The sequence below is a fragment of the Agelaius tricolor genome, unplaced genomic scaffold (assembly GCF_023055355.1).
Source record: "Agelaius tricolor isolate 1412-34295 unplaced genomic scaffold, bAgeTri1.0.p SCAF_4, whole genome shotgun sequence".
NCBI classification, from domain to species: domain Eukaryota; kingdom Metazoa; phylum Chordata; class Aves; order Passeriformes; family Icteridae; genus Agelaius; species Agelaius tricolor.
This window is the reverse complement of record NW_027269264.1, coordinates 35,975,360-36,179,937: the sequence shown is the minus strand read 5'-3', so window position 1 is coordinate 36,179,937 and position 204,578 is coordinate 35,975,360. Positions and strand designations below refer to the sequence as shown.

The 204,578-nt window shown below is 41.5% G+C and overlaps 7 protein-coding genes and 1 long non-coding RNA gene across 12 annotated transcripts; 6 read left to right on the top strand and 2 right to left on the bottom strand.

The window, feature by feature from the left end:
- Positions 1–14,031: 14,031 nt before the first annotated feature.
- On the top strand, positions 14,032–33,501 carry SLC30A5 (solute carrier family 30 member 5). 2 transcript variants are annotated; one of them, XM_071425275.1, is made up of 16 exons: positions 14,035–14,270; positions 14,469–14,591; positions 17,053–17,119; positions 18,404–18,489; positions 19,877–19,964; positions 20,683–20,770; positions 22,366–22,442; positions 23,595–23,765; positions 24,399–24,687; positions 25,051–25,259; positions 26,267–26,424; positions 27,049–27,178; positions 27,538–27,763; positions 29,174–29,400; positions 31,254–31,382; positions 31,971–33,501. In XM_071425275.1, the coding sequence occupies exons 1-16, from the start codon at positions 14,197–14,199 to the stop codon at positions 32,139–32,141; spliced, it is 2,313 nt and encodes a 770-aa protein (XP_071281376.1). In that variant the 5' UTR covers positions 14,035–14,196; the 3' UTR covers positions 32,142–33,501. The 2 variants fall into 2 exon arrangements, with proteins under 2 accessions (XP_071281377.1, XP_071281376.1); XM_071425276.1 differs by lacking the exon at positions 31,254–31,382 and having other exon boundaries at positions 14,032–14,270.
- An 11,430-nt stretch (positions 33,502–44,931) lies between these two features.
- On the top strand, positions 44,932–51,978 carry CENPH (centromere protein H). The gene is made up of 9 exons (XM_071425274.1): positions 44,932–45,188; positions 45,276–45,331; positions 46,552–46,600; positions 46,964–47,038; positions 47,720–47,776; positions 48,667–48,730; positions 49,012–49,063; positions 50,255–50,415; positions 51,142–51,978. Exons 1-9 carry the CDS (start codon positions 44,998–45,000, stop codon positions 51,232–51,234), a joined length of 798 nt encoding a protein of 265 aa, XP_071281375.1. The 5' UTR covers positions 44,932–44,997; the 3' UTR covers positions 51,235–51,978.
- Positions 51,979–52,133: 155 nt separating this feature from the next.
- Positions 52,134–59,449, top strand: KGD4 (alpha-ketoglutarate dehydrogenase subunit 4). Its single transcript, XM_071425273.1, has 4 exons — positions 52,134–52,257; positions 53,302–53,365; positions 57,753–57,952; positions 59,179–59,449. Exons 1-4 carry the CDS (start codon positions 52,219–52,221, stop codon positions 59,194–59,196), a joined length of 321 nt encoding a protein of 106 aa, XP_071281374.1. The 5' UTR covers positions 52,134–52,218; the 3' UTR covers positions 59,197–59,449.
- Positions 59,450–60,192: 743 nt separating this feature from the next.
- On the top strand, positions 60,193–80,845 carry CDK7 (cyclin dependent kinase 7). Its single transcript, XM_071425271.1, has 12 exons — positions 60,193–61,570; positions 61,778–61,837; positions 64,903–64,936; positions 66,759–66,826; positions 68,623–68,691; positions 70,033–70,143; positions 71,280–71,398; positions 72,414–72,513; positions 74,266–74,352; positions 76,081–76,230; positions 77,780–77,927; positions 80,628–80,845. The coding sequence occupies exons 1-12, from the start codon at positions 61,511–61,513 to the stop codon at positions 80,651–80,653; spliced, it is 1,032 nt and encodes a 343-aa protein (XP_071281372.1). The 5' UTR covers positions 60,193–61,510; the 3' UTR covers positions 80,654–80,845.
- Positions 80,846–88,725: 7,880 nt separating this feature from the next.
- LOC139589145 (uncharacterized) lies at positions 88,726–91,646 on the bottom strand. The gene is made up of 3 exons (XR_011678947.1): positions 91,116–91,646; positions 90,155–90,247; positions 88,726–89,162 (listed from the first exon to the last, which is right to left on the bottom strand). It is a non-coding gene; the product is annotated as an uncharacterized lncRNA (long non-coding RNA).
- Positions 91,607–132,303, top strand: SERINC5 (serine incorporator 5). Its single transcript, XM_071425270.1, has 12 exons — positions 91,607–92,011; positions 104,557–104,724; positions 110,914–111,092; positions 111,417–111,499; positions 114,368–114,461; positions 116,043–116,254; positions 117,006–117,101; positions 119,715–119,841; positions 121,432–121,498; positions 124,531–124,570; positions 125,274–125,421; positions 125,692–132,303. The coding sequence occupies exons 1-12, from the start codon at positions 91,622–91,624 to the stop codon at positions 125,837–125,839; spliced, it is 1,752 nt and encodes a 583-aa protein (XP_071281371.1). The 5' UTR covers positions 91,607–91,621; the 3' UTR covers positions 125,840–132,303.
- Positions 132,304–135,394: 3,091 nt separating this feature from the next.
- THBS4 (thrombospondin 4) lies at positions 135,395–174,286 on the bottom strand. 2 transcript variants are annotated; one of them, XM_071425269.1, is made up of 22 exons: positions 174,136–174,286; positions 169,879–170,082; positions 165,676–165,923; positions 164,493–164,598; positions 158,928–159,010; positions 158,288–158,339; positions 157,395–157,567; positions 154,129–154,266; positions 153,454–153,531; positions 150,037–150,189; positions 148,595–148,699; positions 148,268–148,375; positions 146,643–146,802; positions 145,784–145,902; positions 144,871–144,923; positions 142,642–142,835; positions 142,172–142,350; positions 140,708–140,756; positions 140,414–140,610; positions 139,726–139,898; positions 137,479–137,618; positions 135,395–135,603 (listed from the first exon to the last, which is right to left on the bottom strand). In XM_071425269.1, the coding sequence occupies exons 1-22, from the start codon at positions 174,221–174,223 to the stop codon at positions 135,542–135,544; spliced, it is 2,862 nt and encodes a 953-aa protein (XP_071281370.1). In that variant the 5' UTR covers positions 174,224–174,286; the 3' UTR covers positions 135,395–135,541. The 2 variants fall into 2 exon arrangements, with proteins under 2 accessions (XP_071281370.1, XP_071281369.1); XM_071425268.1 differs by lacking the exon at positions 174,136–174,286 and having other exon boundaries at positions 169,879–170,245.
- Positions 174,287–181,022: 6,736 nt separating this feature from the next.
- Positions 181,023–190,962, top strand: MTX3 (metaxin 3). Of its 3 annotated transcripts, none has more exons than XM_071425267.1 (9): positions 181,023–181,179; positions 181,620–181,689; positions 183,140–183,216; positions 184,718–184,810; positions 185,836–186,018; positions 186,157–186,233; positions 187,085–187,242; positions 187,638–187,726; positions 189,087–190,962. In XM_071425267.1, the coding sequence occupies exons 1-9, from the start codon at positions 181,099–181,101 to the stop codon at positions 189,195–189,197; spliced, it is 939 nt and encodes a 312-aa protein (XP_071281368.1). In that variant the 5' UTR covers positions 181,023–181,098; the 3' UTR covers positions 189,198–190,962. The 3 variants fall into 3 exon arrangements, with proteins under 3 accessions (XP_071281368.1, XP_071281367.1, XP_071281366.1); XM_071425266.1 differs by having other exon boundaries at positions 189,061–190,962; XM_071425265.1 differs by having other exon boundaries at positions 187,638–189,231.
- Positions 190,963–204,578: the final 13,616 nt, after the last annotated feature.

The window sequence follows — 204,578 nt, the reverse complement described above, 5'->3', positions numbered from 1 at the left end:
TTACTAATATTATACTTACTATGATTTTCATGCATGCACTCATAAGTATATGTAATTCAGTAATTTACAGCAGAATTTCATCAGCCACAGAATGCATTAGCAAAACTGCAACTTAGCTGAATTACCATATGATTTCTAAAATTACCACCAGAAATCTTAGTTGTCCCTCTCCCTTTTCATCACCAATCTTCATGGGTGAGTAGGTGTACTGTAGGTCATGGTTTTAACATGTATAATGCAAACCCACTTGATTTATTAGTGCACTTGCTCTACCAGTGCTGTGTCTTTGTTTCAGAAGTCTCCAACACAAAAGTATGGATGTGGTGTTGTATCTTTATATTATTATTTGAGCTTTAGCAACTTTAGCAGGCATGGAGAATGCATAACTGCTGTGGTAATCCTTAGAAACCATGCTCATTCTGTTAGACAGTGCACGCACACACGTAGATGTTCAACAGCCCCGTCCCTAAAAAATTGCTAACTCATTTGCAATGCATCACCCAATAGCAGATAAAGTGGTTTATACATATCATTCAATGCAGATCATTTAACTCCGTAAAGAAAGTGAGATAAAGGTAATTAGAAAGCAAAATTGTTTACAACTTCCATCATTTTGACTTTCTTGTGTTTCTTGGTACATTCCTGTTGGAAACAAGGACAAATTGTCTGCATTCCCTCTGTTGTAGAGGTTATTGGTTACCCTGTGAATCTGACTCTTCCAAAAATTGTGCTTTGAACACAGGCATGCCAGGGTTTGAGGCCCACTTCTACACTGTACAATTGTACTACTAAATGAAATCTAGAGATTTTAGGAGGAACAGATGAGACTTCTTTGAAGTTTGGCACAGATTAGTAGGTATTTATGGAACAAATACTGGAAATGCAAGAAAGAGCTGCACAATGTTGCAGTGGCTGAGAGTTTGACTTGCAAGTGTTTTAAAAATGCATCAGAGTGAGTGCATGTCACTGAGTCATGTTACAGGCTTGCACAACACATTTCAAGATGGTTCAAATCAAGTTTTCCTGATACTATATCCCTCTTCTATCAGACAGAATTGCTGTGTAAAGTAAAACATTTTCATAAGCGCCAACACATTACAAAAGCCCATTGCAAATTACTATTTTAAGATCGAAAAGATATTAACATTGAACTCTGCTAAAGGTAAAATATAAATACATACACCAGGAAAATTGAACTGAGCTTGGAAGGCCTACTAAAAGGAATCTCTTAAGTAGTCCATGCTTTGGACCATGAACACCAAAAACCAGTGGACTGTAAATCATAGTTTACAATCATAGAATCCTGACTAGGAAGGGAACTCCAGGCTTTGCCCAGGACACCTCCAAGACTCAAACCACATTCTTGACAGTGTATTCCAAATGCTTCTTGAACTCTAGCCAGCCTCCTGTCATTACCATTTCCTTGGGAAGTCTGCTCCAGTGTCTAACCACCTTCTGGACGAAAAAGCTTTTCCTAAAATATTGAACCTAAACCTATGTGTGTCAGGACACAGCTTCATGCCATTCCCTCAGGTCATATCCCCCATAATAAAACATAATTCCTTAGCTCCCTGCACCTCTTCAGAATGGGATATATGATAATGTTCATATGCTTTCGCAGAATTGTTGGGGATTTTGTGTTTCTTCATACTTAAAAATCAGAGTTCCAAGCAACATCCTTTGTGCACTTGCTTCACTTCAAGGTCATAGGCAAAATCTCCTAAACAACTTGCTCACATTCATAAAATCAAGACATTACAGTGTCTGAACTTCTTTGCAGTGAGTGAGCAGCCAAGAAAATATCCCTTGATATCAGCCCACAAGATTTCACATGCTCACTAGGAAAGCTTGGTACCAGGAAAATAAAACCGCACTGACTCCTAAAGAAATCAGCGGCAATTTTCTTCTGATTATATTGTCTCAGGAACAATCAGGCACTGTCCCTCACACTCAAAGACACAAAAAGAGACACTTTTATCTTGTTGATGATTTGTTGATTAATGGCTTCCAAACAGCTGAGGTCATTTACTGCATATCCAACATGACTGATGAAACCCACAGTGGTAATAATCTCAAATCAGAGACATCAAAAATGAGCCTCAAGGACAGAATTCTCCCTCCCCTATTCCCACATAATGGCCATTTATACAGCTACAATAAGCCTTAAAGTGCATGTCAGAACACCAAATTTAAACACAGGAGGCTGACTTGCAAAGTGAAATGAATGTAGAAGATTTTACTCACTATATGTTTTAGCTTAAGAGGCCTCTTATGGACCCACTGTTAAAAGAAAAAATCAATAAAATTATGGCAGTGACACAAAACCAATAAAGCAGATAAATTTGGAATCAAGGAATCACTTTTACACTGCATCACTCCCTAAGAGAACAAAATGTGTTGCTAAACTAAAGCCCCATTAAAATGCCATCTACTCTTCCTGTTTCTCTTTCCATGGTCACTGTTAACCAGGGTTTCTACTTTCTAATCAATTCACTTTTAATATCTTGCTCATACCATGTGAAGTATTGGCTTTAGAGCCTCCATTCACTTCAGGAGGACCACCTCACACTAGTATTTTATTGGGCCTGTGGTTTGGCATAACCTTGCAGCAGTCCTGCACCTAGGCCCACTACCTGCCCATCACAACCCTCTGTTGGGATATCCCACCAGATATCTGAGATATCCCACCAGATATCTCCACAGCTTCATCAGCAGCAAGAAATTCCTACCTCTTACTGAGCACATGTACTTACATATATGTGAATGGATATGGATACAGATACATATACAAAAAGATCTGTGTATGTATAGCTATGATTCCAAGGAGGGAAAGATGAAGTGTATATAGATAAACTAAAGATTTCAAATATGTATAGGTCCCACTGCCCTATGAGCTCACACAGTTATCCTGCCCAGCAATCCAGCTGCACAGCCTAGGTAACATTGGAGCACCAGTACACTGGAGAGGTGTCATCTCCTGGTCCCCAAGTTTTCTCTTCCCCCTGCTCTAAATTAGGTGGAACTTGGACCACAGAACATGCAGATCTGATATGTGCCCAGGGTCATGGGTATGATCCTGTCCTACCTTCACCAAGGGTCATGGCTCAGCTGGGGCCCTCATTTTGAGTAGTCTTTTGCTTGTCTGCTTGTGGACTAACACAGGTGAATCACTACCAGAGGGAAGAAATAGACATGGGTTTCAAGGCTGGGGAGGGGCTGCAGGTTATCTCTTGTAACCTGAGGGGTCTAGATTATCTCTTGTAACCTGTTGATTTTGCTCTTCTTTGTTACAACAAAATACACTTTTAACATCTTTACAGAGGTATGTGGAAATGTGAATTCTGTTGTTTTGATGTATTGTTAAAGAAACTATAAATGCCTTATGACTCAAGGATCTCCAGCCAGAAGAGAAGAGCTTAAAAATGGAACAAAATTGCTATCTACAAATTTAATGAGCAGCTCTCCCACTGAAAAATGCTTTTCAATTTAAACTCTATTAACAGGAAATTAGGAAATCACCCATCACAGTGTTTTTGTTTATTTTAAAATGAAAACTAAGAACACCAAATTGCTATCAACACAAATGTTTGATGGACCTAGAAATAAATTAAACCATTTTATTACTTTTTTTTACCCCCCATGTTTATGTTATAGTCTCCAGCAATTTAAATTTAATAGACAAAATCATTAAGAAGGTGGTGTAAATTGAGATTTTGGGCCAAATCCTCATTGCTCTGGAATCAATGACAGAACTGGCACTGATTTCCATATGATCAGCATTTAGAGTAGGATGTTTGTTTTAACAGTACATACACCACAAAAAGGGGCTGACCCTCTATTCTTCACTTGACCATTCTCTCACTGGTGTCAAGAGGAGAACACCACAATGATCATGTGTAACAAAAAACTTTTGTACTTGCTGTCTGAATTTCTTTGTAAAACATATATCTAGATATAGATGTAGCATGCATCTATTTTAGAGGTAAATGCACGCCTTTGTGTGTAGCTCTGTGTCTGTACATACATCAGTGTTAAGTATTGCACTGCACTGCCCAAATGGCAAAGAGGCTGTCATGTAAATGGAAATTTAGTCCACATTAAATAGTTGCATGTGCAATGTATAGCTCAGCAAAGCAGATAGTACAAAATTCCAACATACAGAGTCCTGTAATTTTATTTGCAGAGAAACCTGGACCGGAAACATAGTTTTCAAGTATCCAAAACTACCTGGTTTAGAAAAATGACATCACCCCATGCCTCTTCTTCCAGGAAAGATTTTGAAAATACTTTATTTCAGCCTGGCCAGAAATATAGTAACACAAATATTCCTCATAATTCATGGCTTCTTCTGCAGTAATGTCCAAAACCAAGAAGCATAAGGAGACACAAAAAAAGGAGAAAAAAATACTAGCTAGAATCTTGTAAACTTCAGGAAAAACACAAACTGTAATTGCATTCACAATTACAATGTTTCAAATCAGTGCATGACAACAAAGAAAGCACATGTCTTTCTTTGGTTTAGTACTTTTTATTTTCATATGAACTGTATTGGCTCAGTCATTCCTTGATCTAGTTTCCATCAAAGTTTGTTTTTCCAATACGGTGTTTTTAGCAAAGAATTTCCACATGTTTACAATAAAGAAACGTGACTTCTTGCAGTATGAGGCTGCTTGTCTTTCTAGTTCATATCCCTTGTCATGTGCCTTGAGGGCTTGGTCTCTGTGAACCAATGAAACCCCAAAGAGCACAAATAAAACCTGGTAACAACTCACATTGTCAAAACATGCAGGCAAATGAAACAATGCCCTTCACCACACTTAATAGGTGCACTACCAAAGAATGTAGAACGGGGTTGGGTCTTCCATGCCTTCAGTAACAAAACCTGCTCCATCTCTCAGGTTCACTCCTAGTCCTTCTCTGCCTCCTGGCTGCCTCCAAGTCCTGCTCACAGCATATCTCTGGTGTGGCAGCACTGCAGGTGAGGTGAGCTTCTCTGCCTAGTTCAGTTCCTGTGGTGTCAGGATGACCAAGAACTGTGCCAAACTCACTCTCAGTTCGGCATGTCTACTAAAGAGAGCAAGGGAGAAAGGGAGAAGTAGCACTGAAAGTCACTGAGCTATTGGAATCAGGTTTCCTGACGCTCTGCCTCCTAGGCTGGGGTTTTCCAATCGAGCACAAGCTCCAGGTGAAGATGTCTTTTATAAGAAATATCAAAAATATACCTTTCATATGTAGGTTTTCTCTGAAGTTCAATAAAGGGTGAATGCAGAGAGGCACAGGCCTCTCAAAGGTTCCCTCCATGGCATCTCTTCTCTCTATGCTGGCTATCATTTCTAATAACTTTTTTCTTAAATAAGTGCTTCTACATCTCCACCTGAAATTGGTCCATAGGTCCTGAGGAGAGGTACAAACACAGAGACATTGATGCACTCTGTATGGCTGTAACAGGCCAATTTTTGTGGGGGAAATGAGCAAAAAGGATTGGTCATGGCTATTATTGGTAACACTGCCAAAGTTTCAGACAGGAATACCTACAGTGGGAGGAATGTTGCTGTCTCAGTGCTGCAGATGATACAAAGCTGCAACACATATAAGTTGTCCCAGTTACATTCCTGACTTTTCCTTAGATCCTCTTGTGCAATGTGGCTACCATCAGAGCTGAAATCTCTCTCTCAGCAGCTCAGATATCTGTGTTCCTGTGCCACCCTCATCACTGTATCCCCTCTGCAGCTTCATGTTTCTCCAGCAGCTGCATCTCCAGAGTCTATAGGGCTAACACATCCCCCAGGTGAGATTCCATCACTCCTCTGATGTCCCCACCTTCACTGGCAGAATCTGAAACAGCTGGCAAGGCTGAAGCCAGTTTCATACCAGCACTGTCCCAGATATGTCTACAGGGTAGATCAAAGGGAGGAACAGGCCTGCTTTACCTTCTTCCGCTATGCCACGTTGGGAAGGGTGTGCTCTCAGCAGCCTGATGCTGAGCTGAGCAAGGATCCTTCTACATCCATGCAGGATGCACTTGTTCTGGCTGAGCCTTTGACCACAGCACGCTCAGGCTGAGCTGCAGGATACCCAACCAGCTCTGAGCACAGCCAAACCTAGCACCATCCTTCCAGCCTGCCTGTCGCTGTGTTTTTTATAGCTTGATACTCAAGCTCTCCAGGCCATGGCACATTTTGAGTGCATCCAGCTGGTTCAGCCATGAGAAAAATGAGCCTTCTTAATATGCTGCTCTAGAAGGACTGAGACATGTCATCTCCCTTAGCTCACCCCAGTTACTGTTTATCAGGAGATAGAGAGCAGCTTGATTGTCTCCAGTGTGGACTAACTACTCAGTCCAGTGCTATTTCCTGACTTCTGGTGATCTTCCTCTTCCACATCCCATATGTCTTTGTATTCACTACCAGATCCAGATTTAACAAAACAGGCCACTCTGTTAGTTTCAGAGGATCCACACTTGTGGATAGCAGTGTCAGATCCCGCTCCTCATCATCTATGATCCTAGCAGGCCACCCATCATCTGCTGCTGTCTGAGTGCACACAAGCACTCAGCAACAGTGCACACAAGCACTCAGCAACACAACACAAAGCAACAGTTCAAGCAGAAGCATGCACTGTGAGTGAGCTCACTGATTGCAGGTTGTTTCAATAATCTTTACTAAAATCCTTTCTCCTTTTCTTTTCTAAATCCACTTACTGAAAGAAAGGTCACTTCAAAGGGAGACTCTTGCTCTGCCTGACATGATGGCATGCTGAGATAATTCAGAGGAGTTATGATAAATGTTCTGACTACTGCCATGAAGAAACAGGGAACTCACAGCAACGTAAGATTAAACATGTTTCCACAATTATCTGGGGAATCGTCTGGCTGACCATACCCCTTTCTTAATAGTTTTTACTGCCTGGAACAAATAGAGTACCAGAGAATTGTGTGAAATATAGCTAGAGTGCTCTAGACTCTCCAAAAGTCAAGGAAGCTCTGTTAGAGAAGGATTGTCACTTGTCAAGTAAGAAAGGATGTGTTTGTAGCCACCTGACCCACAGGTTCCACTTGGTCCACTTGGGAGAGAAGCAGTGCTGAACAATGCTTCTTGCAAGGGCTAATTTTCACTGCCAGAAAGGTAATGCTGCACCATTAGCTGGGTGGAGGGAGATATACTCAGCCAGGTAAGAACAAGTCTGGGTGGCAAAAGCCAAAAGGATTTTCAGTGAGAGGAAGCATGGCCTGCCAAGCCAGAATGCAAAGCAATCCTTGATCCCAGCTATCAGCTGTGCCAAAGAGCCTAGTACTCTGCAGCCCAGTCATGAAAACACTCAGCCTTGCCAAACAGCAAGTGGGAGCAGATGAAGCAAGCTGAGATGTACAAAAACATTATTTCAGAGCTGTAGGCAGGATCAGATTATGAAAGAAAAGGAAGCAAGAAGTAGTTCATCAGAGCACCTCCATTTTAATTCACTTGCTGATTTCGTCAAGATCTCCCCTGCAGCATTTCTACAGTTCATTTTGTGTATTTCCATTTCCATTGTTTCTCCAACAAGAACTAACCCCTCAGGCTCCCTTTCTTCCTCAACACTATGAGAAGACACCTCATTTGGTACCCAGCAACTCCACAAACCCCCTCCCTTAAGCAAGCCAGCCAGCCACCCTCCATCATACCAACCCGTGAGATCTCACAGAGTGAATTAGCTGTGAGCAGGCATGTTGATGAGTTCCCTTGGGGCTAGAGCCAAACCCATACCTCAAGACAGCCTGGCCATATGTGCCAGAAGCCAATCAAACCATTTCACAGCTTAATTTCCTAGCTAAGTTCACTGTTGCTGGATCCCTGAAAGTGTTCACAGCCAGGTTGGATGGGGTGACCTGGTCTAGTGAAAGGTGTCCCAGCCCATGAGTTGGAACAAGATGACCTTTAAAGTCTCTTCCAATCCAAACCAATCTATGATCATCCGTGTGTTTTCCTACCAGACTGCTCTCCCAAGTATTATCTACAGGTCATTTCAGTGGCTTTGCTTTCATCTCCTGCTAAGATATTTTCACTTAGTGGCCAGCCTTTGCTACTGGTGGAGCAACAGAGGTCCTAGAGACATTCAGTTCCCAGAGTTTTGTGAAAATATGCACCCAGGTGGAGGACAGAGATCTAGACTGGGGTCCCTCTGGGAAAGTCTTCACAATGAGTTTGACCCAACTACCAGACAAAAGAGAATCCACACATAGTAAGACCATCCTAAATGCCTCAGTAATAGCTAAAGTTTCATTCAGGGTTAATTGATTCAGTGGTTAGAATGTCATTCCAGATAACCTGCTTGTTATTACTTGCTATGGTTTTGGTGATAAAAATGTTTCTTTGTTCACAGTGCCTTCTTTAATTCCTCTTTCTTCCTCTTCTCACATTACCTGCTATCATAATGAGGTTTTAAATTTAAAATAAAATAAAAAACCCTATGTTCCAATATAAGCAAAGATGCTCAGCCTATGTCCTGGTTCTCCAGAGATGAAGTCCTATTATAAACCTTGTCAAAACAAGACCTGATGAATACCAGTATGGATGTTAACAGTATGGAAAAAAAACCACGATATATCCCAGGACAATGTAGAACACCTGCCTGTTCAAGCAGTACACATATATTCACACAAGAGCTCAGCAATGGTCAGATACCTTCCACTCTCCATTCTGATAAAGTAGTCCAGCTGTCCTCCCGGGGGCCTGCAGAATAGATAAATGCGCAATGTGAATTCTGCTTTCGATTTATGGCTTCATTTTAAAATAACTGGAAATAAAACATGAAGAGGAATATCACCCACAGAGAATAGTCTGAACTCCGCTTTCTATCACTTTTCTACAGCTTCCATTTATCTATGTCAGAATGGATAGCTTTCTGACCAGGCTTGTTCACGAGGCAGGGCTTGCACACCATCCACATCATGTCCAGCCCATACATCTGTAGTCCTCCATGGCCAGGAACTGGAGGTCCAAGCAGTTACTTGTGGGCCACATGTGGCTAACACCAGAACAAAGCCACATACAGTGAGGCACAGTCAACCAGTATTTGTCCAAATGAAGGGGCATTAAAGCATATTTTATTATATTTTTTTGTAACACATGACCAAGGCCTTCTTTTTTTAAGCCCCTGGTAGTTTCTGAGGGAAGGCAAGAGGGTGGTGAAGCATGTCACAGGTTTCAGATTATCTACTGCCATGAAGTCACCACATCTCCATCTACTCTCCTGCCTGCATTGCTAGCTCTCTTCAATTTTATACAATTTTTAGAAAACATAAGTGAGCTGGCATAAAATAACCATTAATATCATTGCATCATCATGGAAACTCAGGAAGACAACACTTTATTGCTAATGTTCACATGATTGTGAACCCATAATTGATGCTTTCAGTCATGCTGGGAAAAGGGAAAATTTGAGGCAAAATGCTATTAAAGGACATTTATGTTGTTCACCTTTTCAGCAACACATTTATGTTGTTCACCTTTTCTTATCACTCAGGTCTGGCAGTGGGAAGACAATATAAGATCAGAGCTAACTGAAGCTTCTAAATTTAGACAGAAAGTTAGCACCATGTAGTTGTCTGTACTCACAGTAGCCACACTCCATGGGTTTCCTAAAGCAGAATGCACTCCATCAGCAAACAGAACATCTGCTAATTCACATCCTTAGAAAGGAAAGCAGTGAATCATTTCTAATGATTCAGTTGGTCAACTCATAGTATCTAATTAATTCTGATTGGAAAGTTGCAAAAAAATATCTAAGACAATTTCAAATATTTATTTCAGATTTATTATTAAATAAACTCATATGAATGAGGAATTGATCTTGAAAAATCACTGGCCTATGACTGCGGTCCAGTCAACAAGTGACATCCCTATGAAACCACATCACTTTCCTGGCCCTTGCTGTATGGGTTCCTTTTACTAAACATTTATCAAACCACACACATGACCTTGGTAGATGCTCAGCTCTCCACATGCACCACCACTATCAAAGGGACAAACCCTGAAGGGGAGAACACAGAAGGCAGAACTGATCTCTGGGGGCTCTTGATTTTTGTGGGGACAATCCAGGCCAGACTGAAGACTAGGTCTCAGCAGGGCTACAGACCAGAGCACAGAGCTAGAAGGAAGAGGCTGACTGCCTTTTAACACAGCAGTGCTGGAACCAGCCAGATCCCCACCAGAGGCTTTGTCTGTGCCAAGCAGAGCCTGAGCCACACCAGGAAGATGGTGTCAGGCTGCAGCAAGCACAGGGAGAAGAAGGAAAACTACTGCCACAGTAGTAAGTTGTGTTAACAAGTCCAAGTAAAAAAGTCTGCTTGTATCTAAATTCAAGCATTCTGATGATGCAAAATTAAACATTTTGCTTCTTCCTACTGACAGGGAGCAGCAAACATGATAGACTATAGCCTAACATACATTTTAGCATGTTTTATGTAAATTTGAACAGGGACCATCCTCCGTGAATGGTTTGATAAAGAACACAACCCTCAATCTAGCACAGAAACCCTCAAGTTTTATTTTCTGCTATATTGACCTCAGCTACAAATTTCCCAGCAAAAATAAAATAGGTGGTTTAAGTCACATTACAAGAAATCACAAAAGTCTCTAAAGTGATGCTGATTTTCAGGCACTTCTGATTTTCTATCAGCCACTTTTTCCCTTTTCATGCCAGCTACATAGTTAATGTTGGAGCTTTATTACAGAAAAATGACATTTTAAAATCACAATTAGGTTTTCTTGCTACATCATTTTCTCTGCATTGCTACACCAAAGGATTTTTTTTTACTTTCTCTTCTATTTCTCTTCTATCACTGCAATTTCACTAGTTTGCATAGTGATACATATATACAATAGCAGCAGCACAAGAAGAGATGGAGATTCACAGCAATCCAAGTCACAATGTTATTTCAGAGATAGTTGCTCTCCTTTCCTCACTTCCTCAGACACCAACTATCTGAAATTTCTTGCAAAATTATGTGTGTCGCTTTAGCATGATGACAGGAACAATGGATATATGTGCATTTCCCAATAATGCCACTCTCTACTTAGATGTTCTCTGCTAGCTGAAAAATGAAGGACCACAGCTTGCATTAGAATCAAAAGGAGGAAGAGCAGAAGTCAAGTCTTAGCAAAGTCACTGTTCTCCTAAGCCGAGTCAAAAAGATATTTTCTGCCATTCCAATTACTCAGTTAATCCCAGTGAGTTTTTCCTGGAACAGATATCTGTGTCACCATTACTCAATAAACACAAGGTTATTAAGATATTTCCTAAACAAATCTCTTCATAAAAGCACAACTTGAAATAAATGCCCATTGGATGCACTGCTCTACCAGAGCTCCCTCACCAGGACATTTGCCACTATCCTGAGTGTGCCTCTCCATAGACTTAAGTCCAGAGCAATCTCTAGATAACTGTTCCTGCATTTGGTGGCAAATGAAGACATCATTTCTTTCAATGCAGAGCGAAAATGCTTGATGTTTCTTTACAGAACAAAAGTGTAAACTTGAAATGACTGCAGTTCTTCATTGAGCACAACTTTTGCTTTCACAGGGAGGAAAATTTTTTTTCCCCTAATCTACAATAGTTAATTGTAATCCTGAAATAACAAAAAGAAGTACATAGCTTAAAAGAGGACCTTTTTTGCTTCCTTGGATTTTTGCTCCAAGATCTCATTTAGTGGACAAAATGCAAAAATTTATCCTCCCAAATTTCTCTGAGCCTTTTCCTTCCAAATTTCCCCTAGTCTCACTAGGTTGCAGTAACAATCAGGTTTATCATTTCACAGGGACATTTGTTACACCTGTGTTCTCGTTCTTACCACATCACATTCTCACTGCGGAGAAACACAGACCCCTTAGGACCACTTCAACTACTCTTTCCCACAGATTTCTAACCTTTTTGATACTCTGATTTCACAATTTAAGTCTTCAGGAGTACACAACATTCAAGCAAACAGAAACCATAGCTTAATACACATTTAGAACTAAATGAAACAACAGATCTTTTGTGATACATACAGATACATTATGTCCTGATTTTCTGACCTTTTCTGCATGTTTTGCATGGTTTAAATAAAGTCCTTTCAAATTCTATCCAAGAACCCCATACTCTGCACATCTTCCTTTTCAGTCATGAAGTCTGTGGGTTTAGGTCTATTCGTTCTGGGACTTCAGCTTCTCTCTCCTTCAGCTGTTCCTGTAGACACCAACTTTGCTCTCACTAGTAGTCATTATTTTCACCATTCCCTTGAACAACCTGAACCAGTTTCACTATGTGGTTTTTCATACTGCAATTTTCTTTTTTAGGTACCTGACCCCATCTTTGCAGCAGGATAGTAACCATCTGTGTGTGCAGTGGGGCTCCACTAGAATGTATGAATTTGCGCATCTGATAAGCCCTGGCAGGACCTAGTAACATGTATTTTCAAAACTAGTGAAGTTATTATGTGTTTTCACATATAATAGAGTTCACATGCTGACGCCAAGACACCTCTTGGCCAAATCAAGTACAATTGCACCAAGCCAGGAGTGGATTTCTAGTATGTCAAGATTACACCCTGGTCTAAGTTCATGTCCTATGTATGTTTTATGTAGATACAGGTGGCAGGACACATGTCCTTCCAGGAGTTTCCTTTGAGCCAGGGGTCCTGCTGGAGTGCAGACCCTCGGCAGGGATGCCATGCAACCCCCCAGCCCCCAAGAGGATGCCACTTGGCACAGGTGCTTGAGACCTATGCTCGGGAGGCACTCAGCGGGGACCAGCTAAGTGAACTGGCAGGCTGGCAACTGTAACACCACCTGTCTGAGTAGGAGAGCCACTGATGGGCAGCAGCCTGCCTCAGTGTATGCCACATACACCCACCCTGAAAAAGCATTGTGGATGCGTGTCTGCATCCTCCGGGCTTTGCAATGCTGTCATTTAAGTCGTACCTTTCTTTTTGTGTTTCCCCGTTTTGGTCCCAGAAAGCGCTCCCCTATGCCTTACTAGCCTTTTTTTCTCCCCTTCTCCCCATGTTTCTGACCCAGAGGGTGATTCACCCACAGGGTGAACCCTGTGCCCGGTTCCACAGCCCCTGCTCTCCGTGCGCGGCTCCCGGGCTGTCCAGCACCGCCGCCTCTCGTCCGCGGCCTCTCCGGCGCGGGGCTTGCCAACACCTCCATCTCCCGGACACAGCGCACTCTGCACCGAGCTACACGCCTTTTCACCCCTCCCCTGCTTACAAACCTTGTCGACATGGTGTGGTGGATCCATGGGCTTCAGGGTTTCCAAGTTGTTAAATGAGGGGTTTTTTGACAGGAGACAAGACCTGTGGATTAAACTTTGAAGGGGTCCGCACAAGACAGCTGGAAAAGAGAGACGGCATTTTAATAGTTTTATGCTTGCCATGCTGAGGTCTTCACCTGTACTGGGAATAATTTGAAAATCTGTAAATAAATTTTTAAAACCTTTGATTTTTGACCAGTGAATTCTGAAAATTTCATTTGCCAGCAGTCATACCCCCCTGTTCTCCTATATCTCCATCCTTTCCTACTTAAAATCTATCCAAGTCTTTTTCAAAGAAATCTAATATGCAGCTGACCATTGCTGAGCTAATTCAATCCATCAGTACATTCTTAATTTTTTTTTTTTTTTTCTGCCTCAGTGCTGAACCGTGTACCAAAATCATGTGTTGGGAACCAAAACCGAGAGGACTTGCTACACGGCTGGAACAGAGCAGTTAGCTCACAACATGGACATTTCCCATCTTCCGCCTCAATTTTCCCATCTGTTTCAACTGGACATTTGAAGCGTTTGACAGGGAAAATGTCTCCTGACGCTTGATACTAGCGCAGAGCTCGGCGCCATAATAACACAAACCGATTTACGTTAAAAAAGAAAAAAAAAAAAAAAAATCCTCTATCACCGCCCCGCGCCCCGCCCCGAGGGGAGGGAGCCGCTCCCCTCACGGCCCCGGCCCCGGCCCGCGGCGCCTGCGCACCGCGCACGCGCACGCGCGCTAGCGGGAGTTCTACCTCCCGTATTTCCCGTTCCCCGTCCCCGGCTCCCGTCCCGTTCCCCCGGTTCCCGCCTCGCTGCACTGCCCGCGGGCAATGCGGCGCTCCCGGCGCAGGGCAGGCGGGCCGCGCCTCAGCTACTCCTGAGCGCTCGCAGCCGTTGCCTGCAGGAGCTGCCTCCCTCCGTCCCGCCATGGAGCAGCCGTACGGCGGGCAGGCCCTGGCCGGCGGCGGCGCGCTGGGGCCTGTGGATGTGCCCAGCGCCCGGTAACGGCGGCGGGGGGGAGCGGCCGCTCTGCTGACTCCAGCGGGCGGCCCGTCGCCGTCCCTTCTTCAGGGGGGCAGCGGGCATCGCCCCCCGCCCTGTCGGGGGCGGGGAGCCGGCGGCCTTCGCTGAGGCGTCGGGGCCGGGCCGGGCCCGGGCGGCGGCGTGGCAGGTGCGAACCGGCCTCTCTCCTTCCACAGGCTGACTCGGTACATCGTGCTGCTGTGCTTCGCCAAGGTTTTGAAAGCCGTGGGGCTGTTTGAATCCTATGATCTTCTGAAAGTGGTCCACCTCGTGCAGTTTATCTTCGTAGTGCAGCTGGGGTGAGTGTGCAGAGGGTGGAGCCTTGTGCCCCACGCGTAATACTTTGGGTGTTCTTTGACAGAGTCAAGGTTACTCTGCATTATGTTGTTATCATAACTCGAAGAGGAGAAGGCATAACCCTGCATTATGTTGTTATCATTTACTCGAAGAGGAGAAGGCATAATAATGAGTCCAGGAAGTTCTCTGTTCATAGCAGTGTTTTTGCTTCACATTTCTGTTCACTGTAATTTCAGTGTCTTGCAATGTCTCAAGTTGGAAATGACCCATAAGGTCCATTGAGTCCAACTCTCTGCTCCTCACACAACCACCTGAAACTGAAACATATGATCAAGAGTGTTCTCCTGATACTCCTTGAGCTCTGACAGGTTTGGAGCTGTGACACTGCTGGGGAGCCAGTCACAGTGGCTAGCCACCCTCTTAGTGAAGAACCTTTCCATAATGTACAGTATGAATTTACCCTGATGCAGTGTCATTCTCTCTCATGCCCTGTCACTGGTCACTGGAGATCAACATCCCTGTCCCTACACTGAAGAAGGTCTCATGAGGTCACCCTTCAGCCTTCTCTAAGCTGAGCAAACCAAGCAACCTCAGATACCCCTCTTGCTCTTGAGACCTTACACCATCTTGGCTGCCTCCCTTAGATGCACTCTAACACTTTGATGTCCTTCTGATACAGAGGCGCCCAAAACTGCACACAGGACCTGGCTGGGGCTCCATCAGTGCATTGCAGAGCAGGACAATCACCTTCCTTGAGCAGCTGATGATGCTGTGCTCAAATGCAAATGCACCCCAGCATACAGCTGACCCTTTTTGTTGTCCCGTATTCAATTTTCCATCAACCCAGACCTCCAGATTTCTTTTTGTGGGGCTGCCATCCATCCTTTTGTTCCCTGCTTTGTACATACAAGCAGGGTTACCCTGCCACAGATGGAGAATGAGCACTCGTTCTTTCCATATCATTGACAGTTGTCCAGCTTTCTAGTCTTTCCACATGTCTCTGTAAGGCCTCTCTGCCCTCAAGAAACTTCGGTGTTTTTCCAGCTTCAAAGTTGGGCCTGTTCTGACAGTGCTGTTGGTGATGGTGTGACTGTTGCTCTATCTGGCAATCCACCATCACACAAATGTGCTCTCACCTTCCCCCATCCCAGGGGGCTGGGGAGGAGAATGAGGAAGAAAACAAAAAGTAAAACTTGCAAGTTGCAATAAGGAGAGTTTAATAATTGAAATTAATAAGCTAATAAATTATTAATAAGTTAATAAGCAAAATATAGTAATAAAAGGAAATTTTGCACAGTGCATCTGCTCAACACACAATGATGATACCTGGCCCAACCCCAAACCACAATCAGACCCCATGTGGGTAGTTCCCCCAGTTTTTGTACTGAGTAAATGGTATTTATGGTATGGAACATCCCTTTGGCCTGTTCGGGCCAGGTCTCCTGGTCATGGTGCCTCCCAGCTTGCTGCACCTGCTTGCTGCCAGAGCATGGGAAACCGAAAAGTCCTTGCCTTTGGATAAACATCACTAAGGAGCAGCCAAAACTGTGTTATCAACATTGTTCTCACACTGAATCCAAAACAGCACTGCACTAGCAGTAGCACTGGAGTAGCAGCTACTCAGAAAAGATTATCTAGTCCAAGCTGAAACCAGGACACTCAGGCATGTCCAAATTTTGTTAACAAGAGTGTGGAAGGTCAGCTTTCTTCCTTATAGTTTGTATTCCTGAAGTAGTTGTGGGATTCAGCTGCTGTTTTTCCTAGATTGAGGGGTGAGGTGTGAAAACTGATAGCAAATACACCAAAACAATCTTTGCAGACAAAATCCTGTTTCGTGTTTACCTGATGAGATATGGAAGATCATTTATGTAATAAACTTGACAGAGTTGGAACATTTGGAATTTCATTTTTTCTTTTTATGGCATATTGAAGTATATTTATGGACTTCTTTCTTGCATGTTTCCAAGCAACATAGTTTTTTTTGCCCATCACTTTTGATCCCACTTGAAGAAGTTGTGTGCTGTATCTTTTATTCCTACAGGACTGTGTATTCAGCATTCTGTATATGAGTAAGCCTTTTTGTATACCTATCTTGCTAATAAAAATCAGAGTATTATTTCTCTTCAAAACTTTTGAGATCAGTTATTTTGATTTTTGTAAATCACAAGTCAACGTATCATTAGCCATTCTCTCAAGAACTTGCACTTGAAGTTGACCAGAACTGAAGTTCACTTGTCATCACTGTAGTACTGGTAACTGATGATGGTAATGCAGCAGGGAAAATAAAACCAGTGACTGTTGTCAATGTGGCCTGTTGATGGATAAAATGTAGAGGAAGCCATTTTGTAAACTGAGCCAGATATGAGAAACCTAGTTGTTTAGATCTGGTTGTTTAGACCTAGTTGTTTAGATAGAAAGCTGACTGCTAATAAACTAATAGACGAAACTTTCTCCTTTTGACAGGTCTGCTTTTTTTATGGTTTTGTTTCAAAAGCCATTTTCATCTGGAAAAGTGGTAACGAAGCGTCAGGTGAGTTGACATATGTAGGAGTGACTTGCATCTTTGTAGATATTCTTGGCAGTATGGCTCTTGCCAAAACTGAAAGGTGAACAAAGATTACTCCACTTAGAAGATGTGGTTACGGGTTCTAGAGGTATACTACTAACTCTGTCTTGTGGGCTGAAACATTAATTCTTCTTAGCTTTTGTCAGCTGCTTTTTGAGAGTATGGTGAAAAGGCTGGTCCTTATCGCCAAGCCAGCATCAGCTGTAGGGAGTGGATTTTCAAACAGAGAGCTCAGTCTGCTTAGCCGACCTGGACAGTTAGGCAGGCAATTTCTGGACTGCCGGGATGTCAAAACACTCCAGTCTTGTCACTCAGAACAGAAGAGTCCCATCTGCATGTGACAACGGCCTAATCTAGCTGCTCATCAGACCTTGGTGAGTTTGCTGTATCCCAAGGAGTTTAGAGTAGAGCCAGGTTGGAACGTGCTGATTTGTAAGAAATAAATTTTCTTCACCTGCTTCATATGCATCTTGGATTTATGTAATGGTGTGCACAAAACCTTGATCTAGTGTGTGCAGTAAGTAGACAGAATCTGAAGGATAGCCTCAAAGTGTTCCTTGTGTCAACTGCTTTCATGACTAGATGCATATAGCAGAATTTTAAAAATGTAAACAGGAATAAATGGCATCTTTGATTTGGGTTCAGAAAAATCTGTCCATATATGGTTTTACTTTTGCTAAAAATTTTCAAATTTTGGATTTTGAAGATGGTATATTTGTTGTAGGTGCTTCACCTTGTTTAGCATATTTCCAGAATTAATTTCTTCTAAAACTTGCATCTGAAGTTAATAAAGTATTGAATATCTGAATTACAGCCTAATTCCTGAAGAAAGAATATAACACATGCATAAATATTTGTAGGCATAAGGTCTTAGCCTCAATTTGTACATTTTATCTAGTTCTTATTCTGTTTATCTTTTTCTGATATATACAATAGATTACAAAATAGGTAAATGGACTTGATTTTTTTTAACTAATTTCCAGACTTTTTTGTTGAAGAGAACTCAGACAATGTTACAGAATTTAAGACTGTGGTATAAAAAATTCTGGTTTATAGATGTCCACATAAATCTTAGTTGCCTGGCAAAGTATCCAAGAAAATAATCATACTTTAATTATAAGTATGGAACTTACAAAGCACGTGTTTTCCCCTCAATTTCTACAGCTATTGTGCTAAAACAGTCCTAGTAATAGAGTGTTCATTTTGAAACTCTGGAGAAAATTATAATGAAATACCTTTCTTTTGCAGTGGATCAAAATTTTTAAGCATGCCGTTGTTGGATGTATCATTTCACTCTTATGGTTTTTTGGCCTTACTCTATGTGGACCACTGAGGTAAATACAAATCTACTGTAAATACTGGTTCTCTTTTATGATCCTTCCCTGTCTTGCTCCTTTGGGGTTTTTTTTCTGTCTGTCAGACAATGCTGCTAGCCATTTGATGTATATACAAAAACTTACTGAATCCTTATGAATTTTCATGTGAAATCTTTAGTGGTTGGGAAAAAGTACATATAATTTCTGTAGAACTGGTAAATTTCTTCTACCAGAAGAACTACTTCTTTTATGAGATGCCAGTGAAATTCTTGATAGTGCTTAAACACTTGATGTGAGTGATACATCAAGGTGACTTAGTGCAGTTTTTGTCACTTCCCTGCTTTCATTAATGTAATGCCAACTGTTTATTTACCTGTTTGGAGTCCATGGCTTGATGGCTAATGGTAGCAGCTGGTATTCTTTGACAGGTGACTAGAATCAATTTCTGCACTTGTTGCAGAGTACTTCTTTTTCTGGTTGGCTGTGTGCTCTGTGCTGAAATTGGGTAACCATTTGTGCTGTGTGTTAGTACTACTGATTGAGTAACTATGAAAGAGTAGTTAGACTTTCAAAATTAAGGTTAATATATTGGAAAGCATCTTTCAATCTAGAGAGGAAAGTAAAGCCTTAAATGATATGTTTTATGAAGGTGAATTTTTATCATCTACATAGGAGAAGGCATACCTAAGAGTAATAATACTGTGATTAATTATATTAATGTAGTTAATACTCTTATGTCTTTCTGGGTGCTGGCAGTCTTCCCAAACCAAACCAGTTACATGGGTCCAGTCATGTTGTATTGCTGTAGAGAGGATTGCAAAAGCATTTGATAAACTTGAGGGCAAGAATTACTTTCATGTTCTGCTCAGGAAAGCTGTCAATACAGCTTGGTAGTTAGCCTTTGCTGTCTGAAGGAGGTAGCATGGAAGCTAGAATGTTTTATTTTTGGCAATTAAGAGGTTTTGAGGTGGCATAAGCTACTAGGTTATCAGCACCTCAATGAACAGGACACAGTAGTACAGAACAGGACATCTTTTTTTCTCTGGGAGCAGAAACTGGTTTAGAGGAGGTATTATAGTGGGAATAAGAACTCCATCTTGAACAAGTTGGTATCTTGTTGTGTTGCTAGAACAAAATACTATTTAAAGTTATCCATAAATGAATAATTTAAATCTATTACTTGAATTAGGAAGTTCCTGTTTTGTAACATGTATAGTTGTCTGCAGCTAGATCTATTGCTGGTGAAGGCAAATTGATTTGTGTTTTTTCTTTTGCATTTTTAAACCTGCTGTTGTAATCATAGGATAGATCTTTGTTGTGTCACTTATTTTAGCTGAAATAGTTTATATCAAGGTTTTGAAGTAAATTAATTGTAAATAGAGTATTTATTTATCTTTTTTTATAGAACATTATTACTGTTTGAACACAGTGATGTGGTTGTGCTGTCACTCCTTAGTGTCTTGTTCACAAGCTCAGGTGGAGGACCAGCAAAGGTATTTAAAAATCTCTTTTACCAAATGAAAAACATACTAAATCCTATAAATTCAAGTACTTCTTTACCTGGAACAAACTGTGTTTTGGATCCATGTTCATAGAAAATGCGATTTTTTTTTTTTTAAATTATGGTGAAATAGTAAGATGTACTACTCGCAGTGGTTTAAGTCTGGGTGGTGAAAGCTCTGGAAGCTGGGATTTCATAGCTACCTCTATCCTTTCCCAACAAAAGAACTTCAGAGCTATTCTTTCTCATAGTCTTTGCGTATTTCTTTAGCCTTTAGGTCCTGTAAGACAAAATCCAACAGTTTGTACAGATCTTGTTTGTAGCTCATTGATGCTATGAAATATTAAATCATCAGGCTGAAGTAGCAGTGCATTCTGGCAGGCAGAAAGACACCATGAAGAAAGTAATCACACTTAAAGTTCATAAGACACTGGCATCTAGCTTGCTGCAGTGGTGATGTGTCCTGAGTTGTCTGGTAAGTCTGAAAAACAGAAAAAATGTGAAATTATATTGTCAAGGTCACTTAAAAACAATAGGAGTTTCTTTAATGGTTTTCTTACTGGAGTATGCTTACATTGATCAGGAAGCAGGGAAGGAGAGGACCGATTTCTTAGATTTTTTTACAGTAATCTGTTGTACCAGTTTAGAAATACTTGGGGTTTTTTGTTGTTTGGTTGTTTATTATTTGTTTGTTTGGGTTTATTTTACAGACAAGAGGTGCTGCATTTTTCATCATAGCTATCATCTGCTTACTACTTTTTGATAATGATGACCTCATGGCTAAAATAGCAGAACATCGTATCCTTTTTTATGTGAAAGTGCAAGTGACTCTTAGTACTGGAGCAGAAAAACGTGAAATTGAGTGTACTGAATTAAATTATAATTAGAAGTGATTTTGAAGTTAGTTTTCAATTGATCATCTCCTCATAGTGTACTGACAAAAGGTAGTACGTCTACAGATGGGCAGTAAAAACAAACAAGGTGAAAGTAAACTTTCCAAAGGAAGAATAAAAACATGGAATTACGCAAATGGTGTATTCTGGAACCTTACTGATGAATTTACTTAAGTTTTCTGTGAGTAGAATCACAAAATAGAGTGAGTCATGGAATGGCCTGAGTTGGAAGGCACCTTAAGATGGTCAGGTCCAGCTGTTCACCCAGCACTATCAAGCCTGTCACTAAATCATATCCCTAAGGGCTACATCCATGTCTTTTAAAAGCCAGCAAGATGTTCATTCAGCCACTTCCTTGGGCAGCCTGTTTCAATGCTTGATAATTCTGCCTGAAGAAATTCTTCCTAACACTCAATCTACTCAATACTAATATTAATACCTGGTGCAACTTAAGTTCTTCTTGTCCTGTCAGAAAAAACTGACCCTCACCTGGGTTCAACATGCTGTCAGGTAGTTGTAGAGTGTGGTAAGATCTGCCCTGAGCTGCCTTCTTTTCTCCAGACTAAACAAGCCCACCTCCATCAGCTGCTCCTTGTAAGTGCTCCCCAGCTCTGCTGCCCTTTTCTGAACACACCTCAGCATCACAGTGTCTTCTTGTACTTAGGGGCCCAAAACTAAACACACGATTTGAGGTGTGGTCTCACCCGTGTCCAGTACAGGGAGACAATAACTGCCCTGCTCCTGCTGGCCACACTGGGCATGCCCTGGCTGATGTTCAGCCACTCCCAGGTCCTTTTCCACTGGGCAGCTTTCTAGCCACTCTGCCCCAGCCTGTGGAGCTGCCTGGGGTTGTTGTGACCCAAGGGCAGGACCCAGCACTGGGCCTTGTTGAACCTCACACCATTGGCCTCAGCCATGATCCAGCCTGCCCAGATCCCTCTGCAGAGCCTTCCTGCCCTCCAGCAGATCAGCACTCCCACCCAGCTTGGTGTCACCTGCAAACTGATTGAGGGTGCCCTCCATGAGATCATTGGTGAAGGTATTAAACAGAACTGGCCCCAGTACTGAGCCCTGGGGAACAGCACTGGTGACTGAACACCAGCTGGATGTAACTCCACTAACCACCACTCTCTGGGCCTGGCCATCCAGGCAGTTATTCATTCAGTGAACAGTGTAACTGCCTAAGCAGGAGCAACTGGTTTCTCTGGAATGATCATGTGGGAAATGGTGTCCAAGGCATCCATGCATCCACAGCTTTTCCTTCATTTACTAGGCAGGTCACTTCATCATAGCAGATCAGGCTGGTCAGTCAGAACCTGCCTTTCACAAACCCATGCTGACTGCTGGGCCTGATCTCTGGTTGTCCTGCACATGCTAACACAGCATAAAGCTCAGTTTGCTTACCTCTGCTTTCTGTGTTCTGCTACCTTTGCCTGTTCTTGCTTAAAAAAAAAAAAAAAAAGAAAATCTAAAGAAATTCTTCCTTAATTTTTTATTTAGCTGAGGGGCATCATGACAGTGCTCTTACTCATGTTCTGTATACAATCATTGCTTTCCTGGGTGTTGCAGATCACAAGGTAAATAACATGTATTTTAGAATCTTTATCTAGGTTTTGAAGGTAAGAATTTCATCAGCTCTGAGCTAATCCAAGCCTGAATCAAAACCAAAAGGTTGGACATCCCTACCCCATATTGGAACTGAACAAGCACTGTAATTTTTGCACACTGATTGGAGTATAAGGAGCTTCAATACAGCAAGCCAAACCATACAATATTCAACCTTTATAGTTGATAAGGACTTTGCTGTAATGCATAGCCTAACAAGCCTCATTAAAATTATCATGAAATATTCTGTCATCAGTGTTCCTGGTGTTTATAATGCTTTGCCTACAAACCACTTCTTACTCACTTTTGGTGCCTGTGTTTTGTTTCTGCATCTTTAGCTTTCCCCAGTCTTTCCTTTACATTATACTTGTATTTGAAGACACAGATTCTGATACTTCTCAGTAAGATAATCCCATTGTATTTGGTGGTATGAATAGCTGAATATCATTATCTGACTGTACAGAGTTGAATTGCCTGATTGAGTTGTGTTACCTTAGTCTTGCTAAAGTGGCTTAATTGAGGACTAAAACAGGAAAAAATATGGAGCAGCTGAAAATGTATTAATATAAAAATAAATCAAATATTAGAAAGACTGGTTAATGGTGCAGAAAAGCAAGTGTGATCTAAGGGAGATGAGATGCTGTGTGTCTTGTAATACATCTAAAGAAAAATTTTGAAAGAGTATATTGTGAACAAATAAGGTGTGTTCAAAGGTAAGTGGATGAAAAGGCTATGAAGGTTCTAGATGACAAGATGATATGAATCTTTGGGGGTTTATATATGCTTTCAACACGCTTTTAATAATGGAAGATGGGAAAATCTTGGGTGATTTTTCTTCTTCCTCAGATGCTGTTTGCTACCATCTTGCTGCTGGCATATGCCAATTCACACTATTGAGAGTTTTAAAATTCAACTCAGGCTGTTGTGAAGAGTGCTAAGGCACAACTCTGTATGCTATATTGCTTTTTGTAGCTAGAGTAAAATTACAGGAAATATCCTAGTTTTGGCTTTTGTTTCCAGGTTAAGGAAAACACATTAATATTTCCTCCTTGTAAGTGTCACTGTATTTGGAGTAAGTTTTTTAGTACTTAAGAAATGCTAATGGAATCTTGTTATGTTTCCAGGGTGGAGTATTGCTTCTGGTACTGGCATTGTGCTGCAAGGTTGGTTTTCATATGGCATCCCGAAAACTATCTGTAGATGTAGGTGGAGCCAAGCGTCTTCAAGCTTTGTCCCACCTTGTTTCCGTCCTTCTGTTGTGCCCATGGGTTATTGTTCTCTCTCTGACAACAGAGGTAAGATAATAAGTACAAAAGTAAATCATTTTTTGTAATGATTGTGAATTGTAATTTAAATCTTTCCTTTAAAATATCTTTAAAATTACCAATGTTGCTGTCTTTATTTTTGTAGTAAGCTTTGTTTGAAAATTTTCCATTATGCTTTTCTTCTATATTTGTTTTTTATCTGTGTGATACTTTAATTTCCTTGTTTGTATGATAAATGTGTTTTATCCTTCTAGCTCAGATACTATATCTTGGGTTCATCTACTAACATTGCACAAGCGTTAATGACTTTATAAATACAGTGCTCTTTTATCCCTAAGAAGTAGATAATTTATTATCATTTTAAAAAATGCTCTTTATGCTTGCGTGCATAGGGAGAGTAGGCCATTGCAACCATGGCATTGTATATGGAATTCCTTTTACGAACAGAAAAGTATTTAAAATAAAGTGCTTCAGTGCATTTTAGATATATGTCTCTTTTTATATCTGGAATTATATGTTTATGTGATAAATTGAAAATATAAAAGTATTTATGTTTTATGGATTAGTGAAAACACTTGTAATTCAAGTGAACTACATTTAATGCTATAAATACAGTCACTCTTCTGGTGGGCAGTCCTGTTTGAATTTTTTTTTTTGTTTCAGAGTAAAGTAGAGTCTTGGTCATCTCTCATCATGCCTTTCATAACAGTCATCTTCTTTGTTGTGATCCTGGATTTCTACGTGGAGTCCATATGCTCTGTGAAGATGGAAGCTTCCACATGTGCTCGATATGGATCCTTTCTTATTTTCATTAGTGCTCTGCTTTTTGGAAACTTTTGGACGCATCCAATAACAGACCAGCTTCGAGCTATGAACAAGCCACCACACCATGAAAGCACAGAGCATGTTCTTTCTGGAGGGGTGGTAGTGAGTGCTGTCTTCTTTGTTTTATGTACGTATTCTTGTCTAAACTATAGTAAATCTGTGGTCTGTGTGACTGGGAAGCCAATCAGAAAATTGAGGTGTGTGGAATTCTTTTGGACGAGCTTTTATGGATTCTTTGGCATAAGGCAGCCTGTAGCTTTTCGCTCTTCTATTGTTTGTCTAAAAAAAAAAAAAAATTAATGTGATCTGTTGTGGAAGCAATGATCTAATTTTACATAGCACTGAAATCCAATAATAAACCCCAAGATGAAGTTGGCAATCAATTTGCTGCCAGAAAATTTCATGTAAACTTTGATTGCTGATTAAACACATTATAAAATAGATGTGAAGCTTAGAAACAGCAACAAAAACTTCAATACTTTCCTTGCAGCTGCCAATATCCTGTCCTCCCCCTCCAGGAAAGGGCAGAAGGGTACCCTTATTGGCTATTCCCCTGAAGGCACTCCTCTCTATAACTTCATGGGTGATGCATTACAGCAAAGCTCCCAGTCATTGCCCCGGTTCATTAAGGAGTCACTGAAACAAATCCTTGAGGAGTATGATTCTCGGCAGATCTTCTATTTCTTGTGCCTAAATCTGGTGAGTGCATGGCTTTTTCTTCGAACCCAATCACAATAGTGCATATATAATGAAAAAAGAAGAGTTATTCTTTAGAAGATTCCCATAATTGATTTGTTTGAAAGTGGCCTTTGACAGGGCAATTTAAGTAGTGGTCACTAATTTGTTGTCACAGTGCAGCACTGGTTCTGTGTGTAAGGGTTATACCAGTAACTGAGTACTTGTATGATGGTATGTTGAAGGTTGAGATACATCAATGTTGCCAGCAGGTGAAACTGATAAGACCTCAGTGAAAGTGATAAGGATGAGGACAACAAAGTAGAAGTTATGGGATTGATTAGTGTCATATTGGAGCAGGCTAGTTTTATTTTTAGCTTCTCTCTTTCTTGAATAGGAAAAGATGATGCGGTAAGCAAAACTGGTAGAACCTCATTTGCAAAGATCTGGAAAATAAGGGGAGAAACTTGAAGTATCTGTGTTAACTGTAAGGAATTCCATTATGGAATATGAAAGATCGGAAAAAAGTTTTTGAGCAGATGGATTAATAATAGTAAAATGTACAGGGTAAATGTATGTATTAAAAATGTTTCCTTGTGTACCTTTCTCAGAGCCAATTCCTAAGATTTAAACAGTCAATAGTGAAGAAAATGTTGGCATTAACAGATTTATAGACAACATTACTTTTACACTAATAATGTATCAGATCAGAGCCCTTGCATTTTTAATGATAAAATGCTTAGAATTTGTCTGCAGAATGTCAGTTCAAAATTGGAAAAAAAAATTTACTCCCATAAAGAGTTGGTTTTTATGTGTGAGTCTGTAAGGAGAGTGAGTTAAAAAATGTGTCTTTATAGACTTGGAGTGCATCATGTATTTCATTGGAGGAGAGGAATAATGGTCTAGAAATACTTAGAACAGTACCTTTGAAAAATATTGAGTGTTCTATGAAAAGAATTTCCTGCTATCTACCAAAACATTAATACACAAGTTAATATTTAAGGAAAAACTTAAACTCTGTTTTGTTTTAGGCTTTCACTTTTGTGGAGCTTTTTTATGGAGTATGGACCAATAGCCTTGGACTTATTTCTGATGGATTTCACATGCTTTTTGATTGTTCTGCGTTAGTGATGGGGCTTTTTGCAGCTCTGATGACAAGGTGGAAAGCAACTCGCATATTTTCATATGGGTATGTATCTTGGGTTCTTTAAGGACTATTTGAAACTTAACTCTCCTTGCTCATTTTCAAAATGTCTTGGTATGTATGGGATATTTTAGTAATGCATGCTTCTGTGTGTTTTTTGCTGTGTCTCTTCTCTTCCATTTGTACTCATGCTATTCTCTTCTTACCTGTTAAAAAAATGTGTCTGAAATGTAACTTTCATTTATCTCTACAAGTAAAACTTTTATCACTGAATATTCTTTAGAAATTGCCTCATGCTAGGCATTTATATCAAACAGAAATCTATGTCAAAAACCAGTGTTCATATGAAGATTTAGATTCAGCTGAAATAATGTAACTTTATATGTTTGCATAGCAGTTTAGCAGTTTGAAGTCCTGAATGGGCAGTATATATAAGAGAATACTTCTACATTGTTTTATTATAATGGAGTTTGGACAGTTGGAAACTGGCCACCTCTTGACCAGAAAAAAATAACTCAGGAATTGAGACATGATTATGTGACATTGAGGAAAAAAAACACAGCAATCTTAATGCTGTATTGAAAGAATTATAACTTTATCTATTACAACTTCGACATTTGTTCAGAGTACCCATTCTTCACTCTCAAATGTATATGTGTTTACTTTCAGGTATGGACGTGTAGAAATTCTCTCTGGATTTATTAATGGCCTCTTTCTGATGGTGATTGCTTTCTTTGTCTTCATGGAATCAGTGGCAAGACTAGTTGATCCTCCAGATATAGATACAAATATGCTAACTGTAAGTTTTGTCCTTCTGTTTCAGTGTAGTTTTGCAGTTAATGGTTCATTTATTTTTTATCTCCAGGGTGATAGTCCTTCCAGTACCTGAAGGGAGCCTTCAGGAGAGCTGGAGAGGAATTTTTTGCCAGGGCATTTAGTGGACAAGGGGAAATGGCCTCAAACTGAAGCAAGGCAGATATACATTAGATATTAGGAATTAATTCAACAATAGGAGGGAATTCTTTTGCCCAGAGAAGTTGTGGCTTCCACAGTTTTCCTTAATTAAGTGCATGGTGGTTTTGGCTACCATGTTCTAGAAAATTAGTTTGAATACCTGTGAGGATGCAGTGGAGCTAAAGACTTTTCTCCCTCTCACAGCCGGTGTCTGTTGGAGGGCTGATTGTAAACCTTGTTGGTATCTGCGCCTTCAGCCACGCGCACTCGCACGGCGCTTCTCGGGGAGGCTGTCCCACACATGATCACAGCCATTCTCACCATGGCCACAGCCACAGCCACGGGCACGGCCATTCCCACAGTGACCATGGCCACAGCCATGGACATGCCCATGGGTCTTCTGGAGGAGGCATGAACACCAACATGAGAGGCAAGTACAGATTGTTGAATCCTAAGGGCATGTACGTGATTTCTAGGAGACTGAAGATTTTCAGGAGCAGACCTATGCAGTATTATCCCTCAATCTAAAAACACGTTTGAGGAGTGATCTGGCAGTCATTAAATGCATATATAGGATTTGCTCAAACCATTTATTAATTTAACTTGAAGAAATGTGAGATATTTCTGTGCATATGTATGTAATACATAAGGAACAATAAAAAGCAGTAATCCATAGTACTCACTAACATCAAAAAAGCAGTAATCCATAGTACTCACTAACATTTACATACTCTTTGAGTATGTAAACCATACTCAAAGAGTTTTAAGTCCTTGTTTCTAAGTTCAAACTGGAAATGAAGGTACAATGTCTCTATCTATAAAGATACTACCATGCTTCTAGGAATCATGTGACAGCTGTTTGTAAAAATACTGGGAAGGGGATAAGAAGCAGGAGGACAAATACAGACCAGCATAGCATATGTTTTTATTTGTGATTCAGAAAATAAAGTGGTAAAGAAAAACTTTGAAATATGAAATCATGAAGCTAACTGAGACAGGCACTGTATATGAAAGTTCAGCATAGAATTTTTTCCCTAGTAGTTAGAAAATAGTTATTTACCAGCTAAATAGCTTATTAAAAAAAAACCTTACCAGCTGTCTAGCTTATTAAAAAAAACCTTTAAAAATGCTGTTTTCTGTGTAAGCTTGTCAGAATATGGTGAGCAGTCTCGTGTTTCATATGTTATTTTATGTCTTAACTCAATTATCCTGGTTATTCATATTCATTATGTCTGTAATTCTTTTAAGTCTGCATATAGTCATGTTTCAATATTCTTTAAAATCCTGACAACTAACTAGTACTAATCTTACCAATGGTTGAAGAGTATTTTTCTATGCCCATTGAGTGTACATTGAGAATGAGCTCACAGTTAAAGCAGTAGAAAGTATAAGATTCATAGCAGTAGCACAAAAACAATTCTCTTGTAAAATTGGAGTAGAATTGGCATACAAAAAACAGCCAGTATATTCATGTATAGCATATAATACATTAGCAAGCAATGTACACTGATCTTCTAACTCTCTGTTAGGGATCAATGAGTCCTTATATACAGAGGTAAATGATTATGCTATATTGTACAAATCCCACATATTCACATATACTTTAGTCTGTGGATGCCTGCCTACATCATTGGCCCATAGATTAAAAATAATTTTTTACAATAATTTGCAATTAAACATTAGAAGAGCTAAATATTTTGTGTATTTTGTCCCAGGTTAGGCAAAGAGTCGTCTCTGTTTAACTTGAGGATACTCAGTAAGCCTTACTAAGTTTCTGCTATTGAATACATACATACATTTTAGACAGATCTGTTAATCACTCTGTTTGTTTTGGTTTTAGGTGTGTTTCTGCATGTGTTAGCAGACACTCTTGGCAGTGTTGGTGTTATCGTATCCACAATATTTATTCAGCAATTTGGATGGCTCATAGCTGATCCGCTCTGCTCTCTCTTTATTGCTACATTGATTTTTCTTAGTGTTATCCCACTATTGAAAGATGCCTGTCAAGTGCTTTTGTTGAGGATACCTCCAGAACAGGAGAAAGATCTGCATGCTGCTTTAGAAAAGGTACAATTATGAATGGTTTTGTATACAAACATACAAAGCTGTAACTGTTTTTAATGATTATTAAAATCAAGCAGATCAGTCAGCTTCTCTTGACTTAGACAACTTCATGTGTCAAGTTGTTTAAAATCTATTTTTCAGAGAAGTGACAGGATGACTAGTTCTAACTATAAAAGTTGGTTTGCAGCTAAAAAGACTTCCACTGTTTTTTGGTTTTATGGATAGCCCATAATTTCAGACAAGCATGGTAACAGTTTGGTAAATGTACCACACTGTAGTACTGAGAAAGTAATATACAGTTCCTAAACCTGCATCCTTTTAAAACTTGTTACAAACATTCAGGGTACAGGATTATATCACAAGCTTGTAATTTCAAGTTTTCTGATTTATCCATATCATGAAGGATATGCTGGTTCACAGTAGGTGGGATTGCAAAACTTAAGCTGTTTTTTCTAATTATTTTCTCATTCTAGACTGTTCTCTTCCTGTCTGGTGTAGTATGGCATCTGCTTTGAGGCTGTACCTAGTCTTTGCTGTTGCCTCATTTTAAGTTCCTGCCCAGAATAGTAATGTGAACCTCACTGTGGAGAATTCCTCTCTTTAAAAGAATGAGTTAAAAGTTCTTCGAAGATACCATCAACTAGAGGCTTCAAGGAGGACTATCCTTATGGTGTCCCGTCAGTTACTAGATAGGAAAATGTGTTCTTGTCTGCATGAGAAAAAGAAAAAAGAAAAGAACAAATGGGAATTGTCTGGGAGAGATTCATGTAGTGAAAAGACAGTGACATGCAAAGTGTGGTTTCACTTTTGATGAGGGAGGAGTAATTCTGAGAGACTGGGGAAAAATAAAGTACTTCTTGATCAATCAAAGACCAGTTGATTAAAAGATAATAGGAAAAGCATTTTAAAAATTACATCACAGTAAAACAGTGTGTTTGCTGTAGGTTGACCCTGTCCAGCAGCCAGGCATCCATACAGCCACTTGCTCACTCCCGTCCTTTACCAACACCACCACCAGTGGGATGGAAGCATAAGCAAAAAACCCTGGAAGCAATATAACAGGTGAAGGAAGAGCAGTGGAAAAAAGAAAAAAAAAGCAGTCCCCAAACAACAGCCACCTTGGAAGCCATAATCCTTCCTTCATCCTCTTTTTACTGCTGAGCAAGGTGTTACATGGTGTGCAGTAACCCACCGTGGACAGCTTGGGTCAGCTGCCTTGGCTGTGTCACCTCCCTGCTTCTTGCCCATCCCCAGCCTATCCGCCAGGGCAAGGGCAAAGTGGGAAAAATAGAAAGCCTTGAAACTGCCTGATGGAAAAGAAATACCCTGAACAGTTCAGCAATAGCCAAATCACTGGTGTGTTACCAAAATGGTTTTAAGCAGGAATCCAAAATACAGCGCCCTATCAGCTGCTCTGAAAAACCATCACAGCCAACCCAGAACAAAGATCAATTTGAAAAAATTAATGTATTATGGAAAAGAAGTTATGTCTCTGAATAAAGTTCAGCTGTGATAACTAAATATAGCTGCTAAACAGTGAGGTAACCAGTGCCCTAGTAGATGCTGACCAGTATTCTGATTAGTCTATCCATTTGTGTTCCTGTAATCTGTTCATAAATCAAGGGATTTTTTTCCTCATCCTATTTAGCATTGCTCTTCTAGAGTTTTGATTTGACTTTTACCTTCTAGAATTTTACAGTAGTAGCAAAGTAACCTTTCAATACAAGATATTTCTGAATATAGCTTAGTTGGAAAGCTGCTGTGCTACAGTTTTGTTTCCTTGTGAAATATTATCCACCAATAGCCATGTACAAGTTTAAAATTACTTAATTTTTGCTAATGAAATTTCTTTGCAGATTCAAAAAATAGAGGGAGTTATATCCTACAGAGATCCTCATTTTTGGTGTCACTCTGCAACTGTTGTGGCAGGCACAATACATGTGCAAGTGGTATCAGATGTGATGGAACAGAGAATTGTACAGCAGGTACAGTGCAAGTTTTTTAGACTCTTAATTCCTTAACTTCCTACTCGGCATCTCCCTTTTGGTCACAGACTGAAGTTTCAATCTGACGTGCAGATTTTCTTGTAGCTCTCCGTTATTGTGTCAGAGTTGGCCTCTAATGCTGTACTGCCCCTTTCCTGCTAGCTTGAAATTAGTCGTGTAAAGAGTTATTTGCTAGAACATCTGCCAAAATACTGACTGACAGTGGCACTGCATCTGTTCTGAGAAAAGAAGGGGAAGTGTTAAAACAGGCCTGCCAAACAGGGAATAAACAGTAGAGATACCTGGATGCTAATCACATGTCTAAAACTGGATACCACTACGTATCTGCCTGGGTTTTTCTTTTCCGTAAAAAGATATATATTTCCTATGCACAACACTGAGAGTCTCCCAGTGTGCAGAACTTGCAAAGCCATACCTTCTAAAGCTAGTCTTTGCTTTCCAGAGAATTGAATTCTTCACAATGATGTATGGGGGTTTATTTTCTGCATTGCAGAGCTAGTATACTGCGAGTTACTGTGAGATACACGTGAAGTGCGATACTAATGTTAACTGTACCATTCTGTTCAGGTCACAGCAATTCTGAAAGATGCTGGCGTAAACAACTTAACTGTCCAAGTGGAGAAAGAAGCTTATTTTCAACACATGTCTGGACTCAGTACAGGATTTCAGGATGTCCTTGCAATGACTCAGCAGCTAGAATCCATGAAATACTACAAAGATGGTACTTACATCATGTGATAGAAGTTTGTATTTGCCAAAGGAGATGTAAATGGTCAAGCTAATTGAGTCCATATTTGTATTTTTGCAGGGAGATCTTGCACATACATGTACAGAAACAAATGTACTATATATTTGAATTTTTATAAGTGTGCTATCTTTGTTAATTGGATTGAGATGCTTTTATAAAGGAAATAAGAAGGACTTGAGTACTTGCTGTAAATGTGAAAATAGTTGAAATCTTATATACTATACTTGGTGTTTATTAAACAGAAGTCTTGAAACTTGCAGATGAGCACAGATATATTCCATACTTTCTCCAAAGTGTGGAACATCGGTATTTTAATTTCTTGTTAGCAGTGGGAAATAGAAGTAGTTTATATTGGAATGCAAACAATCAACAGGGCACTACTTTTCTTTCTTTCAAAGATAGCTTGAAGACTCTTGGAATGAAAAAAACACTTTATTATGGGGATTAAAAACATCAAGTTCTGTGTTTTGCATATTTTGTCAGATAATAGAAATATACAGTTTTTATATTATGTCTCAGCATACAAATATGATTTCTATACTTAATGCACCAGAGCAAATATATGTTACCATTTTACATTTGTATGGAACTATTTTTTTTGGAAGAAATCCACAGATTTAACAACGAGAAATAGGGAAGAAAAATGAAAACACCTTCTCCTGAGAAGACTCAGAATCACAACTCAAACCACTTAAAATAAAACTTTTTGTACTTTTTATATGAATAACTGCAAATGCAATATTTGAAGTCTAGAAGTAATAAATCAGTGAGCATCCTAGCACTCTGCTAAACTTCATCTTTTCAAGATATGTTATCCTGTACTTTACTCAATTTTTTTAATAATACCATTACAGCTGCAGGTGTACTGTAGCCAACTGTACCTCCATGTATTACCTAGGGAAGAAGTTCAGGTTTAGAATGCTAAACTATGAAAGTAGTCTTGGACTTGACAAGTTGCTGAAATGAACAGTAAATTGAGACTTCTTGACTGGAAAGTGAGAGTGCCTTTAAGAAAGAATTATGGATGTTGAGGACTTAAATACTGCAAAGAAAACAAATCCATGTGTTTAGTGAAAACCTGTCAATGGGATAATAAAATACATCTTCAGAGGTAGTTGTGCTTACATCTGTTCACAGGCTTCTTGTGCCCCCCTCTTCTTGTCTGTAGCACATTACTATTTTCCTTGAAATTTAAGAAATTAATTCCGTGGTTAACAAGAACAAATACATCTTTCACCATCCCATGTATCATGGCAGTATTGTTTTGTTGTACTGTTTTCTTGTTTCTAGTATTCAGTGGTTCTTGAATACTATAATAATAAGAATAAACTTGATGTTAGTGAAATTGAAGGACAGAACAGAGTGATAAAGGAATGATATAACTGGGAGAGATTTACCAGGACTGCAGTTGGGGATATCCTTGAGCCATTCTGCTTGTCTTGTTATCAGATTGTTATACAACTTCTGTGGTTTGTTTTGTTACTCTTGAAGGAGTTCCTCCCAACCTAAAACAGTCTGCAGTACAAGACTGACTTGGAAAACTGTGGTCAGAAAACTTCTAGAAGTTGCATCGCATTTGTGTAGAGTGATGAAGATAAAGTGCATAAATTGCAGTCCCTCATATCTTGGGACAGCACTGGAGAGTCAGCCACCTCCTCAAAGCTGGATCCTGTTTTCTGCCCATTTAACAGTGTTTTTCTTACCTTGTCTCCTCCAGAAGGCTTATCACTTGATGAGCTACAGTTATGCTCAGTCTAGAACTAGGGTGATGTTTTGCTTTAGAAACCAATCTCAAAGTTTCACTTAATGTTTACATATGCCACTCCTGTTTTGAGATGGTTGTACGAGATTTGATAATATTTTAGTAAACCCTATTGTGACATGAAATGAAGATGATGAAAAGGAGTGTGAATATGTCTTTTAAATAATTATCTTAGCATAATTGTAAAGCTTTTGTGCTTGTCACAGCTTCCTCTGAGCAAATGGCCATTTCCTACTTCAGTAGCGGCAGAACCCAAAACAAATCAAGGTGGCTGCCCCTGTGATTGTGGCAGTGAAGATGAGCCCGTACCTGTATACTTCACAGGCAAGTGCAGACCTGCATGTTGGCTTGCATTTGGCAGGGTTTAGTAAGTTACCCAGCATGCAGGCACAGTGTTCTTCCTGGCTTTCCTGGCAGGAAGATGATGACAACAAGCATTGTCTATCTTACACTGTCCATCTTAAATTTGTTTAGTCTGGCAATAATCCACAAAGGAAGGGTTCAGGATTCCCCATAAGATCTATTGGAATTGCGCTGTGTGGGCAGGTTTTGAAACCACAGGTGGAGGCCAGTTGGTTCATATCTTAGTACTGGGAAGGCATGGGGAGGTTCAATCGAGTCAGCTGATCTGTATGCAGAGAGTTGCAACAAAACACTTTGAAAGATTAAACAGGTTTAAAAGGAACTCCGAGCGAGCAGTACGTGTGTGTATAAAGAGGAAAATGTTCGTGTTTTCCAGTAAGGCTTTATTCCCTGGTGCAGAAGCCAGGCGGCCGTCAGCAGGGCACGAGTGGCGGAGGCGCGGCAGACAATAGGCGGGCGATGGGCGGGCGCCTGGGCGCTTGAAATGAGCGGTGCCGGCAGCGCGGCCCGTGCCGCTGCGCTCTCCTGCCCGGCGGGCTCACCTCGGTACGTGCGTGGAGGGGCCGGCTCGGCTCGGCTCGGCGCGGGCGGGGGAGCGGAGCGAGACTGGGCTGTTGCCGTGGCTCTTGGGGAGGCACCTGCGCCGCCGTTCGTGTCCTGCTCGTTCCTTCCCCTCCCTTCAGCCTGGCAGGCAGTGCGGGGGTACAGCCCGGGGGCAGCCTGATCTGTGCTTGGCCGGGAGGGCGGTGGGTGTTTCTCTTACTTTCTCTGGGACAGCCCGTTCGTTCCCTCACTCTGCTCTCCTTCAGCCCTCTAGTGCGAAGGGAAACAGCCGCGAAGCCCCGCAGCTTTGCATCTACGGTCCTTCGGCTCCGAAGCCGTGCAGAGCTCTTGCCCCGGCTCCGTTCCTCCAGCCCGCCGGCGCTGCCCGCAGCGCTGCCCCGACTGCCCCGTTCCCGCGGCCCGGGGTTGCGGCGGTGCAGCGCACACCCCTTCCCGCGCCGTCCCGCTGACCGCCCTTCTCTCTGCAGTCCCGCTCCGCAGCCGATCCCTCGAAAGAGAAGAGCGCGCCGCCGGTGCCCAAGAATGGAACGGCGACCGCCCCTACGATGGGGGAGCAATCAGCACTGCATGGCTAAGCCGAAAGTGCGCCCAGCCGCCAAGTTGAAGGGAACCACGGGCAGCCGAGTGTCAAGTAGGTCGCCGCCCCGGGGCGGATGGTTACCAGGAGGCTTTCGCCACGGAAAACGTGCCATGCCAACCCCGGAGTCCCAGCCTAAGTCCCAGTCCCACCGCCAATACCAGTCCCGGCCTCTCTGTAATGTGTGCCCCTTCCCCAGCCCGGTGCTTGGCTACCACTGCCGCAGAGCCGTGCCTTCCCTCTGGTGCCCTGAAAGAGGGGTCACGAACCCCTGCAGTGCTCCATGCTGCAGGATTGCACTGGGCTGTTGAGGGAAGTGCCGTCAGCAGTGATTTTCTGAATGTCCTTATAGTCAGAGCATCAGTCTCCAAACCCCATGGAAATACATGAATGTCATCCAGCAGAAGACACATACCATGTCAGGCTTTTTCTAATGTCTTGCTTGAGTCTGAAGACCCAGACGTGGATGATAGTAATGACCCAAACCTGTGTAGCAACTATGTGAGGACATCTACAACTATCTGAGACACCTGGAGATTGGTAGGCACCTAAAGACATTTGCAGTAAACTGTCCTTGTAGGTGTGGCTTGCCTTAGAGTTGGGATTCACTTTCACTGATGATTTCTCCAGAGGCATTAGTAAGCCTCCTTCAACTTTGAAATACAGGATTGAACTCAGCTGACAATATGAAGAGATGCTGGTTGTTAGACCAATCAACTACTAATACTAGTACAGTGCTCTTTCTAGTCCATGTCTTGTGAGCAAGGAAACCTTGCAGCCTGTGGTCTACACCCATGGGTTATGTCTGTACCAAACTTCTGAATAAGGACAGGAGAAGAGGAAATGGCCACAAGTTGTGCCAGGGGAGGTTCAGGTTGGACATGAAGAATTTCTTTACTGAAAGGGTGGTCAGATACTGGAATGGGCTGCTCAGGGAAGTGGGAAAGTCACTCTCCAGAAGTGTTTAAGTGACTGGATGTGTCAGTTGACAAAGGGCTTTCACCCTAGGCTAAAGCATGAATGCTGGTCAGTGACACCTACATGGTTGGGTGTCAATACCCTTAACAATACAGATGACCAACAAAGGACATTCAATTCTCAATTGTATGTACCACAAAAAGCTCTTGGCTATGAACAGTGAGTTGATGTATCAAAACTGCTTATTCCTCTCCCTGATTTGAACTCAAAGCCTTTTAACACCCCTGCAGGTGCCAATAGAGGTAACAGAAGATGTGTAGTTACTCTGTGCAAGTGGGTGTGGTAAATAGGTATGATTCGCGCTGACAAAATTGAAACAGTAATCAATATAGATACAGTAATTAATATTTGGAAATAATAAAACCGTTAAAAGGTGTAATGCCAAGAAAGAAAGGGAGAGGAGGGGTTCCATCCCCCTTTTCCTGCAGATGTTCAAGGCAGAAAAAAGCAAGAGATAATAGTTACTAAAAATTAACAGAAAGAAAGGAAAATCTGGTTGGGTCCCAGGAAAATGCTAATTGTATGAGATTTATGGCTTTGATGCTTAAATATAATATTATGTTAGTTTTGGCTTACATTATACTAGCTTGGTGCGCATGCATAACCCAAAGCTGAATTAAAGGACATCAAGGAAGAGGAGAGACCTTCATCAGTGACGACCCCCAAAGAGTGGTGCAACCACATAAAAGAGTGGTGGAGCATGCGCAGTAAAGGTGGTGATGAGGGCAGAGGTAGAAGTGTGATGAATCAAAAATGGGAGGAGATGGCATTGACATATGGCATAAAAGGGGGAATTTTCACTTGACAAGCTTGTACATGAGGTGGCAGGGGTCCAAGGACCCTGCACTCCGTACCCCGCGCGGTTATTTTTTGCTTATGCGCTATTATTGGAACCAAATTATCCCTTATTTTAACCAAATTACATTGTCAATATTTTAAGTGTATCTGATTTTATATATTCTTAGCTATTCAATTAAAATTACTGCTACCTTTAATATTGTTTGGTTTTTTTGATGATGGGATAATTGGGCAAATATAACATGGGTATGAATATCCTGCCATATAACAAACCTTACACTGACTAACTTGAAAACCTGTGTTCTGAACAAAGTAATTTATATAAATCTTTACTGCTTCTTTCTACAGAACAATGCTGTTTCCAAGATGAAGTTGCTGCTGGTTGGTGTCATAGCTATGTACATTGCCACCAAATATGAAGAGATTCTTCACCCATATATTGGAGACTTTAGCTATGCAGCTGACCACACACTTGCTCAAAGGTCCATGTCCACCACATGGAGATGAAGATCCTGAAAGCCCTGGACTTCTCTCTGGGTTGCCCTCTCAGCACTGCCCAAGAAGAGCTTCAAAGATTGCAGAAGTGTTGAGAAGAGGTGTTACTGTAAATTGAATCTGGAAAAGGCAATACTTAACTGTGGCAACTTGTTCAAATGGCTCAACATTTTTGAGTACTGCAATTGAGCCTGGCTGAGACCTGTCTTCCATATAGAAATGAGTTTTATTTATCTGTTCCTGTGACATGAGCCTAACTTACCAAAATTCCGTGCTAAAATGCATACCTGATTGTGAGGAGCCAATTTAGTTTTGATTTCCCTCAACAATGGCTGTCAGAGGCATGTGGAGGAGGGGTGCACATAGGCAACGGGTAGGAGGCAACTAGAAGAAGCCTTGTCTCTGAAGGACTTCACCTGGCAACTCCTCCCATGGGATAGGTAGTAGGAGACACTGAACTCCCCAGAGGGACTTCTCCAACCAGATCACCATCTGGTTGGACTGGGCCAATGGTCTCCTGCCAAGCAGACAGGCTTTGGGAGAAGCCAGGGGCATAAAAAGTAACTGTCACAATTGCTCCGGGGTTTTTGAAACTTGCTCTTTAAGTATAGGTTTTGGGCTTGGGGCTTTTTTGAGACTCTGGTTTTGTATTTGAGGCTTGGTAATTAGAGGGGCTTTTTGAATCTTGTATTTGTCCTTTGGCTCCAGCCTGCGGAGGTCTGTTTCTGGCCCTGGCCCTAGCCTGTTTTTTTGGGTTTGGTTTTTTTTGGGTTTTTTTTGGGGGTTTTTTTTTTTTTTTTTAGTGAGTGAACTAGGTTGGGAAAGACCTTAGATATCAACTAGTCTAACCTATGACCCAACCTAGCACCTCCTCATCAACTAAACCATGGCACTGAGTGCTACATCCAGTCTTTTTTTAAACATGTCCAGGGACAATGACTCTACCACCTCCCTGGGCAGCCAATTCCAGTGCTCAATCACTCTTCCAGTAAAGAATTTTTTTCTGACATCTAATATAAACTTTCCCTGGCACAGTTTAAGGCTGTGTCCTCTAGTTCTGTCAATGCTTGCCTGGAGAAGAGACTGACTCCCACCTGACTGCAACTAGGTAGTTGTAGAGAGTGATAAGGTTTCCCCTAAGCTTCCTTTTCCCAGGCTAAACAACCCCAGCTCCCTCAGCTGTTCTTCATAGGGCTTGTGTTCCAAGCCCGTCATAGCCTTCTTGCCCTTCTCTGGACGTGTTCAAGTGTCCCAAAATCCTTCCTAAATTGAGGGGCCCAGAAAGGGACCTGAGGGTACCCAAGGTGCAGATGTTCAGTTGGCTGCCAACCAGTACCTCCAGGTCCCTTTCTGCCTGGCCCCTGTCCAGCCACTCTGTCCCCAGCCTGTAGGACTGTAGGGGATTGCTGTGGCCAAAATGTAAGACACAGCACTTGGTCTTGTTAAACTTCATGTTTTTGGACTTGGCCCATTGATCCAGCCTGTCTAGGTCCCTTTGCAGAGCTCTCCTACCTTCCAACAGATTGACACATGCTCTCAGCTTCTGTCACCTGTAGATTTACTGCTGGTGGACTCAATCCTCTCATCCAGATCATCAAGGAAGATATTGAAGAGGACTGGCCCCAGCACAGACCCCTGAGGGACACCCCAGTGAGCAGCCCCCAGCTGGATGCAGCACCATTCACCACCACCCTCTGGGCCCAGCCATCCAGCCAGTTCCTAACCCAGCACAGAGTGCTCCTGTCCAAGCCGTGGGCTGCAGCTTTTCCAGGAGTGTGCTGTGGGAGACAGTGCCAAGGCCTTGCTGAAGTCCAGGTACACAACATCCACAGCCTTTCCTGCATGTACCAGGTGGGTCACCTGGTCATAAAAGGAATTCAGGTTGGTCAAACACGACCTGCCCCTCCTAAACCTTGACTGTGAACAGCACTCAAGATGATCTGTTCCATAATCTTGCCAGACACTGAGGTCAGGCTGACCGGCCTAGAGTTACCTAGAACCTCCTTCCCACCCTTTTTGTGGGCCACATTGGCCAGCTTCCAGTCCTCTAGAACCTCACCAGTGAGCCAGGACTGTTGGTAAATGATGGAGAGTGCCTTCTCAAGCTCATCTGCCAGCCCTCTCATCACCCTGGGATGGATCCCGTCTAGTCCCATGGATTTGTGAGCACCTAGGTGGCTCAGCAGGTCTGCTTCCTTCTGGATTACACAAGGGCTGTTCTGTTCCCTGACACCATCTCCCAGCCCAGGAGGACAGTTGTCCTGAGGACAACCTGTCTTTCAGTTGAAAACTGAGGCAAAGAAGCTGCTAAGCACCTCTGCCTTTTCTTCATCTTTAGTTACTAAATTCACTCCCTCATCTAATAGAGAATGGAGGTTGTCCTTGCTCCCCTTTTGCCATTAATGTATTTATAAAAATAATTTCATTGTCCTTTACAGAAGTGGCCAGATTGAGTCCTAACTGGGCTTTTGCCTCTATAATTTTTTTTCCTACATGACTTTGCAACTTCCTTAACCATTTCTTGAGATACCTGACCCTCCTTCCAAGATTGATACACCCTCTTTTTTTCCTTTTTTTTCAAAAAAAGAAAAGCTCCTTCAAAAGCTCCTTGCCCATCCAGGCCAGTCATTTTCCTCATTGGCTCATCTTTTGGCACATAGGGACATCCTGCTCCTGTGCCTTCAAGATTTCTGTTTTGAAGCACACCCATCCTTCCTGGACTCCTTTGTTTTTAAGGGCTGCTTCCAAGGTACTATTTGAATAAGTCTCTTGAATAGGCCAAAGTCTGCCCTCCAGAAGTCCAACATGGAAGTTTTATTGATGCCCCTCCTTGTTTCACCAAATATTGAAAACTCTACAATTTCATGATCACTGTGCCCCAGATGGACTCCTACCACCACATCTCCCACCTGCCCTTCTCTGTTTGCAAACTGCAGATCTAGCATTGTCCCTCCCCTGGTGGGCTCACTCACCAGCTGTGACAAGAAGTTGTCCTCCATGCACTCTAAGAACGTCCTAGACTTCCTCTTCTCCACTATGTTGAGTTCCCAGCAGATGTCTGGCAGGTTAAAGTCACCTACAAGAACAAGGGCTGCTGATCCTGAAACATCCTCCAGCTGCTTGTAGAATAAGTTATCTACCTCTTCATCCTGGTTGGGTGCTCTATAACAGACTCCCACCAGCCTGGTTGTCATCCTTGATATCAGCCTTGTTGGCCATCCCCTGATTCTTTGCCCTGGCCCCAGCCTGCCTTTTGGCTCTCATTTCCTCACTGGCTCTTGTCACCTTTGTGTCTGTTCTGCCTCCCTGTGTCCCTGTGATAGTGGAGCCCTGGAAAATGTTAAAAATAGTCTTTGAAAATATTAGGCTTTGTGTTTTCTCAGATCACTGCACCTGAGTAAGCAGTATGATAAAAGATATAATTGTTAGATGTGATGATTGTTTAGTAATTAAATATAATTATTATATAACCATAAGAAGAAACATGAGAAACTATTTTGGAAATTTAAAGGGGGCTATGTTTACCTGGAATCTGTGTATACAATAGAACAATATAAGTTTAATAATTAACATGAAAGTTAAGTAATGATAGAGTATAAAACACGTTCACCTCGAATGTATGGTCGGAATCAGATTTGGGTGGAAACTACCCCGATTCCCAGAGCTCTTAAATAAAAAGCACCGCATATAATTGCTTCTGTGATTATGTGTGTTTGAACGCTAACACCTGCCTAAGCTACCTGCATCCAACCCTGCTGGCCTCTGAGCCAGCCCACTGCTGTGATCCTCACTGCGACCCTGTCCAGGCTTCTGAGCCCATGCCCCCTCACCTCGTGCCCAGTCGCCCATGAAGCAGTGTGCACACACCCCACCTCGTGGATGCACTCCCCGACCTCCAGTGGCAACTCACTCACTCACTCACTCACTCACTCACTCACTCACTCTCTTCCCCACCCCCCATTTCTTTCCCATTTTTCTTCCTCTTGCTCTTTCTTGTCTGACCCTCTTTAGTAGAGTAACTCCCTTTCATTTTGTTTTTCATTAGGAATAAGCAGTTCTTAGATGTAATGTTTGTCTCGTTTGACTTAACTTTGTTCCTGACCATTTAATTTTAAAATAACTCCTTGCAGTTTCCCACAGTGAAACATGACACTGATATTGCAGGTGACTGCTAGACTGCCATTGAAAGGGGCGGTCCTAGACTATGAGCAGCCAAATAGAACACAAAAGTATTCTGTGATTAAGGCACTTGAATTTCAACCCTGTACTCTCTAAGGAAGTATTCCTTCCTATTTAACTGAACCAAGATGACAGGATGCTCATGCTCTGGAGATAGCCAATATTCAACTCTGACTTACTGCAGATAAACTGAACATTCTGGCCAAGTACCTGATGGAGCTGTGCATTGTGAATTATGACATGGTTCACATCCCTCCATCCATGATTCCAGCAGCTGCCTTCTGTTTGTCTCTGAAACTCTTTGATAGATGCATGTTTGTAAGTTGTGCTTGTCAGGCCACCTCCTACTTTGTGACTCAGTATGCCTGTGCAGCAGCTTAAAAGCCACTCTTACAAGGTGCACACTTCCTCCATTCCTCATGGTATTTCACCATGTTCTTGTCTCTCTGTGGACCACTAAAAGGAGACAGCAGTAGGGCAGTAGCTTTTAAAACCTCCCACTGTGAGACAAGAGACCATAATTGTCCAAGCAAAACTGAAGACAAAGAACCCAGTGTACTTGGATTATTCTAATAGGCTTATCTAATGGATTCCCTTCCTTTCAGTTACCACTTCTGCAATGCTACACATCTTACACTGCGAATGACATTCTCTCAGTTATACGGCATATGTCAAAGAATGTAATCAATGTGAATAAGTGTACTGCCAAGCAAAAGGTAAGAATCTTAGGGTGCAGGGGTGTGGGGGGAATATGTGTGGTTATGTGTCAATATATGGCACACAGAGGCTGGTTCAGTTGAGTCACTGCAGACAGACTTAAATAAGATCTGCTTGCTTCTGAGCTGAAGATCTTTATCTTGCTTAGGTGGCATGGACCATCCATGAACAGGGTTTGTGTATGAGGATGGGCCTGGCTTGATCACTAAGCATTAAGTAAGCTGAAATAGTGAACAGGGTAAACATAATCAACCTTATTTCTCTGTAGGCAGTTACAAAGAAATATGCCACTGATGCCAGAATGATTTTTGCTGTTACACTTCCTTCACATATATTCATAGCTCTGTAGATTATTGTTGTACATAGCTCCTAGCTAGCCCCCATACTTCCCTTCAGCTTTTCTCTACCCTGATAGGCAGAAAGATAAAACACATTCCAGAGGCTCCAAACCCCAGGGGTTCAAGGCCCCTATCCTATCTTGGTTCTTCCTGGGAGCCAAGATTGAAAGCAGCTCTTTGAGACACATTTTCAAAAGCAAAGTTTAGCTTCTATTCTTAGATAGCAGGGGGTGAGAGAGGATTCAGAGATGGTTGAACAGGTGAATGATGAATTACTTCATCACTTGTGCATCTAATTGACAATTCTTGGCAGTTATGTTAATTTGCTAAACTTATAAAACTGTATTCACCCGATGTGGGGGGAGGGGCATTTTTCCATATCTTCCCCTGGAGGCCTCCAATAAAGACCAGCCTTTATATTATCTCCCACACTAATATTGGCTCAAAAGTGTGTTGTTTCATTTCTAGGCCTTCAAGGTATCACCAGCACTGCCAACACCAAGATAAGCACCATTGAACAGTTGTAGTCCCCCATTATGTGGGATCTGGCTAAAAATTTTAAACTTCTATATGAATTTAAGCAGAATGCTGCTCACTGTGTATACAAAGTACCTTATTTGTATTAAACTTATTAAAGCTGTTATAATTTTTGTTTGGTTGGGTTTTTCCGGTGGGGAGGGCAGCACAGTTACCTTCCTCCTGCAGCTGAGGCCATCTCCCTGGAGCCTGTGAGCAGTGCTGAGAGCTTGGCTGAGCTCGGGCCAGCTCAGGTGCCATGGCTGGTCACACAGGGCGGTGCATGGACAGCAGCACTGTCATGAGCTCTGCTATTTGGTGGGGGAGTGTTTGCCACATTAGACTTGGGGGCAGCAGAGAAAATAGCTGCATGAGGTGGTGATCTGCTCAGCCTGGTGGCAGAGCTCAAAGAGGAAGGAGAAATTGTTGAGGACTCTTGGAGACTGGCTGGTGGAGCCGTAATGTACCCTTCCTTAAACAATTACAGAGGCTGTCCAAGGTAGTCAGACATTGGAACAAGGTGCCCAGGGCTGTACAGGAGTCAGCATCCCTAGGTGTGAAAAATGCATATTTTATGATTGGCTTTTCACAAATATTAAAATGAATATTTTATGTGTTGTGTTAGACGGTAATGCTGTATAAATTCTCTTAACAAAGTGTGTTAAATATAGTTTTAGGTTATAAAAAATGTTAAAATAGAAACTATGCTATGTAGGATACCTTTTTTTAAAAGAAATTACTTGCAGCAAGATAGCAGCCACAGGGCACCTAAATCTTTCAGAGAAAAAGAATTTATGGCCGTCTTACCAGAAGAAACTTTTTCCCGCCTCGAAGGAAAGGATTCAGAGGAAGAAACTGATGATGACCAGACATAGTCCTGTGTTTAAATGGAATTTATGCATCATGTAGGAGGCGTATGAATATGCAACAGTTTTTAAGGGTTAATCCTTTGTTAACATGTGTCCTTTTTCGGGCTTGTACTGCACTGAAAAAGGTACCTGGACGTCCGTAACTCTTTGGTTCTATTGTCTCATATTGTCCTAATTCAAATTGTCCAAATTATTATTACTCTTAATTGTATTACTATTTTTATAACCATTTTATTACTATTAAACTTTTAAAATTTTAAAAACAAGTGACTGGCGTTTTTCACACTGGGCATGTTCAATAATGTGTGAATATGATACATTTCACATTTCAGGTCATGGTTTAACGGTGAACAGGATCATTGTGCTGGGTTGACAGCTGCACTTGCTCCTAAACCCAATTAAGTCTGGTTCTATGCAGCAGCTCTCTTCACTTAGTGCTTATTTTTTGCAGTCAATTTTTTACTTCTTTTAGTAGCTTGCACCTATTGCTTCTATCTCCATGTGAGAACTAGGTCAGAGGGAAGAACTATTGCGCTTTACCTAGTGCGCTGCCAATGTTATTTTCTCGTTTCCCTTGCGCGTAGGGGACCAGGCCACTGAGGGCCGCACCGCCCCGCCGCTACTCTGCGCAGGCGCAGGGCGCGCGGGGCGCGCGGGCCGCCGGGAGCCGCGCGTTTTGAAGGTGCTGTCATGGCGGCGCCGAGCCGGGACTCGGACTCGGCCCCGATGCCGGCCCCGGCCCTAACCCCGGCCCCAACCCCGGCCCCGGCCCTAACCCCGGCCCCGGCTCCATCCCGAGAGCTGGAGCCGACTCCGGCCCCAGCGTGGTCCCAGGGCAGCGGCGGAGGCTACGGCGACGTGGATGTCCCCACTCTGGTCCGGTTAGTGCCGGCGGGACGGGGAGCAGCCCCGGGGTGGGATGAAGGGATGCGCAGCCTCTGACCGTTGTCGCTTTACTCCCGCCGCAGCCTGAGGGACCGAATGAAGGAGCAGCTCATGGAGTACAACACGGCTATTCTTGCCGGTAAGTATATCCCTCCTCGCAGTGGGATGTTGCACTAACAAAGAATGGGATGTGGCATTTATATTTATATTTTAATATATAAAGATATATTTACATAGTTTGTTAATATTTTCTTTAATTATTTATTAAAAGTGTTCCTTACGATAATGATGGGGGTTTTTTCCTGGCTGTACATTTTAACACATTTTCTAGGCAGCTTCTGAGACATATTTAAATGTTTGCAAAGATGCCATATAGCTGCTGCCCACTGCCCTCTCCTTCCTTTTCTGGGTTTGAACTTTAGGCTCCTCTGATATGTAGTGATGGTTTTCAGAAATTTGGTCACTGGGGCTGAAGTCTTGCCAAAAGTTTGCCAAAGTGTTTGGCAGCAATACTGATTTAAGGTGTTTCCATAACCTGTAGAGTCACGAGATTATTTGGGTTGGAACGGACATTAAACACATCTGGTTCCTAACCCCCCACCATGCACAGCCACTTCCACTAAATCATCTTACTCAGAGCCCTATTCAACCTGACAACCTGATCTTGAACACTCCCAGAGATGAGGCATCCACAGCTTCTCTGGGCAATCTCTCTACCAGTGCCTCATCACCCCACAGTATATCTAATTTAAACCTACCATCTTTCAAATACAAACTACATACCTTAGTAAAAAGTTCTTCTCCAGCTCTCTCGTAAGCTCCATTCAGGGACTGTAAGGACTCAGCAAAGTCCCTGTGCTCCTTCTCCAAGCTGAACAACCACTCTCTCACCCTTTTCCTCACAGGAGAGGTGCTCCAGCCCTCTGATCATTGCCCTCCTCTGGATCTTCTCTAAGAGATCCATGTCCTTCTTATGCTGGGAATCCCAGGGCTGGATGCAGCACACCAGTCTGCCAAGAGTTGAGTAGAGGGGCAGAATCACCTCTCTTGACCAGCTGGACACATTTCTGATACAGCCCAGGGTGCAGTTGGGTACATGCTCTTCCACTGAACTATCCAGTGGCATACATAGAGCAATGGCAAGAACCAGCTCTAGCTTATCTAAAAAATGCTAAATTAACTATTTCTCTGATACAGCTCGTTGATAGCATAGCCTCATTAACAGTAAAATATAATAAAGCTTTGAGGTAGAAGTATGAAATAACTTGTTCACACAAAAAAAATGCTAATCCTTTATGCTCTATAGATTGTATTTAAAAGTCTCTGTTGTACTTGTTTTAGCAGCATTGTCTTTTGCAGGTCAGGAAAATTTCCTTGATCATGAAATTGAAGAAAACTTTAGCCAGAGGTATGTCACTGGATAACTTTAAAATTCTCGTCTAGTTATTCCTTCTTAGTGAATTGCTGGATTTGCAATCAGTACTTCAGAAAAGATTGGTGAAAATAATGGAAACTAAGAAGAATTGTGGGGAAGAAATGCTGTATTCATCCTCCCCACGTACTTCTGTATCTGATGTGGGTTTTAAATTTGCATGATGGCTTTACATGATGGCTAGAATTCACTAATATAGTTCCACGTGCTAAATTACTCCTGGCCCTAATGATTTGTGGCTCACATGAAAAATTCTTACATTAGATATGTAGAAAGCAAGTTAAAATGTGACTCTGTTATCTTCACACTCAGTTTGTCTAATTGCTTTTTGTCTTTCAGTGCCACACAAGATTTGGAAAGAGATCTAGAGGATGCAAAAGTCTCTTTCCAGAACAAGACGTTGGCCTTGCACAGGTAGAATTTCCTTCACCCTTTATTTGGAGCTTTTCTCTGTGCGTGTGCATACATAGATGCATATATACATAGGTACAGGATATTAAAGTGATATGGGAGATGGGGGAGATTTTAAGTACCATTGAACAATAGGAATGCAGATGGATATGCTGTAGAAAACAAAGCAAAAAAAAGCCCACCAAAACATAAAACTTACAGGTTGAAATGTGTACACCCATAAGCTCCTTTACAGTTGGGAAAGAGTGACTGCACAGATCAGTAAGCATATTTCTTGGCAGTATTTTCCAAATGCCTATGAGAAGATGGAAGTTAATAATGTTAGGCATGTGTTTCATGGCTGTTTATTTGAATTCACACTTTTGCCCAGCTTCCTTTCTGCAGACTCTGGGATTAATGGTGTCCAAATATGTTGGTCAAGAGAAAAAGGAGTTGTCATTCTCACAAATAATCATTGATGTATCTTTCCTGTCCTGAGAGTTAAGCCCCATTATTTAAGAAGTGTGGTATTTAAAAGGTACTGAGTATTTTGTTTATATAATTCCAATGTGAAAGTGGATGAAAGTGGAATCCTGGAAATTATTTTCTTATATTAGTTATTTAAATCTGCTTCTCTCTGTTTCCCGCTTTTCTCAGTTTCTTATGAGTTCTCATCAGTCATATGCTATTTCTTGCAATATGCAGGACCCAAATTATGGATGCCCTGAGAAACAAATTGAAACAAGATGATGAGGACTCACGGTAAGGTCTTCTTGGGAGTCAGGCAGCTAGAAAGCAATGGACTTTGCACAGTTTATTGTGTCACATTTCTAGATTATTTCATTTTACCTCTTGTGAAAGCAAGCTTCCTTTTTCTAGATTTGACAGAATGATATAGTGTCTACCTTCTGGCTAGAATCAGCATGATCAGACTTCATACACCCATGGTAGATTTGCAGTTGGGCTTTGAATTTACCCACCTTTGATTACAGAGATCATAACTCTTGATTCACTAGTAAGAACTGCTCGTAGCCAAGAGAGCTTTTTGTCTTTAGTTCCTAAATTACCTGCATTTATGATAGCCAAGCACATTGCAGGCTTGTAACAGGGCCTTGCCTCTGCCTTGCTGCCTTTATTAATTAACTATGTAGGAGCAACATGTCTTTGAAATAGAACTGAAAGCCTAAACATTTTTTAAAGTAGCTTTTTGTTGCCTGCCCATTATTATCAGGTGGACGCATATGAAGCGTAATATGAGAAATCTAATTTCTGTCAGAAATACCGGTAAGAGATTGCAAGATTGCATCTCCTTGATTTAGGAGCTTTAATTCATAGCCATTTCCAGACGGCTAGGCTTTCTTGATGCCATCCAAACTCTGTGATGTAAAATGTTGGGCAGACTTAAATGAAATCTTAAGGAAATTGAGAGGGAAGTAACGGAACTCTTTGGCCTGTACAGTGACACTGAGTATATTAACTGTAAAAAGAAGGGATATTGTAAGTGTAAGTGCAAAAAGAAGTGACACTTATTACTAATTTGCTATTAGGAGAAATCAGAAATTCTTTATTTAAACTAAATAAAGTTGATTTAAACATTTATGATACTGACTTATATTAGTGGTCTTAAGCTATGCAATTGTTTCCTTCCTTAGTCTGATCCTGGAAACAATGAAACACATAGTATTGCTCAGCCGGACAATAATTGACTATCAGCAGGTGAGTGGCAGTTGTAGCTTCTGTTACTGTTGTGCAGGTAAACCAACCTCAGCATGGGCAGGAGTGCACTTTGAAAGCAGCAGACTGCGCAAGTCATTCAAAGCTAAATATGTGGTAACATGGGTGCAGTTCCTACTGCTGTCAAAATTAAGGATTACTTCAAGTGATCATGTAAGTAAGTCTGGTTTAGAGTTATCCTTAGCTGTTTTTGGGGATTGAATTAGCATCCTTCAGTATTTTTGAAGACAAGAGTCTGGAAAATACTTTTTTTTTTCTTTCAGCAAGTACATCAGAAGGAACAGCAGCTGATTGACATTAAAAGGGAAAGACTCTGTAAGTGTGTTACCTGTATTGGCTTTGGTTTGTATTTTAATGTAGAGTTCATATAGTTCATATTTTAAAGTTATTCTTGTAGCAATATTAATTTACATGGGAAGCGGCAAAACTCAACATTTCTACAGTACTTTCTATTCTTTTAACAAGTTATAAAACTTGTTAAAAGAATAGAAAGTACTGTAGAAATGTACTGGTGTGTTCCCTACTTGTGAGACTGACACATTACTATGAGAGATGCAAGACAATACTCAAAAACAACATGGCAGCATTTTATTATTTCAGGTAAGCTCCTCAGAAAGTTACACATTGTTTAGTCATTTAAATCAGCCCTACAGCACCTAAAAGATACTTTTTTGTCCTACGGCACATTTATGAGGTATTTGCAGAATAGAGAGGGAATTTGCCTAGAAAGAAGTATATATATATATATATTGCTTTTCAGTAGTCTTGTTAGAGTGGGTCAAATTTAGACGTGACATCAATATTCAGAACTTCATATGGTAAATGTGCTCTTTGAATGTTCTTTCTTTCATGACCAGGTTTGCCACCAATTCTAACAGCTATTGTTTGATTCACATGCAGGGAGTTGTGTATATGTAGACAGTAATGAACAAAAACTGTTCACATGGGGAAAATTAACATACTGATATCTCTGCAGATAAAGGAAGGAATGCTCTGCCAGCATTCTTTCAACACATGAACTGCCCCTAAACACTTTTAATCAGTCTAGTTTTTAGCTGGTTTCCTATAAAAATAGTAATATTCGCTGGTCATGTACATATTCTCCTTGTATGACTTTGGAATTTGGTTTCAGTGAAATCTGAAAAAGGAGTAAGGGTCTTCAAAAGGTACAAAAAAGACCTATAAAAGTTGTGGCACTCAAAAACAGGGTATAGGACAGAGATGCAAATTACTCCCTGTGTGAGGGAAATGCAGGCAGCATACAATGTACTTTCTGTTTTGCAGTTGGCCAGGGAACCAATTGATGTAGTTTGATAACCAAGTAGCCACAGCATGTGTCGCTTCTTTCATAAAAGAAATATATTGAGGAATATATGAGGAAAGGAGTGGAGTGTGAAATAAGGATTATGCACTGGAAGTGCTTTAGGTGGCTCTGAGGAAAAGAGTATCTTCAATTCTACTGTACACGTAACTACTTAATGCTTAATTTTCCTAATAATGTAACAGCACTGAAAAAATATGGAGGAGAGAAACTACAGCAAATTCATACCATGATGAAAAGGCAAAAGGAGAAACAAGCCCATGTGAATGTATCTGAAACAGAGAAGATGCTTGATAAATTAGAAAAAGAAAGACAGATGACCACAATAATTCAAAATGTGTTCCAGGTAATGTTGTGTGGCTTTTAGAACCAAGTTTACAATTTTTGATTAAACTCAAGATAATATACTGTATGGCATATATAACTTAGAAAACAATTTTGTGTTGTTAAAACCTTTAAGTTTAACAGTGGAAGAACTGTGTATCGAAGGAAGACTTCTGCTTTAAAGCCTAAGAGAATGAAATTGTCACAAGCATCTTTGCATTATTTTTTTGCAGAGTTTAGAGACAGTCTTACATCTCAAATTCAGAACGAGAAATTTAACATTGTACTGGCATTTAGATTAGAGTCTAAAACTATCTCTTGGCTTTGTATTCCTGAAATTTTGTCAGCCCTAAGTAGAGCAAATCCTCTTTGGTTAAATTTAAATTCCCTTTTTCAATCCAGAGTGGCAGGGTGAGAATGTTAACTGTTATTTTTGTTGAGGCAAACTTTATTTCATATTGTTAAAAATGTTCTCTAGGTTTCTGTGTTTAACATAGAGGTAGTAAGCAAGGACCTCTAGAAAATAAAAAAGCATGGATTTGGGGTTTTTTTTGCCTATGTATCAACAACAGGATCTAAAGTAATACTTCCCTTTCTCCTTTTCCCCTCCATCCTGCCTACTTCAAACACTTGTGAAATTCAAGGGCTTTCAAATTAAAATTATAAAGCAGACTTTCTTTAAGATATTTTACTAGGAATTGTCCTTTTCAAGGGTTTGTTTTAACCTGTAAATCTTCCTCATTTACAGAACATCATAATTGGAAGCAGAGTTAACTGGGCAGAAGATCCATCTTTAAAGGCAATTGTTCTACAGCTTGAAAAAAATGTGCATTTTCAGTGAGTCAGGAGATGTGGTGCTTATTTTATGCATTGTGTGCATTTTAACTAAACTTGATAAATTATATGTATGTTAAATTTTAAAATTTGACCTTTCTGGAAGATGTTGTTCTCTCCAGAGAAATAGAATGTGTCAAAGCGGGTAGTAGAGCGGATGAAATGAAACTACCTGAAGACTCATTTCTCAAGCTGTCCTGTCTCAAGCACTTATTTTCCTCTGAGAGGCAGCAAGAACACAAGAAAAGTTTCAAGGTTTCATGTAGAAGTGGACTTAAACTGAGGATTTGCTGTACCCCTTCCCTGGAGACCAGCAGCCATAGAGCTCAAGCAGGGTGCACAGTCCTGCTCAATCCCAGTCAAAAGCTCAGTCAGGAAAATTTATTAGCAAGTCTGGAGTAGGGATTATTTTTGGTTTTAAGGCAATATGTGTAATTGTAAACACCAGAAATTTTTGCTCCTGTTAGCACTGACTCTTGTCTGCAGAGGTGACTTCATACATGTCGACTGTGCAGCTAAGCAATGTTTTAATTGTATGTCTTCACTAGCATTTGCGCTTTTTTTACTTGGTCTTTGTTTGATGTTTGAAGGAAATTGACTCCTGGAGTGTAGCACAGTTTGGGAACATGTAGTGTCCCTTGTTATCTTGGTGTGTAGCTTCACTTTTAACTTGGTGAGTGATCACCAGCTATTTTTTGTAGGTGGATGCCTTGATCTAATAATAAAAATAAAACGCTGATTTTCCTGAAAATGTTTTGCTTGGTTTGGAGTTTTTTTTAACTCACGGTAAAGCGGCTGCTTTGGCATGCCTGGCCTCCGCTGCGGCCCCGCCCACAGGCAGGCCCCGCCCACAGGCAGGCCCCGCCCACAGGCAGGCCCCGCCCACAGGCAGGCCCCGCCCACAGGCAGGCCCCGCCCACAGGCAGGCCCCGCCCATGCCGGCGTTGGTAGCTGTGGGCGGGGCCCCGAGCTGCCCCTCAGGCTCCTCACCATGGGCAGCAAGATGGCGGCCGCTACCAGGGCGGTGCAGGTAAGGGCGGCCCCGGGACGGCGTGTCTGAGACAGCCGGAGCCCTGTCTCGGGCGGCGGGGCTCGGTTCTGCTGCCGCCGCCGAGCAGCAGGTCGAGGCGGCCGCAGCTTGAGGAGACGCCGCCGGGGCGGCCGATGTCCTTGGGGAGAGCTGTGCAGCCGCGCGCACACGGTGTCGCAGGTGCTGGACGCTGTGACAGCAGCGGGTGCGGAGCTGGCTGGCAGCTCCTTCCTAAGATGGGCCTCCGCAAGGTGAAAGTGCTTTGTACAGGCAGAGCACAGCTCGCAAATCGGTGTGCTAAAGCACTGTGGAACCACGGCATGGTTTGGATCGGAAGGGACCTTAAAGGTCACCTAGTTGCAGCACCCCCCCGCCGTGGGCAGGGACGCCTTTATTAGACCAGGTTGCTCAGCGATCCGTCCAACCTGGTCTTAGGCACTTCCAGGGATGGGACAGCCACAGATGCTGTGGATATCTTGTGCCAGTGCTTCAGCACCCTCAAAATAAAGAATTTCTTCCTAATCTTCCTAATCTTTTTAATCCAAACCTGCCCTTTGGGTTGTAAGGTCTCCCCAGTGCATTCTTCAGGCTGAACAACCCCAGCTCTCAGCCTGTCCTCACAGGAGAGGTGCTTCAGCCCTCTGAAGATCTTAACGGCCCTGCTCTGGACTCACTCCAGACCATGGTTTTTTGTTTTATTTTTTTTGCTTTGGGGACCCCAGAGCTGGACACAGTACTCTCTGGGTGGATGGGGTCTCACCAGAGGAGATTGCATTGTGATTGCATTTATGCAATAGCAGTAGCTGTTTCTGCACACACAGACTGATAAGAAAACGAAGACAAAGCCTGTACCTGCTCTGGACCTCAGGGTGCAGGACTACTTTTTAAAGTAGACTTCTTCCTGGGGTAAACTTAGGACTTCAAGAACCAGTAAGTGTATCAGAGTAGTGGTGCAGAGATCCGCTGTTCAGAGTGGTTGGTTGATACATTTTATTATTCACGGTAACCTGTGTCTGTTTCTCCCACTACCTGGTCTCTTTCTAGGTAGTCAAGCCACACACTCCATTAATAAAGTTCCCAGACAGAAAAAGTGGTCCCAGACCTAAAAGTAAGTATTTTGGGTATGGATACAGCTTGCGCCACATTTCTTTACATGGACTGTTCTATTTAAGAACCGGGACCCAATTTCTCTCTTTCAGCTATACAGCTGAACTGAGTTGGAGTGAGGTTTTTGAAACATGCTTGGTTTAGTTTGAAGGCAACTCTTGAACTTTCTCCACAACTTCTTTTCTGTGCAGCTGTGTGTAGACACATAATGCATGCCAATCTATATTTTTTTTGTCAAGAAAAATTCACAAGGATTCCCAGTGTTTGTGTTCTACTTTATATAAAGTCACATTTTCCCAAATATTAATATTTACTGAACTTACTGTGCCCAAGTCAGTTTGAAGCAGCTTTAGTTATTCAGTGATATTTGCATAAATGATGGTGCATTTTCCTCATTTTTTCTTAGTTGAAGTGTGTGATGTATTTCTGCTGTTTTTTCAAAACATGATTATAGCTGAGAGATCCAGCCCTCTGTACATTTTAAGAAGTATTTTCTTGTGTTACTAACTAATGCTAAGGGAAAAAAATATTTCATTGCAATCTTTGACATTAACTTTTATACCTGTGTTGATATTTATGGTATTCCTAATACTATTATATTTAAACAACAAATTTAGATAAGCAATATGTTGATTTAGAAGTCCTTTTGGGTCAAAAAGCATCTGAAAGAAAAGTAGAAGTTGTCTTTAAAAGCTCTGTTACATTATTCTCACTTCTTTTGATATTATACTATGCCTAGTTATTTCTCACAGGATTATCAAGCCCACTGTTTAGCTTTAAGTTTAGTTTAACATTTGAAAGCCTCCACAGTGCATATAAATGCCTCTTCTGACTTGTCTGTGAACTCTTCAGGAACTATTTTCTACAATAACTTTCTGTAAAAATTCTGCACATTTTGCACAGTTCAGCCAAATGCACCACCTCTCATGCCAGTGAACTACTTTCTCAAAAGCTTGAAAATGTGTTTCTGACCTCTTGTTTATCTCTGTGTCAGAAGATTCTTGTGACTGTATCTTTTAAGTATGTTAGACTTTTCTACCTTCATCAGGATCTGTCATCTTGTTAGTAAACTGCAACCTACTTTGTCTTGCTTGAATGCTGTAGCAAAATCTGCATTTAATTGTACCAGATTGTTGCTCCTACATCGCTTAATGGCTCCTCAGAGCAACTAGGGATGTGAAAGGCCAGCCAAATTCCAGTGGGCCTATTAATGCTGCAACATTATGGTCTCAAACAGGGAAGGGAGAGATGTAGTAGACACTGTAATAGAAATAAAGCAGTTCTATTACAGTAAAATTTCTGATTACTGCAGTTCTCATGTTTTTAATTGACTAATGAGTCTACTCCAACTACACTTCAGACTGAAACATTCAGTAGAGGAAAATCCTTGACAAATCTCTAGACTTTTGTGGTCAGTGAAACAAACTTGGAGAAACTGCTTTTTTTTTTCCTTTTTTTCTTGCCTTTTCCCCCCCTTTTCTTTCTCTCTCTTTTTTTTTTTTTTTTTTTTTTTTTTTTTTTTTTTTTTTTGTATGTAAGGTGTATTATTTTTTGTAACAAAAATATTTTGCCCCCTGTTCACAATAAATATGCTGTTCCTGATGGGCTCACTTCTGCCTCGCTCTATTTGGGATCTTCCATTATTTCTGACACCTTGGGACTTTCAGACCCAGTCTTATGACGGACAGCTTCTTAATGCCTCTCAATGGTTGTTTCATCACAGTGCTGCAGATGTTTGATTGTTTGTCCCAATCCTGCACCTGCATCAGTGCTGCAGGTGTTTGATTGTTTGTCCCAATCCTGCAACTGCAGCAGACTCATTAAGGCTAAAACTGGCTCTCTCTCCTTTGTGGTCATTGGTCTTGCTCGAGCCAGGAAGGGCAAAGGCAGGGAAAACTGTGCTGTTGTAGCTGCTCATATGCTTTTGTACATGCCGTTTTCATGCTGCTTATTTTACAGTTATATAGAGCTTCTGTCCAGCTGTTAGATGTTGCACTTGTCTTGCTCAATTTTCTGGAGCATTGGGAAGGACTTCTGTGGAAGCATTCAGCTTTGTCAGGTCTCGTATCACAGAATGACTAGAAGGTTGGAAGAGAACTCCAAGATCATAGAGTCCAACCCATGCCCTGACACCTCAGCTAAACCATGGCAGCGAGTGCCAACTCCAGTCTTTTCTTCAACACATCCAGGGATGGTGACTGCACCACCTCCCCAGGCAGACCACTCCAGTACTTTATCACTCCTTACATGAAAAACTTTTTCCTGATATCCAACCTGTATTTCTCTTGATGCAGCTTAAGACTGTGTCCTCTGATTCTGTCAGATTTTGCCTGGACAAAGAGACCAACCCCCACCTTACTGCAGCCACCTTTCAGGGAGTTGCAGAGAGTGATAAGGTCACCCCTGAGTCTCCTTTTCTCCAGGCTAAACACCCCCAGCTCCCTCAGTCGTTCCCCACAGGGTTTGTGTTCCAAGCCTCTCACCAGCCTCGTTGCCTCCTCTGGACCTGCTCAGGTGTCTCAAGGTCCTTCCCAAACTGAGGAGCCAGAACTGGACACAGCACTCAGGGTGCTGCCTCACCAGTGCTGAGTACAGGGAAGGGTGACCTCCCTGCTCCTGCTGGCCACACTGTTCCTGACACAGGCCAGGGTGCCACTGGCCTGTATGGCCACCAGGGCACACTGCTGGCTCATGTTCAGCCGGCTGTTGAGCAGTACCCCCAGGTCCCTTTCTGCCTGGGCACTGTCCAGCCACACCATCCCCAGCCTGTAACGTTACTGGGGGTTATTGTGGCCAAAATGCAGGACTCAGCATTTGGACTTGTTAAACCTCATCCTGTTGGACTCTGCCCATCCATTCAATCATTCCAGGTCTCTCTGCAGAGCCCTCCCACCTTCCAACAGATTGACACACGATCCCAGCTCAATGTCATCTGCAAATTCACTACTGAAAGCCTCAATCCCCTCATCCATGTCATCAATAAAGATATTGAAGAGGACTGGCCCCAGCACAGACCCCTGAGGGACACCCCAGTGAGCAGCCCCCAGCTGGATGCAGCACCATTCACCACCACCCTCTGGGCCCGGCCATCCAGCCAGTTCCTAACCCAGCACAGAGTGCTCCTGTCCAAGCCGTGGGCTGCAGCTTTTCCAGGAGTGTGCTGTGGGAGACAGTGCCAAGGCCTTGCTGAAGTCCAGGTACACAACATCCACAGCCTTTCCCACATCCACCAGGGAGATCACCTGGTCATAAAAGGAATTCAGGTTGGTCAAACACAACCTACCCTTCCTAAACCCATGCTGGCTGGGTCTGACACTCTGGCCATCCTGTGAGTGCTGTGTGCTGACACTCAGTATAAACTGCTCCATAACCTTACCTGGTACAGAGGTCAGGCTGACCAGCCTATAATTAACAGGATCCTCCTTCCTCATTCACCCTTTTTAAGAATGGGCATCACACCAGCCAGCTTCCAGTCCTCTGGAACCTCACCAGTGAGCCAGGAGTGCTGGTAAATGATGGAGAGCAGCTTTGCAAGCTCATCTGCCAGCTCCCTCATCACCTGGGATGGATCCTATCCCATATATAGGACTGAGTCCTGAAATGAACATATTGCTATGATCTCTGTCCTGCCTAGCAGGGCAATTGCATATTTCCATTGTAAAATCAGCTATGGTGGGACAGACCTAAGGTTTGGAACACTGACTGTGATGTTGCCCTTTTGTCATCTCTTCTATCTGCACAATCAAGGCAACTTTTCTGATATGAATTCATGAAGCTTAGCTCCTGATCCTCACCTGTGAAGAACTTCATGCACTCCTTGGTCTTTACATTTCATTAACATTGATTGCTGATGCCTGATACTTGGTGGTCATTCTGCACATCATTAACAAAATGTGATGCCATTTTGTAATATTAAAAATGGGTGCATCACTGCATTGCATGTTGCGGCCTGTTGTGGCTGCGAGCTTTATCTTTCTGTAAGCCTCTAGATCTTTTTCACTTGTCTGTCTTTTCAGTTGCAGTAAATGAAAAGCATCATCTCAGTTATCTTCTACATAATTGCCCACACGCAAACATTTACATAACTTCATAGCTTTTTCTCCAAGTACAGCTTCCCAGTGAAAAGCCATTGTTAGGGTGTATGTTGATAAATCTTTTGTTTCCACATCAGCGCTTCTGCCATTCATACTACTGTCAGCATTTTTAGAGTCTGCACTTGATACATTTAACAATAATAAAAACAGGTTGTGAGAAGTAGAGTGATATAATTCTTTTAGGTGTTTGTTGTAGTGAATAAGATTTTCAGGCAATGGTACATTTTATTGGCTGCTTATTAATTTTACAGTCTAGTAATATTTCTGTAAATTGTTTTGAAATCTGGGTTTCAGTACAGGAGTCTCTACAAGCAAGTATGCCATCTCTCCTTGCTTCAAAAGCACAGGAATCCGTAGGAGGCACATCGGCCTTTCAAAATATTTCACCTGTTAGTAGAGTACAAGGCACACCAGACACTTCTGAATTAACAAGAAGTTTACCTCAGAAATACAGAAGGAAACAAATGTCAGATGAAGAGATTGAGTATATTCAAGTAAGTTTTCTTCTTTAATTTCTACATCTTCTGGTATGATATTACATAGTAATTCTTTATAAGAGTGTGCCCTGGGCTTCCATGGTTTTCATATGCAGTACCCAATGTACCAATTCTTAATACAGAAGGTACCAAATCTCACTGCATAGTAGCTTGTGGTACCACTGAGTAGAGAGATTTGGACTTAGAACAGATATGCAGGTAAGCTGTTGATAGTCATAGCCTGCATTAATTAGCTCCACTGCCTGTTTTATAACAGCTGTTTAATGTGTAATTTGACTTTGCTGAGCAGGATCACAGAAGTTCTTAGACCCTAAAAGGCTATTACCAGGTGATCAAAGTACAAAATATTTCTCAAATTAGTTTTATAAGTTATTTATTAGTAAATTAACTCTTGTATTTCTAGTAGTAGAAACATTTTATTAAACTTGATACAAGTATTTTCTGCAATACTTGTAAATATGGCATTGTACATAAAAGGCAAGAAAAACCTGCTTCTATTCTGCAACAATTCTCAGTTGTAAAAACTGATGGTTGAAAAGGGAGAATGCCCAAAATTTGAAGAATTTGTGAGGTGATGGTGAGTTTGAAATTAAAAGATGCTTGCAAAGTTTTGTTAAATGGTAAGGACATAAATAGCATAGCCATGTTAGTAGAGGAAATCTAGAAATCTTCATGTATGCAAGTAGGCTGCATCTATACAGTAGAAGTAAAATCAGTTATTTCCCACAATAATACACTTTTTGACTTTTTGCATGTTTGTTTAGCAGTGAGGTAAGTTGTAAAATAATTTTGTTGGGAAAATAATTAACTGAATGCCTTTCTGATTTCTTATTAAGATTGTAATGACTCTGCTTGGCTTTGTTTTTACTTTGCACTTCAGAATGTAGGCAGTGAAAGTTATTTTAAAACTTGTGTCTGTTAGAATTGTGTTTGTCAGACCTTTTGCAGCTTAAGAGTCAGGTTTCTTCAGAGAAAGAGCCATAGAAGCAGCTGTAACTGTAGGTAGCATGTGTTGATTTTTTTGTACTTTCCCTTGAAAAAAATGTAGCCATGACTGGTGGATGCTGATATCCACGCTATCTGTTCTTATATAGGTCAATATTTAAATCAGAAATTAAAACTAGAACTGTGTCTCTTAGTCTGTCACAGTGTAAAAGATAATTTGATCTCAGTTTTAAGTTCTATTAGTGGAATATATTTAACTGTATGCTTTTCTTTTACAGCGTGGAGGTCCAGAATAAATGTAAAGATAGTTTCTTGGCTACTGTTGAAGAATGAGGTATTATATTCACAATAAAGGCGTTAAATTAAAATGCCTTAATAATAAAAATTATTGTATACTAATAGCTTTAATAAAATCCCATATGATGGGTGAGAAGATTGACACAACACACAAGATACTGATTTGTTTGTGACTGAGAAGGATTTTATGTTGATGGCTAATAGCAATTGAATATATATGATGTCTGCACCATTAAAATATTTTTCTAATTAGCCATTTGAAAAGTCAACAATCTAACAGAGTCATTTTATTTTTCCACTGGTTGAGATCACAAAGTCACAGAATGGATCAGGTTGGAAGGAACTGCAGTGGGTCATTTTTATTGACCTTCCTGCTTAAGCAGGGTCATGCCAGAGCACATGCCACAGGATTGTGTCCAGAAGGTGCTTGAATATTTCCAGTGAGGGAGAGACTCCACACCCTCTCTGAGCAATCTGTTCCAGTGCATGGTCATCTGCACGGTAAAGAAATTCTTCCTCATGTCCAGGCGGAACTTCCAGTTTCCGCCCATTGCCTCTTGCTCTACTGCTTGGCACCACTAGGAAGAGCCTGGTCCATCTTGGCAATTTCCCTTCAAGTACTGATAAACATTGATGAGGTCTCCTCTCAGTTCTATTTCCTTGAGGCTGAACAGCCCCAGCTCTCCCTGTCTTTCCTCACAAGAGAGATGCTCCAGCCCCCTAATAAAATTTTTTGCCCTTTGCTGGACCCACTCCAGGAGCTCCATGTCTCTGTTGTCCTGAGGAGCCCAGAACTGGACACAGCACTCCAGGTGAGGCCTCACCAGGGCTGAGTACAGGGGCAGGATCACCTCCCTCCACCTGCTGGCAATGCTCTTCCCAATGCCCCCCAGGATACCATTGGCCTTCTTGGCCACCAGGACACTCTGGCTCATGGAAGCTTCTTGTCCACCAGGACCCCCAGGTCCTTCTCCACAGAGCTGCTCCCCAGCAGGGCAGCCCCAGCCTGTGCTGGTGCCTGGGGCTGTTCCTCCCCAGGTGCAGGACCCTGCACTTGCCCTTGCTGAATTTCAGATGGTTCTTTGTCCATCTTTCCAACCTGCTGATGTCCTTCTGAAGGGCTGCACAGCACTCCAGGGTATCAGCCACTCTGCCCAGCTTTGTGTCCTTTGCTGAGGAGGCATCTGCCCCTTCATCCAAGTAATGGGTGAATAAATTGAACAGTACAGCATTGAACACCACTAGGGGTGACACTAGAGGGACACCACTAGGGACAGGCCTCCAACTAGACCCTGTGACACTGATTGTAACCCTCTGAATCTGTTGTTCAGCCAGTCCTTGATCCACCTCACTGTCCACTCATCCAGCCCGCATTCCTGAGTTTGTCTATGAGGATGTTGAAATCCCTACTGACATCAAGTAGTCAATATCCACTCCCCTCCCCTTACCCATGCAGGTAGTTATTTCCTTGTAGAAGGCAATCAGGTTGGTCAAGATTTACTTCTAGTGAAGCTGTGTTGGTATTCCTGATCACCTTCTTGTCATCCACATAGGGAGAGATGGCCTCCAGGATGAGGCAAACCACCACTTTTCCAGGGATTGAGGTTAAGACTGTTTCACCTGGATGTGTCACTGAGAATGATTTTACAGGCAGGAAAAAAGACGCTGAAGTGCTCTCAGACATGTTGGCTATTCTTCATAGTTACACAACTTTGTTGGTCTTACAGACTAATCTAGTAAACAATAGCAAAGCTTGGGCATGTAGGGAAATTAATTTTCAAGTGAGAATTTCTCCTGTATGAGAAATACTGTACTACTCTTACAGTAGTAGTATTGATGGTATTGACGGTAGTTTTAAGTACTATATTGTAGGTAATTATTCATAATGAAGAAACTATAGAAGTACAATTAAGAATTTCCACTAGAACCTAACAAAGTGCCTGAGAGCACCCTTTCTATAGAATAATAATTTTTTAAATTAAAAAACTATCTCTCTAAGCACAGAAATTACAGAAATGTCCCTGAATGTCAGACGTGAGATCAGGGTGAAAACAGAAGCAGCTTCTGGGACGAACTGCGGCCCCCTGCAGCACACAGCCTCAGCCCGGACTCCGCCGCACACCCGAACCGGGGCCGATCCGTCAGGGAACGGCGCCTGCGCCTCGCCGAGGGCCGCTGCGCGCGCAGGGGCCGGGCCGGGCCGGGGCCGGAAGCGGCGGGGCCGCGGGGTTAAAGAGCCGAGCAGCGCCGCCGCCGCTCCGGGCATCCCCGCCGCCGCTCCCGCCGCATATCCCGCCGCACAGCGCGCCGGCCATGGATGCGCGGGCCCGCGCCAAGCGCTACGAGAAGCTCGACTTCCTTGGGGAGGGGCAGGTGAGCGACCGCGGCGGGGGCCGCCCTCGGCCCTGGGGCTGCGGCAGCCCAGCTGGGCCCGGCCTGTGTCGCTGCTCGCCCGCGGCGGGAGGGAGACGCGGGGGGCGCGGGGCGATGCCCACCCCGGGCCCGAGGAGGGCTCGGCGGCCTCTCCCTTGCGCAGTCTGTCAGGCCTTTGCTCACGGCAGCATCTCTCTCTGTCCCCAGTTCGCCACCGTTTTTAAAGCTAAGGACAAGACGAATAACCGAATCGTTGCTATTAAGAAGGTAAGTGTCAGAATGTCTTCTCAGCGTGTCACAAAGTGTCTGGTTACTCTTGACCTACCTAACGACTTTTAGTTTTTTAACCAACTTGATGGGAAATGGCATGATACGCATTTTTATTTATAGAGAAGTTTGTTTAAATGATCTGGTTAACCTGTCTGTAATGCCCACCCACCCCAGAAGAGGGAGTGTCTTTGCTGTGTTTCTGAGTTTCTGAAGGGTTGCATGGTCTGTGAATTGAATTTCTAGTTATTTGTTAGGTTTATTCAACAAACAAACAAGCCAACACACACACATTACTAAACTGCAAACTTTACTGTACCTTGATAGTTGGGGGTTTTTTTGTTTTATTTTAAATCGTTTCTGTGGCAGTGTCCAATTTCCTTCATTCCAGAATGTTGTCCTTTATAAAGTTCCTTAAAATTTATAGAATCATAGAACTTGCTGAGTTGGAAGGGACCCATCAACATCATCAAGTCCAGCTCTCATCGCTGTGCGGGACAATGCAAGAATCACACCATGTGCCTGAGGCAGTTGTCCAAACACCACTTGGTGCCATGGCTGCTTCCCTGGGAGGCCTGTTCCAGTGCCCAGCCCCTCTGGATGGGGAATCTTATCCTAATATCCATCCTAAACTCCCCTGAATCAGCTTTGCGCTGTTACCTCAAGTCTTGTAATTTTTAGACAAATGTTTCCTGAATAATTGAATTAGCAGAGCCTTGTTTCTTGCAGCTTTGTCCGTTGAGGTTGGCCATCATCACATGTTGATTCCCTTTCTAATAATAAGTGTGAAGCAGCCTCTCTATATTCTTTCCATGTCACCTGACCCTGCTTCCATTGAGCATATGCCTTCCTTCTTTACCTTATATTCAAGAGGACATCCCTGTTCAGCAAAGTTGTCCTTCTGCCTCATCTGCTTGACTCGTGACATTTGGGAATTACGTGCTCCAGTGCCCTTAGGAGGTGATGCTTAAAAAGTAGCCAGCACTGATGGACCCAGCACCTGCAAAAATTTTTTTCCAGGGGACTTTACTTACCAATTCCCTGAGTAGCCTGAAGTCTGCTCTCCTCACGTCCAGGGTTGAAGTTTTGCTGGCACTTTCCTACTGTTAACAGAGATTTTAAACTCAATGGCTTCATGATTGCTGTGGCCAGGATGACCTCAGTTTCCACTTTGCTCATGAGATTCTCTCTGTTGGCAAGCAGCAGATCCAAGAAGGCATCTTTTTGAGTTGGCTCCCGTAGGACCTTTTCCACAAAGTTGTCCAGGTTTTCAGGAATCTTCTGTCCCAGGCTGTACCTGTTGTGTGATGCTTCCAGTTGCTTTCTGGCAAGTTGAAGTCCCCCATAAGAGCAAGGGCAGTTGATTTGGAAGCATCCCTTAGTTCCTCAAAGCATAATCCATCAACTTCATCATCCTGGCTGGGAGGTGTGTAGCAAACTCCCACAATGACATCCGCATTATTTGTCCCTTGCTTCCTACCCAGAGGCTCTCAACTGCACCATTGCCAGCTGTAAGCTTGGTACATTCCAGCCCTTCCATTACATATGATGCCACCCCCCTGCCTCTTTTGTCCTGTGTGCATCTCCTGAAGAGCCTGCAGCTGCCCAACAGGGCACTCCAGTCTCAGGACTGATCCCACCAGGTTTCATTTAAGTCAATGATATCAAATCTGTGGGACTGAATGAAAGCTTTGAGCTCCTCTTGTTTGCTCCTCATGTATTGATAGAGAAACATTTCAGGTGTTGTACTTTGTAGCCAACACCTCATGAAGCAGATCGAGATAGCCCATTAGTGTTCATTTCCTCAAGTTTTGACACACTATCCCACTGATTATCACTGGTGAGCCAGGTATTTTCCTTTTCTCCCTTCCAAGCCAGTGTAAAGCTCTGCCAATGAGCCCTGCTAGCTTCTGTGCCAGAGCGTTTTCCACTCTGAGAAAGGTGCAACCCATCAAGTGTCAGTAGAACAGGTGTTCAAAAGTTCAACTGTCAAAGAACCCAAAGTTTTTCTTGTGACACCAACCTCAGAGCCACATGGCAACCTGATGGATCTTCCTATTCCTATCAGTATTATTTCTTGATACCAGAAGGATCACTATCTGTGCTCCATATCCTTTTATTAATTGTCCTGGGGCCCTCAAGTCTCTTTTGAGTACCCTCAGTCCTTTATTTTTTACTGTGTTGCTGCCAACTTCAACAAACAATAATGAATAGTAGTCAGAGGGCCTTACTAGACTTCAGAGTTTTCCAGTTATGTCCCTTATCCAGTATGATTGTTTTTTGATTAAATATGACAAAAATGATCTTGGCTCTCCAACATGCTTGTTTTCATACCAATGATGAAAATGCTTACATTGCCATAAAGTGTTTCACTTGTTACTATCTGAAGGAATTGCAGGAAGTTTTTAGATTAAAAATGGGTCTTCAGCTGTTCTTTGTAAGGGATGAAAAATGCATGTTACAGTGGTTTCTTTATTTGAAGACTCAACAGGTTGAATTGTGTCAATAGTAAGCAATCTTGTTTAATGCACTAATTCCTTTAGCATTTCAATATTTGTCTTATATGGTTGCTGCTGGTAGAGGCTGTGGTGGAGAGTATTCTTTGTTTTATCAGAATATTTTCTTTTATAATCTGGAAATATCAATGGTAGGATTCTGGACTTAAAATTTCAAGTCATTAGATGATTGAGACAAAAGGACCTAGAGTCTGCCTGAGTTTACAGCCTATGCTAATTTTACTAGAATCACTCTAAGATAACTGTCAATTACTTAGCTCTCATTTCTCCCTAAGGAGAAGCTCATTTAGTGATGCAATAAATCTTTGTGGCTACAAAGTAGTTTATACTTGCATTATGTCTGTTTTTAGTGCCCTCATTGCTATTTTTTGTAAAAACAAATGCTGTAGAGACAGTTATTTTTTAAAGGGGAAATAAACTCCAGTTAAAACTAACCCAGCTGTAAAGTGCTTCGTTACTCTAAAACTAATTCTGTCTTAGAGGAGCAACATTAAAAAAATGTATTCCCCACCATCTTAATCTTGCTTAACATGAAATATTTATTTTCAGATTAAACTGGGGCATAGATCAGAAGCTAAAGATGGTGAGTTTTAAAACCAATTCATACTGTAGAAGCTGTGCTTTGTTTGCTTTGTTTTTCTGAATTGATACATTAATTTCCCATACCATTGGCTGAGAAAATTGAGCTCAGTAAGGCTTAGTAGAGGTTTGCTTCACAAGCTGCAGGGACAACCAAAAACAGCCTAGACACCTGCATGCATGGTATATGTTTAAATATGAGTATATAACTTCTCAATTTTAATGGAATTCAAACATGAATATAGCATAGAATATTAGTAATAATAACAACAGCACTGAGTTTAAAATACCTTTTTGTATCAATACATCTCTGTTCCTTAAGTATTTAAGATGAGTGAGAGTTTTTGTGTGTTTTCGGATGTTTCCTTTGTTCTATTTTTGTGATATGTTCAGAGGCAAAAGTGGATAAAAACAAGATCAAAACTCTTGTCTCTGTGTCCTGTTTTTTTCATGTTCAGCCCTATGAAGCATGTGCTCTGACCAGCCCTGTGCCTGTAGGTGTGGCTATGGCAAATTGAAACTAAGTAATCTTGGTCTTATTGCCTGCGTGGTGCAGAATTTTATTTGTGTGCAGGCTGCTGTCCTTCAGGACTCTTTCATCAGGTTACCAGCTTTCCAGTGAAGAGTCTTCGCTATCAACTCTCCAGTTCTTTTCTTTTAAAGAGAAACTGATCACTCATCCCAGAGTCTCACAATTTGGCCAGCTACCTGAGAGTTGTGATCCACTTGGCCCTCAGTGGCCTAATGGCCCTTAGGGACAGTCATTACTTTTGGCCTCTACAGTGTCTAGCTGTAGATGAAAGATGTTATTCAAAATAATGATCATATCTGCTTTCCCTGTGTTATCTGATAACATGGCATGCTTTTTTGTTTTCATCTAAGACTGTGCCTACCCAAAGGCAGCCTTTGTTAATTTGATTCCAAAACATGTAATTAAAACAGGCAAAGCAGGAATGTAAAGTAATCCATGTAGCTTGACCCAAAACTTTGCTAGTCTTACCATTGAATCATATGACAGGTTTTAGAAGAGCACTGGTTTTCAGCTCATGTGCAGCTGCAACTTCCTGCATGATACACCACAGGAGTATTTGCTTGCCAGTTTTCATACAAGCCACACATTCTAGCATTTTTGAAGGAGGAATTGGTACCCTGCAGGAACCATGGTTTGATACAGTGCCATCAGTGTGACTGCTGAAGGGCACCATTTGCTCCCTGTTGGACCCTGATTTTAACTCAATCAAATCTGCTTATGAGAAGATTCAAGCAAGAGTAAGCAGGTTTTGGTCACTCTCTCTTTTATGCCTTATATATGCTACAGCATGAATGTAGAAAAACATTCTGTGTTTTTTACATTTTAATGCAATGTGCCTTGCATTATTAGATAATGATATGTCAAAAAGAAAAGAAGTTTATTAATGAGTGTTGACGGTATGCCTCCCTCTGGAAGTGAGACGTGTTGAGGGACTGATTGCAAAATGAAACTTTTCTTTAGAATTAAAGTCTTCCAATACCCTGAAAAAGGTGATTTTTTTTTCCTACAACTTTCCCTTTTTGCCAAAATGTAGATGTGTTGCTTCATAATCTAAGCCTGATTACTATGGTGTGAAATGGACTTGCCATGGAAGAAAGTGCATGCCCATTTTTATTTTGCAGCAATTTAGTTAGTTATGGCAATGTCCGTGTTACTTAGCAAATTGACTAGTGTTAAGAATGTAATTTGTAGTAGTAAATAGTCTGTGAGTAGCAGAACAACAGGTTTATTTGGAGCTTAATCCAGAGTTTTTATTTTGTTCTTTCATCTTCTTTTCTTCTTTCCATCAATGTAGGAATCAACAGGACTGCCCTCAGGGAGATAAAACTGTTACAGGAGCTAAGCCATCCAAATATTATTGGTGTAAGTAAAATAAATGCTAGTTCTAGAATCAGTCTACAAATACTTTCAGTAATTCAACAATTATTATGTCAATTATTATGTGCCTATTTCAGTAACAAAGGCAAAGGTGTTTTTTTTTTAAATCCTTTCAGTTTTTTGCCTGGGCCTACATAGATGCTAATGGTGGAACAATTGTGAAAATGTAGATTGCTTGGTTTTGCATCTCTGATAGAATTACTAATGAACACAGCGCTGAATTTACTTGATTGATTGCTTCATATGAAACTGGTGACAGTCAAAAAGCAGGCTTTTTAAAGCAATGGTAATGGGGAAGTCATGTGGCTTATTAGCATGTATAAAATAGCAGGCTTATTTCAGCACATAGATATGATGTTTAAAATCTCTTTTGGAAGGAGTAAGACTGGTATCTTTTTAGTTTCAGTTACATTTTGGTATACTTACACCTACAGATACCCAACTGGAGGTAAAGACACTATAAAGTTAGATCATAGTGATAATTAGAAAGTGTCAGTATGATTAAGTACATGAAATATGAATTTTCCATATACTTTTCAAAGTGGAAATATGGTTCTCCTCTGGATTGTGACCCTACTTTCAAAGTGGTGGCTTTAGCTATCAAGGATAGAGAATATGCCGGGGGTGACAACTAAAATGGCAGAGGGATGGAGCATATTCTTTATGAAAAAATGAGGAATTCATCACTTTGGAGAGGGAAAAGCTGGTAATGGGGAGGTCTGCAAAACCAAGGTGATAGGTGGTGTCCATGCAGGAATTATATTTCCAAACACCATCATCCTAGAAATAAGAGATGTATTTAAAACCTATTGGCAGCAGGAGTGGAGATGGTACCACTTCATTCAGTGTGTAATGAATTCATAGGATGTGTTGCCATGGGCCGTGTAGAAGCAAACTGCATCAACAGTTCAGAGAAGAGTTAGACAAATTTATGATCAGGAGTTCCAGAAGCAGGTTCTAAAAACAAGAGATGGTGTTGTGCCCCTCTTAGTAGTCCCTACAAAACTTTTGTGGGTTTTAGGAGTGTAAGGGGAACAGTCACTGCTATTCTGAACTATTCAAACAAATACCGTGCAATTTGCCAATTTGTGTGGTTACCACACTCAGACTGAGGAATGAGCTGCACCAGTTGCACACATACCTTCCTCATCTTGAAGGAAGAACACCAGGCTAAATGATCTCTTGCTTTTGCTCAGTATCATGCTTGTGTTATCTCAAATTAGAAATTGATCGTATCATTACACAGCTTCATCCTAAGAAAGGGCTGTTTGGATGTCCTGAAAAGAGTTTTAGTTACCTTGGAAAGCTAGCTACAAAAATGAATACACATGTAAAAATGTCTGAAGTTTCTAAGCCTAACACTTAAAATTTCTAAATACTGTATGCTTACAGGAAGGAGATACACAAAGCTGAATCCATGGGCAAACTTAGTCTTGTCTCAATAAAGGGTAGTTAGAACAGGAAAGTTTGGAAGACAAGGTTTGCATTACATTATCTGTTGTAGTTAACATGATAAAGTTAATTCTTGCTCTTTTTTCCTATCTCGAGGAAAGAAGGGCAATCATGTGAAATGTTATTGCCATATTTAATGGGATTTTTTTTTCTAGTTTGGAAACTGAGTTAAGAAGCTAAACTGAGTAAGAATTTTTGTGTTACAAAGTCAAAGAACTTAAGCAAATTCTCAATAAGCTGAAAATCCACGTGCAGACTACAGTGGTGATGAATTTCAGAAAACTGGAAGAATCAGAGCCTGCTTAATCATAATGTATTTTGTTTTGCAGCTTATTGATGCTTTTGGACACAAGTCGAATATTAGTCTGGTGTTTGATTTTATGGAAACAGATTTAGAGGTAAGATTTTTAAAGACTTTTTATTTCAGTATCTTAAGATGGTTTATGAAAGTGCTGCTTTAACAGGCTTATATTTGCCCATATTTGAAAGGTGACTTTTATTATGTCAGTTGATTAAGATCACGTCTTAAAAGTAGCTTCAGTAATTTCAGTTTTTATGAGTTCTCATTTGATTAATTCCTTCTAAATACTTGTCTGCATGATCTTAAAGGAAGAAATTGTGTTTACTATGTTAATTTTCTGGAACTCCAGTCAGACCTCTGGATCATGGCTTCTGGAATGCAGTTGATAAGCATAGCACCAAACATGTTCACATAAGTGTGACACCAAAATATAGTAAGAGACAAGTTGGTAGTAAAATCACATGCACTTTAAACATGTTTTCAAATGAAACAATGCTAGGTAATTGCAAATTGGTGCCTTCTAGAGATAGGCTTGCTGAAATTTAGATGAATGCAAGTCTTGAAAAGGTTAGATCAGATTTTTGCTAATAGAGTTTAGTAATGAGTAGACTTTTAGAGGATTCATTCTGTTTACATAGTAGTTATGCAAAGTTTAGAGATGAAGAAGATTGGTGTACAAAGAAAAATTAAATACTCTTGAACTGCGTGATGTACATGTGTGCAGTCTTTAAATTGTACTGTGGTATCACTCAGGCTGCCACTGAGACTGCTGCCTGTTGTGATTAAGCATATGCTGCATACATGAAATTTGTGCAGTCTTAGCTCTTCTGTAACTCAGCTTATGGCCGGCTATTACTGAGCAGGACGGTAGTATTAACAAACAAGCTTTGGGGTCTTGGCATAGAATTTTAATGTTAAAAAGCAAAGAATGTAGAAAACTGAAGTAGATTTTTTTTTTTTTTTAATACAGTCAAGTGGCCATACCCTCTGGTCTTTTTGGAAATAGAAGAGGAAGAGGAAACCACTGTATTTACAAAGATTAGTTACTTAGATTTCAAAGAGAAAGAAGGAATAAGTGGAAACATAATTTCTAGTTTACTGTCACTTTTATCATTTGTATGTGTACATCTTTGTCCTGAAGTTTGGGTATGGAACTCAGTTCCATATATAACATGGAACTGAGATTAAATGCTAAACTTCTGTTTCCCACACATTTTTTCATTGTTGGGTTTTGCAAAGTTCACATAAGCTGTTTGGACTCCCCATTTCAATTCTGATCTCCAGAATTGACCTATTTTTCTGGAAAAAGGCTGAAATGGTAGAGAATATATGACTGCCAATCTGAAGCCTGTCTTAAAGGTGGAAATAACTTTTGAGCTGAAAGAATGGAGATAAGGTCTTGTGTGCTGAGCTTTACCATGATTTCAACACTTTGCAGGTTATTATAAAGGATACAAGTATTGTGTTGACGCAGTCTCACATCAAGGCATATATGCTGATGACACTTCAAGGATTGGAATATTTGCATCAGCATTGGATTCTACACAGGGTAAGCATGTACTAAATTGACAGCCCTCATCCTGCAACAAAAATCACATTGGGTGAATTTAGAGTCTAAAGCCTAATGAAGGTAGTTTTGGAACTTAGACAGTCTCATTCCATAAGCATTCATATTTGCTGTTTTGGAGACATAATAGCAGTACCAGAAATGTTAAGATTTACTGATGTGGTTATGACTTTGATACCTATATAAAAGGTTCACCAGTTAGATGTGACTTTAATTATCTCTGTGAACTGGGTCTGCCTGGGATGGATTGGACTTTTTTTCACAGCAGCTGAACTCTTGAGGCTTTCTCCTTTCTATCAGGCAGTGTCAAGGCTTTCTCTTTTTCTCACTCTGCCCTTGCCGTGATAAGTAGGCTTGGGGCAAGAAGTAAGGAGGAGACACAGCTGGGGCAGCTGACCCAAGCTGTCTGCATGGCATATAATGCCTTGGTCAGTGGTAAAAACTGGGGTAGAGGAAAAAGGAGGAATTTTGGTTTCCAAGCTGGCTGCTGTTTGGAGACTATGTATCACTCTCCTTTTGGGGGGTGGTGAAGGATTTCCATGACCTTGCTTGTTTGCTTTGATTTTTAGTTCTTTCCTATTAAACTGCCTTTATACTGCTCCTAGAGTTTTCCTGCTTTTGATCTCTCCTCTGTACTGCCGAGGGTGGTGGATGGGATGAGAATAAACAGAGCAAATGGCTGTGTGGATACTTTTGGGTTGGGTACTGTTGGATTTACCTCTCTTGGCCTGAGGTCGGCCCACAATATACTGTATTGAACGATGTGATTTCTGTGATTTCTGCCATTATTTGAAGCATTGGCCAAGTCTTTTTATTATTCATTTGGCAGCTGTGCAGATAACAAAACTGCTGTACTTGCAGAAAATGTAAAACCTATCAGGAGGCTTTTTTAAACTCTGCAAGTTAAATGTGTTAATATTAAATGGGCCTGTCTCACTATGGTTTTCATATATGATGAAATACTGGGGGGTTTAAATTTTTTTGCTCACAAGGTAGGTTTTAGGATAGAATCATCTTTCATTTTACAACACTGTTATGACATGTCTGCCAGGAGATTCATTATATGTCTGTTTTTATCAATACTGGCAAATCTCATTATTTGTTTTCTATACTGACAGGATCTTAAACCAAATAACTTGTTGCTAGATGAAAATGGTGTTTTAAAATTGGCTGACTTTGGCTTGGCAAAATCTTTTGGAAGCCCAAACAGAGTTTATACACACCAGGTAGTCACAAGGTAAGACACTCTATTTTGTTTTTACACAGAGATTGTTTAGTTGCTTTATAGGTGTTTCTTGAAATATGTCAAATCAACATATTCAGAGTGGCATCTGCTCATGTGATGTGGCAAGAGCTGCATAAAAATACCACAAGGAAGCATTGTTTAACAAAGTCTCCATAAGAGCTGCTTGAGTATGCATCTGTGGGGGTGGTTCTTGTTATCTGTCAAAATTATACTCTTTTGAAATGTCTGGAAATAGTACATATCTGCTTAGAAGCCTGGATTTTGGAGCAAGACAGCTGCTACTTTCTGCTAATCACAAGAACCTAGAACCATTTTTGGAGCTATTCACATTACCTATTTTGAGACAAACACTTGAACCAATTTAAATATTTATAAATGGTTTTTCTGGCATGCTTATTTAAGGTATGCTATAAAAAGTGGGGCTGCAAAATACACAGCATTTTGCTATCTGACTGCTGGCGTGCTAAAGCTATTCAGGCAAAGCTGGTTTAACACCTTTATTCAAAAGACAGAAATTCTACAATGTCAAATGCAGTGTCATTTCATTGAACTTGATTGTTCTTAGGCAGTGTGACTAGTTTTTTCAAAACAACAAGGCTCATTTTACATAAAAGTAGTCTCTGTACTTAGGTCTGTTGATACGGAAATTCTTGGGAGATGGGAGGAATTCTGTCTTGCTGTGATTCATTCAACATAAAATTTTAAGAAAATTTCAGTTCACCTGCATGTTAAGAATTTTCTTCCTTGTGTGTCTGCTCTTCAATACTTGTAATCACGTCAGTTGAAACTGCAATTAATCTCTGGTTGTACATGACCCTAGGGTGCGGTCTGCACAAATTTATTCATTTTTTTTTAAACAAAACAGTTTGTAGAATACAGCTCTTCAATGTCTGAAAAGTATATAGGTAGAAGTTAAATCCTTTTTTTAGCTTTTGCATTGCTACAGTATGTAGCATTTGACATGAGCAAAGCCAGGTTATTCTTCCAAAATGTGTTTTCTTTTCAGGTGGTACCGAGCCCCAGAACTATTGTTTGGGGCTAGAATGTATGGTGTTGGTGTTGATATGTGGGCTGTTGGTTGTATTTTAGCTGAATTGCTCCTCAGAGTAAGTATTCAAATGTAAGCATTTTGTATTTGTCCTTCTGTTCACTATGGCTCTCTATGGGTTTTTTCTTCCCTGCTAAAATCAGGTGAACACAGGCCAGAAAAGATTTTCCAAAATCTTATTAACTGTAATGAAAGTGGCTTTTGGGATTGACTGAGGCTTCATAAACATCACAAGCACTGGAAGTCTTTAAACATCTGGGTTAAAAAGTTGCAACAAACTGTCCCAGTCTTGCCTTGGGAGAGGTCAAGTAGGTAACTCTTGCAGTCCACAAACACCTATTTCAATTCACTACTGTTCTAGGAATGTAACATCACATGCATATAGGTGTTTGGGCTGTCCCCTCTACACTGTTCCTCAGTTATAATCACCAGTACTTTAATTGTGGTTTTATTGAAAATGAATGGAGGAATAATGTTCTTCTAAAATGCAGTTAGTTTACAATACTGGAATGAAGCTGTGAAGGTTAACATCAGGATAATCCTATGGCAGTCCTCAGTGTGGTACACAAATGTAATGGTCCTTGAGTATTTTCCACTGAAGTGGAATGTTTTTATTTTACAGCTCTTTGGAGAAGACATTAAAGTGTGAGGGGAGCAGTGGAGGGCTGGGGTACACAGCTGAAGGCATGAAGTAGCCTGCAGTACAATTTATCTTCCATGACTAAGTGACTTCTGCTTGGTTTCTGCACCTTTGAATGCTTTTGTGGCCATATCATAAACAGACTTGTGTGTGAAAACACTTTGAAAGAAACCTTTTGCTTTGATTGGTCACACCCAATAGGTGTGCTGGTTGAATTTGACTGGCAGGTCAAATATGGAAATGTACAGTGGCTCTTTAAGCAGCACTGGTGATGGATACATAAATATGCATTAGACCTGCTAAATCTGAATGCATTTAAGCAAAGTTAGTAAGCCAATAATTTTTGAATTCAGTTGATTCTTTGTTTTGTCACAAAACACAAAATGTATTATGGTTCAGTTTTTATCACTGTGATATTTTGAAATGTATGTGTCCTTTTTCAGAACAATGCAACTTCTGAGAGCTTTTTATGAAAGCAGTTTATATTCAAGGGGCTTTAATGATGCCACAATATAGTATGCCGTCTACTAGGGATATCCATTATGGTTTTTCTGTCCTAATTATTAAACACTGCCCCTAATTCTTCATACATTTGCTTTGGTCACCAAATTTCTTTTTCCTTACATTGTGTGCCTGATATGTGAGCTAGAAGTTGGACTGGGCAGATAGCCCCTTTTCATTTTTTTGCTTTATTTAAATGACATGTGACACTGATCAGAGACAGTTTTCCATCCTAGTGGGTCTCTACTCTCCCTCATGTTTTCATTTAATTTCATAAGGCAAACTTGTGATTCACTTTAAATATATATAAAAGCTACCTTCTGAGAACAAGTGGTGAAAAGATCACCATGACCAACTGACTTTAGGCTGACAACTGAGATATAAGATCTTTTCTGTGTTTAGTAAATTTTACATTCATATGGTTGTGATTAAACATAGTCTTATGTTTAAGCTGTCTGCTGTCAAGTCAAGGATACCAAGCCTAGGTTCAGGAAACTTTCAGAATCTATTTGAGCATAAATAGAATGCCTCAAATATCGAGTGTACCTCTTTGTGGGGAGGTGGTATACAGGGGGCTTTTGCCTTGCAATTATGCAGTATCACTCAAAGCTTCTTTCTAAAATTGAAGTTCAGAAGCTAATTCAATCAAATGCCATGTACTTTTTCCAGGTTCCTTTTTTGCCTGGAGACTCTGATCTTGACCAGCTGACAAGGATATTTGAAACACTGGGCACTCCAACGGAAGAACAATGGCCTGTGAGTCATTTTGTTTAACAGACCGATACTGGTTTTACTTGATACTCTCTATTTTAGCTCTTGAAATTAAATGATTATACCAGAATACTTGAGTAGATTTTTCAGAAGGTAGCTGCTTCATCTCATGAAGCAGCTGAGATTTGTTGTTTCTCTCAGACCAAACCTCTGGTTAACAGTAACAGTATCAACACTTCTTGATTCCCTTTCTATATGCACAGTTTCAGATGGCTACTAGTGTGAGATTATTGTTGCTGCTTAACGTTTTTGAGGTGCTTGTTTAATTAGCATGCTTTAACCTTGAAGGCTTTAATCACTTTCAGAAGTAGGAACCATTTGCAGGGACCTAAGTTGGCCTTGGTAAATTATAGTACAAAACACAGACCAACAGCTTTAAGGATAAACAATTTGCCTCAATAATGATCCTGAAACAAATACAATCAGTACAATTTTCTCTGAGATGACAGCAAGTAAAGTAACACCAGGCCAAACTTACTGTCACATCACACAATGACCTACCTAACCATGATTATTAAACAGAGTGACAGGAAGCAGGACATAATGTCTCATGAGCTACTTGTACCAGTTACCAGGGAGTAGTACCAGTTCTGGACACAGGGAGTCCAGAATTCCCTGATCAGGATGTTGTCTTTTGTTATTGAGTTGTGGAAGCGCTCACTGGACTTGTTCACCTCTGCCTTCTCTCCCTGCAGCTTTTCTTTATTGTAAGTGGTGCTGGAATGCTTTGGTATGTGATCATGAAATTGAGCTGTAGCCAAATGGAGAACTGCCGTGTGAGGCACTGCTAGGCCCCCACAATTCTGATATTTCTCGAGGGTTCTAAATGGAATGCATGAAGGTTTTTGCAATGACATTTCTGTTTCCTGTGGAGAGGAAAATTTAAGATACTAGTGGGGAAAAGAGGGAATAGGAGATTGGTTAACACAACAAAGATGACATAATTCCCAAGTTCATTTCCAAATGTTTAATAATTGCAGCCTTTACTATCAAGATTATAACTGTTTGAACACATATTTGACTTTGTTTTAATATTTTACTTTACTTGGACAAACTTGAAGTGTGACAGCTAAGGCTTTAAATACTTAAGACACTATAAAATCATTATGTTTGTGTAATTGTCTGTTACAATTGTCTGTGTAATTTTTATGCTAGAATGTGAACACAATGGGGTTGATTTCATACCTAGAGGACAAAAAAGTATGCAGTTAATTTTTTGTCTAACTGCTTGGTGCATATTTTCCTTCCCTCCTCCCATTGTCCATATAAAGTTTCAATTGTGCTTTTAAAATCAAAATGCACATGATGTTCAGATAATGTTTATTAATGTAGATAAGGTGAAGACTGACTCTTTTGTAAATATTTTCCCTCTTGCCATGTCAGTTCACTAAAGGAGGTTTTATTTCATTTGTCTGACCCAGTCTAAAATTCTTTCCTACTTTCTTTAGCAGTTTTTCCTTTTGGACTGGTCACAACTAAGGCAAGGGAAGGACAGATCATGTGGGATAGCTGTTTCACACAGTAACAGTTACTTAAAAAAAAGATTTTATTACCTTCTATACCTCTAGTTATTTTATTTCAGTGACCAAGTATTAGCAATGTGTTTTGAAAGATAAGTTGCTTCTGGTGAAAAAGCCATATGCAGTTCACTTTCTGTGAAAAGCTGAACTCTTTCTAGGGGAAAAACATATATTCCATTTTTGGTCTTTGTAGGGGATGACAAGTCTTCCAGATTATGTCACATTTAAGCCATTCCCTGGAATGCCACTTCAACATATCTTCAGTGCAGCTGGTGATGATCTGCTCAGTCTTCTTCAAGGCTTATTCACGTTTAATCCTTCCACTAGAGTAACAGCTACTCAGGTATAGTACACTTGGGTTATCTCCTAATGTTCATTAAACCACTGTTAATATCAGGTAAATGTTTTTTTTAAGCCAGTTAGCCATGTTTGAAATGAAGCATGACATGAATTACAAGAAACATAATCCCAGTGTTTTATAGAAAGAACTGTGAAAGGCATGGATAGTACTAAATGGTCATCTCCATTCCCAGTGTGGAGTCAAGGTAGAGAACTAAAATGTGTATGAGCCTTCCAACAGTCATATTTGACATGCTGAATTCAGTCACCTAAAACTTAAAGGTTAAGTCTTAACATAGCATATCTTATTCCCTGGGTTTGGAAGATTTTTCTCCTCACTTCATCCTGTCTCTTCTGCAATGTATTTTAAACTTTTATGGTACTTCTTAAACATAAAATTCTGTGGTGATTAAACTATCATTCTTATCTAATTATCCTTTTCTGTGTAACTTTAAATTTTACTACTTCATGATAGGGAGAAATGGAAGACTTGGAAGAAAAATCTTGCAGAATGTTCTAGTTTGCAATACTAATTTCTGTGATGAGGCGCATACACCAGTTGGCAGTTAAAAGTGTATTTCTATCACTTTACACTGATAGGGAAGCATGCAAGAAACCACTTTCCCCTTTGAGCCAGGACTCCCTCACTGCTGCTTAGATTTGAATCCATGAGATCAGCGCATTTGTTATGTATCTTTTTACTAGAAGACTTTTCCAGAGCACATTCAGGCTGTTTTGTCCACCATTTTAAGAACATTCACTGTAAGTTTCCAGATAATTAGTTCTGCTATGCTTGAGACATCTCTGTGATAGTTCAAAAGTATGTAGTCATTTTTCAGGTCATATTATAAGATAGTGACTTGAATATGTTACTTTTCTAGTCTAAACTTTATAGCTGACATTGAATATCGTGTAACTGGCACAAGAAATGATTACCTAAGAGACAGCTACTTTTTTTTAATCACACTTCATGGTTCCAAAAATTTAAAGTAAGGTATGTAATTCTGCTACATGAAACCAATCTTGCTAACTAGTGTTTGTCTTCTGCTCTAATACAAGTGATTTCTTTCTCACAATTTACAGGGTAGAAACAGCACAGTTAGAGAAATATGGGGGAAAGACCCATCTTAAAAACTAACAAAACAGTGTCTAGATCGTGAATCTGATGAAGACTTCAAAAACGTTCCCTTAATTTTTCATTATTCCTACTTTGTTTTATATTGTCATCTTATCTGATCTGTCTATTCAGAATGTAAGCTCTTCAGAGCTAGAAGCCACTTATACAAGACTTCTTACAAAATAATCTAGTTTTGTCAGGATGTCTGAATACTGGTTAAAAATAGGAGTGTACAATTATCTCTTGCTTTACAGATCCATGTGGGGTGGATAGTAATTGCGAACAAAACCTTTATTTGCCCTGAGGCCACTCTGTAGTATAAAAGTGTTCAAGTAGTTTTTAAGGCCCAATTAAAAGTGCTTGGTTTCACTATAACCTCTTTATAAATTACACTTCATACTAATTACTTGTTTCTTTTTCTTCGATTATCATTAAGGCATTGAAACAGAAGTACTTCAGTAACCGACCAGGACCCACTCCAGGAAATCAGCTTCCAAGACCCAACTGTCCTGCTGAAGCTGCAAAGGAGCCACAAAATGCACTTTTAAATTTAAAAAGGAAAAGAACAGATGGAATAGATCAAGGTAACTTTGTAATATGTCACCAATTTTAAATAGGAGCTACATGTTCAGAGAGAATGGGATGCTTCCAGTGTTTTAGAAAAAAAACTCTCTAAATGAACTAATTCCCTGAGCACTGGCTGAAGCCCTTTAATATATGGTTTGAGGTCAGAATTACTTAGCCCTGTGTTCTAACAGAATTAGCACAAAAAAGGCTCTTCAATGATGCTTAGGAATCTATTAGAAGAAATAACCCTATTCCATTAATTCTGAAATGGAGAGTGGTACTCCCCAGTAAATTATAGGCTATTATGATGAACCTTTTTTTTTCCTGAGACCTCTTACTCAGGTGGAAGTAATTTAACTTCACACCACTTAAGAAAAGAGAGAGAGAGTCTGAAACATAGCATGATATTCTGTGAAATGACAGGCTGGAGAGGGTAGATCAGATTCAGAGGAGAGATTTTTGCTCACTCTGTCTTAAGGTAAGGAGGTTAGCTTTTAAGACCACTCTGGGTAAGGAACATTAAGCCCACCTCCAGTCTTCTCCGGACAGTAGGATGTATTTCATACCTTTGTGGCAACACAAGTGCTCAGGACTCAAGACTGTATCTGACACTAAATTACTCAGGCCTTCTTTTAGGGAGGCAAATACTATTTTTAAACTTGAGTTGGTCTTCTTAGCATCTGGAATATGCTAGATAGCAGCTGTCAGGTTATCATCAGCTTTTTGTTATTGCCAGTATGAGACTCAGTTTTAATATGAGTGATTTTTTTTTTTGAATGGAGCTACTTTGATAAAAGTGTATTTCCTCTTGAGTTCAGAGAGAAATCTCCCTTATTAGGGTTCAGCTTGCTTTTTAGGCACTTTGAATTGTTGTTTCTATGTCTTCATCAAATTAGAAGTAAAATACATTAGGTTCACTACTTTGAGTTTTCAATCTCACAAAAAAAAGTTATCAGCTGACTACTTGCACATTGTTTGCAAAACCATGGGTGTTCTGGCATGTGGGGACTTGTCAAGTTACAATAGCATAGACAATTAATTCAAGCATTTTAGGTCATTTTCCAAAGATCATGTGAGGGTTTGTGATAAGTGTTTGGGGGTATACACCCTAAAATACACCTGTTAACTAAAGGACAGGAAAAAGAGAGAAATGCTTGCTTGATTTCTGTGACTTAATGATTTGAATTTGTGCATTTGACAATGAGCAGAGTTTCCAGAGCTCTATCAAGCTAGAACAATTGTTGCTTTAACATGTTTCCATGATTCTGTGTAAATGCTAGGAGTTTTGAGATTGGCTAGAAATGAGACGGTAAAGAAGTTAGCATTACTTATTGAGACCTTTGAGTATTGGTATAAAAAGCATTATAATTTCTACCAACTGGAAATGGAGACATGATGTATTTTCTAATGTGGATTTTCATTCATGTTACTGCCTTAGATGGGCTGACAGATGCAGAAGGTTTCAAAAGTAGTTCCTCTAGTGCCAACAAATCTTAAAGGAGACAGCCAATGATAGAGCTAGCAAATCTGCTGCCCTGGATTCCATTTGCTCTTCCTACATAGCATTACCATCTAAATTTAAAATCTGAATAGTAATTTGGAAGAATAATCCTCCAGTCTTGGTTTAAATAAAACTTTGAAGGACAACATTGCTGTCGGGGGTGGAAATGTGCAAATGTAATTTCCAAGAAAAATAAGTTGCATTCCATGAAATTCTTAGAATGGCCTTGCATCCTCCAGAGCACATTTCTTTCTCCTAGCCCTGTTGAGTTAGTACTCCAGAACATGGCAGAATAAACTGAGTGCTTGCTGATCGGTATCCTCTTTGAAATTACTGGCACTAGGAGCTGACTGTTGGGATAAAGATTCATGCCATTGCCATATGTGCTGCTTTTCCACAAGAACAAACCCCTGTAGCCTGTGGGGTGTGTTCACCAAATCTAAATACTTCTCAGAAAACAGCCTCTATTCTCAGGAAAACTACCACTAGATGGATGACTGCCTGAGAAAAGTGTGAAACATACGTGCTTTGTATCTGCTGCTATCACTTACTTCTGATCAGTGAGGTTTTGGGAGACACTGATTCTATGATGACATAACTGCCCATCTCCTCTCTGTCACTTAACCAGAAGCAGCACTGCTTCCCCAGAACACCTATTTCTAGTCCTATTAATATGCATTCCTACAGAGCTGTAGCTACACAAAGCAGGGATTATAAAGGATGATGCACTGAAGTTTTTCTATGTAGATTAAGCATAAGGAATCTGATATCAAAACTATTGGTTTTGAAAAAAACCAAAAACACTCCATATATAAGATTAAGAATTTGTCCTAGATTTGACAGCACATAAGAAAAATCCTTTAGAGTATGTGTGTGGTAGGACAAGTTTAAGCCTTAGAACAGCTTGCTTTTCTTGGGTTTCAAAGTAGAATTAAGTGGTTAGCATTGCATATCAACAGTTAGATTTTTGTATGAACAAAGAGAAATATTTACATGTATCCTAAATGCAATTAAAACTTAATTACAGAATTTGACTTTTGGAATATACATACTGCTTCAAGTGAACTTTGATTCTGGCACTCTCTTATGGATTTGTTAGAAAATATCATGTACTGCCACTGTCATAAGCAGCATTCAACAGTTAAGAGTAGGAGGGGGCCTTGAGGAGGAGACTGGACCTCTATACTTTATTAACAATGTGATTTACACTTTTCAGGATTACCAAAAAAACTGATTTTTTGATTGCTGTGGATGATGAGTGAAAATGAGTGAAAATGCCCTGAGTCCCAGCCATTGATAAAACGCTGTAATCGTCGCTGGATGGTTATTTTTCAGTATTTTCATATATAAAATATGAACTTATTATTTCCTTATGGACAGAGAACTTTTATTAACCCTTCATTTTACAATAAAATCATTATTGAGAAAAAAAGATTATCTGGTTTGCTGTCTTGTCCTTCTAGAGTCGTGCTCTGAGGCAATAACTGTCAAAACTGCTTGCAGGCTACAGGTGTACACAGAGTAATTTTGCAGAACCTCTGTGCTGAATCACGTGCTGTTCTGCACACATATGTATCCTAAGGGGGAAAACTACAAATAACATTTTCTTCTCACATGCAGCTTAGGTGAACATATGACTGTCTTCTAGACCTATAATAAAAGTGTATCCCTGTAAGGAAAGGGTAGGATATGTTTTTGTTTCAGTTAGTAGGCTCAAGTATTAACAAACGAGTTTGCATATGCTCTCTCAGCAGTCACGCATTCAGACTTCTGCAAAGACACATCCACTGCGTTGAAAACAGTGTGAAGTGCAGATTTAATGTGAATTGTTTGGAGGGGTTTTTTTTTTCCTATTTCATTGTTGCAGGAGAAGTTATGTGAGGAAAATATACAAATACTGTTTCCTTCAAAGCATTGAAGATTGCAGTGAGAGACAGAGGAGGGAGATCCAGCTGGGGAAATTACACTACACTAGTTCTCATGTCAGCCTGTGTCTGTAGGACAATCTGTAGTGCAGACACTGGACTCAGCTTTGCCTGAATTCAAGAGGTAGCAAAGTTTCTGTTGGGTAACTAGACTTCTGCAGTGGAGAGAACCAAGCTTACACACGCTGGTGCTGCATCTTAACTGTGTGCCCGCCTGCTGTTGTACAGTGGATCTCAGGGATACCTGCTGAGCCATTGTCATCTTTCTGCCTTGGAACCACATTCAGCATTCTCTTTTCTAATTTTGTGGTGAGTATACTAGTGCAAGACTTTGAGGCTTGTAGAAGAACAGCAACCATCATCTTGCTCAGGTGTTCCTTCATTTTGCTGCTACTTGAGCTGCTAATGTAAAGTATTAGGCCTTGTAAGGAAGAAGAGTTGGTATTTTCCCTGTAGCCTACTGTGTTCTCTATTGGTTGTTGGCAGTTGAAAAGTAAACAGATTTCCTAGGATGGGTAATTGAGAGTGTAGAGAAAAGCTTATCCATTAACATTAATTGTATAAGTTTTTATTGCCTGTTTAATCAAACATCATCCTCTTCATTGCAGGCTAGAGGATTAAGATAACTACAGTCCTACTTCTCACTGGCACAGGTTCAAAAATATGTTAATCAGAATAGGGAAGAGGGATTTAGGAGTACTGTAAACTTCTTGCATTAACTTATCTAGCATATCTTTTAACTGATCTTAAAAGCTTGGACACCTTCAGCCCCTAGAACAGATAGTCACTGAAAAATGCAGTATCCCTTCTAACAGATAAGGTTTGCATGACAGTGACAATCTTAAGTATTCTGTCAGTTTTGCTTTGGGAAAGAAACAGCTTTTTCACAAGAAGGAAACGGTCTATCTGTCTAGACAATACCCTTCCCTGAAGGAAACCTTTTCCACTAGAACAAGTAGCAAATCTCTAAGCTCCTACTGGCAAGAATTGTAGAGTAGGTACCAAATTATATAGGCAGTCTGTACATATTAATGTACAGAGCATGGTTACTATACTCTGTAAGAGGGGGCTGGAAGTGTGAGGTGCTAAGGGCTGAGCAGCAGCCCTCAGCCAGAGCTGACTTAGGGCATGAATCCTGGGCATTATGTGACTAACAGTATTGTTTAGCTAAAAACAAATGACTGAGATGCTAGCTGTTTATTGCCAAACTGGCTGCTTTAGAAACTTTTGCATCTTGTACAACTATCTGCAAGAATTGTATCGTTTTAAGGAACTTTCCCACTGGCATTAATAGAGGCTTGTTTGTAGGGTGTTTTAGGGAAAATACTCCCAGCCAAGACCTGGCCCCAGGCCATGCCCTGCCCCCAACTGGGAGGGAAGTATGCCATCAGATACAGGTGCTTCTGCACTAAAAATATAATCAAGTCACTTTGACTTGCTGATTTGGACCTATAAAAGCTGGATCCTCTTTCAGGGTGAATTTAGAGACCTCATCTATGAGTGGATGCACCAATTGCCAGGATTCTCCCAATTTCCAGGAAAGGTTCTCCAGGTCATCACTGCAAAATGGGGCTCCCCAGCAATTTCTTATTCTGGATGATGGTAAAGTATTTAGGCAGTTGGTGATATGTCTTTCTAAATCACTGTCCTTTCTCTTGTGTAGTAATGATGAGGTGCATTACCTTGCTTATTTTTGCATGTTGCTAACACTGAGCATGTAGTAAGCTTATTAATACTTAATTAATACTCAAAGTAAAATAAGATCTTTCTTTCCACTGATGTCTGTGTTCTTTAAATTGCCCCCATCAATTGGCAAAACAAAGTAGAATGATATTTTGTGGCCAAGATTATTGTCTTGTATGTATGTATGCCACAGCAGATGATCACAAAGTGCTGGTTTTTATATAATACAAGTTCAGGAGCTGTTTCCCTCCAGATCCCACGCAGCAATTTGGACTGTGCTCTGTGTGTACAGTTGAGCCCTGTTCTATACCATGGGTGTGTGCAGTAAGTCTTGTTTCCAGTTGAGTTCAGCTGAATTGTTTCAGCTGAGTGGAGCTGAGTGAAGCTACCTGTGTCAGGGACTAAAACTGCCTTGCTCTTAGTGATGGTGTGCACAGATAAAATGTAAGTGCATCACAAAGTAATATAAGATGAGAGAAAGGATCAGCACATTTTTTCCTTAATCTCAGACTTTTGGATGGTTTGATTTAACTTTTGTGACAGGTCAGAACTCTAGAAGAAATATTTGGGACTTGTGGTAAATATAATATGCAGTCACACAATTAGTCATCTAAATACTGTTTAATTTGTGACTTGATTAGTTTGTAAGCTTTATATCATGGTAATCACGCTTCAGCATTGACAGTCTGTCTCTAATCACACCAACTGACTGAATATGCAGCTGCTGCAATCTATTTAGCTTCTGTTCAGAACCACAACAATCAAGCAGGGTTTGTCTGGAACATGCAATGTGTTTGCATGTGCAAAACTCTCTGTTGTACACCTGAGCAAACAGGAATGTAATGTAAATGCCTTGCAATGTGTCTTCTTCTTTTACCATCTTTTTATCATGAGTTACCGCTGTTTCTTCCTAAAAGGTTAATTCTCCTTTTTGCAAATGTGACAGCTTTTACCTCGAGACTTGATGGAATTTGAGTGTCTTCTATGCATTGTACTGATATTGTTTGTAATTGAGCAAGAATGTTGTAATTATAATTGAACTAGAATGTTGTTTTCTTCTTCTACTTTGTTGCCACAATAAATGTAGCAAAACGCATTGTATGAGCACACCATACAGAAAGGTGCTCCCTGTTTTAAACAAAACTGATTTCCTTTTCTTGTAGATGCCAGGATTGCTTGTGGTGGCATGGAGAACAAGGACTGCTAGCTATTACATCCTCCTCTGTTTCTATGGTTCTTGATAAATGACAATGCTGGTCCCAGAAGCCTTTTTGTTTTGGCAAAGAAGGTTCAGAGTTGAGTTGTTACACAGAGTTACTGTTTTGCATTTTTGGTATTTTTCTATACACAGTGTGGCCTTGATGTGCTCCAGGAAGCACTGCCAATTCTTTGTTTTTACCAGTCATTCTTGGCTTTTGTTACTGTTCTTGTTCTCTTGAATTACTGCATGTGCACTGCTCACTTAGCCATTTCTTCTGGTGCACAAATGCCCCATGTGCTCTGGTGTAATGATTCTTTTACAGAGCAGGTTTCACCTGTGGCCTTTTAATACTGCAAGAGAAGGAAGGGGTCATTACAAAAGAGGCTATAATTTGGTCTGGTTTTCTTTTAATCCCTCTTCTCCCCCTTGCATTTTATACTCAGATACATCAACTTTGTCTCTGAGTTGAGCTATTCTCCACAAGCCTGTAATAAAATTACAGGATAAACCACAGATAGATCTGCATATGGTTTATCAAGTTGAGACAGAAAAACTTCTCAGAGAACTAAACTGAGTGCTTTGAACACTTTTGGCAGGCAGTATTTTGACATACACCTTGCTGGTATCCAGTAGTGTGAGTGGCTCTGCAAAAGACATGCATGGCTGCAGTCTCTTTTGGCTCCAAAACAGCACTGCCTAGGAAAACCTTTGTTGATCCAAATCTTCCAGAAGACCTTCTGGGAATTAGACTGACTCCTCCTGTAGCTCACCACTACCAGGAAGATTCCTGAAGCAGCTCTGGTCTTGCTAGTGAGAGAACTCTATTTGGCCAAACTTTTTTCATCACATAATGCAAACTTCTCATTTTCAGTTTTTCCTAAATAGAACTTTGATGATACATGAGCTAGACTCATATAATCTCTTTGTTCCGTTCTGGTGTTTCCAATATTTTTTCCTTTTTGTTGGCAATTTATTCAGAAAATTTCTAATTATTTCTTTTTAGAAACTAATTTCAAATAAAAGGACAGGGTGAGGGAGAGAGTTCTGTCTTTTCCTTCCAAAGTATCAAATCCATGGGCTATAGATCATGCACAACGATTTTTTTGAGAGTCTTGCTGTGTCGACAACACAGAGACCATTAGCATTGTAACTGTTTCTTCTTGTTCTGCCCGCCCAAATTGTGCCCAGAAAGCTTCATACTAACAGTACTCATTACTGTGATAGAGCAGGATTATCTGCAGAGACGGAAGGAGGAGATGAGGCACTTTACTCTTAATTAGAATGCATTACTGCTGTGTGGTTTATTGCCCACCACATAAGATTTGTACCTTTGGCACTGATAGTTATGCTGAGCTCATTTACACAACAGGTATGTATCAAAGCTATGTGCTTTGACTCAGGGAAATCTCCACTTTGGGCCAAGGCGGCAGGCAGGTGCACTCAAAGAGTATTTATGCTGTCCTGCATGGACTTGTCATCTGTGATTTTTTTTTTTTTTTAAGGAAAACGTTCACTGTCAAAATTAACAGATAATTAATGGTTATTGCAATCTGCCAGTCCTGAAGAAGCCTGCTACAGAGTTGACAAATATAAAACTGTCCTTTTCTTGCTACTCTAAATTTACCTGTAGGTTCAGGAAGTTCCTCTGGTGTTGCCATATCAGCATCCTGAAGGAGTCAGCAGTCCAGAAAATGCCACCATGTTTTTCAGCTTCATACATCATGGTAGAAACTGATTTTAGTCTATTAGACTTAATTGCAGGAGTTGAATTTCTGATTTACAACCTGCTCAGTTTTTCCTGCTGCTTTAATAAGACCCTTTATATTGACCTTATCTGGTGACCCAGGGATATCAGTCTTCCCTTCTTCCATCTATCAGGAAGTCCAGTAAGACTCAGTGCCCCCCAGTCAGCACCAGACTGCCTGTGGATTACCTGAGTGTCTGAAATGTGAAATATGCTGGGGTACACTGCAATCTCCTTTTCTCCCAGCACACTGTTTCCCCAGCATCACCTAAGTTAAATGTCCATGTCACTTGTTTCTGAGGTAAAGGTATTAGTTGTGATTGAAAATCTGAGACATCAGGTAATGAAATGCTGAGTAGGAAGGAAATGTTGTACTGCGTCCAGTGGCAGGGGGCTTAGAAAGAATAACATTTGTAAGTGGCATTTCATGGCATTGTGCTAAAAAGGGGCAATGAAGAGCATGCAAATGCAACACTGGGGAGTTCAGTGCAAACCTTGTAATGCCCCACTTCTGTGCTTCCCTTACAAACATTAAGTCCCTCAGAAAGGGGTAATTTATGCATTTCCTTAATAGAAAATGCAGATCTTAATCCATTCTTTCCACTGGAGTGGAAAAACAGATAACCAACCAGTTCATTAAACTATCATTCTCAAAAAAACAAGGTTCTTTAAGCAATTTTGCCTGCAAATACCAGCCTTGTTGTTTTTTTTAAAACTAAATTCTTCAAATGCTATGCAATACTTTCTTTCAAGTCCAGCAAGTTTCATTTGACCAGAATCTAACCAAATTTGAATACTTAAATGCATGTATAATTTTTTTAGAAATCAATAACTGCTACCAGCCAGAATATATTTTCTGTGTGAATTACAAAACACTAATAAAGACACAGAGGAAGATACCACCATTTAGCATTATGACCAACTCATTGTTCTGAAAGGGGAAGTTACATTTGTGTGTCAGGCCCCACATACACTGATAGTGTCTGTGATCACTCCCCCTCAGGGATTTATAGTTGCAGGCTGCTCTTGCCTTGTGCTGGCAGATCCTTGGGTTGCTGTGGTGGTTGCTCACTCTGCCTCCCCAGCCTCCACACACAGTCATAAGGGTGATCATCCAGCCACAGCAGTAACAATAACAAGTACTGGGATAATCCAACTTTCTTTTTCTCAGGCCCACAGCTTGGACATACTGTGCTGTTCCAGCTGCTCCTGGCATGATTCCTGGTGTGAAAAACACCATTCACTTTTGTTAAAATTTTAGAACCTTAATAGTAATGAATATAGTAATGAAAATAGTAATAAAAATTAGGAGTAAGAGACAATAAAAAGCAAAGAATTATGGATGTCTGGGTGCCTGGCACTCCACCAGAAAGCACCCCTTGCTATCAAAAGATAACCCTTAAAAGCAATAGCCTATTGCATATTCATGTATCTCATACATGATTCAAACATTCCTTTCAAACTAGGGTGTTTCTGCTTAATTTCAGCTTCCCCCCACCATCTTGTAAATCAACCTTCTTGGTTCCTCGGAGTCTGAGCTTTCCTGATAAGGAGACAATAACTCTTCTCTTGGGATCTCGGTGTCTGTTGCTGTTATCTTTACCCAAATAGGATAATCCAAAGAATTTCTTGATTATCTTTTCCATTCCTTGAGCTAGTTACAAAAAGTATCTTACATCACATAGATTATATTTTAATATTATGCTATAGCCTAAAAACTATATTTACCACAGTCCTTAAAATAGATTAACACAGCACTCCTTAAAATAGATTAACACAGCATAACTTTCCAACATAACACATATAGTGTTCATTTTAATATTTGCGAAGAGCCAAACACATAATATGCATTTTTCACACTAGGGTATGCTGGTTTTTGGAAGGTGTCCAAAGGACAGGGTTTCTGGAAACCTTTGGCTACCTACAAGAATGTGAGGAGATGTGATCCATAATTCAGATACTGGTGCACACTTAGGAACAAATGGAGAAAGATGTGACTTTATTATGGTATTTAGCCACCTAGACTGCATGACTGCAATGACACACAAGTAAAACTACAGGTGATAAGTAAGTTATTTCTGCTGTCTAATCACACCTGTGCAGTGCTTCCCCACACTAGAATCTCTTTTCCACAGGAAACAACTGTAGCAAACAGCGAGGCTGTTGTTCACGTCAGAATTCCCACTGGGAATCTGTTGTGGTTCCCAGAACATGTGTGTGCACATGTGTAGACATTTCTTTTCCTTCCCATAACCATGTTTTTGTCTGGTTTCTTAACTACCAGGCTCAAGGAAAATACACACTTTCTTAAAAAGCAATTTCAAGCCTTTTTTGTTTTAACAGGCATAGAAATTCTAAATTTACAGAAGTGACCACCACAACATGTAACAATGTGGTTTTGTTTTCCTTCTGCTTGCATACACATTTGGAAGAAAATTGCCATATTTAATTTCACCTGAAAAACAGCCAAGTGGTGTATTTCTCCTTCTTATTGGATGCAGACATTTTGTGCTCTTCATTTTGCCAACTGACACAAACCAAAACTGGTTAATTACTGAGAAAAATTGAAATTACATAATACTGAAAACATCATTCTGAGTTGTAGCTTTATTTCAGAAGATGAGAACAATGCAATTCCTAATATTCTTATCCTAAAATACACGGAGCTGGTTCATACTGAGGAAGCAGAGAGTCTTTGAGCATTCCTGGTAAGTTATGATTTCCCTGTGCTATGCCAAAAAGCTTTCTGCTTCACCGCAAACATCTTCTGAGTTCTCTGCAGAGGCAACGCATTCCGCTCACAGTGAAGGAGGATGATGAGTACCTCTGCTTCTGCAACAATAGTGCATGCAGCAATGAGTGGGGCAAGAGTAAAGCAGATATGTGTAGAGGTGCAACACCTGCAGGTGAAACTGTGGTTGGCATCTGAGGGCAATAACGCCTCTCCCAGTGACCTGAGCAAAGCTGATGTGCCAGAGGTGACCAGTATGTCTAAAAATGGGTTGGCTATATTGTGGGCTGCCTAAAAGTGACATCTTCAAGGGCTTCAGGTGCTGCTGCTCCACTGTGCACGTTCTGGTGAGGAGAATGGTTTGCTCCCAGGGCACAACTGGCTTCTAACCAGGGGTTTTCCTGAGAATTGCCCCATGGTTACAGCTTCTAACCCAGTGCTTTCCTTCCTTCTTTGCTCCCTGGCACCTGAATGGAGATCAGAGTTTTAAGTCAGTTCTTGGGTACTCCTTGGCTGTCTTTTGTCCTGTGGGGACACTCCATGCCTCCCTTCTTTCTGACTTACTAGAACTCTGTAAGTCTGTGTGCATAAAATTCCCCATACAAAGCTAGACCAAGGCATCTTGCATTTCCCCAGTGATGCAGTGAATTCCCTGTCACTTGAAAGCCCTAAATCAGAATTAGCATCTCCTCAAAGAGACCCCCTGCCAAAAGGAAGATTTTGAGGCAGGAATTACTACTGTTTGAAGATTTCTGCCCAGTAAATCAGATCACCCTTCTCTGATTTTAGAATGTGTGTTTGATGGATAAACCTTATTCTAAATGCACTGATAGTTTGAGAATGACAATTCTTTCCATGTAATAACATCTGCACACTGCTTTGCTATTAGTCTGCAGAATGTTTGCCAGCAACACAGCAGGGAAGTCCAAGCCTTTCTGGTGATGAATTTTTACTGAAAAAGCCAAGGCACACATCCCAGAGCTCTAGGGTGCTCTAACTGATTGGAAAGCCATTACAGAGCTCTGCTGTTTTCTCCAGTGCAGAGGCTGGATTTGTTCATAACAGCACTGTCTGACATTAACAGATCTGCACAGAGCAGTGAATTAATGGTGCTCCCCGTGCAGTGAATGCTTGTTGCTATTGCAGACATGCTGATGTGTGGTACAGCTCCTCAAAGTCTTCCACCATGCCCATACATCACCTTCACCAGTCTCTCTTTGTAAGACAGCTTCATTTTTAAATTAAACCTCAGATTCTCCTTCATGTTTTGAGTTGATTTTGCAGATGTGGAAATTTAACAAAGCCTGACCAGACAGCTTCTTGCAATTGTATAAGAAGTCTGGAACAGAAATAGAAGATGATTGCAGTTTTGCAGTTTTTCACTAGTCTGTGATCCTTGTGTTCCCATGTCTTAACCACATTCTTTGGGAAGCTGACTGTGTTTCAAAGTTAAACTCACCAGTGGTTTTCCACTGCCTGTTGGCCGGTCATGCTGCTTTCCTGATCCTCATTCAATTCTTGAGTCTATCTCTGCAGCTTCTGGGGAAAGGAGCTACAAATCAAAGAATGTGTACTGAGTCCCCAGCCCCAGTCCTGGCTCCAGGAGTCCTCACCTGAGGCTGGGACTTTTGCTGCTGCTACAAAGCACAAGCATCAGCTACATCAGTGCCTGAACTGTGCTGAGATCCTCTCAGATGCCCACTGATGTCCTTTGCAGTTTAACAACCATCTGGTTGACAGAATTAATCTTGTAAGACTGGTAAATACCTTGTCTCTGGCTGAGTATATGCAGTTTTTGGAGCACCACTAAAAACAAAGTACATATCTGGTTTTTATTAACTGTACCACTATGGTAACGGGTCTCCTCAGTCCCTAGTATAACACCAAATTATGTAATGCTGATTCATCATGTGATCCACTTCCTGAAGCATAAACTCTGTTTGTTTGCATACATGAGGAAAGAGGAAGGGGTTTTACATCCTGCAATCCATCCCAGTTTCCTTGCTAAGTGTTGCTACATTATCTACACGTACATACTCCTATTCAGGATAATAGCTTTTAGTTGCACTGAATTCCTAAAATAAGAGCAGTTAGGACTAGAAATAGAGTTTAAAATAGTTATATTAAATATTACAGCACACACACACACACACACACAGAGCAGTCAAGACCAGGGTCTTTCCAGAGAGTCCTTAATTTCTATTTTTTATAGCATTACAGTAGTAATTCCTATCTGTGTGTAAAATTCCTGTCACTACAGTTTAGTGTCCACAAAGGAGACAGAGGAGTCCTGTGGAAGTACAGACTTTCCCATATCCATCTACAACACATCTCCTTAATATGTAGCCCTCCTTTAGAACATACGTGATCATTAAAATTAGTTTTAAGTCTGCCCTGGGTAGAGAAGGTAGTATTCATACCTCTATCAAATCTTTGTTCTTCACAAAGTTCAGGAGCTTAGCGTGACCTTGGCTGAGCAGCTGTCTGCATCAATTAGTAAAGCTTTCTAAAATTAATGGGTTTTCTCGTTATTTCCTTATCTACCTTATCTCTGGCCTTCTCTACAAGCAGTGTGTTTGTAAAGACACATTACTCTGATACGATGACGCCTGTCATATCTGAATTTGGCTTTGCAAGTTCCTGTCATCACATGGGAAGCTGAGAAATCCTTGACTACTGACCAGTACTGCCCATGATTCTTAGGTGGAGACTGAAGGAAGTATTTTGGAAACATCGGGGAAAGGTCTCAGCTCCTGTTAGGAAAGCACGGCCTCACAGCTGTCCTTGGAACAAACATGGCTTTTCCACGCAGGAACGAGCGTGTGTGCCGGCCGTGCGACGCGCCAAAGCGGCTTGCACCGGGGCTGGTGCACTACAGCGTTATATTTCAATTCCATGCCCGGCCTCCTAAGACCCGCACGTTTAAATGCCCTACTCACTGAATTTATTAGATCCCAGCTACTCAAAACCAGGTGTTTTAGTAAGTATATTAGCAGGCAAGCGGTCTCAGCAGCGTCCTCGCGAGCAGGACAGCCTGCCGAGGCTGGCCCCGCTCGTAGCGCAGCACGGCGGCTGCGGCGGGCCCGGGCAGCGCGGCGGCGGAGCCCACAGGCGGCTGACGACAGCGGAAGCCGGGTGGCGGGGCCGGGCCGGCAGCGGGGCAGAGGCGGTGCCGGGCTGCCCTGCCCATCCCAGGACATCCCAGCCTTGCCCAGCGCAGGACACCCCAGCTCTGCGCGCTCCTGCGTGCGGCAGCGCCGGGGGAGCCGCGTTGGCCCGCTCCGCCAGCATGTCTGCCCGCTGCTGCGCCGGCCAGGTAGGCTCGGGGCGCGGGGAGCGGGGCAGGTGCGGGGCGGGCGGGCGTTCCCGGGCATTCCCGCGGCCGCGGCGGGGAGCGAGGTCCCGCGGAGCCAGGCGGTGGGCGCTCCCCGCGGCAGCGGGGCCGGGGTGGGCAGGGGCCGTCCCTGCGCTGCCCTGCGGCCGCGGCTCGGCGGGCTCCGGGTCGGGCTGCGCGCCGGGCTCCCCGGGCCGCCGGCGTGGTAGAGGAAAAGCAGCCCTGCAGCGAGCCGGAGTGCCTGTCCAGGCTCTCCGAGTGCCCACGGCGGTGTTTCTGCCAGTTTCCTGGGCGGGCTCCGCTCGTGTTTCGGCAGGGAGCTGTCCCGAGGGCGCGGGCTGTGCCGAGGTGCGTGCGGACGGGCGGGAGCCGGGAGCGGGCAGCGGCATGCGGGTGGAGGCGCTGACAGGGAGAGAGGCATTCCCAAAGCCCTGCGCCGCAAGGAGCAATTCCCAAAGGGCCACGGATCCTTTGAGCTGCTGCGGGAGGCGGTTGGGTGGTAGCCACTGGCTGCAGGTGGTGCTGAGTTCTTAAACCACATGGTATAACAAGTGGAATGCACTTAACTAATCTCATAGCCTCTGGATGCCTGTCAGTGCTCAGATCCTTCCACAAACTCCTTTAAACCTTGTGGAAGGTTTCAGCATATTCAGGTGCTGGCAGAGGAAGCGAGAGATGAGAGCAAGTGGTGATGTAGGGCGGTGCAGGACCTACACTGTTCTCATCTTACCATGGTACACCTGTTTTCCCATTTAAATCAATTCCATAGATGAAGGATCATGACTCGGAGGAGATAGGCAGTAGTGAGGCCCTTTCCAGATCTCCTTCTTGGTTGCACTGAAGGGAAGGACTCCGTTCCTAATGGTTGTCTCTCTGGTATGATCTTAGACATCTTCCCCAGGCACTTTATTTTGTGGTTAATTTTCATAAATCTCTGTTTCTGCAATAGAAACCCATTACTACTTCTGTCTGCAGCAGACTAGCCAGCGAGCTTATTCCTATTGTTTTACATATTTAAGTACCTTATGGTCCCAATTCTATTGATATTTCTTTTCCTTTGCTCACCCTGCCCACCCTTAGATTCTGATTATTCTCTTGCTCTTTTATGAGCCACCTGGGAAAAATGTGTCTTTTCTGTAGTTTGAAATCCTGGTGTAGATTTGGTCTTTTGTCTGTGGTTCTTTCAGTCTTCAGTGGGACAGGAGGATTGCTGAGCATGCATCCACTTGCTTACCCTCTTGGAGCTGCTCTGAGCCTCTCCACACAGTCCTGTGGACCTGCAGGACAGCACTAACTACATTTGCTAATACTCTTCTTAATGCAGGGGCCTCCCTGACTGCTGCTTCATAACCATTCTGGCAGGGTGTGAAACAAGTTGTGGAGCAGCTCAACAGAGTGAAGTTAGTAGGTGCTGCTACTACAGTGGCTCGTGGCTTTTTGCATTTTCATTGTGCATTTTCTTTTTTTTTTTGCATGTAGCTCCTGGAGAAATAACTTAAATTACCAAGAGGATGAAACTGTTGAGATGCTCAGTGGTGAATGGCATGGCTTTAGCATGACCAACCTACTCTGTTTAGTAATTCCTGATAGTAATGTGTTTCCCTGTCAGGTAATCCCTGATAGTAATGTGTTTCATTGACACTGAAATGTCACTTTGGAGTCTGTAAAAAAACTGAACTCCTTAGTGTTGTTGAAGATAAAGCGAAAGCCCTAAGGTGGATGTAGTCATAGTGCCAGAAATCTCTGGGGACATTTATTCTGCTGGCTCAAGCACTACTTTTGATGTAAGAATTATCTATGCTAAATAGGACGTATTGCTGGAATTACACCAGCAAACATAACGTGGATAACCTTTTTACAGGCTATGGTAATAAACAGAATAAACCACGTTTCATTAGCATGCAGTGTCACATTTTTAAAATGAAAAATGGTCCTTGCCTTTTTTACTTGATGTATTCCAACCTTGATGAGGGCATGTTTGTATAACATGATTAATACACAAAAAAACCCAAATGGGATAAAAGTTCTTAATTCTGTCTCATCCAAGCATCCTCAGCCGTTTTGTGGGTACTGTTAATCAAGCTGGAAAATCAAGAAGGAATTTGGCCTCTCCTTCAGTGTTTCCCTGAAGATGAAGTTAACCCTGTGTCCAGAAAGAGAGATTAAGTGCTTGAGGAAAGATGAAACTTTTGTAAAAGTTATACAAAACAACTCTCATGTTAGGTCCCTCATTTTTTCCTAAAATACAGTAGTTTAATGTGCTTGATGTCCTGTAGTGTGTGAGGAATTTTTTGTGATATTTTTGCCTTGTTGATATTCTATGCATGCCTCTGTCTGTGGATCTGCTTTCCTAGAGCTGAATGAGAACTTTAGTATTGTCTTTCTGAGCTATTTAAGTGCAGTTGTCATTTGTGTGTAATTGCCATTTGTCTGTAGCTGATATGAAAATTTTATTGTAAGTTAACATGACAATTAATTTTCACTCAAAAAAATTTCCCTGGTGCGAAGTGGATGATGTGTGATTGGTACTTTCTTAAGTCAGACCATGCTAAATGTCTGGTTGATGGTTCCTGTCAGAATGAATGCATCCAGGTTTTGCAGCCCAGATTCCTGTTGTTACAGGATATAGCAGCAAGCTGACAGACTGCAGTGTACTTCGGTTATGCTGATTTTGCATTTGCAAAATTGTTTAAAATTATCTTACTGGACATTACTCTGTGACTTGCATCCTTGCCAGGTAGACCCTGGAAACTTACTTTGAAGGAATTTGGCCATTTATAAACTTTAATTTCTGCAGTTGTTTTTTACTGGGCGGTGTACAACCTTGCTTTGAAGATAATTGTGATATTTAGATTTCTGAGCTGTAATAAGCTTAAATGTTTCTTCTTTTGCTTGTGTCTCATTGATAGACCTATTTTTAGAATGCAGTGAGAATACAATTTGGCTAGGGCCTTCACAATGCTTTTGATTACATAAAAACTCCGCTTAAATTGACAGGAAACTGGATTTTCTATTTGGCTTTTCTTCACTAGTGATTCTCAAGAGAATAAAGTTGAGATCATGGTTAAAGAAAGCAGCTGTTGCAGAAAGTCTTTATTACAATGAATATGTTTTTTCCAGAGTTAAATAAATGTAATTTAGATCGTTAACATTCATTTTGGGTGGATGGTATCTTGTAGCTGGGTTGTTCAAGTAGATGAATTTTCCAGTTAGAACTGATAGCTATTCAAGTTTATGTAGCTCTTTTTGTAGGTCTGTTAAATCTTGAGAGATGTCCTTAATAGTGTTCTGCACTTAGAAATCATATCAGGTAGTAAATAAAAGATGTGCCAAAAGTAAGAATATCAAGTTTTCATTTTCTACCCAAAATTCTAATTCTGATGGTTTTTAAAAAAAAAAAAAGAAAAAAAAGGGGGGGGGGGTAAAAACAGTGCTGCTATATTTTTAAGGTTGACATTGGCCCATCTTTTGACTTCTGTGGCTCATAGCTTCTGGGGAAGGGAGGGATATGCCTGTGCGCTCTGGGACTGCCTGCCTCTCTGGTGCTGCCTGTTTGCATCTGCAGGTTGAGAACAGGGCTTGCACTCCTGTCCCCCATGGTCTCCTCTTTTCATTACATGGTGGAAAGGGTGGTTCTGTCACCATCATCCAGATTTGTGTCCTCTGAGGTCACAGGAGCATTGCAGGACGTATGTGTAGTGTGGTGTACCACAGTGCTGAGGGATGGTGCCGTGCTGTTCCTGGCTTCACTCCACATGGTGCTCCCAAAAATGCTATCTCTTGTTCTGCAAGTGGTCTTGCAGAAGGTGCCAGGGGTTTGTTTAGTGTGTTTGACCTGAACTTTTAGCTGCAGGTATTTCCACACCTCTGCCACTGCTGTTATTAATTGTGATAGAAGGTGAAACTAGCTGTCTGAGGTCAGATGTAGGGTATTGCAGTGTACTCCAATAAGTTAGGAAAAAAAGCCTGGTGAAGGACTATTTTCCCTGTTTGCAGAAACATGGAGTTGTTGCTTTAAATAAATGGTTTCCTGAATAATTGAATTAGCAAAGCCTGATTTCCTGCAGCTTTGTCCATTGAGGTTGGTCTCTCGGGCTGATTCCCTTTCTAATAAATATAAAGTTGCATTACAACCTTTTCCTTGGTTAGGGTTGAGAGATCATTTTTTCCTCTACTAAAACTTTAGCCTCTTTTCCAGGAAACTTTAAAAACTTATCTTGGAGGTTTCATCTGCCTGCCATAGCAGGATAAAATTTACTGCTGGATTCAAAAGTGATCAAAATGGGAAGGAAAAGTGACCAAAAGATGGGGAGATTCTGTTAGTGTTGTATCATTTGACATTGCATTTCTAGGTTGGAATCCTTTCCCTGTCACTGCATAAGAGGGAAAAGACGGTCTGTCTCATTTCTGCCTGATTTCCAATGGCTTCCTATTTTATTAGACTTTTTCTCTTGCATCCCATGAGTTGTTGTATTGTGGGCTTAAAGAAATGCCTTAAATACCCATAGCTCTAGAGCTGTGGAGTGAAGGCAGTATAAGAGCAGGGCCTTCACTTTTAAGGGCAAGGGGGTATTTTTCTATTTTTCTGCCAAAGGATCTAAACACTACTGCCAGTTTTATTTTAGTTTTTGTAAGTGTGGTTGTTCCAGGATATGTTTTTCCTGTTACTGGAGCTTTCATTGCAATGGAAGCACTCGCAGTTTTAGGTACAAGACCTAGTTAATTCAGGGATGAAAGGCTGAGCTGTAGGTGGAAGCTGTAGGTCTCGTTGGAGCTAGTGGCTGCTCTCATTCCAGACACATGCTGAGGTTGCATGGTGTTTTCAAGTTAGCCATGTGAAGATGCTTGGACCTTAGGTTGCTTCCTGTGTCCTTCTCAAGGACCTCAGTCAGTGGTGCTTCCATTTCTTTCTTCACCATTAGGGTGCAGGCCCTAATAGGTCTTAGCATGTTGAATGCCTGCCCTCCAAGATGTTTAGTCTGCAGCTGACCATTCTGTTGATGGGATTTGACCTGCTGCCTTGTTAAGTTATCCTGGAAATAAGCTTCAGCATCAGCATGTTACAGCGTGAGGGAGTGAGGCACTGGGCCAGCCAGAGCAGGGGGGGACTGTAGGGTGTGCCTGTGGTGGAATGTGGGGGAGGTGGCTCTGTACCCATTTGAAGGGAGACCTACACACCTACAGCCATCTCATCATCCTTTTAATTAGTGGTAGCTACGCAGGAACTAGTTTTTGCAGTTTAGTAATTGGATAATCCAGCAATTAAAGATGGTGTGTGCTCAAGTACTTAAGCATATAAATGTTAACAGTCTGAGCAAATAAAATTTTACTCTTCTTTCTGCTCAGTAACACTGATCTAAAATACATCAACCTGAGTTTTAACAGGAACTGTTCTTCATGTTTTCTGGAAAGACCTGTCTCAAGGGTTTTTCTCTTGGCTTATTACCATCACTGGCAAAACAGTGGTTCAGGAATACTTCCTATATCAGGAAGATGTAGGCATTATACTTAAAAATGCTCATCAAGAAGCAATGTCAGGATGTGTCAGGCTCCACTTTGAACCTGCCGCTCAGGAATAGTGTGTATTGATGTAAACTGAAACACCTTTAGCAATGCTTTGAACAAGTAGGATTTTTTTTAATATGAAGGGATGAGCAAGAGTTAGAGCTTTGCACCAGTTTATTGGCTTTTGTCTCTTTGTACAAAGTGTTAATGTCTTTTTTTTCTTTTTTTACTCCCCACCCTAAAGTCCTCTTGGACTCAGTACTGAAACCATCTTTTAAAGACTCAGCATGTTTGTGAAACAGCTCAAAGCTGTCTGTTCATTCAAAAGCAAAGCAGCTGTTCCAGCTATGTGCTTTTAAGCCAATGCATATGAAAATTTCATTTTTAACTGCTTCTTCACTCCAGTGGTACATGGACTTGGGCAGTTAGTGCCCTGCATTTTGTTCTCTGTACCTGGTGATGTGGCATGTTATACCATGTGCCATCCTTCCTCTAGAGTTTGGGTCTCAAACGTCAGAGCTAACCTGGAGAAAATCTGCTCTCTGTATGAAGTGATGGCCCCAGTTGTGAGACATTGCCACTGCTCACTTCTCTTTCATCTTTCAGTTGCTCAGTTACTATCTCCTCTGCTGTGAAAGTCTGAGAAGTGGCTGCAGCATGAGCTTAAACTACCCGCAGATGAGAAAACTGTGAAATGTGTAATTATAGGAAAGGACAGCTGGACCTGTCACCCAACAGAGGTTGCTCTCAGTGAAAAATGTCCAGGGATCAATGCAAAGGAAATTCAGGATCAGGTCTAACTTGAGAGGATCTTTAAAATTGCTCCCAGAAGCAATGGGCGGATAAAAGGACTGGTGAAGCTGAGACTGCTATTGAAGTAGATGTAACCTGAATGGCAAAAATACAACTTTTTAAGTGCAGCCATGTAGCTGGTTGCCCACCTTGTTTGTGGAGTGCTCAAGGCTGGATCCCACCCCTTTGTGGCTGTATGCTGGAGAGAGGAGTCAGGTGACTTGATGGACTCTTTGCTGCTGGACAGCCATGGTTTTGTAGGAGGGACTGGGTAAAATTGAAATTTTTGGGGAGGAAAAAGACCCTGCAAAACTTAGCTGCTGGGAGGAGAAGTCTTAAAGTCTTCAAATGAGACTGAGGGTAAATGTTTTGGTTTCCTTCTCTGATGAGCCTGGAGAAAAGACCAGGAAATTAAAAGGTTGTCTAAGCTAGTAAAGAAAGCCTCACCAGGAGCCAGTGCTTGGGAAACTGTAGCAGACAAATTAGAAGGTAGGGTTTTTTTCACTTTTCAGTGTCAGATTTAAGTAACCACAGGGATGGACAGTTTTCCTCATACTGCTCTCAAATCCAGATGGTCTGTGCTAATGGAAAATAGCTCAGTAGAGGAGATGGGTGATACGATACCCTGTGAGACTCAGATCAGACTAAACAATCGACTTGATTTTTCCAAAATCATCAGGACAAGAGCAGTTGAGCAGACTTGAATTTGGGCATTTTGCAGTGATGTTATTTTCTAATGCTGAGCTGAGTCACCACTCAGAAATGTTTGTGCAGAGCGACAGAAGCGAATCGTCCTCAGCCCAGTGTAGCTTTCTTGCCTAGGTTTAGAGCTGCTTGTTGCTGCACGGCAGTTCTGCCCCGTCCGTGGTGGCTGAGGGCAGGAGAGCCTCACCAGAAAGCACGTCCCAGGCAGCGTCTGGGCTGGCGTGGCTTTTCTCTGAAATCTGTTTCGATTTTGCACAGTTTGCAGTGTGACATGCGCTCCTCAAAATAGGTCGTCAGTTGATTAACTGGTATGTTGGTTCACAAAGCCTCTTGGCTTAAGTCACATGGTGAGTCTGAATATTAAATAACAAGCAGTGGAAAGCCAGTTATGTCAGACAAAAGACAAAATAAGGCCTCCTTTTTGGTGAATTTAGTTACTTCAGGGGGACAAACAGCTGCGTAATCATGTGACCCATTGAAGAAGCTTTTGGAAAATGCATATGCATAACAGCAGTCGGTTTTCAGTAATAGTCTGAGACCAGCTCCTAACACTCAGGACACCTGGCATCAGACCTCTTGTTTTCATGAACCAGTGCACTAATGAAATATTTGCGTGTAGATGCTCTTTCCTGAAACCAAGAGTCCAAGCAAAGGTGGATGTGTGGTCACTTCAGGATCTTTTTCATGCAGGGCTGGCTGCTTTGCCTTTCCAGCCTGCTTGGATGTTGCCTGCAGCTGAGAGAGTAGATGTTTGGGTGTTTTCGATAGACACTGCTATTAACAGCTTGGTGACTGCATTATCTGCAAATCTTATGGCCCAGATAATGCTGGTAGTCAAGTAACCAAGCAATGCATGAAAAACTAAGCTGCTGTAGGCTCCCATGAAAAGAAGCTTCGGCAAGGCACATTCCTGTACTCCATGGACAGGCTGGAGGGCATGCATTCTCCCCTGTCTCCCCTGTTGCTCTCGCCAGGCTGTCAGTTAGGAAGGAAGAAATGAAAAGCTGCTAAGTCTTCATTTCATTAAAGAATGCAGTTTTTTTCCCCATTGTGGTCTTATCCCCTTTGATTTTTACCATTTCTGCTGAAGTCTCCCAAAAGGAAATTCTTTGTTGTGATAAGCTTGATACTTGCCTATGGTTTGTATAATTTTGAAATACCATAGGCTATTTTGGGCAGTGATCCTGAAACTCTTCACTTTAATAACTACACCAAGTATTTTCTAAAGCCTTTGAAATATTTTTGGAAATGTATGTGGAAAATACGTTCTTAAAATCTCACTGTCTCTATAAAAGCAGCAGGCAAGATAGGTTCTCTTATTTTCAGTCTTGTATGTAAACAGTTACATGTGCTTAACATTACTCTCATAGCCCATTCCACTGATTTATCAGATCGCATCACAACTTGCAAAAATCAAGACTTGAGTGTATGGCAGATGTTAAGTGTGTGTTGGCAGAGTACTTATTGTAGGGAACCGATTGCTGGCTCGCAAGGTGGTAAGCCTGCTTTTACCCTGTTTTATTAACCTGTCTAACTCTTGTTAACCATAGGTGCTCCCCAGGCTGTTGTAAGATGGGGCTGTTCAATGTGTCTGTGCCTGCCGGTACTTGGAAAGTGGTTTGCACGAGCTAGGGTTCTTACGTGTCTGCTTACTTCTGCTCTTTACTGGGTAAATGTCAAAATTACTGTTCCTTGCATTGGCAGGCACCTACAGCACTCAAATTGAATGAGTGCTGTAGGAAAGCGCCCTGGAAACATCTGCTCAGAGAAGGGAGAAGGTGTGTAGGACAGCTGCAAAGCATTCACCTCTGCTTTCCCCTCCGCCTGTGCACTGTGCCCTCACATGAAGTGGTAGAACTGTTGCTGCTGATGTGTAGTAAATCAGCAGCTCAGAAGGGTTGATATGTGACTTTCACAACTTGCCACTAGGTTGCTTGATTTGGTCACCCGCAGCAGAAGAAAGAACTGTCAGGGCTCATGAGTGCTGGAGCAGGGGTAAGCGTGGGCGAGCGGCTGGCAGAGGAGTCACACATCAGTCTCAGTTGGAGGGGACCCACCAGGATTGTGTCTAGCTCCTACGTGAATGGTCTATGTGGGGATCATACCCACAGCTCTGGTGTCACTGGGACAACGGCTGGTTGAGCCTGGGGTTGTTAAGCCAGCCTGGCTACCAGAAGAAAAGGCTGTGAAACTGTTTGAATATATTTTAACAGAAATATTCCCCACACAGCTTTCCACAGCTGCTGTTGTGAAACCAGTCAAGTCAGCCATTATCCAGGCAGTTCAAATCTGTTTTCAAGTATGTTAGGCTTTCAGATTCTGGGGTCTCAGGCAAGTTGGCCCTGTACTCTCTGAGTTCTGAATGAGTAGCATGGAGCAAAGCAGGCAGCTAGTCCACGCTGTTGTGTCCTGGTGGGTTAGTGTGAGTGAGCTGGCTGATGGTAAGTGTTTGTGGAAAGCATAAATATTTGCCCACTGTTTGTAATTATTGTCAGACTGCGGTGTTCACCCTGGTGAGGAGATGCAAAACTAGAGAGAGATGAGCCAGGCTGGCTGTGCTTGCTGCCTAGCTTGTGGGAGCCTTTGGATAGAGAGGGACTTGAAACCAGGATAACAAACTCCTGGTGGAGCAGCCTGGCCTTCAGGTGCTGCTGTGCTGGGCTTTTGGAGAACCTGGGCTTGGGGTGCTCATGAGACTCTGAGGGAGTACATACATACAGACCTGTGCATACAAGGCCTGCCTGCTGGTAGTGTTCACAGACCATCGTTGTTGGGTTGTCTCTGTCCTAAAAACTGCACAGCATCTTCCTCCTGCAGAGTCCCATTCTTTGGAGCAGCTTTTATTTATAAGTGTAATCTGTAAAAGATTTTTGACATTACTTTCTTTTTTTCCCAGTCCGTTTTTTATAACGTGACAAAAATTTGTTGCTGGCTTGCAGTGAGTTTTGAGCCCTTGTGCAGACCATTGCTGCAGTCAAAAGGCAAAGGAGAAGTGAGATGGGCCATGCCTGCAGTAAAGGATGTGGCATCAGTGTGTCTGTGCAGCTTAGCTCCAAATTGACCAAAACTTTAACAGAGAACTCTTTGTATATGTGGGCTTTGAAGTCTTGTACTCAAAGATAATATCTTTGAAACCTCTTGGGTCAGTAGGTTGTGGTCAGCATCTTAATCTTTAGAACAGAGACTGTTCTTATTTATTTTTGGATAACACCTATTTCATTGTGGCCTACTCTGGAATGTTAGAGGTACAGTTTAAAAAAGAAAAAAAAAAATAAAAACTCTCACAAAAAAACCTCAAACCACCAAATTTGAGGCTGTGGCTGAATAGTCTAACCAACTTTCTATGGTTTCCATGGCTTTTCAGAGTGCTTGAAGAGGTGCATGTGGAACAAGATGGAAATCATGCTATTTTTCACAAATATTTCCTATTTTTAGGGTACGTGCTCAGTATTAGAAACTATCATTAAGGTCTAAGTAATGTGGAAAAGTACATAAATGACTTACATATTCTGTTTAAGCATTTGTTGCTTTAAGTAGCAGCTGCAGTGACCCAGGAGTAGAATAGCAGACATTGCTGGATGTAGATGAGGTTTAACTGGCAGAGCTCTCTAGCACCTGGTGTAGGAAAATGTTTTTCTCCTTACAAATGCCTAAGCTGCATACCTTTTTACTTCCATACTGTAGTTGTTATGCTAAGGCAAGCAGTTCAAGTTCCTTGTGGATACTTTGGATTGGGCTGATACCAAATCCTTTCATGTTAAAAGGTCCTTTTTTAAAAAAAAATACTACTTTTTTGTTGTTGCTGTTAAAATTCTGAAGTGGGTAAATTACAGATTTCTGGTATGCATTTGTTTTGAAATGTTACCGCATTTGTTTGCTGAGTCAGTAACTTGCTGTAGCTTCCCTATATCCTGGACTTATATTCCTTATATCCTGGACCTGTGTTAATGCTCTAAAAGGCAATGTAATTTCACTACCTATAAAAAATAGAATTGCCATTCAGCCATTAGAGCCTTCTATTTTGAAAGCATACTTGCATGATGTGCTTTTGCACATAGTATTTTTAATTTCCAGCTTAGGTGCCAACATGAGCCCATTCTATTTATTCCCCATATCTGGAGCCCTGTGTTTTGGGCAGGATTTCTGTTCTGCAGTAGCAGCAGTTTTAGCAGCTGCATGCTTTGAGGCCCCATCTTCTCTGGCGTGAGATCCAGTGGTGAAGTGAGAGAAGAGCAGCATGGGGGCTGGGTTGGACTGTCCCCATTTTATGTCTTCTGCAGCTGAAGAGCTGCTCTTGAGAAAGGGAAGGGCCTGTCTGCCACCCCCTTCCAGGGGGCTGGAGGCAGGTAGTATGACCTTGAATGTTGCAGAGATAGTCATAGCAAGGAAGTGATAAACTGGGAGTCTTTTCAAGAGACTTCTTCAGAATGATTTGAGGTTCTTTGACCAACCAATCTGGTTGTGATATTCTGTGGAGTTAGATATAGTTGTCTGCCAATACACATGAAACCCCCTCCCCTTTATCAGACAAGTCCTTGATGCTGGAAGAGGAATGTCCTGGGAGGAAAACAGTGCATGATGCTTGGGTGCCTGAAGACACATACAACCAATGAAGTTTGCCTGGACTACTCAAATGTGGCACCTTGTGGATTTTCAGTCTTTGACAAGCATCCACCTTGTACAACTGCTTGCAGAAAGTAGAAGGTTCTCTGAAAGTTCCCGTGGGCCCTCCAAAAACGAGGAAGCACCAGTAAGAAGCAGCCTTGGTGTGCTGGAGTGCCATGCTCTGGCAGCTCACCATACCTAGCCTCAGGGAGTGCCTGGAAAATGGTAGTGTAGCAGGGTGAGGTTACTCTGGGTTGGCAGCAATGAGACCTGGGAGGGCGGCTCCCTGCTCCTGGCTGCCTGCTGATGTCCAAAAATCCCTCCTGTGGTCATGGTTGGTGGGTTAAGCACACACAGGAACCATATGGAGCTGCTGCCTGTTGCAAGGAAGGGCCTAGCCATGGACAGTGCTGCCTTATTTATATAAGTAAGGCTCACCTTTGTGTTTTATATATGACTTTTCTAAAAGTAGAAGGCAGGGAAGGTGAATCCGGGTTCTTTGAAAGTCAATGGTACTGCTGACAGCAAGAAAATAATGAACCTCAATCTAGATCCCTTTCAGGATTTATTCAGTACCTTTATCCTTGTTGAATAAAATAATTACATGGGTTTTGCTATATTTCATGGATTTTATCTTGGTGGACCCTCAGTTGCTGGTAGAAAACTAAAATACACAGGGAAATCTGTCTCTCATCCTTAGCAAATCTGGGAAAGCTGGACACTGATATGCTTCAAACTAGTGAGTTTTGATAATCAAGACAGGCTGCTTCCACTTAAATGCTGCTCAGCTGGGAGGAGAGGACTTGAGAAATTCTGGAGTTTTGCAGGAAGTCTCCCAGCTGTCTAACTTTTGCAATAGAAACCTTAGGATGGAGGGTTTGGGTGGATTTTTGACTTGTGTTTTTTGCCTTACTTTTCAGCTGGCCTGCTGCTGCGGTACTGCTGCTTGTTCCTTGTGCTGCAAATGCTGCCCCAAGATAAAGCAGTCAACCAGCACCCGCTTCATGTACGCGCTTTACTTCATCCTGGTGACCATCATCTGCTGTGTCATGATGTCCACAACAGTAGCTAACGAAATGAAAACTCATGTAAGTAGCAGGGATGGGGTGACTGCTGCCCCTGGAAGAAAACGGGACTCCTTCCACAGCTCTTTGTGTACAGGGGTGCTCCCTCAGAAGAGGTGGTCAATTTCCTCCACCCATCCACTTCAGAACACCGATGGGATGATTTTCCATGCTCAATCTCTTGATTTTTCCATGCTCACATCTTCCTCTCACCCACTGAGCATGTTTCACATCAAGAAGAGCCAAGGCCTAGCATCCTTCCTCTCAGGTGCAGAAATCTGCTGCAGTCAACCCACCCCAGGTTTGCTGTGCAGGCACTGTCACAGGAGGGAATAGTATTGGGGAACTTGTTTTAATAGAAAAAGCAGTTCAGTCTAACCTTGATTTTTGTCTCTGGCAACTTGTTTAGCAGCAGAAGCAGCAAATTAGAAAATAATTCTTCAAGTGTTGCAATTTTAATTCTGCCTTCCTGATGTGACAGACTACTGCAAAGCACAATACTGCAGAGCCTCTCCAAGGGGCTTTCTTCAGTGTGTGTTGAGTCATTGTGTTCATATGGCCTCTAACCACAGCAAATATTGTTCATCTCTAATTGTCTTTTTAATTAGAGAGCTTCAAAAGCATGAAAGGAGCTGTGGCTGAAGCTAGACTTTAAAACTCAAGTTTCTTTCAGAGTCTTAATATAACTTTCCTAAGCTAAATGCTCACCAGCCAGCTTGTCTCACACACTGGTCCTGTTGTACCACATATTTGGTTTGGCTTCATAAGCCACCCAAGTAGCACAAATCCTCTCTCTCACCACTACCAACTACAATAATAAAACTCTGCTTTTAACTAGAAGGAACAAGGGCTGCATTGCTTAATTCTTAAAAATGAAGATGCATCAAATGCATCATTGGGCCTGCTCTGGCAGTTGTGTATGTGCTTGTCCTGGAGGCTCAGAAGGCTTCCATCAGTGGGAGCATCTTGTTGTTTGGTGCCCCTTTCCTAAGAGAGTGAGGTTGCACAGCAAGACCTCTTTCCTCATTGAACCAGTTGCTGAACAAGCTGATGCCCTGGTTACGTTCTGCACTTGACTTCTGGTTGTCTCTGAAACAACCAGAGCATCCCAGATGAAGGAGCTGGTGGCAGCACCCCCTTCCTGCAACACAGATGAACCAGTGGGTTTATAGCAGGCTAACTGGGGGCTTCTCTGCTCTGCTGCCTGTGACCTTTCTGTCTTCTGATTGTACCTTCTCTGTATGTTCTGTCCTAATTTTCTTTCATTTAATAGCACTTTGCATGAGTTATCCTAGTGCCCCATTTTACCCCAGGCCACCAGAAGCTGATGACCACCCTGTAGGAGCACTCGGGACAGATGTGATGCTTGCCTGTAAGCTGTGACTTAAAAACTGTTCAACATGTGCGTGCTGAAATTGCTTGCCAGGAATTGCTTTGACTTACTAGATGCTTAGCTTGGCAATAAAGTGAATAACCCAAGGAACTTAAGTGTGTGGGAGACAAATTATGTGCTTATATCCAAATTTCGTAAAGTTCTTTTCCATCAGTAGTGTGGTTTTAATGCAGCTTGTATCCCTAACAAAAAATACTCTTTATCCAACAGAGAAGTGATTCAAGAAGTCTTCAACAACATGCTTTTCAGTATTGCCAAATTTATTTTCCAGTTTATAGTCCTGAAAGCTCAGTGTGGGAAGAAATGGCACAAAGAGTAGCTGTTAGTTTGAAGTGGAAGGATAATCACTGTCTTAGTTTAGAGCATTTGATGTCTTTGAATGGGAAATGGACCATCTGAAAGTAGGCTTTCTTTATGTGCTTTCTAATTTAATAATTATGTTCAGGGCTGTTAAGAGTTCAAAGAACCCTGAAGCTAATTCAGCACAGTTTTGATAGAGTGCACCTTGAAAATACTTACTCATACTAACCAGTCTCAGCTTCTCAGTGATGAGCTGTGTTTTGGAAGTGCTGTGCACTTACTGATTCCTTTGCTTTTGGCCGGGTCATGGAACACTCCCAGCTCCTGAAGCCAGACTGTAAGCAAATGCTTTGCATGATACTTTTGGGACTTCACCCTCTCCTTTTTTTTTTTTTTTTTTTTTTTTGGAGAGAAAACAGATTTTGATTAATTTTAATCAAGATTTTTTTTAAACTGTATTTAGGTAAAGAATGTCAAATTTCAAATTGTAGTGCAGTCCTTTTTGGAGCTGTAATCTTAGCTAGGAACATGTGTCTCCTTTACCAGTTCAAATACTCATGCTGATCTTACATGGAAGGAATCTCTCGTTTGTCAGTGAGAGGTGTTTTTTTCTCTTTGGTTGTTTTGCTGTAAGTTCCCAAGTATACAGTAGTAGACCTCTGGGGAAAGAAGCAAGAGGCAGTGGAGGAGCAGGGAAGAAGTTGATGGTTATTTGCAGAAAAATTTCAGATAGTAAAATGTAAAATATATTTTGCAAGAGCAATGTTGCATATCAAGGCAAAAGACTTGGTATTCATCAATCAAGACATGTGAGCCCAGTGATAGGGACAGAAGTACAGAAAGGACCAATATAAAGTTACACTGCATATTGTACTTGTATACCTTGATCCATATATTTTTTCTTTTTTCCAGTTATGCTGTTTTTTAAAAAAACAGATGCAGCTTTACTCACATGTGTTCTGTTGAAGCAAAAAATTGCATTTTACAGGCTTGGAAAGGATAATTTAGAGAAGAAAAGGGAAAAAAATGTTTTGGTCTCTCAAAACAATGTAAACAATGTTTAGATTTTTTTTAATTTAAATTTTTAATGTTAAAGCTCTTTCAAAACTAGTGGTTTCAGTCTGAAAACATCCATGTCCTACTTAATTAATGAAAAGAAAAATAAGAAATACATTTTCAGGAAAATGAACACCAGTAAAACTCAGTTTAGTTGTGTGAAAGCATTTCAGTACAAGGTGGTCACATGTCCCAGCTAAACATACTTTCAGGCTTATTTCCCCTGCTAGGTTTATATCTTGGCCCTTAGCTGCATTATTGCATGTTAAACACCAAATATGTGACCAAAAATAAGGGTTCTGAGTGCAGATGCCCATTGCATATTTCTGATAAAAATTTAGCCAGAGATTCATGATGGTGTGTTCTGATCTGATTGTTTCTTGGTTTATTTAATTTCTCAGCTGCACAAGACAGGTGATTTTACATGGGGATTTTTGCCCTTGCTTTCGCACCTACATAGATTTTCACTCATGCATCCTTAACAAAGTTTGCCTGCCATATTCTCCCTCCTTGGATGAGGACTCCAGATGGAAGCAGGGTCCTCCAGGGCTGTTCCTGCACACTTCTCCCTTCCTGTTCCCCTGGGATGTGCTTTGCCACACTCCTGCACTCACACATTCGGGTGCTGACAGACCCCACCTGGGGCTGGCCAGGCACCACGATGGTTCTGAGTGCTTGCAGCTTGCACTGAGAGGAGAGCAAGTTCAGGATATCGTGTTTCTGTAGATGCTGCTCCAATGTTGATCATCTCTGAGGGCTACAGTACGTGCTGGAAGATGGCCAGCTTTGCTGTGATAACATCATTGCTTGCACAGCAGCTGAGGCATTCATGTTATTGGAGCAGATACTGAGATTCTGCAACAAGAATGCTTTGTCCTCTGCTCCGAGGCCAAAGAGTTTAACTACTGCTGCTTTTAAAGGTACAAAAGTAACTTTCACTGTATCTTGGCAAATAACAAATATGTGACTTAATGGCTATTGAAAGGACCCAGCATGGTAAAGCACATAGGGTGGACAGCCTTCTCAGCAGCTGAACATGTTTCAGAGATATAGATTGAAAAAACATTAGTCTTTTTTGTCTATCAATGAAGTCACGTAAGCCTTGATACATCGTTCCCAGCAGTAGACCATCCTTTCACAAAAACATACTGTTTTTATTACACCAGTCCTGTTGTACCCAGCACTGTGCTTGTGTGTTGTACCTGTTAAGGTCTCCAAGAGTTTGGTTTTATTCTTGTTTTGTTCCTTCAGGACCATGGATCTCCTAAAAGACCATTCAGTCTCATGGGACTGTTTCTGTGGCCATCACTTTTTACTGCTTAGTGTGATGAATACTACATGGTGGCTAAACTCTTTGTTGCTTATGTAGGGCAAACTGAGCTATTGTTCTTGTGAATCCATCCATTTTCTCTCAGCCAGACCTGTAATGAAGTTAATACTTACAGGAGGAAAGAATGTATAGGTTCAAAAATCCCATCAAGATTTCTGTAGAAACCTATGCAATTAAAGAAGGTGCCTATTTATAGCTACCCATAGATCTGTTTCCAATTAGCTAGTCAGTTAATCAAGTTCTGCAATATTTTTGTTTTGTTGTATTTTGTTCTGAAAGTCTTGTAAGTAAAGTGAACAGATCTTGTAAAAATCTGTCTCCTTGGTAAGTACTATCATCGATGTCAAACAAATAAGTAATTTTCCCAGAAATATTTTTAGTTCAATATTATGCCATTTTCTAGCCTTTCCTGAGTGATGGTTATTATAAGCAAAAAACAGGAAAGCATTAATTGATAGCCCAGTTGCTTTCCCTGGCATTGTTGTGGCCCCTTGGCTTGCCCTGGCATCACCATAGCTTTTAGAGTTCTCATAATTATTCCATTCAATCCATTTGCTTATTTTGAATGCTGGCATGTTTTCCCAGTCTGACATTTCATTGCTTTCCAAGACCTGGGAAAAGTGTTGCTGATGCTCCAGACAATTTCTCAGGAGCTTTCCAAAAACTCTTGGATGCAGGTTAGCCACAGCTACTTTAATGTCCAGCTTCTTTATGCAGTGGCTACTAATCTCTGAGTTACTGCTGAAGGAGCAGCTTGGAGTGGACCAGGTTGAGTCCCTTATTGTACCACCACAGAGCTGTGCTGTTGGTGATGAAATAGCAGTTTTTATCTCCTCGGTGGGTTCTAGCCCACCAAAAATCAGGTCCAGATTGTAGTTAGGTTTGCTACCCTCAGCTCAGCCACACAAGTGCTGCAGTGAGCTCCTCTTTTTGAGAAACTGCCAGGAGGGTTGTTGAGCCCCTGACTGGTTTGGAGTCCTGGAACATGGATTGGAGTTGCATACCGTGCTGAAAGAGGTAGGCTTTCAGAGCCTGGTGGCTGGAAGCTGGTAGTTTACTTGTTTATCACTTGTTTCCTGAATCTCAAGGACTTTCTACCTGGCTGGGAATGCTCTCTGATGGCTAGCACGCAGACCTTGTTATTCTTTCATTGTTATGGCTTTGTGTACTGACCTGCTTGCTGAATAAAGGGGTTTCCTTTGCCATAGCTGTTGATTTGTTCCTGCTGCACATTGGCTTCTCTATCCTCCAGTCACCTGCACAGATAGCAGCAGTCAACTCCAGAGGGTTTAATAATGCTGTTCAACTGGTCTTACCAGCCTTAGCTGAAAGCTGTAAGCACACAGAGAGGCCCTTTTTTCTTTGAAATGGATAGTGGTTTTCTAATTAAATTCCTGTGTTTCTGTGCAGCTGAATGGTTCTCTGGCTGTGAGGAGCCGATGTCTACACAGAGGTGCCTCACAGCAGCGGGTCCTGAGCACACAGACCTGTTTCTCTGAGCACCCAGCATCATATTCATGTGGTGCAACTGAAGCCGGAATGTGCAGCTGTTTGTTTTCCCCTTTGCGGAGAAAGGCCTCAAAGGCAAATATTTAATGAGTCAAGAGAGGCAGGAATATTCCATCTTTCTGTTAATTTAAAACAAAATCAGGTCATCTGGCACAACTCCCTGTCAGAAGCTGTGATGGAGAGGAGGGTGGCTGCTGCCCCTGTGACACTTGGGTGTGTTTCAGTCTGCCTTTCCAGCCAGGGCAGCACAAGCCCCTGGTGTGTCTCATGTAAGCTGAATTACTGAAGCAATCAGAGTCTCTTGCTATACAGCGTGGGAAGAAGGGAGAAGGTCCCTAGGGTGAGGGAATAAGCAGTAATGGCATGAACTAGGAGAGCTGAAGGAAAGTGGACTTGTACTTCAAGGGATCTGTAAAGAATTGAGAGAAGGCTCTGGAAGAGTTCAGTCCCTTATGTTTTAGATTTTATTATATCCCCGGAACCTGAAATCCAGGCTGAGGGGGTATCAAAAGTCAAAGGTATTAAATGAAGCCAGTGAAAAGTCAGTGCTGCACAGACACAGACGTGCTTATGTGTGCTTTGTGTCCTTTCTAACAGTTTATATATAATGTGTTCTGCTTTTCAGATTCCCTTCTACAAGCAGATGTGCAAGGGTATTCAGGCGGGTGAGATGTGTGAGAAGTTGGTGGGATACTCTGCAGTGTACAAAGTCTGTTTTGGAATGGCCTGTTTCTTCTTTTTATTCTTTTTGTTCACCATCAAAATTAACAACAGCAAAAGTTGCCGAGCATACATTCATAATGGGTGAGTTTTTTATTTGATTGCCTAATTTTAACATCTAACATTTTAACATCTCCACTCTAATTTTAACATCCCTTCACAAATTTGTGCCACGAACTTTCTACTTAGGTGTAGTACTAGGCAGAAAAAACCCCCAAAACTCAAAAATCTTCACTTTGCTTATTTTTAGAAATAATGTGGTCAAGTGAAAACTAAGTAAAGTGGTAATCAGTCATCAAAGGACGGGTTTTTTTTCCTCGTTACTCTTTAAATAAAGATTTCTTGAGGTACTAAAGCTGAACATGTCTAATTCCTATTACAACCAGATGGTTTCTTTCTCTCATACAGATTCTGGCTTATTAAACTTATAGTTCTGGCAGCAATGTGCTCAGGAGCCTTCTTCATTCCTGATCAGGACACTTTCCTCAATGGTATGTCCTCTTATTTTTGTTAGTCTGCTTCATTCTCTACTATCTTGTGACTGGTTAGAAATCTGAGAAGTCTGATCAACATGAATATTGCCTTGTTTCTTCAAGTAAAGCCTTTACAGGCCAGATGCAAAACCAGTGTTTGGGGGGAACACTGTGTGTGCAAACTACATGGTCTTCATGTGAATGTGCAGGGAACAGCATTTTTTTTCTGACCAAGAGCAGGCCAAAGTAGTAGATAACGATACCACTGCAGCAGTTCTTCAGGAATTCTTGCCAATTCTTTAAGAAATATGGAACTATAATGGTGCAGAAGGAGTTGTTCACTCAAGAACACAGAGCTGCTTATTAGTTTGGCTTGTGCAGGGTAGCTGTGGCATAGTGCAGCAGTCAGGCTGCACAGTGCAGAGGTGCCAGTGCTCCAGGAGGCACAGTAACCTGCTGGGCACTGGAAACTTGCAGTGCCCTAAAAGAATTTGGGATGTTGTTAGTTTTTAGGTTGGAGGTGTACATGCAGTAAAGTAAAATTAGAGTTCTTTAGCCCTGGTACATGTGCTCTGCTGAGGATGCCATATCAGAAGCATTTCCAGTTTTGGAAGGAATGCTGGCACAGCACAGGCATGCTGGTGCTAGCCCAGTCCTGAAGTGCCAGCTGGGAGGGGAGTTTATCACAGAAATCTTGTGGGCTAGGAGCAAAAATCCTGGTGATACCAAGATGAGTTTGTTCTCCTACATTTGCAGTAAGTACATCTTGCAGGTCCTTGTAAGCCCTTAAGCTGTTGGGTCTGAACAGGTAATGGGGAATGGGATGGGATCAGTAGAGCAAAGGAGCAGTTGTGTATGCTGCCTGCTTCCACAAAGACTTGCTTGGTTACCTTGTTGTCAACGCCCATCTGCTCTAGCCAGGATGTTTAAAAGGGCAGGAGGGAGGAGTAACATGGGGAAGAGAATAGAGTGGGCAGGCAGACTAAGAGCACAGTACTCTGGGAAACTAAAGTAAAAACCACTACAAGTAAACTACTGACAGGTATAATTCAGCTTCTTGCTTTTGCTGTCTGTTTGGCCCTGGCTCAGTTTGAGGCTCTCTTCCATGTCCTCTCTGAAGTTGTGGCATGGCTGTATGTGTTTGTCCTTAGGACCTATTCTGTTTGGATTAGAGGTAGATGCAGTACAATGCCTTGTACTCGTGAGCAGGTGAGACTGCCTGTCATCTTTGCAAATGACCCTTGTCATGGTGAAACGTCTTGAGGAACTGACGTGTTTGCAGAAAAGGAGAAACAGAATTTTTCTGTGCTGATTCTCAACAGCAGTCTAATGTAGTCTGGAGATACAGCATAACAAGCTTTCTTCCCCAAACTAGCTCATGACTTTTCACTCCAAAGCTGTATTCTGCAACTCCTGCTAAACCGACCTCTAGTCTGCCCCTGAATTTGAAATTTACAGATGGTTTGGGTATGATATGTTTGTGGGATTTTCTCCCCCCTTTCAAGAAACTAACACTGTCTTTTGGTTGCTTGGTTTTGTTTTGGGTTATTTTTAGAGGGAGAAGGTCATTCTCCCAACTGCTTTTTTTTTTCTTGAAAAATAAAATCTCTTGCCATGTTTCCCAAGCAGTTTGTTAATCATGGAGGAGGAAGATTATGTGCAAGCAGTAGGTTTTTGTGGGTTGTAGTGTTAAATCCACCCTGGCTATGCTGATCTTAATTTTGATTGATCCATAAATGTCTGCAGTTTACCGTGGCAGAGGGGGATCAGGAGAGTCTATTTAATTATTCACTCCATTGGCGATCTGACCTTTCCTACTCTCCCTTTCCCAAATACACATGCCACTTCGTGTCCTGCCTGTTGTTATGTACTTTTTTACAGAATAACTTCATCTGTTTTTTTGTTTTGTATGTTTGAAGAAGCTTGTCAAGTGTATACAATATGTTTAGCAAACCAGACAATGACATTTTTGCTTGCTTTTAAATAATGAGCTTATGATGGAGTAAGAAAAAAAAATCTCTACATCTACTGCTAATGGAAATGAGCCCTGACTGTTCCATTCTTCCACTTAACTTACACAGGCTTTTTTTCAAAAGGAAGGCACAATGGAAGGAAATGGCTGAATTTTGCTGATGCACTTCCTTGGTCTTTTCTTCACTGCAATCAGTTGCACACCTGGAGTAATTTGTAGGCTGTGTACTGCAGAGCAGCACAAGCTGTGTATACAGCTAAAAAGTAAAATAGGTATCTGTATTTCCTCAGACACTTCTGATGTTGAATGTAAGAAATCTTGGATGTTGTCTAAAACATCCAAGCAGCTACCCAAATGCAGTATATGTAGGTCAACAGTTAAGTACCCAAATAACCTGTCCTAAAACCAGTCAGTGAATATTAAGTGTTCCTTGGGAGTGGCTTGGAACGGCATTTGTGAATAGATAAACCCCACCTTTGTTTTTCTGTGGTACTGGAATCTAGTGGAGAAGAAATTGCCCGTTTTAGTAATGACTGGGTTCCAGTACCTTCAATTTCAGGGTTTAGATTCCTGTGGAAAGCCTTCACACCACCTCCTTTCTGTCAGTCACAAATAAAGGTTTCGGTATTTTCTGTCTTAACATAGTAACTCATAGGTTCCACAAAAATTTTCTAGGTTAGGAAAACCCAGTAGCTGTCCTGACATGATTATACTGAAAATGTAGCAGGTTGCAAGCTGAATTCATAAGGGAGCTAATCTTGAGTTAACTGAGCTGGCCTTTCATCTGAAATCTCCTGCTATATTTGTGAGCTTGAGATATTCAACCACATTAACAGCTTCACTGCATAGACAATAAATCCATTTTATCTCAAGGGAAAGGCGTTTGACCTATTTTCTGCCTCTCTGCCTTGCAGCCTGGCGCTATGTAGGAGCAACAGGAGGGTTCCTTTTCATTGCCATTCAGCTCATCCTGCTGGTTGAGTTCGCACACAAGTGGAATAAAAATTGGTATGTGTTGGGAAAGTAGTTATTTCCTTAAAATTCTGGACTCCTGACCAATATTTTTCTTGTAACAAAGAATGTGGATGTAATTTTTGAAAGAAGACACTTGAATCAGAGCTGTTCATATTTGATTCATCTACCTTCTCCTTCCCCAACAGAAATGTTTCCTCATTGCTCACTTCTACTCTGCTGATTTATTCTTACCTGAAACTGCTTGGCTTCCATTAAGTAGTAGTGTCTCGGGATGCAAAAATTTCTTACTTTTAAGTTATTATATGCTTTATATGAAAATACATCTGCTAAGTGGAGTGGTGCAAGAGAATAAAACTGGAGTTGCAGAATGTAATAGTGAAACCGTGTGCAAAGTTGTGAACTGATAAATCCTGCTTTGTCTATGTCAGCTTAATGCACGTCAATTTTCTTTCTCAAATGAAGACTGCTAATTTGTGTTCAACTTCTTTCTTGTCATATAAATAAGCAAGATTCCTTTATCAACCTGGATATAAAATATTTAGGCATTGACTTCGTACATTTTTGGTTCAAGTATATTTTCTATTACTGTCCTAGCCCTTCACCTCTCATCAAATTAAAATATTTAAGTTTTCCTCTCACATGTATTCTCCTGCCTCCACCTCCACCCTTTCTGTCTCACATTTCCTCCTCTACAAACTCTTGCAGCTCTTTCTTGTTCTAATTAAAATACCCACTAAGAAAGAGTTTTAGCAATCCTTCGGCTTTGATAAATTCCTGTTTCAGAGAGGAAGAGGTGAGAACTCCTTATACCACAGATATTTTTAGTGCTAATTACTGTAGCTGGTTTTTTGTGGATGAAAGAATTCCAGCACCAGCATTTAACTTTAGCTCTCTTTACATTAGATATTCTTTTAAAATAAGTCCTGTTTCCACAAAACCACAGGAAAAAAACCCCACTGAAAAGACTTTCCATCTACAAAACAGCCCATTCTTTCAAAACAGCTGGTTTAGTTGGTCCTTTTAAACCCTGGTGGGCTTTGCAAGAGATGTTTGGAAGGTGAAGAAAGGAAAACAAGATGAGCCACTCTTTAGCTGAGGGAGTCCAGCGGTTAGACTCAAATGGAGAGGAGGCTTTTTGAGTGAAAGAGTAGTAAAACTTTCAAGGTAGTACAATGAGCATAAGAGAGGCTATGCCATGAGCAATAAACCTCTGGTTTCATTGTGTGGAGAGCACCACTTGCTAGCCCAGCCTGGAGTACTTGGAGCTGCTGCTGAGGAAGTATGGAGCTGAGATATGCTGATGGGCTGATCCCAGAGAACTCCTGGGAGTTCTGGGAGTCAGTACTGGGCTATAATTTTTATAATTACTGGGCTAAAATTATAATCAGAAGGAACTGATTGTGGTAGTACAGAAGATAAACACTGATGCTAAGGAATGTTTCCCTCTGTTTCATATGTAGGAACCTTGCAAGAATGCTGGTGTAGTGACGCACGCGTGCTTCAGGAAAGGAAACACTGTCTTTTGTCTTTGAGGATACGAACTCTTCAGCTGTTAGAATTTTATGTTCTGGGCAAGGGAAGACAAAGATAGGATGCTTGTCTCTCTCTCCGCAGGACTGCAGGTGCCAACCACAAGCAGGTGTGGAATGGCCTGCTTGCCCTGGTGACTCTCACGCTGTACTCCATTGCCGTGGCAGCCCTGGTGCTCATGGCCCTGTTCTACACGCGCCCGGAGGGCTGCCTGCACAACAAGGTGCTGATCGGGGTGAACGGCGGCCTGTGCCTCCTGGTGTCCCTGGTGGCCATTTCACCCTGCGTCCAGAACCGTGAGTCCCCGCGCCTGCTCTCCTCCTGGGCTTTGGTGCTGCCCCAGTTGTCTGCCCGGAGGCATCAGCCATGTCTGGGCACGAAGTCTTATGATAGTTCAGAGCTGGTGCTGCTCTTGACTTTTTATCTACCTTGTGAAGTGCTGTCGCTCATTGTCAGCCTGACTGCTGAAACTACAGAGGTGTGAGACGTTCTGGGTGTGCCATCAGGCACATAGTGTAGAGAACACCCACCTGCTGATAGCTGCCACTGTGTTGTGAAATTTACCTAGGTCTGGCTGTGGTAGCTCCCAAACTCACTACTGTTTTACTATTTACTTTCGACTTCTTGGGATTTATTGTTTGTGAAGTGTGGGCCTGGTGGAGTGAGCAGCAGTATTTTATACTTTGTGTACTCTTAGTATCTTGCATACATTGGGCCTGAAAATAGTAGAGTGACTGCAACAGAGATTTTACAGGCAAATAAAATTATTGTGGCAGCTTTTGAAAAGCAGCTGTGTTTGGCAAAAGCACAGAGGTGATTCTTTACTTACACAGGAATCACTAATGCTTTCCTAAAACAGCGTGTAGAACTAAAGGATAGACTTTTCTCTTTATTGGACAGTGGATCTGTATCTAAACTGCCTCAAACACTTACTGCCTTAAGTGAAAAAAAAAGATACTGGTGTGCTGTTCCTTAAAGGATATCAATTTCTTTTTCACTTTGCTAAAGTGTCTACAAAAATAACTAATTTTCCTCACTCTTGTAAAGGCCAGCCCCATTCTGGCTTGCTGCAGTCAGGAGTCATCAGCTGCTATGTCATGTACCTCACTTTCTCAGCACTATCCAGCAAACCACCAGAAACAAGTAAGTTATCTAATGCTTTATGTATGTAAAAATGCCAGTTACTTGCTTTTAAAATTTTAAAAGTTTAGTAGTAATAAAATGGTTATAAAAATAGTAATAAAATTAGAGTAATAAAAATGTGGACAATTAGGATTAGGACAATATGAGACAATAAAAGCAAAGAGTTATGGACGGTCTGGGTATCTTTTTCTGGGCAGCACAAGCCCGAAAAAGGGCACACGTTAACAGAGGACTAACCCTTAAAAACAATAATCTGTTGCATATTCATACATGTCATACATGATGCATAAATTCCATTCAAACAAAGGATTCTGTCTGGTCAGTGTCAACTTCTTCCTCTTAATCCTGACTCTTCAGGGCTGAACAAGGCAGGAAGAGGTTAGTTTCCTTCTGATAAGGAAGCAATAAATTCTTTTTCTCTGAAAGATTTAGGTGTCCTGTGGCTGCTATTTCAGTCAGAGTATCTCATTCCTCTCTTTAAAAAAAGTATCTTACATAGCATAGTTTCTATTTTAACATTATGTTATAGCTTAAGAAAATTAATATGGCATAACTTTCTAACATAACACATATAATATTAGTTTTAATAATTGCAAAAAGCCAATCATAAAATACACATTTTTCACAATGTAAATGCTTTTAAACATGTTGTGTATTAAAAGCAAGAATTTAGCAAACCTGGATTAACAGACTCACGGATATCGAAGTGCTGGGTTTGGTCTTCACGGAAGAAATTGCAAACAATACCAATAAATCTGTGCAGCCAAGAGACTGTGCAATTGGCACTCTCCCTGGATGTTGAATACTTTGGTCTAGGGGCACTTTACTTACCTTGGGTGAGTTGCATCTGTTGCACCATTTCCTGTGAACAAATTTCCCAAAGTCTTGTAGTCTATTCCTCCTGTGACAAGTACACATTGTCTTAATACTGAATATGACAAAACACATAATGTGTTAGGTCACATGATAGGAGAGGGTTGGAACAAGTGGCTCTTGGATTCCTCTGGAAGAAGCTGGGTGATCAGCTCCAAAGTTTACAAGGTCCAGTTAGCATGTGCTGGCCATCAAAGTGGATACTAATATGACACTTTTTCCTCCTAGAATTAGTCTGCTTGGGTAGGCCTGGACTCCTAATGAAGCAAAAACTTGAGTACCACTTGTGTTTAGTTTTGAGAGGAAATATTCAAAGAAAGGACTTGGAGTTGTGTCTCAGAGTTATGTTGCAGCTGAGATGATGCTGTTCTTCAGCAGAGCTCTTGAACTCCACTTGCCTTTCAGCCACTAGTATTGCAGTTCAGGAGTATGGAACTCACTAGAGTTTGAAGTTCTTGACACAGCAAAACCAGAGCAAGACCTTACAGCTCAATTCAAACTTTCCTTTACCCAAATAAATGTCAGATTCCTATGTTAGCATTGGAAGCATTATTTTCACTTAGAGAAGATTTTTCTGGTTTCAGTTAGTACACTCGTTCTTTATTATTGCCCAACTTTTAAGTGTTCAATAGCTGAAACAACAATAGCTAGAGGAAAATAAGTCCAATGACAGGAAGGAAAAGTTTATGCAGAGGCCTCTCAAGAAGAAAGGGGAGAGGTGGGGGAAAAAGTCTGTCATACTTGTGTAGGTACAGATATGCACGTGAGAGTATTCTAGAGTTAGGAAGTAAACCAGACAGTATTTAGGTGTAAAATTTACTTAGGGAACTTTAGCCGTGTTTTGAATTAATATAAAGTCTAATTTAGAAGACATCAAAAGTCTGTCCACAGTGTAAAAAGAAGGTGAAGAAAGTAATTTGTGGAATTAAATCAAATGCCTTGTGTTGCTTCATATAACTTGCCACAGACAAAGTCTTCAGCAGTTAAGTGAATGTTCTAATTCTTCTTGTATATATTGCAAGTGTGGTTATTGCATTTGTTAGAGTATGCATCAAGCACACTCTCAGACCTCCTTGTCTTCCCATGCCTGAGAATTTTCACAGTTGTCATCTGCTCTCAGAGGTGCTCCTTCTTTGCCTGTCTGTGTGATAAGGACTCCAGGTTTGCTTATCAGCTTTCACAGTGGCATGTGCCGGAGAATGTGTGAGGGGCTGGTACTTACTGTGGGGTCCCAGCTCTGTTACTCAGGTTTGCCATGAACTTACCTAACATTGATTTGACTGAGAACAGGGCAACTACCAACCACCTTTTTTTACTGTGTATGGATTTCATAGTTGTCCTCAAGGCACCCTTGCTGTCAAAGAGATTTTTGGTCTGAGGTCTGTACTGTGTTGGTCTTACATAGTTTTGTAGCCTTGGGTGAAGTGTTGACAGACTTCCAGCTTCCTATTTCTTAGGTCACAAAACAGTTGTTTTTTCCCTTGTTTGTCTGTGGTCAGACAGGAAATTTTAGTACCCTACTAAGCTGCATTTTTTGTTTTGTCTGAAACACAGAGTCTGCTAGGCCAGATTTACCCATTTTTCCTCCGTGATCTTTCTAAGAACTAGACAGAAACAGCTGAAGTTTATCTACCTACTGTCAGATAATAAAAATTGAGTTAAAACCTTCAGTCTGAAGACTGCTTTAAAATGGAATGAAATGAGCTCTGCAAACTAGTTTTATTTTGTTTGTTTGTGAAGTCCTGGATGAAAACAACCGGAATATCACAATCTGTGTACCTGAATTCAGTCAAGGCCTGCACAGAGATGAAAACCTGGTTACTGGCTTGGGTACTACGATTCTGTTTGGCTGCATTTTATATTCTTGGTAAGTCTGGGAGTTTGCAGTTACCTTTCTGTAAATTCAATGTTGTGGTCCAAAGAGTGAAGGCGTATAGCTTGCTTCATGAAAAGTCACAGAGAAGTGTGGAATAAAGCTGAGCTGGAAGGTTTGTATTTTCCTCAGCTTCAGAATTTTAGGTGTTTTAGCTAAAAATCTTCAACAAGATAATACAACTTTTGAAACAAATATATTTCATTAAAATCAAATAGGGCAATTTATCTAGAGGCAGAGGGAAAGAAATTCCACCTGTCTGTGATCCCAAGTAAGCTCATTGTTAAACTCTAAAACTCTATACAGTTACATTCACCTGAAAAATCTATCTGAAATTTTCGTAGCCTCCTGACAGAGGCTATGACTGTCCTTGAAGGTCTTTAAAACAAATAAACTGTTGGGAGGGTTTAGGGTGTCCTTTGAAAAAATGATGACCACAGTATTGCCATCAGGATTTGCCATTGATCTGCTCTAAAAAACTCCTGTGCTGCTCACCTTTGATGCTCATCTTATATTATTGCAGCTCAGTTCAATAAATTAAGTTATGCTCTGGGACAGGGAGTTGCTGGTGATTGAAAGGTGGTGTGTCATTTATTTTGGCTGTGCAGCCTGCCAGGAGACAGCACTGCCTGGAGACAGCACTGCAGATTTTTGAGCAGGTTCTGCTACTGAATCAGTCCACTTCAAAATTCACATTCAGAAACCCCTTCATATTTTTGTGAAGTGAAAACAAGAGACTTATTCTTCTCTTTATCAAATACACGTGTTCCATTTTGTTCTGATACAAAATAGATAAATATGGATATCATGGATCTAGTTCACATTAGAAGGTCACTTACAGTGCATCAGGGAGGTGTTTTAGCACACAGACAATATTAATGTAGCCTGCCACTGAACTGTACCATGTAGCTGGGGAGGTAAGAATACCTTCAAGGGGGGTGTTTTGAAGCATTGCTTGCCAAGGCTCAGTGTGTACACCAAGGCCTTCCTGTGGGTAACAGGAAGTTTGCATTTCACATCCTAAAAGAGCAGGACAGGGGAGGAAGTGTTTTCTATCAGAAGAAATTAGAAAGGATTCCCCCACAGATAACAGCAGTCATGCAAGAAAGTAATTTCTAGGAACTGGTACACTGACAAGAGTGGCTGGTAATTTACTTCTGAAAATTGACTGCCAGAGACCTGTGAGTTTGCTGGCAAAGCCTTTACAGAAATGTTGAGCCAAAGTGATGGCTGTGAACTGAGTATAAATGCACTGGTTGTGCACAGCAGGGGAGATCTGTTCTGGCTTGCAAACTGGAGCACTTAGATTTTGCTGCTGTCAGATGGTGAATTCATCACCTTTCTGGAGTGACCTACTTTTAAGCTCATGATTCAGTCTGAGCTGGCCAGTGGCCATCTGCTAGGTTGGTTTCTACCTAGTGCAGGACAAACTTCTCACACACTTAGTGCTTGATGATAGCATCCAGGCAAATGCTTGGCTGGGACATGGGAGTCGACTATTTATGTTTGCTGTGATGTTGAAGAGTTCCCCTGTTGGGGCTATAGTTATGCCCAGGGCTTTGACACTGTCTTCTTTCCTCCTAGTTTGACCTCAACAACACGTGCAAGCTCAGAGGCACTGAGAGGAATATATGCAACAGCTGAAACTGAAGTGAGTTCTTGCTTTTTCACACAGGCTTTTTGTGTAGACTTTTCCCCATGCTTTTATTGCTGTTGTTTGTGTGGCCAGTAATCTGGAAAGAGAAGCTATTCTTGGTAGCATGTATGCTGTGTGCCTCTGGGTATGGACTCATCAGAACATTTATCCACATTGGCCTTTCTGTAGGTCTTATTGGTCCCGTGGAGGTGCCTTTATGCACTGAAACTATTTTCTACTCTTGAAGTTTATTCAGCATCCTGCAGACTTCCTGTACATCTTGTGTTCGACATGAGCTCATGTCCTCTCATTTAAGGGAAAAGTGTGCTGGAAAGCTACCAGAAGAAAAAGTGGAGGAGTTCTTGAACGTTTTCAGTCCTGTTTGCCTTTGTTCTCATAGCAACTAAGATCCCAAGTTCTTATCTCTTAGTTTTATTTCCATATATAGGTAGTTCCTTTCTTTTTGCCTATAATTTAATCTCTGATTGTATTTCTTGTCCCTGTTTCAGCTCTACAAGTTTCTTTGTTCCACCTACCTGTTACTTTGACTTCCTTGTCCTGGGTACACTCAGAAAACTCTGGGAAATCAGTGGGGTTTTGCTAAGTAATAGTTTCCCCTTGCTTAGGCTTGCTAGTGATGCTCTTCAAATATATGTGTGTGTTTGGAAGATAAGTCTCCACCCCTAGCTCTCTCTGCATTGGTGTTACTTGCATCTGCAGTTTTAGCTTCTATTTCACAAGTCTTTAGTCAGAGCGTGAGAGTTCAAAAACGCAGAGGTATCTGCTGAGGCCTTTGGTGTTTGCAGTAGCTGGGCATGGGGAATCACGAGGCATTCCAGTGTGGGAGTGCCAGGGTGCCGGGGCGCTGCCCTGTGGCAGGATGCTGTGGCTGGACAGGGCTCCAGTGCCAGCCCAGCCCTTGCTGCCCGCTGGGCATGGAGCACAGGCCTGGCATGGCCTGCCTTAGGCGGGTCCTGGCAGGGCCTCTGCCTTCCCACCCCGTGCTGAGGGACAGGACAGGGAGCACTGCAGAGAAAACAGCCACCCTTTGTGCCCCTGCACCTCCTCTGCCAGCTGTAGGAGGCTCTGCCAGAGGTGTGGCTCTGTGCCCTGTTGAGTCGCAGTGGGAAGGCTGGGACCTGTGGCACGGCATGGATTTGGGATGTGGCCCCTCACTGGTAAGGTCCATCTCATCAGCCAGAGTACTTGCCCACTGGATTAGTTCTGGATTTTTGGGTTTTAAATAGTGTAGAAGAGCCACTAAATGTAAATACAAAGAAAGGACTGCTGAAGAGCAAACAGCTGCACTCTGATTGCCTCCAGCCTAGAGAGGGTTTGTCAACTCTGCTGGAGGCAGCTGTGTTAGGGGTTAGAGTGGGTGTGCCAGCATTGCTAATTCCAGTCTATACCAGGACTACATTACAACTGGCTAAAATGTTGAAGGGAACCCCCGTGCTTGCTTCAGAATGTGAGTACAGCCCCAGCATAAGGGAGGCTGGCACTGCAGGTGAGACCTGGCACAACAAGAGTAGAAAGAGGTAGAGAATAAGGAGTTTACATAAAGTCTCAGACAGTCTTTTGAGAAAGAATAAACTTTTTGGCTTTTCCTGAGTTTGTGAACCCACTGAGTACAGGTAATCAGGGATATGTGGAGCAAACCTCTCAGTGAACCTCCCACTTGATGTTTCTGCTGGACATTTTACTTTAAAGACCTGTTGTCTGGGAAAGCACACAGCCAGTCCCTGCAACAGGGAGTAAACTAAAACATAAAGTTTAGAAGTGCAAAGCATAAATATTTATTCAATGTGGTTTTATACAAGGGTCTTCTACCCTTCAGGCATTCAGGGGCAGCATGATTTGACTAATCACTGGCACTCACACCATCATTACTAATCCTGATAAAACTTTGCAAAGCAGCTGTATTTCTGCAGCAGTCTTGCTGCTCGTCTGTTGATCCAGACATCCTTTAAGTCAGTCTTGAGACAGCTACTTATCTGTGATGCTGCTATGGTTTCAAAGGTGTTTTAGAGGCCCTAGGATGCTGGCCTTACCTTGGCTGTCCAGGGCCATGTTTTATCCTTCATGGACAGCTCTAAGTTTCCAAGAAGCAATGTCCTTATTTCCAGGGCTGGGCAGTCCTTTAGTTTGTTTTACTTAAGCATGAACAATACCAAAGTCTCCAGTAAAATTCCAGTGCCTCATTACATTGTACAGTATGCTGTGAACTAATACAAGTAAACAAGGTTAATACACTTTCATAGTATAAAGACTGATTAATGTAATAGGAAAGTGAATTTTCCTAACAGGGTTCATTGTCTTAATCAGACCACAAGCAAAAGAAATCCCAAAGAAGGATACTGTGAGTACAAATAATACTTGTAACACACTACAGGAAGTGCTGACTTTTACCATAGTCTGGTGCAGGAAATACTCTTATATTTGTTTATTTCATGGTCAGTGCCTTTTCTCCATTTACATTACCATTCAACACAGTGTAAATTTCAGCTTTTCTTTCTCCATCAGGTTAAAAAAAAAAGGAGATCTTAATTTAAATAAAATAGTAAAACCAGGTTTCTGCTTTTATTAATTCTTCTTGTGCTCATTCTGGCTCTATTTCAGCAAAATCTTGCAAAGAGAAGTAGGTACATTTCACACTTTCATCTTAGTACAGAAATGTCCTAAAAAGCACTTGTATACGCATCTAAGTCCTCTAAATATGAATGTGCTTTATTGTAGCTGTTCCACCATTTTGTCATAATTATTTGAATCTGTGTTGGACCTAGAGCTATGTAAAATGGGTAGAGTAATTTTTAAAGACTGGCTCGTTTCTTCAAATTTACTGAGCAGGTTTTTCTTTGGAATTGCTTGGCAATTGCTGTTCTGAGCTACTGAGCAAATCCTAATTTAAGTTTTGTCCCGGTTGGAAATACAAACCAGACTTTTCTAAATTAGTGTCTGTAGTTTAGACATAACAGACCTTCCTTCCCCAGCTGTTCTGCTTTGCTGTAGCACAGGTTCTTACCCCCTTCCTGTTGTCTGTTCCACAGGTAGCTCGTTGCTGCTTTTGCTGTGTACCTGACGGAGACGGTAATTATGTTTTCTCTGCACAATTTACCATATTTGTGGCTTGTGGACCAAAGCCACAAAGAGAGTAAGGACACAGCTGTGGGTGGAGAGCTGCTCGTACCCTCATTCAATAGAGTACTGAATGCAAACTGAAGCAGATGAAGTGCTCCAAGTTAGGCTACAGAGAGAAAGAAGCAAGAGATGTCACAACACCATTTCAAAAATACTCAGACTACTAGGCTAGTTAATAATTCTTTAAAGTACTTTTCATTCCTGCAACATACAAAGAGTAATCTCTGTTTTTGGCATGCCTGTGAGTGTAACTGGCTGCTGGACTTCTGGCTCAGCAGCTCTGCAGGGACTGCAGTTGAGGAGTGAGATAGGAAGGGAGTGTCCTATTTGCAGACCTGGTACAATCAGGTTTATCAGCTTGGACTTGCCAGAAAAATATTGCACAGGTAGAGCAATTTAAGTGCTCTCAATGGTCAAAATCTACTCAGTAAACCAGGAAGCTGTTACAAGGCAGAATTTCAGTTTTAGTCCAGTTTTTCACTCAGGGTTTAGGCCCATGCCCTATGGATGAGAAAATGTTCAAGTGTTACTCTGTGTCAGTCACACTTTCCCAAATCACACTGTTGATGTTTTGCTGTGTTCTCTGTGAAGCCAGCTGCTGTTTTCAGTTCTCATTAAATTTGCAAAACTTTCTTGTTCCTGTCTCTTACAGCTGATGCTGAAGAGCATGTTGAGAAAAGGGGAGGCCAGACTGTGGTTTATGATGAGAAGAAGGGGACAGTGTACAGTTATGCCTACTTCCACTTTGTTTTCTTCCTCGCTTCTCTCTATGTGATGATGACAGTAACTCATTGGTTCCAGTAAGTGTATATTTTTAATGTGTTTCTTTAATGCCAACAAATTAACATCTCTCTGTGCTGAGAGGGAAGATGTGAAGGGGAAGTTCTGCTGTGTGGGTGTGTGGGTGTTTCCAATCCTTGTGGTAGAAGTTTGAAGAGACATTACAAGTCTTTCTTGGGAATTCTTGAGCAAGATCTTGCTCTATAAAGGGCTGCTCTCCCTTGCTTCATCCATGGTTTAACTAGTTAAAGTCTTTTGTGTCATTATGTATTTTTTTTTTCCCTTAACAGTTATGAAAGTGCTCAGATTGAAAAATTCTTCACTGGAACCTGGTCTATCTTCTGGATTAAGATGGTCTCCTGTTGGGTTTGTGTCTGTCTGTACTTATGGACTCTTATTGCTCCACTCTGTTGCCCAACCAGAGAGTTCTCAGTGTGAACAGTCTAAAGGTCATTTAAAGTTTTTCTCTTTTTGTTTTTTTTTTCTCTTTTTTTTTTTGGAATGAGGAAACACCAATTACCCACTTATCATAATGTAACAGTTATTACCTTTTTAGTCAGACTAAACAAATGATTGAAGACTTTTTTTACCATTTTTTATTATCATGAACAAGCATTGCCTAAGGGAACAAATCTGTTTTGAAACTTTAAAATGCTTATGTGTGGTGTGTAGAATACACAGTTGTTGCATAAACTGGAATAAGTGAAGTACTCTTCAAATAACTGGCAATCTTTCTCTGGCTTCATTGACAAGAAAAGAAATACTCATGGTGCAGATGGTATCTTCTTACTTCCCAGGAATGTTTGGTATCTTCCAGCAAATATGCATTAATTCCTTTTTATACTCTTTCATTAACTGTTTCTTTTACAGTTTGCAGTGATGATTTGGACTGCTGTTTTGTACAGCATATAATTCTTGTAAGTAGTATCCAGATAATTTTTTTTCCAAAACCATATCTAAAAACTTCTGTAGAAATAAGAGAATATATAAAATTTGACTGCCAAAGCATCTACTAAAAATTGTTTATCTAAGTATTAAATATATTAAGTTATTTTATACCTAGATTGAGAAAGGAATGTACCAATGATAGTAAAGTATTTATTCTATTATTACTTTAAAGGCACGTCGATATTTTATGCAATTCAGATTTAGCCCAATTAATAACTGAAGGGGAGTTCTACACACAAATTCTCAAACTGAATTTTGTCCAATTTTGCTTTGCCAGGTCACAAAAAGTTGAGTGTACTGCATGGGGATGTAAGATAAGGTACATTCTTTATTTGCATCGTTTGCTGTTGAGAAAATGATAGTTAGGGAGCACTGCCTGTTGCTGTTAAATTTAAAAGTGGGGTGCTCATTTACTTCTCTGCCCTGCTGTTTCCAACTTGTCTCTAAAGGTCTCACAAGTCTTCAGTTATGTTTCCATGACTAGTTTTATAATATTTTAGATGCATTGATGGTCAGAAAAGGACTATAGTGTGTCATCATCTTTTCTGCTTGTGTGTTTGTTGGAAAGTATTTCTTCTAACTGCTATATTTTTATACTCCTCTGTTGGTACTACTTTTGCTGTTGGGATGGGAACCAGCCAATGTATTAATGGAGACAGAAATACTCTTGTAGATCTTCTATTCCAAACACTGGAGTAAGCAGTCAGAAAAGCAAAACCAGAAGACACAAATGCAACAAGCAGCTGCCTTAACACAAATGACTTGACGATATTAAACACTACCTTGTCACCTTTTTTTAAATTAATTTAAGCAGATGATTTGGTGGTAAAACAACAGCTCAAATGCCTTGAATGCTGAACAAGGTTGAACCCCCATATTTATCTGCATTCTGGTGGGATGAATTTATGACTTGAGCTAGTCCTGGTGGTTTTTGTCTTCTCTCACCCAACAGGAATATTCACACACATGTACAGTGTAAAATATCAACCAATTAGCAGCTCTCCTTTTTAAAAAAAATATGATTGAGCCTTAAATCTTCATCCACTGCTTTCTGCAAGTCAAAGAAAAGCACAACATGGATGCTAATGGGTTGGCCGAAAGATTTGCATGCCTTAGTTGTTCTGTTGTAATAACTAATGGCTAATGCCCACCTGGTGAGTAATCTTAACATATTGGTTCTTGATTCTCGTCTTGTTTTCATTGCCAGTTTTAGCTGCCTTGTTGTTATGGTATCCCAGGGCTTCTGTCCTGTTTGGAGCTTCTAGGGATGTGATCTTTCCCACCCTGTGCACTCTTACCTGAAACAAAATCTTCAGGCCTGCAGTCCTGTCTACTTATGCCACCTATCCCAGTGATTAGAGCCTCAAAATACATGTCCTGAGATCTGAGGGAAGGAGGAGCCTGTCCAGCAGTGACTGCCTTGGTGTTCTTATTTGCACCAAGAATTAAAAATAGCAATTGAAGCTGGGCTTTGACACTGAGTTAGAAGAGCAACAAATAGCTCTGGACAGGGAGGCAGGTTTTCCTCTTTCCCTTTGCTTCTGTGGGGAGGTTCTGATCCTGCCAAGAGCACTGCTAGCAAGAACATTTCTGCCTGCATTTAGAGTCTTGCTACACAGATACTTCTGCAGCTGAAGTAGGCCTTTATTAATGCTTTTTCAATCCAGAAGCATTTATTTGTCCAATCTCTAAAGATGAGAGCTTGTAGGCTGTGCAGTGATGACTGATAGTTGTCCCAGCTAACTCACAGCAGCAATTCTGACAAACAGTTTGATCCAGTGCTGTAGTTGTGTGCTACAACTGAAATAGTCCAGGCTCATGCCTTGCCTGATCCTAAGAGGCATGCAAGATTTGCCTTCTAGTGCCACAGGTGTTGTACTATGAGAAACCAAGCTTGGTTGGGGTTTGTTTTTTTGGCTTGTTTGTTTGGGGGTTTTGTTTGGAATTTTTTTTTAATAAATTAGTCATGGTTTTTGTAACAGAACAATCAGGGAAAGGAGCTTTATGGACGGAGGCACACATTATGCCAAGTTACAGGCTGCAAAACGTTTCTGTTGTCTGGCTCTCGGGCATCCCAGTCACAACTGTGGATGATCTTAATACTGATCTTGGTCCTTGGATGCTCTTGTTTACGGAAATACTTATTTTATCTAGTATTTGCATCAGGGCTTTCTGCACCTCCTTATGCTGGTGTTTAGGGAAATAGCACAGAAGAAGCAAGGCTGTAAAAAGAAAGTCCACAGTGAGGCATGGGTCCATTCTTCTTACACAGCACTCACCTCACTGAGCTGCTCCTTCATCCTTCCCTACTACTAACTATTGACCTTAAACGTGTAGATCTGCAGGTGTACACAGAGTGGGAATAGGGCAGTGCCTGTTTACACAGTTTTGCCTACTTTGAGCAAATACTTGGGGGGGGAACCCCCAAAAATAAATAACTTTGAGGGCCTGTGTGTCCATGGTGCCCCAGATCCAGCTGTGGACTTCCAGGCCTTTCTAAGGAATCAGTAACTAGTAGCACTTGGGTGTGCAAAGACTCTAGTTCCTCATCAACACAAGGCTTCCTGCTGGCCAGGCAAATGTTACAGCCTTAATGTTTGCTGTAAAATCTGTACTGTGAACTTCCATGTGCAACTACATAATAAAATCCTCGGCTCAGGTCAAGGAATCAAATTCCCAGCCCATAGATTCCAAACAGTTAATGCAAATGGGCTTAAAAAAAAAACCAACTTGTTAAGAAGTGCCTTCATACCTACTGCTGTGATAACTATTAATTCAGGTGGCACTAGAACTGGAAAACCTGGACTGAGCCTGTGACTGGGTGGTGCTGCCTTGTAGCTCACGCCAGTGCGTACAAGGCACAATCAGACCTGGAGTGCACATGGAAGACCAAACAATCTGTGCTTGACAAACCTTTGGGGATAAGACTGCTTCAGGTGTTACTGTGCAGTGGAAAATTAAATGGGAAAACTCACAAGTAGCCTGATGCTTTTGTAAATAAATAATTTTTTTACATTTAAGCTGTAAACAGTTAACTTTCTCTCCCTATACCTGAAAGTGCAGGTAACTGTCTGCTGAGGCAGTTCACGGCACAGTGTCTATCCTGCCTTGTACCATGTTTGTTCATTGAATTTGTTCCCAGATGTAAGCAGTGCAGCACTTCCAGCTCCTAGTGGATTTGGGCTGTGAGAAAGCTTACAAAGACAGCAAGACCAGAGAACATGTCCTGTACTAAATTTCCTCTATTTAAATTTGAACTAATGCTATCTTTAATAGACTTTTGAGGAACAGACAGTGTTGACAGAAGTCCTGCTGGGAAGGTGAAACAATTTTATTGGCTTTTTTCTGCTTTGTCAAATTTGCCATCATAAAGTCTACATGGGACTTCACTGCTGCACTATCATCTGAGACTGGAACAATTTTACTTTTTTTTGTGAAAGCAACCAAGAGCCGCAGTCACGACCAGTTCTTGTTTGGGGTAAAATAAGTGGGACAGACTCGGAGAGCAAGTGTCTGAATCCAAGTAACTGGACTAACAAATGAGATGGTAAAACTTTACTAGGCATGTGCGGAAAGCAGATGGGTATGCTCATTTGCTGTTGGCCACATAGTTCCTCAAAGTGTGCGGACAGCCCTTGCAGCTGAGCTCCACTGCAGTCGCACATTAAAGGTATTGCATGTTTGTGATACTCTCAGCTTTCTCCTTCCAGCATTTCCATGAGGTTCAAACAGCTTCTACATGCCCAGCTAATGTGGTAAATCCTGCCTGGGTTGGGCTGCTTTCCTCTGAAATGCAGAATTCAGTGTTGCTTCTATATGTGTAGTCCAGAGAGAGGGATTATCCCCTCACAGAATCATAAACACTGCATGTCTATTTATTTATTTATTTTGTGTTTTAGCACCTTTTTACAAGTCTATAAGTGCTTTGAGATTATAAATTACGCATGTGTAATAGCTTTGTCAGCTACTGCTGCAGCCATTTCTGGACTAGAACATTGCTGTTAATGAAGCAACCATTGCACTTGTGAAAAAGCTGGTTTTTAACAGTTCTTTGGCTTTGAATGATGGCGTGAGTAAAATTTGGATACTTAAGATAGTGCTGCTTGAACTTTGGCTAGCAGCCCACAGTATCCCATGGGCATCTCTGAACAGATCAGCAACAGAGTAATCCACTGACTGTTTTTAAACTGCACTGTAAAGATTTTATAAACTACTAGGCTTTTCTCCTAAGTTGATGAAGCAAAATACCACAAGACCATACCCTTGTGGCTAGATGAGTTGAGATTATCTACAGCTAAAATTTTGCTCTCATTTTCCTCCTGGGCTTTAGAAGCAATGTCTTTCACTTGGAGGCTGTATCTACTTGTTTTACTTGACTTTTTCTTCTTGGATATGTTTTTTAAAGGCACTGTTAACCTCCTTCATTCCCAGACAACCTGCTGCCTATCAAATGGGATGTCTTTGGTGCTAGAAACTAGCAAAGACCTCTTTGCCAAGTCTTACTGATCCTTTCCTTTTCATAGCAGGACAGCCTGCAGCATTGAAGCAGAGTCAAGGATCATAGTTTATTACATGGATCAGTTTTTCTCTGTGACAACTGCTTCTTTGTTTTCTGAAGTGGCCTATGAGTTCTTGTGGGAGGGAAACACATAATGAACACCCTGACATTTTACTTGTGTTTTCAGTTTTGTAAACAGTAGTTAAAATTCAGTGTTTCACATGACTGTACAAGTGAATGCCAGGGGTCAAGTGCTTAGAAAGCTTTAGCTTTTTTACTCAGAATGGGGATACATAGCTTGGGAACTGGTGTTTCTCTGCATTTTCTACATCCTCATGGCAGAGTGCCCAAGTGCCTAGGATGGGGATGTAGACATGCTGTACAGAGTTTGAAGCAGCAACTTTGAGAGACTGGCATGATGACTGCTTTCTAATGCCCAAGGAAATTCTGCAGGTTTCAAGTAGCCCTTAAATCCCATTTGTTCAGGGGTTTTTATCAAATCTGGATTTGATTCTTTCCTCACCTGTTCAATAATGTTGTTTTTAAAAAGTTAGAATTTATATCAGATATAAGCCACGTTGGCTTCCCCACTGCCTGCCAGTCCCTGATAGTTCCCAGTGTGTAGTATACAGACATTTTCACAGGCTTGTTCAGAGCCACATTCGTCAGTTTTGAAACCACTCCAGCAGCCCAAAGCTTCCAGGGCTTTTGCTCACCAGAGCTGCAGGGTGCAGCACTGCAGCCATGCTTTTGCCAAAGAAGCCTCAGCATGAAGCCAAGAAGAAAGTGCAAAGCCAAGAATTTTGCAAAACTAAGGGGAAGTAATGGATCACTGGACATACCATAGCTTTAGTTTTCATCTTGCCGATACAAGTCCAGGTGCTTAGATGTCCTTTGGACATCCATGCAAACTTAAAGTGCGGAGAATTAACTTCCAGATGAAATCATTCTACTTGTAATATACAAGCTGGGAAAAGATTTACTGGGAACGTATGGGTTCAGTGTCTGCTTTTTGTTCACCACTGATGCGTGGTGTTCAGTCTCATATATGCCGTGTTCAAAAACTGGATGCAAAATAGTTGTCAAAATATAAACACATTTTCTTAATGGTGAGGGGATTTTAATTAGTCTTTTTCAAGGTTCTTAATATCTCAAGGGAACTTTTTGGTGTGTATGTGTGGTTTTATTTTATTAAGCTGTAGCCCAGTGAAGTGGAATTTTGCTAGTTTATTTAACTTTTTTGCAAGTGTTGTGGTCTTTAGTAACTGTAACAGTTTGACTTTTAAGGATTGGTAAAGATTCCAGAATTGTAAGATCTTGCTTGTAAAATAGTCAACAGCTTTGCCTTTTTAGCATGTTAATGGTTTTTATGGACACTTCCTTTTGTATACTGAGTGAATGTATTGTTTTAGATTTAATGTTTAATGGACCAATAAAATTTTTCTTACATTTGAAATGAATTGTTGTGATACATTAAATTTTCGAAGTCAGTTCATTCTAGAAGAAACTTATAAAATAATCTAAATAAAAGAGTTATGCAGTTACTGAGCCAGTAAAAGTAAATTGGTTGATCTTTTATTTTCACTAAATTTCAGTGTCGTTTAACAAAAAAATGCTGCTCTGTGGAGTATTAGAGGCCTTCAATGTCCATGTTGTTTCTGTATTTCTCTGGTGTGTGGTACTGGATGACGGCAGATTGCACAGATCTGTCTGTGGCATCTGTTCTGTACAATCCAGCTCCCTGAGATGTGTAAGATACCTTTGCAATGCAAACAAAAGATCTTCAAGGCTGATGTATCACTGAAGCACTGTGCAGCTTTTTGAGATGCAGATCTCTGGAGCTCTGGTGCATGGAGCTGGGAGGGTGTGTGTTTGGGCCGAGGAGGAAGGCAGAGACAGGTTTCAAGGACTGGCACAGTCAAGTGCCTGTGCTCCATAGCCTCCTGCCAGCCTGGCCACCGCTGCCCTCACCCAGCATCCTGGCAGGATGTTCCTTCCACACGATTCCAGCCAGATGGTCTTCAGGAAACAGAAGCACTTGAAATGTATTTGCCATGGTGTTTGGAGCACACAGGAAAGAGTTAACCTTTGTTGAGAGGGTTGATCCTGGTGCAGAAGCTGCAGGATTCTGAACTCCAAAGTAGTTACAGCTGCTGCTCCAGCTGAGTGCAGCCCTGCTGTGCAGGCGGTGGGGTCAAGAGTGAGCCACATGTTCAATTTTAAAGATGTGGGATTGCAGCATCTTCACCTACCAGAGGCCACACATGGAGATATGTCTGCATTGCACAACAGTCCAGAAAGGAGTTGTGGTGCTAGAGAAGCTTGTTTAAACACTTCTAAATAGGGACTGCACAATCTCTGATGAGAATGTAAGAGGCAGAAGGTTTCCCAAGCCCAGACTGTGATCTTGGGACAAATGTTTGCTACAGCTGGCTTCACTCTTGAGCTTATAGGCTGCCCAGCAGTTGGTGTATCCATGTAACAGACACAGTAAGCTCCAGCATCCCATCGTAAGGTCCCAACAGCACCTTCTGAAATGAAAGTTCTGGCTGTCTGACTTGTGACTTTTATCTGTGGCTGCCAGCACTGCAAGCCCGAAGGTTTTCTGTCAGGGATGGTTCAAGGCTCACAGCTTCACACAGTTACCTTTGACAACAGCCTGAGAGCCAGAGCCTGTATCTCCTTCCAGCCTCCAGTGCCCATGGACTGGAAGAGAGCCCTGAAACAGGCAAGCTCCATGGTGGTAAGCCAGCTGATAAGGCAAAGGGCCGGCCTTTGCAGCAGGAAAAGACGGGCTGAGCAGAGCTTTGAGCCTGGCAAGGGTTTGAAGGCCAAGTGCAGTCATGTTTTCTGATGGAGCTGCTGCCCATGCTGCAGACACGTCAGGGTGGGCCAGGCCTGTTGCCTCCACTGCGAGGAGACCACTTGTGCAAAATGTGAGCACTGCAGGCCCCACGTGTTCTGCAGTGGTGGCAGGGGTGAGCGTAGTGACTGCCTTCTGCCCAGGCTGTGCCCACACCATTCAGAGAAGATTTCTGCCTGGAGAAGGGGCTGTTTTTGGTGAAATGCAAATGTTTTATAAGGAAGATGTAAATTTGTTTTACAGTGTGTGTTCTCCTTCATAAATGAACAATACTGCCGTTACAGCCCATGCTCAGCTAGAAAAACACATTTTTTGTCATCTATTAAGCATCATTTGACAATGCCCTCTGTGTTGCTCCAGAGTAAAGACCCTTTCAGTTCTCAGACATCTGGTGAGTGGTTGGATTTAGTGATGCCAAGGGGAAAGGAGGACTGAAGCTGGAGGACCTTTCATCATGAAGCACTGAACCAAATTAATGCTTTGGCATTGTGCTTTTTGTAGTGGGACTCTGGGATCCTCATGGGACAGTTCCTAGGGCCGCCCTGCTTCCAGAAACTTTGGCAATGTTGAAGGAGCTCATGGCAAAGCCTCTGAAAGCTTGTAATATCCTTAAGGGTATTTTTATTGTGCTGAGAACAAGAAATGTGTTTTTGTTGTTTGGTCCTCTCACCTGATAATTTAACTCAGCATTCCCCCTGTATCCTAGTGCTGGGAAAGAGCTAGGACTGTTCATTTTCCCAGGGTTACTTCTGATTTTAAAACTCTCACTATATTCCTTCCCCCTCCCTCCAGACTGAAGTGCCATTTCCAACTGTCCTTTTTAAAGTCATTATCCTACAGTTATTTTAAAAGTATATAGTTATTTTTAAAGTAATTATCCTATCTATTCAACAGTCCTTGGAGCTTGTCCTCTCTCCCTTCCTAGCCCCATTTTGAAAGACAATGTAGTAAAAATGCACATTGTATTAATACCTTTCTTTCAAATTAGAGAGTGCATTGTGATACAGTTTCATTTGGCTGTTTTCAGTCCTTTCCTAATGGTTACTAGTGCTTAATGCGATGTTTTGGTGTTTTAGTTTGGTGACTTCTTTGCATAATATTGCACTACCTCCCTAGAGAGCTTGGTTCTGGTGACAGGTCCGGCTTTGTGTATGTGAAAGTTAGGATTGTTTTATCTAGGTGATTCTGTATTTATTATCTCTGTAGTCCTTTTGTTTGTTTTAGTCACATGCAGTCATAAGATGTGACTGCAATGCTCTGCTGTCGGCTTTTTTGCTTTTCCATGATGTAGTGGTGTGACTCACAATTTTTGGGAGTGGGAGGTCCAATACATTGCTTAATAGGAAGTCTGCCAAAGGTAACAGTCTCCCAAGGCCTTAAAATGTCCTAAAGGAGATATAACCTATTCCTAGGAGGACTGGAAAGGTACTACATGTCTTGGCCAAACAGCTCCGAACCACTTCATTACCAGATGCAACCTGTTGTTTATAACACATTCAAGGTGGAGAAAATTCCACTTTCTTCCCTACCCTGTTTAATAATACTGAATCCAAAAAAGCAATAGATACGAACTTTTCTTGAGTGTATTTTAAGCAATTTGTTACTCCATTTACATGCTGCTCTTTAGATTTTAGGGCAAATTTGAAAAGACATGAGGCCCAAGTATATTTTGTCTCCTTTTTATTTTCACTTTTTTACAAAAAAAAAGTCTGACATAGTCACATCAATGAGAACAAAGCTGCGGTGTGCATTCTGACAACAAAAATCATATAAGGATTTAAAATATATTGTTTTACTGTTTGCAATAGCAATGTTAGTTTGCTTTTACTTTTTAAATATCCCCAACACCAAATTGCTGCGCTTGAAATTCTTGAAAGTCCTCTGGGATGGTGTCTGAAAACAGGAAAATATGCAAAAGTTTAGTCTCTTCTGACAAAATTAAGGAGCACTTAAATTACTCACCTAGTCTCTCTTTAGGTAACATGCTTCTCTTTTGTTTCCACATTAATAATGAATAGGGAATATTTTCAATTTTATCTGTATACCACTGAGAAAGAGGCTAACAAGACAGTGAGTGCTACAGTCCACAAAAGAGTACTGTCAATCTTCAAATTACATATCTCTGAAGACTTTGTGGCTAGCACTCCTAAATTTTTATCAATAAACACTGACCAGAAAGGCAGGAGATGTGCTTGTCTTGCTCTGCATGCCAGACACATTTGTAGCATCAGCATCTCTATTTCTCATGTATCCTAATTCAACTTGGATGTGATGGTTTCCCAGGCCACAAGAAGGGACAAAAAGCATTAACCCCAGGACCAACATCAACTGGCATAAAGACTTGAGACTTGGACAAGGGAGCTGGAGATGGATCAATGTCATAAGAGCAGCTACAGATCTATTTGAAGTGTTATTTGCAGTCTGCCTTTGCCAGATCCCAAAACATTTTATCTGGAGAGCAACAGAGCAACCAGAGTTAAAGCTGCAGCCAGCAGTGGAGCCACAGCGACAAAGGTCAATTGCATGACCTCAGCTTCACTCTGATTATTTCCACCCTGATGCAGGAGAGGTAGCTCTAAACTCAAAAAAAGAACGTGTATATAAACACATGTATATAAACACACTTGAAAGGAATTTCAAGCCTTTTCTGCTTAATGTAGGAACTTCTCTGATATGAGAACAGAGATACTGTGGGACTTCAGAGTTCTTTTGAGTGGGTTTCATTGTATGTAGCTCTTGCAGCAATGCCACATGCCTGCTCACTGCCATGTAAGCGTGACACAGTGGCAGCTTTGATACATGCTTTCTGGGAAACTACAATACAGTTGAAAATACTTACCAAGAAATTTTTATTTGTACGCACTACTGTCTAGAAGTTCCCTGTTTAACTGTGACCTCCAAGAGCCAGCCTAAGTGTGCTAAGTGTCCAAGTACCAGAGTCCATCAGCATAACATGCCACAGAGTGGCCATGTCCCCTGCAGTCCTGGACTGGGCTTCTCAGGTCCACGGAAAGAAGACAAGGAAACTATTCCAACTTGGCTGGTAGATTATTTTCCAAAGACGGGGTATGGATGATGAGAGGAAGAGGGGCAGCCCTTTCAGCCCTAGTTCAAGTTACCTGAACTGCTGCTGGGACAGAAATACTCTGAAATGATCAGACTCTATGTGAGTGATGAAAGTTTGAGTTATTTTGTATAGTGGATGATCAGGACTAAGCTAAAAGGCTCTTGCCCCAAGAGAACTGAGCCAGCACACTCCCACAAAAGCAAGAGCATTCCTACATGGGAGGAGAGGCATCTTATGACCTTATCCCCCCCTCCCCCCACAGGACCAGCCAGCAAGTACACAAGTGACAGTGATGCCTGATGCCTGAGCTCACTTACTCTCCAGGTGTACTTCACCTTGTATTCAAAGCTCAAGGCATCTTCATACATTATGGCATCACTGTGTTTATTGTGTGTGTACAGCTCTCAGTCGGTTGGTTTTATGTAACATTCCTAATTCTCTGATGACAGCTGTGCCCCTCAGATGGCACATTCTCTGTAGCAGAGTGACTGCTCTGGGAGGAGCAGCTGTGAGGTGTTAGGTCCTGTCTGGCTGGGCTGCAGTGTGCTGCTGGTGTCAGGGGAGGCATTTCACAGCTGTGAATAACTTGTAAAAGAAGGGCAAAGGAAAGAATGCTAAATGGCTTAATGCAACAGCCTTGCTACTGGTTCTTCATTGTCACTTGCTAGTTGTTAGCTAAAATGGCCTAAGAGCAACATTACCATTGCAGCGATATTTCAGGTTGGACCAAATAATGTTTTCCTGAGAGAAGCAGAAAACTCCAAGCCGTCCTCCACGCATCGTGGTGTCTATAGTTACACCAGAGTCTGCCACTAGCTCAGAGCCTTCATAAAATCTTGCCCTTAATGAAAGCAAACAGAAGCTCTATTAGGTCATTTCTAAGGCTGCAACATTCCTGAAAGTAATGTTGTTATCCTTGGAGACTCTATTCTTGGACATGCTATCCCTCCCATCCAGCCCAGGGGGAAGAAAGAGTTAAGGTAGCTCTTGTGTAGAGTGGGAACTGGAGCAATGCTGCATGCTGGCAAGAGCCAGACAAGGGAGGGTTTTTTGAGGGGTTTCTACATTACCTAAAAAAACTTTGGAATGTTTTTTTTTCCTGTAGTCAGTCCAGCTGAGCGCTTTAGCTCTTGAAATTTTCCACAGTCAATAGTGATAGGGGAACCAGACTAGACCAGTTGAAGAAGGCTAGATGGATATTGTCTTGCATAGTTTGAAGTTGGAAGCTGAACTTTTTTTTTTGTAATAGGAAAAGTTTCAAACAAACCACTGGGATCTTAAACTTGTCTGTGAGATTTCTTTAAAAATGTGGATATGATTAACTCCAGGAACTGTTTTGCTGATCTAGCACCTTCTTGTTAGGAAATGCATCAGCAAATTCCCAAACAGCCCTGTGAAAGCTGCCCCCACCAGTTTCCCAGTGTGCTCTGTACTGAGGGCTCGAGCAGGACTACGGTGGAGCCAGCTGGGCTTTAGTTGCAGCACTGCCCACATCAAGTCCTCAGCCTATGGGATACAGGGTAAGTGACCTAGAGGACGATGAGCCTGGAGGGCCCTGTTCTGGATGAGGATACTGCTGATACATTTCTGCATACAAGAAAAGAGCAAACAGTGAAAGGAATGAAAGTCCTGTGACTTTTCATAAAATAAGGAAAAAAGCCCAAATCCTGGTATGTTTCTGATTTTATTTACTCATTTGCTGAGTCAGTTCAAAAGTATCTGTACAATGAATAGAATTTGTAGTGTTGCAGATTTCCATGGGAGAGACTGGCTCAAGTGACTTCCTTGAAGCCTCGGAAGACCTTTGCTAGACACACAGTGGTCTGTGGCATCTGCCCTAACCAGAGCACAGCACGAGGAGACAGAGAGCTGACAGAGGCTCGCTTCAGGCCTGGCTGCCTTTAGTTTTAAAGGGTTCTGTGACACAGACTGTGCTACCTTTCCCAGGTACAGGGAGCATTACTTAGGCTGGCTGGAGAGACTGCAGCCATAGGAGATGTTTGCTCATGCAGCAGCTTCACTCACGTCTTGGTCTAAATGTAAGTTGCACTTGAGATCAATTCGCTACTGCCCTGTGGCTGGGGCACAATAATTGATGGTACAAATGTTCCTAATCCATTTTAGTGTAAAAGTCAATCATGCTCACTGCAATTGCCACTGAAGATGATGGTCTGCACTAGAAAAGTGGAATAATTACACCATCAAGTTACTGCATCTCAACTGCAGGGTGGTGATTTTCCTGAAGAAAAGCTGACTTACCCATATTTCTGTTCTATTTTAGGGTTGAAAGACCTGAGCCCATCATGCCAGGGCAGTTAGTTTTTTGCATTTTAACATCGGCCTTGATGTAGAAATATAATTCCTGCTGATTTCTCTGCTGGATGTTGCAGAAAAAAAATCACCTGAATGGTGATTTTTTAATATTATTAACTATTTTTTCCCAAAAACCCCCAAAATAAGAATATAAAACACGCATTACAAAGCTTTTACAAACTTTCTGAGTAGTGTCAAATCTATCACATGAGGATAATGACTTGTTAGTTAGAATCACAGCTTCTAAGTGGACAACTTCTATTCTGTTATCCTAGAATACATAAATGAACTATCCCAATTCCAACAAAAAAATTCTAATATATCAAAATTAAGAAAATTTGAAATGTATTGCTTTTCAGATCAGTGGCCAGCAGTAGCTTGGAAAACAAGATATTAAAGCCAAAAAGAGCTCATCAGGATAAGGCACAGTTAAAAGAGACAGGTGGTCCATACAAAGAGGTTTAACTTGGAATTGTCTAGGAAAAGAGCTGCAGGCTGAATTCCAGAAGTCTAATTTGTTATTAGGCTTCATCAGTAAAAAGCCCAGACATAATACAAAATCTCATGTTATCATCTGAGTCAGGTGTTGAGAAATTACAGTATCTACTCACCTTATCAATCCTTTCCTCTCTTACCTGATATAACCAATCTGAGGTCTGTGCTGCAAGAACCAGCGATAGGAGACTTTGTCTTTCCACCCTACATTTCGGGGGTCCTTCCACAGCAGCCTGACCTGATCGTTGGTGTCCCCTGTGTGCCAGAGCGAGTTGCGGAGGTGCTCACCTGGACCTGTCTTGGATTTCACAGCCTGCAAAAATACAATTTTCCAACACTGACCACAGAGAAAAGTCACTTTCAGGAGCCAAGTTTTTTTTTTTTTTTTTTAGTGAGGAGCAGGTCTGTAGAAGCATTCTCTCTACTACTAACAGGCCCCTAACCTCTGTTCCACAGCCACAGCCACTGCCTACATGGACAAAGCAACCAGCTGGGTACCTGGACCAAAGGAAAACAAGGCAATCTGACCAGTCAGAATCAGAGCACAATCACTGCAGAGACTAAATGGTCCAGCTGATCAGAAAGGCAAGATTAAGTTCCTTAAAACCCAGTGCTCTTAAAAGGGCTGCGTGACAGCTGCCTGACTTAGCTATTTGGACAACAGTTGCCAACAACAGAGAACAGCAGTCAGGCAGCAGAGCTGATGTGCAGTGCAGTGGCTTGGCTTATGCATGGCATGATGACCTAGCCCGTGGCCAGCACATGGCAGGATGGCACAGCCAGGCTGCAGGGAGCACTGTGTCCTTAGCCAGGAGCCACCACCAGTACCTTTAGCTGAATGCCGGGCTCTGCAACAGCTCGGAAGGGAGTCGCTTGCCAGTACGTCTGTTCTGTCTGTTTCCACATTACCACATAAAAGCTAGAGCTGTCTTGATAACCAAAAATAAAGCCAGCATAGTCGTCATCTGTCACTGTGTTCACGTGAAAAGTGCCCTCAAAGTCAACGCCGTTAAAAGCTGTGTAACCTGAGAGTGCACACAAGTTAAAAACAATTCTGCAGAACACATCTTCATATTCAGCATTTTCTGCTGGAAAACTTGAATCTCAGAAGAGGCTACATACCAACAGCAAGACCAGGATCGCTGTTCATAGTCTGCACAATTTCCATCCCCTGTAAGGGTAAATTCAGGGTGGTTAGCATGTGTGGTAAGCTGGATTGGCTAAGCCTTTTCTGGTCTCCCTCTAGCACCTCCTTCATCCCTCTCTTTTGTTTGCTCACAACATATCTGTGACACTTGTAGCTCTGAACTAAAATCAGTGAGAACTATAATCAAATAGTAATGTTTCAGCTGCTTGCACAGCCTGAGTCGGGAATGATTTGTTAGCTTTTCTAGTGCTGGTATTTTGATACTTTACATACTGGTATTTTGATACTTTCTTTCCCTATCACAGTCTTCTGGAAATCTGAATCTGGCCAAAACTGGGGTGCAGGGGAAGAGGGAAGAGGGTTGTGAGAGGAAGAGCGCGTTTCCTAGGCTTAGCTCATACAGTTGGATCACAGAGTTCAGGATTAAACTGACTGCCAGGACTGTGTTAAAGAAGATGTGTACATCCCAGCTGGCTTGGCAGAGACTTTTGCATTGGGAAAAAAATGCATGTTCCCTGTGACTCATAACACATTAGCCTCCTGAAGGCTAAAATTTGTTAGTGTAAATAAGTTACTGGACTCCATCTAGGAGTACTGGAGTGCTCCGGGGTCCAGCACAGGGACATGGGCCTGTTGGAGCAAGTCCAGAGGGAGCCACAAAGATGATCAGGATGGAGCACCTATCTCCTATGAAGACAGGCTGAGAGAATTGGGGTTTTTCAGCCTGGAAAAGAGAAGGCTTTGGGGTGACTGAATTGTAGCCTTCCAGTACTTGAAGGGAGCCTACCAGAAAGATGGAGAAAGATCTTATTTTACCAAGAGCATGCAGTGACAGGACAAGGATCAATGGATTCAAACTAAGTGCAAGTAGGTTTAGATTAAGTATGAGAGAAAACATTTTTACTCTGAGGGTTGTGAGGCACTGGAACACATTGCCCAGAGATGCTCCAAACCTGTAAGTGTTCAAGGCTGGCTGGAGCTCTCAGAAACCTGGTTAAGTGATGTGTTTCCCTGCTCATGGCAGGTTGGGGTTGGGATGAGATGAGCTCTGAGGTCTCTTCCAACCCAAACCATTCTATCATTCTATGAAATGCTCTGTTATTTAGCACATCAGACTTTTAAATTATGGAAGGATTAATGAAACTTGTTTGTTACAGAAATTCTTTAACAGGGTAACACATGTCTGCCTTCTGGCAGCAGTGAAATCCAGAATAAGCTGGCCAGCATGTAGCTGTTTTAGAGTATTAGGAGCATCAATTTTGATAGCTTGAAGGCTATCAAAAGGAAAATTCCTTTGTTATTACTCCTGAAAATATTCCACTAACCAACACCTTCTACTTTTCATGCCTGCCAGAGGTCCAGCAACTACAGAGCTAATTGTGTTGTGGTTTTCAAATGATCTTTCTCAGACAGGTAATGAAAACCAAGTGTATTTTTACCTGGTTGAGAACCACCCAGTTGGGATCAATCTGTGCATCTCCCTCTGGGTCCAACACCACTGTCTGATAGGCCCTGAAGTCTGTCAAGGTGATCTCTGCATTCTCAGGGCACACATCAATCCGATCAATCACTGTATCCTGGTCAAAATCAGACTCACAGACATCACCAACTCCATCACCTGAATGCATCAGAGAAGCAAAAGGAGATTTGTGGTGCAGCAAGTAGTCACATCTGCCCTAGCCACAGGATTAGGGTGTCCAAGAAGCAGGCAGAGCATCAGCCCTGCTGGCTGTAGTGCCTGAGAGAGTGCCTCTGTTTTGGCTATAGGGCCACATCAGCAGCCTGAGTGCTGCTGTTGTTCCTGGGATGAGTGTATGCATTGGTAATGACAATGTTGCATGCTGGTGCACACATCTGGAGATGAATGCAGTGCCTGAGAATCAAAGTTGCTCCTTAAGGCCCATCTTACCATTATCATCTTCCTGCCCCGGGTTGGGGACCAGCCTGCAGTTGTCAGGGCCCGGGGGCAAGAGATCAGGAATGCCATCATTATCATCATCCTCATCACACTCATCACCCAGCCCGTCCTTATCTGTGTCGAGCTGGGAGCTGTTGATAACAGTAGGGCAGTTGTCTGTGCTGTCCTGGTGCCCATCACCGTCGCTGCAAGCACAGAAACAAAAAAGAAATGGTATGCCAGCATCAGCTCCTGCCTCTGCACAGGGAACAGCACGGACACCTGAGGGGGAAACACACCAGTGGAGCTCTGGAGCTGGAAGCAGACCAATGGGCAACACAACCTGTTGTTGCTCAGGTGGCTGAACTGGAAGGAGAGCAGGAACAAAGAGACTCAGATAAGATAAGATGGCAGGAAAGCAAAGGAGCCAGGAACTAAAAAAGATTCCAAGCCAGGACCTAAAAAAATACTCAGGGAAAATAAAAATAAGCCTTACACGGTGTGGGAAACAGACTGGAGCCCAAGACGCCAATCAACATCCACTCCTGAAGGGCGTGTAAGGCGCATCCAACAAGTGCAGTGTCACCAGTCAAGAGGCACTCAGGAGACAACAGCACGAGCTGGACACCTTGTGTCTCTTGTCTTATGTGGACATGTGCCTTGGTGCTCATGAATGTACAGGTGTAAGTGTGAATGAAGCTTTATGAGAGACTACATGAGCACCTGAAATCAGACTTATTTAAATACAAGCACTGTTCTCACCCTCCTCCACAGCAAGTTTTTTGTGGTGGACTTGTCATCTGGTGGACTTGTCATGTGGTGGACTAACTGCCATGTTAGTGCTTGGACTCAATGGTCTTGAAGGTGTTTTCCAAACTAAATGATTGCATCCTGCAGGGGGGACATACAGTAAGAAACAGAGGAAAAGGTCTGTAGCTCCTTCCAGGCCATGGCTGCATCAGCTGGTTACAGGGAAGGCACAGGGACATAGACTACAGAAGAGGGTTCAAGAAGTTATGGGGTGGCTACATAACTTATCCATCCCAACTGTTAAATGCATCCCTGAAAAAAAAACTGCTTGAAGTATGGTGTGTTTTGTACGCACACCAAAACCAAACTGCTTTCTAGCAATTAGCAGGCATGCTTTCCCTCAGTAGCTTCTTATTAGCACAGGTGGAGCAGAAATTACCTGCAGCCAAATTAAAATCATGCTATGGTTTATAGGTAGGAATATTCCCAAATGCCTCTCCCTGCTTAAGAAATGTGCTTTAGTTTTAGGTCAGAGTAATCAATGTTTGCACAATATTGAGATAAAATGCAATAAGCACCATACATGTGTCTGCAAGGTTAAGCATGTTTCACACAGGAAATGCTTCACACACATTAGTGAAGTTTATGGGGGTGGTAAAGTCCTTTTTTAAAACACGAAAAAGAACAAAGACATATCAACTTAAGAGTAAAATGCTGATGGCCTTGGCAGCTACTGGCCCAAGATTGGGAATGATCCCTGCACAGGGATCCCTGCAGGTCCCTTCACAGAGAGCAGCACCCACCAATGGCCCTGGGGTGAAACCCTGCAGCTGTCTGTGGCTGATGAAACGCTGTGACAGCACAGGATTTATCATTTTCCTTGCCTCTTGCTGTAAGTGAGGTGCACATGGGAGAACCTGCCATCCCTTAAGGTGGTTATGCTGCTTCCAGAGAAGTGATGCAATTTTTCATGGGATGTGCTCCTGTGAATGCCCAAGGCATATGAAAGCCATAGACAGAGGATCCTTGCCAGTCTTGCTGTGCTAAAGCAAAGGGGCTGCTCTGCGAGTGTTTTACACTTGATAACAGAATTTTGTTTCTGCAACACTAGGTTCTTAAGGAAATACATAGAGCCCTTAACTGTGAAATTTCTGCTAAGGAAGCAGAGAAATAAAAGAGGAATGAAAAATAAAGCAAAAAAGGAGAGACGTTTTCTTACTAAGAAGCTCTGAGCAGTGCTCTGGGTTTTACAGCCAGAAAACTGCTTGAACATCACCCACAGGAACTCAGAGAAAGCCTGTGAATGGCTATAAGGGTGATGGCTGTCTAAGGGTACTACCACAGACAAGTGAACAAACAAGGCTAATAAATCCTAACACTGTTCTTGAAATAACATCCCTCGGAATTAAATCCAGGCTAGCCTGAGGGATTACAGCTCTCCAGGAATCAGCAGCATGCTTCAGCTCAGGACTAGCCTCCCTCACAGCATACCTGTCCTGATTGGTATCACAGGAATCTCCAACCAGGTCATTGTCGATGTCTGACTGCAAAAGGGAACAGAGAAAATGCCAGTATCAGCTGTCAAAAGCATCTATTTGCACAATTAAATCAAAACACAACCAAATCAAATACAATTAAAATAAATGCATGAAAAGACATGCATTTTCTTTCTTGCATCATCCATCATGCATTTTCTCTCTTGCATCATCCAGAATATATTTTCTCTCTTGCATCATCCATCTAACCAAAAATTCAGTTTTATTAAAGAAAAAAAACAATGAATAAACACAGTTAAACTTAATTGAAGAGCTCAAGCAAGATTCCTCTGCTACTGAGAAGAAGTAATTCTCATTTCTAGCCAAGGTTTATATCTTAACCATCTTTAAAAATCTACTATGTTTCTCTATAGTTTCCAACATTTTTCATTAGTCACAGGCAGTGAAATCAGAATTCCTACACATGAAAAGTTACAATGACTTCTCACCTAAGAGCACTAGAAGAAAGTTTTGATAAATAAGGACACCAGGATTTTTGTCCTGATTAAAGAAATATCAAGGGTAACTAAATCACAACCCTGTGTGGAGTCTGGCACTGAGCACTGTGAGCCTGGAGGACATTTCAGAGCATGAGAGTAGAAGATACATGCTGGACAGAGGTCCTAACAACATCCCAAACAGTGAGAGTACAACTGGTGGCTCCCTCTTTTCATCAGGAGAGTCAGCAGGTCTGTAAAACTCTCCTGAATACCTAAATATATACTATATATTATATTATCCAGGAAATACACTTTATTATTAAAATACAAACACTATGGTTGCATGGGTTGCTTCATTCTCTTGCACCTTTTTAGGCCTCAGCAGTCCCTGTCCCTAAACAATAATAGTTTTTCCTTCTGTCTGCTAACCTGGTTTGGGTTGCTGATTGTAGGGCAGCTGTCACAAGCATCACCAACACCATCATTATCTGTGTCCACCTGGTCTTCATTGGGGATCCTCTGACAATTATCCAAGAGGTTCTTAACACCTAGAGTAAAGTGGATTGTGTGTTAAAGACAATTTCCATATTTGCCCACACTGGACAATATAAACATTAAAACAGTAAAGATACTATTCCTTTTGAGCAACGACTTAATCAAATGCAATTTAAAAAAAATATATAATTCCTGCAATGAAATTATAAGTCTGCACATAAGTTAATCTTCCTTATGTGTGCATCACTCATTTAATAGTAGTTAGGAACATCTCACTAAAGCACAGCTGTCCACCCCATCACACCCTTTAATTACACACAATTAATTCTTATCCTGTTCCTGTATCACAACTTGCAGGACGGGACATTCCACTTTTTAAATTATATTAATTATATTTTATATTATATTTAAATTAAATTAAATTATATTTGAAGAGGTGTGAGTTTTTCACTTCTTTCAAGCCTCCTGCAGCAATGAAAATACTATGTTATGCAGCTCTGGGTACCAGTGACTGGCAGGAGCTGGATGCCCTGGAACATGTGTACTTTTAATGAAATGCTGAATGATCAACAACCTTAACTTCTACATGAAACATGGCTTGGCTTCTCTGTTACAGTGTACAGTGCTTCCAATGCAGGCTAAGATATGTATTAACTAAATTAAAAGGATTAAAGCCAAAAGTTTCATGAAGAAAGACTGTGTTACAGCTGGTGACATGAAATCTCCTAATGTGCAGAACACTCTGGGAAAATCTGAATGATATCAGAGAAGCCGAAAGTAAAAAATCACCAACCATCTCCATCCATGTCATCATCACATGCATCTCCTTTCCCATCACCATCTGTGTCCCTCTGGTCATTATTCAGGACATTACGGCAGTTGTCACAAGCATCTCCGAAGATATCTTGGTCACTGTTTCTCTGGTTAACATTAGGAACCAAGACACAGTTATCCTGCAAGAGACACAGAATAAGACATCAGTCCAGCCATGAATCTTTAATTTCTACTTCAGTTGATTAATAAAAGAACTCTTGTATTTATTTCTATTTCAAAAAAAAAAAAAAAATTGTGAGCAGTTTTGACATTTTATGTCAATATTACCTCTGGATCAGATTTCACTTGCTCCCTCAAAGCTCTGCTTTGAACCACACTATGGGAACCCTAATGACAAACACCCAGCTCCATAATGCTTTACTCATAACTTGATTTCTGATTCACATTTTGCATGGGTACATGGTGAGGATCCTGAGTTTTGGTACCCGAGTTTTCTCACGCGGTCCTTCTCAAAAGCTGCAGTTCAGAGACTCTGACAAGCTTTGCAGATGCTCTAGTGAAAGGCCATTGCCCCCTTCTGGTACAGACTAGCTGGAAAATGGGGAAAGAACTTCTTAATGCAAAAAGGCATCAGTTTTTGTTTGGTTTTGGTGGGTTTGTTTCAAGCAAGCTGCTATTAACTTTTAAAGTCCACCAGGAGGTATATGGAGAAAACTTTATTTCAAAGTGGTATAAAATTTCTACACCTATCCAGCACAATCATGACCTCATCCCCATTGCCCATAGAGAAGAACAATAGAAACAATATAAGAGTTACTTTATTATGAAGGTGCTGAACCTGCAAATAGACTTACGGTCATAGGAGGATTTAACTTTTTCATTTTAAAACATTAATAAAACTAGTTGATTTAAGCTAGCAGAATTTAGCATGGAACTCTGTGGCAAAACAGCCTGAGAAAGACCCTCTGTGACTGCTAGTCTGTCCCAGACCCTCTATGACTGCTAGTGTGCCCTAGCTCCAGGTGGACATTTGTATTCTGGATAACACATTCTTGTTGGCTTGGGAGCACATTAAGCAGTATCAGTCAATGATCTCAATATAGAATAAAGTTGGCTTGTAAGAATACAGGGTGAAAACAAAACAGCTTTTCCAATCTGATGTATCCTCTATTATATTCTGCTGCGTGCACCCACATGGAAACCTCTTCTGCTTTGCGGACGCGATCCAAAGCTTTTCAAGTTATTGGCAAGACACACATTCATTTATGTGAGTTTTGTATCCCTGATGAAATGTGTTGTCAGGTCAACCTGCTCTTTAAATAGAAAGATGTTAATGCAAGAATGTTCCTGAAATCGTGTTGTGGGAGAGTGTGGCAGAAGGACACAAGCTCTATACAAAAAGCTCTAGAATTAAATGACAAAAGGTAGTAACAGAGGATACAAATGTGGGATTTAAGGCTGTGTGGTTTAAATCTTATAAGAATGAGCATTATATAAAAGAATTTAAGGGGCCACTGACAGTGACAGGTATGTAACAATCTCTGGCAAACAGTAGTGAGTCAGATTTCAGAATCACTTCCCATTGCAGCAGTGGGAAATCCTTCTGTTGGCACAGACCCCTGCATCCTGATCTATACACAGCACCTGCTCATTGGGAATGCTGTCTCCATCTGCATCGTCATCACAGGCATCTCCAATCCCATCACCATCAGCATCTTCTTGTCCAGAGTTTGGGACAAATCTGCAATTGTCCTAGACAGAAAAGGAGACAATTCTGATGTTCTACAGGTAAACTGGATGCCTTCCTAATTTGAATTTTTTCTACTTTTAATTATTAAAAATTAATCACCAAATTAAATAGAATTCAATCATCTGAATAAAAGATGAATACATTGAGTCATATTTCTTACAGTCTTCCTCTTTATCCTTTCATGCTCTGAATTATTACAGAATTAAGAAAGCATTTCTTACCTTTCTGCAGTTTTCAGCAGAGCATGAGAGTTCTTCATTAGGGTAGCCATCAATGTCAACATCTTTTCCACAAATATAACCATCACCAGCCCAGCCAATGCCACACTATCAATAAAACATCATAGTAGTATTATCAAAAGGTTAATGAGAAACTGTAGAAATATTCAAGAAGGAAAACTCACACCAGTCTTGAAAACAGCAGTATATCGAAGTCATGGCCAGATACTGAAGTACTATGAGATACAGAAACCTTTGAAACAAAGGTTTTATTTCCACATTGAGAGATGCTACAATGTATCCAGACATAGCTAGAAAGAGCTACAACTTGATGTTAACTGGAATGCGTGCCTGTCACACCTAATGTTTTCAGTGGGAGCTGTAGATTTCTTACTGACACTGGCCAGGAACTAATTCTGGCTCCTCGCTGGTGGGTTGAGTAAAAGAGAAGAGCAACTAGGTAGAGTATGCACCTAGCATCTGGGCATGGGACACATGGTTAGATGGGATGACTGTTTTGTTCATTATCTCAAGAACACATCTGCAACTAGAGGAAGTTTTAAGAGAAAACTCTATTGGCGATTACCAAGTTTGCATCTGCAAAACAAATGCATCTGCACACAACTTTCTCCTGGCCAATTTTAAATTATTACTGTTTCAAACCAACACATCATTTGTGTCGGAGATGTATGCTAAGAATTGCATGTCAAAATCTGACCTTCCCTTAAAACCAGACTTGCCTACTACAAGTATCTAGGCATCTTCCCATTACAGCATGGACTTAAAATATCCTATTATTTATCTTTGAAACAGATGTACTTAAAAATGAGACCAAAGCAAGTGCCAGCAAAAGCATGCTCTGTACCCAAATTTAGGACACAGGATTAGTCTCTTGCTTTACGCTGCAAGATGGAAAAACTAAGTAATACACTTCAGTATACTCTTACAGTGAAGTTCATAAGCTACTTGTGCTCCTCTGCCCCCTTAGCTGGTCAGCCTCGTACAGCCTCCCTGTGCCTGGAATCTGTCATCTCACTTTAAAAAACATCATCTCTACCAGCCAGCAAATACAGACACGTTGGCTATGCAGAGAAGATCCTTACTCGCAGCTATGTAGCTGAGCACCGGGAGAGGAATTTGCCCTTGTGATGTCTTCTCTAGATGACACTTGACAGTCATTTCTGAGGGGACTACAGAAAGTCTACAAAAGTGATTCCTAAAGATCTAATTACACAGGCACAGTGAATATGATACATTAATATGGCTGCTTTACAGACATGTGGCAAGAACAAAACAATTGCAAGCCAGTTTTCACAGCTGGTCTTGGCCAGTGTGCCATAATTAGTAAAACATCCAACTGTATAAAATGACCACAAAGCCGTTCTCATTTCCAGCCTAAAAATGGTTGGATTTCACGGTAAAAATGCATGAATTAATGAACTCACAATACATGTCACCTCTCCTCTCCTCTCCTCAATACAACGGGCATGGATGCTGCATGGATTGAGGGCTCGATTCCTACAGCTCCGTTCAGCCTGGCATCCCCTGGTTTGGTCCCCTGTATATCCTGGTTTGCACTGGCCACAGTGGTAAGACCCCTGTAAGAACAAGAAGTCATTAGCCAGCCTTTTAATTGTACTTTTTTCCTTTTTAAAGCAAGCACAAGAGCAAGATTCAAGTCATACTGTTTATGCTGTGCAAGTGAAGTGTAGTTTTTCATCCATTGAGGCCTCTTGTGAACAAACTTAATTTTCTACAGGAAAATGATATTTCAGTCCCAGAGTGCAAGTTGGAAAACATTCTCAACTCTTGCCTGTTTAGATCAGTGTTTTGTTAAGCCAGAGAGAAGTCATGTAGCAGCAAAAGCTTCTTCATGATGCCTTGTCCTTGCCAGCATCACCCTGTGCTGCTTCCAAGTGGCTGAAAATTTGTGCAAAACTTGAAGCGTCAGCTGATTAATCATCAGGGCTGGATGATCTTATTTCACTGTAAAGCACACCTATCAGTCTATCAACTGGGCCCAAATTTTAATCAAAGAGTGATAAGAAAGTTCATCATGTCTTTGTCCTGTTTATTTTTAAGCTAAAATGTTTTTAAGCCAATTTGATCCAAATCTTCTTCTTCAGAAAATAATTCTGTATCTGAAGACGTAGCCATCCTCATTTACACTGCAATAAGAACATCCATGTAAGTTTTTGCTATGGTTTACCATGACACATGTATATGTATTTCATATGTATTACTCTCTTGTGTTAACAGACACAAAGGAGCTAAGCCAAGGAATCTCACTATGTGCTGACTTAATCCCCATATAAGATATAAGCAGATAAATGCAGATAAGGTGAGATCTTCTTTAGGTATCCAAACCATTCCTGTCTCACATTCCTATAGACCTGTAACTTAAGACATAGAAGTTAATTGAGCACAATCTTTTTATCTTGTAGAGAATTACTATTTTTTGACATGTGAAGGGACAGAAATGGGTGGATCTCAGACAAACATGTGCGTCCAACCATTGGTGAAACTGAGCTGCTTCATACAACTTCACTCTTCATGCACAAAGTCCGTTGGAAGAACTGGCAGGACTGTCGTAGTCCACCATTACAGAGAATCTACTTACTGCTCAGATGGGCATTATTTTTTATCCCCGTTCCTAATTTTGTTACAAATTTAACTCTGTTCTGTCTGCATACTTTCAGGATGAAGATGAAAATAAACAGATGACTGAAGAGTAAAATAATCCTTGGATGATGCAAATGGTATGGCTTATTTAAAACACACCAGCCTGTGCACTTTATCCTAGTGGACGCCAGGGTAGTATATTCTGGAGTCTGCTGAATTTGCTTTGTATATTCTGTCCTATATCAAGCTCTGGTATGCATTAAAATAGCCTCTTAGGTGGCATTTCCAGACCAGACTGTTTCTGAAGGGATACAGGATTAGGAACCCCAGACTGCTCTGTTCGGACAGATGGCAGGACACTTGGTGCCTGCCCTCTGCAGACAGGGCCCCATGGCTTCCCCAAGAAGCTCCATGTCTAGTCATGCAGCAAGATACAAAATGTGACAGTAAATGTTCTAGATATTAAAAAAAGATACAAACACACTGAACAGTGGAAGCAGCCCTAAGAAAACAAGCTTATTCTCAAGGAAAAATAACACTGAACACAAATGGCAGCCTCAACAATGCCTTGCTGCAGAAAGGACCACCCCTACACCTGAAGGATACTTTTAACCTTTCTCCTGCTATGAAGAAACCCTGTGGCATATCCAGGACAACCAGGGAATCAGGCCAAGCCAGCACAGATTTATGGAAGTTGGGTCCTGCTTGTTCTCTAACAGGGTGACCTGCTCAGTGGATGAGCCTCTGACACCATTTCCCACAGCAATCCCCCAGGGCAGCAGCTGATGGTTTGGGCAGGTGTACTATTCATGAGGTGAAAAATGTCTGGATGGCCAGGCCCAGAGAGTGGTGGTGAGCAGAGTTACATCCAGCTGTTCAGTCCAGTTTTCAGTCCAGTTCAGTGCTCATCCAGGTGTTTAGTCACCACTGCTGTTCCACAAGGCAGCTCCGCAGGCTGGGGCAGAGTGGCTGGAAAGCTGCCCACGGGAAAAGGACCTGGGGGTGCTGGTGACAGCAGCTGAACATGAGCCAGGCTGTGCCCAGGTGGCCAAGAAGGCCAATGGCATCCTGGCCTGGATCAGCAATGCTGTGGCCAGCAGGGCCAGGGCAGGGATTGGCCCCCTGTACTGGGCACTGGGGAGGCCACACCTAGAGGGCTGTGTTTAGTTTTGGGCTCTTCACTACAAGAAAGACACTGAGGTGCTGGAATGAGTCCAGAGAAGGGCAATGGAGCTGGTGAAGGGTCTGGAGGACAAGTCCTCTGAGGAGAGGCTGAGGGAGCTGCAGGTATTTAGCCTGAGAAAAGGAGCCTCGGGGGGACCTTACCACTCTACAAGTACCAGAAAGGACTCTAGAAATGGGTCAGTAGTGTTCAGGTTTTTTCTCCCAGGTAAGAAGTGATAGGACAAGAAGAATAATGGCCTCAGATCTTCAGGCCCTCTCAGGTCAGCGGAGATTAAGATTGAATAGTAGCAAGAATTTGTTTGCACAAAGAATTATTGAAACAGGTTGCCCAGCAAAGTGGTGGACTCACTATTCTTGAAAGTGTTCAAAATAGGTGCGGATGTAACACTTGTAGTGGCGGGATTATCAGTGCTGTGTTACGAGTTGGACTTGGCCTTAAGGGTCTTTTCTATCATAAATAATTATATGATCATGTAATTATATGTCCAGCTTGCTTCATATCATTAAAGTGGTCGTATGCCCTTCTTATTGGATCCTAACATCTTTCAAACCATTTTTACTTCTCCTATACTTGCTCTCCTGGGTTGAATATATATGGGCATTAACCTTGTACCAATTGCAGCTCTCTTTGTTTCCATTTATTTAGAGGGATAGCTGTTATTCTACACATAACTCCTATAAAGAGAGCACCCAGGGGAACAGCTTGTTGCCACAGTTCTCAGGAGGCAGGAGATAAGGGAAGCAAAGGTTTAATCTTTCAGAGGAGGTTTTTTGCAACAACATACCCACAACACACATCACTGGATGGTATGGAGGGAAGAGCTCCTGCTCTTCAGGGAAAGTGATAAGGATACAATTTAGATGAATGTGTTCATGACAAATCAAATATTGATTTTTTTATTATTAGCTTGGAAAAGAGAAAAGGCTTCTTTGATTTATAAGAAAAAAAAATGCATTATTAATTCATCTTTCATCAGACCCATAAATCCAATCCTAGCCTCATGGTATTTTAAAGCAATTGATTTTTTTAAAGGCAAAAATGAAAAGACACTTACCAAAGTGTTTATGCAATGGGAATTCGGAACACAGAGTCCATGTCCTCCATTCTGACATTCATCAATATCTAAGCAGACCTAGCAAAAAGCCAAATCCAGAAATAATAAAATTAAGTAAATTTATTGACATCAAAGACTGAAGAAATAACACCAAAGTTTAAGACTAAAAAAGAGATGTAGCCTCTGCTGAAAGTGCTCTCAGAATGCCACAGACATTATCCATAGGCTAACTTTCTAAACCCTAAAGAAGTAGAAAATTTCAACTTTAGAATGTACTCTGGTTCATGCAGAAGAGTTGACACAAAAACTGTGTTCCCATTCTAGGGTGCTTACAGAAATACAAAAAAATATTACAGTAAAATAGGCCTTTTTAATAATTTTCTTTCTAGTTCAAAGCCAGTTTACAGAACCCCCTGAAGCTGATCAGAGATACTTACAAAGATTAGGACATTTTTTCTTGTCTCTATGCCAGTCAAGAGTATTAGATTGTTAATACTCCCATTACAGCTATGCAAACACAATTCAGATTCTCTAACTGAAACACTCTGAGCTCTGCCTAACAGCATAAGGCAATTGTGGAACAACTGAAAAATAAATACCATTCAATACAGATGCACTTCTAATATAAAACCAGCACCTTGCAATGGAGGTTGTCATGGAGGTGCTACCACTCACCTGCTTATTGCTCTTGGCATAGCTGAGTCCTATCCCTTGCACAGTTTGTCCCGTGTATCCTGGAGGACAGGTCTCACACCGGAAACCTGGAGCAGTGTTCACACATCGCACACCAGGGAAGCAAGGGTTGTAACGACACTGCAAAGAAAAAATGAACCAAGCACATATTCGTGCTTCAGTAACATCCAAACTCTGACTGCAAGTACAGACCTCTCACCAAAGGCAATGCTACAGTCAACACCTGTATGTCCTCTGTTCAGAGAGGGCTTAGAGAGGAAACTGTCTCTGCAGGTATCTCTGAACTCAGTAAGTCTTCAGCTATCTCTGTAATTTAAATATCATTTGCAACCTTCTATTACAGCCTATAGTTGATGTTCTAACCTTTAACTGGGAAGATTCAGATCCCTTGGAGGCTGAAGACCACAATATTAGGAAAGCCACATAACTCCAAGCCTCCAAACACCCCTTCTAATGTGTTTTGTACACACAGAAGTGGCAGCAGCATTTTCCTTCATTTATATTTGGACAAATCTCATAGCCAAGGAAGGAATCCAAACATAAGCCAGATAAGCAGGAATGTGTCAGTGGCATCCACATATTTCTAGACTGGAGGCCCACAGACAATCCTTGGAACTTATCCCAAAATATCACATGTTCACAAAATCACCCTTGGCCTGAAGGCACCATTCATTTCATTGCTTTATGCAGTTTTTCAAAACAGCTGTGACCGATTTCGCTGGTCTTGTGGGTGCCAATGTGGGAAACAGATCCCACACTGCTGCCTTTCCAACATCAACAACTAGCTGCTAGGTAATGTTTATGAAAGTACCAAAACCATCAACATGCCATCCTGCTGCACAGGGCTCAAAGACAACAATGAATAAGTAACATGACAAAGGAATACTAAAAAGTTTTAAAAAATGCCTTTTTTTACTCCTTCCATCACTAACAGAAAAACTTATGCAAAATGGAGGGCAAGCAAACCAGACAATACACATCTACAAGAGACCTGCAACTTGTAACCAAACACGCACACACACACGGAAGCAAGAAAAGACATGTTTAATATCGAACTATGTTTGACAGACAGATTTGTTAATAGTACATCAGTCAGTAATATGAGGAAAATGGCAAACCGAGGACAGACATTTTGTGCCTCCTTATTCTGTTGTGGATTCTTTGTTGTAGGCAGCAGAGGGCACCCAAATTACACAGCACAGAGAGCAGAGCTGCAGCTCCCAAGATAATGGGCACCAGAATACCAAAGTAATGTTTTCAAAATGGTAATGAATTAGGGAGGGTACTACACAGAAATTGACACCGACAGGGAAGATGATGGCAGCTCTTAGGGATCTTCCATATTTGTCTTTGCCAGAATTTGTACACTTTCTTTTTAAATGCCTATTATCAGGAAGTACAGAAATAGCTCGTTCATAAAAGGCTTTAAATAAATTTATAAAAACAAAACAAAACCAACCAACCAAACAAAAAAACTTTCCTGTGTATCAGGAAAACTTTCCTGCATATCAGGGAAATTTTCCTGCATATCAGCTAACTCAGGAAAACAGTACCATGACACATCCCTCTCATTAGACAATTCAAAATGATTGCTATTTATTGCTTCTTTATTTCTCCCTGTGCAACTCAGTAAAAATCCAGCTGATTAAGTAGATATTTTCTGGTGAACAAAACTGCTCTTGACAAGGTGGCATTTTAATGGCAGTGTCCAAATAAAGATCTCATAATAAGCAAGACTTTATGATACAATTTTGACAAAAATTCCTTGCTGTTTCTAATGTGAAAGCAGGTCATCTGTCATGTGGAATGGTGGCAGGAAGATGAAGCTACATGAATCTCCAGTGATTAGAGCCTGACTACTAACAGACAACCACTATAATATCAAGCCATCATAAACCAGTCTCTGTTTCTTTTTCCACCACTGCTGTAATGGGTAGAGTTGCTCCTGAAAATGGCAGGGAGGAGATTATTGCCATGCTTTGCCTTAGTCTGAAAATAGCTCAGGAGGCAAAACCCATCCATACTGGCAGGCTCCACCTAGGCTGGCTTGAGCCTCACACCATGGCTGTCTGTAGCATGAAATATGTACCACAGCTGTCTTGGATCCATCACTTGCATTCACATTTCAGAGCTTCACCTCCATTTTCTGTGCCTTCTGTTGCAGCAGACACAGTTCATGCCATGTAAGGCAAAACAAGAGACATTGCCAATGCCTCAGGAAACTGCCACCCTTAACTCACTTTCTCTCCCCAGCGCTTTTTGCAGACAGGTGTAAGGTACATCAAATCCTCTCCTGGTGGTCTACAGGAGGAAGTAAATCAAAAGAGCAGTCAAAGCACATTTCCTGTTGGCTAGGAAGGAGAAATAGGGAATTGCTTTTGCTGTTTTACATTATTAAACAGGTACTCTGGTAGAACCGTGTTATCCACAGTTATGACTAATTCTGCTGGTTCCTTGGTCTACTACATCCAGGTACTTCTTCACAGAAAAGACTAAAGAGTAATGGTGAAAATCATCCCACAGAAAAAATGCAGTGAACCTGTAAGTGGTTTTGTTGTTTCTGTTCTGAGTAAGTGTCACATTCCAATTAACACAGGTTTTCTTTAATTGTTTAAGATAATGTAGATTTATTAATTCAGTCCTCAATACAAACAAGCTCTGAATTTCTAACATATAGCACAAGAAAAAAGAAGATTTGAATAAACATGATCAGATTTCAACAAATACAAAGAAGCAAAAGGAACAATGACAATGATTGTTTATCTTCTTTCACAGACTTCTAAGGTAAGGATGCAAACATGACTCCAGTCTGGGTTGAAGAGAAGAATTTGGTCTCCAAGGCTGCTTCAGGAGCACAAAAATTTAAAGAAACAAAGCCCATATTAAAAAAAAAAAAGTGCTTCCACAGCCTATAACAGAAGCTATAGCATCTTCTTGTGAAACACACCTGACAATGTCAAAAGTGTGTTTTGGCTGGGTTTAGATTCTGGGTTTTTTTCCAAACATTACACTTCTTTAAGTGACTTCTCAACTCACCAGAGTGGTTCAAGTTTTCACACACATAACCTCCATAAAGTTGAAGAAACAGCAAAACAGGGATATAAAATCAAATCAGAATGAATTAATATTCACTGTGCAAGCAGTCAGTAAATGCTGAAGACAGAAAGTATTAGCAACCCATTGATATGTATGAAACAGTTGCTTTTTAGCTTTTTTTTTGCAACATTCAGTGAAAGTAGCTATTTTACCTCATCAATATCTGAGCATGTAACTCCATTTCCTGTGAGTCCTTCAGGGCAGGGCCCACACTGAAATCCCTCTGCTGTCTCCATGCACCTCACTCCCCTGAAGCAGGAATTAACTTCACATTTCGGTTTAGTGCGCCTAGGAAGCTGAGTTGGAAAACTCACAGTGCCTAAACCTTTAATGCAGAGAGAATAACAGTTTCAGTGGTTGAAAGAAATGCTCATCATGGCTCTCAGCTGGCAAGCATTCTGAAGAAATTCCCAAGACAATTCATGGCCCTGCACTGTGCTGCTGCTGCTGCCACCAGCTGTGCTGTGGCTGAAAGGCTCCATCCTAGGAATAGCTCAGGAACTTACTGTGTTCCCAGCAAAGGGAAATTGAGGCTATTCTTCTAGGTTCACGTGCTTCTCCTGGCTACATATGGGAGTCTTCCTTCTAGGTCTGTCCTAAAACAGACCTGCTGCTGGCCAAGGCAGGAAACTCAGAAAGCAAAGGATCTTCCTCAGACTCATAATGCCAGCCAGAGCAGAATATGACTTCTCCCTTGTCCTTCTACTAAGATTGTGCATGAGATAGCTGGGAGACAGTGTCCTCCTCCACTGGAACATGTGGCACAGCTTTGTGTCAGAGTGAGAACTGACAGTACAGCCTGAGTGGCACTGCTTGGTTTAGTGGCATTTTATCGCCCAATAGGTGATTGTTGGGTCTGTGGAAGCTTTTCCTCTAATGAAAATCTATTTTAAATTTGTGTCCAAATACAAATACACCCACAATTTTGGACACAGTATTTTTTAAAAAGTACTTTTTAGAAACCACATAAAGCTAATGTGATCAATACTAGTTTTAAAACAACTCTAGTATCTTCTAGATTATCAGCAATAACAGGAATACTCACCACATGCTTGGCACTCAGCTATGGTATTTCTCAGAAAAGTTGTTTCTTTGACCTTGAGAATTTAGAAAATCAGTGTTATTTAGGTACAGATAGTTCCAGTTTGCACCTGGCTGAGAGAGGAGTATTAGTCCCCAAACCATGCAACATGACACTCAAACCATGCAACACAGGTAATTGGTTTTAAATGAGATGCTCTTTGTACTCCATAAAATTAAGGATATGGATAATGGATGTACTTAGGTTCAGCCTTCAATGTCCAAAGGTCCTTATTTGACCAAAGGAATGTGCCACCAGCAATTTCAGTTCTGTCACCCACCAGCAAGTGAAACAAATGCAATTTCACTCCATGCAACAGACTCACAATATCTAATAGTGGGCTAGGATGTCTACTCTACTCCCTCACCAGCCACTAAATTTTCTGGATCTGAATAAGCAAGCCCCATACACTCCCACATTCAATGATTCTCCCTTGCAAGCAGAGGGTATCAGGACCTATATGGCTATTTCTTCTTGATTGTGTCATGCCTTCAGGGCAATAACTCTACACAGGAGTTTACTGCTTACCCTGCGCTGAAGTCTGTGCTGATTCTATCAAAGGAGCAAAACTGGGATATTTCACACCAAAGCCTCTAAACATTACCTGTTGTCTAAGAAGGTCTTTCACATCTCCCAGTAGTTGGTTCATCTGCATCATTTGACCCATCAGCTGCCTATTAAAATCACCTGCAGGGAAACAGCAATGAAAAAGATCACACAGCATAACTTTTCTTCATTTGTCATGGTAATTTCTGAGATATAAGATAGAAATGCCATGAAGAGCCATAGAGGGCAGACACTACTGTTATGCAAACCCTATAGAAATCATCACGGCAAACACAGTATTTACCTCAAATTTTATTGTCTGATTTTCATTAACTCAAGGCTTTTCTGGACTGAATTCCTCATATACCACAGAAATGGGCAAAGCAGAAAGCTCTCCACAGAGAGAAAAATAAGATCACAATTCTTCTACCATTACTTCAGTGTTAAGGCTCTCCTGGGCAACTAAGGCCACCAGTGCTAGTGGTTCCTCCCAAGGCCTGAGACCAGCAGCCCTGAGTAAAAACCTCAGGATTTCAGAACTGGATATTTGTGATAACCTATTTGGGGCAGGAGGGCAAGGTGAGGCCATGAAGCATGTGTGCATGCAATGGGAAGACACCCTGCATAAATGTATTCCCTGTCATAGAATCAGAGTCATAGAATCATCAGTGTTGGAAGAGACCTTTAAGATCACGCAGTCTAACCATCCACCCAACACTACCGCTGTGACCCCTAAACCACTAAACCATCAGCTTAGCACCAGATACAGCCAGCATCTGAACACCTCCAGGTAATTCCACCACCTCCCCGGGCAACTTATTCCAATGCCTGACCACCCTAATAATGAAAAAATATTTCTAATATCTAAGCTGAATCTCCCCTGCCTCAGTTTAAGGCCATTTCCTGATGTCCTCCTACTACAGGCATGGCAGAAGAGACCAGCACCCACCTGGCTATAACCTCCTCCAGGTGGTTGTAGAAAGCAATGAAGTCCCCCTGAGCCTCCTCTTATTGAGACTGAACAAACCCAGCTGCCTCGGCTGTTCCTCATATGACACATTTTCTGGTCCTTTCACCAGTCCTGTTGCCCTTCACTGGACACACTCCAGCACCTCAATCTCATATTTAAAGTGAGGAGCCCAAAAGTGAACACAGGATTTGAGGCACAGCCTCACCAATTCTGAGTACAGGGGGTTGATAACTTCCCTAGTCCTGATGGCATAGCACAGTTGTAACCACTACTGATTCATACATATTTTTCAAAGTGAAGTTACCCAGCTTTCTGAGCAAGCTCACTGTGAAGCTCTGAGAACACATCAACAGTGCCTGCTCTGACAAAACAGTGTTTTTAGTAACTGCAACAGTCACTTGGCTTTTCTTCTCAAAGGCAGCTCATCACACTGCACAAGTTTCATGGCTGCATTTGCTTCAGACAGGTGCAGAATTTGTATGGACTCACAAAACATCTACTCAACACAGTGTGAACTCACACCAGAAGTCAGTCTTCAACACAAAGTAACCAATTAAAGACCTCTAAAACAAGATCAAAAGTTACATCTGTAATGAGCTATAGGGAAGGACCAGATCAAACCCAAGATCTTCACAGGAGATTTTAATATCTTAAATGAAACACTGGCTTCGAGACAGTGACAGAGAAGAAGCAGAAAGTGTGTTTAGCGCAGTAGCTTGTAGTTGCTTCTCTTTGCAGCTTACTTATGAATTTGTACCTCTCAAGAAGAAGATATTTGTTTACTTCTCTAAGTCTGTATCTAAAAACAAACTTCACAAATATATGCTCTTCCACAGTCTAGGCAGGCAGGATATTTTGATATTATGCCTGATAGCTTCAGGGAGGTTTATTCATATGTTATTTTTGTGAGTACTGAAAGCTTATATGAAAAATGCATCTCTTAATGTTTACCTCATTGTTTTGTACTTCAAAGCATGTCTAACTGTTTCCAAACATTCTAATGGGAACCATCCAAATCCTCACATACTGGGTTTTCTTCACTTTGTATTTTCTTATTCAAACACTGAACAAGTTTGAAGTCAGGAATCACCTGTTCCAGAGCCTGCTTCTGTTCTAGTCCTAACCTTGCCATATTTTTATTTGGGTGACAACAGCAGGACATAATATCATGGGTATTTCAGAATCCCATAGTGGAACCTGGCACAGGCTGTCAGGCCAGATGCTGGGGTCTGTTTTTATTTTATTTTTAAAACAAAGGCTAATTCAGGCATTATTGGTTGAAACCTGCAAAAAATTCTCAAGACTTCAGATGGTGTCTTTTGGCTAGCATCTAAATCAAAACCAGACCTATTCCGTAGTTAAGTTTTGCAGACTGCTGAACATTAAGGTGGACTAAACGGGTTAAACTGCCATGAGCTACATGCCCTGTGTGCAAATTTAGACAGAGCAGAAACAGCTGAATACACCTGGTTTTGGTTTTTTTCTTCCATTAAAAGTAATTCCAACAGCAGGCCCCACTTGCAGCAGAATAACCAATGTTTAGGGATAAGTACTCAGAGAGGCTTTTAAGGAAACTGTCAGTCCACAATATAGTGGATCCAGGAGAAAGCAGGTAAGCAAAAGGTACCAGCATGAATCTATACAGTTATCTAGCCCTTCCACGTAGCCTCTTTCATCCATACCCCTAATATCTTATAAGGCAGCTCCCCAGTTCAGCTACTCCATAGCTCTATATTCTTGAATCATCAACAGTATGATTAACAGAGTAGCTTTCACAGTAATAACTAAGTTCAGAGACTGCTCTGAAGTATTACTGACCAACTGGGAACTGAAGTCCCCATCTTTCTCTTGCCAAGATGTTGCAGTACAGATCCAGCTTCGTTCCACAGCCAACTGGCCCAGATGTGCACAAACAATAGCCACCGTAAAACACCTCATAGCTATTGCTTCTACCTCTCTTAGGAACAACAGCTCTCTGGCTCAAGCAACACATTTGCTCCTGTCTGTGTCATTCAAATCCTGAATTGTCATTCTAAGAGAATGACACCCATAGAATCATGGAACAGCCTGAGTTGGGAGGGACTTATCAGGATTATCAGGTCAAATCCTGGCCCCACGTGGGACAATGCCAAGAATCACACCGTGTGTGTGAGAACATTGTCCAACTTCTTGAACTCTGGAAGATTGTGGTTCCTTGACCAGAGAGTGAACCAGGACTATAGCATAGATGATGACTAACAATAAGAAATGTTTCTGAACAGCCTATAATCTTTCACCAAAGAAGCTGTACGTACAAGTTTTATGTGGAATTAAGAAGAGGCAGGTTCCAAGTATACAGAAGGAAATATTCCTCAGATATGTGATATTTCTTGACCATGCATTTAAAATTGACTGGACAGATTCATGTACAAAAACATATATTGAATACAAAGCACAAAGACATCACCACTGAGTCAAGAGCTCTGAATACCATGAACTGGAGAACAGTGAAGCATTCAGAGAAAGCCACACTCTCCCTACCATTAGCCTCTTGCCCGTGGGTCTATATTGACATACTGTCTCTAACAGCAACTTGTTTAAATAACCTTTGGTCCAGTGCAATATAGCTTTTTTATTTTTAATACTTTGTCAGGTTCAGGTACTCTACATTGTTAGGGTTAGGGTTAGGGTTAGTGTTAGAACCTCCTAAGATCCCTTGGGACTAGAATGATCTTGTGACGATGATCACATGCAGCGTACTAATCGCATCTACCAAACCCAGTGCACCTTGCGTTCTAATTTCCTACCCAAACACAAAAACCCAAATATACATCTTCAGCCTGTGTCTGATCATCATAATCTCATCCCACTGCTTAGGTGTCTCAGCCTCACAGACTGAACATGGAGGTAATGCTTCTGTGAAAGCAATGAGCAAAAACCAGGCACACAGTCAAAGCCATGTACAGTTATTCAGGTCCAAAACACTCCCGAGGATTTTCCAATTAATATGAAAGCACAGATTTTTACCAAGACATTAGGGCTTACCCCCCTATACAGCTGAACAGTTGCATTCCAGCTTTTCATGGAAGTAGGCACAATTGACATTATCTGATATACCACCGCGATAGAAGGGCATCATGATGCATACACAAAGTTCAAGGCAGAAAAGTTAAAATTGCCGTTGGAACACCCACCTTTTCTTTTGGTGGATTAGACTATGTAGACTTTGGATGTATTTATGTGAGTAGTTGGGTTATTATTATTATTATTATTATTATTATTATTATTATTATTGACACTAATTCCACTTGAAAGTTAAAAGCAACTGAATTTGAGAGTCAAACCCAAGTGGAGGCAGCCACAGAAAGATAGTCTGCCTGTATATTACCATTTGCATTATTGATTAATGAGAAAAAGATAAAAATGAAAAAGCTGCAAAAGCTGCAAGTTTGTCATTTGGAAACTTGCCGTGGGAGAGCTGGCAGTTTTTGCAGAAGAAAACACTGAATTACCCTTCTGTTTCAAGTTTGAATGCCTGTTGGTTTAGTGAAAAAGAGAGAGCATGGAGAATAAAATTCATTTTTTATCTAAGTGTATATAAGTTAAGAAGCAAGGAAATAGAAGTATCTGGAACTAAGGATTTACATAGATAAAAGGCAGACCAGATTTTGTTAGCACTGCAATGGTGCCTACATTCATGTAGCATACCCAGGATGCCCTCATAAAATTTCTGCATCTTGCCTCTGTTCTTATCAAAATTATCAATGCTGCAGGGTTGGGCTTGGCAGGGGGACAGGAAAGGTTACAAGAGAAAACATATCATTAATCCTGTTTCAAACCTTGAACTGAATTTCCTTCCTATGGTTGTCATACATTAACATATTCCATGCACAGTGTGAACCCCTTCTTCTCCCTCACAGCAGAAAGGCAGATGAACGAACTAGAACGACTACAGATGGGATAGTCTAGCACAGGTTTTCTGTGTCCAGAGGTCAGGAAGCACCCTCACCTAACACAGGGGATTGCATGAAGCCTCTGAGGCCCTTCAGCAGGTGACAAAAGCCTTGGCTAAATTGTGGCAGGACTAGTGGCTACTGTGCAATGGTTTTTCCCACATAGACATACAGGCTCTCTAGCCATGGCACAAACGTTTTCTTTAGTCTCCTGCAAGCTTCTTCACACATTGCTCCTCCCCTCTGGATGACAGTCCAGTGCTCAACAAGAGACTGACACTGTGAGTGTGGGTAAGTACGTGGGTAGGTCTTGCTACTCCACTGATCTTCCTTTCACACAACCTGTAGCAACGTACCCCATTTAGCGCTACTTTCCATCTGCAACTGTTTGCAATTTGAGTACTTAAAATATTATTAAGCTGACACAAGTAGATCATCACCACAAAAACTTGTCTTCCAAACTAGGCTAAAAAACCTCTTTCAATCATTACAGACTTGTCTTTCACTAAAACAACAGATCATTGTTTTATCACCAGCAACTGTTTTATCTCCAAAGAGAGCTATTTCTAAAACATTTACAGGAAATTTTCATAGCTATAATTTAATCAAATAATTGTTATTACTTGACTATAGGTTTTTTCACATTTTCAGTATTCATCACATTAATTTCCTTGCACTGGTATCATTAAGAATAATTTTAACTCCCAGTTGCAGGCCTTACCAGTGTACTGAGGTACAGGCTCAATTTGTTGAAGAAAACAATCCTGCAGGTTTCCCACTTCAGCAAGGGTTCCTCCAGTTACCAGCTTTAGTTCATCTAGTGTATCCTGGGCTCACAAGAAAAACAGAGCTTACAATTCTGGTACAACAATGGGAAGAATATGAAATATCAGACAAAGTAAATTCATTTTTTAAAGAGAGGGAGTCCATTTCATATGCATGCAGGGGTCCTACACCATTCCCTTCAGGACCACCCATTACCATTTGAACTGTATAAAATCTCTAGTCTTTGCCTTGCAGATTTTGATATAGGTTATTTCAAACTCTTTTTTTTTTACTGTTCTAATTAATAAAATCACACATACTAGAAGTTCCCATATTTCTGTGGCATATGATTTTGTTTTAAGTGCATCCAAAGCTGTGGTTTTTTCCTCTCCTCTCAAACAGGTACATATATTCATGTCAGGAATATGGACACATCAGTCATTCTCTATAAAAATAGGCTCACTTTCAAGCCTGTAATGAAACAAAGTAAGTGGGAAACCTTGGGGGGCAGAATGCCTTTGTACCTTCTAATAAGTATTTTTGATTAATGATGATGGAAGATGCTGTGGAAGACACTGTTTATCTCAGACTGCTGATAGGGACATGACAGGAAGCTTTATCAACTCCTGCTTGGCAGACAGAGGAAGAAAAACTATTGCAATCAAACAGATGAGGGTTTCACTCTGGCACCAAAAGAGTCCTTCTTTCTTTTGTCTTTTTTAGGCTTTTGGCATATCATGAAGAGGAAAGCCACATACACAGTCAAGCATTGCTCATACAGGATAGCTGGAAGAAGCCAGTGAAAAGCTGCTCTTACTGCACTAGCTGAGTCCTTACAAAAAGTCCACTCCCCAAAAAACAACTAGATTGAAGTGAAGGAGGCAGTATGTTTTTAAAATTTTATTTAAAAAGCTAAAAATTATGTCTAAAACAAATAGCATAAATATTATAGGGTTCATGTGAGCTAAGATTTCACCTGCTCCATAGGAGCTTCTATTTACATTTATTTCACAACTTAATATTAAAGTATTACTGTAGAGAGCTTGGCTGCTATGAGGACTGAGGTTTGAATTCAGTGATCCAGAGGTTCAGTGGTGATCCCTCTAAGTCCTCAGCCTGTTCCCAGTTTCCATGCTCACCTGTGGCTTCTCTTGGAGAGTGCGCAATTCAGCTGCCACCACCTTCTGAGACAGTGCTGAAAATGGTTTTGGCAAGTCCTCAATTGCACCTACTTGCAGGCAGTCCAGATACAACTCTATAGTGCTCACTCCCTGCTGCAGACCACTCAGCCACAAGATGACAGCATGGGGTTTCCCATCAGCCAGCTGGATGTTGCTAAAGATCACAGAATTCAGCCTTCCATCACTCTTCAGATAGCGCAGAACCGCTAGGACAAAACACACAGAAGGACTATCAGAGGGTAGCAGACAGCCCACGGCTGATCAAGGAACATCCTCTGGAAATCTGCAATTGCTCTGGTATTTTTCCACATGTCTGCCTCTGTAAATGCATCCCATATGCAGACACAATGGTAATAATAAACGGGACATTGACTCTCGAAGCAGCACTAGCAGGATGCTTGCATGACATTTGTGAAGCTCTGTTGCCTGTGCTGAGTTTTCCTCTGCTTTGTCCAGGCCTCCCTAAATGTCTTAACCAAAGTCACTTTACAGGCCATAATGTGCTAAAATGCAAGTGGTAAAGTTACAGGGCGTAGCAGGCAGCCTCCAGTCAGCACTTTGGTATGTACATATTTGACAGACCCAGAAATACTCTGCAGAAGTGTACAACTAGAAAATCAATTTTAGTGATGCATACTGCATACAGTGGAGCTGTCTAAGAGTGCATCCAAATGCATAATTAAAAACCAAAGGAAGCATGTTTCCAAACCAATAACCTGCACTTCTCTGTAACAAACACTCAGTAAAACCAAAGTATAATGCAGAAAAGACATAGTCCACTCCTAGGGATGACTAAACCTTTTCTCAGCTCTTTTTAAAAGCCTTAGTGACTGACTTACCTGACAAAAATTCTCATTTCATTAAGTAAAATGCACCATCAAAAAAAGCCCACAGCAGACAAATACTCTTACAATAAATGCCTGCTGAGTAATATTGAAAAGAAAGTCTCTTTCCTAAGGAAATTGGATCAGTAAGCTAGAATCTGTGAGCCAGATCTCTAGGATCAGCTAGCTAGTCCTCTCCACAAAGTCTCTCCCTGGCTCTCCAACTGCATTATCTGCAGAAGCAACGAGCTGAATGCATCTGGACAGTGCATAACTACCCTGCAATATCAGACAGACCTTCAAAGATCCCACTGATCACCAGCTGACAGCCTCTTATTTCCTGATCATAATAGTTATGTGCATGAGGAACCAAGCTGCAGAGACATCAGGCATCTAAATATTTACGTGCTGGCTCTTGCTAAAGTCTGAAATTCACAGATGGCTGGTACAGTTGTGTCAAGTGAGACCTCACAAATGATCTGACACTAAGTCAACCAAAAACTGTGGATATAGTGGAGGTAAAAGCTCATACTAGCTTTGGACCTAATAACAGCTACTTACTGAAACCATCCAATTTCTATTCATTTAACAAACTACCTTGCCATCTTTCCACTACTAATAAAATTGCTATGATACCTGTTTGTTGCTGACCTCCCAACTTACTGTGCACATGCTCCCTAAAATTTTTTTAATTCCTCAGTCTAATGATAAAAAACCCCCAGATTTATACCAGCATGAATGGGGCAGGGTATGTCTCCATCTTTGAAGTCTACACCAGTGCTAGAGCCTCAGCAGCTGTGATCAATATCAGGAATGTTTTCACTACTGTCTATGTTAAAACACTGCCAGAGCTGATATTTCTGCAAAGGTGCATGAGGTCACCAGTAACTCGCTAAAAGGTAGCATTTCTTGGCAAACTCAAAGATACAGCAAGAGAGAGTACATTGCAGGCATTTTATTTATGTGAATATTATGCACGCCTGGCCATATAAAATTGGATCTGGGCCCTGCACTCAGAGTGACCAAACAAAACAGTAGCCTAGAGAAAGAAAGAGGAGATGGAGGCAGGGCCCAGAACAGACCCTGCCAGAATAGTTTCAGGACAAGGAGCAATCAGACTTGGAAAGAAGATCAAGTATTCTTTCCTCAGCCAAAGCCAAATATTCATCTGGTAAACTAGAGTAGGCTTTTGAAGAGAGATTTTCTTGGATCACAGCCTCCACCTCCAAGATTTAACTCATACAAGCCCCTGCAGTATGTTTGCTGATTGAATATTTTACAGAAATTCATAAGAGTGTCACGTAAACTGCTTAAGAAACAAATTTTCAATTAAAATAGGAGCTGCTTCACAGAATTGTTTAACTGCAACACTTCTATGCACTAACTGCTGTTTGCTCCATAAAAGAATAATTAAAAAAGGATAAGAAATCCATGGACGCTATCTATCTCTGAAAGACATAATTGTCTACAGTAAGTTTAGCTGTTAACTCCCTAAATCAGATTTGGGTGCTAACTAGAAGGAACATGCAGAGAAATACCACAGATATGAAGACCCTGCATTTTGCTGAGATGCCAGCATTGGTTCATCGCTTAAGCAATGCTGTTCCATCTTGAGAGGATCCACACAACTCACACACTCCATACTTGCAGCTGACATGACAATCTCGTGGATGCAGTTTAACTTACTGTATGAAGTAGCTATAGGGGATCCCTAACACTTCAGAGAAATCACGTGTGAAAACACTGCCTACCACTTGCTCACTGCCATATGCCTTAACTAAGGTGCTCTAAAGTAGTAAGGAGGCAAAGAAATCCAATGAACTGTCTTGCTGCAAAAAGCCTCCCTCTCTTAAGCCAATCTTTTACATCAACCTGATGGTCAATCCTTTAAATCAAATAGGTTACAGATGTCCTCTATCTACTCAACACTGGTCACTGACAGGACAAGTTGCTCCATGCTGCCTATGCATATGCCATTATTGCGTTTGTCCTGTCACAAAGATGTAACTCAAACACCAACCCACCGAGGACAAAACCAAAAGAAACCATGTAACCTTCCACCAGAAACACTCTAACAGGCTTAAGGGACTGTCATGCAGTCACACAGACAGTTTGGAAAATCAGGTCGATATGTTCAAATTTGTATGTAAATCAACACATGAGTGCATATACATGTGTTCCTATATATATATATATGTATAACAGACACAAACTTGTATGTAAATCGACACATTTGTGCATATACATGTGTTCCTATATATATGTACAACATTTGCACACATAGATGTGCATGTGCGAGAGGGAGAGGGAGTATGTGTAATGTATCATTTATTTAGCAATTAAGTAAATCAGTGTTGGGAATTGTATGGCACTTTTGATAAGGCTGTGTGACCATGTATTACCCATTCCCTACACACACACACAGTTCTTATTCCCTTACCTCAGAAGGATTTTGGCAGACCTGATAAAACTACCAATGTTTTATTGAACTCATTCCCCAACCATGTTTAACGAAAAGATATGCTTTTCTTCTTTTGCAACATATTGAATAATTTCCCTATGTAGAAACTGAAATTCCTCAGTAGAATTTCACAGTATATTCGATTTAGCTAATTACTTGGTAGCAAATTACTATAGCAGTGGTGAAGTCAATGCAGCAACAATAATGTACATAAATCAACAATCAACAATAAATCAATAAATCAACGATCTTTCACTGAACCTTAAAACTGTAGTATATCCCAGACCTGGTTTACAGATCAATGAAACTATTATTATTATTTCTAAAAGTGCGGCAGTTCCTGCTTTGACTCCTGGCTAACGCTTTATTTCACCCAACAGATCTAGTAAGTGCTGGGAATATTTGTCTTGCGTAGTCACATCTAACCTCCAGGGTCATTGGAACAAGAACCTGCCTTTCATATGCATGAGGCAGCATGTGCGTATGTCCCTCGCATTCCTGAGTAATAAGAACCAGTGATTATCCCTAGGGAAAAAAGGAAAAAAAAAAAAAAAAAGACCAAACCACATTGTCTCCTTTCTCCATATTCCATGGTTTTTTCCTCCTTTCCTTTCTCAGCATTGCTCAGAGTAAGCACTGCAGCCAAGTGAAGATACCAGCTGATTGTCAGGTCGGTTTTCCCCGGCCAGGAGAGAGCAGCATCAAGGAGACGAAGGCAAGAGATGAAGGGGTGAGAGGGGATGTGAAAAGTGACAGTATGCAACAGGAATGACTCAAGCACAAAGGTTAATCACACAGTTGTCAACATTCATCTGTTACACACCAGTGACTATGGATCCAACACCAGTTATACCATACACATTCCAAGCAACTCACCTTTACTCATCCGTCCCATTACCGTAAATTCAAAATACTTGCTGTTGTCAGCTGATGAATATAGGCCAAAAACAGTGGCTGTGCTCTTTGGCTGTAATTTGAATGTTGAGAGCAAGTACACTTCATTCAGCATAGGATCCCCAAATGCTTGTTGCAAGAAGTTCAGTACCACTCGCTTGTTTGAATAAGGAAGAAGATCAAAAACTGAGGGGAAAAAAAAAGCATATTTCAAAAGAAAATTAAATATAATAATGACCAAAGAAGAATTATATTTGAAGCCACATATTGGAGATTGTATACTCTTCCTACCAAAAAAAAAAAAGTTATCAATATGATGATCGTCTGTAAATATCATGAAGTTCAAATCCCCGGCACTGGAAGGGATATCTTAAGCAATCTGGTCTAGTGAAACATGTCCCCATAGATGCAGGCAGTTTGGACTAGATGGCGCCTGCCAGCTACAGCTATGATATTCTATCATTCTATCAAAATATCTATAATTTGTTGCAACTATTTTAACTATTTTTATTTTTCAAAGGAATTATTGATAAGTTACTAACATAGAAATAACTAGTTTTCAAATTGAGGTACGCAAATATTTTTAGGTAGATCTCAAAGGTGCTTCTCTTCTGAGGATTCACCTCAACAGAAAGCTTTTTAACCTACTTCTGCTTTCATAAATTCAGATGTTTGTGTTCACATTTCAATTAGATAAGGATTCAGCATTGAAATTTTCAGACAGATTTCCAGAGTGCTCATCCTTTGATAGCTTTTGCAAAACACCAATTAAAATGCCAAAAAGCCAGGTAAGCAATATGATGTTCACAACCTTCTCACTTCACTGAGTTTTCAGAATATATATTATACAAATAAGACTCATCTTTCCTTTCTGGCAAAGAAAACAAAGAAATACAGGCCTGACAAAAAACAAAACAAAACCCACAAACCCTGAAGGCATAGTGAAAGCTCTTTCAAATTTTTATTTTAGTTTTTCCACAATGCATAAGCAAAGAGTCTATGATTTTACACATATATAAGTCAGCTATGTCCTTTATGGCACTGAAACAATGAACTGGGGTTTTCCTCAATGTTCCTAAATCCACGGCATCTCCAAACTCAATAAACGCTTCTGTTAGGTTTCTTGATTATCTCCTATTCCAACCCACTGCAATTAAAGCAGTATATATATTATACCCTGGCAGTAAAGTCTGATAAATATTTTGCACAACTGTTTAAATATAAGAGCACACTGAGCCATTGTATACCACTGGCCTCCATAGGCCTACTATAGCTGGGCCATCATTTTCTCCCACTCTGGAACACTACTGTAGAGCTCTCACTAGAGAAGAGTTGTAACACCGGGCAGATGGCAAAGGCACATGACAGCACATTGTGCCTTAGCTTGATTCAAGCCCGTGGTTGTACTAATAAGTTTCGTTTCCCAGGCTGAAAAAACACTGGTGGACCTTATCAGATGAGCCTTGTCTGTGCAGCACAACCCTGAAGCTGTTGTTGTCTATAAGGTGATGAGCTCATCCTACAATTCCAGTGTTTCTGTAAGTTACGCACAGGAAAAGACTGAAGAGCACTCAAAGAACAACCACATGGGCACGCAGACCTTCCCACAGATATGCGGGAAACCCTGTTCCCTTATACTAGAGTGTGGGTTAATGCTGCTCCCATCACTCATTCTGAAGTATCCATTCATTTAGACACTAATGTTATTTCCAAAAAAGAGAAAAAATGAAGACCGTTTTCCCTTCATTTCATGAAGTCATTGAAATAATCTCTGAAGTCTACACTTACATTGGGTCTAAGGATCTCATCACTCTACAGAGAATTTGCAGGACACACTACAAAAAATATCAGGCCCTTGACTTGCATGCACTAGTAGTACTGCTGTCAAACAACTAAGACATATATATGTAAGGTGGACTTGGTCAAAAGACTTCATTAAGTTCAGATTTACAGCATACCAGGACAACCACTGTTCCCACTGAAAGCAGGGACTTGGAAAGCAGAAGCAAAAGGCTGGGTGCCTCATCACACTTAGTGCAGAGAGAGTAGAGCAACTGCCCACATAAGAGACTGAAATGCAACTCACTACTGTGTACAACAGCATTTTACAAGGAACAGACATTCATAAAATACAGCTGTGTTTCCTCAGCCAGAGCAATGCAATACAATACCAAAGACTTTGACAGCATGAACTATAGTACAAAATATATACATTTTGTTCAGTTCTAGGTCTATTGGCTGAATTTCTATCAATTTCTGTGATACTCATTAACCTATGCTAGAATCACTTAAAAATATTACAAAAGTAATGACTAAACACTGTGAAACATCTGTCTAATGTTACAGAAAACATTTATTGAAATTTTTGTTATTTACATCTTTAAATTAATACTCAAATTGGTTTGGCAGTTGTGTTCCACAAAGCACAGTGTCTCAGCCAGATCCTTTAGCACCATGTTATCAAACTCTTTCCTGGAATATCTTCACTGACTAGTATGTGGATGCATTACATGATCAGATCCATCCTTAAGCACAATGCTACACACATGCTAGCAAATGCAGCTAACAGAAGAATGAGGAGGCTATGAAAATTCATTTTACATCCTTAGTAGAGTTGGCAGAGACAGACAGCTCTTGGCCATTATAGAGACAATTATTTGTTTGGGAGAAACAGGGAAAAAAAGATCACAAAGATTTCACATCTCATTTTTTGAAGAACCCTGTCTCTTTGTTCCTCTCAGTGGAAAGGCAGACTTGAAAGCAAATGTACAGAATATGACTGACAAAGCTGAAAAGCACAAGCAGCTGGTTCTAATCCATGTAATGGATTGAAAACTCCAACATGCCTTCATGCCTTCAAGCACGAGTGTGCATACCCACTGGGCTAAACTGAGCCTGCTCATGAGACAGACCAGGAATTCTCTCCTGCACCTTCCTTCTGTGGTTTTTAAAATAGAGCTGCTTACCCTCCTAACCAAATGCTAACAAGGGATGAGCTACATGGTGAGACAGTGGCAAACCACACTTTGGAAATCTGCCCAAACCCATCAAGGCTAGCTTTTCAGATGAGAGCTAGAAGGCGGATGGAAAGTGCTAGGATGAGGAAGCATGGAGGAGTGAAATGAGTGACACAGGAGAGCATGGAACTTAAAGTACCCCTTCTTTTCTCTAACTCTGTTGCCATATCACACCAGCTTTTTGATACCTTCCAAGGCTGTTTTCTGGTTACACCTAATCATAGCTGTAGATGTAAACACTGCTCCACTACTGTTCAGCACTTTTCGAGGTAATTATTAACGGCTTAGACACTTGGAGTGAAATCCTAACCCCTACCACAACAATTTCCCACTGACCACAAGAAGCTGAAAGCATCCCTTGTTGAGAGTGAAGTTTTTCATTGGCCACTGCCCCTGACAAGTTAGAAAGCTGGCTTTTTTCTAATCCGGTAATAGGCAACTTGTCATTACAAAAATTCTCTGAAATGTCTTCACATCATAAAGATCTACAACAAAGGCTTCTGAAAATGCAGCTATATTGTGATCAGCTGTCTTTTAGATCTTCTTAAGTAATAACTGATTGACGTGTTAAAAATAATTCTGTAAGGCAGTGGAGGGGGTTAAAAATGTAGTGAAAACCACAAGCAGCCTTAAGGTTCTTGGAGTAGCACGAAGTTGCACTAACTGCTGCACTCGGCAGCCGAGCTGGCTGCAGTCACAAGCTGCTACCGCAGAGCAATACCACCCACTTCGCTCAAACTCTAAAATATAGCAGCTCCTGACTTACTACGCGCATAATATTGCCACGGCAATGCTGGGTTTAAAAGTACAAGTTTTCCTATGGATTCTACTATGTAGTAGAGTTTTCCCGGCTTAGAAATTCACTTCTCATTTAGGAGAACTTGCAGCTGGAAAAGGCTATTCAGATGCTCTACGCACCCACCAGCACACCTACAGAAACACTTTTTGCAGGCTGCATGAGAGGGGCTGTCACCGCCATCTCCTCCGGTCCCCACCGCTAGTCCGGGCGGCTCCGCGGGCGCGATCTGCGCCCCGACGGGCAGCGGCGGCTCCTGCTGCCCGCCACGGCTCCGGCTCCCCTAGCACCTGCAGAGGCGCTGCCTCTCGCTGCCAGGCAGGACTCCCGGCGGAGGGCAGGGGTCGGGACACTGGCAAGCCCAGAGCCTTCCCAACGGAAGAGGGACAAGGAGAGCGCGCTCCATCGGGGGCGCGGGGCCCTTACCTCGGGGGGCGGGCGCGGCGGAGCGGCCCGGGCACAGCTGCAGGGCGAGCGGCAGCAGCAGCAGCGCGGCGCCGCGCTCGCACCCCATGGCGGCCGCGGGCCGGGCAGGGCGGCGAGGGACGGCCGCCGCTCCGCACCGGGCCCCGCTGTTTAACGGGGGCGGCCCCGGGGCCGGGCACGGCCGGCGGCAGGCGGCGGGCCATTGGCCGGGGCTCCCCACGGGAGGCGGGCGGGGGGCGCGGAGGGGGACGGCCGAGCCCTGGGGGTGACCAGGAGGGAGCGCGCCGTCGGAACCCCAGCCGAGAACTGGCACTGATGGAGGTGGCTCGGACAGAACTGGAGATCCTGGCGATGCCCCCCCAAATCAACACCTGTGAGGACCCTGTCTGGAGTCTGCCCTTTGAGGAGCCCTGGAAATTGCAATGTATTTAATCGCTTTAAATTCGTAGTATCACAGAATTAGCGAGGTAGGAAAGGACCTTTAAGATCATGGAGTTCAGTGGTTAATAAGCGACTATGCTTACTACCAGTCACAAGAAGATGGCCCCAAAAGTGAATTGGGTGTGCTTTAAGAGCTGAATAAGAGTTCTCTAAGTTCAGGAGGGACAGCAAGTCCAGCGCTGTTGCAAGCAGCCCTTCAGAGAGCCACCTGCCTGGTGAAGGATGTAGAAGAGTGTCAGAAACATGAAGATAATCCAGCCTTGTTCACCCAGTCCTGCTGACTGCAGGATGCTTAACTTTGAGGTTGGCACAATTTTAGTTTAAAACCCGTCCTGCCTCCCTTTCTATGTTCAGCTAGCGGTGACCATATATTTCTTTGTGTCTTCTGACAACAATACAGCTGTCACCTTTGCAAAGCCCTCTCACAGGTTTCTCTGCCTGCTCTGCACTCAGGTGTTTAGTGTCAACTGTTAAGGTTTAACATATATTAGAACAGATTCTCATGCATATCTTAAGTCAAAACAAACGGGGATGCTCTGGTGTGCAGACATAGTCTTGGTAGAAATTTAAATACTCCACTTTTCCTAACTGAAGAGTGTCACTAAAAGGGGTCATGCAGATTGCAGACTGGGGCAAATTGGGTTTCTAGAAGACTCTGACTGGTAAACTGAGGAATGTATCATCTGCTCCTTTGTTTCATTTAAAGAGTTCAGAAGCATTGGGAGTGCTCAAACTGACCAGATGGAGACTATGGAAAAAGGTTGTTTGTCTTAGCAAACTCCCAAATTCAATAACTTAGCCAAAGTAAATTAAAAAAAAAAAACACCTTCTTCTTTCAACTACAACAATTTTCAGCACTCTGTGTTCCCTTAGGATATCATTATCCCATTGTTTGTCCTCTACTTCAGAAAATTCTAGTCTCTGCACTGCTGATGTTAAGAAAGTACAGGAAAAAGGGAGCAAGTGAGAAACACAAACACATCATGAGCTTCCTATCCTGCTGCACAGCTCTCTTTGTCCTGTACATCTCTGTATGTATCAGCTCTGCTGATGAACCCCTGTCACGTCAGAAATCCAGGAAGCCCTGCTTGGCCCCTTCGCAGCTTGCTATCCACACTCAGTTGGAAAAGTTAGAGCTGTCTGATATTATTTACATCATAAAAAGTAGGGCAACAATAGAAGGGAAAGTTTATGTTAAAGTGAGCAAAGTAGTGTTGATTAATGTTCAGTCTCATCAGGCTTGGTGCATACATCTAAGGAGCACCACAGAGAAGTCCTGGAGGGGCTCGTTGTGTGGGAGGCAAAACACAGCATACTGCAGGGTGGGGGCTGTGAGCGCTGCACAGGGGCTGCTCCAGCAGCTCTACACCACAGAGAGCTGTGGGCTGCTCTCCAACACAGCCCCAGTGAGATTTTCAGATACCTTCAGCTGGCCTATATTCACATGTCCTCTAATTGCCCTCCCTACATGGCTTATATTCCATAACACAGCCCTACTTCTTAGCTTATTCTTGTTAGCAGTGTTGACCCACTCCTGAAGTTGCCCATTTCTTCCTCTGCCCATTGCCAGGGAGAAGGGTGCTCTGCCATAGCCCCTGTGTGACAGCATGGTGCTGTTCCTCCTCCTCACCCTACTGCTCTTCTGTATACGTCTCCACACAAGAAGAAACACCTCAGCTTCACTCCCACATCCTTGCCCCTGCAGTGCAAGTGACAGGATAACATGATAGTGTCAATGAGCTGGCCAAGAGCTGCACAGGGGAGTGAGAAAAACAGATCAACAGATCATGCAGTGTGCTGTGGAGCAGGGAAAAAAGGGAGGTTAAAAGGGGTAAGCAAGAGGCAAGAAGATGGAAAAAGAAAAGGAGGAACTTTGAATGTCATAAACTCCTTAAAGAGAAGTGTTAGTTCAGAATTTGTCCCCAGCCTAAAGCATGGGGAGACAGTACAAGTGCTGCAAGGCTAATACGTGGATCTAGAGCAGTACTGATGATGTTCAACTGTTTATTAAGGAAAAGCCTTGACTCAACAAAGAGCGTTTTTTGCAAACATATACTTAAGTGCATGACAGAAGAACACTATGAAGGTCTGCAAAATCATTACAGTTCTGGACAAAAAACAAAAAAACCCAAAAAACCAAAAAAACAAACAAACAACAACAAAAAAAAAACAAAACCAAAAAAACCCAAAAACCCAAAAAACAAAAAAAAAAAAAAACCAAAAAACAAAAAACCCCAAAAAAACAACAACAAAACAACCCCAAAACCAAACAAACAAAAAAAAAGAGAGAGAAGTATAGTAAGGGTTTGCTTTCACCTAAGGGGAGCACCGTCAATAATTTGTAGCTATTTATTATGCACTTTGAGTTTACTGAATTTGAGATTATTAAAGCATAGGAAATGTTTTCTTGAAAGATTTCCTTATCTGACAGAAATATTAAGTAATTCTAACTTACCATTCCTTACTTCTGATTTAAATACAAAGGAGTGTCTCATACTGGTGCTGACCAGTCCTCCAGGAGGAGGATTTTGTTTGTAGTATTATATCTTCATTAGTATTAGATTTGTGAGGACCATATTCTGTTCTTGCTCTGTATCTCCTTATTCTTTGTGCTTACTCACAAAGAATGCACATGGAAGCAATGTTTGGCAAACAGCCCACAAGACATAATCCAGTATGACAGAAGGGGACTGGTTCACAATGTACATAAACAGAAGCTTAAGTCCATGTTTAGATGAACTTAGCACATTTAAAGGTCACTGTAATTTCTTCAGTTTTCATTTCTATTCTGAGTTTTATGTTGGAATATGTTACAGATTAAAGGGGATTTGGTGCTCAAGCACAACCTTCTTTAAGGGATTTCACAAAGTGGAAAGTTTATCTGCTGTCTGGAAGGGACTATTTGACCTTTTGATCAACATTTTCAATAAAAACAATGGAATACTAGCAATTCCCTTTTCACTCTTCTGTATTCTCTGAAATACTAACTCCAGCTTTAATTACTGGAGGTTAAATAAGAAGCAAGAATAAAAACATGATTAATCAATTGTGTTTCCAAGAAACTTTCATAATGTCGGTCACCTTTTGTCAGGAAGTCATAAGTATGTGACTGTAATTTTTAAATAGCATCTGCAAGAAAACCTCAATCACTCTAATGTTTGACCTGATTATGTAATTTGTAAGATTTTAAGCATACAGAATACAGAGAAGCTGCAAACATTACAGATTTTGCTTTACAGAAGTGTCTGTTACTTGTTCAAATTCCAAATAATGGGGTAAGGGAAACAGAAAAGAACCCTGCTGCTTAATTCACTTTACATGTTTTGTTCCTAATATGCATCAGGAGACTCACTGTTTTCATGGAACTATATGGATTACTAAAAATCAGGATTCATGGGCAATTAAGATATAGAAATCTTAAGGCAATTGAAGTATCAGCTCTAAAACACATCCTTCCCTATTTATATCAACACTCCTGGTTTTGATCCTGCTTCATTTAAAAAAAAAATGTTGGTTTCAAAGGTTTCAAATTTCAAAGACAGGTTTCAAAAGAATTTTTGCTTTCCTAAAACACAAATTGAAGCTCCACTATTTCAAGTCAAGTCATATATCCATCTTCAATGCACTTATTTACTTTTCATTTACACTGATAGGAATTCCACTTAGGCAACCAAGAGGAAAAAGTTCCTGACGTGGGGGAGGGAAGGTACAGATTGCCTCTTTTTTTTATCTTTGCTCCAGACTCCACAACAACACAGAGATAAACTGGGCCTTAAGGCAATGCGAAGTTTATTTCCCTATTTACCTCCTAAGCCTTCTTGCAGCCTGCCTCAAGAACAGCCATATGACAGAAAAGCTCATAGAATAGTTAGGTTTTTCTTAAAATCACACCTCTAAGTTCATCAAATCTAAACATCAACCCAGCACCACCACCATAGGCACCACTAAAATGTGTCCTCAACATTTCCAGGAATGTTGAGGAAACTTTCCTGGGCAGCTTGCTTCAATGCTTGACAACCCTTTCAGTGAAGAAATTTTTCATAATATCTAATACAAACCTTCCACAGTGCAATGCAACTTGAGGCCATTTTCTCTTATTCTAACATTTCTTACTTGGGAGAAAAAACTGAACCCCACCGATCTACAGTATCCTTTCAAGTACTTGTAGAGTGATAAGGTCCTCCCTGAGAATCCTTTTCTCAGGCTAAACACCCCCAGCTCCCTTGCTCACTCCTCACAGGATTTGTCCTCCAGGCCCTTCACCAGCTCCATTGCCTTTCTTTGGACTCACTCCAACACCAGAATGACCTTCCTGTAGTGAAGGGCCAAAACTAAACACAGCATTCAAGATGTGGCCTTACCAGTGCCCAGTACAGAGGGCCAATCCCTGCCCTGGCCCTGCTGGCCACACCATTGCTGATCCAGGCCAGGATGCCATTGGCCTTCTTGGCCACCTGGGCACAGCCTGGCTCATGTTCAGCTGCTGTCACCAGCACCCCCAGGGCCTTTCCAGCCACTCTGCCCCAGCCTGTGGAGCTGCCTGGGGTTGTTGTGACCCAAGGGCAGGACCCAGCACTGGGCCTTGTTGAACCTCACATCATTGGCCTCAGCCATGATCCAGCCTGCCCAGATCCCTCTGCAGAGCCTTCCTGCCCTCCAGCAGATCAGCACTCCCACCCAGCTTGGTGTCACCTGCAAACTAATTGAGAGTGCACTTGATCCCCTTGTCCAGGTCATCAAAATCAACAAAGATACTTAAAAGGGCTGATATAAGTATTGAGCCCTTTGTAAAATACCCCTTATAGAAACAGATCTTTGGGATCACAGCTGCCAGCCTCCACAATTCCCTCTCAGAGCTTTGCATCTCAGTTCACAAGGTGAAAGGACCAAAGCAAAGTACTTGGACAGACTGGGAAGTTAGCTGGTGCCTGTAGGGAGGAAAAGACATTAAAAATATCCTTAGAATATATATCTTAAATAAGTCTTTAGAAGGAAAAATGTAACATAGCAATTAAAAAAATTGCTTCTGTTAATATTTCCAGTGGTATAGTTTTATGAGGGAAAAAGTGGGTATGTATTTTTTCTTCCATGTTCCTCATAAATGGAGCAGAATGATCTCAGATCTGTGGCATAAATTTTCGTCACACTTTCTTCAACAAATTTCAAGCAAATCTGAAATTGTGGATCTGGGAAGGTGAAAGGAAAAATGAAGCTTTTTCCTTACTCTCCTTATGCATAGAAGACCTAAATAAGGGTGGTCAGTGCAGGGTTTTTTTTTAGTCAGCATGTGGTATTTTTTCATTTTGTGGGAAGGATGGAAACTTGACTTAGCATTTAGAGATGTGCTGTGGCATGTCTTCACAGCTCTGGAATAAACAGCTGACAACTTGAAGCCTTTAAAGCTCTGTAGTTAAAACCACACTGAATGGTTATCATTATAACCTGGTCAAAACTGGTAACATATGATCAGAGCTCCTTGTTTCTAGTGCCAAGCTGCTCATGGCTGCTCATCACCGTTGATTGAGAATCACAATCTTTTCTTTTGCTCCTATGAAAAGTCACAACTCTGTGTGCAGTGTCAGGGTTGGAGGGTGAGGGTTCGGCCAGACAGTACCAAAATTTGCATTTCAAGAGGACTACGGCTGCAGCATTTCCCCACAGGATCACAGGTACTGCCCACCCATGTCCCTTCCCAAGAGACTGACCCCCACCTGGATACAACCTGAAACGGCCTTGTTCCCTGGGAGGGGTTGGCCTCTTCTCCCAGGCTAGTCCTGTCGGACAAGAGGACACAGTTCTCAATTCAAGGACATTGAGGTGCTGGAGCAAGTCCAGAGCAGCGCAACAGAGCTGTGAACGGCTCTGGAGCACAAGTCCTGTGGGGAGGGGCTGAGAGAGCTGAGTTTCTTTAGCCTGGTGGAAAGGAGGCGCCTCGGGGAAGACATTTACCGTTTTTTTCATTACCTCCTTTCCTCCAGGCAGGGGTTGTCCTTCTGGGAAGGGACGTGGGTAGTATGAGGACATAGTCTTAAGTTCTGTGCCGGGGGAGTTTTGGGCTGGATATTAGGAAGAATTTCCTCACAGAAGGGGTGATTAGACACTAGAATGGGCTGCCCAGGGAGGTGGTGGAGTCACCATCCCTAGAGGTGTTCAAGGAAAACCCGGATGTGCCACTTGGTGCCATGGTCTGGTTGACACGGTGTTCGGCCAAAAGTTGGTCGCGATCATCTCAGAAGCCTTCTCCAACCCAGTTGATTCGGTGACTCGCCGCCCCGAGCGCGGGCGGGGGTTCCCGGGAGCAGGAGGCCGGGCTGGGGTTCCCGGGAGCAGGAGCCTGTGCACGGCGGTTCCCGGGAGCAAGAGCCCGTGCGGCGGCGGATCCCGGGGGCAGGAGGCCGTGCGGCCGCGTCCCTCCGGGCGGCGCTCTCAGCCCTCGGCGGGCCCCGCGCGCGGCCGCGGGCGCTCTGGCGCCGCCATGCGGGGGGAGCAGCGCCGCGCTGCCCTGTCGGCGCGGCGGACAAGATGGCGGCTCCCATGGAGCTGAGCTGCTGGGGAGGAGACTGGGGGCTGCCGTCCCTGCACCCGGAGTCTCTCACCGTCATGGTAACGGGCGGCGGCCACCGTCCGGCCCGGGAGGGAGGGAGGGAGCGCCGGCGCCCCGGGGCTTGCCCGCTGCTCGCACGGACGTCCGCGGAGCTCCTTCTTGCCTCGGGAGAGGCCGGGGGTGGGAGGCGGGATGTTGGGCCCGCGGTGCGCGCCTGGCTCGTTCCCCGCGGGAGACACGAGCAACGCTGCCGCCCTGCCCGGGGGCGCCGAGCCCTTCCCGGCGGCGCTGCCGCCCTTCCCGGGGGTAGCGGGGCCTCTGCCCAGCATTCCCTGGAGCCTCCTCAGGGCAATGAAGCCCAGCCGAAACCCGTCGCGCACCTGCTGGTGGTTGGTCCTCAGTGCACGAAGGTGTTTAACACAACTTCTGAAGCCTTGTTTTATGCTTTTCTTACGCATTGTGACAGGTTTTCTTCCCTGCCCTCCAATCTTTATTGTAGGCTTACGCCAAATTTTCTGGTGCTCCCCTGACAGTGAATACTATAAATAAGTCCTGGAGAACTCCGAAAGGTACCATCTTTGCAGCCTTTATTGCTCTAATCACAGCCGTGTTACAAATGTAGGTTCCAGTTTCTGTGTTTGCATTGGGTTTGTGTTCATGAATGCAGTCTGCCCCAACTGAATGACTTCACAGGATCAAGTGTGATGAATTTGAGAGAATGAAATAATGGAAGTCATAAATAAAGTGCTCTAGAGGACTGTTTATTAATAATGTGTATGGGTGAGGCAACAGACAGTTAACAAAGCAGTAATGCCAAGTACATAACTGTTTCATTCAGTTGATGGTGTAGTGAAAGCAAATTTGTAAGCTTTTTGCACTTTGCATATTTATGAACGTAGTAACTAGACCTGTGTATGGAAGAGCTGTTTAATTACCCATAGCTTAATTAGTTGGTACAGGTGGAAGTGGAATGTGAACCTCAGCACAGTTACACTAGCTGGGATGTTTGCTATTGTATTGAATTAGAGGGTTTGACTGAGAAAAGGTGAAGGTAAGCTGTCAGAGAGGACTTCTTTGTTTTGGATGCTTCTATTCATTGCTTATTTGTTCACTCAGCAGTTATTGTCTTGGTGCATTTAAGAGAGGTAAAATCACTGCAGGGTTAATGTCACTTAGACTTAACCACATTAATCAGTTCAGGCAGTACTGTATTCATGCAGAAGTTGAGCCTTTGGTTCTTGGTTTTCAGTGTGTTGTTTCCTGTTAGGGGAAAATACCAAGAACTAGCTGGGTGGACTTGTAGAAATTTGGGGGATATCTTCATAAGGAAAATACATAAAATCAGTTAAGAAAGCAGTTTAAGTAGTAATTGTTGGTGATAATTGATAATTTAATAGTATTTAGCACTGTCCCATTGGGCTCGTTCTGGCAGTTCTGTTGTGAATGTGCCATAAGGTAGAGCCTGTCACAGCGACTTTGCACTCTATAGGCTTTGATCCTGCAGTGTTATGACTAAAGGCTGTCCAGTCAACTTCTTGCAAAAGGGAAGTACTAGTTCTTTTAGTAATTCATGTTTATGTGGTGGTAGCTTGGGCATTGTTTCTAGAAAGGCTAGAGAACAAAAGATGGTTAAAATAGATTTGGAGGGGAAGGACAGAGGAAAAATTGGAAAGAGGCTCAGAGGTGGATGAATTGAGAGGGCAGTTGGACTGAGCTGGAATTTCTGTCTTAAGATGAACATCTGAAATCCAGACAAGTAGCCTGGTTTTCAAAGTATTGGATACCTAGCAAAAAACACTGGCTTCAGTCTGATTTGATATTACCCTTTTTAATGTTTTTTATTAGTAAAGTATTTGTTACCTTTTTGGAACTCTCCTACTGTGTAAAATTTTAAGTTTATGTTTACATGTTAGAAAAATGAGAGCATGGTATTGAGAAAAGGAAAGTACATAACGTGACTGATTGCTTTCTAGTTAAAAGTCATCTGTACAAATTAACTGTATTATTTATGCCTTCTAGGAGATCTACCAGTCCTGGTATCAGAAGACATTGTTATTTCTCAGCCAGCAAAAATACTAAACTTTTTAAGAAAGCAGGTAGTTCTCTTTCAAAAAGATTTGTTTTCCCTGACTCGCAGTGACTCTTGCATGTCTCCTTTGTATACACTGATACAGGCTTCCAAAAACCTGGAGTTTAGTTCAGACTCAGTGCTTTTCTTTTTCTCATGCTGGCATGAGAATTGCAAAATGGTGGACAAGAATTTGCTGTTTAAAAGTTTTATCATTAGTTGTGTAAAAGATTTAAAAATAAGAATGAAAAAAAAAAATTGAAAGGACAACAAACTGTCCCTAACTGAGCAGTTCCGTACTGATCACCCTGCTTGTAATTATAACATTTTCAATGTCATTATGACTTTGCAGACCTAGGATATCATAGTTTAGTTAATAGTTTAAATGCGTCATTTCCCAGTGCTCTTTTTTTTTTTGAAAGTTAATATATACAGCATTGTTTTTAATCTATGTATTTTTTCTATAGCTTGTAATATAAAGAGGTCTGCAGGCATTTCTGGATGCACACCACGTTATGGACTCTTGCTTGCCTTTTGTAGGACTCTTAATGTTTTGTACACAAAGAAAAAAGCTGTACAGTTTCTTCTTTTCACAAAGTATAAAGATACCTAATAAACCATGGCATCATCTTTTTATTCCCAAGATGGTCTTCTAGCCCACTATACTGCTTTTACATTAGAAATGCAGTTCCTGCGTGGTCATGTGATCTGATGAGTGCCATGTTAGTGAAACTTCAAATCTTTGTGGGGAGAAAAACAGAAATGAAAACTGCAGTTGAGATGGAATTTTAGACAGTTCTTTTGAAATTCTGAAGTTTCAGATTCATTTGGATTGAATTTGGTATTCATGTGAATACCAAAGGCTCCATAGTGTTGGGGGGAAAAGCCCTTGTTTGTGTTAAAGTATAACAATTGTATGCTTTCTTTTCAGATGTTCAAGTGTCAGCACTGGCCCTTTGTTTATAAATTAATGAAGCAATCTACTCACTCTCCCCCCTCCCCCAGTTTTTCAATCCTTACAATGTATCTTAGAAGAATCCACTGTTAGAATTAAAAGTTCAGTCAGTAACTGCGTTAATTTTGCTGTATGTTTGCTCCCTGACATTGTTACCATCCAATTTCTTAACTTCTAGAATGTTCATTAGAAGCAAAATATGGGAATGCATGCTTGTTTTTTTTATGCTTACACCTTCTGAAGTGTCAGATGCTTCTTGAAAAATAACAGTGGAGATTTACTAGAGGTTTGCTACATCCCTCAGTATTGAAAAATTGCCTGTGTATCACTGGACATTTGCTTGGAAACCAATAGAAAGGAGACATAAGAATTATTTTGGAAATAGGAGGGCCCAAAGCTCTAGGAATGGGAAGGTGGAAAATCTAGAGGAAAATTCTGTTGAGTGCATGCTTTCTGTTCCAAATATTGTATATATATTTACTGCCTTGATAGGTGTTAAGTTTGAAGTAACTTTCCAGTGATAATGTTTTTTGAAAGTTCGTTGTAAGTCTATTTTTTTTTTTTTAATTCATAGAAATACAATGCTGATTATGATTTGTCTGCAAAACAAGGAGCTGATACACTGGCATATATTGCACTACTTGAAGAGAAATTGCTTCCTGCTCTGGTAAATATTAATAAATACTTTGTAATGGTCCAAATACTTGGAATTGAATACAGAGGTGCCCAATGTGAGAGCCACAGCACTGGCTGGAACATAGTTGTTTTGTTAGTCTGTTTTTTGGAATTACTGCCTACCAACTTTTTAAAAGGAAATAAGTGTGTATTTGTGAAGTGTCAAGTAATAAAGTAGATTTATGAAAGACATTTAAAAGGACACTTACTTAGGGGTTTTTTTTTTCTGTTGGTGTTTGGGGAACAGTATCCTGAAAACACCTTATTGTGGCCATTTTTGGTTCATTTGATTTCCTGAAAAACTTTTAATTAAGATGTGTCTGATGTGAGACACACAACTGAAAGCCTTTTGAACTGTTGAGTTAAAACTTCTAATAAATTAAAATGCCCATAACTAGTTTAATTTTTCAGTTTTGAATACAGGGTATAAATACATGGCCATTTACCCTCACCGTTTCAGTGTAATTACATTAGAGCTGTAAGACTCACAGATACTGATTCTCTTGGATGACTTTGGCTTCAGTTTGTACAGTGAAAAGTACTCTGACCAGATGGTATCATGAGCTAGCCTTTTCAGCTGACCTTGGTTTCAAATTCATAATTCTGTAGTATCTTGTATTTTAAGATTTATATAAAATTTCAAAGCAAAATTCCAGGAACTTCAAACCTGTTGCTTTATGTCTCTGTATGCAACTCTTTTGCAATATAATTTCAATATACTCTGTGTGTGTGTGTGTACGTATCTGTACATATAATGTGTATGTAATTTTATGCAGATGCATATAGATCTCGGTAATATCTTTGGTGTTTTTCTTTATTTGGAAGATAATTATTTCCTTCCTTGTGTAATCCTGCACTCAGAGGATTAGTATATTCCTCTACAGAGCTTGATAGCCTTAAATTACAATAATTCCTGGTTCTTTTGCTTTTCTGAGAGAGATCTTGCATATCAGGTGTCATGAGATGTCTACTCATGACATTCAAATTTCAGTTACATTTTTCCTCATGTTGATACAGCTGCACACTTTCTGGATTGAGGCTGAAAATTACTGCAGTGTTACAAAGCCATGGTTTGCCTCAAGGATTGCCTTCCCACTGAGTTTGTATCTGCCTGGAAAGATGTCCAGGGAAGCGCTGAACAGGATTTTGCTGACCAAGGGAGGCCCTCCACTCTACAGTCTCACTGAAGTGGAAGCACAGGTATGGGTTATGCAGTAAGGAGTTCTGTAAGTTGGTTCTGTCAAAGACAAGAACTTAAACAATTTAGCACACTGTTAAACGATGAATGGTTCTGTGCATACCAGCATGGCTACACCTAGGGCTCTTGTGTCTCATCAGATATACAGAGATGCCAAGGAGTGCCTGAATCTCCTGTCGAAGAGATTGGGAACATCTCAGTTTTTCTTTGGAGATACGTGAGTGTGATTTTTTTAAAAATGATTTTGGTAAATGAGTAATGAAGAAAGTACCACACCACTCTATGAACACTTGAACTTTCTGTTTTGTTTTTAACCTCCCAGAATGTTAAAAGTGCTTGCCAGTAGTTTTATGTCTCACGGTCTGCTTTTCAGATAAAGCTGAGTAAGCAAACAGGGCACAAATGAGGTGGTCAGACTGAGTCAAGGTGGTGTCTCTCTTATCCTACTTTGTTCCACAGAGAGAGAAATGCTTCCCACAGCTGCTAAGAAAATGTGAGGTGCACTGGAGAGCCCTTTTCTAGCTACTGAATGTCTCCTCCTGGCTTTGTATGTAAGAAAAAAATGCTTTAGGCTGAGGTGCTACTACTGCCCTCATGGGAGGAGGGCATAGGTCCAGGAACACTTCTCCTGTGGTATGTGTGCAGAGCAGGGAGCAGATAGGGCTAGCAACACAGAGCCAACAGGTCCTGAAAAGCATGATCTCTTCTTTAGCAATTGAAGTTTAGCAGTTGATCCTCCATGAGGGAGGATCCTGGTCCCCTGGTGCCCTCCACGAATTTTATGGTGCCAGAAAGGTGTTTTAGAGGGGCTTGCTTATCAGTGTATGGGATAGCATGACTGTGTTGTGATGTTAACATTACTGTTTCAGCTTGTCAGCATGTCTCTAGTTAAGAGATGCTGAAAGGAGTAGATAGTTGGTACAAAGCATTTACCAGGTCGATAGGCAAAGGTGGAATGACAGAAGCACTGACTGTATTCTCTCCTGAGTGGTATTTGACATATACGGAAAACTAGGTTGTAAAAGTCTTATCTCAAGTCCCTTCAGTGTTTTCCTGTCACTCTTTTAGGCCTACCACCTTGGATGCCTTCATGTTTGGTTTCCTTGCACCAATTTATAAAGTGTGCTTCCCGAGGGTACATCTGCAAGAGCACTTGAAACAGCTTCCCAATCTGTGCCGATTTTGTGATGATATTTTAACTTCCTACTTCAGGTTAACTGTCTCAGGTAAGTTGTGTTTCTTTTCTCCTTTTTGTCATTTTTACCCATATTGGGATTAGTGCTCCAGGATTCCACCTGTGAACCAAGGCAGATTAGATTTCATGTAGTTTATGCTAGACTTTCTGTGGGGAAATGAAGAAACTTCCAAAGTTGGGCAGAAAGGATTCAAAATTAAAAGCAAGTGTTAATACTCAGTTTTAGATTCTGTCAAGCATTGGCAAAATCTTACAGCTCATGCTTTGTAGTTCTTATTTTCTCACATGGAATGGCTTTTACACTTAAATTCTTCTTTGCGTTAAAATACTGCATGAATTCTCTTCAATGTGACTTTATTTTTTTAAGAATTTAAAAGCTTCTGTAAATACTTTTTCACTCTTCATCTTTCTGCCTTCACTCTCCAGGCCATTCTCCAGCTGGACACGATACAGCAGATGCTAATCTGCAGAAACTCACACAGCTTGTAAATAAGGAATCCAACTTGATTGAAAAGGTTACTTTTGCTTCAGTATCTTTAATTTTACTGCTTTGTTGTGGTTACTTGTTCACAGATATCCTTGCGTGGCAATTGCAACTGTACAGTGGACTTTATTTTAATTACTTCTTTTCTAGTGAGTGTGTAGAGAGGCGGGAAGGATATTACATCATTTGGAAGGAGGAATTAATGAAGCCTTGCACTAAAAAGTATTTTTAATACAACCAAAAGAACATTGTCTTGCAGGTGTGCACACCAACAGAGTGGTATCTTTCTGCAAGTGTACATTCAGCTAAAAAGGAGGAAAATGTATTGGTCAAAACTCAGAAATGGTCCTGCAAATTAAGACTGATCGCCAGCTTTCCTTGCTCCCAGCTGCATGCTGTAGTAACTACCCAGCAGTCACTCTTCTCCTCCTTGTTCTGCATCTAGCTGTTTTTTCTCATGTTCTCTGTTTCTAAGGCTGTCACTCAGCACTTATCAAAAGCTATACAACTTAACTGAAAAATACTTGTGAAGAATTAGCCTTTTCATGTAGATAGAACACTCTGACTGAAAGGGTAGAAGGCATTTATTCTGAAGAAGATCAGTGTGTGAAATAGATCGTTAACTATGCTCAGCTTTTGTAGCATTAGGTATTGATGCTTTTTCTGTCATTGAAGTGTGGCTGTGGAAATTTTAAACAATGGGTTACACAGACATTTGTCAGGCATGACTAAGGAAAATCTGATCTTGACTTGAAGAAATGGAGTAGACTAGACAGCCTCTGCAGATCTCCCCTGTGCTTTTATTCTGTACCAACTAAACCTTTTCAGACTACATTGCACATAGGGCATTAGAGTGATTTCCTATGAAAATATAAATTGTTTATATCCAGAGATTAATTTTAACCTGTCTTTGAAAAGGTCTTATCACAAGTGCTTTATTACGTACTTTTCGAAATGTGTGACTAATACAAATTCATTCAGCATCTCCAGAACATTTCTGATTTCAAAAGATTTTATTCTTGCATGCTGCTGAATATACAGAAGCATCCATTGTTAGCAGTTTGACTCTTGATCTGCCTTCTCAGTATTTGGTTATTGTACAATATTTGACCTCTTAGAATTGGTGTTGCTTCCTTCAGTAATCTTGACCAGATAACTTGAGCAGAAGAACATCCAGGTGCCCTGGGTTTGATGCATTATATGTAAGGGAATGATTAGCAGCTCGAACACAAATGTATATTTGGAAGTGGAAAGAAACCAAAGCAGCAGTTGTTGCTGGTCCTGACAGTAAACATACACCAACCAACCCAGTATTAATGATGACAAATAAGACTAATTGTACAATCTATATTCTGCTGTTGCCAGATCCGGCTCTCATTGTTTCTCTGCAGATGGACGACAACCTTCGCAAGAGTCCTCAGCATCCCCCTCGTAAGCTCACAACGCTCAAGCTTGCTGCAGGAGGAGAAGAAAGCAGTCCAATGAGTCGTTTATCACCTTGACATCTCCTGTTGCCCATAAATGTGTGTTTTGTAACTCAACTGAGTGCCACAGTAGATCTTTTTTACACGTGAATGTTTTGCAAGGGAAGAATCTGCTAATGGGTACAAGTAGAGAAGAACTGCAGCTTTACAATCTTCTATCTACTTGTTCTTTTAAGAAATTGCATAGATCAGGCTGGCCACACACTACACTGAAGCTAAGCTAAGCTAAACAAAGCTTATTACTGCAGATGTTAATATGATTTTGTACAGCATATTTTTGCCTTTAGCCTTGCAGAAATGTTTACCTAAAGTTAAGAATCTGCTTATGGAATGTTCACTACTATTTTATTTTGTGGGTTTTGATTTTACTGTAATCATGTTACTGTATGTGAGTGGGTATGCTCTTTGTCTGAAAAGGACAAAGTCCAGTTGCAAAGTCTGAAAAGACAAAATGTTGCCATTCATGGCAGCTGAGACATGAAATCAATGACAGGAACGTAAATATTTTTATTGTGCTTTAATGAATTTGGGATTTGTGTTTTATGGTTGTTTGTATCTTTGAAAATTTGTCATGTACTTCGAAGGGGATTATTGAAAAGCATGTGCGCTATGGGGATTAAAATGATGCACAGTGCTAACATTTCACAGTACCTCGAATTAGTCCTTTGTGTGAAACAGGCTTAACCTGTGCACAGAGTAATAACCACATGCTGCAAAACTGTTAAGTCAAAATCACAGAAAACTTGTAGTGAGTGGAAACGTTTGATTAGTTGCTATCAGGACAAGACTTAACTAGCAAATGTACTGCATCTATGGATTGAAAGGGATAGGTTAGGGCTGTATAAGAAAGCTGATGTAGGCTTTTAAATGTCACAAATGCCTCTTAATTAGTTTCATCTTATTTTTTAATAAGCACTACAGTTGATCCAAAAATTAACTAACAACTGTCAAAATTTTTGTTATATGATGGGCTATTTAGTTAAGAGCTCTTTTCTCTTTGCAAACTGTGGTATATTGCAGGGCATATTTATTCTGTTCAGTTACATTTTGTCTTTAACAGAAGCCTTCCCAGTTCTAGAGACCCAAGCAATTCTGTTACAAGAGAGATGCTATAATTTTTTACTGGCAAAGTACTGGCAGATGCTTCATGAGTAGGTGTAAAGAGAATTAGACAAGGAGATTGGCCAAAGTGGCAGTGCTTCAGATACAGAATTCTGATAGCAGTATGTGTGGGATAACTGTTCTGGGGGGGATATTTTGTTGTTTTTCTGGCCAAATCAAGAGAGTCTTTCAGCTTCACTTTGGCTACTAGTCATGTTTGAGATACACAGATAAATCACTTCCTATTTGTAAAGACAAGGTGGTAGATTGTGTACATATTGTACCTTTGGACTTGATATGTAAGGAATGTAATATCTTTAACATTTCTTAATTGAAATGGATTTCTAATGAGCACTTTAAAATACTGTTTAAGCTTCATGCTCTTACTAGAGTATTTGTTGCAGTGATTTGAAATTAATTTAGCTCATACTCATAACTGTATAAACTGACAGTCCATTACATGCAAAAGTAATTTAAATGTTTAAAATTCATACTGCCTGTACCTTGACAAGATTTATGTGAGATCATGTCACATAGCTTTCCAGAGCTTTTCTTTTACAAACACGGCTATGGAGAATATGCCTTAGTTTGTCGCTTTTGTGAATGCATACACTCAGCCTATAAAATCTCTTTGTAAAAAGGATTGTTATTCCAAGATTAAAATTCTGCATTTTTAGTGCAATTTTGGTAGAGTATTTGTGGTATATACATTGATTTTTTTCAGTGTTTTTCTAATTTCCTTGTAGAAAAGTTTTATCTTGTCTATTAAAAAAAAAACCAACCAAAAATGCTGCTGACTGCTAGGACAAGAAATGGAAACATCTTAGCATATTCATGAGATCAGATTTTAAATTTTTATCACACCTCTTCAGTACCATTCCTTTCTTTCAAAACAACTGCTTTTGGGAAATGGAATGAGGAGGCACACATTTGCTGATCTTACTAAATGTGAGCTTTGGGCCATGTGATTGGGCTGACTGAAATTTTGGTAAACCAATGTTTATGGAACTTCATTCACTTGATAGCAGAGGACAACAGGGCTGGAGGTCACAGCAAACATTGCCTGCAGTCATGCACACCATCCCAGGCAAATAGTGATGTTGCAAAGCCATACACTTCCTTATTTCACTTTCTATCCAAGGTGAATTCAAGCCCAGATTCCTTTATGTGGGCAGTGTCATCCCTGGCCTGGTAACTCAGGCTTGCCCATTAGTTTACCCTGGCATATTTTGTGTGCCTGAGTTCTGAAGCTGGGAGGTGAATGCTTCCCAGGGTGGGGTCAATTTGAGTAACTCTCTTCATCTGAAATAGTCAAAGCTGTTTCTCTGGCTAAGGGAGAAAGATGGGATTGAGTTGTGATTTGTCTCCTTAGAGCAGATACGTAATGATTGAGTCCTGGACATGTGCTGTTCTGCTGTGTGCAAAGGAAGCCCTGGCTGCCTAACTCTACCATAAGATGAAAACCTGCTGTGGTGGTTGGCTTTTCCTCCACTGCTGAGCTGGTGGGTGGTCTGAAACAAGGAGTCAGGCAGCCTTCTGCCTGGGCAGCAGTGGTGTGGCCTTGGAACCACTGTTTGCAGCCTGCCTTGTGTGCAGAGCACTGGCTGCTGTAGCTTCTGCGGCTCTGCAATCTCTAAGTACTTAGGGTTCACATGTTCCCTTCTGGCTTCTGGTGCACACACCTACGATGTGCAAGTGTGGGATATACCACTGGGTTTCCAGGGCCATGCTGCTACCATGGCAGCTGATAAGCCTCATCCTCCTTGCCCTCCCCCTGGAAAGGTGGTGGCTAGGAACAGATCTTACCTTGAAAGCAACTTATCCAGCTGCCAGTTATAAGCGGAGTGGACCACTTTGGCAGGTTGCAAATTTAATGCCCCTGCTCCCAGGCAATTTTCTGGTAAAAGCTGTATGTAGATATCCTTAGGGCTATTTTGTGTTTTTCTGTGTCACCTAATTGTAGGTATATATATATATTCCAGAAGAAATGAGATTAAAAAGGTTACAAATTAATAGCTACAAATATGTTCTATATAACACTTCCAAGACTGCTTCAAAAATGTCTGCTGCTCCCTTCCCCTTTTCCTCTCCCCCTCCCCCACCCCCATTCTGAAAATACTGTTATATTAGGCTTTTCACTTACATCGCTTACACATTCATGATGTCCCATTACTTTTGCTAATGTAGCATAACACTCCATTAAGAAAAAAACCCGCCCTATTTGATTCCTGGTTAAAATGGTTTGCAGACTCCCTTGAGCAGGTTTCTTTTCCTTGGTATAATTCTTGGCATTGCAGCAGGAACCATTTATAGTGCACTTTCTTTTCCCCCCCCCATGCAGAAAGGCAGACCAGCTTTATATGTTAGCTTGACAAACTATACTGTAGCTCAAAAATCTGGATGGTCTGTGCAGTTGGCAACAAGATGTCCTAAGTAGTTGATCATAGGCATGTTTATTGGTGAGAAGCTATTCCCCACTTGCCAGGCTAAGGGTATGTGATATCTGGCCTGGAGGCCTTCAGCAACTCTGCTGTCCTGCACCTGTGTGAGACCCAGCCATGCCAGGGTAATGGTGATGTGGGGCTTAATCCTCCTGTAGTGCCTTTTGTCCTGGTCTGGACAGCAGGGCAGAGGCCAAGCCCCACTCTATGGTCCCCTCCTCACCCAGTGGAGACCTGCCCAGCAGACATAAGGGCCAGGAGCAGTTCTGGAGCTGAGTTCTCTATCAGAGGTAGCTGCCAGGATGGCAAGTGAGTTTTTTGCACTGTCTGAGGGATGTGTTAAAGCAAAGAAGGGAAAAACTAAGTCAAGGTTCCCTGTGCCATGCTGGTTTGCTGTTTGTGCCTGGAGGAAAGGTCCCAGGAACAGAATCCCAGCTCCCTAAATTTATCAGATCAGATTGGATGGAGAACCTAGGAAGGAGAAGGAAAGAAAAGGTGATCAAGGGAGAGGCATCAGGGCCATGTTTTCACTCTCAATGACTTCTTGTCAGAGTTTTATGAATGTCATGGTATTTGGGACTGAAAGGCTGCTTCAAGAGTTACAATATGCTGCTCTTGTGGGCAAAACATGGGGGGAATCCAGTGACTTGCTGCAAGTTTGGTAAAAACATATTTGTAATGTGCTAGGCCAGTCTGCCTCAGTGCAGGACCAAGTGAGCACAGTTTACTGTATTTCACTAAAAGTTAAGCTGAGACCAGGAATCACTGTACTTCCTGAGCAAGCAAGATCTTGCAGTATACCAGCCCATGGCACAAGGATGTTCTTCAGTGCTGTTCACCTCCCTTTTACTCATTTATCTTTAAAATCACATGGGTTTTATTCATCATGAATGTCAATGTTCCAATCTTGTATATGTTCAAGTGTTACGTGTGGGTTCTGTTGGTGATTTACTGTTTTCAAAATTCAGAATGTGGCACAGAAATTATATCCCCTGAGTATCAAGCAGCTCATTAAGTAGAAGCAATCCTTGTGTAAACATTCAGTACTCAGGTCAAATTTACCAAGCCATTTTGACAAGGGCAGCTAGGCAGCCTGCCAACTCACACAGACACCTCACAGTTTTTGTTTGTCAGGAACAGAGAGGTGAGAGAGGGAGAGCACAAACAAAAGAGTGGAAGTCCCTGCAAAGCTCTGACTTACCCAAAGCAACCTCCAAGTGATGGAAGTGGAGTTCATTTTGCTTGCGTTGTCATTTGCTGTGGTGAAAAGAAACATACACTGAACATATACTGGGCTATGTTCAGGCCAGGATTTCACAGTGAGTTTTGCTCTGAGTTGGCCACTAGTGAAAAACATCTCTGAAAATCCCTTCAGCAGTATGTTACAACTTGTCATGGTTTGACACGGTTGAAAGACCAAGCATCTACAAAAACTGTTAATTCATTCTCCTCTGCTATAGTTGAGCAGAGGAGGGGAAAAACCCAAAGGGTTCATGGGTTGAGATAAGGATCAGGAAAAAAACACAAGGGCAAAATAGGGTCATATTTAAAAGGTATAAAGAAAATTTCATTATTAAGAGATTTAAAAGAGGGTAATAAGAACTAAAATAAACTTTTAGAACACTTTTTCTTCCCAGCCCCTCCCTCTTTCCCATTGACAGCGCAGGGAGACAAAACATGGGGGGTTTAGTCAGTTCATTACTTTGAATTTTCTTCTGTTCATTCAGGGAAAAAAAGTCTTCTGTTGTACTGTGAGGTCCCCCCATGGGAGACAGTTCTCTATGAACTTCTCCAACTTGGTTCTCTTCTCATGAGCAGCAGCCACACCCAGTCTGCTGCAAACATGAGTCCTCCTCATGGGCAAAACAGGCTTCCCAAAACTGTTGCCTGTGAGTTACTCGTCCACCCGAGTGCAGTTTTTTATAGTATAGTGCAGTTTTTTGGCATCCTTTTGGATCTGTGCATGTATCTTGGGGACCTGATGAGCTGCAGAGGGGACAGCTTACTTAACTATAGTCTTTTAGCACAGTTTGCAGAAGAAAATTTCAGCTTTGACACTTGGAGCACTTCTTCTCCCTCTTTCTTTAGTGACCTCAGTGCCACCATGTTGGTTCTCCTCACGTGACTTTACCCCTTCCTATTCTCTGGCTTGGAAGAAAATTGTTGTCCATAGGTACTATTCTCAAGTTCTGTCAATTGAAAGGTCCTTATAGGGTTTCACAGTGCTGAAAGGTCGATCTCATCTGGATCCATGCTGAGGAGTCACTTGCCATGTTCCTGCCACAGGCCATGTGGCCCCGCCAGCCCACAGCGCTGGCGCCATTTTTCATCTCTCCCCATGCAGGGTGCAGAAAAGAGAGAAGCTGCTGCTGCTGCCCCTGTCCTTCTGCCCACAGCACATCTGGCTGAGGGTGGCACGACAGGCAAGGCTCGTTGGCCACACAGTCACACTGGCCACATGGACACTCGCAGTGCCAGGATGGCCCCGGCCGCCACGCCTCCCCGCCCCTCGGAAGAACTGCGCACAGTTTTGAGTTCCTTCTTAAATATGTCATTACAGAGGCATTACCAGCTTCTATAATTGGCTTAGCAGCATGTCTGTTCTCAGAGCCAGCCAAGGACTGGCTTTGCCAGGCACGGAGGAAGCTTCCAGAAGCTTCTCACAGAAAATCACTTCCCACCAAAAACCAAGACATGTAAAACCAACACACAACTGCTCAGCAGCAGCCATGGTAAGGGGACGAGCTACAGCACCTCCATGGCCAGTGAGACATGTCCTGCTGAAACTGCTGATGGAAAAGTAATTATTTACACCTACATGTTCTGCAAAAAAATGTAGTGATTTGGACAGGAAGGATTGCTCATACCCAGATAGAAATTTGGAGAGGAGAGAAGGGAACTGATGGATACAGAACAAGCACAAATTCTCCTGGAATAGCTGATACTCTGTGATTACGTGGGAAAGGGATTTCAGCTCTCTGCTCTCAATTAAGGAAAGTGATAACTCATTTTGGCTGCTCCACAGCTCTTGGCAAGTGTCTGAGCCAATGGATTAGTAGCTTCTCTGCAGTGGGCAGAAGTACCTTATTTTTCGCGAAAATCCCTGAAAGGTCCTGTTTCCTTGGTGCAGGATATGAAAATCTCAGAAATCCCCTTGGCTTCCATGGGGTAAGAAAGCAGTTTCCCACCTGTTCCGTTTGCTTTCTTAGCTTGCACACAAGGATTATTCTGTTTAGCTGGTGTCCTTATTTTAGCTGAGCCAGGTAGCTGTGTTTACAGAGGGAAGACGAAGTGTTGAAATGGTGTTGGCAATCAGTGGCACCCAGTGCAGAGAAGATAGCAATGGAGTGATATGCTCAAAAGGACTTAAGGAGGCAGAATACTTTTTTTTTTTCCCTGAAGAATATTTTGTGGGAGGCACCCTATCAGCTAGATACTGTCTCCAGCAATGGGCAGTCATGACAGAAATCCCCAAGGGCTCTGTGCTGCTTGCAGCCCTGATCAGTGGACATCAATTTCCACCAGAGACTCCAAAGAGAACTCGGACAGTGGAAATGACAGTCCCCCAGTGAAAGACAGTGGTCACTACCCACATTTCTCCTCTAATTACCAGCTCAGCTTTCTCTTGGGTCAGCCTCAGGTCACACTAGGTCATGCTTATGTTGGTTTGGTGTAGAAGGCTCCTGAATTACGTTGGTGTATCTTGACACTGGAGTTGTTCCAGTTTTCTCTCCTCTGGTCCCACCAGATGGAGGAAGACTGAACCTGAAGCTGCCAGCTGTCCATATAATTGCTCACCGTGTTTAGTTTGGGAAGTTCCAATACATGTTAAAATGTTACCATTCCTGTTTTTACAGCTTTTGTCCTGGGATTTAATAACCGGTTGGTACTAAGACAAATAAATATGGATGCCCTGTCTTGGGACATCAGAAATTAACCCATAGCTGTGACAAGGATTGACTCAGAAACAAGCCTGATGCACAGTTTAAATGAAGGAAGCTGTGATATTAGTGATAGAAAAGTGGGGGCAGATGTCTCTTTTACTAACCTGTATAGTTCATTAAGGCAAACACTTGAAGAGAAGCCCATCGCAATTTTAGGGCCTTTTGTTCAATGTTCAGGGTAGACTTTGTGCAGAGTGTTTGCTCACTGTGCTTTCCCTTTTATCAAGAAAATGTCAGTTCTCTGTGCTTCTTTTCTGGGTTTCTGAGTGGGCCAGATTCCTGGAATGAAGCTCCTGGATGCTGTCTGACTCATCCTGTTGCAGGAGAGGTGGGTGTTCCTGAGAAATACAAGGGGCTGGTTTTCAGAGCTGGTTAAAGTACTCAGCAAGTTCCTAAAGTGGTTTGTAGTCTGGAAAATCTTTGCAAAGCATGAGGTTGTTGTTTTATCTGGCAGAGTAAAGGAAGACTTCCTTACCTCCTTCTCAGTGAGGGCACATGTTGGTAGAAGAGTCCTGCCCTCATCTGCATAACACTGCATTTTCCACTCTCAAGTCTTTAATTCACGTTTCTGGTGCACAGAATTCTTGTATTCTGTTCTTTGCTTGTGCCTGGCAAAGTCTGACATAAAAAAAAGTCAGTTTTGAGAGGTTCTTTGTTCACCATTAAGAAAATTGTTCACTGTCATACAGGAAATATCTTAGTTCCTGAATCACAAATTGTATTCTTGGAATAAGAAACAGTAAGTGCCAGAATGACATCTGCTCCCTGAATTGTCAGGCTATTTGAAGGGTTTTCAACAACCTTAGAGCCTGCATAGCTTCACTGCATCTGCTGATCTGTTAGAGCTATTATTGAAATAGCATATTGCCGTAAATGGGCCAGTACAGAACAAAACCAGACCACTTTTCTTCCAAAGGCCATTTGAACAAAATGTATGTAAACCATCTAATTTTCATTAAGCAATTAGCTGCCAGTTCTGAATAATAATGATATCCTTTTCATTATTTTTCAGTCAGTTTAGTGTGGCCTGAGGTCTTAATAACTGTTCTGTTTGTTTTCAGCTTTAGTAACACTTCCTTTAGTTGTAGATATCTTCCTGAAACTTTATTTGAGATAATCACTACAAAAAAAGTTAGGAAATTCTTCATATGAAGCTGACACACCCTGGAGAGGACCGATACACAATCATTTAAAGTTGATATAGGTGAGTTTAGATTGCCTACTTATTTCTTCTGACTATATTTGATGGCAGATTTATTAACCTACTCCCACTTTTCCCTCTGCCACATTTTTACAAAATCAGTTTATTCTGATGCATTTTGCAGAAGCTTCCATTACTTTTACTGGTCAAACACCAGCACTGACCAGATGAGATAGCTTGATGTGACACAAGCATGTGTATTGCTTGTGCTCCTCTGCTCTTCATAGTTTTTCAGGACCTTCCCAATTATTTGCTAGCTGAATTCTGCAAGAAATTTCTTGGTAACTTCAGGTACATCCACAGTGCTTGGTGTGTATGTTGGAATGATGTTGCTTTTCGGAAGGAAAACAGGATGTGTTCCTAGAATATCCTATGCCATATGAATGAGGAGATAGTGAACTAAATATTTCATCAAAGACATGTATGCATTTCTCTTGTTTAAATCACAGAAAAAAGTTACTAATCAGGGGCAAATCTTTAGGAAAGCTTTTGTAAAAGGATTCTTTTTAAAGGATTATTATATATTATTTTATTATTAAATATTATTTTTGGGGCTCTGAAGCTTGAAATACTGTTCTTTAAAAACCAGTATGCATGTAGGACTTAGGATACCTAAATTGTTTCTTACTGTGTTTTAATATCTCCTCACTCATGCACTTGTACACTTAAGCAAGACAAAGAGTCTTTCATGGTCAGATATATCCCAGCCTGATGTGCAGCTGTATCACCTCTTGAGACTGACCCCCAAGGTGCCCTTGGAGACCCCAGGTGCTGATGGGATCTCTTTATCCATCTATCAAAAGTGAAAGCAAAGGAGTTTTTACAGCTCACGGTATTACTCCTCAGAAGTCACAAGACAAGAGCTGAAGAAAGGTGCTGTACTAGGAGCTGGAGCCAAAGAAAGACTTGCAGCAGCAAGCAACATATCCAGGAATATAAAGAAAGGATCCTGCATGGGAACCTGTTTGTGTGTTCATCACTTAGAGCGGTCTGTAATCCCCTTGCCTGATTTTCCCAAGGTGTTCTATAGCACCTCATGCTAAAAGTGCATTCTTTTACAAGTACTTCAGTACAAGACAAAAGTATTCAGAGTACCAGAAAGGATAGTGAAATTTTGGTTTCTTACTCAAAAGAGCAAGCAGGTTGACATTCTAAATTATGTGTTCTCTTTTTGTTGAGAACTAGTAATTTTTTTGCCCCAGAATATTTAAGAGTGAGAATATTCTGGGGCTTTTCACAAAATGATACAGTAAAAAAACCCAAAATTCTTGATTATTTCTTGATAGAAGCTTTTTATCTTGTTCCTTCCTAATGATTCAATACTCACCCTTTGAATTTCTCTGTACAACATCAGCTGGGTTAAGGCATGAGTGAATTTTGTTTTCCTTCCTTCCCAAACTTCTTTCTTCACTGAAAATGATCTTCCTGAGGAGTCAAATATATGAGGCAGAGCTGTGGGCTTTCCCAAAAGGTATTTTAAAGTCTTTAGGTCTCTGGAAAAAAGAACAGAACTTTAGTTGCCGTGGAAGTGCCAAACTTGATGATGCCTTGTCACCACAATTAGTCTCAATTCTCAGCAGACCTTGAACAGAGTGATTGCAGATTCTTCCAGGAAATGAAATGCTGGCTGTCACAGTACAAGCAGCAAATGCACTTCAATTCTCTTCAGATTCCAGAAGTCAAGTTCTTTGTCGTATTAAAATTCAATACATATTAAACTAAGATAATATTACATGTAAATGCAGCCAGCTGATCAAGTCCTGGGTTTTGTGTCCTAAAAGTAAAACAGAGCGTCACTTTGTTTCAGTACTGACTCTGAAAAAATACTTTTTTATTCTTGAATCAGTAACCCTATAGATAACCAGAGGACATTTTATAGCTACTAATACCTGTGGCTCAGTTTAAAAATGCAGTGTAAAGGATGTGTAACAATGCCTGTTTGCAACGTAGAGCACATTACATTACTTGTCTTCAAATCCCAATTTTAAAACTTCATTTATAGCATGGATTCTCTTTGCTAATAGCATTTATTTGACATGAAATCCTTTCCTCCAAGCCACTATTCCTACAGACTAATGGAACAAAAACTATTCCTTGTACTTCATGAGTTGTACTGCTTTCTGAACAGATCTGTTTGAGCTATTAAATGAGTCATTATGCTGATTGTAACAGCTTTTCATTTTTTCAGATATCAAGAGGAAGCGATGGAAATATTTCACCTGCAAGAAAGAGTATGCTGCACTCATTAGAGTTTTCACTTTAAATAAGCAAGAAAGAAAACTATTAGACTGCATATTCTGTTGATTGCTGATGTCTGCTGAAACACAGCTCTTGATTAACTTAAAAAATACAGCTAGAAATCAAACATACATAGAAATCATAAAACAAAGACACACCTTCTGGTTGATTTGCACTTCAGATGTAGTTATAGAAGATGAGGTTTTAATTTTCTGTATCAATTTGAGCTTTGAGACTCTTGACCAGAATCTCTCTCACACTGTTTTGCTCAAAGAAAGAAAGAAAGAGCAGTAATGTTTAACTCTTGTTGGACAAAAGGAAGACCACCAAAGATACTTTTTGAATTGCCCAAAGACCATTAAGCAAGTAAAACCTTCCCATTACTTCTGCCTCTGTGTTAAGGGATCAACATCAACAAAAAAATGCACTCCAGATAGCATACTTCTCACCAAAAACCAAAATTTTGAGAGCTTTTCACACCTTCAAGGTAAAATGAAACTAAAGATTTATTTTGCTAGCCACTGGTACTGATGAATAACCTAACATGAATAGTAAAGTCTCAGCTCTAAACATGGAACTCTCATCTGTGTCAGCTCTTTAGCTGTAATCTTAAACACTGTGCAACACAATGTAGTATGTTCATAAAACTGTATTGCCTTAGGCTTTTCTCCTTGTACTTACTGCTAACTTAATTGATGCAGTTTGCTGTGGCTAGCAGGAGCTGATTATGCTATAAATGTTTGCAGCATGCAGGGTGCCTAGTCCTCTTTGAACTGCTTGTAATATTTGAATAGTAAACCATCTGCTCCTGGTGTTTTCCCAGGGTGCAAATGGGATCCAGGAATACAGAATGTACTGCTAACTGTAAGTCAGATATAACAATGGTGGTCAGACTCCAGTTCCCTCTAATAGCTTGAAAGTCTTTAAATTTGAATTACTTAAACACATGATGCCAGTAACATACATGCAGAAAGTAATAAAGCTGAAAAATTACATGGTTCATTAGACCAATGCTTCTGTCCATGAGCACCAGTTACACAGCTCTGCTTTTTGTGTACTAATTATTGTATTCTTTCAAGAAAGGACATTATAGAAGTTTCTCAGAAAATGGAATTTTTTTGAGACCTCATCAGTTAAAATGAAAGGCACAATCTGAGCATGAACGTGGTTCATTGTGGCACCACTTGCAGCCCCTTACCGCTCAAAGTATCCTGGGTCTGCCTGTTATACAGCTCTTTCATAAGGCAGAAAAGGAATCCTCTGCTCCAGTGTGTGTCTGGCTTGGCATAAGCAGTGCCATGACCTCTCCCTCATTCCCTGCTGGGGAACTTTATTTTTCAAAGAGTACCCAAGGCCTGGGTATGGCCTGCAGCTACAGCAATAACATTGTGGTACCACTCTGCCTGGTCTGGACATTCTGGATCACTGTCTTTATCCCAAGCTTGAGATCATGGTCTGCAGCATCTCAGACTCTGGCACACAGCATCCCCACAGTATCTTCAAAAGATCAGGTCTTCAAAAGAGTAGGCTTTTCCCAGAATGTTTTTGGGGTTTGATATGCAGAGCAGAGAAGAGAGGGTGAGATGAGGATTTTATTTCCATTGGTAACACTAGACTTGGAAACCCTACATAACAAAATTCTGGTTTAAGTGATGCACAATTAGAGCACTGATAAATCTTCACAATGCTGGGAGAACCTGAGAGGTATACATATGGTACATTATTCATCAAAACAGCTTATTTGAGTGTGTAACATATGCTAAGCAAGATGACATCAGATCCCAAGAATCTACATTGCACATTGCTAAGCTGATAATCCTGAGGGTTGTGAAAAGTGGGAGGAAAAGGATAAATGCAGTTTTCAGCAGAGGGTGGCAAAACAATTTCAACAACTGGAATATAAGAGAAGAAAAAAGTTTACTTGGGAAATGAGGGAACTTGACTAGCCGAGAAAGAGTCAATCCTGTTGGGGTGACAGTAAGACTGCAGGCATCTAGGATGGAGTTTGGCCACTGTTGCAGAGACTGAGCTTGTTTTCGGTGAAGAGAGATATAATTTTCTAAGGTTAACGTAAGCACAAATAACCATTTCAAGAACTAAACACTTAGTAAGCTGTTGGAGTTACTATAGATTTCTGTCATGAGCTGCTGGTATATTGAGTAGGGTACTCAAAGCCCCACAGTAGGTTTTACAATGAAATATTCTCCAGTTTTGCTGGTTTGCTCCCTTCAGCATGGATTTATTCATCATTGCAACCCTAGCAGTGATGGTAATAGCTTCCACTGAAGTGGGTCCAAGTATATGCTACTTAACGTCCTTCCACCCACCACTGAGTGTGAAATATAGGAATTGTTCAAGTGTATGAAGTAACTATTAAAGTCAGATTTGAACATGAAATGAAAAATCGTTCTGTAGCCAACTGAAACAGCATGGAAAATTTGCAGAGATAGATGGTAACTGTCTGAATTGGAATCCATCCAGCAAATCCAAGCTAGCATCCTGATGCAAAAGACTTACTAGACACTCACTCCTACACAAAGGCACTCCTGAAATGGGAATAGCAGTAAGCAATAAGGACTTCTCTTTAATGCCTCATGTCAAAACCAGCACTGCTTGTAGCACACTCCAGCTATGTTCTTTTAAAGCAGACTTTGTTTAGTCAGCCAGTGCCATCACAAGTTGCAGCATGTACGTCACTCTTGGAGGACTGTCATCCAAATACTGTCCTGCTTCATTTACAAGTGATGGGGTGTTTGCCACTGATGTAAGTTTTACTACCTTGCACAGGTACAGACCAGCTGCAACGGTTTGAAGCTCCAGCAGCTCCTGGTCTGGACAGAGGCTAGGTGTAAGCACTACTTTGGGGCAGCACTGTTGGGGATGTCTGTGTGTGACAGCCACGGCTGGACACACATGTAACATGATGTCCAAAAGGCAGCACAGAGCTCCTTAGGCAGCTGTGCTCTGACACTTACTAAACACTGAACTTTTCCTTCTCCTGGAGCAATTCTTGCCGATGGGAGGGAATCCATCACACAACCGTTTCAAAGTTAACTCTAATTCAAATACTCATCACATTGAGCATCCTTTGGCATAACACTCATCACTTTACACCCTGGGAACCACAAAGACCAAAATGAACCTGGGCTTTCCTCACACTGAAATGCTGAATGTAGGCTCAGATACTATCTTCATGACATCAGTGGAACACCACATGGTGAAACTTCTGGGTCAGCATGTCCATGTCCAGCCTGCTAACCGTCTGAGATGGTGCTGAGTATACAGATGAGTTCCTTCCTGTTGCAGGGATTTTTTGAGATACTATTTCAGCTTCATCTCACCTCTGTTCAAATTTTCATCTCCAATTGACAGTGGAGACATCTAGATGATGCCCACAGAAGCTTGCACAACCAGAGTTCACAGCTCTGGAAGCCCCATCCCAGCCTCTCAGTGGGGCTGAAAGCCATGAGATGCACCCATGTAGAGTAGGAATCTGAGGTATAGTTAAGTGACTGGCAGGTAGAGGATGACCAAGGCTCACTTTTTGACCACAGAGTGGGGCTGTGTACAGAGCTACATCCCAGGCTGTGACACGCTGGAGTCCTTCCTGCTGCACTTCCAGGCTACCCAGCCAATGCACACCAGTGCACCTCCAAGAGACCAAGCCTCTTGTTTGCCCAACTGTTCCTCCAGAGATATGACCAGCCCTCCCTGACTCTCAGCATTTCAAAACCAGTATGACAAACTCTGTCATTCTGGGTTTTTTTTCTGAAACTGCTGGCTAAAATTCACTAGTTTCAGATATTTTGGCACAGTAGAATTCCTCCTGAGAGATAAAAAATTGTAACACCTGTCTCCATTGTGCTCCATTGTCTTCCCAGCTTCCTCCCTGTAATGTTCAACCAAGGCAAATGGAAGACAAACCACCTCCGAGATAGCACAGGGATAATAAACAGACCAAGGCAAGTTTCATATTGCATTTGAGAATCCACTGCCTTCCCTGTGTCTGCTGCTGAGGTCCCCGGGGCCTCTGAGAGGGCATAGAAAGCACTGCAGCATGTGACAGCTCCTTAGGGACAGCATGTCTTCCTGACTGAGAATCAGATTAATCTTTTTCTGAGCTGTTTCCAGAAAAGCTCCAGTTCACCCAAGTACTGATCTCTCTACTGAATTTACTGGCTGTGCCCAGAATGTTCATGGCTCATAGAAGGGCTCTGCCTCACCATCTGGACTGCCCAGCGGTATCAGAGAGGCTTGGGTCACACTTCTGACTTGCAGGAGGATGTATTTCATGGTTGTCAGGTTGGGAATTTAGGCACATTTTACTTCACTTGATTCTCTTCAGCAATTGCTGTTCTGAGTGACTGAGCAGGAATCTCTCTCTTCCCATACTGGACCTCTTCTGAGAGATCAAACAAGACCCCAGTCACCCTTTTCCACACAGAGAAACATGATCTGCTGTCAAATGAGCATT

What these genes read in the sequence shown, in the direction of transcription:
- CENPH (XM_071425274.1), top strand. Translation starts at nt 44,998, where the DNA reads ATGGCGGCGCCGAGCCGGGACTCGGACTCGGCCCCGATGCCGGCCCCG. An exon ending in CAATAATTGACTATCAGCAG is followed by an intron (nt 48,731 to 49,011) that starts GTGAGTGGCAGT and finishes TTTTTCTTTCAG; the next exon opens with CAAGTACATCAGAAGGAACA. An exon ending in CATTAAAAGGGAAAGACTCT is followed by an intron (nt 49,064 to 50,254) that starts GTAAGTGTGTTA and finishes ATAATGTAACAG; the next exon opens with CACTGAAAAAATATGGAGGA.
- MTX3 (XM_071425265.1), top strand. Translation starts at nt 181,099, where the DNA reads ATGGCGGCTCCCATGGAGCTGAGCTGCTGGGGAGGAGACTGGGGGCTG. An exon ending in CGGAGTCTCTCACCGTCATG is followed by an intron (nt 181,180 to 181,619) that starts GTAACGGGCGGC and finishes TCTTTATTGTAG; the next exon opens with GCTTACGCCAAATTTTCTGG. An exon ending in TAAACTTTTTAAGAAAGCAG is followed by an intron (nt 183,217 to 184,717) that starts GTAGTTCTCTTT and finishes TTTAATTCATAG; the next exon opens with AAATACAATGCTGATTATGA.
- SERINC5 (XM_071425270.1), top strand. Translation starts at nt 91,622, where the DNA reads ATGCCCTACTCACTGAATTTATTAGATCCCAGCTACTCAAAACCAGGT. An exon ending in ATGCAACAGCTGAAACTGAA is followed by an intron (nt 121,499 to 124,530) that starts GTGAGTTCTTGC and finishes TCTGTTCCACAG; the next exon opens with GTAGCTCGTTGCTGCTTTTG. An exon ending in CTGTGTACCTGACGGAGACG is followed by an intron (nt 124,571 to 125,273) that starts GTAATTATGTTT and finishes TGTCTCTTACAG; the next exon opens with CTGATGCTGAAGAGCATGTT.
- CDK7 (XM_071425271.1), top strand. Translation starts at nt 61,511, where the DNA reads ATGGATGCGCGGGCCCGCGCCAAGCGCTACGAGAAGCTCGACTTCCTT. An exon ending in ACTTCCTTGGGGAGGGGCAG is followed by an intron (nt 61,571 to 61,777) that starts GTGAGCGACCGC and finishes CTCTGTCCCCAG; the next exon opens with TTCGCCACCGTTTTTAAAGC. An exon ending in TAGATCAGAAGCTAAAGATG is followed by an intron (nt 64,937 to 66,758) that starts GTGAGTTTTAAA and finishes CCATCAATGTAG; the next exon opens with GAATCAACAGGACTGCCCTC.
- SLC30A5 (XM_071425275.1), top strand. Translation starts at nt 14,197, where the DNA reads ATGGAGCAGCCGTACGGCGGGCAGGCCCTGGCCGGCGGCGGCGCGCTG. An exon ending in ATTTCTTGTGCCTAAATCTG is followed by an intron (nt 25,260 to 26,266) that starts GTGAGTGCATGG and finishes GTTTTGTTTTAG; the next exon opens with GCTTTCACTTTTGTGGAGCT. An exon ending in ACTCGCATATTTTCATATGG is followed by an intron (nt 26,425 to 27,048) that starts GTATGTATCTTG and finishes GTTTACTTTCAG; the next exon opens with GTATGGACGTGTAGAAATTC.
- KGD4 (XM_071425273.1), top strand. Translation starts at nt 52,219, where the DNA reads ATGGGCAGCAAGATGGCGGCCGCTACCAGGGCGGTGCAG. An exon ending in CCGCTACCAGGGCGGTGCAG is followed by an intron (nt 52,258 to 53,301) that starts GTAAGGGCGGCC and finishes GTCTCTTTCTAG; the next exon opens with GTAGTCAAGCCACACACTCC. An exon ending in AAGTGGTCCCAGACCTAAAA is followed by an intron (nt 53,366 to 57,752) that starts GTAAGTATTTTG and finishes TCTGGGTTTCAG; the next exon opens with TACAGGAGTCTCTACAAGCA.
- THBS4 (XM_071425268.1), bottom strand. Translation starts at nt 170,233, where the DNA reads ATGATATTTACAGACGATCATCATATTGATAACTTTTTTTTTTTTGGT. An exon ending in CGATCCTGGTCTTGCTGTTG is followed by an intron (nt 140,611 to 140,707) that starts GTATGTAGCCTC and finishes GTGCACTCTCAG; the next exon opens with GTTACACAGCTTTTAACGGC. An exon ending in AGCCCGGCATTCAGCTAAAG is followed by an intron (nt 139,899 to 140,413) that starts GTACTGGTGGTG and finishes GTATTTTTGCAG; the next exon opens with GCTGTGAAATCCAAGACAGG.